Genomic DNA, 288,358 nt, shown 5'->3' on the forward strand with positions numbered 1-288,358 from the left:
TGTTTATTTTTACCTAAAATACACTTTTGTGGCTTTGCAGGAGGTGTGCAGAGAGACAAATAGGGGTTTATGCTCACAGCCTAGATCTACAAATGTAAGATGGTTTCACTCTGAACACCAGAGAATGTGCCTCTACTGCTGCAGACAGAAGCTTTCTTTTCAGCTTTACACCAGTAGTTAACATGTTCATATGAAAATCTGATCAAATACAACTGTACTTGGCCATAATTCTGTATTGCCCTTTTAACTGACAGACAGGAAATAAAACACTGAACTGCCTTTTCACTGCTGTGTTTGAAGCTGAGAGAGACCTAATTGTATTCATCCAAGTAAATATATTTCCCATTCTAGTAAAATTTCAGATGGGATCTGCTTATGTTGCCCTACATCTGCCTTGAACATCCATATCCCCACTCCCTTAACTGAAAGATTCAAGTTATGATTTTGAGCATTACTCTTTATAACAAACAAGTTATTTACCCAGAGGAAAAGTCCATCTCATGAGAGCTAGATGACCCTTTGGAAGCTAAATGATGAATTCTAAAAACCAGTACTAGAGGGAGTACTAGCTAAAAGACTGCAACAAAACATTTCAAGTATTAACCTGTCCTCAAAAAACTTATTCCAAAGAATTTAGAGCTCCTAAAAATAGATAGTCTGAGGTGCTAATTCAAAACTTTCAGTGAATTAATCTATGACTATTTTTGTGAATTTCAGTCCCATAGTACAGACTAAACAGGTCTCTTCTTTCATTTGTTTGTACCTTAAAAATAAAAATAAAAGAGAGACAGTCTTGTCATATTACCATCTTTTCGGTAGACTCTTATGCCAAGATATCAGATGCTACTGGATCTAATTTTGATTATGTGAAGTAGCATACAAGTCCTGCTTAACTGAATAATTAATTGCATTCACAAATGAATGCATTGCATAGTACTTGCCACAAGACCTTTCTAAAATGCTGTTGGCTTCTTCATGTCCTGGTCTCACTTTCAATCCCTTTTCTTGTTTTGAAAGATTACAAGGGGTGTAAGATTGCCTTATATTATGTTTACCAGCATGGGAAATCTCAGTGCTATTGCACTGCAAATAAATACTACTCAATTCTGCAGCTATACTCTGAATATTAAGAGCAATAAATATTTAGCATGCTTAGCTGGATATTTTTTTTGACAACTTTCTTTTTTGCTAGAAGTCATTCCATATAAAGGACTTCAAAGAAAAGCATACAGATAATAAAGGCAGAAAAAGAAATTAAAAGGCTTAAATGGATACGATGAAAATAAGGACCAGCTGGGAAGAAGCACAGAGTACTGATGTATCTTGGTAGCTCAGTTGAGCTGCTGGTTTATTACTGGTTAGATGTATGACACAAGAATTTCAGTTAAACATCTTGCTATAAAAATGGGTTTGAAATTTTTTAAAGTGTAACTAGCTCATAAAATCTAATATGACCAGTTATGAGAATAATTAAAGCAATTCACTAAGTTATCTTCCTCCATACCCAGATAAGTTTTGTACAGTTACAAGATTAAAAAGCACAAAATTCCTGTGAGTGTAAGGCTTAATAAAAATGGAAGAATACACCCAAACCCACAGCTCTTACCTCAGGCAAACTCCCACTGGTGTTGGCACCTCATGCGATACAGAGAAGAGTGCAGACACTTCAAACAAAATTGCCTGGAAAGGTTTGATTCACTCTCACTTGATTAATTGAATGAGTATATATAAGTCAGTCTTGCAGCTCTTGCTTTTCTCAGGAATGGAAACATACCAGGAAAAAAAAAAAAAGGTAACTCAATGTTCTCAGTAAATTTTAGATTAGAGTATGATGTTATGGCTCAGGCCATCAAAATTCTGCAGGTTTCCACTAGAATGTTAACAAGATCCAGGATTTAATGACCCAACATAGCTTTGTAGTCTACAGGGTTGTGTCAAATACCAGACCTTTTGTCAAAAAGTCAACTTGAAATGGGCCTATTTCTTTGCATTACAATCTCAGAGAGGAAAGACAAAAGAATCCAGAAAATTTTTGACTGAGCACTCTGGATATGTGATGTTCACTGTATGTTGAAAATGTGTCAATTTCTAAGGGCAAGGAAAGCAATAATGTACTGTCCAGAGAAACACAGCTTTGGAGTTAGGATAAAAGAGCCAGTTTATAGAAAGAGATACAGAATCACTGCTAGTGATGCAAGAATAGAACCTTCATATCCTTTAGCAAAGCAAAGCTGCTAAACAAACCTACTTTTGTCCAAGCTTTTTAAATCCCAAAAACCAAAGCTGAAAGGGTCTCTTACGTTTGTGGATAGGGCCAGCTGAGAGAAGCATTATTCAGCTGCCTGTGGCAGTGTTTAGGAAGGCAGTAACAGAAGCATGGATGCAGCACAGGCTATTTCAAAGATGAGCATGAGTGGAGCAGCAGGTCTGAGTTGAGAAAATAGGGGCTGGCCTGTGGGTTGTAGGTTAGAGGGGATTTGTGGCAAGAGTGGGAAAGTGATGAAAGGGAGGGTGGTGGCTTTACAACAGAGCTGTGTGAGAGAAAATGTATTAAGAAATATTAGGAAGAGAGCTGGGGCAATGAGCATACATGAAAAACATGGAAACCCTCACATTTTGACTTCTCATTACTTTCAGATGGCCAGTTCTTTTTGACCCTATTTTTTATGCCAAAAATATATCAGCCCTACTCAATATAAAAGAAAAAGTCAGTATATCAATTGCTCATCACTATGCTCTCACAAAATACTGAAAACAGGAAGGCTGCTGCTCGGCTTAATACTGAGGGCTTATGAACACAAATACAGTTTTCCTGGTGTCTTGCACCTGGATAAAGTAATGCAAAGGAATACTACTTAACCTTTCACCATTCCCACCAACTCCTTTAACTAAATTAGTTGTTCTGAGCAAAGAAATCACACTATAAATATAATTAGTTACTTGGAACCTGATCTAACGCCTAATGAAATCAGCATAAGTCTTACAGAGAGAATGAGCTATAAAGAAAATATTAGTTTGATTGCTGTGGGCAAAACTACTTTCAGATCTAAGCAGAGGATTTAACTATTTTATTCTGCAAGCAATGAGAAAATATCTTCTTGATTCTAAAACTAAAATAAGAGACTTAATTAATTCTAGAACACCACAGCCATATACATTACTTCTTAGTATGCATGAATCCAATAGTTTCTTTTTTAAACAGGAATATTTAAGAGGCATTTAAGTGGTTGTGGATCCTCATTTCAGTAAACACATGAGAAGGCATTCATTGTGTTTAAATATAATAAATACAGCTAAAATCATGCATCTGGGTCAATCCTCTGCATGTAATCAGGATTATGAAAATTTAGTTTCTCTTATCTTTCTCAATAAATGGTCTATGTACAGACGACTGGAAATTTATTCAGACATGGTCTTGCTATGTTCTTGTTTTTTCCTCCCTACAAATCTGACTGATTTCAAATTCTGTCAGTTGCTCTGGTAGCTAAGAAAAGTGCCAAAATGTGGTTGCTGATTTCTAAGCTGTGCTCAAGTTCTTTTGGAGACAAAATCTCATGCCAAGGCATTGCAATTGCAAGTGTTCAGCGCATTTTAATGACTTACTCTTTTGCTTCTTACTGCTGACCACATGTCATTATAAAGGAAAAGGTCACTGAAGACCTTAAGAAGGCAAAATCCAAATAGACACAAAAGGGGTAAAGGTGACTGGAAAAGGTTTTGATTTAGTTTACACCTTCTCCAAGATTTCACTGTCCTGAACCTCCCAGTCCTCTGACTGAGGTTCCTTCAGCCCCAGTTGTCAAAGCCCTCCTTCACCCACTGCCTTGCCCACAGCTCCTCTCAGGAGTTGCCCAGAGGCAACCCAAAGAGACACAGCACATCCAGGGGGAAATCCTAAAATCTGGTTATTCTGAAAAATCTGACAAATGGAAGGAGGCCCATCAGTTTGATGGCTCTGTACATGTGTGGTGGGAAAAAAATTGTCAGAGGCATAGGGGGAATCCCTTTTGTTTCAAAAGTGCTTCTTCAAAGAAACAGACATCCCTATCTCTCTTTGAGGAAGGCACTGTGTGGGAGGCTCTGTGGGCCCTCCTACAATGCCATGACTGAGAAGCCTGTCTTCAACTGGAGCTTCACTGAAAATGCACAGTCCAGATAAAATACAAAGACACAAAGAGTAAATAAAGAAGTAGTCAATGCTAAGCAAAGTGTGGGCCGAGGAATTCTGCCTCCTAAGGAGGTGACAGTCAAATGAAGCTAGCTCATCATGTGTGTCAAAAGCAGCATCAGACAGGTAAATAGCAATTCTACACTTCCCTCCTACTCTAAAATTCCACCCTTAAAACACAGGGTATTTTAGGAAGCTTCCTGCTGACAGGCACATCCTGCCCAGGATTACATTTTAATAGTTCTTCTTTTACACAAACATTTAATTTATACTTATAGTCAACATGCTATTCCCATGCAGTCCCTCGGGAGGAACAAAACATGCAAAACACAGAAAGGGTGGTAATGAAAAGGAATAATCAATCTGCATTCGTTGATAAATTTGCAGATAATGTAGTAGACTACTTACTATGGTTCTGTTTTTATCCAGAGGGCAACTTTTTATCTTTTGGATAAACTCTGTAGACTCTGACAGAAAACAGTAGCCATTTTCAGTCCAGCACAGCTGAGGTTGGCACATCATCTGGAATGAATTTGTGACATTCAGCACTCCAGGATCGTAGTTTTTTGGACAAAAATCCACAAAATGCCCCAAAACTATTTTCTAAGTAAAGAAAAACTTCCATATAAATTTAGATTTTTTGAAGTAGCAATAACATCATTATAACACATTAAAGCTAATTTCACAAAGATGAGGTTACAGGTTTTACTTGTTTTCTGCAGCCACTTCAGGACATTGCAACATGGTGCTTCTTGAAGGACCAGGGGACAATTAGGTTTTCATCTTGCTAAAGCCAAAAAGTACTACCTATCCACACACTGGCTTGACTCAACAACACAGCCCCTAACACCTTTATTCTGTTGATACAATATCCCTTAATCCTTTAGTTCCCATTCCACAAGTGGTAAATTGGCCCAGCATCTTACTCCTTTTTCCACGGAAGATAATGTGTCTTAAAATTAACATTGACTGTCTCTTAAAACCCAATAAATTAAATTGTCTTTCCTCAGCCAGCAGCAGGAGTAATGGAAAACATTTCTCAGAACTAGTTTGTTCAATTTCTACAAAAGCGTTTGACCTAATGATCTGTTTTAGCAAATTGGTATGACTTACTGATAAGCATACAGCAAAAACCAGCTATGCAATTACCTGTCACAAGTCAGCTATTTTATACAAAATTAAAAATTATACACAAACAGATCAGGAATATAGTTTGAATAAATAAATTAATTAAAATCTCCAGTTCCATCACAATAGATGAAAAAAAGGTAGTAAAGGTGCTAGAAATAACAGCTTGACAGCATGCAATTTAACTGCCAGGGTACTGAAAATCTCATCCTACATAGTATTTAACAAGATCATCAACATCTACCTCTGGATTAATGCAGTATGGAAAAGGATAATCAGCTAGCTAAGCATAAGATCTGACGTTTAGATGCAAGAAAATCAGTAAATTGTGATACGTTAAATTCAGCATAACTTCATTAACAACTGAGCAACCAAGTTTTGTGCTCAAATGTAAAGACCTTTGGCAAACTTTTTCCTTTGTAGCACTACCAGAAGAGAGAGGAAAAGGCCAGGCTGCAGAGGGTTAAGGATTAGAGAAGGGCTTGTCACTGTGAAGAGGTACAGTGACCAAGTGGGATGGTCAAAATGGGTACTACACTGCCACAGAAAACAGCTAAATATTACTTTTTAATGAGACTGTGTCCATGAGCTAAAAGGAAGGGAAACACAAAGGTTCAGTACAATGAAACAATTCAATTTTATCGTCTTGTGTTGGAGTGTAAGTGCTGACAGTGAAGTGTCAACTACCCTTCTCCCTCGCCCAGGCCAACCTATACCTGTAACAACTGATACAGGACAACTTCACCTATCTCCTAATCAATGGGGTCTAGATCAAAACCCCTCTGGACTACACGGGATCTGACTTGCTGATACATAATGAAACAAAGTGATAGATAAAGTCTTGCAAATGAAAATGGGAACTAGCAAGGTGTCTTTGGGAAGCTCCTTGCCAGAAGATACTATCTTGTCTAACCAGGTATGTTAAAAGGAAAACGCCCCCTAGCACTCCCATGTTGCACAGCTAGTCCCTACAGCACAGACATAGTTGAGAGCTATGGCATATCAGGCCATGTGGGCTCCCTCACAGACGCCACTCACTTCCGAGGATGGCAGCTACAAAGGGCACAAAGGGAACTCTGGATTTTCTTTACTTGCTGCTAATTAGCTTTTTCACTTATCTTCTGGATGTCTCAGCTTCAGTCCTACCTTCTTTTATCTCTCCCTATTTTTCTTGCCTTCTTTCCCCTTTCAGATTATTATATGAACTCATGCCACCCTTTGCTCCGCCTGACAAAGTTGCACACAATCCCTCTATCACACTTTTCTTCTCTGGTCTTCACAAAGCATAAAGTTGTGAGTACCATGTTCCATGCCCTGCTTCACTGGTCCCTCTCAAGGCAATGTATTTTGAATAACTAATTACAGAACCCTTGAGGCTGGAAAAGATCATGTCCAAGCATTAACTTAAAAATGCCAGGTCCACCACTAAACCCTAAGTACCACATCTACAAGTTTTTTGAATGCTTCCAGGGACTGCTATTCCATCAGTGCCCTGGGCAGCTTGTACCAAATGCCTGACAACACTTTCAGTGGATAAAGCTTTCCTGTATATCAAATCTAAACCTCCCTGGGTGCAATTTGAAGCCATTTCCTCCTATTCTATCACTTGTTACATGGGAGAATTGACATTACTGTGCTGTTGGTATATACATGGTGATACGGCAATTTTAGTACCATTGCCATTGTCACCTGTCACCATGCGCTCCAATTCCTGCAATGAAAAGCCATGAGGAGCCCTTGAACTTCTACTGCTTCATGACTCTGCTGGGGGAACTTTTCCCCACAGGAAAAGTTTACCCCACTCACTCCTCATTACAGCCCTTGGTGTCTGTCCCTTAAGCCTCTACCTAGAACTTTTGAAGTGTATTTTGAGCTTCCATGGGATAAAAACATTTAGTAGCATAGCCTTTTCTGTTACCTCACATTTTGCTCTATTCCCCTCAATAAGCATTCTCTGTAAGAGAGAGCTATAATTATACTTGAAGTCAGAGAAAAATAGTAAGAATATAGCCAAAATGTGAGCAAGATGGTTCTCTTTTTAAAGTATTTCAATTAAACTCACCCAGTGTTGGTCTTCATGCTAGTTTTAAAGGTTCTGTGTGGCAGTGACTGGGTGCAGAGCTTTAGAGGTCTCAGACTGACAGCATAGCAGCTAGCTTCTGGTGTCCACATACAACTATACACAGACTTTACATGCCAGTTCCTTAGGTTGGCTTACAGCCATTATTTTGATTTATATCCTCCTCACATTTATTAAAGACTTGGGAATGCTGACTTGATACTGCCCAGAATATGATGCCACTCAAACACAACTATTTCTTACTCTTTGAGAGCCACGTCACTTATTCCTAGGCAAGGTTTTGACCAGACATTCATATTTTCATGCGTGTTTCTATACATCCTCTCCATGCTGCACTGTAAAAGGCACTTATTTAACTGGTGTTCGACTAAGAACCTCTATGGGCCATGCTGGGGGCACTTTTCCCCACAGACACCTCTTCACCCCAGCAAGCTCATTATCAGTATTCCATGCAGGAGGGTGGTGCAAGACATTAAGTAATACCAATAATGAAGGCATTTAATATTGGACCAGTATCATATCTTGGGGTATGTCACTAGTCAGTAGACAATAGTGGAACTCAACCACTGATCATAATGAAAGTAAGCCCTCTGAGCCTGGCAGCTCAGCCAGTTTTCAGTCCTTCTCAGTGTACGGTTATCTAGATCATACCTCATCACTTCCTATACAGTGATGTTGCAGGAGATTGTCAAAAGCCACACTAAAGTTGCGATAAACATGCATATCCACAAACTTGGATTAGAAATCTCTCTGTAAGGCTAATCATCCTTACAGAACAACCATTAGTGCTGAAATACTTTAAATCAAGATCATAAGCAGCAATGCCCAAGGAGTGGCTGAGGTCACTTGGTTTGTTTAGCCTGGAGGAGACTGAGGGGAGCCCCCATTGTAATCTGAAAAATCCTTATGAGAGGAAACAGAGGAGCAGGCATTCATCTCTTCACTCTTATGACCACTGACAGGACTTGAGAAAACAGCATATAGCTGAGTTAGGGAAGGTTTAGGTTGGATGTCAGGAAAAAGTTCTTCCCCCAGAGGGTGGTCGGGCACTGGAACAGGTTCCCCAGGGCAGTGGTCACAGCCCCAGGCCTGACAGAGCTCAAGGAGCATTTGGACAACGCTCTTGGGCACATGGTGTGATTCTTAGGGTATCCTGTGCAGCGCCGGGAATTGGACTCGATGATCCTGATGAGTCCCTTCCAACTCAGCATATCCTACAATTCCAAGATTTTCTTTTCTTTTTTTCTTCACCATTTTAGGGCTTAACTTCTCCGAGAAGCAAGGAAGGTGATGTTTTCCTTTATTTTTCTTCACTCTCGCTGACTGGCACACCCTTATGGGAAGGGTGCACGAATCCCTCTCTATTCCCCATTTTCCCACAGACGCCTTCTGCCCTCAGGGCGGGAGGCGCGCGCGGCGCCCGTTGCCCCGGCGACGCGGCCCCGAAGTCTCGCGAGGCGGCGCCCCGCTCTCGCGGGCAGGGCGGAAGCGGCCGCCGTGTTTACAACCCGCGCCGGGGCCGGGACGCGCCGGGCCGGGGGCACCGGCGAGCGCCCCTCGCCCATGTGCCCGCAGCCCCCGCCGCCCATGGAAGTGATGGAGGGGCCCCTCAACCTGGTAAGCGCGGGGAGTGGAGGGGAAGGGGGGCGCGTCCGGTCAGCCGGTGCCACCGCTGCTCCCGCCGCTCGGACAGCGGGGAGAGGGTGACACCCCTCGGCTCCTACCCCCGGGCAACCAGGCAGAGAGGCGCGACCTGAACAGAAAAAGGGTCTCTTGCCGCCCTTCTTTCCCCCAAAACACCTGCTCAGGTCTCCTGTCAGGCCCTGGCCGGACGGGAGCGGGGCCCAGCGGCCGTCCCGGGCCGGAGGCGGTTCTGGGGAGGGAGGGAGGGAGGGGGTGCGCTCGTCCGCTCCCGCCGGGGACAGCGCTGCTCCGTGCCCGGGAGCGCGGCGAGGGGGGCAGCGCCGGGGGTGCGTGTCGTGGCGTGCTTACATTGGAGGGGTGTGTGGGGACATCGCGTTGCGAAAGCGAGGGACAAGGGCAGTTCGGGAAGGAAGCGTCTAGAGGAAACGTTTAGATGACATAGGCCATATCCATGAGTTTCAAGAGTTTTAGAGGCTTGTCAGGACCTAGTATTGGCTAAGTGCTTCCTTTAATTTCAGAAGGTGAAATGCTTTAAAACCTTAAATCAGTAATTGTTCTGCTTAAACTAAATTTCTAAGGAACCTGAACTGAAACACAGTCTAAAAACTGCTTCTTCACAAAAGCTAATCAGATATTAAATGGTCTAAATTGGCAGGTCTCTGTCCCATAGACAAGATCTAGGTCAAGAAGAGTTAATTCTCTGCTGCCTTGTGGGTTTTACCAAAGCTGTATCTTGGCTATGTGGTGATACACAGAGCATGCCCTTAGAAAACAAGTTTTGGTCCAGCAGTCCAGTTAGCCAGAGGCAGCACACTGAGAACACAGCTGTACTGCTTCCAGGAATGAGTTTGATCCAGGAATTGTTTAGACATTGCCATGCAAACCTCAGAGACTTGTTTCATTTTAGGTTTTAATCAAAGCTTATTTATTCCAGGATGGTGTCGGCCCTGACAAATCATTGCCTACAGAGTCAATCAGGTATTTCTAGGTTGCTCTCCCTAGTTTCAGAAAGACTTATACAACTGTCACTGCAGACCACCTATGGAATTAGGGCTGACAGTGTACTAGGAAGATGGTCTATTTACATCTGTAGATTCTGCAGTGGTGCACAACCACTCTGGGTATGTCAGCATCATACTGTCTCACTTTTTACTCTGTCTACTGAAAGATTAATTGAAATAAGAAACAGCAGGAAATAGGAAAGCTCTTGTAACCTGTTGATATCATGGGGTAAAGTCAGGCAAACTTAAAACATGGTAAAACAGGAGGACTAAACTATAGCTATCTCACGGACCTTTTTGAAAAGCAGATCTGGTGCATAAGATTCTAAAGAGAAAATATTCACTAGTAAATGTCTGAAAGTAGCAACTTTTTTTGGCAATATCATCAGTCAGTAATGTTTCTTACTGAGGCCATTTAGAGATTGTAGGAGTGACACAACTTTGACTAAAGCCTGGTTTAGTCACAACTGTGACTAAAGCCTTGCAACCACAATAGGAGCGTACAGTTACTGTGCCTGTCTAGCTCCAGGCTGACAATAATGTAATGGATGATACAGGAAAAAGAGTTGCTTTACATGCTTTCATACACAAAATTATGAATTTGCCTGTGAATATGTTCTTACTGCCTGAGAGTGTTCTGAAATACAAAAACTTTTCTTGAAGCTGCTGTGCAGTATAGTCATGGATCATCATATACAGAAAAGTGACACGTCCATTGAAGTTGTGTCAAGCACCATGGAAACTCCTCATGATAAGAGGGCTGAATGGGTACAGTACCATGGTTAGAACATAGCTACATGAACAGGAAGGAGTAACTACAATTCTGCAAAGCTCTTCTGTTCACAGCCCCTCTCTGCTGTGGAGCTTCAGATTGACAACATCATTCAGGGAAGGTGCCAACCTCCAAAATAAGAATGTTCATTTAAGTTTTTGATACTATCTAGTGCTACCTATTGCACTCTCTTTTCCCATAAATTTCTTCTCTTACCTAAATCTAGTTCCAGTGAATTGGAAAAGCACAACTTTTTCCAAATGTGCCAATGAGGAAAATAAAGCTACCAAAAGAAAAGGAAAACCAACCAGAGCCACCAAATCACCCAACACCTAAACTACAAAGTGATTTTGGATACAGTAATCATTAGTCTTATTTAACTGCTGTCAGTGGTTTAAATACAAAATATTTTCCCTCTTCCAATACATCATAGCTTGACAATTTTCACAAAACTGATTTTTCATCAGTCAAGGCTATTCATTAGAATTTACCACAGTACTTGAATCTTGCTTTGTCTTGTAAAAATTGTCCATTAATAGTGGATCATCTAGTGGAGCATTTAGTCTTAGTTACTATAAAGCATGGATACTGTCCTGATTTTCCTGGCCACTTGATCTGACCACAAAAAACCCTAAACAAACACAACAACAACAAACCAAAAATCACACCCCACCCCTTACACTTGAATGCCATATCTTATATTCTCCTGGCTTAAATTATACTCTTTTTCTGAAACTTCTAAAATATGCATTTCCCTAAAATAATATTTTATCTTTATGGAACTGAGTCTTCTTCAGCCTCACACAAAATTTTTTTTAGGTTATGCCATGGAACTTAAAACCAGCATGAAGTAAGTGGAGTCCCTGCACCAGCAGGTAGCTATATAGCAGGTACCTAGTCCAGCTGATTACTTATTTCCAAAAAACATCTCAACAGTATTTTTACAAATTAAAACTTACATTGTAAAGGCATGAAGATAAGTCTTCTATGAACACTGTATGTTTTTACAGAGCATCTTGAGGGCTTCTCTGTGCTGTTTGCTACAGGGGCACTTCCTACTGCCATCTGATTTGGGCAAAGAATTTTGCTCTCACATCCAGCCATAATTTTACCCTTAGGTGTAGGAGCAAAAGTTACAAGTTAAGAAGCACAACCACACACTGCTGACCATCAGAAGCTTGGAAGTAACACAGTAAAAGTGAGGCAAATAATATTAACCTCAGGAAGAGACTAGAAGTTGCTCCTTAAACAGAGTTTGACATCCAGGACTTCATAATTCTGCAGATTCTACTTTCACAGCTCAGTATTGTCCTGTAGCTGAGGAGCCATGCCACCTCTGCCTTGTATTCTTCCTACAAGGTAGTAGTATTTGTATGGTTTATAATAAAATACAGTCCAAAATCTGATTGATATCTGTCACCTCTTAAGTTTCCTGAAGCATAAAGGACCTAGCTTGTAGAGCTGCTGTTTTAGTGAAAACCAGAAAGCACAGACCAATAGCTGGAGTGAGAATAGCGCAAAGTGTGTGTTCCAAGAATCTCATATAACGAAAGCTTTTAATATTAATACTGCTAGCTGTCAGTAGCAGCCATTCCAGTGCAAGCCAATCAATGGTTTACTTTAATGAATTATTTCAAAGTGAAGTAACACTACATCCACACAAAGGTAAAATAACAAGCAGAATAAATATGCAATATGGGAGTGTAGGAGGAGAAAATAGAAAACATCTACAGAAGTTCACTAGAGACCAGAGAATTTAAACCACACATGTTAATGTGTTTGAGACTTAATACCAGCACTTCTGTCATTTTCATTGGAAAACCAGAAATATTAGGTTAATCTACAGAAACATCCATGGAACCCCATTTGTTTTCTTGGATTTTTTTTTTTTCAGTCTTAACCTGACAGCTACTATACGTAGTCTTCCAGTGTAAAACGAAACCAAAAAAAGGCAGATGCACTAAATTCTGAAGTCCAATTACAGAGAACAAGCTTGTAAGGTAACAAAAGGGGAAGTATCACTAGTCTGACATGCTTAACACAAAGTCTGTTTTTACCACAGTGGTGGAAGAACCAAAAGGTGTGAATCCACAGAGGCAGCAGTATATCTGAGTAAAGTGGCTGAGTGCATCAGATACTCAGCTGAACAGCCAGATCTGTAATAGCCACCTTGGAAAAGCTGGACAAAGTTGTGTGCAGGCATGTAACTGCTGTAAGAGCACAACACAAAACTGTTCCTTGTGGCACATAAAACAACTTGCAGCAGCTCCCAGTCAAGAACATAATTAGCTAAGCAATGGGTGGCTGACAGGTGTTATTTCCTCACTGTACCTGTGCTGTTTGGGTACCTACCAGGAGTGCCTTTCTGCTGTGTCACACTGGCATTACATTCCTGTCATCAAGCCACAGAGTTCAGCTCTGAGTAAGCATGACCAGCAGTTTAAAGACCCAAACGAAGCCATCTCAGAGAAGCCTGGTGAGACAGGCTGAAGGCACAGCTGAAGCCTTTCTGCCCCATTTGTTTTGAAATTGTTGCTCTTGGAAGCTTGTTTACTGGACAATTGTTTGTAATGGTTCAGATGCTCCTATTGAGAGGTAGCTCAGTTGCTGTAACAGCTTGAGCCTTGTGGTCATACAGAAGCCCAGACTGGTTTTGTTTATCAGGGCAGTGGAACAGTTCTCACTTATCTTGTAACCTTCAGTTAGCAAGACTTGTACTTGTGTAGTACCAGCTGTGACACATTATATATGGGGACAAGAAGAACAGCCAAGCAGCTGAGAACTGTAGGCACACAAAATAGCCCTGGGGAGGTGATGGAGTCACTGCCCCTGGATAAGGAAAGACCAGACATGACACTCAGTGCTATGGTCTAGTTGACACAGTGGTGTTCAGTCACAGGCTGAACTCAATCTCACTGTCTTTTCAAACCTAATTCATCCTGTGAGTCTGAAAATGGCTCTGAAAAACAAGTTGAAGCATTTAGTGCTTTTATCATACTGAATAGGTGAAAAGGAATCGAGTAAGGTTGATTTGACTATGCAGTAGGTAAAAGGATACCACACCTTAATGAAGGTGCAGGTGATCAGGGAAAGGGCTGCAGCTCTGCCTGTATAGGGTTTTGAAGACTCCACCTAACCAGAGCAGTATGAATGCAAGCTGGGTTCATTCCAGATCTTCTAATTGCATTTGCATGGTGAGGAACTCAGAATAATCATTTTATCTGAAACTTAGAATAGGTTGGGAACACATGCATAGTCAATTAGAACTATTCAGTCAATTAATGGGGGTTGCCTAAACAACTGCTTGCTTGTCTGCCCATATATTTAAAGTCTAATACTATTGCTTACATGCGAGGTGAACTTTAACATCTTTACAATTCAATACAAAGTGAGTGAAGGGTCTGTATTTTCAACATGAACATTCTCATAATAGTATCACATACTTGTTTTGCTCTATAGGAACACTAAACTGTAATTTACACAGTTGAGTCATTGTTCTGTCAACCTTGCTAAATACAGGCTTTCAGAAACAGAAAATTGATCTAACATGTGACTGGTGGTCTTGGTTGAACATCCACAATGGGTTCTGGCATTTTTTGGTTGATCTTCAGTAATTTTTCTCTACAGAATACAAGTATTAAAAAATGGGGGCTTTGTTCATTTGGTAAAGCTACACCATTACCATTTCTTTACTTTTACTGCAAATACAGTCTCATTTTTTAGCTTAAGTTACAGTACAACTCATTATTTTTACTTTTAGTGCAACTGCCAGTCAATACAAGCATTTTGCATAGTCACCCTCATCAAGGTTGCACTTTTTTTAATAAATGGATAGCCATAGTTTATTCTTGGACCTCTCAGATCAAGTTTTGGACTTGTATTCTCTCTTCATTACATTTTTTCACTACATATGAGGACATACACATTCAAATCTTTCAAAATTCACTATTTGCTGGTAAGAATGGGTTTGAAAGAGGCTTCTGTAGGTGTAGCCTCTGACAGAGTGTGTGTGGGGTGGGGAGAACCATGGTGCACCACCTTGTCCTACCCTTTGTGGCCTGCTGCTGTAAACACCCACATGGAAAACACTTAACACTCTTCTGGATAACAGAGAAGCAATGCAGTGTATACTTTGACTGTTCAAAATAGAAATCAGACCTATATCCTTAAGGAAACAAATCCTAAAGTAGATCTCTCATCTCTTAAAAAAAAACCTTCCCCCTTGTTTTCAGCAACAGGAGAGCACAGGTATTAATCTTTTCTGGCAAGAATAACTGGTATGCACAGTCCATAACATAAAATAGATGATAGCAGCATCAAACAGTGGTTTCACTTAAAACATTTACAAAGAGAAACTTCTTTGCAATTAAACTTTCATCAGGCCCCATCATTCTAGCAGCTGGGTTTTTCCTGCCTTTGTCATTTTAAGTAAAGTGCTGTAATCTGTGCTCCATAATCCCATTAAAATACATCATTTTCTGGTGAGCCCTTTGTAACATACTAAGAAGGCTGTAAGCTTAACATCTTATGCAAGGCTTTGTCCAGTGAACAGCTGTTCCCATTAGTGGAACAGAGAAAAACAAAACATACCTGTCTCAGCTGCAGGAGCACTCTTGCACATGACTGCTCTTAGGAGAGGGTAGTAGGCCTACACTATTTGAAAATGTGTACTACATCTGCCCTTTTTTTAAAACATTATTTTTATACTGTTGAATCAAACCTGTTTTTTTCCTGTTAGTCTCCTTTCCACATTAGCTAGCCATCAACTAGAATTGTATGATAAGAGTAGCAGCTTTCCTTCCTTATCCCCACAACCTAAGCCAGGATCATACTGTGGTAGTCCTTTAAATTGTAAGATTATGCTGTGATTAGAAAGAAAATATTGTTACTTTTTCCTTTGAGGAAACAGCAATAGATCTGGCAAGTGGGCCTCATGGCTTCATTTTTCACAGCCTGCAGTCACATCATTATGTAGCCTATAGTGGGAAAAACCAAAAAAAAAAAAAAAAAAAAAACCCACAAAAGAAGTGGAGTGTTATATTTTGGTTAATGCTATAAGTAAAGAGGACACTCTCATTGCTGTTCTAGAGGATTGTTTGATTGGGCTTTATTCTGCTGTTCAGAGATTACATAGGCAACAATTTGGGCTAGTTGAGTAGAAAGATCAAATAGGAACACTTCCCTAGAATATCAGTACAAACTTAATAAAGCAAGTGTCATCCCTCAGCATCTCAACTACATTTACAAAGAGCGTGGAAAAATGTCTCACTTACCTTCCACAGTTAGTCCAGAGTGCTTCAAATCACACAGTAAGGCTACCCAACTCTCTTAAGGACCAAGTCTAGTGGGGCAAGGTGAGGAAGCTTTTTAGCTTGGCCATCCTTCATTCACACCTGCTTCCTTTTACAAGAGTCAAGTTGTTACACCTGTCCATTTGCCTACTGGGAATTCCTGCTCATCAGGATTGGGAGGGACATCTGAAAGTAGTTGTCAACCTGCTTCCCCTTTTCAATTCTATAGCTTCTTAATAAATTATAATTATTCTACACCCCATCCTGCATTAGTTTCCAGCACTGCAAGTGGAAGAGGAAAGAGAAGTCAGATCTATAAACCTACCACAGTCAAGCAGCAGGTGTTTCTGTAATCACAGCAGCAAGACCAAAGTCAAAGCAATCCTGCTTGAATCTGCTGGGAACCAGCACTGAAGCTCCAGAGCTGTTGTGTAAATACCTTCCTCTGTCATGACATCAGACCAGGGATAAACTTGAGAGTAATCTTCTCTTTATGACAGAGGACCAGTTCTTCCATTGCCAGTTTTATAATGGGATACAGGCCACTCTGAGTTCAAAATAGATGTGCTAACAATGGTTGGAAGCTGCATGACTGAGGGCAACTGAGCCCTAAGAATAAACCATCAGAGTAGACAAGATGTAGAAGCTCATCCATGATAATGGCTAGTAAGCATCCAAATACTTCTGTTGTATTCATAACTTGCTGCTAGGAAACAGCACCACTAATTTCTTCAAATTGCTTATTGATAAATAAGCTGCCATGAAAGTAGCAGAAATTCCTTGGTCTTTCCATAATCAACTAATTGGAACAAACATGGGTTAGAATAAATGAGCAAGTATTTTCTTGTCAACCTGTCAGGAAAAGATAGGAAAATAGGAATTCCTTGCCCATGACTGACTGCAGAACAGCTAGTTTTCTCACACAGGGCTGTGCTTAAAACTGAATTTTTTTTTTCTGGTGTGGCTCCTGTTGTTTTCATTGGGAATTCTGTTGCATCAGAGTAAGATGGCCTGGCATGTATATTTTGATGTAAGAGCAAGAAAGGCATTGTGACCTTGTCATCAGAGGATCCTAGGTTTTGTTTTTGCCAGCATCTATGGACTGTTGTTTTCCTAATTTTATTCACAGTTCAGCCCAGCTTCTTCAGACTCTCTTCAGCTTCACTGGAAGTTAATTGAGAATGGAAATAATTTAATTGCTCAGTGAAATAAGAACTGAATGTCCTCAGATGTTCTGCATGTGCTTAAGTGATCTGAGTAAGATCACACTCCAGCAGTTTAAAACATACATGAATAATGTTTGAAAACAATGGGACTCAAAATCTTATATGTAAAAACTCGTAAATGGAACTTGTCCTCTGACTTGTTGAATTGCTGTCTTAGCTCTTTGGTTTCTGGCTATTCTATTTCCTCTTTCCCTGTTTTTTTTAGACCTGCCCATGCAGTTTGCAGAAGCAGCCTGTATCAATACTAATTTACTGAAAAATTGTTTTGCAAAGAGCTAGCTCAGGTATTTTTATATCCATGACATAGCTAATTTGTAATGGGACAAGCTGCCAGGAATAACCAAGGAGATGGCTCTATTTGTGCTGATACTGTTTGTTCATGTCAAAGGGAAATAAGTTTATCTTTCTGGCATATATCGTTTGTAGGAGTCCATAGAAAAAGGCCATAAAACAGATGATTTTCCAATAGGAAAACACTTCCTCTTCTGAGATTATTTAACCTCAGGGTAGAAGAAATGGGAAATGCTAACAATGCTCTGAGGATTCAGTGAAGGTGAGGAAGAAGAATATAACAAAGAATATTTCTTGTGAAGAATCAAGGAGTTGTGTTTTAGGTTTTTTAAGAACACACCATATTAGCATATGAAATCAGTTTTAGGAAAGCCAAATGTCTTCATGGAGTGATGTAACTGCCACGGATTGCTTAAGAACAGCTGTTGCCCAGACAGATGTTTTCTGTACAAGTCATTCTCTTCTGTGGTGTCAGAGCTGCTAAGATTCTGGTAGAACACTGAACTTACTGTAATACTGTAGGGCATAACTCCACTTGGCAGTCAAAAATTACAAACTGACCTGCATTTTGAGACTTGTATTTAAATGGATGTTAGTATCATGTAAGTATCAGTAATTGATGTCTGCTTACTTCAAGCTCAATACAGAGTAAAGCAGTCCTGAAAAGTGTGTGTAACTGACAGTCTCACCAGCTAGTGCTTGTAGCCTTTCACATTACACAGCTTGTCTTGGAGGAAGGGCCATAAAATCCATGTCTTCTAGTAATGACAAAGAAGACTTGCTTTCATGAATGTTGCAGTGCTGGTTATGCAATAGTTTCTCACTAAGCATATGCAAATACTTGCATCAAATGTTTGCTTTCAGCAACAACCTTAGTCTGTGTTGGTGGTTTACATTAGTGGTTTACAAATACTAGTATAGATTTAATTGCTGTATAGCAACAACGTGACTTTGATACTTTAAACTATGGCTGTGCTGCAACCATTAATTGGTGTAAGCTGAAGACAAAAAAAAAACAAAAACAAAAACAAAACAAAAAAAAAGGGAAAAAAAAAAATAAAACAAACAAACAAACAAGTTATTCACCCAAGAGGCAAAATGTCTTGGGTATGGGGCAGCAGAAAATGTCAAATCAGCTGTAAGATGTAACACACTTCAAATATATTGCATTCTTCCAGATAAATTGGTCCAAAATACTTATAACTTCTCATAACTTCTTTTGGCCTAATGTTCTTTTTACATGACTATGATAAGTGCCTGCTTAGAAAGGGGAACGTGTGCTTTCTGAGGAACAGCTTCAAAAGTATTTTGTTGTCTACATACCAGTTTTGCTGCATTAACAAACTTCAGTTCTTACCAGTTCAGACTCTTGTAAGGTAGTATTAAAGAAGAAGTCCAATTGCAAAGCTTGGAAGGGAGTGAAGATCTGAGCCTAAAAGCCTGAGAATTGGAATCAGTACAGGTTTTTCAGATGTATTGGTTACTTTAAAGACAGGTATAACTATTTGTCCATTTACCCTCATTTATAAAATGTTCTTTTTTAAATTTTAAGGCTCACCAGCAAAGCAGAAAAGCAGACCGCTTGTTGGCAGCAGGGAAATATGAAGAAGCAATTTCTTGTCACAAAAAAGCTGCTGGTGAGTAGCTTATTTCTCACATTTCAGCTCTTAAAATCAGGTTTTAGATTTGCATGCACCAAGCCTGTCTTGAGGTCAAGAAGTGTTTGGACAATGTCCCTTCCAACTCAGCAGATTCTGTGATTCTGTGTGAGTAGAATGTCTAGTTACTTGCAAAATTTTTATTTTTAAAATGTTTGTTTTTCAGTTCAGATCAAGAAGCCTTTTGAAAATGTTTTTTCTTATATGAGCAGCTCAAGTCAGACATTTCCAAAGTTGTTTAGATTGGGGGTGGTTATCACTGTGAAGGCAGATCTTGACTGAAGATGAAGCCAACACCTTGTGGTATGCACAGAATGAAGTTGTGTACATGCTCTAAGCCAGTTTAACTTTATACTTTGCATTTTCTTTACTGCTTTCATAGGCAAGGTTACAGTGCTTTCTCTGTTGGTAAAGGACAAATGTTTGCTTACAAAACTTCCCTTTCCTAATGTCTGCATCAAGGCAGCCAAGAACAGGTGATGGGCTCCCTAGAACTTGAGTAAAACAGCAGCTTGCATTATAGACCTCAACACTGCAGGGACAGCCTCTTCTCTGTGAGATCTTTTGTGCATTTACCTGTCCATTTAAATAGTCCTGCTTAATTTTTTTTGTGTTGGAGTCCCTCAGCTCTCTGACAGTGTGCAGCTACTTGGCAGAAGAAGAAAGGAGGTCTTAACTGGTGCAACAAGTAGGACATTTTCAGTGACAGGGCTTGTGTGGAGACAAAGTAAGTGGCTGCTCTGAGCATGGTAACCTAGATACCAGGCGTTCCGGCTCCATTCATAAATACTAGAAAACCCCATAAAGTGAGAAACGAATAGTTTCTTTGGTATTTATTAATTCTCAGAGTGATGAGAGATTGCACTTACTCTAAAATGCATACTTTTTTATTTCACTTCATGTACCAAGATAAAACCCAAAAATACAGTGAACGTTTCTTGCCTTTGTCTTGCATCATTCCAAATTCAGTTGAGAATTTCTCATACATTGTCATTTTCAGCACTAGTAAGATATGCTTGAAGTCTTTCTGGAAATTGCTGCTGCTCTAAAAACAAACTGGAGTGACCCAAGCCAGCAGGATGCTATGGGAAGGGTGTAGTGTGTATTACAAGGTCTTACACTAATTTTTTCAGACTTCTGAAAAACAGCAGGTGTTTCCAGCCACTGTAACTTGGTAAATACTTTCCCTCTAGACTGCTGCCTTTATGTGGGGATTGAGCACACAGGCCTGAAGGCTTTCCTTAGCTTTTCTGGAAGCGTTCAGGTTTCTCAGCCGTGCAGTAAGTGCTGATGGATGTTCTGTCCCGCAGGGTACCTTACAGACGCGATGAAGCTGACCCAGTCGGAGCAGGTGAGACCAGAGCGCGGCAGATGCCAGAAGCAGCCACAGCCCCGTGGTGTGCCCATGGGTCCCATTGTGTCTGATCACACCCTTCCTGGGTATTAGCCTTTGCAAAATTTTTTGAACCCTTGGCAATTGCACAAGTGTGCAGGAGTTCCACAAGTGTGCTAATACTAATCTTTCTAGTCTGCCAGACATCTTCAAGTAGGTGACAGAACTAGTGTCATGTTTAACTTTATCTGTGAGGCACTTAGTATTTTGCTGAGACAAAAAGCCAAACATCTTATCTACAGTGTGTCAGTTTGGTTTAATGCATCCTGATTGGAGGATCTCTAGAACAACAGCACTGACACTTTTTCTTATTCATTGTACAAGTTCATCTGTGAATGTAGTAGGCTGCTCAGCACTTTTGTACCAGCAGGCTTTGACTTTAGCCAATATTATGAAATCAAATAACCCTTGGAGATCAGACATCTGTCTTTGCTCCAATGGGTCATTTTTGTAGAAAAATGGTCTTTCACCCAGGTGAGTTAATAACCGCTGTGCCACCTCCTTCATTAAATCTGGCTGAATCATTTGGGTCCATACCTGGCCTTGGAGCAATTTGCTGCTTCATTTTGGGTGTTATTGATATGGCTACACAGATACCATCATAGAAGCATACAAAAGGTTTGCATGGTTTAGCCAGAGTGTGGCCGTGCATGCCAAGTGAATCTCTTCCTTCTTGGTGTTGGTCATAGGTCAGCTAAACTCCGAATGCCTCTGCCCAGAGATATTGTAGCCTGGTCAGTGACTTACAAACAAAAAGACCAGTAGTTATGCTAAATTTGACAAATCTGAATCTGTTGCACTGTACAAGCAGAGATCACTTCCTGTTGGACTTAATGTCTGAATAACAAAAGCTCCCCCCCTTGGGCATGTAGTGATGCTGTTTATGTATATAGTTAGACACATCTAATTCAATGTTTGTGAATATTTGGGTGGAATTAGGGATCACCATCTAAATTGTTTAATCTTGTTCTTACTCAGGCTCAGCTATCGCTGGAATTACAAAGGGATAGTCATATGAAACAGTTACTGCTCATCCAGGAGAGGTGGAAAAGGGCAAAGAGGGAGGAAAAACTGAAAGCCCAGCAGAGTGCTGACAAGGAAGCAGCCACACATCTTCAGACTTCTTACAAACCATCTGCTGAAGACTCTGATGATCAAAATGTACTGGTTCCTGTTGCTCAGAAATACAGCTCCTCCACAGAGAAACATTCACAGGATATTCGGGGTGTCTTTGACAGGGACCCAGATACACTTTTATTTCTGCTTCAGAAAAAAAAGGAGCCAGTGGAAGCATGTATTGGGAGTAAAGCGCCAAAAGATGACAAAACAATAATAGAAGAGCAGGCAACCAAAATTGCAGATTTGAAGCAGCTCATAGAATCTCTTGTAGCTGAAAATGAGAGATTGAGGAGAGAGAATAAGCAGTTAAAAGCAGAAAGAGCTAGACTCCAGAAATCTCCAGTAGACAAAGAGTTGGATGTAGATACTGACTTTGTCGAGAAGTCAGAGTTGTGGGGTCTGCAGCAGCACTCAGAATCTGCTTCTTCAGCTGCAACTTGGCAGAAGTTTGCAACAACTGCTGGGAAGGCAAAGGACATTCCAATACCCAACCTTCCCCCCCTGGACATCCCATCCCCTGAACTCCCGCTGCTGGAACTCTCTGACGATATACTGAAAGGACTGATGAATAGTTAAAAACCAGGAAAAGTGCTCAGTGTAGTTACCCAAGCTTGAGAAAAGGGAAAGCCACCAGGACAATGGTGATCTGAGGGCAGAAACATTTACCACAATCCTACTGTTGGAGAAAAGGCATTAAGCAACTTTGTTACTGTGAAATACACTTCATATCTGATTTACTTCATGGAAGTTAAAGGTACCATAGTTGGTATAAGATGGTGATCTCTTTAGTCTTTCTCCCAATGTTTCAAACCAAATGACTGCCTGGAGAATGTTTCAAGTAACACAATCCTTCAGGGTTTTTAAGTATGCTATATGTAATAGTTATCTATAATGCCATAAATGATGGTGCAGAACCTAACTGTTATGGTTGCCAGTTGGCTGCCACTTCATATTGAAAAATGCTTTCTAGCATGAATTTCAACTGTGCATTTCATTATGCATAACTTTGTAAATTCAGATACAGTGCAATTTATACACCTCCTAGATGGATTTATGTGCCACACTCTGTATTCCTGACCATGTTAACCTCAAGTCAGGAGAGATTTTAATTTCCATTCTATGAAGGAACCAACTTACTCGTTCTGTCGATGTGGGTTTTTTTGGGGGGTTATCTGTTTACATAACTAATCAGGGTGCATTGAATCTAGTTATATTGGTTTCTGTATAAAGTGTCATGGTTTAAAATGAAAAATCTATACTTAAGGTAAAATACCCTTTTTGTTTTCAGTGATGCATGAATGGAAGTAATTCTAGCTGGCAGTATTTGATTGAAAAAGAAACTGTTTACAGCTTAACCTGATTCAAAAAGGATAGGAAAATAAAAACCAAGGTGTTTTGACACTGTCTGTTACATCTGTACAAATGTTGCTGAGTATAAAGGACAAATTAGTACTTGTACTAAGTATTAGGATACACTTACAGCTGAGCTTCCACGTTCATCATCCAGCAAATTCAAGAAAGCTGGGATGAATTCAGAGGGCCGTGCCCACCTGTGGAGTGACCTGGCTGACAGCCAGGTTCCAGCCCTGCAGAGAGCTGGAGCGTCAGCAGAGCAGCTCTGTGGATTTGCTGGGGCACAGCCCAGCAGGAGCTGTAGGAACAGTGCTGAGGGTGCTGGGTCTGAGCAGGGCTGTGCAGCCTCCTCACACCCATCCCTTCCAGCACGGCTCAGCCCCTGCCCTGGAGCCCAGCTGGGGCTTTCCCAAGGGGTGTTATAGTGTGTAGAGGAGGCATTAATTACCTTCAGCTGTTACTGATTAGTGACGTATTCAGTATTGCAAACTATGGCATTTTAAGTTATTCTTATGCTGTAAAAAGGTTAGTTTGCTTTCTAAGAGTGCATTTTTTTTCCCAAATAGACTTGGAAGTGCAGCAAGAACACCTTACTGCTCTGCAAATTCTCCCCTTACTTCTGTATACCTGGCATCTTCTGTGCTTGAAGGAGCATAGGGACTGGAGGTTAGAAAAAGTCTGTAGAAACAGGTAAGACAAGTTCATTAGAGGAGGTGCCTTGTGCTGAATTGTAGCTGGGGAAATAAAAAAGTTATTTTTCAGTTGGATCAGTTTAGCAAATAGCCCTATCTAGCTGTAATGAGGTGACCTGTTCCAGGTCAGACCCAGCTCACTGCTCCCACCAAAGAGCAAGTCCCAGTCTCTGCTGGCCCCTGCCTGGCTGACTATTCCAGGTAACAAGGCAGAGGAGCATGCTGTTTTAGTCATGTAAGTAAAGCAAAGAAAATAGCACGTGCTCACAAGATGGAGATAAAATTATTTAAGCACCTACCTCATGCCACTGCTGGGGTGGTGGCTCAGGGTTGTTAACTCCAGGACAGACATGTCAGTGGTGTCTGCAAATGGTAGCTAGAGGAGAAGGGAAGAAATTTTTAGGTCTGTTGAAGTCAGAGTTCTTAGAGGTGGGAGTATGGTAATTGCAAGCTCTACCTTCTTATTTTAATACTAAACTGTCCCTTTATGTGTAGCTGCATAAACAAAACACCAGATCTGAAAGAAGCTGCTTCTCTGTGGGAAGGATGGCCAAGTAGGGGCAAAACTCCATACTGCCACTTTTGGAAGTAGCATTAAGACTTCTCTCTCTCCTGCAAAGCAAATGTTTGTTTGTTCTTGCAGTCTGCCTACTCAATACAACTGCTGCCGAATCCCAACTCCAGGCAGTAACGCTGAGCACGGGTGTGTTCCACTTTCGTGAGTGATGCTGAATTTTTTAAAGTAAGGAATTCTTCAGTCTGAGTCCAGAGCTAAGCAATTACTCGGTGCACTGGAATAAGGTAGGTTGTACCGAGAATACTCACCACTAGAGGACAGGTTTTACAGATTGATAGCAATAAACCTAGGGAAATTCTTCTCCCATTGCTATCAGCAATTAATTTGTGTCACAACAATTTAAAACTATTTTAAGTTATTAAACTTGAGAGCGTGGTGCGGCCGGGCGCGGTGCTCCAGCCGGTGTCCGGCCGGATCCCGCTCTGCTCGGCACGGCCATCGGCTGCCACCTGGTGGGAGCCCGGAGCCCGGCTTGGGCCCTGCCGAGCCGCGGGGACCTCTTCCCTTTCTGGCCGTGCCCTCGCTTTTTTCACCGCCAAACTGATGGGCTCGGTGCCCGGGCCTGGAGAGAGTAAGGAAGAGGCGTGGTGCGGGAATGCAGAAGGTGACCGACTAGAGCTGTAGCAGCAGCAACAAAATGGTAAATCACTGGTTGTCACATGGCACATCACCATAGCCTGGCACAGCACACAGAAACATTCCCGGGGTGGTGAGTCTGGGCTGCATTGTTTTACAGTGGACAGAATTAAAGAATCCTGTGGCCCGTTATTTCAAAGTGTCTCACCAAGAACCAATTTTAAGTACACATCCAGACACTGACTTCTATTCATAGACTTTGCTTTAACCACAGAAACCACCCTTGTCTTGGCACTCAGAAGTACTGGCCCTGTTGAATATTGCCAACATATGCTGTGCTGAAAGAAACTGTAATTATCCAATCTCTGGCTGGCTGTATCACCACAGAAAGAGAAAGCAAAGAAAGGCAACTGGGAAGTGATGTGGAGTCTCCTGAGAATAAAATGTGCACTATCAGTTGCTACTTAAAATGATGGCTAAAACCAAAATACAGAAGTGTTGGGTTTTACATTTTGCTTTTATTAAAAGGGGAAAAAGGAATTTTGTGACTGCTTCCTCTGAGAGCATTTCCATGTTCAGGAACTCTGGTAGTGAACTCCTTCCTACTGTCCTCTCAGCAGCAGCTCTTCAGCCATCTGCAGTTCCTGATGACCTGCTTTCAGTGTCAGGAGCTACACCTCATCTAGACTCCCTTTCCCACAAAAGACTGGATCTTCTGAGACCCCTTCGAGTCCAGCTCTGTGCATGACGAAAAGCAAATACAGCCACAACAGCTAATAACATCCTGTACTGAGCTGGGCTAAAAGAGCAGAAAACAAAATCAAACTTCCAGAGCAGTGGCATGGCTGCCGCAAGCCAGGTACAGGCTGGATATTATTTGCCACACCTTCCTACCTGAATATGAGGACTGTGGAGTTCAACTGTATAAAAAGTTCATTATTCCGTAAAGAATCAAGAGCTATGGCCATCTTTTCCTCCACCTTCTTTTTCTCTCATATTTGTTTTACCTGAAGTAATTTCAGCTTACTCAGGGTTTTTGTCTTGTAATCATTTGAAGTGTTCCCTCAGGCCCATTTGCTGCAGGACGTAAGGTATTATTGAGATCAAACAATATGAAATCCTTAGAGCTGTGAAAATACAGGATTTCCTGCCTCAGAGCTACTAAACCCTACTCTCTACTTTCACTAAGGTACCACAGACCCAGGGACTGAACAAAGAAACAGGCACCTGGGACAAGAATATATAGCCTTGGTATGTTTGAAAGGTACCAGAAATGTTCACTTTGGAACATAACAGCAAAAATCCCTCAGTCCACCACTTACCTTTAGACTAAAGGCACATGTTTATAATGAAGCTATTTGCACACAACACATCAGGTGAATCACATCTTCAGTTTGCTATGAGGCAAGATTTTCCTAGCAGCTATTTATAGATGGTGACTTCCTTTTCAAAACCGATGAGAACAAATGAAGAAAGTACAGAGGTTCGTTTGTGTGTGCTGCTGACGCCACAGGGCATTTGCTCCTTGGGCAGTTTCCTGGGCCACCCTGCTGAGATGGGAAGAAAAGATCATGGTGGTGGCCACTGCATGCAAGGACCGCCCCCAGCACTGCGTGCTCTGCTGCCTGCTGGGGTACACCGACCATGGCAACACCACACAGCGCTCCAGCCATCAAAGCACGGGTCAAAGTGTGGACAGCAGGAGCACAGTGCAGAGCTGACATTGTTTGAAGCAAAGCTGGGGGTTAGCAGGGGAAAGCACAGCAGAGACCAACTCCAACAATCTCAACAGGGTGAGGCAGCTCATCCAGCACGGATGTGGGGGAGAGCACAAACATCCTGCTCTGGAAAGCAACAGAACAGGCAATGGTTAGCTGTGGAAGGAGGAAGGAAGGGAAATTCCCAGTTACAGGCACAGGGCAGGGAAGGCTGTCAGCTGTGAGAGCAGAAGAGGGCTTGACACAATGTCACGGGAGAGGGTACAAACAAAATTACCACCTACAAAAAAGGTCAGAGAGCATGAGAACATAGTACTGATCAGATGGGGGGTTGGCCTACACACACAGATCTGAGCAACTTGCATAAAGCTGGAGGAGTACAATCAATAGATTTGCAAATCAGACTGTTCTAAACCCCTGCATCTGACCTCCCTAACAGGGACCACCATTTCCCTGCCAGCAATTCCAGCAATTTCTGTTTCTGCTAAGCCATAAACACAGCGGCTGTGATGAAATACTTCAGGTCATCACAGCCCTGCTTTGTTCTTTGCTAAAAACTTATTCTTCATTAGGTACCTCTGCAGTTACAACAGGAAAGAAACTACTATGGCCATTTACTGTACAGCAGTGCTGAGGATGGAGGTGACGATAATGAGCTGGGAAAGAGGGGGTGTGGGGAGCAGGGCTCACTGTTTTGCTGACTCTTGAGGTGTGGTCTTTCAAATGACAAGCAAGGGGAAAGAAGGAGGAGTTTCATGAAGAGCAAAGCAAACAAAGAGAGCTTGTACTCAACAGGGAAGTGGCAAAAGATGACACACAGTATTTCATATCCATGTTCTAGCAGCTGACAGCATTCCTGCACTCAAATAGCTTCAGCTGATCTCACTGAATACTTTTGCCTGTATTAAAATAGTTGAGGTTGTAGAGCAGAAAACTCCCCAAGAGTCTTTAGCAAAGGAAGATGGGAAGAACATGCCCAGTAACACCTCACAGAACATGGAAAATGGACAAGAGGGAAAAACTGACCTGAGAACAAAATGTGTTCCCACAAACCCCTCTCTGGTGTCAGACATCAGCTATGAACACCTCTGGTCATGCTCAGCCACAAGCACAACAAGCACAACACCAGCCCCACTTCCTGCTCCCATTTCCTGCAGGGGAGCAGGGAGCTTGGCTTCATTGTGACAGAGCCAGAAACCTTAAGGTACTGAGTAAACAGAATGTGCTACACCAAGTACTTAAACAGTTTTTTTGCGTGTGTCTTTTAGTGGTATTTGGAGTACCTGTGAACTTCAACAACTTCTGGCACTGTTTAGACACTTCCAGTTTCCCCCACGGAGAGAAGAACATCTACAGCCTGACAGGCAGGTGCCAGGGATCCCTGCCCAGGTCTCTAAGCACTCTAGGGTGGCAGGGCCAGCTGTCAGCGGGGCCCAAAGGGTGGTACCAAAGCTCAGACCTCGAGGCACAGGAGCTGTCAAATGTACAGGCACTGGAGAAGAGGTAGAGGTGGAGGAAGAGGTCGTTGCCTGGCCAGGGCAGGCGTGGCAACATGACATTTTGGGACAGTAACTCAGGGGACACCAAGCCCTGTGCCCCCACTCAGCTGCCAAGACACACCATCATAGGGGTGAGCAGTGATGGCCCAGACCCAACAACTGCTCTTGGCTGCAGGAAAAGAACCAAGGGGAATGGGACTCTGCAGCGGGAATGATAATTTCATACTTGTAAGGCATGTTAAAAAAAATTCAATTGAAGAAGAAAATACTTAAATATTTACATATCCTGAACTTAAAATACAAAGTATGTACAACTAGAGTCCACTTCTCATTAAGCAAATGTACACTGGCAAATCCTGCATTTTCAGCCAATGCTCTAATGCTGCAGGGAAGAATAAAGATAATAATGGATTGAACAGGCTACAAAGCTGAGAAGCAATTGCTAAGTGCAGCACCATTAACTCCCTGGTATTTCTCTGCAACTTGACAAAACTCAAGTTCTCGAGCCAACTAAATATTCTGACTTTTGGAATGAGGAATTGCTTTTGTGCTTTATTATTTTGAAAGGTAACTTACATGGGATTTGGGGTTTTTGGTGACCCCAAATTCAGTCAGATGTGTCAGGCTGGAAGAGTAATCAGGCTTGTTACTGTAACCAGGTTAATTACTATCCCCTTTTGGACATCTCACGAGCTGGCCATTGGCTCTGCCTAATATTTGGTAATCTATCTAAGTATTTGAATAGTTTCAATAACTTAAAGCACACTTCTTGTGAAGATTTTCAAACTCACTCCAAAACCTAGAATTCTGCTCAACTGCTAACATTTATCATTATTAAATTAAAAAAATATAAAAATACATTTTTAAAAACATCCATTATTTTGTAGTATTGAACCATTAAAGGCAAATTGTTACGAAATAATCATTCTACAGAAACGCCTTTCCCCTTCCCGTAGAGGAAGTGCCGATTCCTAAAGGGAAGGGGGCGAGTGGCAGAGGCTCCCGCCAGCGCCGCGCTCGCAGTGCCGGCTGCGGCCCGCAGAGGGCAGCACTCGGCTGCCCTGGCACCAGCGGAACAAACAAATCCACACCACGACGTCTGACAAAGTCATTTTAATGGAAAATGTAAAACCCCTTTCAACTTCAATGTACAAAGCATGTGTAACACTTGCACTTTTAACAAATTAAAGCAAGCCAATGTTTTAAAAAAATACATCATTGAATGTATATATGTATATATTTACATAGCATATTAAGTTTAATATTTAAGCTTTAAAAGTTCACATAAATTTTACCAAAATGAGACAATTTTTAAATAAATTACACCTTTTGAAAACGTTTAATTGTACACTGAATAGCTTCAATAAAATACTGAAGTGTCTGTATTTAATATCTACTTTATATACTTTATATTTTACAAAGTTTACAATTATTTGGCAGTAATTTTCAGAATATGACATGACTGCTGTGCGGACTCAGCAAGATCCCAAATGCAGGCAATAGCTGGTGTTTGTGTCCTACTCTCACAGTAACTGTCTCAATGTAGTGAAAAAGATCTGAATTATTTTAGCAAACTGTACAAGTCACATTTACATTTGATCAACAATATAGCATAGAATTTTGTTGTTTTTTCCAAAAATAAATACATCATCTTAAATCTTTGACATTTCACAAACTTCATGTACATTATAATACAGACAGCAGAACGCTGCTCAACTGTTTGCAAGTGGAACATGGAATCACAGTGGCTGTGATATGAAGCTCTACTGTTGCAGTGTCGTTAACAAGTAAATATGATGACTGTGTTTTCTTGGCACTGATGGTTTGTGAAGCTTAAATTAGTGTGTATACCGTTCACAGATCAGGTGAAATAACCTCTGGGTGATGCTACCTCCGAAAAGCAGAGCGTGCTCAGTTCTCATCCATATCCTCCATTTCACCTTCGTGAATCTTCAAAGCTCTCACCATTTCTTTAACTGCGTGATACAAGATATTTTTAACCTGCAAGAACATGGGACAGATTTTAGTAAGGCCTGCGACCTGAGGAACTCTGCAAAGTTTAGGACTGAGCCCTAAGCTTAGTGGATGGAAAAAGGAAAGGCTTCATCAAGCCTGTGCAAAAGGAACAGCTTTTTACACATTTTAAAATGTAATGTGAAATAAAGCCAGCAGCTCAAGGGAGAGTCATTTACAGCCCTGGCATTCATGCTGCTGCTCATTGTTATTCTGTGTGAACAGCAGCAAGGAAGTAGCTCCACGCACTGCTCGGCATTTCAATGAGCCCGAGCACACCCTGCCTTCCCAGCCGCTTCCAGAGCAGCATTCATTTCCTACCTGCAGTTTATCATCATAATTGATTTCTTCCTTTGACAGCCTCAGCTCCTGCGTTAAGTGAAATGACTGCACAAGATGTTCTGGAGACACAAAGTCTTCCGTTACTTGAACGCAGCTGTGAAAATTTTGCACCTATCCAAAATAACAAAAAGAGACTGACAATTAGTATTTGGGGTTATTCTTTGGCAGAGGTACCTGAGGAAAGAGTGGGTCTTGAGATCCCTCAACCACAGCCTTATTGGACTAACGGGCATCTTTGCAGGCAGAGAGCAGTTACGCGTGTCTGACTTATCTAAGCTGGCTGCTGCCAAAGGCACTCTGAAGGCTGCACCGCTGTCTGTGCGCTGGCGCTTCCCGCAGCCGCTCCGGCATTAATTCCACACCGCCACCGTGTTCCTGCCTTCAGCAGCTGCGCTCGGCCGCCCCAGCACCGCGCAGGCGCCGCTCTGCCCATCCCCAGGGAGCAGCCCTGCCCTGCAGGACCTGGCTCCTCTGGCCACGCACACACACGCTGGAAAAAGAACTGCTAGCGGAAATACTTGAAAGAAACAACCATGAACAGAGAAAGGGGGAGGCTGAGAAGTAGGGGGGATAGAGCACTTTTCTTCTTTCTCTGAGCATGTCTTCTTACTGACATGAGATAACTACTGAGGAACAGACACCATCTCGTGTCACCCAGGTCGAACCTGGAGGACAGGGGAAAGGAAAATTGCTTCCTTGTTGTGACCTAGCCACCAACTCCAGTTCACTCCCTTCAGAAACATTTGCATTTTTACCCCTAAACCCTTACAAATTACAAATTAATTTGTAATTCAGCAGTCAAAACCCTCTTTCCCTCAAACTCCAACAGCTCCTCACAGAAGCTGTGTAACAGTTTGAATTCCCAGAGCCTGGGGGTGGGGAGGCAGAGCCTCAGCTATTCCAGCAAACACCCCACCCCATCCCACCCTGCTTAGGACTGAGGGAGATGTGTGTATTTTAACGTGAGTTAAAATCTAGAGTTTCTAAATATATACTCTAAAAATTCCATTATGGTACCTGACATTCAAATAAACCACTGGGGTCTATGAAGTTGAGGACACAGGACTTCATTTAAAAATTCCTTTCTTCTTCAAAACCCCTGCCCAATTCTGATTTTACAAAGCAGCTCCCCCCCTGTAACTGAAATCCCATCAGGTAACCCCCAGCTCAGCAGTCATCTTGCACATGGGGTTTTTGATGGTTCATCATCATCAAGGACAAAGCAGTGCTGGTCCTTCCTGAGAATTCATCAAAACAGAAATAATTCTGACACAAGGGGAGTTTGTTGATGCTACACAATCTGCAAGCAGCAGAAAGCCAGGAGAGAGGCAGCAGTTGCAGAAGTGCCAGCATGAGGCTCCCACCAGCACTCAGGGAATTTCCTAGAGCTTGGGGTGAGGCACCTCTGCATTGTGCAGCTGGCAGCTCCAGCCCCTCCCCTCCCTCACAGGCTTCCCACCTCTTTCAAGTCTCTACCTGCCCTTGGTTTCCTTGCCAGCCCATGCAAATCCCACACCACTCATTCACTTTCTCCTCACTAAGACAAGATTTTACTGACTCCCTATCCCTCCATGGCAGAATAGGAAATACTTGTTTCCCTCAAACCTTTAATTCTCCTGTGCCTTATGTCTTCTCCCTCCCTTCCAGGGCCTGGCTTATCTGTGTGAAAGTTTGCGGGGACTGATTTTACCCGGCTGGTCTGGTACTTCGCATGGAAATGCCCCGCTGGCAGCCCCAGGCAGTTCTATTTATAGTATTTATAACACAAGCTGATGCAGTGACACACACATAGAAACGTTTAGCAACGATTCCCCTGAGGTTTGTGGGGCGAGGAGTGCAGCACTCCCACGCCTGTGCCACTTCCAGCTGAACTGAGAACAGCTTCACACCCAGCCCACGCAGAGCAGACATTTCCAGCAGGGCCCGGGAGGTGGCCACGGTGCGGGAAAAGCCTCAGACTTGGGCCGGGACAGGGAATGGGCAGGGAAGAAAGGGCCAGCCATCCTGATGGCCACAGGATCAGCCACTTCCTGCAAGGCTGAGCTCCGAGAGCTCTGCATGTGCAACGCCCAGACCTTTATCCTACAATCCTTATCGGAACATTGCCAGGATGTCACATTACCTCCGAGCGTGTTATTGTACAATACATAATCCTGCTGTTAAATCAAGATAATGCCTCTATAAAAAACAACATTATAATAACTTGTTCCACTATGAACAAGTTTTGCAGGGTGCCTGAACACCACATGTCAATTACTGACTCCAGTATTTCTAGCTTTTTATTTTTAGTTAAATATTTTACCCATTTGGAGCTACCAAGTTAAAACCAGGGAGGCCATCCCTAGAGATATCTATGATACAGCATAACCCACAGTGGAGCAGCAGAAAGAGTGAATCTTTCAAAAGAACAGCACCAGCACCCTTTTTTAGCTGTGGAAGCTCCATGGAGAGCTCAGGGCTCCTTGTCACAAGTGCCACAGAGGGAACAAGGCCCAGCCACCATTAGCAAGGCAGGGACACTGCTGAGCCAAGAAGAAAGGAGATGCCCCTCACAGAGCATTCAGGGAAGCATCTGCAGAGGTGACCGATCCAATGCTGTATCTATTTCTGGATTCTCCTTCTGAGACAGCAATTCCCTCTACAAGAGGAACTGACAAGGCTGCCCTGCCCGTCACAGCTCACAGGAGAGGCTGTCCCTCCCATCCCACCCAGGAGCAGTCTGACTTTGCCTGCTGCAGTCATCACAAGAAGGATGTGATGGCTGTCTCCTAGTACACAGGGAGGGGGAGAAAGCTGGGAAGCAAGAGGAATGCTATATGCTGCCATGAAATGTAAAGAGTAAGTTACTTTAAAAGCCAGACATTAATCCATAGAACCAGGGGGAGGGGGGTGGAAAAACAATATTCAGAAGAAATACAATCTCCTTCACGTTAGGTCAGTAAATTCTAGACCAGCATGTCAGAAGCAGCAGTGTGCCAACGAGCCTAACTGGCTCCAGAACGAAGAGCCAGAACTACACTTTTGCAGTGACCACAGGCAGCCAGACTCCCTAGCTCCAGCCCTCAGTCTGATTTCTTCTGCCCCACAACACTACTTATGAGCAAATAAAAATGTTAATTTACCACCTGATTTAGCATCAACTCTTACCCAGTTTTAATAATTAAAAGGTTCATAATGTGCATGTAAATCCGAAACACTTAATGTGTAACCTTAACATGGTATGTATTCTTGTGCAGACTTATTTTTCAGTTTTTAAATGTGCTTTGTATCTCTGAAGTGTTGGTGCTGATCCCTAAGGTCAGTATTTACGCATCTCTACAGAGAGCGCTATGCACATACATGAAAGAACACGATGCTTTTATTTCCTCCTACGTGGCAGATTCACAGGAACTTCTTACTGAAGATGAAAAGGTTCTCAAGCTTCACCCACTAAGGTTTAAAAACACCATGTTATTAACTCCTTGGTGCCAGAAGCTAGAACATTACCACTTCAAACACAATCAGCAGTTTAAAGCCAAGGAGATAAAGATAAGAGTGGTCTTACTTTTGGTCCTTAAACATATAAAGTACAGGGAAGACTGGAACAGTCCCACTACTTCATGTTTTATATTCTGTATGCCTTTATATAATAGCACATGCTATATAAAACAGATTTCCCAGTACATTTGTTATTTCCCCTGGGTTCCCTTCCACTCTTCTATCTGGGATATATCTCTCTTGTTTCATGAGATCAGAGTAAGGCTGCTGGAGGATGCAATACATGACTCTGGGAGTGCCAACTTCTTTAGTCTAACAGGAACCAAGAACAGCAGCAATGTCAGATGTTCCTCCACATTTGTGAAACAACATGAAGCCCTGAGTCATTGTACAGGGGAAGGCAACCTACACCTCGCTAGATTTGGGTCAGCAAGGTCTGTTTGGGGCTGTCTGGGTCTTTCCTTTCCTGTGCCAGAAAACAAATCCACACAGACCATCCAGAGCTATGTACCACCATGTCAAACCCACCCAGAAACTCAGTGGGACAAGGAGGACCCTAGTCTGGGTAAGGTACCAGTTGCTTTCAATGCCCCACAACAGACACAGCCAGAGACAGAGCAGGGATATAACCCCTGTCATCACTACACTCCTGTCAGTTTTTCACAGAGGAAACCCCAGTACCCTGGCCACAGGGACATGGTGAGCCATTGCTTCCTGTCTGCCACAGCTGGAAGCTGATCTGCAGATTGGGAACCCAACAGCACCTTCTTCAGAAGGGCTTGGCCTCACTTGAACCCACAGGGAGATCAATGATAGACCTTCAACATCACAATGGTTTACAACCAACTGCAGGGTGGGGATGCTCCTCATTCCTTGACAGTCACCTCATTAGTGGTGCTTGACAGCTGGCAAGACAGCAGCCTCCACTTCCTGCTGAAGCAGGAAAGAAATACATCTAGAATGGCCTAAAAATCCCACCTAAACAATTGAGCTTTCTTCCTCTTTTCACCAAGGAGCAGCAGTTTACAGGCTGTGAGGGGAAAAAAAGGCCTAAAGGCAGTAACAAACCTTTTATGCCAGGTCATGAGGCTGACTAACACAAATTTGTCCTGCTTCTCCAGAACTCCCCCACTGGCAGTACTTTTCTTACCCAACTACAGATTAGATCAGCTCAGCTGCTGCAAAGGTGGTATCACTCTCATAGTAAGAAAAGCTGTTGGAGACACAATGATGACTTCTGGTGATTGATGTACCATCTGTGTTAAAAGGAGCTTAAATGTGGCATGGGAAAACAACCAAATATCTGTTACAGGAACACCAGAACACCCACTACAAATCTCCTACAGCTAAAGACAAAAACAATGACACCTGACATCCAGGTGCTTACCATTCATACCTGCTCAAGTTGCTCTCCCTGCCCCTCCTTGATTAGCTTAACTTCTGGCTTAGAAGAAAATTACTAACCTGACTCTGCCGTAACTAGACTCAGTTTGTTTAGAAATTTGCTACAGAAATGAAAGGTGGAAAACAATAGTTAATAATGGTCTGTTCATTTGTAATTGTAAAGCAAAAGATGAACTAATACTTAAGGCATTCAATTTGCTGTATGTTAGTCAGCTACACCAGCAGATGTACCTTATTTTACATTTCTACATGCTAACAGATACTAAGAAAAAAAATGTAACTGAGCACAAATGTCTTTGGAAAAAAGTTATTACTCTTGTATGTCTTTAACCTAAGGTACATTACCTGATGAAGTGCTCCTGCTGGTAGAATAATAGCATCACCAAGGAACTGAATAACTGTGCAGGTTTTTACTCCATATTCTTCAAAAAGTCTTTGGCGAAGTTTTTTGTTCACATACCAACTCTGATCACGGATTGGATCATGCTCTGGTAAAACTTCTAGGCCTTGCTCCTTTGCTATCTGTTAAGTACAGAAAAGATCCCAAATAACTTCCAAAAGAACCAAACCTTTTGCTGATGAATTTTATGTATATCCACCTCGCCAAGCAACGTCACTCGGTTCCCAACACCAAGCAAGAACTCTGGCTAGGGGCTCAAAACAACCCCAAAGGATCTGGGAAGTGTCACTGAACTGAAGACATCTGCAACACTCCCACTCCAAAATGCAGAGCTTTAAAGAACTCAGCACAATAATCATGCTCTCTGTGTGACTTCTTTCATCCAGAAAACACAATCTGAGCTCAGGAGTTCCTGTGCTGCCAATTCTTCAGGCTTAGAACCTTCTTTAGTTTTGACACAGACACGCAACATCACTACCTTAGCTCAGGAAAAAAAGCAGCCAATAAAGCCAAAGGTTGTAGTCCTGGGAAACCTGCTCCAGGTGACTCTGCTTGAGCACAGGGCTCGGCAGAAGGGACCTCAAGGGGTCCATTCCAACCTCAGCCATGCTGGGATAAGAAGCTGCTTTCCTACCACCCTATGAAGGTATTCAGAAAAAATTATCAACACATAAAAATACTTCCTGACATGGATTGTGTAATTCCTAAATGGAATTACACAACCATTTCTCATCAAGTGAGCCACAGGGGAACAAATATTACTCTTAATCAACTGCCACTAAATCAATCCTAATCACTAAAAAAGAAAAAAGTGATTACATAAGAACATATTACGTACAAAGAACACAAACCTAATCCACCTGTCTTGAGTCATGAAACAAGTATCTCATTAAAAACATACATTTCTTTGCTTTTATTTATTAAATGAATGCAATTATGTGTGATGGAGAATTTTAAACTCTGCTTGAGTATTAGATACTGAGATTTTATATCTTATCAGCAGCAAAGTGGTCCCAATGCTTACCCATCAATTCATCTCCAATTCAATACTTCACAAATACCACCACTTGTAAAATACGTGGTGGTACACAACTCATTTGGGATACCAGGGCAAACTGTGGTAGCAAATGACAAACTTCTTTCCGCAGCATCCTGAATGCTTCTGTTTTAAACTGCTGCTCAAATAGTTTCACAGCTATTCACAGTAGTTTCACAAGTGCTCTGAGGGAGTATTCAGCATTTCCTCTCTATGTCCACCTATTCCTTTGCATTCATGACTTTATTCATAACTCTCTTTTTTGAACTGAAAGGCACCATCTAATTTATGAGCATCTACTTTTTGAATGAACAAAAAAGTCTTGCTGAATAATTCATAATCTCCTAGAATTAGCTTTGTTTTACTTACCAGTGCTCATTTTTACCCACAGTTTAGCCTGCCAAAGAGCAAATGTTTGAGTCACTGGAGGACAGCTGGCCTGCTACAGAAACACTGCTTTATTGTCAAAGGGAATCTTCACTGCTAAATTTCTTAGGCTTTCCTACTCACAGCAGAGCCCTTGGCCTCAAGTTTGTTTATGGACCCCTCTGCTGCAGCCAGTTAAAACTCATCTCATCTCTCCTCACAGTAAAGACATCTCCTCAAGCAATCACTTCAGTGATACTTTGCTATTTCTGTGTCACCTATCAAGGCCACCTTCCCATAACACACAAATGTGCTAAGGACAGGGCACAGAAAACTGCTTCCAAGGTGGATCCCTACATTTAATGGATTGATGGATCTTCATCCTAGGGAACAACCTGAAAGGTTCTGATGTGGCTCTAACTGATCACCACATGCCACTGAAGGATGATCTGCAACATGACCAGGTTAAGTTTGCTGCCCTTTTTAGTTATCCCACTGCTTCCACCTTCACCAAGAGCCCAGCCACGTTCCTGTGCTGACTGATGTCACACAGTCCTGCCAAAGACTGGTGGCCACTGGGTGGTGAGGTCAGGGGATTTGGCATGGGAAAATTCACCAAAAATTCAGCAGCAATAATACAATAATGGATTAGTGACAGAAAAACATCATCCCACAAATTATCTTTTGTATTAGAGCAGGGCAAGAGTAGATCTCCATGCCCTAAGCCTTCAGTTACAAGACACCTGTCACTCTTCCTAAGTGAATATATGTGTTACACATTTTATTTGTTTGTGGTGCAGCAGGTCAAGTATGATTTATTTTATGTGCTATAAAGGAAATAATTTTGCCTTCCTCCCTTCTCTAACATTGAGGTGGGGTTTGTGGTTTTTGCCAGCCCCGTTTGATTCACCAATTACTTAGGTTATATTTATAAATTACATGTAATAGAGCTAACCTTTTGCAGAAACTCTCTTATCTTGTCAGCATCTTTGCCAGCATAAATGTGCCACAAAGCACCAGGTAATTCACTTGAATCTTTCAACCGCTTTCTTAAAAGGTCATCCAAATCTTCCTCTTCCAACTTCTTCAAAACTCCTAAGGGTCAACAAAAATATTCTTTAAATGTGAGAAGGAGAAAAAATGTTGAAACAAAATACCTTCTTTTCAAATTTCTTGTGTGAGACTGAGCAGATAGAAGTTTGCTGAATACAACAGAAGCCACCAGGTGATCTTTCTGTTCAATGCCTGTAACTCATTGCTAGAACATGAATGCCATGGACACCTTAAAATATATTTAATTTTTGAAATTTTTCACATTTCCTGATTTCCAGAGAACACAATCTCCTACCTGAAATAAACAAGCAGGACTGGTACCAAAAAATGAAAAGATGAAAATGGTGTTTTCCTGCAGTCAGCACAAGCATGCTGTTGTTGCAGCCAGAGCTTTCTCAGGATGCTCAGGTTTGCTGCTATTAACTCAGTGCATACACACGTGAAAACAAAGCAAATGAAAGACAAACCTTACTGCAGCTCTATTAGTCACACCCAAAATCTACATTTGCTGATTATGGAATAAGAGGGCAAAAGAAAAAGGGCAAAGAAACAAAACTATTACAGTGATTTAAAGACTGTTTCACATAAGCAATAAACCTCATAGAGACGACTAACATACACCAATTTAAGCTCTCCAGTGTTGAAAAATTACATTGCAGCCCAAATTCAATGGATAGGCACAATGCATGCAGAAGCAGCAGCATAAACAGAAGGTTTGGCAAATACATCATCCTGACATAATTGTTAGAACCAGTACAGCTTCCAGAGAAAATCCTTCACCCTGCACTTCCATTAGCTATACCCGTCCCAGCACAGCAGTGGTGCATCAATTATACAAAATGGCAAAAAAAGTGGAAAGAGTTTGAAATACCATTTCATAATTCATGAACTGCAGTGTATAACTAATGTGCGTGCAAACCCTTGGAACAAAGAATCTCCCAGCTGTAAGCAGGTTCTTATGGATCTCTTTCACTGCCTTCCAAAGAACAGTGTCAATTTTAGAAGGGGCAGAACATTCAGTCCATCTACACCACTTACAGAGAGCGAGATTCACAGTACCTGATTTGGAAAGTACTCCATTTCCTTTGGCTATGCCAACATAAACAAGGATGTTCACGACATCAGAAACTTCAATATGGAGATTTGTGGTTCCTATGTCATGGTCTTTAGTAGCAGCCACACCTATGTTAAAAGATAAAATTAAGATTTATTTGTATTGCATATTCAAATCAGAACATGTAACAACAGTGAAGAAATTCCTGAAGTACACTTGGCATCACTGAGATAGACAAATTGAAAACATATTTTTTGTTCACCTGCTAAGCAAGAAAGCATTACTTTTAACAGAGTCCTTGAGATTCTCTCTTAGCCCAGGTACCTGTCCCTACAGAGCATCTGTGTCAGAACAAAACGTTTCAGCAGAATAGTCAAGAGACATTTCCTGACCACTATGTTCCATTCCTCTTCAACCCTTCAGGTTGTTCAGGGCAGAATACAGGTACAATGAATACACAAGGTTATCAAATCTGTCACTTTTATGTCTGGCTGTAAGACAGCTCTTAATCAAAATCATGCCCAAAGAGGAAAATTAATTTTAGTTTTAAGAAGTGGAATGAACATTCTTAAGTCAAAAGGACATTCTGGAACACTGAGCCTTAGAGCAGTATTATCTCAGAGTGGCATTAATGACTCAGTCCTCAGACCCATGCCATTATCACTATTGTTAATATGCTTCTTTCACAGGATATTTGGAGAACTTTTAAAACCAAAGCCATCGTGTCACAAATTGCTACTCATTTCTTGTCCTATTACAACAATTTGTAAAACAGAATTAAACAACACTCTTTGCAAAAGAAGGAGCAGACAGAAAGTGTCTGAGGGAACCAACCTTTTCTGAACAGATTTTTGAGTGTACAGCACGCAAAATAAATTATGAGAAATATGATGAGATTAATTTATGACCAGAATTATTAATACAATGATATTTCATGAAGTATTTTGTCATGCAGACAAAATGACAAAATCTTACTAAAGACAGGTTCTATCACTGTGTAGAAGCAGCTAACCATTTGTATGCTTCAGAAGACTGTAATAGCATAAAACAAGATGGAAAAAAATGGAGAAGCAAATAGACTCTCATGGCCTAGGTGCAAATACTGTTAAATACCCAAGTCAGTCAGTGTTTCCCCTACATTCAGTGAACAATTATCCTTCAAGAAAGCTCAGCTTTCTGTCAAGCATGGTAATGTGTGATAGTCTACAAGTTTAAGGGAAGAGGTAAGTGCTGCATTTATAGGGCAAGCTCACCATATGCACTGCATAGCCTGGGTCCCAAATCCGGACGGACAAAAAATCCTGGCAGATGAGAAGCCAAGTTTAGTTTTCCTTCTGGACTACAATATTCAGGCAAGGGTAAACTTTTTAGTAAGTCCTCATATCTGCAGGAGAAAAGAAAAAAAGTATGTAATTGAATTTGCTTCTGTTACGTAGAGAGAGAAAATAGAGTAAATTAAGATTGACCATAGAACATCTAATATTAAACTCAAAATACCTTGCTGGCATCATGGCCTTGAAATCTTCACCAGAAGGCCAGTCCTTCAGTTTTAGCAGAGCTGTTTCTCCATTTTTTACTTTCTGCCGTTCTGCAAGTAACAGAAATAACTAAAAACTAATGTACTGTAGGTAGTTCACTTTATTAAACTAAAATATAAACATTAACTCTAAACCTGCCAAGAATCAAAATTTCATGCATAAACAGGAGATAGCTGATTTCAAGACTCAAGAATGATACAAACCAAACAGGACATTCGTCCAGTTTCTTACTTAGACCTAGCTAGTATAATAGTGCATCCTTAATTCTGCAGAGATACAAAATGCAAGTTTCCACCACATTCTCTGGAAACAGATTACCTACAGCTTTCTTTTTGAAGTTTCTTCAAAGCCTCAAGATCCATAATGATATTTTTTAACAGCAGTTTCTAACACTGATCATGTTCAGAATCAATACCAAAATACATTTTAAGGAACATACTCGAAACATCTTCAAAACCATCCCAGAACTCTTTGACATTGGTGTTTGAAATGATACTGTCCTTGCAATTCAAGATATCGGCTTGCTGGTTTCCAAAATCCAGGCTGATTGACTCAGCTTTCCACAGGCTGAAGTTCATTTTCTTATGCATACCGGACACCAAAACTGGCTGTAAAGAGGAAAATAAAATAATTTTTAAAAATCATACTTATTCTTTCACAAGTAGACAAATTCTTTAACTGAACTGGAATACAAATGTGTCTGGAACACATAAGGAAGACCTTGGCCTTACTGAGCTGTTAACACTTCCTCCAGCAGCACCCACATCCAAACGTGTCACCCCTTTTTGGAATCTGAAACTCCACAACAGAAATGCCCTATTTATTGTTAACTGGTTAACTCAAGTTTAACTGCACAAGGTTCATCTGTGGGCTATACCTGACAACCATTTTTTGCCCCCAGTTTTAAACATGGAGTTAGACACTTCTGTCCTTTAATACACAACTCCCCAGAGCTCATGCTGATGTCACTTTACTAACCAACCTGCTCAATACCTACCCTTCCTTGTTTCCAGCACTCTTTGAAGAGCTTCCAGTTGTTGGTGTTTTTATGATCTCTGAGCCACAGAACATGCTTATCACAGATCCACGAATACTGGATATCACTGTACCGTTTACTGCAGTCATCCTGAATACTTTTTTTATCATCCTTTGGCTCTTCTTTTGTTTCAGATTTTACATTTATCTTTGGTGCTCTATTTGGTGGAATCTTGTTTTCTACTACTGAAGCAATTATATCATCAAGAATGTTTGGCATAGTCCTTCCACTCTTGCCACTCTGTTAGAAAATAAATGCATGCTTAAACAATGTAAAAGCAACTTAATGCAATTCCTTTTGAAAGAGAGTAACGTTTCTGATGTTGTATCAATTATCATAATATATAAAAACAAATAAAATGTTAATGTGTGTGTGTGCGCATATGAAGTTTTAATTATGAATGATTATTTAAAGCAATACACCTATCAGACTGCTCTAACTGTAATGTGCCAGAACAGACTGATAGAGATTTTCAAATCCTAAGAGAAAAACTGTGCATCTTGTAAACACTTACTGCTGTTCCTGTAGAGTACACTGGAGCAAAAGCAATGCCAGCATCTGTAGAGCCCAGACGCAGTTTGCCTGCTGTTGTAGTTAACAGATCTCGTAAGGTTGAGCCCTGCTCGTTGTTCTGGGATGCAGGAGGGGAACTTTTACAGTTTGGGGACTCCAAATTATCCTGGTCCTTCCCTTCCTTTGAATGTTTTCCAGAAGGACATTCTTTGTTCTCTAAAACAAAAATAATCATTGCAAGTTTACACTGTTGTATCATGGTGCACACATAGGAACAGCAGTGGTACCCTGCATTTCCTAGTGGTGGTAACAGACTGTGCAGCACTAGTGCTTTATGCACCTGGAAATACACCAGAGGACAAACTACATCCTTCAAAACAGAGTCAAACAGTGTGACCAAGCAAAGGCCTTCCTCAGCATCTCAACGTGCAGCTGAGTGAGTGCCTGTCCTGAGTGAGATACGCTGTAGCTGGAAATACTTCCACAGCACACAGGCATTCCACCAGCAGATCTTCTGGTGAGGGATTCTGATGCCACGAGGGAAAGGTGCTGCAGTTTCAAGCTTGGAATCAGCAAAGAACACTGTCTTTTCTTTTTGTGAACAGCAAATGGTGTTATTTTTTATTAATTTAATTACAGAATCACATGGAATCACCAGCTTGGAAGAGACCTTTAAGATCAAGTCCAACCCATGCTCTAACACCACATCAACTAAACCATGGCACTGAGTGCCACATCCGGTCTTTTTTTAAACACATCCAGGGATGGTGACTCCACCATCTCCCTGAAGAGACAATTCCAGTACTTTATCACCCTTTCAGTAAAAAAACGTTTTCCTAATATCCAACCTAAATTTCCCCTGGCACAGCTTAAGACTGTGTCCTCTCGTTCTGTCAGTGCTGCCTGGAGAAAGAGACCAACCCCCACCTGAGCACAGCCATCTTTCAGGGAGTTGTAGAGAGTGATAAGGTCATCCCTGAGTCTCCTTTTCTCCAGGCTGAACACCCCCAGCTCCCTCAGCCATTCCTCACAGGATTTGTGTTCCCAGCCCCTCTCCAGCCTCGCTGCCTCCTCTGGACGCGCTCCAGCGTCTCAACGTCCCTCCCAAACTGAGGGGCCAGACCTGGACACAGCACTCGAGGTGTGCCCTCACCAGTGCCCAGTACAGAAGAAGAATGACCTCCCTGCTCCTGCTGGCCACACCATTCCTGATCCAGGCCAGGTGACATTGGCCTTCTTGGCCACCAGGGCACACTGCTGGCTCATGTTCAGCCAGCTGTGGACCAGTACCCCCAGGTCCCTTTCTGCCTGGGCACTGTCCAGCCACACCGTCCCTGGCCTGCAGCATTGCAGGGGGTTATTGTGGCCAAAATGCAGGACTTGGCACTTGGACTTATTAAACTTCATCCTACTGGACTGTGCCCATCCATCCAACCATTCCAGGTCTCTCTGCAGAGCCCTCCTACCTTCCAACAGATCAACACAGGATCCCAGCTTAGTGTCATCTGAAAAGTACCAGCAGTGCCCCCAAAGTCACGGACATGATATGACAATTTCAAACATATACCTTTTTTTTCTTCTCTGGCTTTCTGCTCTGCAAGATCAGCCAGCCAATGCAGTGGGGACTGGGATTCAGGCGGTGTTAACTTGCTGTCTGTGCTCACATCACTCCTTGGACTTGTGTTACCATTTGTCTCAGACTTTTGAGGAGTATTCTGCTGTTGAGACTCAGGCATACACAGAGAAATTTTATTACTGTGGTTAAGGACATTCTGCAAAACCTGTAAAGAACAAATTTATTTTTAACTACATAGCTTCACTTTAACGTATTTCAAAGACAGGGCCAGCACTTAACCCCCACATATGCAAACTAAAATGCAACTGGTACTACTCAAATACAAAAATCCACCAGGATCAGAGTACTTGAACAAGATGCAATATATATATACACACATTTTAGACTCACCTGAGACACACCATTCATTGCAGGGAGCTTGCCAGCTTGTGTGTTCTGCTTGGTGGTGCACTGACAATGGGATTTAATTTCAAATTTTTCTCTAATACTGTGCATAGCATCTAAAAGATCTGTCAAAACTAGAGACAATTAAGAAGAAAAACATTACTAGCTGTCAATCATTCTGACCCTCTTTACAATGTACACGGTGATGTCTTAAACTATTAAAAATCCTGAATTTATCATTCAAAGCTTCTCCAAAATGACTCCCCAGTTTATCTTCAAGCTTGTGCAGAGAGACATTCAATTAAATAATCGCACACTACCCTTCTGAATAACCTGCACTTGAGTCTGCATTCCCATTGCATGGCACACATCAAGCAAGCCAGTAATTATTTACTTCTCATTGTTCAATAGGTGTATCATTGCTTCATTCAATAAAACCATCAGCTAAAGACTGAAGCGAGCCATGTCTTGACAAAAAATCAGTATGTGAGCATGTAAATGAAGGCTGTTAGGTAATGGGCATGCACGGAAGTACAAAACTGAGGTTAAGTAGGCAGCCTTCACTGTGCTGTTTCCAGATGAGTGGCTCACTTTCACAATTTAAATTTCAAACCAGTTGCAGTCTAGAACCTGTTCTGGGAAATGTCACAATTTGAATTTGTTATGGAATCTACCCAACCTTCATTTCTACCTGAACTAACATGGAACAACCCATGGAATAATGACTTGGTTCTGTATTTTCAGCTTAAAATAACCTGGGAATTTACTTAGGACGTTTAAGGGCACATTTCAATTTTCTATTTTCTGGTCTGTATCAGTGCTGACAGAAATTTTGTGCTAACAACCACTACATCACACTTAATGGCAGTACTTCAGAGAACTTACTTGGTGGTAAGCAGAATTCTGAATCTAGCTGGATTTATGATTCCTGCTTAGTTTTTCAATTGTCATGAGCTCATTCACTGCATTTTGCTCAATCAAAATGCAGTGAACTTGGGCATGGGAGAGACAATAGTGAAATACAAATCCCCAAAAATCCATTGCCTCAGTGGTACTATTTAAACATTTTCTTTTAACAGCTAAGGTCAGATTTATTAAATACATTCTGATTGTTTTATTCTGCTCTGAAAAGGTACAAATCCATCACAAAAAAAGGCTCTCAATTTCTTCACTGCCTGTCCCCAAAACCCCTTTACACATCTGTCAGCACACTTCTCTTACTCTCGTCATCATCTGTGCCCAGTGCTGGTAACTGCCCAGAACCACTTGCCTTCTTGCAACCATTTAACCCAACTCCCAGGTTTTTAAATGGAAAATGAGAAGTTTCAAGAAACAACTCTGTCCCCACTTTCACAGAAAAGACCTGAGGGGAAAAGCAGCTTCTGCTTGTTTGCATATAGTCTTACCAGAGCCTGGAATAATCTGTGTTGGCATCAGGTGCTTGTGATCATGAGGCTGTCCCTTCACACACTTCATCCAGGCGTACAACTCCTTATCTGCAAAATAGTATTGCCAATGTTTTACTTCCCTTATGTTGCACACAGACAGAACTAAGGTCTTTCAGACTGGTTTTGGTTAGAAACATTTCTCTGCACACGCAGGTCTTCTGTCTGGGTATCCAGTATGACAAGGACTTGCATATAAAAGCTACTTTTCACATTAACAAAAAGAGTTTTAACAATACTGAAATCTGAAATACCTGCATCTGTAACACAGGCCCTTGCCAATTACTTCCAAATTTCAAAGTGTATTCCCTTTATCAATTTAGTGAGTTGCCAATTTAACACAGGCTGAAATCCTTTACAGTTGCTATTAAGGCCATGAGCCTCCCTTGATGAATCCTGCCATGGAAAAGAGACTTAATTAAGCTGTGATTGTATGGTTCATCTAATTTGACACAATCCACACTCCAACTGGAAGCATCTGTTTTCAACCAGAGTTCACCAGACAAGCCAAAAAGACAAACTTTAACCAAGTAATCTCTCTGATTCAGCTTATGATGCAGCTACACCAGTGGGACTGGTGGCACAAAGGAGAGGGAAGTTGCATCACGGATTTATGGCACATTAAAGCAACCATGAAACCCTAATACTGGCTGAAAATCATTTGTGCCAGCAGAGAGCACCTAACTGGTAAGAGAGAGATGCTTTCTAAGTTGTTTAAGGAAGACTCTCCTGAAATATGCAATGTAAAGAAAACACACAAGAATAATGAGAGCCAAAAATGTCTGGCCAAGCAACTGGTCACCAACCTACAATGTGATTTTGGGGCAGAAAGAACACAATTTCTCTCTCCATCCCCAGTCTTGTGTCCTATTCACTAAACTACTAATTTTAAGACATTTTTCCAAGCCTTTTACCAGTTTGCTCACTGGTATCACTTGCAATTTAAACTAAGGAACACACCACAGGAACATGTAACACATTTAAGGCTTTTTTTTTTTTTTTTACACTGTAGTAGGTACACAACGTTTCAAATGTTCCTTCAGACAAATATTAAATTTATATGCTATTCAGTAGTTTTTGTAGCACCTAAAACATCTCAATATCCAACTGGTCACAAATATAAATAAATCAAGACAACAGAACAGTATGTATCTAAATCTGTTTTCTCACGGAAATGTCGTAACATGGAATCCCAATTGATGGTGCCATAAACTCTCTGAAGGTAACAATGGTTGCATATGCACTCGCTCATGTAGTAAAGTGATAAGAGAAGTCATTGATAAGTATCTGAATCTGAAATATTTAAACATCTAACATTCCTGCTGAAGCAGGAAAAAACCAGGGGATTCTCTGTTACATTCAGCAACTGTAAAAAAACAACTACTGGTTCCAGGAAAAATGGTGTAATATAAAAGTCCTAGTATATAGAGATGGGTGGGTGGTTCTGAACGTTTTTTAAGAGAGTACCAAAGAAACAGCACAGTTCACATGAATCCTACGGCACCATTAGAAATTAAGCCACAGCGAGGGAAGCTGTCGTACTTCTGCTTTCACACGTAAAATTGCAATCAAAAGAAAGGAGAAAGGTCTTCCCTGTAAGAAAACTGAAGAGAAGCCTCCTTCTTTATACTGCTTGTTCCAACTTCTAAGACATTTTACTAAAACTTTCCTGGCTGGTTAACACATACTATAAAAAGCCTCTGACTGTGTGTTCCCAGGGTAAATAATGTTTGGCATCTATCCCAAGCCACGTCAGATGGATGCACAGACATGCGCACACACAGACTTCAGCCAAAGAGCTGCTGAAGCAGCCTCCAGCATTAAAGCATTAACAACTGTTCTCAGTGCAGGAAAATCCTGACATTAGCTCCCTAAAAACTTCAGTGTAGGAGGCCTGTCACTGCAAGCCAGGGACAAAGTGGGTGAGACTCTCCATTTGGCAAAGCTTTGCACCTAACACTTAAACTTTATTTTACTAACATTTCACATCTGTGACATTACACGGCTGTGACAAACATGGAACTGCTTTTCCAAACAGCATTATCCTTGAATCAGTTCCTGGCACAGCGTCTGACCGCAGAACTGTGCCAGGGCACAACGCCTGCCTCCCAGGGAAGGCAGTGCATTCCACCAAGCCTGCACACCAGTGTCACAGCCGAGGGCTCCAAGCCCAAATCAATCCTCCAAGTCATTCCTCCTTTCAATTGCAACCCAGCTGGGTCACCCAGAAATCAGAGGTTTCCAAGTCAGTCCTGTTATACTTCTCTCTCTCCAGACTAAAGTAGGTGTTTCCATTAGAGCACAGGATAAACCACGTATATGTGTAGACTTATGGATTGTGAAACTTCCATTAAGATTCATTTTAAATACCACCTGAAGTATTTCCCTCCATCTCTTTTTTATGATAAAACTATAAAATAGGATGTTACATCATTATGACAAGCCACTTCTGAAGGGAGGCCTCCAGAAAGCATTCAAATCAAGGCAAGTCTTAACAGCAATGAGTTACCATAAACAGAGAGGTGTGACTGAGCACCAGCCTCAAAACTGAAGAACAAGATTTAACCTTGAGGGGCAAGGCACAAGCAATCCACACAAAAAGACTGAAACGTAGACAAAGAGCTAAAATAGCCCCCACAGCAGCTGCTTTCTGAATGACTGATTCTGTATCTACTGACAAAAAAGGAGGCAAAGTAGATCTAAGAGAAACCAATACACACAAGAAATAATTTAACACTTTACAGAAAGACAGTTCTAGTGGATCAGCAGCTCTGCAACAAATGAGAATAAACAGCCTATACAATACTCTAGTTCATAAAAAACTGACCTCTAGAACTTTTCCTTTCCTTTGCTTTGTAACAATCTAGGCAGACCACAAATCCACATTTTTGGCAGACCCAATGAATGTTAAATAATGTGGCTTCACATGCATCACACATCTCACGGACTCCTCTCACTGCTCTCTTCCATGCAATTTTGGCTGAAATACAAAATAAGCAGAATAAAAGGACTGAAATTTAAATGCAAAGCACAGAATGAATAGTCTTTATAGATGAAGCATTCATAAGTTTCCCCTCAGACACAACTGGGTTTTGGGGGAGGAAAATGATTCTTCATGAACAGGCCATCGAGAGCTACCCTCTTAGCTCCATTACACAGCATTCCCTTCAATGCTACCTACTATCAACACATTATAAAGAAATAAAACATTCAGAAAACACAGACTAAAGTAATACAGAAAAGATATTGCTGCAAGCACAAACAACTTCTTTAGCGTACACTTTTAACCCATGCACTCAAGAGGGTTTTTCACCTGACTGCCCGCGGGACATGTTTGATCTAAAGGGCAGCCAAATCAATGAGCTGGACAGTTGAAGCTGGCAGAAGGGGAAAGAGGTGCCTGTTCAGGAGACCTGGCTGGTATGTGTTTTCTGCTCCACTTCCTCCTCATACAGCCTGGAATTAGCAGAACCACCAGCCTGCGCCCATCTGCTGTGGGCCAGAAGGATGGAGGGCTGCTTTGGTGGGGAGGCGACAGTGTTAGCACATGCTCTGCGGGGCCTACGCGGCTGCACTCTTCTCCTCTGTTTTGGGAAGGAGACACATCAGAAACACACCATTTGTTGGCAGCAGTCAGTACCTGGCTCGCCACAGGCCTTGGCTGGGAGCTGGCTGCTCTGGCTGCAGAGCTGGAGGCCAAGCTGGCAATGGAGGCTCCTCCAAACCCAACAGGGCCCTGGCCCAGCACAGCCAAGCACAGGGAGGGGATCGGGCTGGCCCACTGAGGAAGGAACCCTCCCCAGCATGTCCTCCTACTAAACAGCCTAGGAAAATCCAGCAGCCAGGGGAACAGAGCTACGCAAAAGGAAGCAATGGTAATCCAAGAAAAACTGCACAACACTTGACAGCTTTGAGGGCTCCTTACCATCTTTTTTCACCCAGGACATGGCTGTTTTCTCAGAGGTTACCAATTGACAAAATTTATCCCCTATGATATCAAGAATGTATTTAGAAGTTTCTAGGTCCAGTTCATCATCTTCATAGTTTTCATGTGTCCATAAACTCAGTGCTTCATCATCATATTGATCAGGAGAGGAGAAACCATCTATCCTAACCACTCCATTCTTACTAAAAGACAACCTAAAAATGAAAACAAATAGTTTGACTGCATGTGTCATTATACTCTGTGACTTCCAATTTACTTGCTGCTTAAATCGTATAACACAGAAGTTTTCTTTTCACCTTATCATCCTACAGCCTTTTTAATTTTAAAATAAATCTTATTGATCAAAATAGCTTGAAAATTATAAATAAGGAAGCATGAAAACAAAAACTAACCTTTTCGGAACTTTTTTGCATTCCATTCACACATCATTCTTTCTCTCTAGCATTTATTACTCGTTTAAAATTGCAAACAAAAATATTTTTTTCCATTTTACTTTGATCAAAGTTTGGTTCCACCCACTTTCCCTCACTTTCAATTTTCGGAATGTCTGTGACAGCAGTCCCTCACTCTGACTTTTATTTTATAGATTTTTGTATCCTACTGCTTTCATACTAAGAAAGCATGAGTTCAAACACTACATTTAAATTTTTCTGGGCAGACCAAATCACCAACAGAAGCTTACATTTTTGTATCCACTAAACTGTGACCTTTCAAAGGCTCTCCTGTTACCCCATCCAGGGCCATTCTACTAACCCTGGCTATACTTAGCCTATTTTTAATCTGTAACAATTAATCATTCCATCTTATCCAAAACAGGGTAAGTCATTATACAGATGTGATCATGACAGTTAAGGAATTTATGCCAGAAAGACAGTCCTGAATTTAGAAGTATCAATAATAATGCTTAGATATGTATCCAAATGAACAAGATGAAATTATCAACTTTCAGCTTCCAAAATAACAATTTCCAAAAGAAGTGTAAACTTCTTTTGCAATTCAAGCTCTACTATCTAAACACAATGAAAATAACTAAACTGCTGTAAAACGTACTACAATACAATAAAAAAATATCTCATACCATTTTTTTAAATGTTGGCAAACCTTTATGTTCTCTGCTGTATAAAGGGGGAAGAAAATCAACCAAAATTCCAACTCTGCCAAATGTGGGAGCAAACATTCTTACAGAGAAGGTATTCAGAGTCCAAGCTTGAAATGATTCCTACACATCTACCAAGTCTAGTAACTGAAGATTCATTAAAAAAAATTAAACCCCACTTAGAGAACAGTTTCTTGTTGAAAACAAGTTGGATTAATATTGACAGCACAATCCATACAAAAATTGAAGTTGGTTTATCCTTTCCTGGCGCTTCCTGCACCCCAGGAAATTTTCTTCCTTGTAAGTTTTCCTTGATGGGCCATTAATTCCAAAAAAAAGGAGGTCACAATTCCTCTCTGTCCTCAGAAAACTCCCAGAAAACCCTGAGTAACATTCCCACCATATACTGGCATAAGAACAATTACAAGTAAGTGCAACTCTGTGGTTGTACAACTTGTCCAGAAAAACTGAAGCTTGCCTTTTGAAAATCCCACTTCAAATGTCAAGACACCTGTGTAATGGTGATGTGTTGTATTTTCTGCTTGCCTAAGGTACAGCAGGCAGATGTTCTGATGTCTTTGCTATAAAGCTTTAAACAGCAATGAAGTCAATCCACAAAAGAAATGCAAATGTAAATACTGTTAAAATAGATGCTGTCTTTTATCGGGTAGACTGCGACAGAAAAATCAGACATGCTTTCAAGTATGCCAGTCCTTTGTCAATATTATTTTAAAAGCTGAAACACAACATTACCAGGAAACTAGGCATACTTACCGCCGAAAGTAGTAAAATCTACAAAATACTGGTGAGTGAGTTGGTTCTTCTCCTTTCTTACTTCTTATTAACCTACATTCTCTGCATTTTTGCAAATTTGGTCCTATTTCAGAACAAGAATCATCCTGCAAAAAGGACTCTCCCGTTTGCTTCAGCTTCTTTACTTTGCGCCAGTCTTTTAACACTGAGCGAGGTATACCAGCTGCAAAAGTAAGGACAGTTTCAGATCAGGTACTGGCACTGCTTCCTCACACATCACAGTCAAGACAGTCAGTGGTCAACATTTTTTTGTTACCTGTATAATGTATTTAATTTTTATTTCCACCTGCCTGCATGTCAGCACCGAAGTTAAAAAAGCAAAGGTACCAATAAAGCTTTCACAGGCAGGAGCACAGTTAAGTAACTGCTAAGCTCCCAAGGCATAACATTTTCCCTTATATTAGGGGTATCATTCCCCAGACATTCTACTAAAACCATCTTCAGAATCTCATTCTGACAAAAAAAAAGCAAAGAAATACAATACTGCAAGAAAGTTAGGTTTGAACTCTTGTTTCTGAAGGTGTAGGCAAAAAACCACCCACAGTTTAATGAATAAAAGCAGAGCTTAAAAAAAAACAACCTAAAACCAAATTCCAACTCCTTCAAAACTTTTTTTTTTTTTCAAGTTACAGAATAGCAGCTATATTCAACAGAATCCATTTACACTATGTCTGGTTTGTTGGATTTGCAAGGCCAAGCAGTATAATTCTATTTTAAATACTGAAGTCAGCAGATCTGACACTGAGTAACATGAGGAGCAAGTCTATTGAGTAATAAGTGCAATTTTCACATACAGGTTTTGAAACTGAACCCTGTTGTCATTTAACCGGGCTTTCGTTTTAAAGAGTCTTGAAAGTGGCACCGCTCTTATCTGCAGACAGAGAGAATTATCTGTCATTTCATCTACCACTACTCTTGAAAGTTCATGTCCTGTAAACAGGGATCTGATATAGGATGACAAAAGGGTCAGGGTGCTAACTTTGGACTTGGTACCTGGGTGCAGATTGGTATTTTGCCAGAGATGACTTGTACAAACTTTACAAGTGACAGACTGCCTATGCCTCAGTTCTTGGCCTAGAAACCACATTCCATACTCACCCAAGGCATGACAGTAACCGGATTTAAACCTGAAGAGTAAAAGGGGCCCAAGTACAGGTTTACTAGCCCAAATCAATGTTTTCTGCCTTGGAAGCAGAGATCCTGGGTGTCATCTGGTAGCTGCCAGACTTCAAGCTCTGTGGGTAGGCACTTGGAAGACCCCCAACACTTGCAGGGCTGTGAAATGCTTGCTTTGCAGGAGGGAGCCTCACAGCCCGGAGCTCTGAGCGCTCTGGCTAGCACATGAGCTCCCGGGGGCTCTCCAAAACAGCATCAGGACAAAGCACTCTTCAACCCTGGAGGAATCCACACACCACCCATGCTGCAAAACTGAGCCCCAGACCCTGAAGCACAGTCAGCTACCTCCAGCCACCTACAGAGAACCCAGGCAGCTGTTTCAAGGGAACATCCTCCTTCCTGAAAGCTCCTCAAGGTTGACTATGATTTTGAGTAAAATCTTTGTGGAAAGTTCTTTTCGAAAGAAAAATCTCTGACCAGCTCTCTTGCAGAAATTTACCATGAAGAAATCTTTTGCAACAGCAGAAAGGTCATTAACACTTAACATGTTAAATATATGTATTTCGTTTACTTTAAAAAGGGAAGCTGAAAAGGATTTTACAGGCATGTTTGCCTTGATCTTCCCTTTATTTGGGAGCAGAAAGAAAAAGTAATACTATTATCACTGGACCAAATATGGGGAATACTTCAGATGGACTACAACATTTTCAGCACCCAGTACAATTCAGGGATCAAGTACTCTCGGATACCAGAAGAGTAACTTTATACACCAGACAGTGAAAAGCCACAGAATGTAATTACAGACAGTATTGCTCATTTTCTTGCTACCTTTACTTAAAAAGTCTTACAAGAAGTAATTTAATGGTAGACTCTCTAATACTTAACCAGACCAAAGACAAAGAAGAATCCTTGAAGAAGAATAAATTGGGATAAAAATAAGGCAAGTTTTTAAATAAAATCCCTTATGTTGGCAGACCAGTTTCTCTCTTTTTGTATTATGTAGTTACACTCTGCTACACGTTACAGTATTACATTTAAATGCAAATTTGTATTTCCCTAAATTTTTTATTCCTTAAACAAGAAGGATGTTAACACCATGTACTACACATGCTAGTTAGGAGTGTGAAATTATTCTTCCTTAAACCTTTCATTAAATTAACCAAATCATAACTGAGTGGCACTAGGCTCTCAAGGAACTGCCTCTGGCTTTCTGATCAAAGGATGAATTAGAGTTCAACAACAGAGAATCTTTCCCTCCAGCAGTGCTCTAAAAATAAATGCATTAAATCTTAAAATAAAATAAAAAAAAAAAAACCAACATATATATATATAAAAAGCTCAATACAAGTGGTATAACTATATGCACCAGCCTGCTCAATTCTGAGGGCCAGCATAAACGAGATGATTTCCTGCTTATTTATAGGCCAAGAACCAGTTTGTTAACACAGATATACAGAATACTCTATTTCTTAAACCAGGATATTTCAAATGGCCTCAAGACAGATAAATCAGGACCTATTCATTTACACAGGTATGCTTTTTAGCTCTTTTCCCAGCCATTATGTATGACAAACCCTCCAGGATTAAGTGTTGGACTTCACACACTTCCGTGTCTTCCAAATCAGATTAATATACTCACTGCTGTTACTGCCACTCTGTAACTTCAGCTTGCTTTTTTCTTTGGCGCTCCTGCTAAGAACACCATTTGGTTTCACTTCTTCCTCGGTATCACCCTTTTTTTTCTGCAAATCATTTTGTTTCTTTTTGTAAGTTGGCTTGGGCTGCCGTTTAGTCCTTTGCTCTGACTTGCTCTCACTTTCATCAGAGTCACCACTTTCAGAGCCAGACTCGTAAGTTCGTTTTCCTTTTCTCCTTGGGTGCTTATCTTCCTTTACAAACTTATCTGCCAAGATTTTGCTATCTATGTTATTTTGCAAATCATTTGATGTAGAAGCTATTAAATTGACAGTACATGGCTTAATAATTTCTGAAACACTGTTCCCTGAATTATCTTTTTTATTAGTGTTTTTATCTTCCTCTGAATGCCTTGTTAGCCAAGCCTTTTTCAGTTTAGTGTGGTAGTTTGGCTGACTCGTCTGGGAAGTTTGCCCACTGCCTACAGAGTTCGCTTTGTTTATTGTATTACAGACGATAGCACTGTCTAGGGAGAGAGAGGTTGAAAATGTCTGATTTTTCACAGAGTTGGACTCGGTCTCAGCGGTGTTGCTACTTTTAAACTGAGCTGCAGCCAACGCTGCCTTGTGCTTTTTCAAATGGACGAAGTCGGTAGAGGTGGAGAATCCCGAGCTGGGCTGAGCAGCGCTGCCAGCAGCGGATGTAACCGGAGCTGCAGTGCTGACCTTGCACTCCTGGGGCTGCGGTGCCGCCTGGCCGGCCGCTCTCGGGGCCGCGCTCTCCGGCGGCGCGCAGGACACCGTGCTCGACACCGAGTAAGTCACTTCGGAGCTGCCCCGGCTCGACGCGCTGGTCGTCATTGCTGCTGATGCAGTGACATCCGTTTTGGTGCTGCAGATGATAGTTGTGGTAGGGGTGACAGCATGAGGAATGCTGCCTTGCGAGACAGCTGCAAATTTCTTTTCATACTGTGTGCGAGCACTGTCTGAGTTCATATTTGGCAGTATGACTCTTCCAGTCTCCCTGGCTTCCGCTGTTTTCAGGCAATCTGCTAGATTTGTCACAGCTGAAGATCTCTCACTAACTCGATCTTTGGAAGCAGACTGCATTACTGGTACATTCTCATATTTTGTGCTAGAAGGAGGACGCACAATAACAGATGCTGTAGCGGACTGCGACTTTCCACTCATTCTTTCAGTGTGCCAATCCACTTTTTCATTATTTGGGGCATTATTGGACTTCCACATCTCTGATAAATTCTGTTCAGAAGTGCCCTTGTAAACAGTTTGGGCTTCCTTGGGCTCAGGTACTAAAGTTGGTGGTTTCTGCAACTCCTGTGTTTTGCCACCACCAGCATTAACGGGTTGAACAGGGGTTAGAGTTGGAGGTGAAAGGCTGCTGTAGCTGCTCTCCTTCTTCTCCAGGTTCTGGTGCACAGGAGGGTGAAATACAGGGGCCCTATGCAAGGCAGGCATACTCCGGAGTGTATTTGAAGATGAGACTGACAACTGAGTAGGGCTCCTGCTGTCACTTCTGAAAGAATTTACAGAGTGAGACTGCACTGACTGTGAAAGCTGCTCGGGTATCTTGCTTGTAGAGCCTTCGCTTTCTGGTTGGTGCTTAATTAAAGGTGGTGGTTTTGAAAGGGAAGAAATGTAGGAGGGGAGAGCCTGGGGACTAGCTGCTGTTGAAGGACAATTAGTTTGCTTATCAACATATACACCTGAAGCTTCCTTTGATGGGTACGATCTTGGTGGCTCATTTACTACACTGTTAGACAAGGTAGTGAAATAGTTACTCTGTGGCAAATTCTGTGGAACTGAATGTTTCATTTTATACAGTTCTGACACAGAGCGTTCAGCATCTTTGTCGTATTTTACTGAATGGCTTTTGGGACTTGAAGATAAGGATGTTACCCTGGAGTAGTTTTCTCTCTCTCCCTCCAGTGCCTTTATTTTAGCTGTAAAAGGAGCAACTTCAATACTTTCTTGGAGTATCCGTCTGTGTTCTTCTTTGTATTTGCTCAGTCGCTCCCCAGTCTCCTGTGGTGGCCTTGGCAGCTGGTTCAACATTGGATCTGCATAATGTCTGTGCATATGGCTCTCCTTTGCTGTCTGCATTCTGCTCTGCTCTAGCTCACTCTTCACTGGCGCAGTGGTAACAGAACGCAAAGGTTCAGCAAAAGCTTTCCTCTCCAGTTCTCTGTTTGAAGAAAGGTTAAGCAAACACAGGTTAGCCTGAATGTAGTACCATGTGCTAGACGGAAGACCTTTCTTCCCATGCCCTGAACCAAGTTATCTATTAACACAGAATAAACTTTCCTCTATATTAAGTACAATTTTCACAAGTCTTCAAATGACTCACAAACTCAAGTACCACACCAAGTCCACAAAGCAACACAATGACACACCTGTGTTCCCCACAGGCATCCACGTCTACAAATAAACTAAAAGGAAGCTAAAAGGCAACATCACTTGCAGAAATGTACCCTCACACACAGAGTTCAACAGCAAACTTACTCTTTGCGGTGCTCTACAATAGTTTTGGACAAAGGCGGGCTGGAATGCGCTGTCAGTTTGAGAGGCCGAAGGGGATCTGCACTGGACGGTCGCACCGGAATGTGACTCCGTAAACCAAGGCTGTCAGCTGAGGTCACTGGGGTGGGCTGGTGTAACCAGGGGCTGGGAGTATTCTGTTGACACCAACCAAACAAAACAAAAAATAAAATCAGATTTCAAAATAATCATGGGACCACAAGGGTAACTCTACCAAGTCCTACCAATGATCAAAGTAAAGTAATGTATTTCAGTATCAAATCACAGTCAGTAAATAAAATTTAAATCACTTTTTTTGACCAACTAAAATACAACTGTACTTCCCCTGCACTTCCAGCATACAAAACAGTTTACACATTTCAGAAGCATTCTTAGAACCATTTAATTTTCAAGTACTCAGGATGAGCAGTTAATTCTAGAACAGCATCTCAAGCTCATCAAAATTAACAAACCAATGACAACCTGACAACACTCTACTTCAGTTATTACTAAAAAGACCATTACCTCTTCAAATTACAAGTATTTCTTTAAAAACACAAATATGGCTTGATATTTCTAGAAGCAATTTTACCTCCAGCCTTATGACATATCTCAATAAAAGGGATACAAGTACTTCTTTCTTGGATTGTTCGTCTCCTGTCCCAACCAAATGATTAAGTATGATAATCCTAATTAATCTGCTTTATTTAGTCAGGCATTTTTATTTGGCTTGATCATCATCATCATGCTATTAAAACCATAAATGTACACACTTGCCATACTGTGCAGCATGGCAAACACACGGTCCAATTTTATGCTGTGTACCTAAACACTCCAAAGGTGGGCCTCCTTGTTTAGACACAGTGGTAAATCTTGATCTATGAAACTACTTTTTAATCTATTACTTTGTTAAGTTTCTGTTTTCTTATCTTTACTGAAACTTGCAGAACAGCCTGCAGAAAAGACCGCTCTCTCTCTCTCTCCTCTGCTTAGGAGACCTGCTTACAAGAAGTGCACACAGCAGAGTGGAAAAGCAGGACACCTGTTCAAGTGGGGCTCAAGTGCTGGGGACAAGCCAAGAAGGGACTGGGGATAAGAGTCAGCTTTTGTGCACACCCCAAAGCCTTGTGATGCTTGTCCATCCCTACTTTCTTCCCCTCCCTACGCTCCTCACCAGTCCATCCCTATCCTTCCCCTCAGACTTGGCAATTCCAGTTGGGAACTGCTGCAGCAGAAAGGGAAGCCAAGAGCGCTCATGACACATGCACACAGCACAGAATAGATCTGCAGGTGCTACAACTTTGAAGTTATGATTTCTGTGTTTTTGAATATTTAAAGCAGCCGCTTGGGTTTGCGCTCACAGTTTTAGTGCGCACGTTTCCTCGGCCAGGAGTTCCCACGCTGTGATGAGTTCCCACGAACAGCCTGTAAGCTGCATTAAAGTATTATGCAAAGAAGGCCCGTCACCTTCTCTCTGGAGGAGCTGGGGAACATCTGCCTGAGCACCAAGCCTTGCTCAAACAGCTTTGTGACTCCACCTGCACCATCTACTACTGCCCAGCCCAAGCATGGGAGCTGCCTCAGCCATCCAAGGCCAGTAGGGAAAGGTGGGCTTGGGGCACACTTCCTTCAGCTCAGAGACATGGCTCAGCCCTGAGCCAAGGGTGGATGCTGCTGCTGCTCTTACAGCTGAAACACAGATCCCTTTCTGTGATTGTGGCATCCATGCAAACCGACCTTGGAAACGCCCATTCTGGGTTTCTAAGATCTATTTTAAAAAGGCCTCCAGTGCGAGAGCCAGAAGACAAGTCACCACAAGACAATTGCCACATATCAACATAATTAAAAAGCTACGTGCCTCAGTATGCAGGGCTGCATTCTTCAGGCAGCCAAAGTGAAAATAACGTCTATCATAAGTTCTTTTAAAATGGACTTCTGTATAGGGTGGAGCAGGCAGCAACACGAAAAGATAAATCGACCTATCTTTTTCTCTTAGGCTTTTCTACACTGCTACGTTTTGATTTTATCACATTTTGGATCAAACTCACTTCATATTACAAGGCCAACTCAAACTGACTGTTTTGGGAAAGACTTAGCCACAATGGTTTGACTTTTTTTTAAGAATGAATCTGGGGAGGAACAGCCTTCCCCATGATGACAAAAAAAAAAAAAGAAAAAAAAAATTCTAACCATTCAGAAGGCCAAGCTTTGACACAAAGGCTTACCATTTGGCAGAAGGACCACTGTCACTGACATGCCTTTTGTGGTCCCTGTGAAAATCTGCCCAAATTAGGCCAAGTTGAAAGCCTCTAAAGATCAGTATGCACATGCTCAGTGGTGATTTAACTGAAGCTGGCAGTAAAGCTCTCCAAAGTTTCTGTCTGCACTACACACGTTTCATCTTACACTATTCCTTTGAGGTGCCTGCAATGAGCATGCCATATCCCAAGCCTTCAGGAGCTAAGAAAACTTTTCCTGTAATTGCCACGTCTGCCTGCCAAACCCCACCACCACACTGGGCATTAGGCTGAAAAACACAAACCACTTCTTCTGAGACTGCAGTGGTTACACTCAGCAAACAGACAGAGGAATCACCCTGACTTGAATACAGAGGAGTGGAAAGCAGATGGGAAGGCAGAGATGTGTGCCAACAGAAACAGAAGGGGAGAAAACAACACTCCAAGAAAGGGTACATAGATAGGTGTAAAGACAAGAGAAATGGGTGTACAGTGTGCATGAAACATTTAGAAACGCAAGAGTATTTCTCTCCAGAACTCCCCACTGGATGTAGTACTCCTTCCTTCTCCATCTTTCACCATTACTGAGTGAGCATGCATGAAATTTCACTATGAAGACAACTGTCTCACCTCTCCTAATATTTCACTTAGACAATGGTACACAGTTTGAGGTAGCAAATATTTACCCTGTGAACTTGAGTTCCCAAACAAGCTGGCTGACCTCATCCTTAGTCATAAATTAAAATCAAACATTTAATCTTTCTTTAGAATTCTTAGGAATCAAGGTCTGGAAAAACTCCCCACACACATCCACCATGAGGACAGTGGTTACTGCTGTAGTTCCATTCCTAGTTCTCTGCCTACTCAAAAACCCCACCATCCCAATATACTCGGTGTGACACAAACTACCACATATGTACCTAGGAAATCACTGCTGGGAGACACCAGGCCCAGCTAAATAAATCATTAAGAAAGGATCTTAACTTACCCTTCTCAAGGAAGGCTCCGCATTAACAGGAGTTTCTGGGTGGACCCATTTGGAGGAGGGCAGACCGAGTCCTGAGTAAGCATGTGTTCCATTTGGATACTGCCAAATAATTGGATAAAGCCCTAGCTGATTATAGGAAGCAGAAGGATGAGCTTGTCCGAGAAGATGTGGAGACTGGTGTTGTAACATCTGTTGCTGCTGCTGGTGTGCTAATGCCAAATGGCTTAAGCTGCTAGCATGAGCAGTCTCTAGTCGCGGGTGGGCACCCAGCAAGGAGGCAGCAGGCACTCCAGGCAACACTGCGGGAAGTAGATGAGGGTGATGAACAGAATGGTGAGATGTGCTACTAAGGGGGTGAGTGTTAATAGCGGACAAGGGAGCCTGAGCTGAAGACCCAGCGAGCAGATGGGATGAACCAGTTAATGCAGGATGATGTGCATTTGGATTTAAACAGGTTCGGTGGGATGAGGAATGCAGAGGATAATTATGCTGATGCAAGTAAGGTGAAATGTGATTAGTTCCTGTTTCTTGTCCAATCAGAGTGGGGTCCCTGTATACTGTGAAATGTTCATTCTTGTCAATGATAAGAGGACTCTTAGTAGCTTCTAGAGCACTAACTCTGGCTGGAACTGGATGAAAACTAGACCTAGGCAAATCATGATCAGTTTTATTGGCTGACCTTGTTAATCCAGTAGCATGGCTGTTTTGGGAACTAACCTTCGACTTCACAGTATCAGAAGATTGGGTGAATTTAGGCTTAACATCAGGTGACTTTGTTTTAGGATGATCAACTGAAGCACTAGATTTTGACTTCACAGAATCGGGGACTGGACTTTGTTTACGCAGTTTACTCTCTTCTGCTAGAGAAGCTACATTTAACGAAGACATAAATGAGCCATACTGCACTTTTTCAGAATTTAAGTGTTCATTTACTGGTAATGTTTTTACAACCCCAGGTTGTATCGAATCCGTTTTACCAACATTGCTAACCCAACTTTGATCAGCTTCCTGTTTTCTTGCTTCAAGGAAATTTGCATTTGCAAATTGCTGTTTTAAATCACTGCTGTGAGATTCTATTTTCTGAACTGTTTGCAAACCAAAGGTACTTGCAGCATTATCCTGGTTCTCCTTTTCAGAGTTGTTTTTATTAGTAACATCAACAACACACTTAGGAGTAGGAGGCCTGGGTAAAAACTGCTCATTTTTTAACTCCACAGTGTGATGTTTTTCTGCATTACACTCTTGAACAGGTGGATCCTTGGCATTCTGCTCATAAAGTGTTGGCTGCTCTGCTGCATGGAGTGAAGATTTTTCCTGATGATCCAAGACTGATGACTTCAGTCTTTCTGTCTCTTCATGGTTTTTATCCTGCTGTACTTCATCCCATGGAGACTGCCTATCTGTTAGTGTTTGTTCTACGCCCTCAGTAGTTTGTGATTTTCCTTCTTCTCCATTTATCTTTGAAGAGTTCTTGCTTTTTAACTCATTTTCTGAATTCTGCTCTGAGGATGAATCTGTTAATCTTTTATTTGAAATCTCCGAGTCACTGCTCTCAGAATAATCTGAGATGTTGTCCGTCCGCAGCCTCTTCACATTTAGTTTTTTTTCATCTTCTTCAGGTTTTCTTCTTTTACTAAGAAAGTGTTTATTTTTGGTTTTGGGGTTTTCTGCAAAAGATAAAAACACATCTATCAGATTTTCAGTCTAATACAGTTTTAGGAGGCTCTCCCTCCCTTTCCATTAACCACTTTTACCTCCTCGACCTATATAATCGTATCTTTCATCTTTCATCTTCTCTTCATCAGGCATGCTGCTGTCAGAGCCTTTCCTCTTATTTGGCCGAGAATTCCTCTGTTGCTGATGAGAATTCTGTCTTGGTGCTGCAGCTTGGGAATTCATTGCTGGTCTGGGACTATTTGCTTGTGCACGTGTATAATGACCCTAAAAGTAATTCGGTATTAATGGACTTAAATACAACGTTAATTAGTGTCTTTAAACATGTATTTTTAACATTTGCAATATATGAAAATACTTAGGTAAAAAGATAAATGTATCTACGTGAACTGTGTTGCTGTTCTGGTTGGAACGAGACCGTCGGCGTGAAGTGATGCCAATATTTTCACCTTTCAACAAAGAGTGAACAACATCATCTAGAAAGGTCATCTGAACCATAGAAGGATCAACATTCTGAGGTTCTAGCACCTGGTTTATGTTAAAAAAAAAAAAAAAGAAAAAAAAAAAAAGAAAAAAGAGAACAGAGAAAATAATAATCCACAGATGTTCAGACAATGCCTAATCTGTATTTTCTGTACCAGTGTTCACCAGTCTATTTTGTGTGCTAAAGACTAATCAGAGAAAAGCCTACTTAATCCTGACAAGCAGAACTGACACATGACACAACAAATGCTGGGAACAGTGTCAAACCAAAGCAAATGTGTCTTTACATGCCATTGTAAAAATAATTATTTTTTAAGAGTGAAAAGTATCCCACCACCAATTCCTTCCCCCTTCACTAACCTGCAAATTTGAAATTCAACAAGCTATTCATAGAATAACCCCTAAGCAGTAATTAAAATATACAAATATCTTATAAAATTAATTTAATATACTATAAATTATACTGCAAAAGCACATTACAGTAACTGCTTTCAACAGAAGCTAAACTGCTACGAGAACAAAAATTACTGGAAAGAACAACTCTAGAACTGTTGAGTGTTATTACTGAGAAATACCTCATAAAGTAGGAAATGCTAACCATATCTTCAAAAGACATGGCACGAAGTGAAAAAAGTAACATTTGGGGAATATTAATTTGAGCAAATTAAGGTAAAGAACTTATATGAGTACTAGACTAGTCTTAAATTTTTATTGTCACACATGGTTTTGTCAGTCATTTCAAGGCAGATGGGTCATTCACTCTATTACTCTTGAGTCATTACCCTACTCTCCTGAAATTCATTACTGCCATTAAAAATACCAGCATTAACACTTTTTGTAACATCAAATTCCGCAATAAAACTAAAACCCACCACAGCAAATATAAATTGGGGCTGTAGTAAATGCTTAGCTCAATAAATTGCAGAAAGTGACTATTTCAATTGCTTGGAAAAGGTAACCATTACTGCAGTGCTGAAAGACTTCATTCTTGGGAAAAGAAATTCTCAACAGAGCAGACAGGGAAGACCAGTTCTTCAAATTGGATTGCTTTACTTCAAAGACTTCAACAGTCAAATAGCAACAGCAGAAAAACTGTAGGACTGGTATTAATCATATCACTGCACAAATACTCAGCTTCAGGAGCGTTTAACTGATAGCCCAATGCAGTTGTGCTGTAGTTTCAGTGCAGTGATACCCTCAACCTGCTGGAATTGAACCAACTTGGTGTGATTCTCAGTGCTACCAACAAAAATTAGAACCTCCCAAGGCATAGTTTACTTGCAGCTTTTTTTTTGAGTATCATCCATCAACTCACCTGGTCATTCATAACCACCATAGTGCGGGTGAAGAGATCATGGTGAGTGATGATGCCAGTGAACCACTGGGTGGCAGAATCCTGTCTGTACACTCTCACCCTATAACCATTTAAGGAGTACGGACCTTTGGAAGGGGAAGAAATAAAAAAGCCATTGAGGAATGCAGGAAAAAAAAGGCATACATGGATTTTCCTACTTTTTTTAAGCTTCACAGCAAATATATAGTGCACATAGCATGGACAGCTAACCACAGATTCAGGAAGACATTTTGAAATGCAAATGATCCATATGAGTATGCTTTAAGGTTAATTCTAACCTTTTCAACATACAATTTTCTTATCTAACTAAATCTTTCTGCAACCATGATGACACATGATGGGAAAATTCCTGCCTATGAACAGCAACCACAGAAAAGTAATCTGAAAGGCTAGAAGGTGGCAGCAGCAGGTTATACAGAAGCCATCTAACAGGCTAGTCACATGCCCAGCTGCTTTGCTGGCTAAAAGATTTACATCTTGGTGGTTAGGCTCTGCATCTGCCAAGTCTTTCCCATAAGTGACCACAGAGTTTGTTCTCCATTACAACAAGCAGAAAGGCAGTGGAATGATCCCGTGACTGCTATGGCCACACAGAACATTCAAGCACACACAAACTGTGAACACTTCAGCTCCTGTTTTCAGACATACCAAATCCAAAGAAACCTGACGCATTTTGCAAAGCTCAGTTTAATTCACCTCCAAAAGCCCATGGGGATAAGGAGCTAGTATGATACAGTACCTATATTACAGTTTGTTTCAAGACCCAGAAATCTAGACTGAACAGTTTTATTCATATTCAGTGTCTTACTTGATCACTGGAACGCTTAAGTTTCTTAGCACTTGGTGATTATATGGCATTTTGTATAACCAAGCCACACTGCCACCAAGTTCAGTTCCAGCTCCGTGGGTTTTGCTACTTCTGCAATCAAACCCCAGCTCCCAGGTCAGGCAAACAGGAAGGGAGAAAAAGCCAGTCAGTGACAACCTACGAACAGCCTAACTTAAGTGATTTAAGACTGCTCAGTTGCTAAACCACACAGGCAAGGCCAGAATTTCCCTGTCTTTCCTAAAGATCAGTTTTTCCAAGCCCTGCCCAGTACATAAAGCAAGCTCAAACATCTGCAGCAAACAGGCCAGGGACCTCACAGGTGACAGCTTTCTCTAGTAAAAAATATCCAGAATCACACAACCGGGTCTATTATACTTTCTGCATGTGACAGTGTGCTACTGCAAGGACTGTTTTTAATGTCAACATTTGACAGATCAAGAGAAGCGCAAAAGCGGTAATTATTTACTAATTTCCAAGTGGTCTCTTGAAAGACTTTTTCCACGTGACTATATAATTTTTAAAACCAGCTGGGAAGAGAAACACTACACCACAGCAGCCTTCTTATCCCCATCCACATCATTCATGGCACAACTGAAACCCTGAGACTTCCTGAACCCCCTGAGCCACCTTAACTGACGCTGGAGTATGTTTCCAGCAGCACAGACAAGGGCCAGAAGTGTGCCAGCACAGGCACTGCCAATCACAGGTACATACAGGCAGAAAAGGAGGAAGAATCCACAAGCTTATGTCTCACATTTCTGGTCTTGGACCAGACAGGGTTCCCATGGGGACACATTTCCTGATGGCTTCTCTCCAACCCTTACTCCATATGCCCCTGCAAAACGCCTCCAGCTCAGCTCCCACACTTCTGACTGCCTGACCCATCCACATTCTCCACATCTTGAACTTTTAAGGGCTGTCCCAAAGCTCTGGCTTATTCAGACAGTCTCAGTAAAATTCTGCTTGTGTCTGTGCAAATTTGCCATTCCTACCTTCCTGTCCAAGCGCCTCCTCTCTTGCATCCTACTGCTAACTGCACAATGATTTTCAGTCCTTGCATAAACAGAACCAGCATCTCCCCAGCTTCTTGTATCATTTTAGCACTACTGTGACTCCAGGCCACTAGCTTCTAAGTTCTTTCCCCCAGTCTTCTCAGCTTACAAGCTGAGAAGCTTTCCTTCCTTCTCCAACAGCTTCCAGCTTCTCCCATACTCCCCTACATTGACCCAGTGCCAATTTCTTTCTTCTTACTCCTTGTTCTGATTTGTGTTCATGCTTTGTTCCAACTGTTACCCTATCTACTTTTAAAAGAGAGTTTATCTACTCTTAAAAACAGTGGGTTGAGGTTTTTTCTTACATGCTGATGGGATGACAGGAAGAAGGAGAAAGATTGAACTGCAATCACACAACACAGACCAGCTCAGCTCCAGCCCAGCCCAGCCACAAGCAGCCATTACAGGAAAAGCCTGGCTTTGTCTCCAGTCCCTGGCTGAATCACGCCAGCTACACATTGTTGAAACAGCCTGTGCAGTACTATGAGAAAATATGTTCAGAGCTGAAGCACACTCAGTGTTTCAAGAGGATTATTATACATGCAGCCTAAGATTGTAATGATGAAAAAAACTAATCGGAAGAAAGAAATCAAATATTTTAATTGTTAAAAATCATAGACACTTCACTATGTTCCTTGAACCAGTTTTATTTGTCCCAAAAGGTTTCAACTTGGCCAAGTTTGGGAGGAGTTTCATTTTTTATTAAACAAGGAACAAACTACTTTCCTGCCAAAGCTACAATCTCTACTGCAAAGCATGCTGCTGTGATTGCCACCCAAAGGAGAAGTTAAATGGGCCAATTTTTTTCTTTAGTCTCATTCTTGTAAATAAATGGACTGGTTTTGAGTAAAATTCTCCCTCCACAAATTGGCACATTTCTTTCCAAATATTTGGAACAGGATTTTAGTGTTTCTATCCGACCCTCCTCTTTCTTCAGACAAACTGTGTTTTAACTTCAAAAGTCAAAGTAAAAAATACTAAGTTATGATATGAAGGTTTCAGCATCACAGAAAACAAGGAAAAGGCTGGATACTAAAAATATTATAGAGGATGAAGTACAAGAATGTGGTAATAACCTTAACAGATGCATCTAGACAAGGCAGAGCCGAAAACATAGCTTAAATTGCAGGGAACAAGAAAATGGTAATGGAGGAGGTGAAGCAAACCAGAGAAGAGAGAGGAGGAGAAAAGTAAGAGAACGTGACCAGATTACAGCAGCTAGCATAGTCAGAGGGCTGTCTGTAAGCCACTGGAGGGTTTGTGCCAACGTAAAGTCTGCGTGAGCAGGAGCAGATTATGTGCAGGGAGAATGTGACAGCAGTCTCCCCTGGCTGACCACCATCCCATGGGGCTGAGGCCAAGGCCCCAGTGAGGAAGCATGTGTCTCCTCAGGTCCTACATCACATCAGGGGAGCAAGTGGATCTAAAGCCTCTCCTCAGATGAGGACAGCTAGCCTTCAAGGACATTGGCATGAGATTCATTTTATCATCTACATTACTGTTCATTTGTGCATTTCTAAGCACAGTAACCTCTGTTGGAGAATCTAAATCTATGAAGACAAAAATACAGATCCTGGCATGATGGGAAGGAGTTGTGTAGGTGATGGGCTGGCTGGCAGTCTCATTTAGATGACTATTTCAATACTTCTGGAGCTTTGCTGAATTATTGATTCTGTACCAATGTACACAGAGACTTTCACAATAGTCTTACTGTCGTTACTCTAATGAAATACAATAAACAAGCTCAATTTCAGTTTCCTTTTTATATAACCCTGATTGGATTTTGCATCACCTCTCAATCCAGTTTTGTCTGCAAATTTCATCAACAGACTATTAACTTGTATTGCATCTGATGATACCAAAAGTAAAATCTAAAATGACTAACACCAACATGCCAACTTACTATCTACACAATTCCACATGTTTGTTTTTTTCAGCATCCTTTTTCTGTGGCCCATAAGAATCATGTCTAGTCAAATGAGAAACTCCACAGAAGGAAAGACATAAGTTTTTTACTCTAAGTTCAGTATTATACTTACCATATTCCTTTTGTCTTCTGAGCTGGGTTTTATCAAAGAGACTAGACAGCAAGAAAACCTCGTAGCCATCCTTAAAATATCTGATTATTTACAGCTTCCCTCCTAATTTTCATTTACAAAATGACTGCTTAAGCATTTTTGTTCTGAAACTTCTTTCCAGGGGATTTTAGCCCAGACCCGCAGAGGTTGGTTTCTGCCTCCTAGTAATAGGAACTCCTCTGCAGAGCTTCCTCAAACTTAACGAATGTGCTGCAAATGCATACAGTATTTCTACTATCAGCAAGATGGCACCAAAATAATTTCTTCAAATTCATACTAGTTTTCTTGTAACTTGTATCTACAACGTAAATATTACTGTGCACAGCTTTTTCTGCAACCTCCTAGCATTAAAATTGAGTTACAAATTGTTACTGATTTGAAAGCAACTTTTCACTCGGGGGGTAAGAGAGCGAGGGGTGGGGATCTGAAAGTATTCTTCATCTGTGACAGAACTGTGAAGAACTACAAGCACAGACAGGTATCTGAGAAGTTATCACATGTAACAGTAACACTAACAGAGCACAGAACAGTTTTAAACATGCCAAAATGTGTGTGGAGGCCATTCATACACACTTATTTTCACAACAAACTTTATAAAATATCTACATTCAGACTAATGATATTCAGCTTTTGCTGTAATCACTAAAACATCAAACAAGTTAAGAACAGTCTGAAGCAAACACCAACAGCTTCTTACAGTCTTGTTTCCTTGTATTAACAAATACTTCCAAAAAATGACTTCCAAGTTAAAAAATATATTTTCCATTATATCACAAATGCTATGGGATGAGTCCCACACAAGTAACGGCCTTAAGCTAACTAACACAGAATATAAATAACACAATTTCTCACATAATTACCTTGCATAAAAATCTCCTGAACCTTTTGTTCCTTTACCCAGGCTTTTACCTCCTCATGTAACTGCGGGTTATCCCTGAGAACTGGGTTTAGACTGTCTACGTCGTCCTAAAGTAGAGATTAAAAAAAGAACCATATGTTATGTTTATTTGTAACATTTTTGTTTATTTTCCTAGATGTGTTTTAAAATACAATATTAAGTCGTTAGATGCTAATTTTACTGATTGCCTAAAAATCCCTGTACTATTCTTAGAAAAAACTTAAAAGCATAACATAGTGCTAGAAGTTATTTCATGGGAACACAGTATGTCAGATCCCACATGTGGCCAGACTTGTAAGCTATTAATAGGATCACACTTTCATACTATCTTACTACAAGCTAAAAATGCCCTCTAAAGACTTAGATGCTCACAGGTATGCACAAAGAATTGTTTAAATAATTACTAAATTTTGTTTTTAAAAAATTCTGTTTTCCATATCTGTAAAATGTAATAATATGGACATGTTGAGCATAAACACAGATATCAAACCTACAAATGTAACACATAAGCAGTATTTTAGGAGAAACAAGCATTCTGAGATAAACACCATTGCTGATTTTCAAATATGTTGGCCTTTGTTAATTAGGTAGTTTCAAATAAGACATGTTTTCATTTATATTACAATCAGTTCTCCTGGAAAAGATTATTTTCCAGTATCTGGTAGGATATCATCTGAGAAATTAAGATATATTCAGTGGCTCGGTCCTTCTAACAGGGAAAAAAAAAAAAAAAAAAATCAGGCACAGAATCTGGTTCATATCCTTGCAAGCATGGCTTAAGAATCACCATTCATCTCTGGACTCCTAGAACACCTATTTCTCTATTTCAGAGCAAACTTGCTATTTCTGTCTTTAAGGCTGTGGAGGAGAAAAAAAGCCTGGTGGCTCTTCACGCCGAAGATGGCCTTGGAAATCTGTGAGCAGCAGCAAAATTCATTTATACTAAGAGAACTCCAGACAGCTAAAATAATGAGTGTAATTCTCCACATACAAAATGTAGAATGTTTTATCAGTACTGCAGCTGAGATAAAGCAATTTCTTTCCTTGATCTCCAACAAGTTCCTTGATGTTTCACAATTTATTATGAAGAGCTCCAGCCACAGAACACAAAGATACAAGTAACACCCAGTCAATCCTGCATCTCTGCCAGGCCCTCCAGTGACACAAGCAATTTCTCTCTATTCATCTGGATAAGATTATTCCTGCTAACCCTCTGATCACAGGATATCTATTTCCAATTCAAAATTCACTTCCTGACACTTGGAGATTTGCTGTGCTCCACTATGGAGAATGCATCAACACTTTGGTTATTAGACAAAATTACTCTCTCTATCCTCATGCTTTTACAAAGGATACGGCTTTGGATCGAAGAAATGGTCATGATGATCATTTTAATACATGTAAATTGGAACAAAGTGGAAGTGAAGGAAGATCAACAAGACATCTACCACAAGGTTCAAAATACCAACCAGATAAGTATGCTGGTAGCATTACCAGAGGTACAAAAGGATCATAACTAAAATTTATTCAAGGATAGCCTATCCCAAAGCAGTTTAAAAAGAGTATTAGCTATTCTAAATGTGCAAATCCATTTGTGCAATGATCCTACATACAGAAACACCACCACCACGACTGGAAAGAGGGAATTATCTGCCAGGGGAACACAACTGATCCTGGAACTGGAGCTGTGTTATGATCAATCATCTGTCCTTCTTCCCATGCACTCTCTTTCACAGCAGCTGCAAGAGACTCTTGCACCAAAAATTTCCCCACTCAGATCCACATACACTGGATCTAAGCAATAGACTGAGGACTGCAATACTGAATTTGGCTGACCTACAAATGCAGTTAATGTGCAGATCTTGTATATTGTGAGCAATCTCTTCAGTCACATCTAAGAAAATGTGTATCTTCATTTTGAGATTATACATACTGATTAAGTACCATAAAATCAAACCTGTTACTCTTAACATTATACTATTTTCATGAGTTCGTTACACAAAGTTTTTGAGTCTCTATGTCGTCTTAAGTCACTTTTGATTTGTTTCCTGAAGGCAACACACACTGGTGCTTTTTTTCTCACTTTCACATCCTTCCTTCCATCTTGGAAGTCAGTCTTGGAAGTTCTTTGAACTTGACACTGAAGATACTGTCCATCCTACATATCGTACATTTGAACCTCTAAATCCTATTCACATGCATGACATCAGCATCCTTGGCTGAGTGCTCCCTGTGAACATTTAGAAAAGGAGACTGCAAAGTCCATTTTGTATTTATCTTCTCACCCTTGGAGAAAGACAAGCTCAAAGATGAGCTACAAAAGGCACAAGTTAGTTCTAAGACCCATTACACAAACTGCATGCAGGTGTGAGTGGGATTATGTGGATGATATCAAAGAGAACCCAGAATTTCTAAAGATACACACAATACACATTCAACACATCAATCACAGGGTAGGGGGGAAGATACTAACAGAGCAAGTTTCTGTAATCTCAAAAATTCTCTTCTTTTGTGGACATGTATCTATGAAAAAATGTGTGTGCCATGACTTACTTTTTCCCATCTGTAGTCTTAAATCTGAGTATCTAAAACCCAGGAAACTAATTGCATAATGTGTTAATCTATAAAGCAGTGGCCTTAACCACACTGTTTCAGCACACATCACAAAGTCTGGCAAAAGCAGGGAGAGGACAACAGGCAAGGCTGATAACTTGCATTCCCTTCCCCAGTTTAGCACTGAAGACAAGCAGATGACTCTGCAGCTCCCAGTTCTTTTCCTTACCTTGTGTTTATATTGCTCAAGGAACAATTACTGTCTACAGATTTGAACTTTGGCAATTGTAACCCTCAGTTTTCCTCTTACTGGTTGATGCAGCATGATTGAAAGACTAACCTCCAGAAGATTTAAATGCCCTGCAGGCTTTTCCTCCAAATGTTTCCTCATTTGAAAGTAGTTTTACAAACAGAAGTAATGGTACCCTCTCCTAGACTAGTTTTTCCACAAGTCCTGGAATATCTCCTCAAGAAGGATGTTAATACTGGTTTGAAATCCTTATGCAAATTAGGATGCAAATCAAATAAAGGGGACTGTTATATTCTTCTTCAAATCTACTAGAGGAAGCTCTTTATGTACCTCAAGTGGCAGTGCCTCTTGATCCACAAATTACTATATGCAGCTCTGGGAAGAAGACAAAGGACCTATGCGCTAGAAAAATATGGTTGAGATAACCCCTCCTGCACTTCTGGAAAACAGTCACATGAGGCACTGTGACTATAAGAAGCTTGCCAACCTATGACAAGTCTTTCACATCTTTGTGCATATTCTTCCTTCTTTCTAGATCAAAAGAGGAATTCACTTCTGGTGGACTGGACTTTAGGCTTAATATCCAAAGAAATGGGTCAGCTGCATGTCTCTCTAGGTGATCATTCTCACCTGCTGGGCAACTCCAAGGAAGTCCTGAGAAGAATAGAGAATGAAATTTTCCCCAAGTATCAAGAAAGATGCTGTGCTTTTCTGAGTCTATCTGTTCTTTATCCTTGTGCAAAACAATACAAGCAGGTTGAAACCATAGACCACATCATCATCAGGTTAAGATAAACAATGGTCTAACCAGGAAGGAGAAATTTTTTGTTCAGAGAGTTTATTCAGACATAATAAGATAATTAAAAATAATTTATCATTTAGACTCACACGTGAACAAGTACTTAGATCACTTGCCATGCATCAAAATTCCTTTGAGATCAAACAGGAATTTCAAGACAGTACCCACAGAAAAAACAAGTCAAAATCCCAATGAGAATTCTCCTACTTGCTCTCCATCGACAAAAAAATATTGTCTAAGACACTGAGAGATATCCCCAGATGTGCTGAACCTGCCCACTGCCCAAAGACCATATAAGGTGCTCTGAAAGGCTCAAATGACTGGAAGTTCCTTTTGCATTTTGGGCAGCCAGCTATGACTGTGCTAGGAAGGCCTACATATTTCCACAGCTACCTCCTCCACGAGACCTGAACTACTGAAGCAGCACATTTCCTCAGCATTTTAAAATACTCTTCCAAGTCATCCTTCAGAAACTTGAGAGGCAGAAATGAGTTCATCAAGAGATGAAACCTTGGAGCAAAGAGGAACAAAGTGGTTTCCAGTAGCTGCTTCTACCGCCAGTCACACAGCCTGCATGCTGCTTACTGGACAGTGCACACACTCCAGTCAGCTGTCAACGCTCCACTGTCAGTGAAGAAGAGGAGGAGAACTGACAGTATGCATTCCAGGTAAGCCAGTCCTAGAAAAACAGTGGCTTTTGGCATTAAAAAGGCTTAAATCAGAGCCCTGAAGACTACAAGCATCACACGTTAGGAACCTGCAAACCTTCATTTGGGAAACCTCCTTCCTTGGTCATGGTGTCTCTGCATTTGGCTTCATGCATCAAGGACATCTTTCTAATATCAGTAGGAACTCATTTCAGCTAGTGTTTTCCAGAGAAAGACTAAGTAGATTTTACAGTCCTCGCAAAGGTCAACGCCACATTAGTCCTCACCATCTGTGGCTTAATTAACTATAGCTTCCTCTGGCTGCTTAGAGGTTTTCTGATAATTTAGGACACGAATTAGATGAAAACTAGTACATAACCAACTTGACAGTCCTGTTTACAATGTTTACAAAGTGTGCACTGCACATTGAAATAAGCATTTTGTCAAGACTTTAATGGTAGAGGGACCACATTTAAATTCAAACAGTGCAAAAGAAAACCTCAAAGTGTCCTGAACCTTCTGTTTTGCTCTTGTTTCATAAGTGAATATTAGCTTCTATAACATGAGACCCCAACCCCCAGCAAGTCATTTGTACAACTGCACTGAACTTCAGCTCCACAGAAATTAGGTATGAGAATTGCGGTGTGAAAACAAGCCAACACTTCCCTACTGATTGCCACAAGTCTTTAAAGAGCAAAACAGCAGCAGGAAAAAGCACTTCTTAAAACCAAAACTGCTGAGAATTTATACTAATCCTCTAACGCCAATTTTTGATTATTTTCTCCCATAGAAAAATATTAAATATTGTACCTGCACCTAGCCTCAAATACATTCATGCCAATTTTTAGCCCTCATTTGAAAGCAGGCCTGTACAACTCTCTCCTTATTTTCATTTCTTGATAACCAACAAAATCCTCTTCTTTCATCTTTCACTGATTATGTCACCTGACATTTGTGATTCTATCACTGATCTGTATTCTCTTTCACTGACAGTAATTTTTAACAAACCTTCAATCTTAACATTGTCCTGCTTGACATCAGAGTGAGAAAAAACACACAAAATGCAGACAGGTAGAATACCAAATATCATAACAAGAACATCACTTATGAACTGGTAGTATGCCTCTGCCCTGCTACCAGACTTTTTTTCCAGTGGCAAAAGATAAGAATCTAACTAAAACACAGAAAAACTGGCAGCAACTGACACCCCTGAGGGTATTACCAGGCAGGCACTGTGGCTGCCACACAGACCACACCAGAACTTAGGAGGGAAATTACCAAATTTAGATGAGTCTAAATACAGATCTCCTGCAGCTTCCTTCTAGACACACAGCATGTATAAACCACTGGTAACCAGAATATTCCTGATTTCTCTCTGACAAGTGAAAGGCTACCCCAGCTGCCACGCCACTGCAGCTGGTGGGCAGGAGGTCAGCCAGGCAGCGCAGGGCTGTGCTGCACAGCCAGGCCAGCAACGCCTGACCAGAGGGGACTGCTCTGGGAACCCATCCACCCGACCAGGGCAACCTCCCTCCCGCTCCACGTGCCTCATCAAGGGCAACGCCACCCACAAACACCAAGGCTGGAAAGGCTAGAAAGTTTTTTGGGGAGATTGTAACTTCCCAGTTTACCTTAAACGGCTTTGTCTGAGCTGAGAGAAGAGGCTTAGGCTTACCAGGCGACGCTAGCGCTTTCTATGTAAACCCAACCCACACTTGACCTATTTTCTGCTGTTCTGAGCGCACAGTCACAATTTACCTCATTCAAACCCGGCAGCTGCTGGGCTACATCTGAACCAGTTAAGTCAAGCTTGAAGGCACAACCCTGACCCCTAAACCAGAAACAAAGTCGAGCTGAGGTCAGCCCTGCTTACACGTGCACAGAGGCACGGCCACATGAGGAAAGCAGGGATGGGCAGTGACGCTCGCCCTGCATGCAGGGGCCAGGACAGACAACTGGGATAACTAATCCCCACCCAGCAAGGGGCTCTGAATGCACTGTTCCAAGGACAAATGTTTATAGATAGTTCAGACCACAAACATTTAAAGATTAGGGGTTATTTTCAGTGTGTAACAGCAATGACTACGTTTCTTTAAGTAGGAAGTTAAAATTACAAGTCGGAAAAAAGATGAGAATACAAATTTAGTCATTTTCCAACTGTCAGTAAAGTTAACATTTCTCAGGAAAAGCTATCAACGATTTTTCTGCTGCTCCCCACTCTTCCCTCTGCATAATACTCCTCCCCACACACTCCTACTCCCTTCCTCATTTTACCTCAGGAGCTGAAACCGATTTTAAAATTTTAATTATCAGGTTTGAGAATCAAGGGATCAAGGCTACATACACTTCTCCAAGTCCTGATTTCAGGCTTGAAGATGCATCATTACACTGATTTGTTCAGTTCTGGAAGCATAACTGGTATACTAACATTAGGAACATAAATATACAGGGAGGGGGAAAAAATCTGACTTGTAGTCTAATAGTCTCCATGATTTTAACTTAGTAACACAAAAATCAACAAAGGTATTTGCATTCCTATAAAACTATCAATACCTCAGGTGAAATGGGCATAATGTAAAATCTACATTTTAGAAGTCAGTTTATTATTCTTCTATCTGTAGATGACAAACTGGTGTGGGAAGGCAGAGGGGAAATCAGAACAGCATGAACATGGAACAGGAATAACATCCAGCAGGAAAGTCAGCAACAACCAATGGATAAGCAAAACCAAACTTGGGCTAGACAAATATTGTCAATAACCAGCCTAAAAACTGCTCTAGTGACATTTACGGTAGTCTTGCACTTGAAAATAGAGATTAAAAAAAATAGATTACCTTTATGCTCACAAATTATGTTACTCTCTCTCTGAGCAGCTAGGACAATCTGGGGCAGAAAAGCAAACTCTTCCCTCAAAGCCAGATATCTTTTAGCATCTGAGACTTCCCAAAAGAAGTGGCTCCTATCCACAAAACAGAGGGTCTTTCAGCTTCCACCTAGAACACTGTGGTGACCATTTGTACTAGTTCCATTCTCCACATACAGACAAATAAAGGTCAAATGAACTACACTACTCCATGTCCACCTTCTCTCTCATTTTGCTGACACAGCAACACATTTGCTTTTCTTCCATTTTCCACTGAATCACATTTCCTTCCGCTTCCTCACGGCAGGCTCCACATTTTTATCACCACCATCTCAGCAATATGCAACTTGTACTGATTTGGCATTTTGTTTTTTCTAATTTTAAGAGAAACAGGGAGGGAGTACTGGTCCTAAGGCACCAGTCATGTGGCGATACTGGAACAAACCTTTGAGTCACTAAGCAACTCACTGCCACTATGGGAAAAGAAACCTCAAAGTGCAGACATTTCCCTGAAGCAAGCAATTAGCAAAGTGAAGTTGATGCTAACAAGGAGACCTGCTAAGTAAGTAGATTGAAGAAATCTCTTTTGTACATTGATATTAAAACTTAAAACTGGGAAGCAGACACCCTGGGAATTGTGAACAGCTTTCAGAAGGTGTTCAACAAGACCCAAATCACATCAGCTGAAGGACAAGCCATATGGATGAAGGCATCTTTAAGCAAAAAAGTACATTCTGTTGGTCACTAGTCGTCAGGACTAGTGGGCAACCAGAAATCAAGCCAAGACAAGAGGCCTGCTCAGACACTGACCACTTTACAACAGACACATCTTCCTTGCATGAGGGACAGCAGAAGTTTTCTGTGGCAGCTGGCAGTGGGAAGGCCATGTACCACCACCACAGAAAATGAGTGACCAGACAGGTCATCTCTTAGCTCACAGTAGTCACCTCCATCAAATCTCTTAGCAGTTGCATTACTCGGCAATACCATATTCCTTGACAAGAATACTGGTAACTGAGAGCTTACTGAAGTGAAGAGCAAAGGCCTCTCAATTCAGTTCTGCAGAAGAAAACTGCAGAAAACTGTCCAATACATGCCAGTGTGATGACAGATCCTAGAATCAACACCACCTCCTAGAGACACCTCCTAGATACCTAGAGTGATCAGTGTATCACTCTTGTGAATGACTCCCTGCTCTGGAATTTGAACTACCACCAGCTTAGACTACCAACAGTAATCACACAGCTACCTAGTCTCTTCTGCAGATATCCTCAATCCTATTTGCCAAACAGGAACTCTGGAAACGTACAACCTTCCAGCTCCTTTTCTCTATAACTCATGAGGATTATGGGCAGAGGACAAATTCCTACAAACAGTAAAAGTATTTTAACTTTTTTTTTTTTTAAGGCAGAAAATACATCAGATACCATCCAAATGTTCTTGAAACTCAGTATATTTTAGTCCACTGAATTACATTGTTTTATTTTCAAGTGGCTTTCAGGGATTTATTTGATAATGTGGTTCTTAGAATACAAATACATACATCTTGGCCCACATGCCGGTATTATGAAAGTAGATCACAATAAAACTAATTTTTCTCACATTTTAAAAGAACTACTGTATTTGCAGAACTTTTCAAAGTTAATTTCTAGTAGGATTTAAGTCAGCACCGTCTTTTTTTCCTGTAGAGAGCTCTGTTATGACCTGCTGGAGCCTTTTTAGGAATTTTCCCTATAAACAACAGATCTGACCAGCTGGGACATATATCATAGCTGGATTAACACTACAGCTCTCTGCAGCTCTGGAGAAAGCAGTGGATATGCCTTTTATAGAACTGATGAATAACGGTCTTGCAAAGAGGAAAGATTAAATTGCTAATCAGAAAACAGGGATGTTTCAGTTATTGCTGCAATAAATTCCCTGGGGTAAACTTAGGTAAGTCATTTAGAGTTTAAAATTGATACAATGATCTTCTATTTCACCATATTTTTTCATAGACAAATCTCCTAGCATGTAGAACCAAAAAATTCCTACTGAAGACATAATTCAAAATTGAACTACATTCACTTGGGGAAGAAAAAAAAAGAAGAAAAAAGCTCAAGCCTGTCAAGCACATAATTCAGCCACCAAGTCTTATGCATTCTGAAACCTGCTTTAACCTGATTTTCTCTCTCATATACCAAAATGGTGTGACATGGTGATAAGACAACAAAAGGGAAGAAAACATTCAAATGGGGTAAACCCCCTGCCTCTATGCTTGAAATATAATTTCTAAACTGTATGTTTAAAATTCACAACTAAAATCACAAAAAATGTAATGATTAATGAGATGCACAGAAATTACTATGATTCAAACTCACTTGCTCAGCAAATACATTAAAATACTATCCTCAATAATACTAGCAGATACACTCAAGTACTTGAGGAGGTTACAGAGGAAGAAAGGGAATAGTTAACTTTAATTCCATTCAAAAGACAGGAAGCATTTGCTAGATTAAAGAGGGGTTTCAGTATTTACAAACTATAGTAGTAAAAATACTTTATAACTGTAATTACTAGTATACTGTTAAAAATAAATAATGCTCTGTACATCATGCCTTCCACAAGTCCTTAGTAAAGTTATTCCAACATCTAAGAAAACAGCAAGATTCATACTTGGTTTTAATTTTAAAAATTCAAGTTGGTATAAAATTACTTGAGTTTCTCCCCAGATGTCTGGCCTGGAAAAAGAATTAGGTACACAGACCTGGAACTGCTATAGCTCTCAACCTCTGCTGAAGGCTGTGGAGCAGTTCCCATGAAGCAGTAACTCCAGACTACAAAATTTTACTTCCATGAGTGCAATTTCAAAAATACATTCTGTAAGAAAAAGGTCTAGAGTGGCAGCCAGAACAAAGGGACATTGTATCCAAGGGAGGAAGGAAAGCAAACAAACCCATGAGCACTTCACCAAATAAGCTACTGTGGTTATCATGTCAAGATAAGGCTTAATTTGGCTAAGAACATATTTTCATGAAACTCAAGTTTCCCCCTACCTGAAATGCAGGAATGCCTACTCTCTTCCTGCTCTGGGTACAAGCTCCCGTGCAACACTGCAGAGTTTACTTGCATTCTGGGAATCCCTAAAGCGCTGAGGATTCCCAATCCCAACAAAGAGCATTTGGGGAAACCAAGAACACAGGGGCAAAGCAGCAACTGGTTATAATGCAAAACAGACTTCTCTAGGAGCTCACTTTGAGTCTGGATTACAGAAGCAGGGTTGGTCAGGACCACCACATTAGAAAAATACTTGAAACTTTTTTAACAGATGAAATGGAAATTTTAAGGACACAGAACCAAGAATAAGGCTTCCTTCACTTACTACTGAGTGATATTTTCCGTGGATTTTTACAGGTGAAAATGTAATCACTTGTGATCAAACACAGGAAATTTTTACCCAGAAACACTGGATGGATTTTTAAACTCAGCAATCCCAAGCATGGCCTTTCAGAAGTACCAAAATACTTCAGTAAAAGGATTTAATATTCACCTTCAAACAAGAAGCAGGTTTTATTCTATCTATTCTATTCTGAATCCAGTCTTTTAATTACTTACTTAAATACTACCTGCTAGAGCAGGATTAATGAAATCAAATAATTGAACTGGTTTTTCAGAAATTGCAGGAAGAATATGACAGAGAAAGGACAACTGTTTTCCTATAGATCTGAGTGACACCTGCATTGTAGTAACCTCAGCTTATCCCAAGGACCTCACAGCTCTTTCCCCATTCCTCCTTGTGTACCTTCCCACAGCTTCAGCAGTTCCACCTGAACTGGTGGAGCCACACTATTTGTGGCAGCTACGTCACCTTCCTGCTGACTGATGGCCTCCCCTCCACATTGCTAACTTCCCTAAGGCTTATCAGATCTGAAGAACTCCACTCCTGTGCCAAACCTTGCTGACAGACAAGAAAAGTGACTGAAGTTCTTACTTCTTACCAGATCAAGGTAAAACAGAAAGGTACCATTTTATTCCACCTCTTTTGAGAAAACAGAGCAAGTTCTCAAACAAAAAGCTCTTTTTCAAAGAGGAGCACAAATACAGGCTTAGGGCAGATGATGTACTTGTCCCTCTGACTCTACTAATGGAGGGTGCCAATCCCTCCTCCCTCATTCCTCTCCTTTTGCGAGCACTCGGATAAAACTCTCCTGTCCTGCACGTGTTACTGGGAGTGAGGACTGGTATGAGTCATCTGACCCACTTCTAGCTGGACGCAGCTTTTTGCTTCCCCACATGTTGGAGCCCAACGCATCAACGTCGATGTGTCAGTAACAAACTGTTTAGACCATCGCTCTTTACAAGGCTGCCAGAGAAGCCAGCTGGACTCCTTATGGGTGGTCCAGAGACATGGGAAAGAATTGAGACAGTTCTTCAGCACAACACTGAGAAGAGTTAAAGATGCAGAAAGCTGTGTGTGCCTGGGCTGCCCTTGGAGGAATTGAAAGCAGGAGGGGAGCACATAGGTTCTGTGGCCGGCACCTGGAGCTCCCGAGCTGCTTCTGGCAACCTCAAAGGGTGGGAGCAACCCCAAAAGCTCCTGCCTGCCTCATCAGTGGAGGTAAAAGTTTATGGGAAAAGCAATTTTCAGCTGCAGTAGTTATTTTTAAGCCAGAAGCCTAAAGTAAGAGAAGTCCGAAAGATGAGTGCACGTATAATTATGGGGTGCTTAAAATACAGACAGAAAAATACTATTTTAACCCTGTTTCAAGATGTTTAAAGAATTTTTTATGTGCACATGTGCATTACTACACAAGCTCAGCTTACTTGCTCCTACAAGCAAACAAGGCATGGAAGCCAAAGGCATCTAGGTCTGAAATATCCAATGTCTGCCCATAACGAACTGAAAAAAGCAGAACAGTGGTGTTGCCCATGGCCTTTCGAGCAAGTCTTTCTTAATGGCATATATGACTTGAATTTGTAATAGATCAAGATAAGTGTATATTAGGTCCTGTATCTGATGTACCTACTTCATGATTAGTGAGAAAGTTGATTATTTCAACAATCTTTAAGGCGTGTTAGACATTTGACCTGCCAGCATTCAGACGTGCCACACACATTTAGAAAAAGAGCAAAGTACAGGTGCCTATCGCTCTTCATGCAACACCTCCCACAGGGGATTTCTCATTGCCCTATCTTTACATCTGCAACCTTCAGCACAGGGAGACAGGCAGACTGTACCATTTTGAAACACTAAAGCAACCAGGCTTGTCTTCCAGAAAAAAAAAAAAAAAAAAAAAAGTTCTGAAGCAGAGTGTGAGGCCTGAAGAGAGATTTCACCATAAATATTCATTCTTACTAAGATTTTTTTCTTTAAACCAAATAAGCAAGAGGACTTTTTAAAGACTGTGCACCCTTCTACTTTCCTTTCTGAGTGGTAAAATACCCTCTGCAGGACATTTAATGATTGCGAAGGAACTTCATTTGAATTCTGTCCTGCCTCCACTGTGCACATTTGCTCTAGTGCTGTGTGCTCAGAAATCCTCTGGAAATACATTATCACACACAGTATGTACATATTTGGAAGTATAAAATCAATCATGCACCCTTGCTCTGCCCAACCCAGACATACAGCTGAAATGCACTCACTGCTTCAGGCAAAGCAGAGTCTTTCCAGATCTTTCCACAAGCCTATTTTACTATGAAAAAACCATGATATAAAACACTTTTTATTATTCTTCATTTGCTTGTCCAAAGTATAATGCAGTTGACTCCAGCTGCTTGAGCCAGCAACAGCAGAATCACACACGTTCAGCCCAACAGTGTCCGTGACGGGCACTGCCAAACACCACCCAGACAAAAACACCACTCTGATGAGGTCACACATACCATATGCTGGGCTTTAATGCTTCACATCCCCATCTATAGTCCTTCAAGTAAACGACAGTGCTTAAACAAATTAAGGCATGATTAGCTTTGCTGCTGCCTAACTTAATATGTGTATCACAAAACAGACACACATAGATGTCACAGAACAGTACAAATAACTTACTTCAGAAAACTACTTCAGTTCAAAGTATTTGATTTAGGTCACACTTGTATGTGTAGACGGTAACTGTAATTTTTCCTTAAAACAGCTTTTTGAAAGAAGTGTTCATTTTCAGACTACACCAAGAGCCATAACTAAACCCACTACACCTGTGAATTTTTAAACACAGAACATACGTGATGTATTTCGAATGCAAAGTGGAATTCACATTAAGGACCTAACCTACATGTCCATTTCAAGACTAAACTTCCTACAGATACTAATTTGATATAAAAATGCATGTTGTAAACTTTTTGTCTACTTCCTACAAAGGACAGAATTTTCATTCCATTGCTAAGCAAAGTACCACAGCAAACCTTCACATCTGCTTTATCCTCAAGATCCCCTCATCACCACCATAAAAAGAACTACATGACTAAATGGTCTGACCATCCCAGATTAACGAATGAGTCACTCAGTCACACACATTTCACATAGAGAATAATACAGTTTACATCCTCCATGAAGCAACAGATATAAAAGCCACCGGAAACAAGTTGTAGGTTGGTGTTTAAGGCACCACACATAGAGAATCCAAGCAATTTCTAAAGAGAAGGGCAGGATTCTAAGCAGTACACACAAGGCAAAAGAACCACATGCACATTTAGCAGTAAAGAACAAATTCACTGACAAGTGTTACAGTTGGTATAACAAACCTTGTGAAGACATGGAAGTGGGCTCATACAATGCAGCAGCATACCCTACTTTTAATAATGATACTCATCTAGCCCTTAGCAAGGTCATTGAATCTCTTAACAATTGAAACATGTTTATTTATGCAAAGAGCAGACATGGCATGGGAATGCATGGGTCACGATTCCCCAGAAGTCCTGCCAAAGTCTCTTTAATCTTGTTCTGGAAGAACCACTTCTGGTAACGACAGTAATTTAGTTCTTTGCCTACTCCAACTTTGTTTCTCCTGCCAAGTCTGAAAGGATGCCAAGTGTGCTGTTTCCTCTGCTTTGAGCAGTTGTCACCTTTACACTGGACAGCAGCACCTTATTCATGAAGCCTTTTGGCCCAATAGTTACATGAAACACCACTGTTTCTTGATCAGAGCTTATGTGAGCAGAATTAGTACCAAATACTCGTCTGTTGCCCATTACCAGTATTGTAAGTCTATGTAACGATGGGAAAAATCAGTCAGTAGTTAAGAATTGTATCTGAAGTGAAATGGAGTCTTCCCACACAAATTCAAACTTTGTTTGTTTTGGCAGAAAGATACTGGAATTTTAGGCACTAACAGCAAAATGCAATAAAAGTGTTTAGGTCAACATGGTCTCTAAGGACTTCATATTGAAAATGTGCAGCCTTGAGAGCTTAAACAAAAAACTAAACATGTTTCAGAAGACTCAAAGTTAACTCATCCCTGCAAAGAATGATTCCTCAGTTCTGTCTTCTGCTCATAAGCAGATCAATGATATTCCAGACTAAACAAGGGAGGAAAACCACCATTTTTTTGCAGAGGAGATAGTAACAGGAAGTTTACCGAAGATTTCATCTAGGACCTGGTATTATGGCAAAGAAGAGGGACGTCCTTCAGAAAAAATCTATGAGTACAAACTACCTTACATTAAGTGACTAGTGGCTAGGAATACGATTTCTAGTATTAACAGAAAACAGCACACAAAAGGAATAGAAACAATCCTCCTCCCACTTCAGCTATCTTTGAGCAGAAAATAAGTCTCAGTAATAAAGCTAATATTTCTGTCTAACATACTGTTAGTACATATAGTTTCTGTTCTCTTGAAGACATTTTCATTCAGTAAAGGTCTTATCTGTACAATTAACTTGTAAAACTTGGCATCAAGATATTGTCAGCCCTGCAAAGAGAAATTCCTATGAAAAACATTTCTCAAGCTTTTTATAACCATTCAAATAAAGAAATCTTTACACTATTCATCAGTGAGCACAATTCTGTTTTATGCTACTACACTCAATATCCAAGCAATAGCCAGTTAAAATGCAAATTCTGTGTGCCTTAGTACTTAGATGAATCTGTCAGGAAACTTCTTGTAATGTTAAAATAAACAATTTAAGTATCTTGTCACCAAACTACTCATGATGGATACAGATCAACAGCCTCCATCTCAGGTTTCAATAGGTAACTATTTGCTCCATAAGAGGAGGAAACAGCCTGATCTAACACAGAATTGTCCTCTATGTGTCAAAAATAGAGGCCAACAGTTAGGGAGAACAAGCTTGTCTCTGGAACTATTTTTGACAAGCTACTGCTTTGTAGCAATTTTCAGTGAATATGTCTTTAAGAAGTGAAGTCACCAACACTGCTAATTTCACATTACCGATCAAGACAGTATGACATATTTTGTCTGTTCATATGACATATTTTACAAAATGACACCTTCAACCTGAATGCACCTTCCCAAATTAAGGTGCTTCCAAGTCTAATGCTCTATCAGTTAATATTCTTTGGGGGGCCTAAAATGCATAGAACATCGTTATGCCACTGCCTGGCAATGGCATTAATAAAAGGCAGTCCTCCTATGTTCCGTTTGCTTTGTTCAGATCAGAAACGATCCACTGCCAAAAGGAGATTGATTACTGTTACTGGAATGAGCATTACCAGACATATGATCTTGACAGATTTCAGGCAAAGGACAGACAGTAGCACCAGTATTTGCTTTGTAAAATGAATCGGGAAGATTGCAGCTGGACTCTGAGGGTGAATTTACACCTCATGGCTCAGCTGATTTAAGAGGTCACTGCTGCCAAAGGAGGCTATCCCACTCTGTGTTGTGTCATCCTGATCCCCTCAACGGAGGAAGCCACAGCACTGGATGCACCCTGGGCTAATCCAGCTCAGCTCATCAACATCACAGGCTTTTCCCCCACGCCATGTCCCCGCCTCCCGCGCTCCAAAATCAAGGCTGTGCTGGTTTAGAGGACTGAAGGCACTAGTGCAGGGTCTGAGAGTGGGAACTGCTGTCTGCGGCAGAGCCAAACTGTTCTAGCAGCTCGAGTCATAACATGTAACCTCACCCTGATGAGAAATGTTCAACTCGTTTGGCTTCCCTACCACAGACACACAAAAGCACCAGCCCTTCCATGAACTGAACCTCCCTCTCCTTTCCCTAGGATTCTCTCTCAGCCACTCTCTTTTTCTAGCTCTGTATTTGGCATTGGGGAAAAAAAAAACATCTTGGTGAAGCAGGAGGGAAGAAGGGGTGTCAGGACAAAATTACATAGCATTTATTCAGGGCCATCTGTTATTCCAAGCCTCTAAGTACTATTTCTGTATCTCCACAGTGTACCATCCAAGCCATAAGGAAGAATTTATGGCTATTGTAATTGCAATCAGTTCAGCACAAGTTGAAGTATCAAGTATTTTTCTATCTGTCATAGAAGAGATTTTTAGACCTTTTTCTGAAGCAGCAAGGGGGGGAACACTAATTCTCTTGTTCCTTAAATACACACACATTAATATATTAATGTGTTTCTAATTAATGGAGAGGCATTAAAATCAAGGATACTGGAAATTTTAGCAGGCAACAGTAAGAAGAGTGTTTCTTTTTTAAGATATTAACATTTTCTGTTATTCATTTTCCAAGGGAACCAAAAATCAGTAAGTAGAATATCACTGCAATCATGCAAAGACCTGGAAATTAAAGTTCAGAAGGGATACTATCTTCTATCTGCTCTACAATTAATGGTATTGGTTAACCTTTAAAGGGGTCAGGTATTTTATCTGAAGGTGCTACAGTAATATTCATGACACAGTATACCTTGACATGATCAGATTATCTAGAATAATAGAGTACCCAATATAATCTTTCACAGAACAAGGAACAATCTCTGCTAATAACCAGTAGGAAATTGTTCCTGTAACACAGAACTTGAACATAAAATGCACTTGAACAACAGTAAAATCATGGCTTTTAAATAAATAAAATGGATAGTACTTATACACTAGTCAAATTTCTTACCTGATAGGGCTGAAAGGCACTATCTTCAGTTATGAAATCCAGCTGTTTGTCCACAAGGAATTCTACTGCAGTAATTGAATTGTATACACTTTTTCCAACCAAGGGCTTGAACGTCTGTCAAGGAAAAAAGAGAAAATTAGGCAACTGAAAAAAAACCCCTCAGCATATCAAACCCCCAAAACTGTATAAATACTGATGTATTCTTCCATTAAAACAAGCTAAAACAGAGTAACAGTTACTAATTATAGAAGAAAGGATGATTTTGTGTTCTGTCGCTTTTTTCCTTTGTGCTGTTGGTGGAAAACCAGCTAGAAAAGAGAATTACACCATACATTCTTCCTTTCCTTCACTATGCTTGAGCAAGATTGTTTACCACAGAAGCTCAAAGTACAGGAGCACCATTCCATCCTAAACACACAGCTCAGCCCGCAGATCCTCTCTCCCTGCCTGCAGGACCAGCTAGCACAGCAGTGATTATACTAAGGACAGCTCAAGTGGAAGCAGACTGCAGAGAAATCCCTCCCCCCGCTTCCTGTTCTGAAATCGTTCACCTTGCCTCAAGTCAACCATCTCATTTCCCTGCCCATCTCTGAACTGTTCTGACTCTGCTCCTGCCGCCCCCGCAGCCGCTCCTCCCTGCAGCAACCGGCTGCTCCAGCACAACGCCTTCGAGCCCACAGCACCGGGCACGGGCATTTCGCAGCAGGGCCAGGAGCCTTCCTGATTCACCTCGTGGGCTGCCAAAGCAACAAGGTGCTGACGACCCTCGCTGCTGCAGGAAGCAAAAAATATCCCAGCTCTGCTGCAAAAGCCAGGCACAGATAAAGGGGAGCGGGGAGTCGGAGGCTCCTCGACACACTCGTACCGTCTTGGCCCAAAGCCCCTGCCCTCATCCAGGCACAGCAGGATGCAGCAGGTGAGCAGGGAGGGCACCGTGCCTCTAGTGATCTCCCCTGAGAGGTGACAAGCAGGCAAACCCTTCCCTGCTGGCCGGGTTTCCTGGAACAGAAACACAAGGACAGCCCAGCAGAGCGGGGATGTACCTACTGGGGATGAGTCAGGTGAAAAGGAAATCCCAGAGGATGGAGGGGAGAGAAATGCTGCTCTGAGAACTGACAGGAACAGAAAGAGGAAGACATCTGTGAACAAAAGAAATGACTGGCAGAAAGAACATGCAGGATGCTAGGGGAAAAAACATGGAGGGACAGAAAAAAAATAAGAGGAAAGTTATTTTATAGAACAAAAAATAATAATGAGGGAAAGCAGGAAAAGAAAAAAGCCCTTCGAGACTGATTCTAAATTTAAAATGCAGGAGAAAAAGACAAAGAGGAGAAACAAGGGCAGGTCAAACCACATGGAGCACAGTACAAATGCTACGCCAACATCTGTAAAATGCTGCTATCACAGCTCACATACAACATCCTGCAGCAACAGACCCCAAATACTTACAAGGGAAGGCAGGATCACCACGACCTATTTACAGATGGGGAAACTGAGGCACGAAGCAGCCCCATAACTTGACAAAAGCCACTAAGCAGGGCAGCAGCAGAGCCAGTGACCTGCCCTCAGCCAGTCTGCAGGCAGCTCACAAGTGAGCACTCAAGGTTTTATCAGGCTTCATTACCTACTTTCAAAGGTGTTGCCTCGCGATTAGGCTAAATATAACCCAAGTGTCTCTGGAGCTTCAGCTCTGGCACTTACTAAACAAATGAGAGAATTCTTCATGGCAGATACATTATACTTTCTAATAAATCTATCAAACTCCACAAATGCTCCGACTGAATGCACAGCATTCCTGTTTCCATTTTATTTAAGGTTTCACTTCAACTGCTACTCTTTCTCAGACAAGGAAGGAAAAAAAGTCAAACCTCTCCACCAGTCAGCCATCTCTACAATAGGTAACTGGATGAAAGGGCTGGAGGAGCAAAAGTATATGATAATATTCCAACTACAGAGTCCAAATAGTAAATAATTATTTAACCTCTAATAGCTAAGAAAGGGCCTTTGCTCTTGCATCACTTTCCTATAATGGATCTTGTATTGCTAATGGTTAAGAGAGGGTGGAGTTCACATCGTGAAATTGCAAAGCGTTGAGTGCATAAACTCACAAACAGACATTTATTTCTTTGAAAAAGCCAATGTTGTAGTCCTTCAGCTCTTAAACTGCCCCCATGTCTTCCCCAACACTGTTATACTTTTCCCACACTGCCTTCTTTCTAACTTTCTGAGCTATTATTCAGGTCAAGAAATGAGTTTCCGACTACAAACAACAGGACATACCACATCATCAGCTGAAACGAAACTGTGTGGAATGTGGCTTGCAGTTATCATTCAGGATTCAGACAACACTACAGATTAAAGTACATGTGAGCCACTGCTTTATCTTCCTAGTGGTATTAAAGGAACTAGTTCCAAATATAGATCTGTGAGTGTGATTATTCTGAGAAGAGAAACGTAATGCCTTCTCCCTTACTTTCATAGATCTATGCCTCTAGACAGGTCAACGCCCCCAAAATACTCATGTGGAGGATGCAGGCTATCCCAGAAGCACAGAGGAAAAATATGTAAATAAATACAGCAAAACCATGCTATGTCACACATCTCCTCCAATGTGGATAGCCGCTCAGCTGCACACAACTTGAGATTTTTCAGACACTATTAAAAAACATTCCCACTATCAACAACAAAACACCACCCTTAAGTAAACGCCTTCTTGGAAAAGCAAAGTCCAGACTCCATCAGTTCCACGAGACAGGCAGGCCACCAAGGAGACACCCAACCTGGGACAGGTTAGGGATTTGAAAAATTTTAAACAGAAGACATAAATTAATTTCACACTACATATCACACATGCCCAAAGGAAAACAGACTGAGAGCACAGCAGGCAAGAGTCAGTTGTTAGAGGTAAGCATATGAGGCATGTAAGGACATGAAAATATATATATAAGAAGGTCCAACAATCTCCTTGCAGATTTTCAGAGGAAAAGCTCCTTGCAGATGCTCCCTCTTTCCATTCCCAAAGTGGAGGACAACTTTAAGGACAATCAAGCATATTGGCAGAAACCAGGAAAAACTGAACCTCAGTAAATTTAAGTCTCCCTTTCAAACCTGTAGGTTGTAAAAGAAGTTTTATATGTTAACCCAATTCCCCAAAGACCACAACTAAGTAGAGGATTCAAGCACTTAATTTTAAGTGATATCTGGCTTTACCACTATTCTAACTGGATGCTCTAAAAAAAAAAAAAAAAAATCCCACTTTTTCTACCACCAGACTTCCCTGCTTAGCCAAAGGGAGCTCTATGAACACACACACACTCTCTTTGGCTGCTTTGCTAACAAGTTCCCTGATGCTGAATAAAGTGTGTTTCTTACTCTGCCCCCTTGCCATGATTTTACCCTGGCTCATGCCAGAAATAACCTGTTTACAGGAGGCAGCTGGCACAGCACTGAGTCTGAGAATTGGATTCTGGACCTTCTGGAAATTCAAATAATTTTGTAGAAGACATAAATTACCATCACTTCGCAGCAAGCAATCACAAAACCATTCAACAGTATTCACCAAATACCAATACTGCCTTTTCTTATGCCCAGTAACATAAGTCATCTCTTTATTTATCTTTTCAAAACCTCCACAACAATCACAGGACCAAAGCAGTAGCGAGCAAGCACACAGTGCATTTTTACCTCTGCCTAGTGCAATTAAGCAGCTGGAGTGGTGGTAATCTGCCTCCAGCATGAGAGCACGCAGCTCCCTGGCACTGGCCAGGGTTCCAGAAGCCACTGCACCTCGACTGCTGCAGCCTGGGCGCTGCCAGGCTGTGACACCCAGAAGGCTCAATGCAGCAAATGCTCGGGTTACAGCTGAGCTCGCAGCTGCTGCCCAGCTCATCCCGCACGTACCACTGCCTCAGCTGCCTCGCTGGAGCTCACAGCCTGCTTAGCTGGGCACTCTGTGCCGCGAGCCCGCTCCCAACACCACAAAAGCTCATCCTACTGTGCACACGTACCGCAGTGACCCTTTTTAAAAAATCTTTCTATAGGAATTTATGCCATAAGCCAAACAGGCTTTTAAAGAGTTAACGATGTAATTTAGAAAGCTATTCTTGCACTAAAACATCTACATTCTATACTTCTTCCTCTTTAAAGCATAAAAATTGAAAATATCATTTAAACCTAATTTTTACATGCTATTCAGTAAACTTTTCCACACACTGTTCTCTAGCCTTGCTGTTTAGTCTGCAATAGCGCAAACACCGGCACCTTTTCTTTATGACACTTAATCATTCGAAACAGCTGTAGCTCTCTTCCAACGCCTGTTTGTTGCCATGGTTCGTACTCAAAGGCAGAATTACCAAGTGGAAAAGAGCGGACAATCAGTAAAGCAGATCTGACGTTAAAATCGAGCACGGGGTTTCCTCATTCGCGGATTACCCTGCCTGCAATCCCTACGGAAGCGGCCGTTTCCAGCCAAGGCGTTATTCCGGGCGGAACTCTCGCAGCCCTTCGGCGGGGGGGGGGCAGAAGGAAGTACCCGTCGGGACGCGGGGAGAAGGCAGCGCCAGCCGGGCCCGCTGCCCGCCGGAGCTGCCGCATGGCACGGCGCACCAACGGCGCCCACGGCTGTTCTAACGGCGGGGTCCGTGCCGTTAACGGCCGGCACCGAGTCCTGCCGCTCCCGCACCCCGCCTTAACGGCATAAACTTAACCGAAGAAAGGGGAAAAAAACCCGCAAAACCTCGATTTTTTTTTTTTCTGAACTCCCTTTCTCCCGTTTCCCGAGGGGCGCAGGCCGCCCTGCGCGCCTCCGCGGGTGCAGGAGCTGCCCGGTACTCACGTTGTCCAGGGGTCGCCGCGCTCTCGTCCCCGCCGGGCCGCGCACAAAGCCGCCGGCCGCGTGCCGCGCGCGCCCCCGCGGGAGCCCGTTCGTCACGTGCGCCGCTCCGCGCTCCGCAGGGATAGGACGGAGAGGGCTTGAGGGCCGCGACAGCCCCGCGGGCCGGGGGCGCGGCCCGTTCCGCCCCAGCGGCCTCGGAGGGCAAACAAAGGCGCCCGTCGCAAAGTTAAAGTGTCCGCGCGGGTACGTATCCCGCGGGGGAAGGCGCGGAGGCGCCCCCCGTCCCTCCGAACCACAGTGGCGGATTGTCCCACTCCCCCCCGCCCCGTCGGCCGGTACGCACCTCGCCCGGCGGCCCAGCCCGCGGGACCTCCGCGCCCGCCTCCGCCTTTGAACTCACAAGGAAAATGGTTCTCACCGCGCCGCTTCCGGGTCGGGCCGGGCGGCCGAGCCGGGGGCGGAGACTGCGGGGCCGGAGGAGGAGGCGGCGGGGAGGGAGAAGAGGAGGAGGACGACGACGACTCACCGCCCGCCCTTTGTGGGGCCGGCGCGGACTATCGCGCAGCTGTGCGCTCTGCGGAGGCCCCGGCGCGTTCCCGCTGCTGGGTCATGGCGCGCTGCCGATGCCGCCGCTTACATAAGGGCGGGCGCGCAAGTGCGCGGTGCCGGGGCGGGAGGAGCCGGGCGGGGAAGCACCGAGTCGAGCGTCGGGCGAGGAGAGCACGCCGCGGGAAGAGGCGGCGCTCGGCAGGCGCGGCCCGCGGCCACGTCCCGCGGGGGCGGAGTCACGGGACACGTGTGGCGGTGGCTCGGGAGCACGGCCGAGGCGCCCGGGGGCCGAGAGCCTCCTGCTGCCGCTGCTCCGCGACACAACCTCGGACTTCGTTTACAGCCTCAGTGCTTCTTCCCCCCGCGAAGCCGAGCCCGGCCTTGGAAAGCCGCTCTCTATCCCTCCCGCGAGTGGGCTTTGGAAAGCTAGCAAGCGAAGGCTGCTGCTCGTCCACATTCAATCGAGAGGAAAAAAAAAAGTAATAAAAAGGAAGGGCGGGTCAGGCATGAGCTCAGTGCCTGGTTTGGGTCCAGGAGCAGCCGGAGCAGAGGGCGGTGGGCGGCTCCGCTCCCCCCTCCGCCGCCAGAACCTGGGCTGTGCCGCCCAAAGCCTTCACCAGCAGCACGCAGTGCTCAGCGGGGACTCACAGCCCGGGAACCTGTGGAAAAATCTTAGAGCACAATTTTCTCATTTTTAGTATACAACCTATTTTCTCCCTGACGACCCACCACCCAAAAAAAAAAAAAAAAAACCAAAAAAACCAAACAAACAAAAACCCCACGTGTTTTCACACTTTCCAACGCTAGCTAATGTCACGAACGAGTTGTTTACAGTTCACATGGAAACTTCAACTGAATAGTCCAGTGGGAAAAGGTTCTGGGGACACTTACTAATGAGAAAATGATTTCCAGAGAGAAATTTAGCAAAAACACCTGTAATATAGTCCTTGAGCTTAGCTCACATACATAAACATGAACAGTAAGGGAAAAAAAAAAAATCACAAGGGAGGTTGCGATAGAGATATTCGTTTTCCCCAAACTCTTTAAACATAAACAGCTGTACATTTTTCACTTCACGGAAAAAATACAAGGCGTGTCATTTGCCAAGAAAGTATGAGAATAATGGGAAATCAATGCATGACTACATCTCTGTTCTCATCTTGAATTATTCCAAATGATGTAAGCTTAAAGGTGTACTGGGATGCTATAACATACTAAGCTCTGAAATAAAATACTTAGGTACAGCTAAACATGAAAGTTGAACTGGAAGGCTTTCTACCCACCACAGGCTTTTCTCCAGCAAACTGGTTTTCTTCCATAACAGTTCGTGACACTGCATGCACACGAGCAAGGGCAGAAACCAGGCTACCTGTACATGGTGTTTGTACACTACCCAGCCTATGCTCAAACCACATAACTGCAAGACTCCTGGATTTTGCTCGGAAAGGACACTAGCAGAGGCAGTTTATTGTATTGATTTTCCTTTTTAAGTGGTCTTCCATCCGGGCTGGCTCAAGACAGCTGAGCAGCCTTATATGGCAGCAAGGCTGCAGGGAGGCAGCAGTGCCTTGAGCAGCCTCCATCTATTCCTGACCACCCAGACTGGACAGTTGCTCCTCTGGTTTCAGCACCCCTGCCACAGCCCCTCACCAGACCCACTCAGGGCTCACCACCAGCAGAACACAGCTTACTAACCTCCTTGGTTCCCCCAAAACACACCTCCTGCCCCAGCCATGCCATGGTAGGGCTGCACTGCCTTATCTCCAGAGAAAAAAAATAAACATCTTAGTGACACCATTCTGACCTGATTTCCTTTCACTTCCTTTTTCTCCAGCCCACCTCTCACTGGGTAGGGGGAATAACACCTCAGTCACTTGCACCTGTACTGACAGAGTCATGTAGTAGCAAAGACTAAAATGCAGCCTTATTCCAGATTTGGGGCTGCAGTTTGCACTGCTGTTCCCCCTGCAGAGCAGAAGTGTGCCTTGTTACCCGCCACCAACAGCAACAGGGCCACTTGTCAAGTGAGCAGGACAGTCTTTCACAGACTTGGTCCTGCAGAGGCCTCATCACCTCTAAGGAATAAAATTTGACCTATCAGTAATAGCTGACACAAGAAAATATCTTGGAACTCAGACTTTGCCAAGTAATCAATAAACAAAGTATTTCTCCAAACTTAATTCTGTACTTGTATGATCTTCAATTTAACTTTTAGAACACATTTTAGATTACCTCCAAGAAGTACTGAGCATCCCAAAGACATACTACTTCCACCACTAGATTCCCCCCTTTCTCATACAGTTTTAGGTTTTGTTTTACCATTTCTCTTAAGAACTCAGACACTTAATAGCTATTTCAGGAAGGGCAAACAAATGAAAAATGCCTATTACAGAGCACAACATACTTCATGCTACTCTTGAACTAATGGTGCTGGGATAGCTGTGTGGTATGTAGCGCAACTGTCAAAGCAGGCAATCCTTAATAATATCCAAGACAGACACTATTAAAATACAAATCACAAGACAGTCTGGAGGACAGGCAAGTTTGCCCGTTTGGACAAATCTTTATTAATAGATGGCAACTTAGTAACAAAGAATATTAATACCCAGCCCAGCACCACCAGTTCATTACCACAGAGGGATTTTGCTAAAAAATCTCAAGTTGCACCAGCTATGCATGGAATACTAACTCAGCAACTCTTATTTTCAGGAGTTTCACTCAAAGACATACTCAGGAAAAATCCACTAAGTGGTAAAACACCTTTTGGAAGTAAAAAAAAAAAAAAAAACCCCAAGGAAGTTGCTAGTGGTATAATTGTTAATGTTAAGTAGACTAAGGCAACATAAAGTGACATTTACATCATTACTACTTACAAAATTTACTACAATATATATATGTGTATGTTCTTAACAAAACACAGATTTGCCATGTAAAGGTAAATTTTAAAATAAGAATTTAAAAAAATTGTGTCTATGCAAGCCTGGCTTTAACATTTGCAAAATACTACATTTTCGAAAGGCTTATTTAGTAGTCACATTATTTTAGCACTGTTTTCCACTACTGTTTGCTTCTTCTCACAATTGGGCCTGAGCTCTGTCAAACAAGCCATACTATAAGCTTGCAGAACAGAGCTGCCTTTGTTCTTTGGCACTGCCAGTCCCCTATGGAATCAGGCAGCACACTGAACTGCACTCGACAAACAATCCCTGACCTTCAATTACTGGCTTGGCTCACTGCCACAGGATACATGTATTACTGGTAACACAGCGTGCCCTATTTTGCAGATAATCACTAGAACTACAGATAATCATGAAAATCAACGGAAAAATACAAACATTCCCTTCCTAAAATCGGAATTGTAACTTCCCCGGTGTGCTGCAGCACAGCCCAGCTCAGGGCACACCTATGAGGACAGCAATACTGCAGGTTTTGTATTTTTAGTGACTGCATGAAAAATTCCAGGTGGTCGATGGCTTTGCCGTCCTCCGCTGGACATTTTCAGTTTGTTTTTTGTTTGCTTTGAGGCGGAAGGCATGCCGGGTTGTGCTGGCACAGTTGTGCAAGAGCTGCTCTTTTTTTCCCCCTGCTATTTTTCCCCTTTAGGGGCCTGGCAGGTTTTTCAGTGGAGCGGCGCTGGCTGAGCAGGCAGGGGCCGGTGGCAGCTGCAGCTCTTGCACTTGCGGCCTGGCCGGCAGCCAGCGCCCGGGCCCTGTGCCACCGCCCTGCTGGGAGCCACGGCCACCGGGACTGCCACACCGGCACTAGGGAAGTGACAGCACACATGGATCAGGCATTCTGCTGTGACCCCCTTTTGTTTCTTGCAGGCAGCGAACCCCTTGAACTGCAAACCCTGCTCCTTCTTCACACCACGCCAGAGCAACCCACGTGCGCAGTGCTGCGGGTCAGGAAAGAGCACATGCAAATATTGCAAATGAGTAAATATTTAAACTTTAAAACAAATGAAGGTTAGTTAAACCGGTCTTCAGTATTTAAATTAGCATTTTTTTCTACTTATCTTCTTCCTGTCTGTGCTGCTCCACATTTGCTTAGCAAGCAGAACCGTTTCATAGTGATAGTCCTGCAGATATTTCCTGCAGAAATAATGCAGTATATGGGCAGAGCTACGGTCAGCCTTCATGTTAGTGGAGAAATTAACTTTCTCATTATGCATTTGTGCAACCCATCGAGTTCAGGCCCTGTACTTTAGTGCAGAAGCCAAAGTCCAAAGGAGAAATTAATGTGTGTGAAACAATCATTACTACTGGAACTGCAACAAGTAAAATGCAGCAACTGGCATTCAGGTGCCAGTTCATTTGGCAAATTCTTCATTTAACTTTCCTTTTTTGGTTATTGAGGTGGGCAAATCAGACATGCAAAAACTTCACCAGGCTATCTTTAGTCATTTTTCAAAACTGAGAAGCTGAGGACAAGAGTGTACATGAAGGAACACGTGCAACAGTACAGTTAATACACTCCAGATCAGTGCTAACTGATTTTACAGCATATTTCAAATTAATACAATTTAAAATATGGTTTCTATCTTTTTAATATTTTCAATCTACTTTTAAAACCAATTTTGTCCTTCCCTGGGCAGACATCATGGGGTTTAATGCTGCATGCATCAACATGACTGTGCAATTTTCCCCATTACTTCATCCACATCTACTTCATCATACCAGTACTGTTGACACAACTCTGGGAATAAGCCCTGTTAATGATCTGGTGCTATATCTGAGGCTGATTCAGTGTCCCTGCTGTAACAGGAGACCAATAATTGTGGTAAAAGAAAAACCAGATGCATGGCCTTGGAAAAAAAAAAATCATCATCACTGTAGTCAATAGAATTGTATGAGTTTTCTTATTTGCTGGACAGTGCTCTAGCTCCAGATTTATGTTCAAATACAAAATATTGAGCAGTCTCTTAGGCATGATGTCTCATTTTAAGCCAAACATCACTGTAACAGACTTGTGTTTTCCTAATCCCCTTCCCCCATTAATTGATCCAAAATGCTGTGACCCTTGCCACTCATTCAAATTGAGTAACATCAATGTCACCCTATGTGTGACCTGCTCTCTCTCACTTCTGGGTGCAGGTCTTTCTAACAAAGCTTATAAAACACGTTTTTCTACCCATCCCCATAGTTCAGAGCACCAGCCTATATTGCCTATATTCAGTCTGCATTTCATTCTGGCTTTAATAAATGAACACATGTTCAGACCATGCAAAATGCTGTCACAAACACTCCCAGCCCACTCTTTGCACTCCTTCCCCCAGCAGCCCCATTACATCACACTGCACTTTCCAGCACAGCATCTTCCAATTCTGGTATCACTCATTTACCAATTTCAGGAACAATTTACTAGCAACACTAGCAAAGCTGATTCACTGACATCTTTCCATTTTCTCCTTAAAACTCTGCCTGCTCTATTGACCTCTGAAACCTTGACAATGGCTTGGGCACTGCTTGATGGAAGCCTCATCTTCCCTCATAAGCAATGCCTTTATTTTCCACCTCCTGTCTCTGTGTGTCACCCGCCCTTGACTCGCTCTAAAATTTTAACTCTGTGCAGAAAGGAACTCTTTTCATTCTGTGCTTGTTGTACAACTCACTGGACAAGGGAATTCTGGACTTTCATGTGAGTTTTCAATTGTCGTGGTAATGTGCCATAGCATTCATTAACCTTGGGACAGATTCTGTCTTCTACAAAGCAAGCACCACAGCTTCAAGTTCATAATGTTCTTACCCACACTCCGTCTGCAATATTCATCAAACCCTTTTTAACTTGGGTGCCATCCATGTTTTGCAGTATTCATGCTTTTTCAGCTTTCTTGCTTCCATCACAGTGATTCCAAACTCCATCCAACTCATTTCTTGGCTTTACTTTCTTCTTCCAACCCTATCAGCAACATTCACAATGTTCTTGCATCCTTTTCCCCTATAACTTACTGGATGTAACATTCATTTACCTGGCCTCCTTCCAGCCTCACCTCCAGAAAAACAACCTTATTAAGAAAATCATCCTCAGGCTTCTAAACATCCACTGAATTTCTGCTCTTCTGATTCAGCAGCACTGTCGTGTCCCTCTCATTCTTCCCACTAATTGAAGTCCATTACAGAAGAGGAGTCCACCTTTTACCCTCCTACTATTTCCTGTTCCTCTCAGACTACATTCCCAACTGCCTCTCAGAAGCTCATCTTGCTTCCTGAGTCACTCAGATCTAGCTTTCATAAGGTCCCTTTCTGTTCTTATTACCCAGAAGTTAAATACCCGTCTCACCTTTTTCCATCTTATCCCCTACATATTTGTTAACTTGGATTTCCAGAGCACTGTTTTTTTCCCAATTCTGCTGTTTTTTCAGCTCCTCTGCCCTGCCACTCCCTGTCCTTTGTCTAGAGCATCTTATTCAGCAGCTTAGTCATCTTCCTGTCTTTTAAATGGACTGTATTTTATTTTGCCTTTTTCTGCTTGCTCTTCACCAAAACAACTTGGGAGCATCCTCACCACAGGAAGCTCAGCTTCCCACTGAAGTTGAGGCTCCTTGATTGCTCAAGCTGCTGGCAGGCCCTTTGGTCCAGGGACACCTCCTGGAAACAAGCCACTGGCTCCATCAGAGGCGAGTCAGGGTGCGGTTCTGAGGGAGCCTCACTCCAGGCATCACTTCCTTTTACAGCAGTGGTGAGCATGCACCCATGCTGTTATTTTCCATTCCTGTAGCCCCATAAGATTCTTGTAACATCAAATGCTCCCTATATGCCTGACACCACACCCAGGGCATGCAACGTATTCTTGACACCATGCTATAAAATGGTCACTAGAGTAGCAGGCTGGGACAACTCAGTTAAGTCTCTGTGGGGAGTGGAACTGGCTCTTGAAACAGAGCTGGATATGTTAAAGAGGAACTCCTGTTTGGAGCTATTTGCAATAACAAAAGCCTCCAAAACATACAGAAGGTGAAGAAGAAAAATACTGAAAAAACATCAAGAACCGAGAGCAGTATTTTAAAAGAACACATCATAGAAACTGAAAGAGGGGAATACCTACTTCATGTTATCATGTGAATAAAGTTACTGAACATAAATTTGGATTCAGTTTCTGAGAAGCAAAAAACTCCTCGGGGCCACTCCTCCAGGTCTACATTTACTCCCTTTTACTGACAGCAGTGCATTTCACTGTTTGTCAGACACAATAAGAGCTGTAGAATAAGCACATTCAATCTGCAACATACTCTGAACTGGGGAGGACGAGGGTGGTCCAGGGATGTTGACAAATAGTTAAAGGGCTGCAACTTCTACTCCTTCCTCCTCTTCTATTTCCACTGTCTCCAGAAAAGTAGGAACTCCATTTGGCAGTTCTTTAGGCTTTCTATCTGGCTGTCTATGGATTCCCCTAGGCCATTCATGGAGGGAGAGGATTACTCATTTTGGACTCAGTGCCTCTTTGCTCTTAGTTCCAGCTTGCTGGGAGTAAGGTAACACTGGAACATTGGTCTGTGTTTTGTAATACATCTTTTTTATATTCTAAACTTTGTACACTTTACCCATGAGGGTATCTTAAAAGTAGTATTTTCATATTTCCAAACACTAAGACTTAAGTATTAAGTAACAGTGTGCATTATGTTTTAATTATCTTTAGAAAAAGCTTCATCTTACTGAGACAATGTGCTAATATATACTCCTCAAATAAAAACACCAGACTGTTCACCTCACCTGTGTGAGGGAGGGAGAGAAACAGTCAAGTGTCAGACTACACATAAGTATATTTTAACTTTCTTGAGCAGTATTTTCTCCTCCTGTGATTATTTAATAATCACACTGTAACTCTGTCAGACCTCCTACACAGATACAGTTGCTAATACACTGGTTTGATTCCTGAATCTGCAGTATAAAAGGCTTGGGAGAACTTCTCAAATAAAAAAAACTCATATAGGCATAAGCCACTAAGAAGGTGAGGTTAAAAGTTTACATTTGATAATAAAACATCTGATAGAACAGACAGGGTTTTAGTCAATATATCCCAGCATGAGGATAATGCTGAAATAATGTTGAAACACCATCAGTCTATCTAGTAAACAAATTAGAAAATAACCTAGATATCATAATGGATTCTCCCCCCTGCCCAATGCTATTTTTAGATTCTCACATCTGCCCTACATGCTTGTCCAGTAGCAACCTTGATGGACAAACACTTTTTTTTCCGTTCAGGAAAACACAGGACAGATGGTGTTCAAAGTATTTCTCTCCAAGATAACAAGTTTTCCGCTTTTTATAAATTCACTTATCTTCAAACTGTGACAGCTGTGAGTTTAAAGATAAAATCAAAATTATCCAGATCTTGTTCATCTCCTTTCTCTAGGGTCTCTGAAAGGTCACACAAACATGTCTCATGCAGAAGATTTCTACAGAATGTGAAATGTTTTTCTAAGTTTAAACTTACTGGAATTTTAGAAAAATGCAATGTATTTTTTTCCAAGTTATGTCTCAGGTCTGTATTGTGAATTTAGGATCTTCTGGATCTGTTTGTACAGTACATCAGATAGTACTTACCTCCAAGATCTATTTATAGTGGTGATTACATTCCCTCATTCCTCTCATACTAGCATACATGGCAGTATCACTAACCTGCATTTTCTACTTCCATGTAGTCTCTCATGTTAGATTGTATTCTAGGCTCTGGTTATCCTCATCCTCCTCCCCTGTATCCTGTTTGGCTTTTAAATTATCTTTCTTCAGCATGGATGAGCAGAATTATGTCTGTTGGTGTGAAGGGGCTCTCGGGGGCAGCTCCAGGGGGACACAAGCATGCCTCTGTTCTCACACATCCCAGAGTCACACCTGTGATCAGCTCGACATCACACAGCCAGTTCACAGTCCTCCTCTGACCAGCCAGAAGGCTCAAACCTTCTCCTTGCCACTGCTTCTGCTGGATAAGCTCTCATCTATATTTGCCATCTGCTCCCAAATCCACCTCTTTCTGTTTTACGTTTTATGCAGTGACATTTTGTTCCATTTTAATTACTTTGTTTCTCAAGGATATTCCATTTTAGTTACATAAAAAACCCTCATCTTCTGTATTAAGGCCTTCTCCTATTCTGCATCACCTAGTGCTTTAATAAAATTTAATGAATTAGTCCAAACATTTTAGTAAAAACACGAAGCAAGTCATTCCCAAAATGTGCTAACAGCTATTGGCAGACAAAACTATTTCACCACAACACTCCACCTGTTTCAATACCACAGAGCCAACATCTTATAAACTCATTCCTGCCTAATTTACTGTTCACTCTACTAATCCCAGTCTTCCTCTGATTGTTCATTGCTTGATATAATGTGGAATACATGACAAAAGTCTAGAAGAATGATATTAATTACATTTTCTTGCCTCACAACAAAGCCAATCAAAGTTTTTATTCAGGTGGGTCCATGACATAACCATTTCAAGGTGCTGTTGATAAGAGTAGACCAGGATTAAGGGCAGAGGGAGAAAACACACAGTAGCTATAATCAGTCTTTTCGTGAAGACTTTAAAGAATACAAGACCATGAGTAAAAGGCAGCATTAAATCAAATATGTCAAAGCAAATTTCCTTGCCAAATAGAAGAGCAGGCTTGAGAAGCAGATCTATATCCTGACACTTTGCCTCCTATGCTACTCATGTGTGCAAGCTAAACACATTAGACCCAAATGAAACTAATGGAGATGCATATCTGGAAAAAAAAAGGAATAAACAAAAAAATTCAAACCAAAACAAACCCCAACAACAACAACAAAAAAAACCACCACCAAAAACAAAACAAAAAAAAAAAAAAACAAACCAAAAACCAAACACCTCCAAATATTCAGAAATCACCACTAACTATCTGTCACAATATGTAATGTATGTAGAATGCAGTTCCCAAAGTCACCTATACTGGGTCTGGTCATACTCGCTATATTTATTAGTGACCCAGATCATGGAACAGAAACTGCATTTATTAAATTGACAACCAACAGCTTGATGGGACTGCAAACTATATTAGAGGACAAAAAGGGAAACCAGACAAGTGGTCTGAGAAAAAAGATGACATGCAAAACACTGCACAAAGGCAGAAGTCAACAGCAAAAACAGTGAGTGGCTAAGGAAGAATTCCATAGAAAAAGAGTGGTTAGGTTCAATTTATGGACTGACTTAACAGTATCATGCTGTAAAAATATAAACACAATACTGGGATATATGAATGTTTGTACAACCTGTGTTCAACATTCATAAAGCCTCAGTTATAGTACTATAAAGTGAGCAAAGTTCTAGATATTGCTCTTCAAGATAGGTATGTACAATAAAATGAACTTAGTTTTGGAAAATACCATAGATTAATACAGACTGAAGAGACTGGGAGGGGAAAACAGCTGGGTGTGTCTCCAGTAATGAAAACAGGATGCTGCAAGGAATAATTTCTTAATCTCTACAGCAGACACAACAAGTTTTAACTGCCTTAATTTAGATTAGATGATCGCAAGGTCTTTTTCAGTTGTACGATTCTAGAGCATCTGCCTAGCCACTTACCTCTCCCAAATAAAACAGCATTTAGAAACACATAGCCAAATTAATAATATCTTTAAGTCTGCTTTTATTATGCCATGTACCTCTCTGCCCAACATCACCTACTTCATGGCTTCTCTCAACAGCAACAAACCATTGCTCCTGGGAGGGCTGCAATGCAAAATGAGTTTTGAGACCTCCTTCTTGGCAGCAGTATTCCAGTGCTCTTGAGAGCTGGGAGGTACCAGCTTTCCCTGGCTGCACTGACCCCAGCCTCCACATTCCCAGCGGTGGAGCTGAACAGGAAGATTTACCTGCAGACCTTGGGAAAGGTTCTGGCAGATCATGCCTGACCTCAATGTCATAGAATGGCCTTCCTTGTCTTGAAGATTAATTCTCCCCAAAGACAAGAAATTCACTCTCTGAAGTAGATATATTGTAGTTTACTTTATTTTCTTTAATCTCCCAAATCCTTGACTGCCCCTCACACACACGATGCAATGCCTTCCAAAGTTTTACATATTGTGAGGAGAGACTGACAGGCTTTTAATTGCTTGCCTAATTCTTCCTTTCTTCCTCTTCATGTTGGCACTGCTTTCTTCAATGATTGGTATCACCCTGAAGGAAAAATTAGCTAAAATAATTACAATCAACACAAATTTTTTCCTAATTGTGAGATGAAAATTTCTCTTGGTCTCTGAGTATTTTACGATGCTAAAGTTTCCTCTCTGGTTGTAGCAATTGCCATTTTCTTATTCTCATACATCTAGTATTTTCCTCTATTTATCATTCTCCTTACTGAAAATTAGGCCAAAAATAGTTAATGTTTTATTTCTGTATTGTGGTTATTCTCTATCCTTCTCACCACACAAGACCTTATTTTTATTTTTTTTTCACATAATTTGCAAGATCAAGTTTAATTTTTAGAAACAAAGCTGAATTAAGTTGTCCTGTCCTCTTCTCCCCCCCGCATTGCTTGCAAGATTCCTTCATTAGTTGTACGATATATTCTCAGGTTGACTATTCATCCATTTTGAACTACAGACCAAGATAACTCTCTACTGAGGATTCAGTTTCCAGGCAAGCTTTACATATCTGTAAGTTCCAGAAATTGAGTCCTAAGGCTCCTTACACCTGTGACCAATTTTGCTTATTTAAATTTGCCCCTAAGATTCAAAACCTAGATTTCCAAACTCAGTTCTCTATATTTTTTTCACATATTTCAAACAGAATCAACCCACGATTACTAAGGGTGCAATTTTACATTCCACTTCATGTGATGAATGGTAAGCTGCCACTGACTGGGAATGTCTGACTGCCTCAACAGCTCTCTGCAGGCCTGATCCATCAGAACTCACCCCAATCTGACTCATTCCCACTGGAGTCACCTTGCTGATGTAACTCATGCCTTGGCTGCGTGACTGCTCAGATGAGGCAGACAGGGGCACAGAGAGGGAAGCCAGCTCTTCTGCAGATGATGAAGCATAAAGGGAAACTGACGCTCAATCCAAATTATTTTCTAGAATATCCTCATTGCTTTTCAAAGTGAAGGCTAAAGTAATACTTTCTTCCTGATGGTTCAGTGACTAGTTTGAGGAAGAAACTTGCCAGCAATCAAATCCAGGAGTGCCTTGGCCCTATCACTTCTCTTATCTCCACCCAGGAAAGCAAACCACCTGATAATAAGGCAGTATTTATCTAACAACACTACATACAAAGATCCCTACCCCTATTTGAGTCTAACCCTGGGGCTAACACAGATTCTTTGCTCCTTCTGTCATCTTTTTCCAAAGTGATTTTCAGCCAAACTGATTTCAGTCTGACCTTTTTATACCAAAGCCTTTTTTTCTAGTCCACTATATAATTGCTACTGCACAACTTTTCCTTTTGTTCAGTTATTTCTGAACAGCACAAAGCCTTTTAAACACTTCTAGTCCAGTTAGTAAGAGCATTCTGCCAACCTTCTGATACTTGGATGTTTTATATCCTGACCTCTATGAGAAGCCCACATTTCTCCATTTTGTTGTCCAGGCTCTCAACATTTCAGTTCTTAGTAATCACATACCATTATGCAGTGGAAATTTTTCCTTAGCTGCAATGACTGACTGTCATTTTCCTTAATCTTGGAACTCTTTTCCTTCTCAGTTGGTACTAGTCTCCTACCACTGGCACTTTTCCATATGCCAAGAAAGAAATAACATTTATCCAACAGCTCTCTCCTAAAAACTGCGGTTTGAATAGAGGTTGCATTGCTGGTCAAAGCTTTTCCTTAGACTGAAATTCCCAGCCATTGCACTAGCCACCTTCTCCAAAGGCAGTTTTTCTAGGTACTTGGGATCAGAGTCTCTCTATGAGTTGAGTTATCTCCTCAGTGCTCTCTCCACCAGGTACCATACTTCCACTTAGGATTGTCAGAGCATCTGCTCTGCCTTCTCCAGGATGGTATGCACATCTGTAATCCACCACGGGAGAAAATGTGCTGTTGTTTACCCTATCATGAAGGCTAATGATGGAGTCTCTCCTTCCCACTCCCACTCAAATCCCTTCAGGATCTTTCTCAGCTTTCTCATTCCTTCTTATCTTCCCATTCAGCAACATCAAAAGTTCCACCAAGAAATCTGCAGTTTCTCAGCCTTCCCTTAATTCTTGGATCTGGTTTAGGTTCCAGCCTCATTGCCAATTGCATCTTGAGCCTCCCTGCTTTTCTGGCTTTTTTTCCTCTTCACTTTTGAATGGTATTAGTAATTTCGTGCAAACTGTACTTTATTAAATCTACCATTTTTCAGGTTTCCTTCACCATTCCCTTTGATTATTAACTCTCCTTTGTTTCGAGTCCCTCCCTGCCTTTGAAAAGGACACACACTAAACTCCCTTGATATATTCAACAGTTACACAGCAACTACTTATCAGCTGCTTGACTTTTGAAACCTCTTGTCTAAAGGAATTTCAGCCCTTCATTTAGATCAGCTGTGGGTAGCAACAGCAACCAGTCTCATACCTAAGTTCAAATGCTGTCCATAAATTACATTCAAATCACTTGTCACTGGTCCTCAAGAAACAAGATTTGCTTCCCAATGCCTCAGTGCTCGCTTTGCTGACCTCTGCTATAAGCTCAGTGCTTTATAACAAACTGAATGTGTCTGATTTATTCCCATGGAAGTCTATCCAAATTTGGCACAGTTAGAGGCCTTAAAAAAAAAAAAAAAGAATTCACAGATGTCTGACTGAGAAATGCTTGCAAGCAAGGTGCTGTTTCCATTCCTGACAATCACTGCTCCTGATTACTGAGGGTTGTGGCCTTCAAGATCAGGACAAAGAGTGCTTCACATTGCTGGCACCCAGCACTAAAGAAAAAGGGAGACAAAAGCAGAGGAGAAGGCACAGGGGCAGGGAAAGAACCACTAGGTGGGTGAGAAAGAATGAACACACGAAACAGCTGGCAGTGGATTAACAAGAGTAGAAAGCTCTGTGTACTACCACCACACATCCCCCTTGGGAGCTGGAAACACACCTAGAAACCCCAGGCAACATTCTTCTGTTTTTTTACAAAGACAACTTAACTGCTTCTTTTGTACCTGGGCCACAAAACCATCCAGCCAACTGATGTGGAAAAAGGCACTTTGCTCTGTAAAATGCTTGTGTACTAAGAGGGATTAAGCTTCTCTTACCCCACTCCCTTCTCTCCATCATTTAAAACAGGCATCCTTCAGGAATCCCCCCCCCCCACCCCAAACTGACTGGAAGGAGCAGCATTTTATTTCTGCAAGTGCTACCTACTTGCAACAGTGTCAAAGCAGAAATCATCCAAGCACTCTCCTCATACATTATTCTGCTCAACACTTTCCTCTCCTGGTCTGTGTCACTTCTGAGTATTTTTTGCCACTTGCAAGACACATATGTGAGGATGAGAACGTTGTCCTTTATTTTTGCCTTTTGACTTAGTGTAGTAATTAATTATTTTAAATAATTCTCCTGCTCATGTTCAATTTTTGTAACAGCATTTCAATTAAATTAAATTACTCTTTTTGTTGCCCAACTAGCCAGGCATAACTGACACAAAACTATCAATAAATCAAATCACAGCTTCAAATCTAGAAGCATTCAAAAGTTGGGGAGGTTTACACCTATTTAAGATATCCTCAAGTTGAGCTTAAAGGCATAAACAATGGGTGGAAGTTTAAAAACAAAGCCTCCCTTTGGGTCTTAATCGTCTCATACCTGTAAAATGTTTTTAAGAACTTTACTTTCTTCCTCAACCCCGAAGTAACCAGACCAAGCTTTACGTAAGCCAGGTACTGAGGGAACAGAAGAGTAATTCTCACTGACAGGTTTTTATTTTTCTCTGAAACAGAGCTATATCAGACCAAGACTCACAAATAGAGCTAGACAATAGAGCAAGCACTAAATCTCTAGGATATTTCCTCCCTCCCCCCCACAATTGCATAGTGCTATAACACTGCACATTGAATTACTTCGGGAGAATCTATAAAATAAATGACCCATTTCTGGTCAAAACTCCCAGCTGTGAATCACATAGCCATTTGGCCTACAAAAAGCAAAAAACAACCTTTCCTGCACCCCACCACCCCACATCCCCACCCCCCAACCTGTTCTGGAAAATAAGAAATAAGTGTGATATTTTCCAATGAATATAAAAGCTAAGAACATTTTGAGAAAGAAGCACAGTTACTTTACTTTTAGAACTACCTTCCCATATGACAAAATCGTTCTGGCATACCTGCAGAGAAATGCTTCATTTCTCTCTCTCAGGCATTATTCAGCCTCTGAAACTCTCTGGGTTTCTTTAAAACTGAGTTATACCTGACTTTCTCTGTAAGATTACTAGTCCTGAAAAGAAAGGGAATAAGGAAAAATACATCCACAGGTTTGAGATCTATTTCAGCAGAAGTAAAGATGCTTTGCACTAAGTGGCTTTAATTATAGTTTTAATAATAGAAGAAACCCCCATACTGGCAACTTTTTGTCTGCCTACAATGACCTAAGTAACATTACCAATGGACTTCAGCAATAAATACCTCATCATTGTAATGAAAAAGAAATGGACCCCTAGTTGTCACAGCAGAATCTAAATTAGGTTTCTATATTTAGAAGTACCACCTTTCTTTTGAGGATAGTAATGTGCTTCAGTTGAAGGGCAAAAGAACTCATAGGAAGCTGGTGCAGAAGCTCCTGAACATGAGTGAGTGGCAAAAGAGTGCAAAGAAATTTATATATAATGATGATGTGTATCAAATGTAATTATAACATCAACATTAAAACTAATTTGTAGAAGATAGGAGGTGTATGAAATTGAAAAGTGAAGTTTAACTAGCTGAGTTCTAGATCTTTAAAGAAATTAAAAGGACAAAGATATTAATTCTGTTATCAGCTTTTTATTTATGACCTTTCCAAGAGAAATTTTCAATCATTTTTGAGAAAAAGGGGAAGCCTTCTGTTTTGTTGTGTGGTCTGGTAATACCTCACAGCCCTACTTCTCAGATGCAAAAACTTACTATTTATTTTCAGAAGTGTTTTCTCTGTGATGCACAGACACACCCCACTGAACTTTAGATTGTAACACTCTTTATAATATGAAATCTATACTTTATTGGAATTGACATTCTGCTGCACAATCTTACTTTTCCAATCAGAGAGCCCTTAACACTGAGCTAAAACCTACATTTTAAGGATCACAGTAGGTTGAAGGTTGATGAGGATAAGAAAAATATATGGGGGGGGGGGGAATTAATTTTTCCCCCCCCCACGCAAACTTTGCTGGTATAGGTATTGTGCCCCAGAAGGAAGACCATAACCTGACTTGTGGCAGGAAGCAGAGGGCTGAGGCACAGCCACTCTTCCACATGCCTCTTTGTAGCAGTGTGGTGGAAAGCAGAAGCCAGTCGGACCACAGTAACTGTGGAGGGTCAGCACTCCTTTCACCAGTGCTCCTTACTGGAGCATGCCTTCCTGAATACTCACAGGATACTCACAGGCTACCTCCACTGCAGTCAAAGTGCAATACATTAACTTTTTTTTGTTCCTCAGCAACATTTCTGAAACCAAACTCTCATTCAAGAGAATGTTGCATGCAAAAGGTTGATGCTTATGAATGCTTCCTAAGGGATACCGATCAAATAAATATATTTGAATATATTTTGCCTATCACTAGGAATTAAAAAGCATGGGCAATAATTGAATTTCTGCTTGCTGATAGGTGAGTCCAATATAGGATTGATTATTAAGGGCAATCAAACCAGGTTTTGCATTGTGTGCCAAAGAGTCCTTTAGGCATTTACTCCTGAGCTTTCCTCTGTGGCCCTTGGGGTGGACTTGGGGGGGAGTATTCCTGAACATTAATACAGTCTGGATTCCTTCAGGCTTTATGTATTGACAGAAAGAAATTAGCTAACATGTTAAACAATTTCAGTCTCTTTCATGACAACATTTGTGCCTCTAGTGTTTACTGAATTGCCTGTTAGTTTTTCTGCCTCTTGCCCAACAGGCACAACGTACTGACTTTAGAGGGTATCAGCCATCAGCCCTGAAGTTGGAACAGCCTTCAGTGGAGGGCAGCATTTAATCCAGAGAAAACAGATATTTATACCAAGTTTTGCAAAAGGATTTCCCATGGGCAATCTGTTTTAACAAGTTACTACACTGGGACATGTGAAATGACCTTAGTTTTTCCCACTCTAAAAGTGGAGCCCGGATGATCGTCAATTTCAGAAGCATTCATGTTTGTTAACTGAATACTCATTCTCATATTTACAAAGAAAATAACTGAAATAGACCAATCAAACCTTACTAAATTAATAATTACATTTATTTTTAAAAATTAAATTATTCCATAATATGTTTTCTTCTAGGTTACACCAAGTTACAGTAAATACTAACTTTTCAGTGCCTAAAGTAAGAAAAAACTATGCAAAAGATTTGTGCACTTTAAATTCTTTTTCTGTTTTACTAAAAGGCCTGTTGTGTTAACAGTATCAATTTAGCTAGCTAAAACTCATTAATGTGTATGAGTGGCTCTTTTCTCCCCCCCATAATAGATAAGGGAAAAAATATAGGTTACACTGAAGAATACTAAGCATGATTACACGCTTTTCAGAAAATTATATACTCCTATACTAAAAGATGGACTAACATAGGTCTGGAAAGAAGCAACCAGTTGGTTTTTTTTTCTCCACATACCCTACACAACAAAGTTTACCATGTAAATATATTTGTATGAGAATAAATTGGAAAGAAATGGTCAGATTTTCCTTAACTTACTCAACAGATTTTTCATAACTTTCCTTTCTTACTCAAAAGTGATTCAAACCAATGGTGATGTATTGGCAAGAGTCTGTCAATAAAATTCACCTCTTTGCATCAGAGTTGTTCATGATGCAAAGGCAGCAGCAGCTGGCTCGTGTAGCCAACATATTTACAATTCCCTAAGGCTAGACAGGAGGAGCTGCAGGCAAGTCTTGAGACCTTGCTGAGCATAGTCAGGAACAAAACCCCACACTTCACCCTAAGAACACAAGCCATGCACCCACAGAATATCCACACCAAGCTCCCACTGCCATTGGGAGCTCCCACCTGGAAGATGAGACAGCAGCAGTCCAGAGAAGATGCCCAGAGCCTGCACTGAGGACATGGTGGTGCTGCTCCACACCACCTGCTCCAGTGGGCACTGCCTGTGTCACAGCTGGACCCTGATGCTGTTGCTTATCCCCACAGGGTCACAAGCTGCTCCTGGTTCCTAAAACTATCTTAGCAAGTGTGTTCCTCTCCTACAGAAGCAGAGATGGCACCATGGGGCACTTGTGTTAAACATAGCAGCATCCCTCCTTTGTTTGCAGGTAGCAAAAATTCACAGCCTTTTTACTAGCACACTTTTGATGTGAGGAAATCTTAACATTATGACAAAGCCAGAAGCCTTGGGCTAGACTGGTAAGCAACTGCACCCTTCTTTTCCCTGCAAGAAGTATTCTGTTGGACTGGTGCTGGCAAGCCTGCCTGAGAAGTCACATGTTTTGGCATTTACTCTTTTAAGGCAGTATATGGTTCCTCTTACAGCTTCTCAGAAGCAGCAAGCAGATGTCCTTGTATTTGTTACATTCACACCACATTTCAGGACTTCATTTCCAAACATGAGGTTTGGGGTTTTTTTTCCCCAGTATTATTAAAGAAAATAAATAAATTCTGTCTTCCTCAAAACTGCAGGTGTGAGGTAGCAGGACAAAGTGCTACCTGGATCAGCCCTTCACATTACTCTAGATTCAGAGCAACCACTTCCAATCACACAAGATAATCACCCAGCTGAGAAACCTCAAACATGAGAACTGCTCCAGCTGACAAAAGCAACCCAGGTGGGGCTGACAAAAAGCAGCTTTAATCACAGGTCTCAACATGCAGAGTTGCAATCACAGCATCCACACTACTGTTGGAAATCACAAAGCACCCCAGGTGGATGCTTACTTATTGTACCTGTGAAATTCTAGGTGCCTGTTTATCCAGTGCTGATCCCAGTGCACACACTGCAGCAGCCTGCAGATCCGCACAGGAATTTTACAGCCCAGCTTCTGGCACAGGAGACAGCTTGGGGCTCACTTCAAGAGCTCCATATAAACATCTCTGAATTTGTACCTTGTACCCACTTGAGACTGAAAAGAACTGTCAAGTGCACATGGAGAGATCATGGGCTACCATTCCTTAAAAACAGCTTACAAAAGTATTGTGGCAGTACCATGTACTACCCTTAATTTTGCATTTTTTTTGCAAAAATAAAAATTGCTTTCCCATATTAATTCTCTGAGCACTGAGATTTGAAACCTTCTTTTTGGGAAGGCTTTGCAGCTGCTGTGGTGGTGAGGTTAGCTGGTACCTCCATCTGGAAGCTCTGCTAATTCTTTTGCTTTTTCTGATGGCTGCAGAACAGATGATTGAACATTTCTATTAACTGGTGGCAGGAACTTATCAAGTAGCTCCATTTTTCTGTTCAAGGCACACAGAGCAGTACTGGATAACTGTATGTTCCAGCCAAAGACTCTTTCTTAGGAAGTGCCCAGAGCTGACGAGGCTCTGTGTGTTCAAGGCCATCAGGGAGCTGCTGAAACACTGGGTTTACCTCAGTGTCTCACAACATGTGCTGGTAGCCCTCAGCACTGGCTGAGAATGACAACTTTGAAGCTAAACCTCAGTAACAGCTTTATTGCTTGGGTTTGTTGGGTGAGGGGTTTCTTGCACAGACTAATTCAGGCCAGAAAAGTTACCACGCATTTCCAAAGCCCAAAATGAACCATATCCAAACATATGGATTACATGGATTTCCTGCAAAAACCATGAAAATCACAAACTGAAAACTATGGATTCTGTTGTCTTGTTGTGTGGGTTTGTTATTTTTTCCTGGTAAAGTGTACTTCTAACTGGCTACAGAAGATTTGGATGAGACTTTTATTTATCAGAAAACCACTCTCAGATACATGCCATGCTTTGAAGTCTTAGGTATGAAATACTTCAGGCTGACAAATACCCATGGCCATCCATGGCAGCTAATGCTATGGAATTAAAGCTGGGATGGTCCTGAGAGGGTTGGGAAGAGCAGTGGGAGTTTACAACCCATGCAGCTGCTGAAACAATACTAATTGACTTTTGATGCTAGTAAGGGGAAGGAGGGAAAACCGGGAAGGCAGAGAAATGTTACTTTACAGCTTCACTAATTTGTGCTGTTAGCATCATCTATCCTGTCTTCATTGAGGATGAAATCACTGCAGAGTTGTTCTCTTTAATGCAGGGGCACAAGAGGACATAAAGAGAAACTTCCAAGAGCAGAAAAGGGCAGATAGAGACTTGAAAAAGGCATATCAAAATGGAACAGCATAATTCCCCCTCTGACCACACACAGAGCTCACTAGACCACATCAAAGGATGTTAAAAGGAAAAAGAAATCAAAAAACTAAAAAGGAAAAAAAAGTATTTCCCAAAGAAACTGACAAAACCTTGTCCAAGTGTTGTATCATAGCAGACAAAACTGCTAACTGCTGTTATTCTCATCTCTTCTCTCACAAGACTATGAGCACTGATACTAGGTCACTATCTGGTCTCAACAGTTCCCACACACACACACTCTTCAGAAAGGGCACCCAAAATGAGCCAGCAGCTCCTGGCAAACAGCAGTTTATGGGCTGACTTCCTTAGCTGAAGCCCACATCCCATTTCATCATCTTCTCCCTGGGCCACCGTAACCACTTACCGTATCCATGAACGTATTGTAGCACAGCACTCAGCAGCAAGGGTGCCATGGCAGTCACTATCATTCCCTTTGCTGATAAAGTACTTCCTTTTGCTTATTGTGAACCTGCTGCTTCCATGTTCCACTGGGCATCCACTGATACTTCAAGGCAGTCATTTCTGATGTGCTCCCTCCCCAGCATCCATGGCTGTACAAGAGGCTGCCCCCACCACCAGCCCTCTTCCAGGCCAGAGAACACAAGCCTGTTTAAGAGCCATTTCAGAATATTTTCTTCTGGCCTTCTTTACTTTTACAGTTCTACTGTACAAGCCTTAAGATAACCTGCATTTGCTATGCCAGGTAGACATGCACTGTTAAGTTTCTACTGGAACATGATTTTAAGTTTTGCTTTGTCCTTACACTCAGTCTTTTTCCACTGTTTGCTGTTATTCAGCAGATCACTAGAGCTAAAAACAAGATGGAAAACGCAAGACAGTTACGGTCAACTGAGGACATGTAACCATTACCTGCTCATTTGAATTATACTTAAATGCTTGATAAAATTTAAAGTGAGAATTTACACACCTCATTTAGAGGGCTAGTGTATTATTTTATTAGTTATTCTATTATTTAATTTTTTCTTAAATGCCACCAATGCATTTCTGAGTGTCCGGGGGGGGACTTTATGATGCTGAATTGTATCCCCATTCGTTTGTTTAGCCCAGAATTAAGCTCTGCACCTTTAAAACTAGATTCAGGAGTGAAGGGAGGGGGAAGCGAGGATGCACAGTTTGTGTGTGCAGAAGCTTGATTCTCACTCCCCCAGAATTCCTTTGCTCTCGGTGCACGGTGTCTGCAGCAAGGACAGCAAGAGAGAGCTCTCCTTTGCTTTTAGTCTCCTTTGTTTTTTTAGCTAGCTGAGGCAGAGAAGTTCCCTGGACTGTGGCTTTTCTTGGAACTGATCAGCCCTGCTCTGGACTGAAAACCCAGAAAAACACAGGGAGTTCACACCTGTGGCCCCACTGGGGCCCAGGACACAGCATTTACAGCTCAGGAACTGATAAGAGACTGAGCAAGCAGAGCTACACCCCACGAAAAGGACTTTCTCTGAATTTGCCATCTTTTCAGAACAATGAGAAGTTCCATTGTTTCATATTATTCATTTTCTCTTGTCTGTGAATACTTTCCTTATTAAATAAACAGTTTTTTCCACTTCTCTCGAAGGAGATCTATGTCTCTTGAACCAGTGAGGGGAGGAGCCTCTTGAATTTGCTTTCTAGAGGGACTCCTTTGAAGGTTTCCTTCCAAATTTGCCCTAAACCAGGACAAAGAGCTTCACAGAGAGGCTAGCATAAAGGTGGAGAGTTTGACAAAGAAATTTCCTCATTTCACGGAATTCCAACATCATCGGAATTTGAAATTAGAAATAATGTTATTTTAGATTAATAGCTGATCTACCAGAATAGTGTATTTCCATCAGTGCCTGACACTGTCAACATCTGTATCAAATAAATGTCTGCCTCACTTCAGAGGTAGATATGAGCCAAACTAACAAGACACTAAGTTGTCAGTGTTACTCCAGGGTCCTGAAACAAGTCTGCATTTGTCAAAACCCATATTTGAGAAAGAAGGTAATGTAATGGTTTTGATTCCTTTCTTACTGTCACAGTTGAAAAAGATGGCTGAGGTAAACACTTTTGATGCATGTATTTGATACATCTCAAAAAATACTAAAATTATTTTTGCCATACAAAAACTTGATTTAAATTTGCTGTAAAATTTTCACAGTCTTACAGACAAAATATTAAGAAAAAGCCCCCAGCTTCAGCAAGACAAGGCTTGTAGGGAGCCTTATCAAAGGTGAAACTATAAAAAGACAGTAGACTAAACCTGATGACTTAGAACAAGGAAATTGCAAGAATACAGTACCTTTGGACCATCAGAAATCCATACCTCTTACCAGAGAAAGAGTCATACTTTTTCCATTTCTGTGACTTTATTTCACAAAGTCTTTGTTGATAAATCTCACCTTGGTGTCCTGCACAAACACCAAAACAGCATTTTGAATCATTACCTTGGGTGAACTTCACTTGAAAATATTTCCTAAGGCTATTCAAAAGGATATTTGCCAACAAAGCAGCTTGTAAAAATGCAGACTGAGCAGAAAAAAGATATACTGATATTATTTTCAAGATCATACCAAAGACCCCTATACACTTCAGCCAAGGAAGAAAAAGTTCTTCGTATTTCCTGAACACTTAAAGACAGCTATTTCTGAAGTTCTAACTGTAAGAGTGCATTCTTAATGGCAACCACATCCCATTAAGTATCTATCAACAAATCCTTTGGGATCAGAAAGGGGATCATACATACTTGTCCTGGGGTGACTGTATGGTCCTGTATCCCCTGTCGTTTGCTTTGTGCACAGGCATGAGTCCTGTAGCTTGAAGCTGGAACGAGGGGGGAGCAGTGGAATTCTTTCGGCAGCGGCGTTGACAACTCAGATAACTCGCTGTCTTTTCCAGCTCTCCCGGCTTTTTCCCTTCGCAGAGAGACACGGAGAGTTTGTCTCTGCTTTTTTCAGCTCGTTTTTTAGTTAACTGAGGCAAGAAGTTTTTCCTGGGACTGTGGCGGCTTCTTCTGGAACTCTTCAGCTTTTCTCCGGTCTGAAACACCAGAACGTTGCTGGGGGCCCCCCACACCAGCCCAGAGACCAGCTCCAGATCCCGGAAAGAGCTGAGCCACACCTACAGCAGGACTCAAAATCTACAAGCTCTTCTCCGCAGCGAGAGGTTTTACTATTTAACATTATTTGTTTTTCCTCATGCGTGTGAGCACCCTGCTTGTTAAATAAACAGGTTTTTTCCACTTTCCTCCAGAGATTCTTTTATGAATCTGGGTGGGGGAGGGGTTGCTGAATTCTGCCTTCTATTAGAGGACACTTGCATCTTGGGACATTTCCTCCCAGTTTGTCACAAACCAAGACAATACTGTAGCTGATTCTCCAACTTGGGCTTTAAGTATAAATAAAAACATTTTTTTCTTTTCAGAGTTTAAAAATGTGCTTTAACTCTACTATACTGGCATAAAAAAATCTCAATTAGCCTGATTTCAATTTCACCTGAATACAGCATTATTGATATGAAATTTTATAAAGGATGACTACAAGGTATAGCCATGTTCATAATTAATGCCTTTTAACTAGAAAACTATTTTGGGCATTGGAAAGTAGAGCAGAAATGATATTTGAGGAGTACTAGGAATAAGCCTTATATAACTCTTGACCTAAAGTAAACATTAAAAAAGTGATGCTTACTTTAAAAAGATAACTGACCACTTCTATTTTTATAGAACCAGTGATGGAACAGAAGAACTCCATTCCTGAATAACATTTAATATATCAAGTATTACAATGCTATCTGCTCTGCTACCTTTTTTTTTAGTACAAAAATATAGTCAAAATCCATCCTCTGAATATTTTAATATACTGTTATGTGCAGAACAACTATGAGGTACTCTAAATTCTATGATGTGTGAAACACTTCAACCAACTATATCTCAGATACAGTTATTAAATTACAACTCATAATATGCTCTCTGACATATTCCACCATGGTATTTTGTACAACTCCAGCAAAATTAACTTTTTCATTTGTCTTCTATCCAGCCTAGCTATTAAGAAACTTCTCCATTTTTAGGAATAAGCATGTTCTGGGCAATTCCCGTAACTGTGTGCAGGGTAACGGGAAGAAGGAAGACCACGTCATCTGCATTACGTAAAATTTTAAAAATGCTCAGGAGTTTGAAAATGACAGAAAATTAGTCAGTAGGCCTTGGGTAAGGACCATCTTACACCATTGACAGAAGAATCATCTATCCACTAACTGGTGGATTTTGAGATGATTGAGGAAGAATATTAGGCATAGATACTGTCATCCTTTCATTACACATGCAGCTTTAATTATAATTTTGTTCAGCTAAAATGAAACAAAATTCTGAAGTTCAGGAACAGAGGATTGAAAGTTTACACAAAAAATTTACACCTCCAGATTCATCCACATATAAGAAAACAGTGTCTTCCAGTTTTTCAATGGCTGACTTTGCAACCTGAGCAATGACTCTAAAAATAAAGTCTTTTGATCTGTGATCTCCTAAACTCAAAATGGAAACTGGTATTACAGAAACTCCATCATGTGGGAGCATAGTGACCCCACAGAGCTCACAATGCTAATTTGAACTTTCATATTTCATTTACTAGCCAAATTAAGTGAATGGAAGAACAGCAGGCATGGGGGCCCCTGTCTGGAACTACATGTATTCGCCTACTCTAAAACACTCTCTCTTCTAAAACAAAATGACAGCCTGAGATGAGGATCTTCTTCAGCTTCCACAACTTAATACCAAGTGTTGTTCTGCTCAGAGCTCTGTTCCTCCCTGTAACTGAGGCACCAGAAATCCCTGGCAGGGTGCCACACAACACAAACCCACAAGACCTTGCTTAAAACCAACCTACGTTGTCAGATGTCTTTTGAGCTAAGGAGCCTGAAAACCTGTGCTGCAAGGAAACCACAGAAGCTGGAAGAGTTTTTAAGAGGAGACTGTTCAGACCAGTCCCTAGAAGGAGATAAAAGACTATGTAAATGAGTGTCATAATTATCTGGTAGACAAGCTTTGGTACTCAGGATTCACAGGTTTTATTTTTAGTTCTGAAAGGAAGTATGCTTTTTATGGTCAATCCCACTTGGCTTCTTTCTGCTTTCACTGTTCTTACCACTTCAGCAAGAGAAATTACAGTACTTCTCGCTCAGCTGCTCATAGGTTTTCCCATAATGGTTATGAGAAATGGGGATAAACTGATACTTACATTTTTTTTCATAGATTTGTACAGCAGAGGTGGCCGCAACCAGAATTAATTTAATAATTAATTTCATAGTTATGCTTTCTACAAAACTGTGGCTTTATGTTTAATGAACTATCTAGTCAGCTCAAGCAATAAGTTCAGATACAGTATTAGGGATCTACCATCCAGATTTGTTTTTATATAAAGAAAATGCAAGTTCTACAGAAATGGAGTGGCTAGACCTTGAGCACATTAAGGAAATCTTTCCACATGCAGACCCTCAATGACTTACTTCGATTATAGGGCTTTTTTTCTCCCATCTGTATAACCAGAAATCTTTTTCTTTTCAAGTACAACACTTCCTTTTTTAACTTTAAATCGCTTTCTTACAGTCACGCAGAGGTTTGCACTAGAGCTGTGTGTCACCCTGCAGACTGGTGATGAGTGAAGAAGGCACTGCTGTGACTCACTGTCCCCTCAAATAACCTCCAGACTGTTCTGACCAGAGCTGCAGCAGAACACGCTGGCTGCTGACTCAAACAGATGCAACACAGCCTCATTCCCTCACCAAGCACGGTGCCTTCCCTGTGCCATTAAATATGATTCATACGCAGCACAGTGCCAAAATCAAAAGAACAGATCAACATTAGCAGACAGTAAATTCTAAGTCTGCTCTTCTTTTGAATATTACATGCAAATAACCTGGTATAATTCTGTGTATAGCAACCTGCCCTTCAACCTCAGTAAGGATGTTACAAATTTGCCACCTTTAGTACAAACAGTCAGTTTGACCATGGAAGCACACAAAAAGAAACATCAGAGATGCCTGACAACAAAGTAAGGTAAATATATGCCAGTGTTTTGCATCAACTGGTATTACAGAATAATAATTGTTGGTTGTTAATTAGCAGACTGTGGTGAAAGCACTGACATTAAAAGTCATTAAAACCATACCCAAAAAACACCTTCAGATTTGAGAGAATCTAACATTCATCTCTACCCTTCAGAAAAGGAGCCAGTGCCTTTGGAAGAAAGGAAGACATGTGACAGAAGAGCTTTTGAGCAATGCTGTCAGACAGCATGGCATGAAGCAGTTCCTGTCTTGACAAAAAAGTCACAGAGAGAGACAGACTTGGCTAATAATTCCATCCTTTTCAACCAGACAGGATGTGGTTCTACAATAAAAGAGATACTATTGACTCCATTAACCTACAGTGCTGGAAATAAATAATAAAAAATGCATTCATTTCCACTGCTCATTGCCACCCCTAAAATAGCTGCTACAGGCTTACCTATTCACTTGCACTATTTTTCAAGGAAATACTGTAATCCAGGGAGAGCAGCATTCCTAACTCAGTATTTTTTTTCTTCAAGGAAGAACAAATCTGTGTTAAACCAAGTGTTTTCATCTGCTGATATTTTTATATATGATGAAATAGTCCTTTCCTATGGTATAATGCAGACTCTCAAACCAAAAATATTGATCTTGCTGCCTAGATTTAAAAGCACTAGCAAGGAGTTTAACTTGCAGTTTTCAGTGATGTAAGCTGAGGGAGGGTTCTAGTAAAGCAATAAATAACTAGGTCAGGAAACAAATTTTGAAATTGTTCTTAATACAGAGATCAGCAAGTAATTGTGTTTATATTTTACATGGCTACTTCAATTTTGTCCAGTGATACTTGAAATCCATGCCATAATCCATGAATATAAATTTAGAGCTATTCTTTTTTCACAGTCAGTCATTATTAAAGGATGATGCCACCTGTATGACCAAGACATAGAGATCTTTTGCACTCCATGACTTGATAAACAAAAATACCCATTTATTCACATACCTGTATCCTTCTAGTTTTTTGATCCCTTTCCCCAACTTGGGCTCCATAAATTCAAGATGTGTTAAGTCACAGTGTGGTTTTGGCATTTTGGTTTTTGTGCCTCTGTTTTTATAATTAATGACAACTTTGCAAATTAAGGTAGCTTGCATACTGTAGTAAATATCAATTCACAATTGTTTTGTCACTAAAAACACCAACTGCCAATATTTCACCTTTATCATGTATTTATGAGAGTTGCTTATACTCATCAAGTAACTTATTCCCCTCCCATCCAAATCATGATCATTTGTCTCTCAAACTGAGCTGAACAAGAGGCTCAAACATCGTGTGCAGCCTCCTAGGAGCATGGTAGGCTTTGTGGTAGTACCCAAGCTCTCAGAAGTTCCTGGGAATGCTCCTCTCAGAGATGTTATTAATTTCATTCCTGTGACGTGCCAGCACAGAGTGTGTGTTGGGGATTGCAACACCAGCCCCAAATGGGATTTTGTGAGGAGTCAGCTCCCATCCTGGCAATACCAAGAACAGCACAGCCACCTGTGACTCACAGCAAGTGAGAGTCTCTGCCAGCCTCTCTAGCTCTGTAGGGACAGGAGATCCACAAAAGAGTTGTTCAACCAGCCACAGCCTGCTTCCTTTCACTGAAGGCCCTCCAGCACCCTCCTTAGCAGCCAGACAAAGCAGCAAGGGCACATGAGCAGACATGGGAAAAACCTGCATTTTAGCCATGGCGACTGCACCCTTGTCAGGTGACTAAACACGAGTTGTCTCATGCAAATGTGCCCTTCATCTCTCCAGAGAAGCATTTCCTGGAGGCAGCTGCATCCTGTGTGTCCTGTGAACTGCTGTGACTGACCATGTACAGACAATACTGAAACACGGCATTCAAGCTCCAAAAGGGAGCTGTGGAGAGGAACTGAACAAATCAAACATCCTGTCCACTGAGAAAAACAACTACATAAAGTAGATTCCCATTAATAATCCTGTACTCCACAGAAAATGCAAAGCTCTCATTCCACTGTCCTTGGACTGATTGACATGGAAAGCAGAGCTGTAAGAGGGACATGCACCCTATGCAGGAGGCAGGTACCATCTCCACAAAAACACAGCTGAGGAGAAGAAGAGGGATCGAGGATCCAGGACAGTGAAGAAATACCAAATGGCTCCCAAGCATTATAAAGGGAGTAAGAGAAAAGGAACAAATGGCACATTGACACGTGTCTGTATTTGTATGTCAACTTTTTTTTTTCCTAGACTATTATAACTTCAAGTTTCTTTACAAAATTAAGGTTACTGAAGGTGAATTGTTAGCAAACTGCAGAAAAAGGGAGCACTTTTAGACAGGAAGTTTTGAAATTAGCAAGAAATTTTTAAGGAGAAGAGTTCTAACAACTGTTTTTAAGACAAAATTCTAGCAGCCAGGACAGGACAAGGTGTCTGGAACTCTGAGCCTCGGACCTGACCTCAAAGAGCATGTTCTGTACACTGTCCTGGGAAACCAAACTATGGGCACAGGATTCAAAAGTGTGATCCAAAGGGCCACTTATCTGCTATGGCCACAGGAAGAAACTCGTCACAAGGCAGTTAAATACATCTGTGCACTTCCTCAGAAATCTGGTTAGCCTCTTCTAAGACCTCTCCACTTGAGGAGAGGTTGTGTGGCTGGGAATAAAAACCTTTCTCTGTGTTACATGGAGAATCATCTCCAGTCTGGCTGGAATGATATCCCTACAGTCAGTCTTGTTAAACAGATCCTTGTGCAAGACCTGGCAAAATGAGGAAGAAAACATAGGATGAACAGGAGAATGGAGAAATTCTAAAGTGAGGAATTTGTAGGCATTTCAGAAAAGATATCAGTGATTCCTCAAACCTGGGTTATATTGTGATGCATTTGTGAAGTGATAATGTTGCTCTGCCTGTGACCATCATCCCAGTCTGTTATGCAGAAGTGGTGGGGGAGGTTTCCTGCTTTCAGTTTTTCTTCCCAGAGCTCTGATGAAAGCTGTACAAGTACATCACTGGTAATCTGGGGCTCTGCACAAACAAACATATGTACTTCTTTCAGTATCCACTCCTCTATTCAACCCACCAGCTGGAATCAAGGCAAGGGATTCTCTCCCATTCTTCCCTCCAAAAATGGCAAAAAAGACAACATGAAAACATCACTACAAGGAAGCAAAAGGAAAAACCTACTGGACTTCATCCTGTTCTGTTCTGAAGTCTTCTGCAGTGGCAGTAATTCTCCTTTCAAAGGGAAAATGGAGACAGACGCTACCCCAGATATTGTATGATTCTATTTATCTCAGCAAGTTGGCTCTGTGTGTTCTAGTGAAAGAGCAGAATCATTTGAACCACCTTCAGAGAAAAGAACAGGGAGAACAAAGACTCCCCCTTTTGACACCAGTGAGCTCCTACAACACTTCTCTGAATCTGGGAGATGATGACCTTATATTCTGGCAGTCACTGACCTGAGAAAGCTATGTTTCAGTTTATACCTCATTCTGGCTACTTTGGGAAGAAAGCAAACCAGCAATGGCTGGAGACTGAGTCTTTTGTGTTAACAGGTTCAATATAGACAAAAGCTGATGCTGAAACAAAAGAAAAAAGTCAAAACAACCTGAAGAAGTGGGTAAATAGCACAAATATAGAGCATTCTTTCCCCAGCTCCCCTCACACCCATGGTTTTGTTTTGGGTTTTTTTTTTTTTTTTGTTCTTTGACAATGAATTCCAAAATCCCTTTTTTCCTCTGCTAGCACCTCCATCCCAGTGCAAGCCCCTCAGACAGCTCCAAAAGAACCAACACTGCTTGCAATGCAATCAAACAGCAGCAGAGAACTAAACCAGGCTCTGGCCATAGCTTGGAACCAAACACGAGCAGTGTAAGTAGACAACTCCATTGCTTTCACACCTATCCTGTTACTGGTGGTATCTCCTTTCAAACAGTGAGATACATCATCCTATCTCAAAACATGCAGCACATCCTGGAGGCAAAGGAAGTAATGAACCCTTTCTCAGCTGAGCAGCAATCCCAGCAGACAAATGAAGGAATTATAGAACAGCATATAGCCAAATTTTTTTTGCATGACTGCTAAAATCTTACCAAAATTGGAAATCAGACAAATTGTGGGGAAAAGAAGTCTTCTTTACTATTTCTGTCCCTCTGAATCATAAGAAATCACAATTGCCCTCATCTCCTCTCACAAAACTACTCAAGAGAATGACTTCTCAATAATAAAATTATAATTCCAGACTTCATGGTTGAAAGTTAAGCCTAGAACTATGAACAGGCTGCAAATCATTGCTTCACGAATCTGGAAAAATTAATCAGATCTGTAAACTGCCTTGTTAATCTCAAAGCCAAGCACTACTGAGTCAACGTCTGTGAGGTAGACCTCTGGCCTTTCTCAACATACAGTATGAAAAAGAAATTTTGGCTAATGAATTTCATCACTTGCTCTCAGACAGGAACTACATTATTTCCCCACTCCACAACTGCTCCTACTTGCAAACTCATTCCTTGAGAGGGTGACTAATGTGCAGAGCAATTCAATGAGCAGTAAAATGTAAAGAACAAAGAGAGCACAGGTTTTGTCTGCAAGGCAGAAGAGACAGAAATATGGTCTGGTGAATTCAAAGTCAGAGGAGGCAGGCATTGGGAGATTCAGTGAAGGTGGATCCAAGCTGCAGTGTCTGACAAGGGACACCCAAACCCCTGCAATTAAGAAAACCCAAACTATTCCGTGCATAACAAATGACTTGAAGAGCATGATAAAACCAATGGCCAAGAATTACAACAGTTGAAAACATACAGGAATGAAAATCACTTTACATAAGGATTTTTTTTTCCACTTCTCTAATGGGAAGGCTGTTTGAACATAACACTGCTTGAAAAAGAAACTCCAATCTTACTAGCCTTACTTATTACAGTTAACTTGTGGGTAATTCGCACCCATCTTTTCATGCCTGCCTTGGAAATGGAAGATAAGGCTCAATTTCTGATAAATAAAAATTACTGTGTTTACATGCATACATGGTTACCAATATTCTTTGGCTTGTCACAATTTTGGATCACAGTTGAAAAGAGAATTTCAAGGGAAAAGCAAGTATCTGCTTTGGCCTAATCACTTGTTTTCCATAAGAAATTTGATATAAACAGTTACTGGGTTTCCTTCATTTACTTTTTATAGTCAAAATGTTATTGCAGGCCAACATAACAACAGTATTCATGATTTACTGTATTTTATAAATTTTGCAATGACTTTCCTGTTACCTCCCATCTTCATCTCTCATTTATTAAGATAAACAGATCTTTTAGTTCATTTTAAAAACCCTAAAGGCAACCAACAAAAATCTGGACTACATTAGTTGAAAAATCTATACTGAAACTGTAACCAAGAAATAAAACTGCAGCTAGAGATTTAAACTCACAATGGAAATACTAAGACCCTGGCTAACACATGTTAAATGTACCTATATGTTAAAGAGAGCCAGTTCCATGGTAGAAAATAACTACCTTTCATAGCGTCACTGTGCCAGAAACATCCACGGCCAAGTAACAGACCAGTACTTTCTTTATACAGTAAAATTACATAGATTACAAAAACAAACCCCTCTGTGTCTTACTGTAAACACATATACTAAAACATATGTTATAATACCATTAACATATAAAACGAATTGATTAGAATCCTGTAAAACCAGGGGGAAAGCCAGTTCGTCTTCCCTAGTATCCAAAATTTGATTAAAATAGCAGTAACAGAAAGATGTGGACACAAAACAGCTTACAGCTTTCCAGTGTTCTGGGGAGGTGAGATGTCATACACACTACTACCAAAAGCAGGCAAATACAGGAGCAGTCAAATGATATCCAACAGCATCAACTTTCCCTGCCTGGATGTGTGGAATAGTTCCCCTTCCTGCTTTCATCTGTATGTGCATTTGTAGCATGTAAGGATATGACACTGGTCATTTTGTCACTGTGAGAGGAAGCTTAGGTTAGATATTCAGAGGAGGGTTTAAAAGGCACAATAAAAAGTGCACTGGTTATTCTAATAAATAATCTAGCATACAATCCTACGTGTGCCAATAATGTCATTTGTATTGAACGAGCTCCCAGTATGTCTGTCATTAAAAGATTGTGCAATTGTAGCAGCCAAAGATGCTGAAAACTGCATTCTACATCAGTGGCAGTAATTTCACAGCTGTGTGCAAAAATGTGATTAATTACAGTTCACTGTGTATTTTGATAGTAACACAGGAAAATAGCTTGGCATAGAAAAAAAAGTATGATCAATTAAGAATGCCATCAAGTCTCCCTGAAACATAACCTTCTAGTAGTATGTATACACAGCATTTACATAGATCGATTAACTTCCAAGATACAGGTTTCATATACATAAAGGACAGAAACTCAAAACTATTAATAAGAGATCGTATGAAAACTGTATAAATTCTTTCCTAATTTCCTTTCTGAGCTTTCCTAAAAGCTCATCTGAGATTATCCAAATTTAAAGGGAACACAAAGTGCTGCATATTCAGACACACATCAGAGCCGCATTTCTGCCTGACCACATTTTGGGGGTGGAGGAAAAACACCAGAGTCAGAGAAAGTTCTCTGTATATTGAACATATTAGTCAGGCTTATAAAAACTATCCAGGATCCCTCCACCTGCAAATCCAGGCATACACATTTCTGTGCTGCAAGTGTACCAGAGTCCTGACTGACCAGATACTGCTGCTGCCTGCAGCTACCTTCACCAGCAAAGCTGATGGCACTTGGAAGTTCACACAGGTTTTCTGCCTGTCTAGGTGATGGCCTGACAGCAGTTTGACAAGAAGTCCAATGAAAGTTCTCATGCAATTTCAAACCTGTAACTGTTTTTTTTCCACAGGACAGCATCTTACTAGACAGTAGAAAAACAACAATAAATAAATGCACACAGTGATTCTATTTTAGCTTCATGACAGTTCTAAAAGACATCTCTGACTTAATGCAGTTCCTCCACAGTTGTCCATAACTGCCCCAAGTACTGTTCCTGAATAAACTGGACCAGGAATCTTAGAAGATGACTGCACATAAATGGCTATCACTCTACTTGCCAATTAAAAAAAAAAATCAATTAATTACCACCTCTCAAACTACCTTGTAAATATGTCTTTCCCAGGAAGTTAAACAGAATTGATTAGGTCTGTCCTAAGTAATCTCACAGAAGGAGACAGTTCAAAAGGGGGAGATGGGGGGATGGTGATACCTATTGTTCAGGATTAAAAGGATTAGCATCTTGCCTCAAAATTCAGTAAAGCATCTGATCCCAGAAACATCATACAATCATTTTACAGAGGTGTTGGTGCTTCTTCTTGTACTCTGCCATCACGTACAATTCACTAGTAACAAGATTCCTGAAAGGAAATGTCTTACAGTGCATCTTCAAACTCTGCTTTCTGTAAGCCACGAAGATATACCCTGTCATTTCTGTAGCACTTCATGTAATCATGATGTGAAAAAAAAAAGAGTTGATTTTAACTTTAGAAGTAATAAAAAGTTTAATGAATAATTTGGACTAATGTACTACAAGTACTAAAAGTACTGTAATTTAGAATAGTAAAAGTGCTACTACAAGCAAGAGCATATGTGGACAAATAGAAATTCTGGAACCAAAACCAACAGGCTTTAGCTTGGTAACTGAGCCTTACAGAACACTGAATCATAGGATCACAGAATATGCTGGAAGGGACCTACAAAGATCATCCTATTCCAGCAAATACACCGAAACACACAGGAACATAGTTCCCTAAAAAGCTGGTTACACTCAAATTCAAAAAATTCTGTAGAACAAAAAGAGATTTTGGCTGTATTTATATTAAAGTTTTATTATTATACTTTCAAAATAATTAAATATATCAGCCAATGATAAGAAGTACTATTCAGCTCATTTCAGGATGCAGCTAACTGTTTCAGTGATTCCAACATCATCTATCCACTCACAATCAGCCTAACTAATCAGTAGTTTATTCCTAGTGTGACGATACTAATACAGTTTTTAGCAATTCAGTATATGCATTTAAAATCTCAGTAAAACCCTTCAAAACTAAAGATGTAAGAATTTTTCAGACTCATCTGAAACTAGAGCCAAGAACAGAAATATAATTTTGCATCATTTATTAAAAGAAATGAGGTACTTACCCCATGTCCTAGACTCGAAATTGATGGGAAATTTCATATTAAAATACTCAGGATTTTTTCAGAATGATATATTATATGTAAGAATAATTAACTTTTTTTCTTATACAGATCTATTAAAAAATTGGCTAATTTATAGACTAAGACTTTTCCATAAAGTAGTCAAAATGAAACACAATAGCAGCTAATAAAAGACAAAAAAAGCTGAATACAAAACCTTTTTTTTTTTACCCATGACTGCTGGACCCTCAGAGTTGGTAGACAAAAAATAAACATTATATCATTAATTGAGTTAATAATTCACCTATCTGTAAATAAGAAGTCAGACTTACTCAAGGTTAGAGGTCTGCCATATTTCTCTAGTAAAGTATTAATTACTGCAAAAGGATATTACTTGCAAACAAAGATCAACCCCCTAATCAATAGGAGTCTATTTTGATTGCTTACAAAACCAGCCTAATGAATCCTCTTCTGAAATTGTTTTGGTTTCTCAAGATTTTATATAGTCCTAAATTTATAGTTCTTAACATTGATTCACCTTCTGTTACTAAAGACACTGTATGTAACAATGCTTTAAACATGCAATGCACATTAAAAAAGATAAAATACCTCAAAGAATTAACAATAACTATTGCTGAAGTAACCTCAGGCTTTACTCCAAGGAAGTGCAGATAAGCCAATCCCAAACCAAAATTTCACTGTATGTCCTTCCCCCATTTACATGAATATATCACGCAGGAGATGGCAGAAAACCAGAAGTGTTCTAAACCCACAGAGAATATAAAGTGGTTTGTTGATACCTGATGAATTTAAAAAAATTAAATGGTTTCAGTGTTGTTCCATCATTTGTTCAGGATTGACATCATCTTAACAGGACAGGCTTTACAAAGAGAAACAGTTTAAGTTTTTGACTTTTCTTTCTAGAAGTCATTGGATGTGTCTTTGCCATTTCTAGCCCTTGACTTAACTTCCTGATTTGGCCAGCAGTTGGAAGGATGTTAATCCAAGGGTACGAGAAAGGAAGCGGTAAAACAATATGCTCTCAGCCCTGGCCTCTGCATGTGCACAGCAAATGGATTTTGAATCCACATCATATAAATAAAACCTGTATTAAGTGAGTACAGGAAAATTGCTCAGCAGAAGAAGCTAACCCGTGCCTTCAGCAGCCTTCTCCTCTATCCTTCTCTCCCCATTAATGCTCCCTCACAATTCCAGGCAATCTGTGATTAGGCAGTAACTACATCTTGGTTGTCATCATGAGTGGTATGAGCTGCAGCCAACAAACATTTCCATTCCTCTGCCCAGCCACCAAATCCAAGAAGGGCTTCAGAAACACTGATCATATCCATGCCAACATAAATGGTGCAACATGAAGTTCAGAAAGTAACATGTGTTCCAATACAAAAACACCTGGAAAGAACTGGAAAGTACTTCAGGGGGCTGCTCTTGTGACAGTGAAGGCAGGAATAGAGGACCTAGGGGGTTTACTACTTCAGGGGCTGTTTTTCAAAAACAATGCACATGATGGTCACTTTGCTACAAAATGAAGTTAGCAGAAGGTTTAGCATGCTAAAAATACACATTCCACTCAGCTATTCTCCTTGTGCAAGTTAAATACCTCAAGCTGACAGTCTGTTCCTGAACTTTCCTATGTTCAGTTTTCTCCTTAGCAGTTAAGATAAATTTAAAAAGCAAACATATTAAAACATCAAATTGTTGCTAGAACAACTTCAGCAGTGTTTGAGGTTGCTATGGAAATCTGACTTTTCCTGTCTTCAAAAAAGTGCCATGTATGAAAGATTGCTCATGATAAATATATCACGGACAGCCCATTTATAATGCTTTAGCACCTATGACTTTTTTCTCCAAATCCTTGATTTAGCCTGTTTTAGTGTAACTGAAGGCTTGCAACATCTGCCAGCAAAAGAAATTTCTGTTAATGGCAGGTAACTACCAAGACTTCATTTCAAAATCTTTTTCAAATGCAGAACCCTGAAAATGACAAAATTAAACAAAAAATATGTAATAAATCAGAAGTGATCAATACAATTCAAGTACAGACAATGCATAATGGAAATAAACAATAGCACTTGATTCTCACATATATGTCTGCTTAGTTCACAAGTGCTTAGTGCAAACAAAAAGAATAACTTCTGCAATGGAGGGGACAGAGACTGTGGATCTAACAGACTGAGGTGGGTTTAAGCCAGTGCCAAAAAGGGGAGGTAGAAGCATGGCCCTTTCAGCAGCAGTGAGAGACCTGAGCAGCAACAGCTGCCTTGTTTGTATGTCAATAACCTAAATTCAGGGGGAATTGAAGGATATGCTTTCTTAGGAATACCAAAAAAGCCTTCTTCATTTGAAAAAAACAGAACTTTTACCCTAAACTAGGAAAATACAGTGTCTGGTCCTAACTGCAACATTTTTACTTTATTGAGACATGAATTTCACCTGAAGCTCCAATGTCTCAGCTGTATGAGAATGGGAGGAACAGGAATGCACCAAGCCCTATGTATCCACACAGTCGTGTAAACTACTGAAATACCTTTTACAGGAAAGGTCCCTCACATTTTGGGAGGGTTTTCCACACTGCTATTTGTAAGTTAGATATTGAGACTTCATACAACACATCATGGTATTCACTGTTAAGCACAGAAGAGACTGCTGGAATTCTGGGAAAGAAGAACACAAAGCTCATAAAATTCTAATTATGCTTTCAATAACTTATCTTACTCAAGTAAGCATGATGTGAGCAGTGCTTTAGTATTGCACAGCTGTCAAGTTATTAATGCACAGAAACAGCAGTGGAGATTTGAAGAGTGGGTGGCTTTCAAAATTAGCTGCTAAATGGATTTGACAGGTGTAAAGCCCAGCTGCTCCTCCTGCCATCACAAGAAAAACACTGAGTAGTATCTGGGGATGGAGTTCTTCTGGCAAAGCTTTCCTTCATCTGGACAGCCACTGTTGGGATGGAGGACAAGTACCATGCTGACATCTCTCTCTCTCACTGTACAGACGCTCAACAGGTATAGTTCAGAAGATAGGCTTTTTAAAATGTTTTTAACATATAGAGACAAATACTCTGTTTGTTTGTATATTTCTATGCACACAATCTGTAAATACACACACATATATATAATATATAGATTTATATTATAAGTCAATTTATATAAACAGCAACAGACTGTATATATACAGTATATATATATACTGTAAGACTGAGAGTGACGAGTCTGATGGAGATACACAGTCATCTTCCAAAGCTTAAGCTCTGGAAGCTTAATTTCCACAATACTGCATTGAAATAGCCACCTGCATCCACCAGCCTATATCCTGTTCACTGTGGTATCTCCAAAGTAGAGCTGATCTTTCTAATTCACTGAAAAAGTGCAGATAATCTAGACAGCTACAAAGCAATTTGCTTTCTTCCGCACAAGAGAAAATTTTGTTCTCATAAATGCTGTTAAAGAAAAAAAAAAGAAATCAAATACTTAAGACTTTCTAGAGAACCCAGCATACCTCATGGCTCTTCTACACAAAGAAGCTGTGCAGTAGGTCAACACTGAATCCAAAGTGTGAGCACAGTTCAGATACACCAACACGAACTCCAGTCTAGCTGACTGGGCTAGCAGCAGGAGTATAACCATATCCCAAACCAGTCTAGGTTTCAGTTATAAATATCAATATGCAAGCAGTCACCCTGCACTGAGCTCCCTGCAGCTGTGGCTTCAAGTGCCGAGCTTGAATATGGAACCTCAGGATGTTTTATGTCTGTCTTTTACAGAAAGACATGTAAATAAATCATCAGCAGCATTTCACTGCTATCTGACTTTGGAGCAGGGGCAAGAGACAGAGGCACACTCAACTGGGAGCATTACTGAGTTACAGCTAGAGGATGCTAAACAGTATCTAAGGTTTTTTAACTGGCACAACCCTTGGAGAACAGGAAGTGCTTTACTAGCAGGAAAGAACCTGAGGTACAAAGACATCCAGGATGCTGTGACATACTAAAGCAGATTTCTCTAGATGAGCTGCCAAAATGGCAACTCCCAAGCCAGTATGATCTACAAGAGTTGTGGTTACTGTTGAAGTCTAGAAAATACTCCATTTTGTTTGGAATTCTGTAACTTCTGTAAATGAAATTAACATTAAGAACTATTCTTAGCACAGCACTAAACTACAAAAAAAATTTCATTTATTTTAAATATGTAAGTGTGCTTTTACAAAACTAAATCCTTTCACACAAAAAAAGCATCCCCATTGCTTACAAGTGCAAGTTTAACAAGAAAGGAAAAAGGAAGCCTGCCATTAGCCAACATCTTAAGAGAAAAAACTTTGGAACAACCAATGCAGTAGTATAAAGTGCACAGAAAGTACCAGGGCTACATAGAAAACAGCACTGCAGTGAGGCTTTTCACCCCATCACTCATTTCCAGAGTGGGAAGCCACAGGGCAACACCCATATTTCATAACAAAGCATCTGGGGAGGCAGATTCCAGTTTATTGCTCTTCTTTTGGGGCATGTCCCAGGAAGGTAATGGCCTCTCCCTAGAAGGTTGCACGGAGAGCAGAGACTCCCAGTAAGCAGTAGTTCAAAAGAAGCAGGTGCCAAAGTACACAGGCGGGATGTGGTACTCCTTGAGATGCTTATGTTCTGTGGGAATATTACAGTAATGTACTCTCCAACAAAGTCATCTTTGAACCATCTCCAAGTGCTGTTTCTGCATGTTACTGTCTTTCACAATGCAGCAAAAAATCGGGTCATTTATGCTCTGCTGAGTCAGTTACTTAAATTTTCTCTTCCCCAAGCTCTAAAGTTTTCCAAGAAGCTGACAGCTTCCAAGCATTTTCTCCTCTATTGCATATATCTTATCTTTACCCCATATTACCAAGGGATACAAGCACTAGACTTGTGATGCAGAGAAAGGAGTACCTGAAAAAAACCGCTATTAGTTTTGATTGTTTTCCCTGAAAGCTACAACACTTCCTCCCCTCAAATTTGAAATATCCTCAAAGTTTTTGCTTATTTTTAGGACTCAGAAGACCGAGTCTTCTCTCTGCCTTACTTTCCATAGACACAGTAATCCTTTGTGAATCAATTTCTTTTTACTGCTGGAGTATTTTGAGTGTCCGCTGAGGATTTAATCATAGTATCTGGCAGTGTATACCTCTATTTTTCACTGTGCAGAGAGAGAACAGGCTGCAATGAAGTAACTGAATATGCACGGGGAACATCAGCAATATCTATAGAAGCTCCTGATTTTGACAGGGATCAATCTGAGCCATGGGATCAACATATAAAAGAGAAACTTACTCAGAAATGTTAAAATTAGATCATCAAGACTAAGAAGAAAACAAATCCTAGGGAGAGTGAAAAAGTGGTAGTGTGTCACAGTATAAACAGAAATGAACAAGGAACCTGTTCTACTTTCCATTATCATGGCAAAGATAAAGAATTTTATTTGTCTCAAGAACATCTGGAATCCCTGTAGAAGCTTGCTGTACAAACTGTACACTTCCCTCTTTAATCATGGAACAAATGGCAATAAATTGGCACTTCAAAAATATTTGCTTCGTAATCTAGCACAATCAAGCCAGCTGAAGCAGAATGCAGTCAAGCAAAGGGATTCTGCAATTGACAGCTGGGACAGAGGAACACAGAGGGAGGAGAGGAATGGCTACATAAGGTCAGTGGACAAGTCTTCTCTTCCATGTATCCAGGAACACTTCACCTCACATACTTTACCACCAAGTGCCCTAACATGCAGTCAGCACATGAACATATTGGGCTCATTCACATCTAACCAGAACAAACACATCCACTGCCACAAAAACAAACCTCATCTCATTCTTCTGCTGAAGATGATCTCCTCATTAGCATGACAGTCTGACTGAAGGCCCACAGTCCCACAAGTGCCACTGGCCATTGTAAATCAGCTCCAGATTCTCACAATGGAAAAGGGTTCGTCATTGCCAGTGAAGATTCACTCTTTGTCCCTGTTTCTGCTCTAAGTCTGGCTAAAGCTCTATATTCTTGCAGAGCCCTGCACAGAGTCCCAGGAAAGACTGTTCTCAAGCCACTGGTTTAGCAATTATTTCACTTGATCCAAGAGACAGGCAGACAGGCATGCTCCTTTTTTCACTGGGGGTGGCGGGGGGGGAGGTTGAGTTGTTCTTCCAGCCTCCCTACCTTAGGAGATATGCATATTCAGGATCTCCTCATGAAAATGTATTTTAGCTTTTATCTATATATTCCTCAGAAACACAGAATTGCAGGAGAACCAGTTCTTGCTGCATACCAGCCCTGAAACTGGGAGTGCTAGTTACTGCAGAACTTTGTATTAGTGGAGACCAAAGGGCAAATCTGTTGGTTTGACAAGGTGAGTACTGTAAAGCTAATGAAGTATTGTCTTCATATTCAGAGCAACAAACTACTATGTTTTTTTCTGATTTATTACATATGGATTCATACTGAATTCACAAGCAGCACTGGTTGGTTTACAGGTATAAAAAAAGGCAACACACACTTCACTAAACAAGGCATACTCAGAGGGACACTCTGACTCATCAGCATCCCAGGCACCCAGCTCTGCCCTGCCAGCTAAACGTAGCATTCCCCAGTCCTGTTTTTCATCACAGCATACTGAGCCAAACTGTTTCCTCCTTTGACATCTACCCTGCACAAGACCATCAGTTTCTTCCAAAAGGAAAAGGCTAAAATAAGATACTTTTCCTTTTCTGTTCTACAACATCCTCTTCCTTTCTTGTTGCAGAAGTTTCTCATGTGTGTTCTCATTCAATGCATTCACTTTTCTCTCTATCCAATTCCAATCCTTTTCATTCCAACCTCTTGTGTTCTCCTAGATCCTTTCCCTGAAAGTACAGACTTGCCATAACCTATCAACCTTAAACTCATTTAATCATAATTGCATTTTCTATTATTCTTCTTTCCATGCTTCTTAAAATGCCTGTCTAAAATGTCTTTCTTTCATTCCTATCTGTAGACCTTCAATAATAAATTTTTGGTTCAGCATATCATTCAGGTTCCCAAAACCCTCTTCCCAAACACAATTATTAAGAAAAAGACACTCACCCCACATCTTCCTGTGCCTAAAACATGTACAGTTGATGCTGTGAAAAAAAGTCAACTGCTATCTATGCTTCTACCATAGTGCCCCCTCTGCTAGTAAGTCTATGACCTTAAAACTTTTCCTGCACATTATTCTATTATTCTCTAAAATAGCTGCTTCTATCCTTTGTCATCTCATTCTCTCCCTCTATGCTTTATTTCTAGATATTTTAATGTGCAATTAGAGAGGCAGTAATTAAATTCAAACTGACAGCTCACAGAAGCATTCTCTTCAGTCCACATTAAACCCTTGGCTCCAGTTTGTCACCCTGCCCACACACATACATCCATCTCCCATCTTGGCTGCTGAGGGGATTCCACCATATTCCTAAGACTTCAGACCGAATTATATCATGTGCATGATTTTATCACTGATCTCTAACATCACAGTACCCAAACATTTTCTATATAGGTAAATTAATTTACTGTCCCTAAAATACAACTATTCTTTATCTACCTACAAGTAAAAAAAAATTATTCAGCATGTCAATTGCTGTAAAGTTATTTCTGAAAAATTCAAAACCCAATTCTGCCTCATTTTTGAAGTATTGGTGATTCCCCTAACCCATCACTCTCATCTTTTTCTATCTTTGTGACGTGCACCCCCCCCCCCCCCCTAATTTACCAACCCAAACTGATGTCTTCAATTTCAACATCTTATCTTGGCTACATTTTGTAATCCCTTAATATGAGAAGGCACACCACTAATTTCCACTTACCTACACTTTTTTTCAGAATCCATACTACTTCATAACCTCAGGAAAATCAGTGAGGAGCATCACATACTTGCATTTTCTCCTAGGCTAACACTTTGGCCAAGAAGCTTTCTCCTGCATTGAAATCTGTAAAGCGTCTCTATTACTTTAAGGTTAACAACAAGCACTGCTTACCAAACATCCTCTTCCCCAATATCCAGGCTACACATACCCTGACACTGCTTATCACTATTGCCATTTCTTTAGGCTTCTTGGCAGTCTTTCCTTCTAGGATTGCAAACACCTCACATGCAGGGTGATTTCCAATTATACCAGCTAGGCAGCCAAGTCCTCCAGTGCTCCCAGGAAATCATCTCACAGGAAGAAAAAGCATTTGATTACAGCATGCACAACCTGAGGCACTACAGTTCCTCCCTCCTTCTCAGCCTTGCACAGTGGCAGAGGTATCCAGTCAAAGTCATCACAATGAAGCTTGTTACTGGCAATAGGGCTCCAGGTTCATTTACAGCCAACTCTTCACCTGAGGCAGGAACTTCACTTAAAAAAATACAATGTCATCATGAGAGAAACTGAATTCAGGTGGCAGTCTACCCCTCTCCTGTTACTGAGTTTCTAAACAAGGAGAAAGAGACAGTGCTTTCCATCTCCTCCCTTTCTCAGCCTGACTATGGAGCCTAAAATCTTAAAGCATAGTTACACAAGGTCAATGGATGCTGTGCTTTCAGGAATAGCTACACCTCAAGCACTCAGGCATTTTAAAATAGCAACAACTTGCTTTCTAGAAATTTCATCTATAAAGTGGAGATTACATGGTATCACACAACTGAGTGATGAAAGCAGTCAGTAACTAAAGTACTCAGACACTAGACTGGTAACTACCCACAAAAAAAGCCTCAGAGCAATTGCAGACCTTGTCTTCTGATCAGGCTTGAATACCATACAGTAAATACAGGGTACATTAATCAAAGGAGAAGAGAAGGTGATAAGAACCATCTAAATAAACAAGTACTTTTCATTCACTCCACTGAAGGCAAAGATCCTAGAGAAATACCACATAAAATTTCCTAAAATATTGCTTTGCTGCATTTACGTCAGCATCCAAAATAAAGCTGAACCAAAAACTTTTTTTTGTATGATTTTTTTTCCAATATTGTTCACATGCATGGGAATGTTTGAGACTTTTCCTTTAAAGGTTACATCAATATTCAGCTTTTTAAAAATATGTGTATTACCACATCCACACTTAAGATTTCACATAAAAGTGCAAATATTCCTACTGCTGTTTTACAAATAATTTTTTTACCACCTTTTTCATGCTTTCTTATTTTTAGTGAGTCTTCTTTTGGAAAATAAACAAAGAAAAAGCCCCCCCACAACCAAAACACACCACACAAACCTTCACAAAGCTCATCCACTCCAATGCACCACATGTTTTGATAATCTGGTGACAAAACCCAAAAGTTCTATGCCTGTTTGAGCACCCTCACTGTCCCCCATGCCATGGTGTGCTCAGAGCTGCTATTGATACACAGCAAAACCTTGGGAGGTCTCTGGAAGGACTCTGCTCTGACTACAGCTAATATCCTGTATCTGCACTTTCCCTCAAATATGTTTTTTCTGGAATGGATGACTACAGGGTTTGACTCAGGAAACAATTGCTAGAACATCTGTACGCAGGCCAAGTATAAATGCTGAGAATTTCTCATCCTTAACATCTGAAAACTGACCTGACAAGCTATTTGAGCCTCACTTCAGACTATATGATTTCAATTTTTTAACTGTAAAAGCAGAAGGAAGATATTTTGAAAATCTTCCTTCTCATGTCTATCAGTTGCCTCAAGAGTGCAAACATTATAAAAAATTAAGGAATTTATAAGATACAGATGGAAGAAAAAAAAGTTTTTGCCTTTTGCTGGACTAGCACAAGTTTGCTGTAAGTGTCTGCTAGGAGAAAGGTTCAACCAAAACACTTTCACACATTAGCAAATACATACTTTCAACTTGTGGACAGGATCAGCAGCCAGACTAGAATACTTTATAGAAATACACCCCCTCTAGACCCAAGAAGGATCTCTATCCTAGAGGGTGAGATTAAAAGCATGTAAAATAGCAGAGTACTTAGATACTAAGCTAAGTTTTTAACAGATTTTAAAATACCCATCTCAATCAAGGAGAGATGGGTGGCTTCAAAAAGCAAATAACATGGCTCCCTAAAACTAAAACTTCTTGCTCAAGGATATACTAACTTGCCTGTACAAGCAAATATATGACTCAGCCTGTACATCCAGAAAGTTAGCTTGCTTTTCTCAAGTACATTAGCACAAACAGACAAGCTGAGTCAAGTAGGAATATTAACTGAAGAGGAGTAAGTCAATCCAAAATCATCAATGACTTTTTGGACCAGACTGCTTCATGACCTTCAGCATGAGTGTTCCCACCTCAGCTTCAAAAAAATTATCCCACAATAGCATTCCAAGAAATCCATCAGGTGCTCAGAGACAAGAATATGAAAGGAAACAGATACAGCAAAAGCCAGAGGAAAAAATTATCACCATCTAAATTCATTATGACTATAAATATCAAAAAAAACAAGAGTGGACTTACAGATATTAAGCTTACTATCAAATATACCTAAGACTTCCCTTCATCATTTTCAAAAATTTGTTGGAGGCCCCTTTCACCCACCAGTCTGTGAGGAATCTTCCCCAACTGTATACAAAGCAAAACCATCCAATACAGCAGGTTCCCAAAAGCTCACATCTATTTGAGCTCTTCTGAAGACTTTGATAGCACTACTAGTTTCTTTGGAGAAAAAAGACACATATGTTTATTGCTTTTTAGATTATCTCATCAGATATATCTAAAGGCATGTCACAAATGCACACAGCCTCCTAGCAGTTATCTCAACAGCTTTAAAAGCTTGGGCACCAATCCAGAAAGAATAGAGTCACAAGTATCACCTCATAAACCAGGCAAACAATTACCACTTACTTGATTCATCTTTTCTCATCTTTCTGAACTCTGACCTGAATTTCAGATACCTTCTTTGTGGAAGCTGAGGGTATCACAAGCTTAAGGGTTTATTTTTCACCTTAATTTCAATCCTCCCCAGAGCAGTAAGATGTGTTACCAGTAAATTTATATTTGTAAGAGGTTTGACTATGTAAAGTGACATTAATCCTATTGTGTCACTCAGAGATCACTTTTGCAGTGCTTTAAGTTGATTCAAAAGGAAAATGAGTGACTATTGTCACATCACTCCACCCTTCCAACACGCTTTACTAGATTTTTTTTGTCCTTTTCTTACCCTTCTTCCCCTCCATGCTCACCACTTCCCATCACCACAGGAGTAACCTAGACAGTTTCTTAAGGACAGAATTAAAGAGAATTAAATGCTTTAGTAAATGCAATTGTTAAAGTATCTTACCAATGCAGGCCATTGAATTTGTTTGATCTTTGATCCCTGAGTCTGGCTTGGGTCCTTTCTTTTTGCCCAGACCAGCTGGTACTCCACCAAGAAGGCTGCAAAATCTTCATAAACTTTAACCCATTCTCGCTTTTCCCATTCAAGGTCATCAAATTCCACATATACCTGGGGAAATTTAAGAAAGGAAAGGACATACATTATTGCATATACACAGAACATGTTCATCTACACACACTCTTCTATGCATACACTAAAAATTTAATGCAAGGTCTTTTTTTATTACCCATTTTAATGCTATGGCTTTGAAAGTAAACATTCAGTTCCTACACCACAGAAGACAGTTTTCTTGGCAGTGCATTTGTGGTGAAGAGAAGAGACATTTACTAAAATATTACCACTAACATTGGGTGTCTTATATCATGAAGAAAAAGCATTACACTAAGTATGTCATAGTAGCATTCAAGTAATACATACAGCTATCTACATAATCACTAAGTTTTACAAATACTTCTCATTTTCAGTTCAAATACATGTCATGTAATACAAATCAACCAAAGAAATGGTTTTGAGGAAAAAAGAAGTCAATTGGAACAGCACCAGAAAGGACATCCTGAGCCTGCAGACCTTGCTACTAACAAGCAAGTCAAACACACAGGAGCTCACAGAAGCAGCTCAGTTTCCTCCTGCAATTCAGTTCAAAAAAACAAACAAGAAACAATACCACCACATTTTAAAAAGCATTCTCTAAAATTCACCTTCCTCCTGCAAATTTCACTCAAGTATTTCAGACTGGTCAAATAATTTTGTTTTAGTATCTGCAAAGACACTTCACCTGGGTAGTCTGTAGCAAGGTGTTAAGAGGTTAAGCACCAGACCTCACACAGCAGCAGATTTAAAAAAAATAGGAGGCAAGGGGAATCAAGTGAATAAATATTTTTGAAAAACACAGATAAGTCTAAAGTCGAGTTTAGCAGTTTAGAAACAGCCACACTAAAACATACTGTGTCTTCTGGACACTGGCCAAAACTTGTGGATAGCTGTGATACAATCTAGTGTTTGTGTGCAAGTTTTGCACCCCAAATAAACCAAAACGCGGTACAGTGACAGTGGGAGTTACTGCTGAGCTATCTGCAGAGTCTCCTGGCACCATATAATTAGATCTTCAAAGGAGCAGTTCCAAGAAAAGTGGAGAATGGAGCATGGCACAGAGCCAGTCTGCCATTGCTCAGGGCACCATATTCCCCCTCTAGTTCCATACACACAATACTTGGGAATCACTTCTGCCAGCTTCCACCACTTTCACATTTCCATGCCAAGCCTATTAACTATCTGCTGGCTTTTTAAAGTTTATTTTTGAAAAGCAGAAGCAAGAGAGAAAATGAAGCACCCAGTCATTGCCCATTCTCTGTTTGGCTGGGAAATTAATTTTTCTAAGGCAACAGTAAAGCCTCTGAAGAATAGAGGCTTCCCCTTTCTCTGCACGCTGACCTCCCACACAGAGGCGAGCACTATCTCAAACAGCACAATTTATGAAAGGGAGTAAAAAGGGAAAAAGATGAGGAAAGGAAGCAATCCAGCAACCTACGCCAACAAAATAAAATATAGAGCCAAAGTTAGACCCTCTAAGGAGTGCAAAGCCTAAAAATATTGAATCTTTTTTGCTCCACTGACAGAATGCTATACAGCAAGAAACTTTATGACATTTGCCTCCCTAAGAATGAATGTTGGTTTTGAGATTTTTCAGCCAAATTTTGCTTCCTTGCCTTGTCAGCTATTTGTGAATAGATATTAAATGTTTGTGTTCCCAGAGTAGCTGAAGTCTTCTCACCACGTATGCATTCTCTTGAATAAAAAGGAGAAATTCCCACTGGGATGATATTATATTTATAATTGGCATTAATGTGCTAATTTTGTAACTCATTGCTATTTTCCAACAGGAAGCAGCATAAGCTTTAGCAAGCTTTTCCAAGTAAAGCAAGACAACAAATTTATTTCCAATGAAGTCAGCCAAGCAATTGCAACAAAATATTGTTATTTCAAAGCCCAAACACAACAACCATGGTGAAATTCTCTACATGCAGCACTGTGATTGAGAGTTTTCCAGTCACTTCTGCTCCAAATAAATATGCCTGACCAAATTCTGAAACCCTTTAGAATGAAAGCAATGCTGACTTCCAAAAAAATTAACTTAAAATGTTAAACAGCATAGTCCGTGCATCATCCACTTTTTTAAAATTACCTGAGTGCCTTGTTATCCAAGTTCTGTTTGCTGTCCTAAGGGAAGAGAGTAGAGCTTCCACTTTATCACCTAATGATTGTTAGCAAACTATTTAATTCTAGGAAGAAAAAAACCCCAAGCAACCTCTCTGAAGATGATTTCAATAGGGCCAAGAAAACACTACTTCTGTACAATATTAGTCTTTCTTCAACTCCAGTTTGGCTACTGACTTCAAGGTGAGCCTCAGAGTGCATCTCACTGGGTTTCACTCATAACACTTTAATATCAGAACAGATAGAATATTATGCCATGTAAAATTATTACACATATATACTTTATAAGCAATTTGTAAGTGTTGAGAACTCCAGACTCAGATACTAAAAATTATCTGTGCAATTCAAACGTCTTAGTTATGCAACTTAAGATAGACCTAGACCTCTTAGCATGTAATCAAGATTCAAAAAGTAGCTGTCAATTTTCCAACCTTGTGATGTATGGTCAAGTGAATACACAAATGTAAACCTTGTATGTAAATTAACAGAAATTTACTTAAAAACACAGTGGCAATAAATAGAGTATTTTTCCAACAGGAGGCGTGTTTTGCTTTTACAATCAATCATCAAAGGAAAACAAAAATTTTCTATTTGACACCTCCAAGTTATATAGAGTAACTTAAAGAACCAGAAACTACATTACAAGATGTTATGGCAAAATTCAAAATACAAGTCCAAATTAATTCTTCCCTTTCCATATTCCCCCAATGTTAAGTGCAACCTGCAAATTTTCGTTCTGGGGAGTAAGCATTCTATGGGATGTTTAGGAAAGGCTTATTCTTGGCCCATTAACAAGGGTTCTGTGAGTTTCTTGTTTTTGAAAGAAAATCTACCTGCAGGCAAGAAAACCCAGGCAGCCAAGGGAGCAGGCAGCAGTCCTGCTGCTGCCACAGAGGGGGAGGAAGGCAGCGAGTCCAGGGACAGCACACTGAATCACCTATGGCAGTGATGGGGGGTTTGAAATTGCCAGGAATGTTTCTGGAGTTCTGAACCTTGGAAAACTCTGACGCCTCGCTCAGCTCTGGTGTGCTTTCTCAGCATAGCACACAGTCGAAAATTAAAACAAACTACACTAGACTCTGGAAAACTTGTCCATCTCTTGATGGAGATGGATGTGATTACCAAACATCTAGCTGGTATAAACTAAGGCTAGTTGTAAGTACATAGGGAATGCAGACAGTAAAAACTTCAGTAAAAAGTAAAACTTCATCTTCCCATCCTGTTCCAAATATCCTCGACTTCTCAGGTTTTTACAAATTGTTTCTTTTATGGAGATGGCATTACCCAGCAGTCAAGTGTTTCTAAATATATCTTAACCTAATCAAATGCAATCAAAGCACAAGTTACTATAAAGCAAAATAGTTTAACACAGGAAAATTATTACTCTGGTAAGCAAGTGCTACCCATTTCCACATGGAAAAGTGGTCAAATAGCAACCAAAGGCAGCAGTCAGGATTTTTCTTTAATAAAGGGCTTCAATGTTGCTTTTTGTTACCAAAATTTCCTCAGTCTTTCACGTTAGCATTTCACAGCCACTCTACAACAAAAAGAGCTCATAAAAAGCATTTTGAAGTACATTGGCATTCCTCATATAGCCTAAAAGCAACTGAAACAACTGAAATAATAGCAATAGATTGGTCTTTAACTAGCAAGTATTTTAGTATTAAAAGATGGGGTTTACTGCCTCCATGTATTCTTAAAAATAAGCCAGCATTTTTACTGCAGATCAGATGTGTTCATACACTTATATTTGCAGTCAAGTACCTCATTTTGATAAAAAGTACTAAATGTATGGTGTATTTTTTAGCCAGGGTGAGTAGATACCCACAATACCACAGAAAGTCTCTAGAAGACCTGAAAATGTTCTTGACAAAACTGGTATTCCACAACTTAAGGAACATAACAGCTTGTCTCTAAAATGCAAGAGCCCTGCTTCTAACTCTCAATCACTAGGAAAAAAAGCTGTAGAATCAGATGTTTTACAGACATGAACACAAAGCTCCTTAAAACATGGGACAAATTAGTAGTGTGAGTTATTTTATGTTATTTCAGCTCTTAAAACATTAAATGGGGTTTGAACAAATATTTAAATCTGCACATCTGTTTTGATTATTTGTGGAGTTTGCAAGTAGTAACAAATTTAAGGGTGGAAGATTTAATTTCTATTAAATGAGAAGAGAAAGTCCTGCTACTTTCAGATGAGCTGTGGAAACCAAAGGGACAATTCCTCAAAGATTAAATCCTGTTTTGATATACCCTACTACCATGAAACAGCACACTGATAATTCTGAAGACTTAAATTCTCTGTTTATTCAAAAGAAAATGGAAGAGGTGTAGTTTAGCAGCAGCAGTCCTCAATCGTAAGTTGGAAATTTGAAGGGTACAAAAAAAGCATGGCTCATTATCTGCAGAGTATTACATCTCTGTTGCTTCAGGATTCACAGCTGCTTGGAAACCCCCTCTTTTTTTTTTTTTTTTTTTTCTTTTTTTTACAAAATGATTCTAGGTCTGTCCATCAGGAAAGCACCAAGACTTACTTCCTCCCACACATAACAGCATCCAGCTACAGCTCCTCTGAAATGCAAGGAGACAACCCCTCCAAAAACACTTTTCTCATTACTGAGGGAAGAATAAAATCTGCAGCCTCAGGATCATCTACTCAAAATGTATAAAACTAGAGAGGAGCCTGTGTCATTGCTTGAGTCACACAGTGACAGACACACTCAAGCTGAGGCCAAGCCAAGCCTGCTCTCTCAACAGGCTCCTGAGTAAAGCAGAGGTACAGACTCACTGGAAGGCATCTCAAATATATGCCATGTGCAGAAGGGAACAGGGCCAGATGTAGCAAATCCATGCTCCAGTAAACATAGATTTTCCAGGTAGCTTCCTTATATTAAGCCTTAAAACATAAATATCCTACAAATACAGAGAGGCCTCAAAAAAAACCCCAAATATTTCTTTCCAGAAAACAGTAGTCTCAAGGTACATTACAGGGTAAGAAATGATCAACATGTACAGTTTATGGTTAATTTTCAAACCTTAATTCTGCATTCTCCAAAATGCATGCTTGAACACTGACAATAAACTAGTCTCTGCAGAAAAATGCAGCAAAAATATGGTTGCAAAACTGAAGAAAAATACCAGTACTATTGCAACAGCCTGCTGCAGTCTGTAGCTTGGATTGCTAAGCAACCAGCACCTCACGTAGAGCACGAAGTAGAGATTGCAGAGAAGATGACAGAATAAAAAAGCATCCTACTTGCAGGCCCCAGTACCATCCTTGAAAATAAAGAAAACCATCCAACACAAGCATGTGACTTTCATTCCACAATTTAAAATGCACATTCTGAACAGAAAGATGAAGGGAGAAAACATGATCTCCAATGAAATGAAAGGGGGAAAAAATCCCATACTTCTCATGTGAGTTTTAAATTAATTTCTCAAAAAAAGACTTCCCTCTCCTCTGATAAAAAGATAATCTACAGGAGGGCCAAGTTTTACTTTAAAAGCTACTTAAATCACTGTGTTTAAATTATTTGGCACACCTATTTTGCAAATCTTTTTCCAAATTCACAAACCAGAAATTTTATCATGACTCTACTGGACTTACAAAGAAACCAAAGTAAAGTAGCCCCATTTGAAAGATGTTTTACATTCCAGAAATTTACTGAATTACTTATCCCAAGTGAGAAATAGACGTGACTTACTATTTTAAGAAATCATAGCCTATTGAATTATAACTAGGTAAAGTATGCACATCACACAAAAATCTCCTGGCCCTCCAGGCTTGAAAAAGCCTTTCAAATTATTTTCACTATTACACAACACAGGAAACTTTTACTATACCTAAATTTCTAAATGATCATGTCTAAAAATGGTAGTTAAGAAGCACACATACTATAGAAAGCCCACACATTAAATTTAAAAATAGATTTTTGTTTTCAAATCAGATGTGATTTTTAATAAGGTAAACTAAAAGCCAATTTAAAAACTTTAATTAACAAGTCATCTAAAACACTAATCTCTGCTAATACTAACATTCGTAATATCACACTAAAAAAACCAACACTTGTCATTTAATAAGGAACCATTATTGCTAAGTTTCAATTTATAAAAGATTATGCTGATTTTAAACTGTATATATCTGTCATTTGAAGATGTGACTAAAACCAACAAAAAATAACTATCAGACTATTTAAAATACTAGATATTAATGGATTTAAGTCAATTTTTACAATGTAATGACTTACTAATGAAGACAAAGCTTGTCCACCAGGTCATCAGCAATCACCATGCACTATAGGAAGCTAAATTAAAGTGAATGGTGAAAGGAATAGGTCACCTCCTACTCAGAAGTCACCAAGTGCTATTGTTCCTCATCCCCAACCTGAGACAGAAACAAATCTGCCTCTCATGAGGCAAGAAACTTAACCAAACAACCTGGCTGTTCCTTTAGCTGGTAAGATATGGCTGCAAAGCCACTCATGGGGAAACAGCTCAGCTTCAGTCCTCCTGAGAGTCTAAATTCACTAAGCTGGCACTTTGGAGATGATCAGGACCTGAGCAGGGAGTTACAGTTACTTGAGTTTTTCTGAGGTCTCACCCCAGCTGAATAGCCCAAACCTGAAGCACTCCTAAAGGGAATCAAGAGAAGTGCTAAAAGCACAGGATTTTCTCTATTTCTACCAACACAATCCAATCAGCCATCTTCAACAGGTGAGGAGCCAAAACAGCCGTCCTTCCAAGGCTCAAAGACTGACCCTAAGAACCTACAAGTACTTAGCAGTATCTACCCAGACAGATTCAACCTGATTGATGTGTTGCTAGAACAAGTGGTGTCCTCCCAAATCTGCAGTGCAGACACTGATTCAACACTGTACTTTGGAACAGCAGATCTTTATTTGAAGTGAAACAGAAGAGACCCTATAAAAGAAAAGCAAGGTTTTGAGATGAACTTTTGATATTCAAACTTTGGAATCCAAGCTAGGAAAGACCAAGTCCCTCTCAGCTGCTCTGCATGCCCACATCATTCTCCAGACAGCAAGCCAAACAAATCAGGAGTGGGCTCACAAACAGCTTCCTTTTTGTCAGATAAAGCCAGAGATATCAAAAAGACACCAGCAAATCCTTAGCATAGTGACAAATCACAGAGGAAGCTGGCTGGTAGATTTTGTTTGTACTGGAGACATTTTCTCAAGGCCTAGCTCATATCAACAGCAAAAATTCCAGCAGACAGACTCACTCAATTCATTGCTTTCTTTGGTCATCTTACAGGAATCAAGAGAACTATGGAGGACTATTCCAAGAGTAACCAGGAAACCAAGAGAAAAATTGAGCAACCAAAGAGACATTATATTGACATTTTTATAAATTATTGTCAATTACAAAATGGTAATTTTCTGTATTTGGACAACAACACAGTACTTGCTCTTGTAGCCAAGACTGTTAACCTTAGGCAGCAAGCCAACCAAACAAATCTCAGCAAGCAGATGAGAAAATAGCAGTAATAGTAACAATAATCATAATCTTCTGAAGCAAGACAAAATGTTAGTGAAATATTTATCTACTTCATTGATCATCTGCTAAAATCTTTGGAGATCTTTTCCAGGCCTTTTTTCCATTATAAGAGGACTAGAATATTTGAGTAGGGAAGTTAGTGTACCATATCAATTACTTTAAAGCTTTATCTCTTATTGGAGAAGAACATGTTACAGTTTTATCAGTAATTTGCTGTCCTCTTTCCTCCAATTCACATGCTACCTATAACCACACTTCAAACTGTTCCTGGTTTCTCTTGGTCCTGACAAAACCACCTCTAAGCAGAACAATAAAGATGAACAGTTTCTAAGTTCTACCTAGCTAAGATTCAGAGATATTTGACTTTGACTGTTTTGTTCAAGTTCTAATTATTTTGAAATCTGAATTATTAAAGTCTTCTCTTGCAGTGTTGTGACTGCATTCAGTGCTATCTCACAAGCTGAATTACTGTTTTGTTGTTTAAGAGTCAACTTCATGTTACCACTCCAGCCTCTGAGTTTCAACTTCCTCTACAAGTCATCTTTCAATACTACATCTCTGTTTCCTTCACACTTGTCTAGTTCTTCACACTGGAAAGTCATCACTCACTCAAAAAGACTCCCATATAATTTTTCTGATGTAACTAAAAACTTGAACACGCTTGCTAACAAAAGATTCGTAAACAAAACTTATCCAGGTCTACTTCTTTCCTATAGGTTAAGTGCAGCATAAAACAGAAAAGAAAGATCTGTACTCAAGAGGTTGAACCTTCAAAGGATTGAATATATGGACGTTTAAGGACTATATGATCTTCCTTTATGTTTCCATCTGACACCAAACTGCAAGGCTAGACTTTACAGAGAAGAACTGGGTCATTACAGTTCATAGTTCACCAGTGCATAAATCTCCACAAACTGGGATCAAAGTCAACTCTGAACTGAGATCTCCAACTATTACTAAAAGGCCAGAGGAGATTAAGAGCAGGACTGGTGGCACATGTGAGCAAACATGACATAGGAAACAGCCTGCCAAATTTAAGCAACATTTTGGGAGCAGGAAAGGAAATGTAACCACTGCTTCCTGGGGTTTTGGACTGTCTTAATCCACATCCACAATCTCATCTTTGCTGTAATGGCCACTCCTGAGTCACAGGTATCTCAATGTCTGAGCAAAAAAAAAATAACACTTCTATAAATAATAGGTGAACTATACAGAAATACAGAAGCATGATAAGTAATTTAGGAAATCATCTTTTCCATTTCACAATCTTAAGGAGATAGTTTACATCAGAATGAAGACATTAGCAATGTGGACAGTCTGGTCCCAAATTAATAAAGCACTTCTCTTTTGTCATTGTATTTCAAGCCTTTTAATAGTAATTTGCTTGTGTTTGGCTTTTTGATTTTAAAATAAATACTCAAGTCAAAAACTTCAGTCACTGATACTGATTTGGGAGGTTCTGCCCTCACTCCATAACAGCAAGCAAGTCTCAATGTCTGTGCTTCACACCCATCCTCTAGACCAAGGGTACAATCACTTCAGCCCAGTGTTGCCTCTTCTGACACAGATTTTTTGGGAACTGAGATGATTACATGACACTGAACGTATTGCAGATTGAATGCCAGTGGGTTTTCAGGTGCAGCTGAGGTGTTACAAGACAAATCGTGCTGGATGATAGAACTACAAAGACAACCAGCTCCTCTGAACAATTCCCACTTTGTTGTTGCAGCTGCTAAGGCTACAGCACAGGAGGAATGGCTTCAAATAAACAGAATTACTGATGTGGAAAAGCTTCAGGAAAACAGGGGTGAAAAGTACTTAAAGTTACAGAAATCACTCACGATATAGACATGAAAATTTTTTTCAATGTGTTTGTCTACTAGTGTTTTTCAGAAGAGAGACTTTTGTTCTGTCATCCAACATCACTTTTTGTCCTTCAATAAAATTTCTCAAAAATGTGAGGTCATTTAACCTTTTATGTCTTGAGTATTAACTAACTTATTTCAGTACCACAATTGTCCAAACTACAGAGAAATGTTTGATTTTTAACTTAATTGCATGATTGTTTTAAAGCTTTCAGAATAACGTTTGTAAATTAGAAATTGTCCTAGAAATATCCAGTGTACTTCAACACAAAAAAGTGAAGGCAAGGAAATATTATGCATTTTCAGTTCTCCTAGTAATTCCTTTCAAAGATCTTTTCAAAGGCAGAACAATAGATCCATTGATAAGACCAACAGATCCCACAGACAACACAGTCAAACCCTTCATGCTTAAGGCCAGAAGTAAAGACATAAGAACAAAATACTGGCAATGAGTACATATCATAAGCTGCCTAATGAACCCAATTAATCACCTTAATTACTGCATTAGCCATCTCTGGGTAACTTAATACTGAAAAAGTCAGACACTCCGTGTCACAACAGTAAGGATAATATTTCTGAATAAACAGCATTTTAAAGAAGATTGTGATGATAATTTTTTTTTAAAGTTTGTTTATGCACAATGATTTTATTGACTGTAACTATAAGGGCTGTGACTGGGTTTAAAAAAAAAAGTCCTCCCTGCAATCGAAAATGCTGCAGAGAAGATATTAAAAAACTATTAATTCAGAACTGTACATAATTTTCTCACCATCTGTTCAAGTTTCTGAAACAAAACAAGGTTTACTATATGTCCAAGACAGCTTTAATGCTAGAAATTATTCACACAATAAATGTACCACAAAATGAGGACTAGTACTCTTTACTTCCTCTTTTCTCCCCTTTATTGCCCCACTATAATCTTGCTAATTTAAAATTAAGTTATAGTTTTTTTTGTATCCCCTGAATCAACCATTTCTTTACACAAAGAAAGCAGGACAACTCCCCTCAAGTTTTCAGCTCCCATCTCTCTTCGCAAGTTTATTTTCTGAGGAGCTCCTTGAATTCCAGTAATCACTTACATTCAATCTTTAAAAAAAAATGTACGAATGTAACCAAGTCCTTTATTGTAACAAATGTTAGCACAACTTTATCTATTCCAAGCTCTCCGAGTCAGAAAATATCTTGAAAACAAAACCATCCCACAAACTGCAATTGATTGTGTACCTACAGTCACACAGAATACAAACAAGTCTTTTGCAAAGACATCAGGAAATTAGGTAGGGCCTTCATGACCTCCAGAGGTAACTGAAGCAACCCGAGCCTTCCTGCAGTGAAGAATTCGACAATTTTACTGTATTATGATAAATCAGTGCAAGAGAAGCCAGAGCATAGTCACATCACACTCATTCCCATTCCCCTAGGGAATGAGCAATAAAATTACTGTTCAAGTTAAGGGACTCGAGTGTTCCCTTCAGGAAAATGAGCACACTCGAAGATGGTATTTTCAACTACAGTCATCAGCTGCAGAACTATTTGTGGTAGCAGATAACTGCAGTTTTCACTGATAGTGATAAAGAAGTTCATCTGTTTTCAAAACATATCAGGGAATGACAACTGAGGTTTCTACCTTGCTTTACAAAACGCCTTCCGCTTCTCTCTATAAATTGTTTAAAATCTGGATGTTATTTCTGTCAGTCTCATTTCCTTGTGAATTGTATGCAAAATATACCTTCTGCTGCAATCAACTTACTGTGCATAAGAAAGGAACAATACTCATGTGAAAAAGTCCATTCAGCAATCAAGACAAAAATGCAAGACAGAGAGGTCTGTCTCCTGCAGTCAACAAAACATTAATACTGCAATAAATTAAAAGAATATGCAATAAATGCCTTTGAAAGTAATGTTCATTACTGAATTCCTTACAGCTTTTTGGTTCAGTTATGTCACTGTGATACAAAACTCACATATAATTATGAAGAGTTTTAAGCACAGCCAAGACCTTCAATCTTGCAACTTTGATACACTTTGAATAGACAACAGTTGCCAGCATTTCAGACAAGCACATATACCAGTATTTTTATACAGTGCATCTATGAAAATTAACTGCATGGAGATGGCCAAGGGGGAAAAGAAGCGAGGCTTTTCTCCCATGCATTTCACTTCCCTCAAAACCAGTAAGATCAAGAGCATTTACTCCCCAGTCATTGCATTAAAAAAAAAAAAATGGAATAACACAGCTAAAACCTATTTTCTTAAGCCTCCCTCTCAGGGTGGGAAGGAGATCATCACCGATGAACCAGACAAACAAATATTTCATCCACTCAGGGAATCAGTTCAGTTCTACCATCTCCCACTACCTCATGTTTAGATCAGGAAATGAAGGCTGAATAAACAAGACTCAGAAGCAACATTAAATGTGCTGCATATAAGCAAGGACAGCTTTGCTAGTTTTGCTTATAAAAAGGAATCAGAATATTAGTTATAGCCCAAAAAAACTTCATCTGATTTGGTATATAGATTATTAGATAAAATGAGCTGCCAAGGAATTTTGGCAGAATTTCATGGGAATCATAAAATAAAGAGACATACCTGACAAGTTCCATAGCACTGAAAAAATTAAGTGTTCTTGAGCACTGAGAGAAAAGGGCAAAGATTTCCAGGCTTTGTAATGTATGTGTCTTCTCTTACCATCACATCCCTTCCCTCCTAATACTCGTGGAAAAAAAAAAACAAAAAAACACAACAACACAAAAAAACCCACAACATATTTTCACAGGATGCATTGGATACATTTTATCCAAGAGTCCACAATAGCAGGACTGGTTGTCAAAACTACCCCCTTGCTCTCAATACAGTCTATTTCCTTAACATGTTTTCTGCACCCAAAATGATAAAAACACTTAGAAACTTCACCCAGTCAAAATCTTTTTAAAAGCACACATGTATATAGGATATCTAATGCCAAGACAAGATAGGTTCTCTTGCAATTATTTGATTTTTTAATTTACAACCAGAACTAGACAACTTAGTAATTGTATTGTTCTAATTTTAAGCCTCTAATCCTTTAAATAATTATTCTTTCCACATGCATCACACTGAAAAACAATTGTAGAGGTCTGAGGAAAGCCAGCACCTGCAGGAAAGGGTTTAATCTGGCAACTGCTGGTGTTGTTGAGTTATTCAACACATAAATCTCTTATTAAGTCCCACCTCTTTCCTGTAGTTCTAACCGTTGGAGTTTGAGAAAACAGGCCTCGTTTCATGCTGAACTCCCACCACTAAGCAGCTGAATCTCCTACATTGCTTAGGATACTGTTCGTGAGAGCAGACTTCACATGGAGTCATGCAACATCCTGTTCCAAGCCAAATGCTCCAGATGGGATATGTTTCACTGCTGCCTCCCCCTCCCCAGCCCATTTAAGCTTGTTCTTTTTTCTTTGAAAGTATTTATCCCAAACTGGTGCTATAATAGCATGCTAAAACTGACCTTTTAAGAAAAATACAGACAAACTAAAACTTAAAATCCAAATGTCTTTGCTACAAAAAGAAAAAACCCACACCACTTACATTATCAAAATATTTCCATTAGCTAACCAATTAGCAAAATGATGCATATAAGAAAATAAATTACTTGATGCAGCTCTATACTGCAGGAAAATCTGCCTTGTTTCAAAAAGTTTTCTAATCATTTAAAAGCTCAACATTGTCACGCACACATTACTAATCTAATGGAGGTTCTCATCAACATAAGGAAAAAACTGTCTAGTCTGCTGATCACTCTAAATGCTGGCAATTTCTCAAACATCTGCTAAAGGTCAGATTTCCACTGCATGGAACCAATCAATGAAGCTACACAACAGTCCCAGCGCCATTGGAAGTGCCAAACAAAGACCACTGTTTTACATAAGCAAAGAAACTCAGCCTGAAATCTTCCAAAACACTACCAGCAAAGTCCTCACTCCCATCACCACACAGTACTTGTCTACCTGGCAGTGGCTGCTAAGATTTATTCTGGTTTTGCTTTTTAGAGCAGAACAGAGTTACTTAATGCCAGCCCATTTTTCCACATTGTTAAATAGCGGGCAGCTGATACCACATACAGAGAAACACTATGGAGGGGGGGAAAAGGGGGGCTTTACTTAAATGTTAATCAACATAAAAACAAAGTTTCAGAAAACTCAACATTGACATAATTGGTGCCTTTGTTTCAACTCAGTAACTTCAACAATACCCTCCCAACCAAGTTCTAAAAAACAGATCTCAAAGTTAAAAAACAGTCTGAAATCATTAAGTTCTGCTCTAAAATCCTTACTAAGCAACCTCAGAAATATAATCCAAATATGCTAGCAGATTAGGGAATTGTAGGCTCCTGCTAAAAACAACATGCTTTTTATTTCAACAGCTTATCACATGTCATAAAACCAGTACTTTAGCAAGAGTCCACACAGAAGAAATAAGTGATCCATTCTAACACTGCTGAAAAGCTGAGCTTGTTCTATTTTTACACATAAAACGTTATTTATATATGGATAATCTGGCACTGATTTACAAGTAAAGCCTTCTGCACACAGAAGAGAAGGGCCAGTAACAAAGCAATCTGACAGAATTCAGGGCATTATTTTATGTTAATTATGTGTCACTAAGTGATCTTCAAACTACAAATTTAGAATTTTTTTCTAAAATAAGCCAAGTGGTGCTCAGTTAGCTCCTGACCCCCAGTCCTCCTTGTCACAACTGGGACAGACCTACCAAATGGTCCAAAGGCCAGTGCCAGAGGGGCACCACACTCCTTTACAGAGGGAGCGCTCCCTTGGTAAAGCCCAACAGAAGCCCCATGCCAGGAATCAGGAGCATCGTGGGTGGGAGAAGATGTGGTCCTGTGTGAAAGGAGAGGGCTGTGCAGCAGACACAGAGTGGGGCATGGGAAAAGGGAGCAGCACTCTCACAGCAAAACCAGGCTCACTGGAAAGGGCTGTTCAACAGCACAAACAGCAAAACAATGGAAGTACAGGCTGCTTCTACAGACACCTCCCAGAAAGTTTTAATGGTATGATAAAACTTGGTATTATCCAAGACACAAAAATGAAATTATTTAAATTGAATTTAAATACATCTCTCAGATAAAGGACTCTCTGTTAGTTGGTCTGGGTTTTTTTATCATTGCCTTATTAAAGCTGAACAGCAGTAGGACATCAGAATATTTCAAGGAGACAGTTATTTCTCTGTATTACTTCCACTTATTCTTTGAAAAATGCATTCAGCTCCTTTGAGCAACCTTTTTTCCTGAGTGTTTCCTGTCTGATCTAGCTGCTAGTGTCAGGGTTGATCCCATTTTTGTGGGACACTTAGTGGTACAGAGTTCTGTTACATTTCAAAAAATAGAAGGCAGCCCCAGAAAGGCCTATCAGTATCCAGCTGTCTCCTGACTTTCAACCATTGAACCAATACTCCATTCAAGAGAAGCCAAGAAAATGAACAAACATCTGTGTGAGATGCTTCAGAGAAGAGCACAAGGACCAATAAGTCTCTGTCATGCTTTGTGTTTCTTTCAGCAGACTTGTACAAGTCCCCATTATAAAGGGATTTATTCAAATGATATTTAGCAGTGTTATCACCCGTAAGGGAAGATGCAGCAATACACATACCAAAGGCAAATCTTTGTAAGGACCACAGATCAGTGACAGCTTGCAGAATTTGGATGCTTTTATATGTAAGCATTAGCAACTGCACTGATATACTTGAGAATAGATTTTATTTTAAAAAACATTGTACTCAAGAAGCAGCCTGGCCAGATGGGAACATAGAATGTATACACACATGAACCCAAAGTACTTACATTAGTTCACATCTCCACACACATGTGTGTGGAACAATATTGGTCTGGCATTCCTATTACTTACACTTCTACAGAAGGCAGGACAAGGCATGCTTAACTCTCGCTTCTGAAATTGAACTGTATTAATAACAGTTAGCGAAACTTACTTTTGGAGAAGATACTGAAGAGGGTTCATTCCTCCATTTTTCCAGGACATGAATGTCCAACTCTACCACAGAGAGGGTGCCAGTTTCCAGGGACTTTCTGATGACACGGTATTACACCACAAAGCAGTAAAGCCTGATAAATGTAAACTGCCCATGTAGAGTGCACCTACACTACCTTTACTGATTGAGTGTACAGCTTGGACATTATCCAACAAAAGAGGAAGAAGGATGTTAGAGGAGAGCTAGAGGACCTGTAAAGACCAGTTTTATGAGTGCAGGCCAACTGCCAAAGCATTTACTTTGAACTCTGTGTTACCGTGGCTACGACAGCTTAAATCCAGCTCAAGTACATCTGCTCTGCACTGCAGTGCACACAGACTCGTCAGCCTGCTCTGCTTCACTCTCATGCGACTCACTCACGCTGCTCCTAGAGAATCCACTGAGAAGCAAATTATTTTAGTAGTCAGTAACAACCCTCAGTGACACGCCTAAGTCACAATGTAACCTTGCACCTCAATTAAAGAGAGAGAAAAGGTGGGGGCGGGGGGGGGGGGGAAGCTGCCTAAATGCTGCTTCCACAAGAGCTGTGTAGTCAATAGCTAACCCAAGGAAAGCTCAAGTAGGTCACCATTAGATATCCACTATCCAGGCATAAAGTAGGTGGGAAGGAGGTTCGGTACTTAAATCTAAGATTTAAAGCACCTAAGTCATGCATAACTATGGCTATCCCCTACAGAATTACAGCACTTATTCATTCTGTACTGAATGGATTTTTTAAAAAGAATTTTGCAGAAGTTCACTAGTTCAAAGGATATAAAAAGTTCTTTATATATGTGCTACCAGAATTGCTCCCCAAATCATCTCCATGCATGTATATTTAAGATTAGTATCTTACAGTTTATTAAGTGAAATAGAGAAAATCTTAGATTTATCAGTAATTTTCTCCCATGGCTCTTGAGAGAATGAAGAATAATGCTCTCCAGAGAACCTTTTAAAACAACTGCCCTTTTTCCACAACAGCTGCCATTTACTTACACTCTCAAAAGGATGGATGCCATAGGCTGCCTCTCAGCAAAGAATAACTTACTTTGCTTTCATCCTTTTTCAAAGTCATCATCTATATCCCTACTGATAGGAAGCCACTTTCTCCCCTGGGGGCAATTGGCTTCATTCCCAGTAGCAAAAACAGAAGGCAAGTAGTGACCATCTTTGTTCAGGCAGTTGTGACTTCAGTCAGACTGAAAAATGAGAAGTTGCAGGCACAATGGAGGGAAATGCACTTTTAGGATTCTTATGCTAAAAATTAATCTCAGTCCTAAACATCCTCAGAGCTGCTGCATCTGAAATCGTCAACAAGATGGACACACAGAAAGGGGAAATAGATATGTATTTGAAGGGGGGGTGGGGGGGAATAAGGAAGAGAAAATTCAGGAATTCATAAAGTATCAAGAATGAAAATAAACTGCAGGTCTTGTTGCCCTGAGTGAGGTAAAGCAGCTGTAAATCCATTTGAATCAGCTCTGCATTCTCCAGTTGCTTTGTAGCTGCAGAATGCATAAAACAGCTATCACATGCCAGTCAATCTGACCCTCTGACCGTTAGAAGTCTACTTTATTTAACACAGATTCATTCCTTAAAGATTTCCTTTTGCATGAACACCGGATGAGAATGCTGCCTACATGAAGTGTGAAAGATGGGTCAAACCAAAGAAATTGCCAGAAGAGAACTACATAAAGACTGAAGTCAAGTCACTCTTTTAGAATCAAAGGGAGCATTTTACTGGGGGAAGACTGGGGGCTGGGAAAACACTGACACGTGAACAAAATGACAAAGACTTACAGAACAACCTTTAGACGTTTAAAATATCATTCATTGTGCTTACCATAATTAATTGCACAGACAGAAATGCAGACTTTAATAACAGACACAGGTAATTCCACTTTTCCTCAAAATTTCTGTTAAAAATTGCTATGCAATTGTCTATGTAAAATACTATTAGGAAGTTTATGGTTTTAGTATTCCAGTTGTTTTGCGATGATTACATTCTTCCCCCATCCTAAAATACCAATGAAACTCTCTGCTTTAACTTAGTAGTCCTTAAGATTTCACTGCAATGCATAGAACTACAAAGTGTGGCAGGGTAGTATTATTCTGCTGAGTTAAAAAAGCATTACCATTTCCTGACATTCTAGTGGTACTGACATTCTATTTTATAGTCTTTAACTGCATTCATATCGTTTTATATTCTTTGTTATTCTAGTGCAAAATTAAATTAAAGCTAAAGACTGGTACACAATACTCTTAACTAGAGCTGCCAAGATGTTTTTATTTCAGAGATGCCTGCAGGACTTTTGCACTTTAGTTTCATACCTTCTTGAAAATTTTGAGAAGCATACTAGGCAGCCAGCTAATTTAATGGGTTTTATTTCATTAAATATTCTTGCATGTAACACTTGTGATACTCCCTCCTCGCTTGCAAGGACATAAATACTCAGTTATAAGAAAGCTTAATTGAAGTATCAAAATGAAATCAATTTAGAAAGCATAACTACACTCTGATCTGTGAGCACACAAACACTTCGATTCCTAGTTAAACTGTCAGCAACAGCAGCAGTCTGTAAAGTTAATCAAGCATGTCATATAAAGTAACAATTAGAGCAATTTACTCCTCCAGAAGACAAGAGAGCAGAATGGGAAAGGAAAAAGAAACAGAAGCCAAAGTCCCCAAACTACCAAGGAAACTAAGAGAAAGTCCACATTGCATGTCCAACAGCTGGGCAGAAGGCAGAACACTTGCTTGCAACACAAACACCAACAGATACAGCCAAACTGCCATCATACACATGGTGCCTCTTATTTCACTGGAGACAAAATGGGATTAGTGTAACATCATCTGCTTACACAGATCAGGAAATTAAATTATCACTCTGTACGGTGCATACAGTACAAAGAATATTTTTACAACAGATGCACAAATGCAATAAATCCATGTTTATTGCAAGGAAAAAGTTTCACCATATCCAAGCTTGCAAATGCCAGATCTCATCAATGCTCTGGCATCATCATTTGACCAGTAATCCACAGAGACTCTACAGGGCCAATTAATTACTCAAGTGACAAGTTAACCAACATCCAAGAGGTTCACCACAGCTGACATACACTCTAGCTATGGCACAACCTGAAATCATTAAAATCTTTTAAGACATTTTTTGAATGAGTATAACTTCTGCTTAGTATACCAAATTATACTCACAACCTATTAGTGACCAACTCCAAGAATTAGAGATCCACCCCCTGCAACCCAATGGCTGAAAGATCTTAGAGGTCTCTTAATCAGACTCTCACAGACTAAAAGAACAAACTTCAAGATGGCAACAGCTACTTCCTTGTACAGCTGCATTGGTTTTTCCACTTGAGTGCTTCATCCCCAGAAAACAAAGGGGAAGCATCCAAACAGCCCCAAGATACCCTGTTTGTATTTCTTTTCAATTCACTGCTGTTCATCCTGTATGTGTGCAATACCTCAACATTTCTGGTATGGTGACAATTCCCTTATTCTAGAAATGCAAGCATATTCAGGATTATTTGACAGACAGGCAAAAGTATTGCCATTATCAATTCTGACAAGGTTTCTTTTATTCTTGCCTCCCAGAATTAGCATCTTTCCATATTTCTTTAAATACCCAGGCAGCATTTAGTAAGTTCTCAGAACAGCACCACATAAACCTACCAACTGTGATCAGTGATTTCTTATTTAATCCATCTATCAGCTGGCCTTCCAGTACAATCTCATTGAAGAAATGAGCTGAGACAAAGGTCAGCTACATTTCAATGTGTGGAGAGGAAGAAAGGAAAAAAATAAACAAGTCCCAGTGATTAGTACTTCAAGGCTTTTTCTAGAGAACTTTACTCTGATGTTTCAAGTCTACCTTCCCAAACAGCATTCAACACTGAACAGAAATAAAGGCATGAATGTAAATACTAAGGTATACCATTGGCAACAATGAATGCTGCATTGGAAGGTTTGCCTGGCTCGTGTTTGTGCATAGCTCAAGCCTGACAAGCAGTATGGACAAATTCCAAGTCTTTAATTCTTACAGAAGTCCAATTAAATATTTAAATTTCCCTTCCACCTGCAAGAGAAAGCACTGAAGAACTAACAAAAACAGTGCTCTATATAGAAGGGACTGTGCTCATTTTATTTTTTTTTTAGACCTCACTTTATACTACCATACATTGAAAAATTATTTTGTCATCACCTGACAGCAAAGATTTCAGGAACCATGAACAAATTTCACGAAGTCTTCAATTTTGATTTATTAGTACATATCCTGAAGTCTCTCATGATGTTTCAATGGTAAAACTTGAGTTTCTACATTTTCACACTGGAAATGATTGAAAAAATTTGTGGCAGTGCAATTTTGAACCACATTATACCTGCATGCACATATGCAAAAAAAAACCAAAAATCTCAGTAAATAAAGAAAATGTCAAAAAAAAAAAAAAATTACATTCTCCTCATCATACATAAACTGCTTCAGGAATTTGATCTTGCTTCATTGTTTGTATTGAAGAACAGTAGCATATAAGGGACACATTTTTCATATCACTCACTGCCTTCTTACTGTTTTGGTTTTTTAGAACTTTCTTTTTTCCTCCTTAAGCAGAAGGCAACTGTGCAGTTTCTTATGTTCCCAAATATACTTTCATTGTAGTAGTCTGAAGTCCCTAGGATTTGCAAAATTGAGTTTCCTCCCGTAACACATTCCAATATCTTACTACAATCCAAAGCTTCTTCCTCTCTTATGATGTGATCTTACCTCCACATCACTGTCCTGCAGCTTTATCCAGCCTGGACATTGGGGATGTGACAGCACACACTGGGGCTTAAGAACATACACGACTGCACAACTGCTTTGTGACCAAATTAAATCATCACCTGCTGAGCTCCCTCTGCCTTTGTATGCAAAGTGTTAATTTGGACTCTCATTCACTTACTAAACATCATTTTTCATTGAATTCTCTATGTCTTTAGTTAGCATAGTTTCATGCACTATATATGGCACTATAAAAGGTCAAGGGACTCAAACATCAGCAAGAAGGGGCAGAAAAACAAGGCAAAATTACGGAAATGCTTAAGCTTCTACACTCCATCACAATTTTCTTTGTAACTGTCCTAGTATCAGTCTGGAAGAAAAGAAAAAAAAACCTAAATAATACATACCGGAAATAGACTTAAAAAAGCAAACTGCTGGAGACCTTTGCCCCTGAAGGACACAGGTAGATGTGCCCACCAACACAGTCCTCAAAAACTGCCTGTAAGAGAAGCTGGTAGGGCTGGGGGAGAAGGGGCAGGGGCAGTGAATCTAAATGTTACAGAAAAGAGGAAATTCTTGTCTATCAAGACAGACGTGCACAGCAAACCACATTCTTCAAGTACAGATGGTTTTTTCCCAATGAAGTCTAGAAACTTTTCCAATTTTCTACTTTAATCATGAAGAGATTGAATGGTTCTTATTATACATAAGAGTCTTAAAGCAGCAACGCCAGACTATGTACACACTCTAATATCCAGTATCTACTACACTGAGCAGTCCTTACTTCAAACTGTGCTACTACAAATTGAAATGCCTGTAAAATGGGTAAAAAAAAGTGAAAAATGTCAGCATTACAAGTTTAAATCCTTTCTTTTACTATATAACCCTTTCTCAGGACAGTGTATCTACTACCTGCCTCCCATCTACCCACGTTAACATTTATAGAGCAGGAAAGAACTGGGTTTCTCTGCATTCTTGACAAACTCTTGGCCAGACACCCATATACTTTTAGAAAGGAGACCTTGAAAATTATATTTCTGCCAACTGAAGGTGAAAAAAAAAAAAAAAACCCTTTTCTTCTCCTCAAGTGTATGACTATGGTACATATAATTAATCATCTTAAGGGGGATGCCTAAGCAGCAGTAACACATAAAAATACACTAGGAAAAGACACTCCTGGGTGGATGGATGACTGTACCTGGCAGGGGAGGCACAAACTCACTTCAAATGCCCTTCTTTGACAATAATTCAACCACTGTAAAATAGCAAAAGTCTATACAAAGTCATACACATCAGCAGTATTTTGAGCATCTTCCCCAATCTCACCCAGGCTCCTCTACCCAATAAAATCCAAGTCTGACTTTTCAGGCAGGCAAGAAGTCTTGCCAACCAACAGCAACACTGATCCCACAAGGAATTCGAGCAATATCACATTTATCAGTGCTGACAGCTGCTGGGGGTCAGCTGGAACCAAGAGTCCCCATGTGCTGCACCAACACTGGTGACAGAGGCATTTCCAAAGTGATCACAGTCAGTTGTTTTGACATACTGCCAAGAAAAAACTGAGCACAATAAAGGTAATGATTTAAACACTTTCTCAGGGAAGAAAAAAACCTGAACAACAATAAACCCCAAAATTCCAACTCCTACATATAATAGTGGGGGTTTTAAGTCTTTCAGGAAAAAAAAATAAAAGACATCTTGTAAAAGCTAAAACATCAAACAGCTAGCTGCTGCCAGGTCACCTCCATGTATATATATACACACACAAAACAAGTCACTTCCCCCTTCAGACATAGCACCCTAAAACATTTTGAAATGGGTTAGCAGGTTGTCTGGGAGAGCCAGAAACTCAAAAAGTAAGGCAAACCAGCAAATCTGGTTACCTGGCAAGCTTCCTTCTGCAAAAGGAAACTTTACATAGGAATACTGTACCTGCTCAGCTGTACTAGGTACAAAAATACTACAGAGCTTGTTGATTTATCTGTGCACAAACGTATTTTCATACAACTGGCAAGTCAGGACCTGCAGTGTAATTTAGCCCTTCCATAAGACTGCCAAAATGGCAAGAGCCAGGAATCAAATTTCTTCCAACAATTAAATGGGCCAGACAGAAACTACCAATCAACTTTCTCCCAGAGAACAAAAAAAAAAAAAAATAATAGCAATAGGCTTATGATTAAGAAATGGAATTTACTATTAGAAGATAGCATTTTAAAGGCAGAACATCAATGCATTAATCTGCAAACTACCATACCTAACAGCTGAAAGCAAAGTCTAAAAAGAGACTCTCCTGATTAATTTCTTTTTCCTGCTGCTAAGAATCAACACCAGCATACAACAGTAGTCGACAGGAACAAAATATATGCCTACATGACCATAAAAATATCGATTATTTCTTAATTTTTAAGTGGAAGGATTTAAACACACTTTGGAAAGCTTATGCTAGAAGATGGAGTAATCAAGCAGTAAAGAGAAATAGGTTTTGCATGTGAAAGGCAAGGATTATTTAAGTCAGGGAAGCAAGTTAAACCCACCATACTTCAATGATGTATTTCTGTACAACTGCATATTCAAATGTTACTGGAAAAAACTGGATCATGTAGACATCATAGAAAAGGACTCAATATAGTAACACTATTTTCTTTTGAAAATGCTTGCCAACATAGAGAAGGTGAGAAAATGCAGATCTACAAGTGGAGAACAATAAAGACAACTACAGTTTAAGGTTCATTAGGTTTTTTTACTTCCGTACCAATAGAACTTTGAAGATGTTTGCCACCAAATTCATGAACAAAGCTGTCTTCTACTAGATAACCTCCAGGGAGCAGATAATAATTCCTTGTCAAAGTGAGTTTAAACTTCCTGAGTAACACAACAAAGAAGGCAACAACATAATTTTATTGCAGTAAAGAATATCCATTGCAGGAGGGTTTTTCAGGTACACTTGTACTGAATTCACATTCTAGAATTATCTTTAAAAAAATACATTAAATCATAAGGATGATTCTGCAGTTTCAGTAAATCTACTTAAATATTGAAATAAAAAATTGTATCTGTTTCATCTCTACCAAAAGCATTTACACCATATCAAAATCACCCCAAAGTTATGCTAAAGTAATAACTACAATTCCAGTTATTTTGTAACTATGGATCCTACACACAGGCATGCATTCAATCTGAGTTCAGGCAATTCTCCTCAGCAGCCTCCGTTAGGGGTCACACAAGCACTCTTCCCTGCCCTCAGCTCCCAGGCTCAAGCACAGAAGGGTCAAGGCAACCCACACGGGCCCCACAGCAAATAAAACTGAGCTGCATGAGCAGAGGGCAAATTGCCAATCGACAAATACAGAACATTTCTAAGCACAATTGTTATATTAAGTAACAGCTTTTTGCTCAAGTATCCATGCATGTGACTCTTACTTAGCAGCTTGGTCGTGTAGGAGATGGAAGCTAAAAAATAATATGAAAGATCAGAAAGGCAACTCTCACTGCATCTGTTCTCAGTGCTTCCATCAGCACATTGTTTGGTTAGCACATACACGAAGACCACGTAGCCTCTCTCCAACCCCTCACCACAGGGAACTCGCCAAAATAAGCTAGGAAGACAGTCTGAGACCCAGCTGAATAACTTCCAATATACAGTGGAGTATTTGTTGATATCATTCTTTGTTATGCCTCAATCTGTAATCCACTTTAGTACTGTCTGCCAAAAACTACTCCTTCTACAACCGAAAGAAACAAAACTATTTAGGCTTTAAGCAAACAGATTCTGCTCCACACAAACCCAGCATTTCAAAAAAATCAGACTACATCACTCTGCTTCATTCTGACAAGCAAACAGCAGGCACTTTGGACTGAAGAAAGAGAAGTTCAAAGACAACTTGAGAAATCTTAAGTGCGATTGCTACTTGGTCAAAAAATAATGCTGTAACCACAAACACCTTGCTGTACAAGGTCTGATAAACAAAACCAGTGAGGCTGTGCCAGAAGTAGTGAGATTACCTGGGCGTTTAACAGATACATAAGAGAAGTACACAACAGTTAAGCCAAAATTCACAACCAACACTTGGCTTTTCTCCTGCCAGAATGCAGGCCTCTCTAGAAGCAGCTGACCTACTCAAGGAAATACTCATTTGAAGGCCAGCAGGCTCAGAACACTTCTGTCTATTTTATGAACCAGAGGATCTGCCACAAAGAAGATTGGCTAATTTTTCAATAACTCCACAGCCATAAAATGTTGCACATTTACAACCAACCAGTCCCACACCTGGACTGCTTTGGACAAGGTATTTGTCTCCCTGTTCATGTAACACTGACCTAACCCAGCTGTTTCTCAGAACATCTGTTTTCCACATACAATCAGGTAGAAGGATCCTCATGTTTACAAGTGGGTGTTTTCAAAACAGCCCATGTGAAAGTCAGTAATCATTGACTGAATGTCAGGCAATGCAAAAGTGAATATATTTCAGAGACAAATGTCTTCTCACTTTGTTCACCATTGAAAAACCATCTGTCTTACATTTGCTTTTTTTGAAAAAGGCACCAATACAACCCTTGTGAGCAGTATCACACATGCACATAACTGAACACAGGCAATGAAGTCTATTTAGCCCTAGCTGTGAGTGGCTTTATAAGCTTAACAACAAATAGATTTGCATTTGAAATGTGTCCTGATGGAAATCTTTCATTTTCTGGAACCCCACAACTGCTGCAGAAAATTATGGACTAAGACAGCCTGATTTAACCTTGTAACACTGACCTACAAGTCTCTACTGAAAACAAATCACAAATTACTCTGTTTTCTGACTAAGGATGTTTCAGGCATCCTCGTGTCAATGGATAACTACACCTACAGACTTTGCTACCAAAAGACAACTCATAAAATTTTGTGACCTGCTTAACCACAAAGACCTGCAATAAGTATTTGAGTCTGTAAACCATACCACAGTTTTCCCTGGTTTTGCACTAAGTGAAAATTTGTTCAAAGGAGAGTTATTGCATTATCACCTAGTGTCCCCTGAGGAACAGCAAAGTACTGCAAATCAGAAATCTGTCTTTGCAGTGATACCAGTATCTGCAACACCAAGAGACTGAAGCATTGTTCTGGCCATTAGATTCCATTCTGTTACCCAGAACAATCTAGCAAAGTTTGCTATCAAGCTCCCTGTTGGTTTGACAAAAGAACTGGTGAATCTTTCCCCAGTGAATTTTGACAGTACAACTTAATATTAAACTGTTCTGCCTAGAAAATAAGAGGGGGGGAGGAAAGGGAAAAAAGAATTATTGACATCCATCTGCCCATGAGATCAGACTCCTTATGCACTGTTGTTTTAATTTTCAATTGCCATTACTGCTAGAGATAATTGGAGAGTACTGTAAAGATACTCAACCCTCTTGGAAGGTATCCAATTTATGTGGTTAGCATGGTGCGATGATGTGGAAACAGAAGATAATGTGGCCCACAGATCTTTGGCAGGCTTTAAAATATCATCTTTCATCATAAAATTACTCTATTTTAAGTGGGTGGTTGAAAGGTACTAATAAGGCATTTGGGTTGATGTCTACTGCTGTGGAGAGAATTGCTGTATTTCTAGAAGAATTTAGAGATTCCTGGCTCTTTTTAATAGTTTCTCAAAGTCCTCTATTTAATGTTACCTAGCACAGCAGTTACCTGCACATTGAGATCTCTGTCAGGGTAAGGCTAAAAACCAGTTTGGATTAACCACCTGTTTTACTTCAGTGATACCACTCCTCGTACAGGGGCCATAGCAGAGAACAAATGAACGAAGTCTTGGTTACCAGTCAACTTTGAGGGAACCATAAAAAACCTGCTTTAGAAGCTACACGCAGAAATCTGGTTTAAAACTTGTAAAAACAAGAGGCATTTAAAGATCCTCCTCTCCTGAAAGAGTATAAAGGAAAATAAAGACCTTGAGCAACATATATTCTAACTTGAGTCACTTAGCTGCACAGCTATTGCTCAAGACAGGACTGCAAACTCGAAAATCAGCATTTCTTTCCCTTTCTTTTTTATTAACCTATCTTCAGTTCAGCTTCTTTCCCATCCTATCCCTATTACATGCAAAATGCAAGAATATAAGTTTTCCCAGACTTTCTACCGCCACAGGTTCCCTCAAGCCACAACCCCTAAGCGAGGGAATACCATTAGCCTCACACTGCCTTGCCTGAAAGCTCATAAAAGCCCTGATCTAAGTAGAAGACTGCTATAGGTAAAGGTAAAGCTAGAAAAGCAGATTACATTTTTTGATACACATCAAAATCTGAGGAGGTATGGAGCTCTTGTACCAATTAAAGCTGTTCAAAGTAAAAAAGCAGCTGCATGCCCTGTTGCTGAATGAAATTGGTTTAGATTAGGACACAAGTCACAAGTTAATGCCCTGCAAATCAGTAGTAAAGACTTTCTTGCTAGCAATAACAAATACACAGCAACTGTAACACTGATGTCTGCAACATCAAAGCACATACAATAGCACACGAGAGGATTGTGCTTTCTTTGCCTTAGCCAATGCAAGATGCAACCTGCAATTAAGAGGTCTTTTATTCCTTTATCCAGAATTCATAACATTGAAGGCTGATTGTCTCCTCTTAAAGCAAAGAGAATCCCTGATGGCAAAAACCTGATCATGAATGGTATCCATTAAAGCCATCAAATCACTGGTCACAAACCTCTTTCTACAAAAAATCTTGATGCTTCTGCAAGTTCCACTGATCCAAAATGGATGTGCTGGTTATAGATATTTGGATTCTGGGACAATCTGAATTCTTTCATTTGTATTCTCCTTTGAGGTACCTTACCACAGAAGGCTCCCTACCCTTCTGCATATGTTCCCTAAGAAATCTGCCTCTGAACTTTAAGCATCCTAATAAAAAGATGGAGTTCTGCTCAGCAAGAGGACCAGTCTGTAAAATCTCACTAAGGGAAGTGGTTAGACCTTATTATTTTTTATCTATTTTAAGTGGCTTCCAAATGTTCTGACCACTGACAGCATTCAGTGTATCGTCCACAGAACACCTTCATGAAATTTAAGTATTTTCAAATAGAGAGGCAATGAAGTTTCGCAGACATTTTGCTGCTTTCTTGGGGGCCACCAGTGATACAGGTATCTCTTCTGAAGAGAAAATGCCAAACCAGCACACTGCCACACACCAGGCAGCTGTTTCTAGCTGTTCACATAAAACTACATGAAACACCACTCGCTGTAGCCACAGTTTATTGGAACAAACTTTCCCAATATAAGACACAATGAGTTCACTCCAACACTCTGCCCAAGCATTGCAGGGCATACTGACAGCTTAAAGTGCCCTCTACGCCCTTGTGAAGGACATAAGACTCCACACACAGTCCTTCATGGCTACTCTTAATGAAAACTTGCCAAACCTCTCATGCACAGGGGTGTCTACCACTATTTTGCATTGCTTCTGGGTATAAGAACAAAAATATTTTGAAATTTAAAAACCAAACATCTTTCCACTTGAATTAGTTTTCAAAATGCAAATAAGCAACTACATCAGTCACTTCAACACTAACATGAAAGTTATGACCAACTGGTTCCAAAGTTCTCTAAAAAGTCTTCCCCTCACAAGTTTACTAGGAAAATCTTCTAACTGAAATTACAACCTAAGCTTGTAGAGCTGTTGCTGTAACTGAAAACACAATGCCTTTTTTCTTTAAAGTCTGTTTGCAGGACAAGCTACGAATAGTCACTTCCAAAGTCTCACTGATGGCTCAATTATAGTTTATGCTGTCATGAATTTGGCACAACAATATCTCCCATTCACTGCTATGTGAAGAGTTCACGCCTTCTCTGTCCCCAGGTCTTGAAAGAGATTGCTTACCAGTAAAAGCAGTAGCAAAGCTGAAGCTAATCAAAACTGAAGACATAACAGGCAAGCAGAGAGGTAATGAAAAAGAATGTACTAGCCAAGCAGTTTTGGTGACATTATTCAATCTGAAAAAAAAAGAGAAAACCGTGGCAAAATAAAACATTTTCCAAGCTCCAGTTCAGAGTTCATTGTTGTCTTACTTGTTTCCAATGTACAAGACATGAAAATTGTGGTTTTTTCAGCAATGTAGTGTCTCCTTAAATTATCCTTAAAACAAAACCAGATCACTTTACTAGACTTTCTTTTGTGAAGGGAAAAAAAAAATCAAAGCAAAAATAACATAACTCAAGAGGTAGTCTCAAATTTTGAATTTATGTTTGTGATTTAAAAGTCCGAGATGAGGATTACACTGGAAATTCAGATTTCTTCCCTGAAACTGTCTTTTCTAAGTTACACAAATTATTTCTCTTCTTCCTGCCCTCTCCTCCCCCCATCTCTTGAGAACCGCCTGAAGGCAAATATAATTGGAACCTTGCGCTCGCTGCAGACATGTCATGAACAAGAAAATAATCCAGGGTCATCATCAGGCTAAAGCCAGCGCACTGCCCTGCCTTGCAAGATGATCAGTGTCTGCATGATAAGCGTGCCTACAGCCAAGGCAAGGCCAGCAGGCCTGAGATGGGGCAGCTCGCATTGTTCTCCAGCAAAATCTGTCCAGACCGCCTGCAAAACATCCCTGATAGCTGGGAAAGCAATTGCACCCATTCCCCCACTCCCAGTTAGGAGGAAAAACGTAATGTCCTAAGGATTGAGGAGGGAGGGAAGGCTGAAAGCAAGGATCTGCTTACAGACAGAGAGTATCATTAACTATTAATAACAAAAAGGCTGCAATGCAGACAGCTTGAAATCTGGTACAGCTTACTAAATCACAACTGCATTTGAGACCATTATACTACAGTACACCAGTAACAGCTCCACAGTTCCCTTTTAGTGAAAAATTCATACATTTATATGAAGACCACACAGCACACGTTTCCAGCAATACTGTACTTTTAATGCTGATAGCTGTTTGAAAATTCAAAAGGATTTCTTCTAGTTAAACATTTCATTTTAAAAGTAGGTCTTTCTAAGCCAGTATGTTTTATGCCAAACAATTTACAGATGCTATTTAATAAAGCATAAGATCTGGGGATAATAACACTGGGGAGGGAGAGGAAATGCACATCATGCATACCTAACAAAGTTGCTTCACTAGGAAGAAATTATGATTAAGTTCCCTCTGGGAAAAGCCCTGTGAAAGCCAGCCTCTTTTGCCAAGACAGTGCAATTTCTTTGCACCTCACTTCAGAGAACTGGCAATCAGTAAGCAGTTCATACTGTAACTAATAAGCAAGGTACAGCAGAGATACCGAGTGCCAGTTGGGGCTGGGAAGGGTTTGCTTTGTTTTTTTTTACTTTCAGTACCCTGGTGGCTTAGGTGGAACCCTCTATTCCCATCTAAACAAATCAATTTAGCTAATCCTACTTTTTCCCCATCTAGACATTTCAAAGAGTATTGATGTGACCTTTCAGGTGCACTCTTCCTTGGTGAAATACAGAGTAACTGCTGTTTTCCAGATTGACAGGACAAAGGGCTAAAGGAAAACGGGGAAGACCATCTGCAGGGCAAGAGGTTGGATCCCACTAGTGCTATTGTCAGAGTATAGGATAGGCAATGCCAGGGTCTCAGAGCTGTGAGACAAGGAAAGAGCAAATTGGCATGAAAATGGCTGTGCTGAAGCAAAGTGAGGACACTCCAGGAAGGGGAGATGCAGCCATTTTAGTGCTCAAATTCCCCTATTTTCCTCATCACATCCTTCCTGCAGTTGGTTCACAGCACTGGAGTTGTGCAGTCCTGTGTCCCTGCTGTCACTCCACTCAGGCTCCACAGAGCAACACGGAGCTAAGGAGCTGGTCCCTGGTGCTGGACCTCATCAGTTACTTGCTCTCCTTTCTCAGCCAAGGTGGGTCTTGTTGTTTGGAATGTGTTGTAGGAAAAGGATCTATTTGATCACAGCAGGTCCTGGTCTGTCAAGCCCCTCAAAGTGGAGAAAGCTGCCCAGGCAAATGGGTGTTTGCATAAAGATGGAAAATTACAAGGTAAGTGACCATTAACAGAAGATTTTTTTTTGTGAAGTTCTTAAATTTACAGATGATTCAGAAATTTACAACATCTTTCAAAGTAACCTTTATAGGAAATATGTTGAAGACACAGAAATAAAACGTATGTAGAGAACTCATTACAAGAGCCACACCAAGAAAAGACAGGATGGACAGCCAATCAGGGCAGTTCTACAACAACAACTGCAGATAGTAGGAGGGTGGTCCACTTTCTAGAACAGAAGTAGATAAAGAAAGATAACAAATTTGGAGTCACAACCACATAAAGATACTAACAAGTGTTAGCTTGCTTCTTTCTGGTATTTAGGTTTTTTTTTTTTTTTTAATTTGAATGTAGAAATTCACTGTCTCCGGGAATAAAAGTAAAAACCCTAGGAAAAAAGTAAATGTTAAAAACCATATATAAGAAACAAACAAAACCCCAAACAAATTCCCACAAAAAACTCTTCTTTCTCAGGCTGAGAAACCACCACAGCTTACTATCATTTCTTTTTTCAGAATTAAAACTGGCAGCTTCTCCAAGTGCTTAAGATAGCATTGTTTTTTCCCCTAACACTTGGATTTAAGCATGCTGGTAACCCAGCAATTCCCACCGAGTTTGGAACCCATCAGGAGCCCAAGGCCCAACTTTCAGAGACACAGGAGACCAGAAGACATCAATGATTTACAGCACTTTGCCATAGCAAGCAACAGTGATGCCTACTCCTTCAAAGAAACTCTGAAGAACATCAAAGATCAAAAACAACAAAATCATTTTACCCAACACTTTCTGAGATTGAAGCTAAAGTACTGCATCTATCTCAGAGGCTCACATTTTTAGAAGTGTGCTAAAAAAACTGGAGGATGCAGAAGAGTGCTGAAAATAGGCAGGAAAATCCATTTAGTCCCATATAATCAAATTATTAACAAATACAGAAAAATCTGACTCTAGCTTGCAAATATTACCAGGAAACTCTTCACAAAAAAACACTACATAGTAACAGGCCACTATGACAAAGTCACAACTAGGGCTCCTTCAAAATTTTCTTTTTCTTTTCTTTCTCTGCCTAAAATAATTAATAAATATTTCTTATAATCATTAAAATGTCTGCACAGTCAGCAGCTCCCAAGTTTTTTACATAGATAGGTACTGAAGTTTCATAGAAACTTCTTTGGTATGTGATTCTCTTCTCCTTTGCTGTTTGTGAAGGCAAAGTATATTTGCATAACCCAAACAAATAATCTGCTGAGAAGACAGTGATAATGCTGTCTGCACTGCCAGGATCTGAGACGTTCTCGCATGACAAAACCTAATGCTACACCAGACAGCTTTTCATTAGCAGAATGCTAATACATTTATATTCCCAAGTAATTAATTATGCAGACTGGGCAACAGGAAGTTTCACAGCAAACATGTACATTCCATCTTCATGAAGTTTGAGCTCCAGTTTGGGGAAGACAGTGCCCAAATGAACTGAGTTTCTTTCTAACAGGCTGCAGATCTCCTCCATTAGTTCTCAGCTATTCTAAGCACAGCTGACTGAAAACCAAGCCAAGCATACTAGAAATGATCATTGATGATTTGTATCTTTCAAAAAGCTTTGTACTTAAACAAACATGCCACGTTATTCACTTGAAAATTCATCTATCTGTTTAGCATTCAAAGCTTGCCTCTGGACAGCACTGGAGAATTCCAAGGTCTCATGGACTTTTCAATCTGTTAAGGTTTCTGCTCAAGAACGAAACGTGAGAATCACAAAAATGTTAGACAATTTTGGTATCAGGTGGCAGAGCAGTGAGACGGGAATCACAGGACTTGAATTTCACCCTGTTGTGCTTCTCAACAGGAAATTCCATAGTATTTTAACAGCAATGATTAACCACTAACAAAGGACAATGGACTCACTACTCAGAACCTTCAAATCAAGCCTAAATGCCCTTTCTGGAAAATATGCTTGCATTAAATGTGCTTTGAAAACCTAGCTAGACAACACACAACAAAGCTTCATGGCCTCAATTATTCAAGAGATGATTATTACTAGATTATCTAAATGGATTACTTTTATTGCCAAGAGTCCTGAACACTATGGCTCAGAATTCTGCTGTGCTATATACTGAACTGACAAGTAAATAGCCATTTCTTATGTAAGAAACCTAGGTTTTCCTTTCTGTGATTAGGTTCATCAATAAACCAGAACAGGATTTACCAGCAATTGCCAATTATACAGGATCTGCAGCTGCCTTGCATCTGCAGTGCAGCAATTCATTTGCCTAAGTAAACTCAAGAGTTTTGGTACTTAACTGGCAGCAGATTTATTAGGCCAGAGTGTCGCATTAGCAAAACCAACTCTGGAAGAAAGGTGGGCAAAGACCAGCTAAGAAAACATTAGATACAAATTGATCAGAGTGATCAGTGAATGCAAACACAAGCAATACCTAAGCATTCAAACCTACAAGTTAGTGCAACCTAGGGTTAGTCAGGATTCTCAGCCAATGCACGACAACAGGTTAAACTGTGAGAAGGACTGATGGTGAATAAACAGATTATTATTTAGCACAGAAGATCATGAATCAGTTCACAGTTTTGTTTTAGAGGGTTCTCTTTCACACAAAATACTAAGCTGGCTTCTGTCCCAATGCTTAGCAGCTACATTAGCGCCAGACAATGACTTGCCAGCACATCTAATGCCACCACAGTAAACACATTCTGCAACACAGACATCAAAATCCTTGCGCCTGCACTTTCCAGAATGTAACATTCCTCAGCAATGCACTATGTGCCTAATGGAAGCTAAGAAGCTGCAGTAATAGTGGGGCTCATTAAAGAGACATTTACAATGGACAGAAATACCTAGCTGCCAGAGCAAGACATCATTCAGCAAATAATGTCTGCCCTCTCTGCTCTTATCCACAAGGGAAGCCTACAAAACTTATTTGGAAAAATGAGCCTAGGGACAAACTTCAATGAACACCAAAAACCATAAACTCAGTAAAGTGTCATAAACCCAGTAATTTTACTCCCCTCTTCATGTTCCAAACAATCAACTTTTTTTTTTTTTTCTGGAGAATAAACTTATTTTAGCAGTTCTTTCACTCCCTCCTCCCATCCCCTCAACCCCACTGCTTTTATTTCAAAGACTCAGATAATGAAAAGCATATCTAGTTTTTTACCCACCAGCTACAGCAAAACATTTAATAATGGTTTCTCTACCTTTGAAACTTGGTTTGCCTATACTCTAATACAGTCACACAATAATGCCCATCTTTCAAGAGCTGCTATTTTTTCTTAACACGTTTGCTAAATCTAGATGACCTCCTTTCTCAGCAGCCCTTCTAACTGACAGCCTACTATATATACAGATACCATAAGCACAGGATACAAAAGCTGCAGGTTCACCAAGGTTTTACCTTAAAAAGGTAGACTCCCTCCCATCATAAGGCATAAAAACTTAATCAATTCTCTGAGCAGGGAATTGAAGAAAAGTAAAAATTCGGTTTAGTTACAGAATTAAGTTTTGGTACCACTCATATTTCAGCAAATCTCCCTCCAGAGACCCAGATGCTGCAACAGAACTTATTCATACATGCAATTCCTGTGATAGTGCTCTTGGACAAAGCCATGTGACCCATCATAAGTACTGTTCATCACTGACTGGCTCTACCTTGTTTACTGACTGATACTTTAGATTGTCCTTTTTGAAACCTGTAACCAAAACGATTTCTTATTTTTCTTGAAGCACAATGAGAGAAAGATTGAGAAAGAAATCTAAAGAATGTCTATTTTAACATCTTGTGGTGATAGTTAAGGCTATGTTGATTTTTTGAGGCACACCCATTTTCAGGACTCCTACATCTCAGTCTGAATGCTTGAATTATTACAACCCACACTTGTGAGTGGGAGCTGAAAATGTGGGGGGAAAAAAATTTTTAAAAATCTTTTACAACAGCAGTCCTGTAGGCTTAATTAAAAACAAAGAAGCCAAAAAAAGCAAAGAAAAAAAAAACCCCAAAACACAAGGGATAACACAGCCACTGGCTTAACAGCACTCAAATTCTTTGCCAAGACACAAAATTCTTTCTGTTCCTGCCTATTTTCCCTAGACACCTCCACCTCCTCCTTCCCATTAAACTAAACCAATATGTTCACACAGTTAAGCGTTCCAATAACTTGGTCAATATAAAATATTCATAGTAGTTCCAAATCTATCAAATTAGGATAAATACTCCATCCCAATTCAAAAAACATAAAGTCTCAGAGAACTGCAAGCACACCAACACTGCTTCTTCCCCTAGCAACTCCCTTAGGTTGTCCTCTTGTGGAAGAATTAAGAACTTAATCCTGAGAGCATTTAAGACCAGCACAGTCCAGATTTCACCATGTTTTACCACTTTTACAGGTTAGAAATGTTAAAACAAGGGGGTGTCACAAACCCTACTTAACACTTAAAATTTTGTTAGGCAAAACTGAATGAATACAGATCAGAACATATGGAGCACTTCTGCTTTTCTTTTCTTTATGCAACCCACAGAAGTGATAAGCTTGGCTTGTGACCAATTTGACATCTTGACAAATCAAGTCAGTTCCTCATAGAAAAAGGATCTTGACTGTTACACGTTTGGGCAATTCAGGTTAATTTGATTATTATGCAACTCCTCTGTCACTCCCAATTATTAAAACCTCTACAATAAAGTCAAAACCAAGGGGTCTTTGCTAAATCTATAACATAAAACACAACTAGCATCACAAGTGATATATGAAAAAGTCTTCTGGCAACTCAAGTTGCCACCAACCTCTGTCATCAAGATGTCAATGACTGTGGGCCTTCTAAATCATCAGGAAAACATCAAAGCCTTTAGGATTGAAAAGGTACCACTCAAAGTTTGAGATCAGTATTCACTTAAACATTCACTAGAAATACCTCATTCCACTTACCACTTAGTTTCCTAGACCACAAATTATATGCAGAGCATTCAAAAGTCATGAGTTTAATCCATTTCAAAAGTTCTTTCCGGAGTGGATACCACAGAAACAAAAGCAGTGTGACAGATATGAAGAACACATTCTCTGTGCTGAGTGGAAATAAATTCAGAATATACCTGTAATAGGAGCTGAATCAGACTGCTGAGCACAATCCTATGGTTAGGGTCACAAAACCCATTAAAACTCCCTCGGTGATACTAACATGCATAGTTTGCACCTCAAGCATGCCGTGCTTAAGACACAACTTTCAGTATTCATCCCAATACTCTTTGTTTCTATCACCTCCTTCAAGGTCCTTACCCTTACATATCTTGAAGTCTTACCCTAGGTTTGTAATTCAGTTATTACATCATTTTATCCTTTGGACTTCACAGCACTTTGCTCACACACAGCACCTCACAGTGCTGCTATACAATAATTGTATAAGCGTTCATAACGACAGTATCTGTCTTTTACATCATTTGCCTCCTTCCTTTATTAATGTAACTTATTAGGATTTTGGTTTCAAAGACTTCAGACTCCGCTACAAAATGCCAAATCCCACTTCCGAGGCATACTTAGAATCTGTCACTGGCTACATTAAAAAAAAAAAGGAAAGGGAAAAAAAAAAAAAGAAAGGGGAAAAAAAAAGAGGAAAACTCCATTTGAACCTGCTGCCTTGGAGTTTTATCCCTGGCTATCCTTCATGCTGACAGACAACACAAACTCCAGTAGAGCTACTTTGCCATACACCTCAAAAATATCTCCTCTGTCAAAAGATTTCCCAAAGGTTAGGCTGCAGGACACAAACAATACATCATTATAACCTCATTTCAGCTCCTTGTCACTCTGGATTTCAGAAACTCTGTAGCAGTGACAATTTTAGCTCTGCGTTTGCACAGCACCTACCACAGTGAGGTTTTGGTCAAAGAGTGTCCTACAAAGTAAACAGAGTTGCATGGATACAGAAACCGTAATCTCAGCAATTCCAAAACTGAGACTTGGCCAAAGTTTATCATGCAATACACAGTCTATTTACCCTGGAACATCTCAGTCTTACCTTCAGACAAACAAAATCACATACTCACAAGTCCATTTTTGAAGTTAACCACCCCCAACCCAACAGATGATCTTCAGCAAAAATATACCACTACTACATCAATAATTTATTGCCCACAGAAGAAAAGAGCCAACAGACCTGTGTAACCATCTACCATTACCAGAAGCAGCATTTATAGCTTTTATTTTTAAATGAGAAATCAGTAGTTTCAGTAGGCTTGCGCTTCACAATAAAAGTTATTAGTTAGCTAACTGTATCTTATTTCCTGAGGTTTACTGGAATCTTCCAGCTGGGAGGACAGGACTAGATGATTATGAGTATCCTGAAGTACTCAAACCATAGAAAAACACAATAAAGAGATATGGTCTAAGGAGAAATTAAAATATAGCTCATCATTGGGGTAGGTAGGGTACAAGAAATGCTAGGCAGGACTTGCGGCTCTGATGCTAAACAGACTTGGTGCTTTGGTGCTAAACAGGATTGAGTACTTTGCACAGGATGAGAGAAGATTAAAAGCAGTGTCAATAATTTTCACTCATGTATTCAGAAAGATCTCACTCTATTATGCTATTTTAAGACACCTTCTCCCTGCACAACACTTTCCACTGCCAGTTTTCTCATGCTGGCTACCGTGGTTTGATATTTCTAAAATTAGAAGGTAAGAAAAAATACAGAACAGAGCAAGATCCATGGGGGATATTATTTAACAGCACTCATTTCAAAGTACATCACTAATGTCTTCTAGTTTGCAATGACTGAGATATTAAGTGTTCTATGAAATAATTTAAAGATTTCTTTGCAAGTTACTTTTATACATTTTACCCTGTAGAAAAATTTTAATCATATTATTTTCCATAATGCACATACACTTTAACTTAAAGACCACTGCAAGCTCAAACCAGTGTTACAGACTAACCACCCTTCAAAGTGTTAACCTGTTTGGCATGACTGCTAAAACAAGACTTTGTTTTCTTCCAGATTGTTAGTAAATCTTCCAGATAGTTGCATCAGAGTATCCGAGTAAGTAGTTTCCATTTTAAATAATGTCAGTAGAGTTAGAAAACAGATTAAAGGATTACACAGGAACAACCAATAGAGAAATAGACTTCAAAGCACAACTTAACAGCACCTACTGCTCCATGTCCATTGTTACTGCTCCCCACACCACCCTTCACCATTACTTTAAGTGCCACAAACCCCACCCCCTCAGCTCTCCCAATCAACAATGCCAATAAAACACAGCAGAGGAAAGGCCTGCACAAATACTACAGCAGCAATTTTCAACTTCTGTTGCAAAGCAGATATATCAATTTTCTTATTAAATATGTCTAATTTTTATCACCATAAATGACAATACTAGTAGGCAATATACCATCACTACACAAATGTATTACTTTCTACTCTTGTTGCTAGGTGTGTGTGTATATACATATACATAATTTTTTAAGCATGTTTACCAGTCAAGATTTCCTTATTAACTTTCAGCTACTGACAAATTTCAGAGGATCTGGATGTTTCTGCCCACAAATGAATTTCTTATGAGGCTTGCAAAACAAATGACTTGCAAATCTGTATACTGTACTGATGGTGAGCTGGCTGCTTGCCTAATAGGCAGGCCTGCAGTTCCAAACCTCATGCTGCCACTGCCCAGCTGACAGGCCCAATAAAGAAAGGTATGGAATACTGATGTGGTGAAAAAAACACCTGGTATTAATTAAGAGTAGCTTTCAGCAAAACACATATTTAAGCTAGACATCACTGTCTTCTAAGGCCCAAAGGGGAAAAAAACCACCAACTTCTCCACACTAAACAAAAAGGTTAATTCTGTAGCCTCACTGGTTCAGACATTAAGATTGATATTCACACTTGAATAGCCTGAAGGTGGATAAAGCTGCAGAAAGAGTTTGCACTTTACCAGACATCTGATAAACTAATCCCCTTCAAGGCTACCTGTCTGTTTGAACTCTCATAACTGAAAGAATTCAACAGCAGCTTTACTTAATATCTGAGATTTAAAAAATCAGCTGAAAGGGAAGCCAGTCAAGTAGCACATATTCAGAAAAAATGTGTATGCATTAGCACACACTCAAAATTACTTTTCTGTGTGCCACAAGTAGTCCAAACCTACCACAGCATCAGGCACCGCAATTTGTTTTAAGGAAGCAGTTTCCAAGACCTAACTTTTCAGAAGCTTTCCTAACTCCCAGAATTATGCTGCTGTGTTATTATCCGTGGTACTCAGATCGCCAGCCTATAGTTCTCTATCCCAGAAACCCTACAATTCTAAGTGAGGTTTGATCTCAGGCTCTCTGTCCTATACATGCAGTCCCAAAAGAGCAGCACATGCCTGCTATGTTACAAGTGAGTCTCCCTTTGCAACCAAGAGTTGACAAATAACAAGCAGATACAGCTAAGTCCTGGAAAGAGAAGTAAACAAAGCAATTAAGAACAGCCACAAAAAACCCCTCAGTTCTACAACTGACATAAGAAATACCAAACTGACAGCTTTAGGAATAAGAACAGCACATGGCCCAAGCTGTAATTAATTACACAGCAATACCAACCTCATGTCTCTGCTCTGACCTTAAGTAATCAATGCTTTTTGAGATTTCCTTTTTTCCTGAGCTTAAGAAACCACTAGATTTGAGTAAAGCTATCAATTCAGGTACTGAACCTCAACATCTAGACTTTCCAGGTTTACAAATTTCTTAATATTTCTTTGTGCTAGAGAATGGACCCAGAGCAGCCAGAAGCCTCCCAGGAAGGGATGCTACCTTTTGTGCAGACAGGAGGAGCCCTCCTTTTGTCAATTTATATCAAACTACATACGTGTTTCTGCATTCAAACCATCAGAGCCCTCTCTTCTTTCCTTGCCTCCTCTGTTGACTGACCCATACCTTCTACTTTGTGTACATGTCGCAGCACGTGTCACAGCTGAGACGGCCAAAACACACAGAGTATCACAACTTCAGAAGGCTTTAAGCATCAGCACACACACAGTAACACCTTACCTCAGCAGAAGGCACCAGCCCATACATAGTATCAGCACTCCACTTCAGAAGGCTGCAAACATCTGCTCTTCTTGTACTTTAGCCCAACCTTTTATACCCCTCATGTTGATGCACTGCACCTGTGTGCCCTCTTTGACCAATCCTTTGGGATTGGTCAGCGCACCTGGGCACTCCATGACTCATTGCTTTCAATGCTGTTCACCTGCTTCTCACAGCTGTAGCCCATTGGAGATGAGGCTGGACCCCAGCCCCACTCCCAGTTACCACAAACTGTGTACCTACAGGTTTGTGCCTGCCTGGTCCTTTCATAGGAAGTCCTGATTAAAGAGCTCAAGAACTGATAAAAAAGTTTTCAGGGAAAAAAGGGAAAAAATAAAAAGCAAGAAAAAAGTAAAGTTCTTTTCCATTCTTTCCTGCCTCCAAACACTAGCTAACTCAATCCTAAGATCCCCGAGAGCCATTCTGCATGCCCTTATATTGTCCTCTTCTTAACTGAAGACATACTTCCTGAAGTGCAGACCAAGACCAAAACAAGACTTCTGTAAAAAAGGAAGGAAAAACATAGACATAGAACTAATTGGCTATGTGAACTGAAGCCTTACACTCTTTCAAATGCACCAATAAACATTCCTGGAACACAGGTTCCAGATACCTGGAAATGGGTATTTACCATAATACAAAACACATCTTAGAAAAGAACTAAGAGGGTATTGAATGCAGTCCTTTTACTTCAGCCAACAAACCTAAGAACCCCCTGGAGATACAAACTTCCTCCATTTAAGAGGAAACAACTGAAGTGTCCTATTAAGTTCTACCATTATTCTAGCAGAAAAGTAATATATGGGCAAACTTAACACTTGTATCCTGTGTATCACATTTGAAACTAAGCCATTAAGCAGCAACCAATTTTGCCATGTTATTGAAACATGGGCCATGCTCAAATGCATTTAAAATTAAAAAAAAAAAAAGTTTTAAATCAGATATCAGAAAACTTACTGTCAAAAAAATTTTGACTGGGAAAAATATGCCAAGGTATACACACACATCTCACTTTATCTGGCAATACTACAGAACTCAAAAAAAAAAAAAAAACAAACAACCAAACAAACAAAAACCCAAAACAACAACAAATTAAGCAGTATCAGAAAGCCATTTATTTTTCTAACCATCAACAGAAAGCCAAATCTTTTAATTTTAAATATAAAAATCTTTATAAGCATTTACTAAAATATTACATTCAGTTTTAAAAGAAACCATCTCATGGAATCATAAAGTTAGTCAATGAATAATTTATTAAACAAGATTTCTCATTTTCTCTAGTCTTAGGCCTGACTCACTAAATTTAAACCTTGTAAAAAACAATCAGTAACAAAAGAAATGGATTCATTTAGACTACAAACTTTTAAAGGAAAAAATACTACAAAGTAACAAAGCACTTGAAACATTTTCTATTTATAAAAACAAATTGAACTTTCTTTAAATGAGTCAAAATGTATTGTCTCTTCTAAAAGATCACAAGGAAGGAGGTAAGTACACGGTTACACAGAAAAGCTACCTATTTAATTGAGAAGTGATCATGACATTATCTAAAAATACTCACACATCACATTCTGACCTACATATAAATTTTAAAATACGACAATATATAGGAGGTTCAGGTGTATTTAGGACAGCACACCTGAATTAACAGTTAGCAAGCCAGAAATATTTCATTATCACCTCCACATTTTTTTAAAACCTTACTCACTGCTTAACTGCTATTAAATAGATTACCACCAAGGTTTGACCAACATCTGGGTATACGAAACAGAAATGCACCTGCAATAGACAATTATATTACCAAAACTGAAAGGAAAAATCAACTATATACTTTAGTGAATAAATCAATTTCAATTTTTTAAAATTTAATACTCATTTATAATGTTACCTCATTTCCTGAAAAAAAAATTAACTCGACAGTATTAAATTAAATCTGTTCAGAACAACCTGCAGAAAGGGAATCACGTGAAGATACACATCTTGGTGGAGAGCCATTTAAGATAAGCAAACAAACTGCACTCTTTGGAATAATGTAGTTCAAAGAGACATTTATTTGGACAGGGTCGGTAGGGACTGAGAGAAGAGATACCTCCTTTTCTCTTGGGTTAAGAAAGAGTGAAGGAAAATTGCCACATTTATAACCTCCAAGAGACGAATAGGAAGTCACAGAGCAGAGCTAATAACATCCTGATGCCATGAAAAAATCATGAAAAAATCATGAATGGCAAACAAGGGCTGGTTGTGGACTTGTACCTCACAATGCAGGGACCAAAGCATATCTGAAACAACAGAAGGGAATCCTGAGTATGATGCACAGGTAAAGCCTGACCCTTCTTTGTGACAGGATTTTGAGAAGTTCACAGAGATTCAAAAAGATTTCCCACTAATTCATTTATGAGAAACCCAGGAAGGGCTGCAAACCTCAAAGACCTCTGCTGGATGAAGCACCTGAGCTCCAAATCCCTATTACAAAACACTGAGGAAGTGCAGCCATATGCCAGATTTGTAGAGGTGTGACAGCAAATCATCACAACTGCTCTGAAGGCCACAGTACCTCATTCCATTCAGCCTTCAACTATATCAGCTTTTGTACTTTTGACTAAAATGTTGGCAACTAGACCATTGTTAGTTCTTAGCTCTTTAAATCTTACCAAGAGTCTACAGCCTAAAACTCATTAACCTCCCCTCTAAAGCTTGCACCATGTCTTGATTGGATGCACTTGCTCCTGTCTTTGATGAAGACCAAGGCTGAAAAATTGAAGTTATGTTGTAGGAAGAATTAGGGTGCAAGAAAAAGTATAGATTAATGACAAACTCCAGCCTAAGACTTCAATACCATTTCCTGGTTTTCCTTTTCCAAGATTTTCTATGCTGACTGAACAGTTTAGATCACATATTTTCTATTATTATTCCAACAAGTTTCTTTGTCTGCTCGACTTTGGCTTTTGGGCTGCTTTGTTTGTTTTTGAAAGGTAGTAAATTTACATTCCATGTTTCAGAAAAGAAGAGAAGCCAAGAAAAACAAAAAGAAAGAAAAGAAAAAAAAAAAAAAAAAAAAAAAAAAAACAAAAAAAAAAAAAACAAACAAACAAACAGGAAATCAGCTGGAGGAATGTTTCAAAATGAACTGTCCTTGCCAACACTCCTCCAAAATACAGCTTTTACAATCCCTCCTCACCAGACATACAGGAGTGAAGAGATTTGAGTTGGACCACCTGGCAATGACTCAGCAAGTGCTCTCTTTTTCACAGAGCAATCAAAATTCAGATTTTAAACCATCATTTGAAGAGCCCTGCTCCCTTAGCCAAAAACTAAAACCATGGTGAGCCAACCCAAATAATAAGTCAGTGGTGTATACTTGAGTTACCTGCAGCGAAGCCTCACTGCAATCATTTCATCATCTGCATCAGCTATAATGCTGTTCAGAACACTCAAAAAAAAATCTTCCTTGATGCAGAAGTATTATAGGCAACACTTTAGTGAGTCATCAGAGGTTTATGCATTTTAACATAGATATAGATGCTTAGGTTTCCCTTAGAGCATTTAGTTTCACATCTATTCTTCCAAAACTTGCTTTTGTAAGTAAGTCTTGCATCAGCAGACATGAAACGATCATGTCATGGGCTATTGTGAACATTTATTTCTTTATTCAGTTGAAAGAAGAAATTACTCATACTATGTGAATAAGTATCATTGATACAACTGAACACATCTGCTAGTTACTTCACACAGCCCTCGAAGATATTTAAGTCAGTTTTCAACTTCATTCAGGCCATGGTCCAGAGACATTTCCCCTGGATACAGTTCCACCTTAAGCTGCTCCTAACCCTCGGACTGATCCCATACCACCTCTTCCAGCCTCAGTACAACTGCTTGAAGTACCATATGGTGAGGGATGAGGAAACTGTTCAGGGTTAAAAAAAAAATTAAGCCAGCAGTGCCACCAAGAGAAATGTCTGTGGAACCACAGTCTTCAAAACTTCTAAAAACATTGCCACTGGAGGATCAAGCTAGATGCTTAAAATGCTCATCCTGCATCTTCTGTGCCTGTAAAGCTCTGAATAGAGTACACAAATTAGCTCAAAGCCAGTTGCTTCATGTACATGGAAGTAACTTCCTCAGGAGCAAATCAAGTTGCTTCATTCCACTTAATTCTGAAACATAGCAACAGCTGTTTTAAGTAAAATAATAATATTTTAAAGCAAATTACTTGAAAGCAAAACACAGCAAAATCCTTGATGCTCCTCTAGATCCCCTGCTCTCATTCTGTCTTATAACACTGAAAATTAGTGGTGCACAGGTATAACATCAACTAACAATAGTAACTTTCTGTAGGAATCAATATAATGAAGCAATACAGCATTAGTTTAGCTTAGAATTCTCCACCAGTTTCCAAGAACAGGCTGGTTACAAGCAGAGTAGGTCTCAGTCCCTACCTAGCAGGGTGAGGAGGGAAACCCTCCCTGAAGCAACATGGGATGTCAATGCCCCGAGCACAGCAGTGGGCAGTAAGTCACAGAGGTGTCTCTTCCGACACAAACACTCGCTGCAAACTTCAGCTGAACTTCTCCGATGATCTGTACTTACTTTTTGTCAGCAAAAGCAGCAGTTTACCAAGTCCAACTGAATGGGAAAGTCAAGCCTAATCCCAGTAGAGATTCAAGATCCCTGATGGAACTAAGCATCTCTACAGTTCACTGATAGTAGGATCAGAAGAAGGGTGAACTGATTTTTGGCCAAATTTCACAAGGACTACTTTTTAAATTCATTCCATTTGATATTAAATATCAGTTCTGCTGTTCTCAAGCAAGTTCAGAGATCCTGCAAGGTGCACAAGAAGAATGGCTTCCTGTAAAACAGTTGCTCATTTTTCACAACTCTTTATGATGGCTATGCCATGCTTTCAGACAGCTCCAAAGATTCACATGAAGTTCCAAAAGAAGAAAAATCTGAGGTAACGCAAATGTGGGATAACACACTATTTATATGCAAAATATATAGAAGACAAATGCAATTTTTTTTTAATTAAGAAAATATCTTCTATCTCTTCCTAAGAGCTTCCTGAAAGATTTAACTACAGGATAAAACCTTTCTTTTTCCATACTTTGTTCACTGTTGCTTACTTTGCAACTAGGCAACAAATTAAATGGTTCCTCCCTGGCTCAGGACACCTGAACTCTTTTTGCAATCTTGACATTAAAACAAACTTTACTCAAAATCCATCACTGCAGGTACATTTACTTATTGATCTACATCATACTCAGGTTTCTTTTAGCAAGAGAAGTGAAGAGGGAAGGGCAGAGTATAAAGCACTGAATCCTTGCAGTCAATTTCATAGGACTACTCCTCTGTTTGATCTTTTTGTCCAATTACTATGAAAGAGATACTCCTTCCTGAACTCTCTCTGGAATACAGATGAGGCGACATTCACAGACACAGGATGACAAGCTCAACCTTACTAGAAACACAAAAGGAAATAGGAAGTTTTCTTTACAGCTTAGCCAATGAAAGACTGCCCAGCTGACACACACCAAACTTACAAGACTCTTGTTGGTATCAACACTGATACAGAATAGCAGAAACAACTGAAAATGGCCTAAATCCCTGTTGCATTTTGAGCTTCTCCCACTCCTTTCAAACTAGATTCAAAACACATCCTACAACAACATTCCTTCATTCAGAGGCGGCAGTGATGTGATAAACTTTGGCATGTCTTTAGTGTCATCTCCAATAGCTGAAGTAAATAAAGTGACAGGATCCTCACCAACAACTTGCTCTTCATCTTTAATCCAGATGCTAGTACAGAAACATACAGAATTTTTAAATTCCACTAACCACCAACAAGCTGTACACAATGAGTTTGAAACATATTTATTTACTTTCTACAATAATTATATTAAGATTTTTCTGTGTCTTTCAGTTTATGTCAAGACAAACAAGTCAAAGCTGCAGAGCACGTACTTCAATAGTAAAGAATGAAAAAAGAAATTTCATTTTTAACAGACCAGCTCAAATTTGTTCAAAAAATTAGCACATGTACTTTCTCATTATAATACTATCTTAGCAAAAGGAGGACAGCGGACAACATGCAATACACTGCACTAAAAATCAATATATGGCAGAAACCCAGTGTAACCTATACAAGTGCAATTCGGTGCCTCTATGACAAAGACAGATCCCATTCAGAAACTTTAGGAATGCAGAAGCAGGAAGATGAAAACAATTACAGTATGTAAAAAGACTAGGTAAGAGTAGCTCCACCCACAATGAAGGCAAATTCAAATTCATCATTTAGTGAGAAACTAATCAGTGTATGGAGTATTTGTCTAGAATATATTTTATTTTCCAATTATCCAAAATTATTTAAAATTATTTTCATACTAACTGTAACATATTTTCATTACATTTTGCGAACTTCCACTTTACTTTTAAGGTGGAAAATTCACTTAAAACAGATACACAATCTGCTGATATTCTCTTCAAATGGTTTTACCAGTTTTACTGAATTTTTAACAATTCCCTGTTTGTAAATAACCAAATATGAGATACCAAAAACCTACAATTTGCCAAAAGCATTAGTGTATTGTTTACTGACTTCATTGTAAATAAAAATCACACAGTTGCTTCAAACTATCATTAATATTTAGGCTTTTATGAAGAGTATCTGATATGGTGATTTATTGCCACAATATATTTCCCTATGCACAATTATTACATGTTAGTCTGACTATCATAATGCATTAAAGACTACCAACTCAATTTTTATGCTGTCTTTCAAACCATGTGCATCATGGCAGAAAAAATCATGCATCAATAAACACAAACTTACAAATTACTGAGATTTCATTATTTTTAAATTAATGAGATTTCTTTATTAAGAGTTGTACATTGTATGTTTAAATGTTTACTTCCATTTTCTCTTTCATCACCACATCAAAGGTTTGCAACCTATGGCCCAGAAAGCAATCCTTATGGGACAGTAAAGACCAGGGAGATCATATGGCATTAACTCCACCTCTTTCCTCCTGGCCATTTCTTTATTTGCCCAGAGTTATCACTGTAATCAGAGCAGCACACAGGCTTTTCCAGGCAGTTAAAAGGAAGGAAAACTACAGCTCCCAGTTTCCTCTAACAACACTTGGTGTGAAGCTGAAAAATAATTACGAATTCTCTCAATGGCTATGAAACACACACACACATATACACACAAACACATGTATCACACCTCTGTCCTTGCTTTGATTTTTAAACAAATGCTTTGCAAGCAGCAACAATGTCCAAGAAAGAAAGATCAAAAGGTCTAACTTATAAAGCTCAGACCATGAAAACCAGCAAGAAAACTCCTGGATTAGATTTTCTACATTGCACACATTATACCTGTGTGGCAGGTGTTGACAACATCTGTAAACATTACAGGATGACAAAGAAAGAGGCACAGCTTCCAAATCCTGGCATGGAGGGTCTCATGTAATGGCAAGAGCATTCATATTCCAGAAGACCAACAGCATTCACAACCAGTGCCAGCTGTTCTCACCATATTCCCCACTAGTGGTGAATTAATAGGAAAGCTGAGGAAGGCAAAATTTCTATAAAGCAGTGGGAGAAAAGATACTTTGATAGTGTTCTCTTTGTAAAGAAATACATTATAAAAAAGATCTTACATATCAGCTGTATTGCAGTCATGAAAAGTATAAGGTAGGAGTTATTTAATATACTTTTTACCTTATTTAGTACACTAATGGAGTAGGGGAGACCTAGCAGGAGGAAAATACTAGACAACTGAGCTCTTTCCTATGTTTTCCTACCAGGACAATAATTTTAACAATGAAAATAATAATTAATTTAGCTATAGAAATACAATCATGAAACAAATTTAGCAGCATACAAAAACTGGCCTTTTGATTTCCCTGCTCAAAGGTGGAGAGCAGCTAGTCCAGCCTTCAGGTCTGGAAAGCCTGATTTAATGAGTAGTTCTATTTACAGCAGAACTAATGAAGCTCAGTTTCCTCTGGATTTTCTCCTATAAGCCCTGTGGCCACTTAACATTAATTACATCAGTTGCCCATGTCTCCTTGAGCTCCTGCACCCCATAAAATTCCCCATTTGTCCATATATTCCCATAGGCACACACTGAGGCTCGCTCTCACACTTTCGTTAATGCTCAGCTCTTTGTCATGCCCTTAAACCCACCTTCTCATTCCATCAGTTCCATCACCTATCTGTGAATGGTGCTAAGACAGACATCACATGCTGCAGCTGCTTGGAGGCTGGGTGCATGCTGGCTGGCCTCTTCACTTCCAGGACAACACCAAATGCCATGACCTCCTTGCTTTTATGGTTTTTTTGGGGACAGGGTTCTCAGATGTCAGCTTTCACAGACAAGGGGAAGGCAGTTTTTTCTCAAATCTCTCCCTGTTCTTGAACTGGTTGAAATTGACTGGGGGGTTCACACTTACTCCGGAAGAAAAGACACAAAGTCAATGCAAACAGCACTTCCTTCTGAAGCCAGGATTAGGAGGTAACTCAGTTCCAGCCAGTTGCAATTCACATTGAAAATGCCCACTGCTGCCCTCCTCCTGTCCTGTGGTTCGGGGCAGCTTCTGCATTTCTCATTCATCCACCCCACTTACGTGGGACCAGGAAAACACGAAATGGACAAAAAGTCAATTTCAACATTTTTATATTGCACCCTGTGGGCAGCAATGAAACTGTCAACAAGAATTACTGCTTCACTCCAGTGACGGGAAGCAGAAGGGTCTGGAGCTATTTACAGGGATGGCCACCTCAAAACAAAAGCCATGGAAGGATAAGAGCAGTAGTTACTCCAGCTGGGATAGCACACAGAGAACAGGGCTAACAGAAAAATGTCCTTGTCCTTTGCTGGGGGCAGGGGAAGAGGATAATCACTTTAGCAAATATCGACTAACAAGAAGTTAATGTTCATTATAAATGCAGAAGGAGAGTCTAACCTGCAGAAACTACCTGTTGCTTAAAGAAACCTCATCATTTTTTCCTCTATCCACTTTTTTGTGCTTTGGGGTCAGAGAACACGTAACACAAACCCCAAATGCTGCACTTTAAAGAGGGCAATGATGTTCCAGTAGCTAAGTACTACTGCATCTCTTTAGACCTAGAAATTATTTTCAAAACCTTCCCAGGCTTCCAGCACTCGTAGGTGACTAGGAGTGTATCTACATAGCATAATGCAGTGCTGTGCAGCTATCTTGAACACCAGAAGGAATATGGCCACGTTAGCACTGCACTGCACCCAGGCTGAAGTGCAGCTGGAGCAGCATCCGTCCTGCTTCTCAGGTAGTTTGGATCTATGCAAATGGTGCTTCACTACAACACATAAGCATACCCTTAGTCATCCTGCCTCAAAAAACAACTGTAACGTGACAGTTCTTCCTTAAATTACCAAGAATTGTAACAAAAGAGTATCTGAAGAGAAAAACAGACACCAAAGTAAAGAAGAGGAGCAAGTTTTTACAATCGGCAGCATGCATCTTTCATTTAACAAAACAGACACAGTCTCTGAAATGCTTTTCTCTCTTTATGTCAGCTCTGCCCCTAGAGTTTACAAATTGTGGCTCTGACTTGTAAATGTTAGTAAATACCTCCTTAAACCTTACTCAGTGTTTCCATAACTGTATACAGATTCTAGAGACTACCCTGCAAGAATATCATCCAAAATAGGTTCTAAAAATACAGTGTTCTAGACGATTCACTTGAATTATGAACTTGAATTCAAGGGCTCCTTGAATTGTAGCTGGAGAACGGGAAAAAATCCAGAACAGCATGCAAAAAAAAAAAAAAAAAAAAACACAACAAAAAAAAAACACAAACAAACAAACAAAAAAAAACCCAAACACCACAAGAAAACTAATCCAGAATATAGAAAAAAGTAGAAGTAGCATCTCAAGTCCACTTTCTGTTTTTGAAACAAAGCTTGAAGTCTAGGACGAACGAAAACAAGAGCTCTTAATTCTGTGATTCACACTTCTCGAACTAAGCAATCGATAATCTCTAAGACCAGGCGATTGTTTGCCTGATGAGTTCGTAAAAAAGGCAACATTCCACCCCGATCAGTGTCGGGCTGTGAACGCCTCCCCCTTGCCAGCAGCAATATGGATTGCCCAGCGCAGTCCGGTGATTCCTTTTTTCAGCCTACGTAATGCCCATTTACATAGTCGTGATATTTTTAAATGTGCTTTCAGAAGCACTAAATGACATAAAAACACGGCAGGAGACAACCACAGAGGTAACACAGCACTCCTGTGACTGCGGAATTCACGAACAATATAACGACGAAGTCCGGGGAGCACAATAAAACTCCATTTTACAGATTATGCATTCAGAACACCAACCCAAGGAAATCCTGGTCGTGTTTCCCCCCCACAGCGAGTGTGCCTGAGCACAACAGAGCACATACCCTGGCTCCTTCGCTAACCTACACGCACATTCCTACACCCCTTAGGAAAACAGTGACAGCGGGCATGAAAGAAAGGGAAACAATGACATTCTTTTAATAACAACGTTCACCAGCGCGTTGGACCCAGTCGGACAGTGCTACGCGGCGGCAGTTCCTGCATTCCCCTGGATCAGCCGCATTCTCCCCCGCTGCTCCAGGGGCAGCCCGATTGTCCCCCGGCGGCCAGGCCAGGCACCGGCCCTCTCCCACCGCGGCCGCACGGCCGGGGCACGGAGCGGCCGCGCACGCCGCGAGGAACCGCACCTGGCGCCAGCCGTGACCCTCGGCTCCACGTCACTGCGCCCGGCCGGGCGCGGGGCTGTGTCACGCCGGGCCCGCCGCCCCCAGCCGCAGCCCCCGGCCCGGCCCGAGCCGCGGCTCTTACCGCCAGGTCGGGGCTGTGTGAGTCCCGCTGGGATACGGCGCGGATGACCCCAGCCCGCCAGCGCCCGCTCTCCGGCGGTTCCTCGCCGCCGAGGCACAGGAACCGCTTCCCCACCAGCTCCGGCCGCGTCTCCACCGCCATGGCCGCCGCCGCGCAGGCACCGCACCAGCCGCCGAGCCCGCTGCTCTAGGGGCCGCGCATGGCGGGCGCGGGGCGGGGACGGGCGCGGGGCTCTCGGGCTCACAGCGGCGGGAGGGTGGGAGCCCCTCGGCCGCGCCGCCGCCGCCACAGCCCGACACAAACACCGAGCGAGGGGCGGGGGCGGGCCGGGGGTGCGCGCTCCCTCCCTCACCTCCTCCCTCCCTCTCTCCCGCGCGCGCCCGCCCGCCGCGCTGCGGCCCCGACCACTCCGCCCACGCAGCCCCACTGCCATGGAGACCGACGCCGCGCGACGTCTCCCTCCGCCAGGCAGCGCGGGGCTAGTGGCCGCAGCGCGGCAAAGAGTCCGCGGCCGCTGGGGTGGCACCCGGACCTCGCGGGGGCTCGTCCCGTCGCCCCCTACCCAGCCCCGGCCGGGGCAGCACGGTCCTCACCTGCCACCCCGGCGCCCCTCGAGAGCAGCCCAGCGGTGATCTGACACTGGCGGGGACCCGCTCCCTGCCTCCGGTGCCACGGCGGGAGCTCGGGCACAGCCTCTCTGGGGTACTTCCCCTCGGTGGAAGAAGCGGCTGTCCGTCCTCCGCGGGCTCGCCCACACCCTGCTTAAGGCGCACTACTCTGAGAGCTCATCAGTGTATACAAATGTGTGAAGGCGGGTACCAGGAAGAGGGAACCAGGCTCTTCCTGGCGGCACCAGGCAATAGGACACGAAGCATCAGGCAAGGTGTTGCTGTGATGCACTGGAAGTTCCACCAGAAGAGAAATAACTTCTTCACCATGCGAATGAGACTGGAACAGATTGTCCAGAGAGGGTGCAGTCTGCCTCGCTGGAGATACTCTAGAACTGTCTGGACGTAACCCTGTGCCATGTTGTCTAGGACAACCCTGCTAAGCAGGGAGGTTGGACCAGGTGCTCCTCTGTGGTCCTTTCGAGCCTGACCCATTCTGTGATTCTGTGAGAGCCCTTCAAGCCTGACCCGTTCTATGATTCTGTGAGAGCCCAGGCTAGCAAGGGTATCCCAAGAGCCAGGCACCAGCACGCTGATGTCCCAGCCCTCCAGGGTTTGGGAGAGCCAGGACCAGGTCTGCCATCTGCAGCACCTTCTCCCCTAAAGTCAGTTTGCTAGGGAGTTCAACAAAGACACCCATCCAATTCATGCACCTTTCCCTACTGCGAAGACTACAGAACTCCCTGGGAATATAATGTCAGTTTAATCCCTCAGAGGCTTTTAGAGACAGAACACTTCAGCCCTAGAAGACACTCTTGAATTCTGCTGAATGCCAGCAAACAGTGCATATCCAAGAAGTCAGCTCAGAGACTCACAGGGGCTTCAGCTGAGAGCTGGGCTGCAGCACTTGAGAAGCCACGCAGCCACGTTCTGTAGCAGTTGCTATCAGTTTGTTGTTCTTTCCATGGCTCCCGTAGTCATGCTGTGGTAATGCCATGTTTGCATTTGAAGAGTTTTTCCTTCACGTTATCTGGAGGTGTAGCTTTCCTGAACTTCTGCCTGCCTTCACTGGTATGCTTGCCCTCAAGAGAGCAGGTTAATGATCTCTCATCTAGCACTAAAAGCAAATTTGAATAGTGCATTTTTGAAAAATAGATTATGAGGCAAAAGCCATAAATCAAGATTGCCAACTTCCCACATTCCTGTATATTTTAGTGGAACAAATAACTTCTGGTACAAGAGAAGTTAATTAACAGAAAACAAACAAACAAACAAAAAAAGAAATCAATTCATCATTCACCATGACAAGTTTGTTCACAGGATTAGAATAACTCACAAGACATAAATTTATACTGGAACCTACAGATGCCTGGCATCCCAGGCTGGAATGGATGGAGGTGTGCTCTTTAGAAGCTGCAGAAGCACAACCATAGTGCATTTGAGCTAAATGAGATCTTCATTCACGTTCCAAGGTAATGCTACAACCAACAAAAGTGTACTGCAGTCTTGCAGAAAGAAGAAAAATTATGTAAATACTGGGCAATTATCCATAAAGGGTATAAGGAGAAGTTACAAAACTGACTAAATAAATATTAATCATATCAAAATTCTTGTATTCATTCCCTCTTGTTTAATTAAAGAGAAATTTGAGATATTCTAGAACTCTAAAATTAAATGGCATTAATGTGCAATAAAACATAAAATATATCCCAAAAAAAGCCAATTTACATTATTCTAATAGATTCAACTTGTGAATTTATCACAGAATACCAAACTATTAAGAATCAAATATTTTTAATTTGTTCCAAAAATTCATTTCAAGGCACTGACACTAGAATTATGTTTTAGTATAGATTAGAATTCACTGAAGGCTATTGTTCAATGCAAAACTATTTTATAGTTGTTAATCACCTGAAAGTATCAGTAAGATCAAGTAACATCAATATTTAGGTGGCAATTCCCATGATTAGCTGTCAGTTCCCAGATGCCAGGTGACATGGGCAGGACTTTGTCCTGCTCCCCATGACACCACTGAGCTGGACCAGGAGGAGACAGCTCAAGGGAAAGACTTGACATATGGTGACTCCCCAGCAACCCACACCTCAGCTTTTCTATCTTTCACTTATTCATCTTGGAGCAGCTTTTTTAGTCCATAGGTGCTTTAGGAAAGTCAAAATTACTATGTTCAGGTGGATCAGCATATGACACTCAAAGGTTGCTGGACATTTTCCACCTCCAGCAACTTATTTTCTTGTCCTCTCTTCACTTATCCGTTTCTTCTTTGCTGCTTCCTTCTCTGTTTCTCTGTGAAGAAATTGGGAGAGCACTAAATGCTCAGGATATGGATAAATCGACTATAAATCAACTCAGAACCTCTGTATTCAACAAAACAAAGTCGTGGTGCTGTGGCCCACGGCCTGAAAATAGCTTAGACACTAACTGTTTAAGCAGCCTGTGCCCTATCACACTCCAGTAGGATTTCTTCCTTTTTCAGAAGCCTTTGCAAGCGTCAAACCAATACATTAACGCCCCTTTTAAAGCAACACCTCCTTATTTGTTTGATAAATATTAAGGAATATTTGAACTGAAAGTCAAAGCACCAAAATTCACAGGATTTAAAGGATTAGGGATATTGTTAATTGATGTGTCTTCTGAAAAAAAGTGGCTTAAGGAAGCCTCTTCTTGTAGATTACTCTGAAAAGACCAGAGGAATCATCCTCTTGGAGCTCAGGAGCAACACTCAGAGCCAGATGCCCATAGGCAACAACAAAATAGAGCTGACACCTTCAGGCTGGTAGAAGTCCACAAAAAAATAAAGCAAAAGAGCTCTAGGCTGAGCCCCAGGAAAGGAGAGCTTCTCTTGGGAAATTGACTGTGGACAAACTCACCTCTTACTCCCTGAATACACATTGGTTAGGTGCAAAATCAAGATAATTACTGAGAGCTTTTTCTAACTTCTAGACTGAAATGCAGCACAGCCTGTACTAGTAGTAATTGCACCTTCTCCATGCAGTTAAATGCCATATTTAGAAATTATTATTTCAATTTTACAGGAAGTAAAATAGAGAGAGAAAGACAAAATGACTTGTCAGTGTCACAACTCTTAAGCAGAATTAATATTGAACTAATTATTTCTAAAATACATCCTATATACTTCTAGATCTATCTTACCTTTCCTTAGGACATAGCATCAGTTTCCTCTGAATTCATAATTCCTTGGAAATTTGGAAAGCCACATTTAATGTTTTCCAGCGTTCACCAGCAGAAAATTAAGAATCTACATTTAACAGGTTGATTTAAGAGTTTTGTTACTTTAAAATTCATAGCCAAGAGAAAACACATTTTCCATCAAACATCAGTTATTTCTGATACAAAGCAAACTCTTGATTTCTAAGTGTCTTATCTTCTACAGAGAGTCCATGGGCTTTTCTTAAGGCATCCTCCTTGAAAGCACAATTATTTGAGTGGTGAGGCAGTCCTTGAACACTGAATGGGACATAGAATCAGTGGGAAAGTATGATTCTTTAAAGACAGCTATTTAATGCAGATGGCAAAGGCTGCACTGAACACCTGGAGGTACAAAAGTGCAAGAGAGTAAAAGTTGTGGTTTGTGGCATTAGCTCCCCAGCTCTACCACTAACATCCTGTATGGTGATTTATTGCATCTCCAGTTGTCTACAGTCACTCTCCATTTGGGCCTGTCAACTGACCACTCCTAATATTTTCCTGTGTCTTGGCTTTCACAGTTGTAAAACGGCTGCAAATTTACTGCTATATTTACACTGCAGGTGAATAGAGCATCCCACTGTGTCCAGGTATCATCCTCAGGACTTCTTCAATACCATCTCGGCTGTTGCTACAGCCCACAAAGGAGAAAGATTTAAGTTTACTGCATTTGTTTATCACTCCAACCATATCTGCAAAAGAAAACGTTGTTCACAGAGTGCGACTCCATCAATGCTGACAACAGCAAGGAGCACTACTGAGCCTCCATGTGATATTTCACAGTCAATTTATAGCCTAGAACAGATGAATACAACATATTCCAATTCCAACATTTCCTTCTGTTCCAGCTAATGAGATAGCACCCAAAAAGGTTGAACAATTTGAATAAACATAGCCTTCAATACATTCTCTTCCTCAGAAGTTTGTTGACATCTTAAGATATCAGCCTATCCCCGTACAACCCCTGGCCCCCATTTCCAGCCACCCTTAACTACTGCCTTACACTTGAGTCAGCAAACAGAACCCCTGGGTACCCCACATCTGCTTTAAATACACAGTTGGCCGACTCAGCCCGATGAAGTTGCAGGGGCGGCTTCTGCTGAGATGTGCTCACCCCTTGACCCTGCCCTGGGGTTGGCCGACTCCCTCCTGCTGGGGATGGCTGCCACTGTTTTCTGCAGTGTTTAAATGCAGCCTGAGGGTAAAGCATCATTAAACCAGCACTACACCTTGGTACCAAACAGTCCCTCCCCCAGCTGATGGGTTTACATCCTGCAGAGGTAAAAATGCAGAGGGTGGGGGAATAGAGATAACAAGGTTCTCAGTCTCCACCTTTCCTTGAATACTTAAGGACTTAACTCCTAAGGTGAAATTGCATGGCCCTGCTTTGGCCTCATCAGATAATGTCTTCATCTAAAACAACCTATTTGAATTTGTTTGGAGGAAAATGCTCTCAGTTTCTTCAAGGCACAGATGGAAGATGCCATTTCTACTATTCACTCAACCCAGGTGCCAGCATTAAAAGCAAGAATGATGCACAGCAGCAGTGGTGTAACATTTTTGTGGCCATTCTAGCAATGTTAGATTTCCACTCAAGTTTCTTTCCTGCTTTTCATCTTGCTGCTAATGCCAGCAGCTAATGCCAGCTTGAGGCTTGGTACTTCTCAAGAATCTGGCTGAGCTTTAGGCATATCCATCAGCCCATAACAGCTCTCCCACAACACTGTAATGCCCAGAAGACAGAAGAAGAATTGAGAACAATTTCTTATTTAGTTGAGGGGATCCACCTACAGAGCAAAACACCAAAAGAGATTGAGCTTACTAAGACCCTGAACAGCCTCAGCACTGCTGACAGTCCTCCTGAAAGGCCCTACCTTACCTTAGACTGCTCCCAGCTACAATGCTCCTTTTTCCTGTCAGTCACTCACACATAAAACCTGAAACCAATCACCCTTAAAATTAATTAATCACGTTCCCATGAACCTTTGCTTCCAGTGATGCTTCTTTCCCCACTCACACCTTAGCTGTAAAAAGGCCAGTCAGTAAGACATGTTCTGCTGCTGAGGTAGCATTAGCTAGAAAAATAGCTGAGTGTGTAGAAATTTAGGTTTCTCTCACATGGGCTCCTGGAGCATGAGTTTTGTGGATTATCTGGTGTGTATTTTTACCTAATGTTAAGTGCTTGGCTGTTGGTATCTCCGTGTTTTTACAATTAGTGGCTTTTAAAGGTTAGCAGATGGGTAACACCAAAAAGAAAATCCCTGAAAACACAAACAGCCATGTGAAGGCAGTTATTGCTTCTATGTCAGACTTCTATCTCAGTTTTAAGATGTACTAAAGTTTTCCAGAATACTGTAGAGGAATATCTGTGTTGGATGAAAGGTGTTTAAGTAGATCATTTTATGAGTAGATACTGTTACTGATAAAAAGAGCAGGATATACTCAACACTGAAATAAACTTACAGTTCTTCTTTGAATTAACTGGGAGGTAGGTTGAGTTCTTATCCTTACTGGAGATCACTAGGGTATTGTGTAGCAAAGATAAAAGAAGGGAAACGTAAAAGAAGGGAAAATGTACAACTCTATCTGGCTAGAGATTTCTGACTTCGGAGTTGTTAAAGGTCTTCATAGAACACACATAGTGCATTGAAGTACTTGGAATGGAAGTTCTATAATCTTATTCCTATTCTGTACATAAATTTCTTAATGTTTATTTTAAAACTTATGTTTGTTTTTTGTTTTTTTTTTTTTTTTTTTTTTTTTTTTTTTTTAAATCTATTAAGAGCTGTACTGGTGCTGCAGTGCAGGAAGGTTCCTCCCTTCTGAATCTCTAGCTTCTCTATGATTTGTGGTGGGATGGTGCCCTCTTCAAAAGCAGGGGCTCCTGTTAACAGCAGCTTTGGACTGAAATGACTTGGATGTTGCTATTGCTTATCCTGGTGATGGTTATGGTAAGGAAATAGTTTACAATGCCGCTCTACAACGTGCACAATAAAAAGCAAATGGGAGGCTTTGGGGCTTGGGAAAGGTCTAAAGCTGAGGTAAGAAACAGCTGATTTCAGCTACCATTAAAGTGTACTAGATGGGGAATATGACAATGTTTGTTATGTTTGTCTGGGGAAGAAAAAATATTAACAGAAAGATGGTTGGGCCTTTCTGAAGCTGAGGTAGAAAGAAAAGCTCTTAATGGCATAGGAAAAAAAATAGTTACTTTTTCTTTTTGAAATTTCTCTAACATCTTTTCTCAGCCTCATTTACTACTCTGCTATCCAAATTCCTTTGCATTTTGTTAATGCAATTGTAGTATTTCCCCCATGTCTTTGTCTCACCAAGTATAATTATTTGCCAATTTTGTCTAAAACAGTAACAGTGCTTATCACGTGGTAAGCACTCTTTAACAAACTCGTCTGATGAATATTTTTATGCCATGCTAGTTTTTTCCTCCTGCCAGCAAATTGTATGCCAATTGGCTTACAACTGACACACCGGTTTCTTTCCTGTATTCCAGCTGCCTGTCGTGTTGAGTTTCTGTATCAGGAAAGGATAACAAATTGTTAGCTGTGTTCTGCAATTCAGTAAAAGCTATTATCTAACAATATTTATCTCTTCGGTAAGGGTTAGGTCTTTATATTTCATAGTGTTGTCTGGCACAGGGTGTAAACAAATTATGTTACTGATTCTGTGCTGATCAAGCAGTGGTACTTTTGTATTTTTCCTGGCACTGTTATCCCAATTAAAACCATCACAAATTTTCTACTCAGCCAGTAGCTTCTTTGATTAATTTCTTGTTCTCGTTAGTAGTGTTCCAGGGTCTGTCTGTCACGTTTGTTCAGGCTACATTCAAAATTGACGCTGTAAAGGGAGTTGATTTAAGTCTGCCCTTACTACAAGAACTGTAATGGAACATTACATCTTATTATGACAATCTGAAAAGGTACAAACCTACATAAGCATGGAGATGAGAAGGGACTTGCATGTCGTCTTGGATTTAAGAGCAGTAGATTGTGTTTGGTTGTTGCTGTGTCGTTTAATTGAATGAGAAGGTTGTCTTGGAGTCATGAACTAGCTGAGGCTGGAAGGAACCTCTGAACATTGTCTAGTCTGACCCCTCCCTGCTCAGAGCAGGGCTACCTACAGCAGGCTCCTCAGGGCCACATCCAGCCAAGCTTTAAATATTTCTTCAAGGCTGGAGACTTGAGTCTCTCTGTGCAATCTATCATAGTGGAAAAAGTATTTTCTTAAGTTCAAATGGAATTTCCTGTATTTCAGCTTGTGCTCATTGCCTCTTGCCCTTTCCCTGGGCACCACTGTGAAAAGGTGGCTTCTCTATTTTGTCTTTGAAAAAAGATTCCAGCAGCCATTTGTATAAATGGTAGTATTTGCATAAATTCCAGCTATTTGTATAAATAACACCCTGATTAGTACCAAGTATGTATTACACGTTCATTATTGATTTTGTGGCACCAAAGGAATCCAATTCTCCGTCCTCCATCTCCCTAAGTTACCTTCCACAGATTCCCATCCCAGAAGTGCTGGGACCTGCTTCCTTGATTTGTATCCTTGCTGTTGCTCCTGTGGTGCCTACAGGAAAAGGCAGAAGAAGAAATTGGTTCTTCTTGCACAGTTGGCTGAAGTCCAGCCAACAGAAAACATTTGTCTTCAGTAAATAAACTCTCTGAATACAAGCACCAGCTACTCTAGTGTACAAACCAGGGAGGTGTTTTTCTCACTGAGGTAAGTCCCAATTGCAGGTAAAACTTAGAAAAGCATGTTCTCTGTAGCTGAAAGCACCACTGACAGTAAACATGACTGAATTAGGAAAAAGAAATTAAAGTAACTGAAGATATATCTTCTTCTCTTGGTGTTCCATTTCCCCCCTCCCTTTCATCTTTTCACTTTTAATCAAAATTATGTTCCCAGAACTTTTTTTTGGTTTTACTAAGTTGCAGCAGCAGTTACATGTAAGTATTCTTTATCTGACCATATCTTAAAAAGATGACCCCAAATTACAAAGCATCAAGTTGCAATTGTAATTGTAATGAGAATATATTATGCAGAATATTCTTCAGCATGGTCTGGTCCATATTTAAAAGCACTGCATTAACATGGACTTCAGAAAAGGCCATCAAGCCATGTCTGATGGCTCTGTAATCCCAGTGGTTATTTACCTGAAGCAGACTTGACTGCACACAGCATTGCCATGATTCAGAAAGGTCAAGGTCCAAGGCAGGTGATGAGCCAGTCTGCATGGTTGGGCTGGGGAGAGATGTTCCCTTTCCAGGAGGAGGCCTTAAATGACTCTTATTAAATCTGTAATTTGTGACTCTCACATGCCCAAATGTAATGCAAATCCACTGTCTTTCTTGTATGCAATTAATGTCAATGGAAAGATGAAATGGAAGTCCAAGGAAATGGTTGCAATAAGCACCACCTCAGAGCCTTGTGTTGACTCCAGTTTTCTTACATCATAATCTGCTTTGAGCCCTCTAAAGTTATAACCCAGCAATTTAATCCTTGTGTTTCATGTTGCTTAAGTTAACTTTCTTTAGACAAAAAAGGGTCTGAAAGCACATGTTTGATATCTGCTGAACCAATTGATGACTGAACTAATTGATACAAGAGAAATTTAGTGGTGCTTACAGTTGTGATGCAGCTCATCTGCAGGGAAATAAAATGAGGGGAGGTATTCATGTCTTCCTTCCAGCATTTGCATAAGCTACAAGACTTGTTGCATACGAAGGATGGTGAAACTTGAGTACTTGTTTTATGTTAATGAACCCAGTGGGTCAACCATAAACATTAAAGCCACTCAAAATCATAAAGGTGACTTTGTTTTTTAATTCAGCTGATCAACAATCAGTGCTCATTTAACTGTAATTCGTGGTCCTAAGTACTCCAGAGATCAGATGCTGAAGTTCCTGAATTTTAGGTTGCACTTTAGTTTTGTCAGTGTTTTTTTAATTCAGGTTTCATGTATCTTGATAGATTATTTTCCAAAATATGTGAGAGACGATGAAAAAAGCATATGTGGAAGAACTGTCTATACATTAATATTGTGTGAAAGGAAGCCAAAACAAACCAACTACTGATTCTCATTTTTGAGTTGCTGGAGAGTGCCTTTTGTATAAATTTTGATGTCTAACAGTTATTTCTAGCAACTTCTGGGAGACAAGGGGTATGCAAAAAAGGTGAAGCTCTATTTGTCTAGACAGAGCATGTTTGACATAAAAAGATGATTTTTTCCTTGCCTCCTGCAGGCTACCAGCTCAGAGCAGCTACAGACACAGTGCATTTATGCCTGTTAAACCAGAAGTTCTGCCTATTGTTTTTCCTGCCTTCATCACTTTACTGCTATAGTCCAACTATGCTATACCAGGCTATTAAACATTCAGCATCCAGAATGTCTAGACAGGCTAAAAGACTGTCTGTGCTCCTTTTCTCAGAGTCAACTTTCCTCAGAACTAAAAGGCTAGTTGGAAAGCAAAGGTTGCAGAGTTTCGAGTATGAGACACTTCTTCAGGCTGCCTTCTGAGTGGGTAGTAATACACACTGATAGGGATTTCTAGTGCACAAAATCCATGTGCAAACCTCCTGCTGCTCTCCAGAGAGGCTTCAATCCTTTGACAATTATTGCTAATGTATTAAACAGCTTACACTTGTATTCTAAGGATACCAGACTACATAGAAATGTATTCTGTTAGCTGGCAGTGTTCTACTTAAGTAACAGAGGAGAAAACTCAAGGGTGACTTCCTTGCCATGTAAGATGGGAAAAATCTTTTTGAGGCAGAAACAAATGGTTTCTGTGTAGGGACCTGTGGACCAAGAGAGACATTTTGCTGAGTATACCTGCTGGTTTTGGCAATGTTGAACAAGAAAGCAAACAGAAGTGCCAACTTCTTTTTTTCTATGTAATCTTTATTTTCTTCAGTGCTGACTTGAGTCACTCTGTATAGCAAGAAGCAAGTACCTGTTTCTTGCAGGGTGGAAATGAATGTTGCCTCTAGAAGCTTTGCAAATTGAAAGTTAGATACCTTATAAGGGCTGTTGATCCTGTTTTGCTGTTGATCTACTGCACACTCTGTATGATGGTGATATATATTATAGAAACATGCTTTGATTTTGCACCTCAGGACAAGCCTGGGAGGCTTTTTCAGAGGTGGGGAGGAAGGGAGGACAGTCAGCTGGCAGAGCAGAAGTTGTTCTTGTGCTTGCAGGAGTGAGGAGACATGGGTGCTCCTATCCAGCCATGCCTTTGGGGTCCATCCCACTTCCCCTTTCTCTGAAGAATCCTGGGAAACCTTGTGCTAACTCTCTTAATTTCCAGTAAGGGAGAACAGCATCTTTGTGGAAGTGTTTAATAACCTGAGCTCTGAAAGGAAAGTAATTTTTCTTGTGTTAGGTGAGCCCTCCAAGAACAGTCATCAACAAAACATTCAGACAGGTAGCCAGGAGTTTGAGAAGCAGCATGCAAGGCAGGTGCCTGGATCAGAGGACAAACAACTGAATATGAGCACCCAAGAACATTTTGTTTTCTCTATTAATGAGAACAAAAGAGGGTGGCAGATTTATTATCTTATGCCACTCGAACAGAAAGTTCGTAAAGTTAACAGAAATCTGATTACAAAGTTCAGCATATGAAAATGCTGGACAAATTTGGGGGTTAGAACTAGAAATCTACCATAAAGCATTTAAGGACTTAAGAAAAAAAAATCAGAGAAACTTGCAGTTTAATTTATCAAGAAATTGAAATGTGACTTATGCATGCATAAATCCTTGTGGAGACCTAATGAGTGAGAGAGACTAATCTATCACTTAAAGCACAGCAGGAACCTAAACTGCAAACTAAAGGCAAATTCAAAGTTTAAAAGTTTAGTTTTCTAGAGGGGAAAAAAAAATTACTGGTGAAAATGAAAAAAAACCCCCGATGTTCAGATGCCTTCAAATCAATATCCTTTGTCGGCAGCACTGCTTCTAGGAAACAAAGGTTATCTGACATGACACATGAATTAATGATTTTGTGTCTTGGGTTTAAGTTGGATGAAATGATTTGATATTCCCTTCCAGTTTTAAAATCTAGAGAGACCTTTTCCCCAGTTCAGGGGAGAATGCAGAGAAATGACACTTCTAGGGGGGGAAAAAGGAACCCAAGTAATGAGAAGAGAGAAAGCATAGCTCCAAGGGAAAAACAAATCAGGATATTGTTTAATAAAACAGCTTGCTTAAATGCATTTGTTGGTCAGCAGTTTTGACTAGACCTGTCTTGGAATGAGAAAGCAAGGCAGAGTGGGGTCAGCAGGCTAAAGGCTATCTTGGGGTTGTACATAGGAATTGCCATCCTGCCTCACAGCAGAGCTTCCCCTGAGTATCTCCCAGCTAATCGTGCTGCGCTGCCCTGAGAGTGTGGGAAAGAAGAAAAGGGAAACCTGATACCCGGTGTCCTTTGCTGGCAGCCTTTTGAGTTGCTGGATAATGTATGAGGTAGTCCTTCAGCTCTTGGTGCTGATTATGCTCCTCTCAAGCTCTGTGTATGGGTTTGGGCTTTGCATTTCAAGAAAGTTGGGTTAGAGAGGAATCAAAAAGACTAGAAAATATCCCATAAGGAATTCTTTATTCAAAGGAAGATTTGATACATAAGTATCGGGTTTAGTTTTTTGAAGCTGCTGCAAAGGAAATGAAGATCTTTCCTTCCATACTTGGGGGAGGCAGGATAAAAACTGCTGAATACTCTGTGACTCAGCTTAACTTTGACACAAGGAAAAGCTTCCCAGTAGGATAATGAAGGACTAGTAAACATAGTTAAGAAAAGCTGTGTAATTGCTGTTGAAAGGCTTCAGGAACAGGTAGGACAAGACATCTTTCCAAATGACATGAAGTGATCCTTGTTTCCTTATGCATCAGAAAAACTTGGGAGTCCTTTCTGTTTCTAAGATATATTTTCCCACCTCTTTTTGGCTGGTGGCAATGTTGAACAACCATTGTTTAGCTGGAGACTATGACATTCTGCAAATAGATATTGTGCTGAACAACATTCTAAGTGTTGCCAAAGAAGGTATATCTCTTCTTCATTTTAAGTAAAATCCACCAGCCAGTTCAAAAGGCAATCATTGTTCCCTGATAAAATGCAGCTGGTGTGCACATGAGCTTAGTCAGCAGACTATAAAATAACATAAGCTTTCCACAGGGATCAGAAACATCAAAAGCAGAAGGTGTATTTAAAAACAATCTCCAACAGATTGCTATAATTATTAAATGTGGCGCACCGCAAGTAGTGATGGAATATAGCTGAGATTATATTATCCAGACAGGAAGGAATAATATGGCTTTGGTGTCCATCTCTGTATACAGATTTCAAATCCCAAAGAGTGGATCATCAGATGCCAGATTATGTGTAGCTCATAATTTAAAATGGGTCTGCTCTTATGAGGGAGATGTATATTTACTGAAACATTCAGGTGCAGCTTTTGAACAAGTTAACAGCTTTAATGCCACTCTACTTGGGAACATGGGAGAAATAACTATACAAACCTCTCCACTGGACTGCCCTAGTGGGATGTACTGGTATGGTTACACTTACCCACAGAGTAATGTTTGAAGGTCCACATGCAATACATGTCAGACATTTCTGTCTATAGCTTATCAACACAGAAGCAGGGAAGTGACAGGTACAGCAGAATGGCTTTGTGAGAGCCTCTTGGGCTGAAAATGAACTCCTCTGTTGCCTCAGCTTGCCCTTGTGGGGGCCACATTTTATATGCTTTCAACTCCAAATGGAAGCAATAAGGTAGGATGGACATATGACTGCTGCCAGGAGAAAGTCTCAGATGGAGCTGTTCTGAACTTTCCCCTTCCGCTTTAGATCACATTTCCCTTAAGAAAAAAAATCCTAATGGGTTGCTTTTATGTTTCTGGTAAGAAAGAACTGCAGGCACTTAACCCATTGCAACCCATTAAAAATTGATAAAACCAATCAGCAGTTGCATGATAAACCTTTTCACAGCATGGTGAATTGTCTTTAAAATAGTAAGTAGAGTACCCTTTTAATATTTGTACTTATAAGATTAACTGGATTCTGTCTGAATTGACTGCTGCAGTCAAAACAGGCTGGTGCTGGAGTGATGAAAACACTTTGGCTTTATATTGATAGGACTGTTCTGAATTGCTTTCAGTGTTCTGTCTCAGCTTTATCTGCTTTTCCTGACCTACAACTCATGGAATTAACAGTGCTAGACATCATTCTTTCATAGTCTTGAAAAAAAAGTCTCTGGGCCTGCTGCATTTGCTAACTCCTCTGCTTGCAAGGATTCCCCTCTACTACACAGTGCAGTCATCCTACAACTCTAGATAGATGCCTTTTTAATTTCAAATTCTAATTTGCTTAAAATTCAGTACTAACTGGAATTCTCAGGGCCCTGAAAGTCAGGAAACTGCCATCAGGAAAGGCCTTAAACCATGAATTTTACATCATGTTGCAGTTTGTGTTTTCAGGTTTTGCACTTGCAGGTATATCTGTGAACATGAGGGAAAGAAATTATTCAAAACCTAAGGTTTCTACTCATTCATATTGCAGCAAGAGCTTTAAAAGGAATGTCAGACTGTAATAAAACTGAGAACAATAGTGGTTAAACCTACCAAATGAAAAAAAAAATGTAGAAATATCCATTTGAATCTTTGTTTTTTCATTAAGTTGGGTGCTTTACATTCCTATTTTGAAATGTTAATAAATTTCATGCACACAGTTCTGAAAGTGATAAACTTGCCCTGTTAGCATTCTGTCTGCATGCTGGAATAAAAAAAATTTTAGACACCAACTGGCTTTGCCATGTTCCTCAGCAAGATGCTGTGCTGGGAGGCTGAAATACGTGTGAGCAAGAAGTGGCATGTCCAGAATTCCGAGCAAAAGCTTCAGCTGCTTTGAGTTCCTAAAACATCCATAGCATTGCCCAACATTCACTTTCAAATTAAAATTCATTAGGGCAGAAGGGCTTTTTATCTAGAGATCAGAGCTTACCTTTGCTGCTGCTTCATGCATAGGAAAGGTAGATGAAGAGTTAAATACTTGAAGATAGCATAAACTATACATTCCAACCACATTAATTAATAATCAGTTATGGTAATAACATCAGCTTAGAGTAGCGTAAGGAATAGTTATCTTGACCCATTCTGTAGTGCTGTTTTAACAGATAAACTGGCATAACCTGTTCTGTGTTCTGATCCCAAAATTACAAACATATGTGGTATGATTCAGGACTGAAAGAAATCTCTATTTTTTTCAAATTATTCTAGATTTGAGACTCATCTAGGATAGATGAACATACAACAGTAAAGCTACGAAAAACACATCCCTGTGATCAACCTATGTGTATTTTTAACATATGTGATGCAAGTGGTGTTGTCTTTGGGGAGCATATCCTTGTAATGCAGGGAACTGAATCCCTCTATCACAGACTTGCTTGTGTCTTCCTAAATGTTGCTCATTCTCTGATTGCACAGCTGCGATGTAATTAAAATGTTTGTTTACCTGTAAAAGAGGTGCAAACTCAACACTGATGTTTGTACACATACATTGTATTATATCAAAGAAGTTAGGTGGCCTTTACAAATGATTTTCCAACCACTGTCAAAACTATTTAAAGCAACTTTTAAGTATATTAAGTGGCTTTTGGAAGGGGTGTTAAAAATATCCCATAATGAGATACCTGTAATTCTCTTCCTTACACAGAAATAGACAGACATATGAGTAAGACATGCCAAGTTTGACTAAGTACACGGTATGGATTTAATTGCTGTGCTGCTCCCTGTGTTTCTGCCATGCAGGAGCACAGATTAGCATTATGTGTGAACTGGAATACAGGGAAGTTCATGGGGCATCCCTGTGCCTGTCTGCCGAGGGCCCAGCAACCACCACCCAGCTTGTTGCACTGAATTAAGTCTCAAAACATTCTGTGAAATAAATTGTAATCTTCTGAGCAAGATAAATTACTCTTAGGAGCCATCTGCCTTTACCCTTTAAAAAAATGTCTCTTTAAATGTAAATTTAGCTTTCCAACAGAGACAGTATTGCCATGGTAACAAACACAAGAAAAATAAATGTCTCTTAGAGGAAAACCACGTTTTATTTTGTATAAACATATTCCATATAAAATAAATTATGCAGCTACAGAATTATTGTATATACAATCTCAGACAGTAAAAAAAGAGTATAAGTCTTTTCCTGGAATGGTTTTCTGAGCTAGTACCAAACATAATTGCTTGCAGTAAAGAAATGTATTGTATACTTAATTTCATATGCTGTGAACTAGAGCTCTCATCTTTCAGTTTGCTCTAAATGGACTGGAATGCTCCAAACTTCAGTGGAACGTCAGGCAGGCAGCAGGAGTTTACAGAACTGGAGCCTAAAATGTAATCTCTGCCAGGTAATTTATATTACAAATGCTCTGCTGTGTGAATTTCCTCTGCCCAGGCTACCACTGGAGAGGTTTGTTATTCAAAGAGCACAGAAGCAGTGGTTCGGATTTCTCCTTTCATTGAATGAAAGGAAGAATGCTTTCAGGTTAGGCCTGTTTCAAAAATAAGATTGATGAGTGGTGTGCTTTAAATTGTTCACAAACAAATTCCTCTCTACCTCTTCCTGCATCAGTAACCCCCTACAAAGGTCAGTGTGAGGAGACACCCAAGATGGGCAGTACCATTGTTTGCAAGAATTTCTGCATGGTTAAAAATAATTTCTTTTTACATTGTCTGCTTTTTCATTTCAGGCTTCAAATTTCACAGTATACAACTACAACAACAATTTTCAAACACTGTCTTTGTTGAAATGTTCCACAATTGTTTATTTACCCCCTTTCTTTCCCTCCTTTTGGCTGTGTGTGTGGTGTGTTTGAAGGCTGCAGGGGAGTGAAGATGCCCATGGCTGGGTTTTATTGGTGGAGGAGGTGAAGAATTCTGGTGCTTGCCTGTGGAACAGAAACCATTCTGCATTTACCTGACACCTCTCATCTGAATAAGACAGTAGCTTACACAGATGAAGCTCTTTCTTCTTTCTGTATGGCAGGAAGGGAAACTATATTATCTGCACTTAAAGATATGTTAAAGAACTAATTTCTTCTAGAGATTGTGACACTGACTTTGGCATGTCATTTGCTGTGAGAGGCAGCAGAAATAGTGCTGAAACTGTAAACTGCTCTTTTCCTACCTTATCTCTGAGTGGCATGTTCAGTAGCACCGACATCTATCACTTTGGATATTGCTCTGTTACACTTGAAATCAGAAGAGTAAAATGGAATGTTTTCAGCAATGGCATGGGCAGGACTTCATACCACCTAGTCTTCTGAGAAAAGATAAAGCAGTCAGTTTCAGCAAAATATTGTTCTTTTATGTGTGCAAACAGTTTTGCAGGAAGTGCAAAACTAATTTGCAAAAATGGACTAACTAAGGTATCAGGAAGCAATCAGCTTCTGCGTGTCTCAGCCTGCCAGACCATGACCTTGGCAAGAGTACCTGGACTGGGTTACACTGTGGATCGTCTTGCTTGCTGTCGGGCTTTGGGCAGCAGCTGGTAAAAAAGACGTGTAAGGGAAGAAACAAAAGTAAGGCAGACAAGCACTAATCCTTCCATGTCTATCTTCCTGGTCATCTGCAGTTTTGGATTAACTGCATGTAGCAGTCTGTGTGGCCCACCTAAGGACGTGACCTTAAACTGCCTTTGGCTCTGAGTGCTCATCAGCAAGCACAGAGGAGAAGCACCTTCTCGTAGGGCTTGAGAGGGGTGCAGGAGCCCAGGAGCGGGCTGGCCCCACACTCTGCTCAGAAGGCAGGGCTCCAGCCGGTGTCCCTGGGTGACACAGCAACCTTACCTAACCCCTCCAGCACACGAGTGGTTCGGCACGCTCCGGGGCAGCCGGCCAACCTGAGGTGACTTCAATATATGACACTGATGTTTTGGCTTACCAAACATCCTACACCCTTGCGAGCACATAGGGAGCACAGGGCAAAGACCAAGGCAAGGGGTGAGCATCGCACCCCTCTTATTGCTAGAGTTGGTCACTGTGTTTCAAATAGAGGCGGAGAGAAGGGGAGAAAGGTGCCTTACTGCTATCTTAATGACTTCTATGTGTTCCTCTCGCTTCCGGGTGCTCTGCAAAGGCTGTATCTGTGTGGGGGTGTAGAAAGGACGGCACTGCTGCTCAGACAGGTCCTGGATGAAGAGGCAGGAGCAGACAGACACCTTTCCCACGCTGCCGGCCCCGGTCCCCTCACGCACCGCCGAGGTCTCCACGCGGGCCCCGCTCCGCTCCCGCCCCGCCGGGCGCGGCCCCGCCCGCGCGGCCGCACGGCGCAGGCGCGCAGCCCCGAGCCAATGGGGCGGGCGGGGCGGGCGCGGCAGGGCTGCGGCCATTGCGGCCCGGCCGGCTGAGGGGACGCGTCGCTGCTGCCGCCGCGATGGTGTCCTGGATGATCTCCCGAGCGGTCGTGTGAGTGCCGGGCTGGGGCTGCGGGAGGCGGCTTATTTTCCTGTGCGGGGATGGTCCCGCACGGCGGGCGAGGGGCGGCGTCCCTTTTTTCCTTCCCCGAGCCTTCTGAACCGGATGCTCTGCGCTCCTTTTGGGGGTCTGTGTGCCTCAAAGAGTCCCTGTGCTCCCAGAAACTCCCGCAAGACCTGCATCGGGGTTGTGGTTACCCGTGTGTCTCCTGCTCTAAGTGCATGTTTCCCGGGGCCGCGGAGCCCGCCAGCTCGCGCTGCTTGTGCCTGTTACGCACAAATTGCAACCGTTGCTTGTAAATTGATCCAAAGTAACCTGTAAAATCTCGTAACTTTTCCTTTTCAACTTGTAGCAGAGTTGAGAGGACTAGAAGAATGCTTGAGAGTGTGAGATGGCGGTCTGTGCTGAGTGTAGGTTATCAGCTGAAGAGATTGGCAGTGTTGTTGTGTACTGCTCTTCATAAACTCGAGTTTTTGAAAGCCAAAGAGGCAAACTTTCTTAGGCGAGAAGCTTCATGTTACGTCTTGTGTAAGTTCTGTTTGAGAAAGAGTAAACTGCGGTGACACCTGATGTTTTTCATAGGCATTGTACTGTTCTTTCCTGAAACTGATGAGTTATTGTGTTCATTTGAATTATACTCCCTCGTAAAGGTTGAGTAATATTTGGGTATCAGAGTCTTCCTCATGCTCCTTGCTGGGTAGCACTGTGACTCTGGGGTCCCCAGTACTTATTAGGTCGTTTGAGCTGAGATTTGCTGTGTGCGAGTTTTTGCCAGGCAAATGAAGTGAATCTGCTCACAAAGCAGCCCAACAAACATCTGAATTAGCACAAAGTATGTAGCAGTAGTGTGTGACCCACAGCAGGACATAATAGGATTGTCCTGTTTTGTTGGTGACAGAAAACCCCCTTAAGCTATTTGGTGTAATTTCATCTGAAAACTTTCTCAAGTTTTCTCATACTGCCACGTATATTTTCCTGCTGCAGTCCAACCACCTAGATAAGTAGCAGTCTTCCCTCTTGCTGCCGTCCCTGAGACTTGTCACATAATTGCATCTTGCAAAGTAGAACATCACGTTCCAGAACTGGCAAAGGACAGCAGAGGTTTGGGAGAGAGTCTGTGGGAGGAATTGCTGTTGGTGCACTTTGTCAGTGTGGTCTTCCCATAAGCTTTACACGGGTTATAGGCAAGAGGCATACTCTTGCTTTCTGTACATCAGATGGAGCTGCTCAACCTGTTTCTGCTTTGTTACATAAGAGCACCAACCAGAGAATTCTTATTTTAACTACTTAGACTGTGTTGGTTTCAAGGGAAATGGTAGCAATGCTGAGTACCTTAATTTCTGATGAGCAGATTCTTCTGTAGTTAGTTGGGTTTTTCCCCCTGAATTCCTAAGGGTTGTATTTGCATAAGTTAAAGTCCTCTATGAGCCTAACCCAGTAACACAGGGAGTGAAGAGAACAGCTACTGTTCTCCACAGATTTATTGCAAAAGGCAATAAAGGATAATGTACTGTGCAGTTCTGTGGAGTTTGGTTTCCTTGTTGCCGTTGGTCACTCATCTGTGTGCCCTAATTATTTTTGCTAAAAAGGGAGTCCTAAATATTATTTATAAATCCTTTCCACCTTCTCGTGTCCTTGTTTCCTAGATGTGGGATTTAAATAGTTTGCCAGCATTCAATTTCTCAGGAAGGTGAAAGTGTTCAATGAGAATTTGGACAGCTTTGAGATTATTATTTAACTTTGCTAATAAAGCAAAATTCTTGTGAAAACAGAAGGTGAGAAGTAGCACAGAAGTAGATGTGGTGTGACATGAGAGATCTTAATTTCAATGGTCTTGAGAATGTCCTTCTTGTCCTGTTTTTTCAGTGCCCATTATCTTCCTTTTTTGATCTGTTTTCCTTTGGTCTTTTCCCAGAGGTACCTATTTCAGTGACTTGGAGTCTCTGAATTGTGTGTTTGGAGTTTGGAAGGTGTGTCCTATTTTTCCCTTAGAAACCCTAAGAAACAGATGTTTAAATACTATGTAGCTGTGAAGACCTGAGGCTCTTTCTTATGTAGCATTTGGATTCTGGCGTGGTGACTTCCTGGTGCATAAGTCCATAGCAGCCTGTCATCTTGACTGGTGATGGAAAGGAGCAGCAGTTTTTCTCTCTGTGGCAGAGCTCTCCACTCCTGACTGACCTCCTATGTTTCAGGGCCAAAAGAGCAGCAAAATATTAATTTGTAAGTGTCTCGCAGTGCCCTCTGCTGACTTCTGATGTGGTGGACTTGTCCTGACATGTGTGTCCCACGCAAACTGCATTCTGATTCAATTTGAGACTTTGCAATTTGGAATTCATTAACGCCACTAAAATACTTTGGTTAACGCTTTAAGGAACGAGGGAATAGAGCTAGCAGACAATTTGAATTCTTAATTGCATGTGAATTGTCTTGAGGAGTCATGCACAGGAAACAGGGAGTGGTTCAAATTCACTGTTCCACATAATAATCTTCAGCAGAACTTTGTTGTAATGAAATCTTTTCCCTTTGCTCTATCAATTCTGTTATTCTTAAGTATTTAAACTTGTGAAATACCTGGTACTAATTGCATATCTTTATGTCAAGAAGCAGAAGAGTTGAAGTGCACAATTAAAACATCTTTCCATTTTCAAATTCTGTGTCAATTGGGTGCTGTTGTAGTAAGTATAGCTCATTATTATTTCTAAAACACACTGGCTGTTGCAACAATTTTTGGAATGTTTACTGCAGGTTTTTTCCTTTTTTTTCACGTAACAAAACCAACAAAAAGATAAACTATTTCATTCAGAGTCTCAGAAAACTTCTCAGAGTGGCGCATCTTGTTCTTAGTCTTTAATGGTGGAAATAATTTTTTAAATTTGTGACTGTCCATCTTGTTAACATCAAATAGAGCTTGTGCCTGACTTTTCATCTGCTTGGATTGCTCATTCTTCTCATTTATAAGGTCTGAGTGATTGTGTACACATCAGTTGCTGAGACAGTATTTAATAGTAAACATACTGAATACTTGTCAGTCACAGCCTGGTATGGATGAGATCAGACTATCCTCTTGTGCCAAGCAAAGATGTGAAAGCATCCTAAATACAAAGTAGATGGCCATTTTGTTCTTGCAATCTGTTAAAGCAGACTGTCTGCTGTAATCTGTTAACTTTTTTCCCTCCTCACTTAAAAATGAAAGTTCCCCCATCTGTGTTGTTTTGCAGCACACTCTCTCCCTTCATGTTTTGTACATGGTTTGTTTCCAGTTAAGTAGGTCAGAATCCATGAACGTTGGAAGGGAAAGTTGCAGTGCTCTACAGAAGGATGTATTTGTCTTGGGTACTAGTAGTTAGCTTTCTGTTTGCTTGTATTTATAATGTCTGTCTTCCCCACCCCAGTTTTAGAGCCTTGCAAATATTCCTTGAATCCGATATTAGATTATAACTAAATGCTTTAGGCTGGACAAAGACTGTCTGGGGGACATAGGAGGTGACCTGAAGCTAGGTAGTAGTATTAGTCTCTTTCAGCTTTTGCTGCTTTACAGATTGGAGCTGTTTCTTTAATGGTATTTTCCAAGGCATGATCTTACTCTACTTTTAATGCTTCTGTTGTTTGTCATTTCCAGATGTCCAGCTGCCCCTAGAATTACTATATATCTGAGAATGGGTGGCTGAAGCCATAGCTTCTGTGTTGATTGAGTTGTTGTCAGGAATACCAGGCTTAGCATGTAGATCATATTTTATGTAACTGTGTATGCTCTGACTGTAAACCTAGTGTCTTGTTCATGGAATACAATTTTTAAAATTAAAATCTTAAACTATAAAAATATTTACCCTCTTGATCGCTAATCAACATGCTGTCAAACTTGTCTTTAAGAGATCACAGTTGATCGGATGGAATCAAGTAACAATAACATCATGTGTGTGGAAGGACTAGCTATAGCTTAATAGACTGATCTTCAAGGCAGAAGAGCCATTTGTGGGAGAGTTTCTTTGACTGTTTGTAGCCTGCTCTCTGGCACAATGGTTGCAGCTGAAGTATGAAGGATGTTGACTGCTGTTGGATGCTGAATTTCTGACAGTATTCTTCAGTTTAAAGGCCTATAAATTGCTGCTGCACCTGTGGGGAAGAAGGAGTTGCTGTGAATGAGATGTGCTGCAATGTCTGTCTCACCACAGAATTGGAATGAGTCAGTGACTGTGTATCAGTTATCCTTGGCATTTCATGCTAAATAGATCTCACTGTCCTTTTGCTGGGAGGGGCTATCCTGTCCTTCATCCTCTCCTCATTCACATTCCAAACTCTGTGACCACTGTGTGAGTCTGATTGTTTTGTCAACTAGAATGAAAATTAGTGTTTATAGAAGTTAATCTTTTGTTAGTTGCAATGAACTGCACCAGCTCACGCTGCTGTTGTGGAGTTGCTAGGTAAGTGCTGTGCTGAGAATGAAAGGTTGCAGGACAAAACCAGCATTATTTTAGGCTTTAGGGTATGGTTAAAGCATGCTCTGAAGCTGCATTCTTTGCTTTCACATTGCTGCTTATTCTTTCTTCTTATGAATCTAGTTCCAGTAATAACAGTGCAGCTGTTCTAATCAAACAAGGTGTCAGATTTTTTAAAGGGTTTTCAGTTTCATGGGTTGAAATCTGTAAGCATATGTAAGTCTAGGGATTAAGTGTATTGTCCTGACTGTGTGAAAGTTTAAAATAATTTACATAATTAAGCAATTAAATCATCAGAACTCTTCTCTCCAATAGTTCAACTTCTCAGTGAGGTAATCCTAATATATACAATGAGAAGTTTCTGCTTACTTATATATGACTTGTAACACCTCTTGAGTTAGTACAATGCAAAATTACTATCTCTGACAAGAATGATTAACATGACTATCTCTTACAAGAAAGAAGTGTCCCTACTGCTTGTCTGGCACACCTTTGCCTTAAATCAACATTTGCTCTGCAGCTGAGCTGCTCTTTTCTCTGCCATGTTTACAGGATGGTGTGAGTGCAGAGCATGCGTGGTCAGTGTGCCTGGCCTGTGGCAGGCAGCTGGACTGAAGCTTGCTCAAAACAGATGGAGCACATCTAGAGGTGTCCTGTGGAGTCTGACATTCTTACTTAATGGTCTTGGCATGTACTGTGTTACAAAATGTGCTGGACCCCACATGTGTGCCCTGTGCGTTATAGATAAGGAAATACCAAGAACTGCATGATCTGGCACAAAAGGATGTTTCTAATTAAAACAAACAGCCTCCACTCTTGCAGTGTTCCACAAACTGATGTCTGCTTTGAGCAAGCACGTTGTAGGCTATTGAGCACTTCTGCAGCCTGGACAGAATGGCTTGTCTTTCCTGGGTTTGTACATAGAGGCAACTCCCTATATGCTTGTGGAAGGCTGAGGAAGATCCTGAGCCAAATTCTGATTTTTTTTTTTTTTAAGTTGCTTTGGCTCAATAATTTTAATATTTGATAGAAATCATCCTCAAAATGTGTGTAAAAACATGTCTGGCAAAGTCCTGTGTTCCATGTGCACAGGAGCTTTCTCTGAGATTTTGGTCCTTTTTATTCTGCTTTTGAAATTCCAAAATTTTGAAACCTGTGAAAGTACTAGGTTTATATAGAAGAAAATATTACATCTGCCAACAGTACAATCCTTCTGTTGTCAACACCTGCCAGACTAGATCGTAACAATTTACTCCAGGACAAATGAGATGAGGTGTGTAGAGTCTAGGCAGTAAAGGTGATTGCAAGTTTTTGCTGATCAGTATGACTTTAAACACGACTGACCTCGGTGGCACAGAGCAACCAATCTGACAAGATAGTTTTGGATGTGAGGGAAATGAAACACCCCACCGAGAGAGGCTATCTCTGCACTGAGCTTCTTGTCAGCCATCTCTGTTGCTTTGCTGCTCAGTTATCATTGACAAAATAATAGGGCGTTACTTCTATTTCTCTTGTGTTTCTTGGCAGTCTGCAAGCATCAGCATGGAGGTGGGTTTAACTAGATGAATGTTTGCCCTGTGTTTATCATCTTTGGAACATTACTCATGCATCACGAAGACAGTTGGAACTTGTGTTTGATGTTGAAAACTAGGTGCAATTTATTTCAGAAGCCTGCAACCTGGCTTTAAGTGCAAGGATTTCCCAAGCAGAATTTTTCCTGATCTGAGAAGCCTGATATAATGCTGTACTTTTTTGTGTTAAAGCTGTTGGAACTTCCAGTGCTCAAACGGGAAAATCAGAAAACAGTTTGTGCTTGTGCCTGCCTTCCTACCACTGTCTGGTTTTATTATTTCCTCCCCCCATCCTGTTTTGTGACTCATTGATCAAAACTATGGAAAGGAGAGTCAGGAAGATGGTCACTAGCTTAAAGATAGCCTGATGAGTTTTTACAGTACAGTAACATTACCTTAAACTAATATAAAAACCCCAAAGAATTATTATTTGGCTTTGTTCTCTGTCATTATTCACTTCTGACTGCTAATCTTTTTTTTTTTTTTTTCCCCCAGCTTAGGATTTTGTTCTAGAACACATCATTGCCTTTATAGACATCTAAATGCATGTCTAGGATTACTCAGTTGCAGTGTATTTAGTATTAGAATGTTTTAGAAGCTGACCTATTCAATTTTCAGCAGTGAACAGCTTATGGTTCACTTGGAAGACAATATAGCCACAGAAACATAAAATATATTTTATGTGACTGCTTTGGCAGTCTTTAATTTGCTGTAGTTGCAATGTAAGCAATGTTGGTTTTACTATTCTACTTCTAGAACTTTGAGGGCTAGCTTTTCTTGCCTAAAAGTTATCCTTGAATGGTTGAGACAAAATGAAATTTACATTTGTACAAAGAGGATAATGTGAATTGGGCAAATCATCTTACATTTGCATTTGGAAAATAACATTTCTGAAAAGGCACACGATTTCTTTTGTATCTTCTGGTTTCTTAGCCCATTTACATATAACCAGTGAAACATAATTGTATTAACAGAATTCTTCTCTCAGAAATATTTTTTTGTTAATCAGCATAGTGTGCTTTATTTGTTTCTGAGAGCAAAACCTAACCCTCAAACTAATTAATGCATGAGTCTTAAAAAAACCCCATAAATTATTTGGGTTCAAAAGGGAGGAAATGAAGACATCTTTTAGCATTGTATTTTTGTTAGAATAGAACTGCATGAATAAGGCTGGTAGAGATTCTGGTTTTCAGCCTTAACTTGGCATCTAACAGAATCTTCAGGGTTCTCTATGTACCAGGTATAATTGAGGAAACACATTACTTGGGAATGACAAGTCCAGATGCTGCCTCAACAGCATCTGCCAAATACAAAGTTTGTAGAAACCTTTTCCTGTGTACAATGGAAAGGTTTGTTCTTTGAATGCTCTAAGAGGCTTCAGAAGTACATTTCTGGGTTATAAGATTAACAGAATTGTTTGAAAATCAAGGACCTTTTGGCAAAAAATTAAAATGTCTGTAACTGTGGATGATTAAAAACAAAACCACCAGCTGTCTGAGGTAGAGATAAGATATGCTTACTTTTACTTCAAGAGTTGGTGTTATATGGTTCCACTTACCACTTCGTTCAGATTGTGGCATTTTTGTAGCATTTTTGGGAGAGGCAGGACATTGAGGCTGGTCTCTGATGACACCCGTGGGTTCAAGAATGTGTAATGATTAAGTAGGACCTTTCTGAGCCTTTGGGTTATGAACTTCACTTTTCTCTCTGGAGCCACTGGACAGATTAATATTCCACGCAGTGTGACCTACAGCAGCATGGACGCTTTTTTTTAAAATGCAACCCTTGTGAATGGGGTGGTTACATGCAGTGTGGTTTGCCTTACACTAACAGACAGCTCAAAAATAAAATGTGGTTTCCCTTGGAATAAGCAGAAGTAATTTTTATTTGGGACCACTCCTATTTTTAGTGCTAGTTCCCTATAGCCATTAATTTTGATGTTGATTAATATTTCCAAAAATAGAGAAGATACTCTTATAGCAGCAAACAGTGACTGTGGATTTTAACTTGTGAAATTAGCTCAAGTCTCTAGCAGACTTGATGTAGGGTGAAAACCAAAGTTGAAAAGGTAAGAATCCAAGTGGAAATCCATTTTTTTACTATGGCATTTGGAGGTGTTAAAGGGACTGAGCCTAGGCCATTAGTGGAAGAGCCTGGAAGAGGAACTTCAGTGGAGTAGGTAGCTTTGAAGCCACTTGTCAAAGCTGATTAAAGCTTTAGATTTGAAAAATAGTTGAGAATGAGCATGACTTCAGAGTCTTGAGAGAATCGAAACTGGGTTTCCTCTAGTATTGAAAATAATATTAAAGTACTGGATTCCTGAACCTACAGTTCAAGCTTTGGGTACGTCAGGAAACTTTCTCCTTAGGCAACTGCTGAGACAATAGAGGAAATATGCTTAATCACTTTATTGCAAAGAATTTGTCCCCATCTCTTGCAGTTTTGTGATTATGTCTATAGTGTGTGATTATACATGGGCTTCCCATTGTGACTTCTATAGCTTGATTGAAGGTAATATAACTCAGGGTAAATATGCCCAAATTAACTTTAATAAATAAAAAGCTGGCTTTGGATCCTTTCAGGCAATGAAATATTTTTTTGGTTTTGCCCATAGCAGTGAAAGAGACTACTGCCACTTAAAACACTGAGTTATCTGGTCTTGGGACTTGCATACATTAAATAAGTGAGGCTGCTTTAAACATTAAGTACAGTTCTGTAATGAGAATGTATTCTGCTGGGCTTTTTTGACTTTTTATTCCAGGGATGTGGTGTTCATGTATTTTTGGCAAAGTTTCTTTTAGTTTTCTGTCAACTGCAGAACTTCTGTCACTTAATTAGTATTGCTGCTCTTCAGCTGTACTGCATTACTGCTTCTGTTCCAATTTTGTGCTGGATAAAATATTATCTTTGTATGCAAATCTGATTGTTACCTGGTCATTTCACCAGGACTGAGACCTCTGAGGCTTCCAAGAGCTGAAGCTTTAAGACTGTTAAACATGTTTAAAAATGTGCAGGATTTGGCAGTACCAAGATAAGTCTTTGCTTTGTTTTCTTTACGCTAGTTTTGGTTCTCCAAACATCCATCTAACTTTGCTTGTTTCAAAATTTGCTGTGGCCCAGAGCAGAGAAACCTTTGGGAAGAAGTGGCTGCTGACTTGACACAAGTTACTGAAGTTACTGTAATGAACAGTTTTCCAATATACCATATAGATTGCAATGGAAGGTGTTTTAAGGTGTCTTCTGAATTCTTCTCCTTGATATGAAGGATGTCATGTTCTTACACAGAAATAAAGACCTAAAAAGTTTTAGAAGCTTCCAACATAATTTTGAAGACACTAGGCACAAAACAAAGTAGTATAAATAAGAGAGTGGGTAGTTTTTAAAATTAAATTTATGGAAACCAAGAAACTACCAAGTGTATCTGTAACTTTAAGCCTCATAACAAAATGAAACACCTCATTCTAGATCTGTAATGTTCCTGTTAATCTTGTTCAGCACATCATCTGCATTAAATTACCCATGTCTTTTAGGAGCTCTCAGAAGCATCCTAAATGGAGAGGATCATGTTGCTCATGAAAACTGCATGTGTAGGTTGTAATACCTCCAAAAGCAGTAAGTGTAAAGAACTTTTTCCAAAGCAAGGAAGCTCATAAGTGTGTTTCTCTGTCATCTGTCAATTACCTTTATTACGTAAACCTTAATGTGACAGTTTCTTTGAACATGCATGTAGGTATCAGCTTTCATCTTTCAACTTACAATTAAGTCTTTTTTTTTTTTTTAATCTTGTTCACCTGCTTTATGAAATAAATTTATTCATGCATATACTAAATGAAAATAGAAATTATCTCCTGAAAACTATGCTTGGTTTGATGTTTTTTTAAAAATGAAAAATAGCAAATTAGTCAATTTGTTTCTTCTGACATCCTTAATCCAGCTGTCAGTCCTTGCTAATCATTAGAAGAAAAGCACAGTTCAGTACAAGGACACATCTTTTTCTTTGATCAAAGTCATGTGCCAGGCTGCCCTAAGAGCTGTCTGAGAAGTACCTGCAGTTGTTCCTAATTGTTGGCTATTTCTCAGCGTTCAGTTGTGCTCCTGCCTGGTACCACAGCTGGCTGACTTGGGGCCACAAATACTTTGCTTCCAGTGGTAAGAAGTCTTACCAACAGAGAAATCAGAGATGATTTCATGTATTTGAAAGAAAGTAACTTACTTAAGATTTAAGTAAGTGTGAGCAGCTTTGAAAATGGATACTTCTCCAGCAGGGATGAAATTCTGCTATTGAGTTTGAGGTAAGAGCTGGGTGGGAGATGTTGGTTCTCTTATAAGGGCTGTTCTGTGTTTGAAGGTGTTCAATGTTTGCTCTTTATCTCGAGGAAGTGCTACAGATGGTCTGGTTGCAGTTCCTCGGTGCGAGTGCTTGGAAGGTGTGAGCTCAGCTGAGTGCCCTGCCTGTGGTGAGCCCTGTGAGGCTGTAAACAGGAAGGAATGCTGGGATGGACAGGACGCTATTACAGCAGGAGTCAAACATGTATCATAAAAGCAAGAGGTGAATAGGTGGTCATGCAGAGAAGTGACTAAGGGTTTTATAGCAATTTCTATTTGCCTTCCAGTATTAGCTTTTTGGAATTTTCTGTACAACTGGGTTTTTTGGGCCTTTTGACTGTGTTTTGAACAGGATTTGTTATCTGTTTGGGGTTTTTTATGACATGGTGATGGTATCTCCAGACTTATGCCCTTCTGTTAAAATATACCTAGTCTATCCAACAGCGCAAGAAAAATTGCTCAGTTGTGGACACAAGTTTTGGGCACTATCTCCAGGCACAGGTGCAGATTTTTTGAGTTAGAATGATATGCAAATAGCTTCTCCCCAAATACTTCTGCACTGTACGTGAACAGGAGGTAAGTTGATTCACAGGTTTTGTGTACCAGTAATGCCCTGTCAACTCGTGAGAAGGGTGACTAGGAGAACTATGTTAAAACACTGATGCAGCTTGACCATGTGAAAGAGTTTACAGGCTGACTCATTAGAGAGGGTAGCCTGGATTTTGCTTCAGGAGTTGTATCTTAGCTGTCCCTTTTTCCAGACTGCCACAGGCCCCTGAGAGAGGGCTTGGAGCCCATAAGTAGTACATTAGCACTTTCCCACACATTCCAGTGCAGAACATCCCTTAGGGAAGAGAATTTTTTCTAATTTTTTTTTTGTTGTGCTCTTTTTAGACTTCTTTCAAGGTTCAGACAGTGATATCTCCATGCTAAGTAAGCTTGAAGAGTTATCTGGCAAAAGATTCCCTAATTTGGGGTAGATCAATCATTAGTCCATAAACATGAGTAGAATAGGGTACTTGTAACGGAGCCTAGAGGTCTGCATTGGAAGAAAGGCTTAATTGCTTGAAATTGTTATACCATTAAATAAAAGTTCCTGGCATAGAAAACTCCCACGTTTCTGAGGAATCAGTAGGGATGTCACTTTTCCTATTAAAATTCTAAGGTGATTTCTGACTGCTTGAGTAACTGCCTTACTATTGGTTATGGTGTGCTTTGGAAGAATCTGGCAGCTGCTTTGGAGAATTCCAACTTTCTAAGTTGGAAAGTTAACAGCTGCCTTGCTCTGTTCAAGAATGTGCTTTATTCAGATCTGTCAGTGCTTCTGGGTATATTCTTTAAATGTTAAGACATTTTTTTCTCTAGCTTTTATATTCTGGTCATAAGAATGCTGTGAGGATTTTAACAAAACTGTTTCTGATTGCATTCCTGCATTTTGGTAACTAAAGGAGTTGCTGAATTTAAAGTTCGCTACTGTTGGCAGACATATCCTTTTAATGGGATTTACATGCTCCTTGCCCAAGGTGGGGGGGTTGGAAGAAAAAGTAGGATACAATTTCTTGAGGGATTCAGGAGCTGATCCTCATGCTCCCCTGTCCCTGTAGCAGACTAGCATTTTGGTCAAAGGGTAGTTTTTGTAGTTACTTGAATATGGAGTGTTTTACTGTAGATTGCGTGGTTAGTATTTGTATCTGAATAGCAAAATGGAACTAAATTCTGTCAGGTGCTGGACAGAATGACTTTGTTTAGTGTAGTGCTTTCCAAAAACATTCAGGACAGAAATGCCAGGGCAAGCTTTTGTTTATGTGGACGTGTGAACTACAGCTGGTAGCTGGCTTAGTCTAGAAGTCACTACCTAGCTGTAACACTCAGGGGGAGGGGTGAGGCATGATTTGAGGGTCTTGCTTTTTTGCCAGTGAATTGGGTTTGTGTGTCAAGGTTTGATTTGTAATAGATTAACAATCAAATTACCCGAAGCGGGTTGGCAATTGCTATGGAAGTAACTGGTGAGTGATCTCTGTCCTTATCTCTCCCCACAGCCTTTGAGCTTTCTGTTGTATTTTCTCTCCCCTGCCCATTTGAGGAGGGGAATGACAAAATGGCTTTGGTGGGCATCTGGTGTCCAGCCTGGGTCAACCCAGCATGTGCAGGGTTTTTGGCTTTTCCCCCTGAATAGGATTCTTCCATATATTCCTTGTGCCTTATTTCAAGCTTGAGAGTGCCACAGAGGTGCATAGCAGGCAAAACTTAATCCATAACTGTAGCCTCATCTCTTGGTAGCCAAAACAAAAGGAGAGCAAAGTGCAAACTGCTGATCTTTGATGGGAGTGGCTTGGAAGTATATGGGCAGTATACAGTCTTAAGAAAAATGCTTCTGCTTTTCCAGTGTGTGCTGACTGAATTCCCATTGGTGAGGCATATGGCTCTATTTGCCTTTTTTACAGCCAAGAACAGCCAGCCAAAGACTCAAGCATTGCTCTTTAGATTTTTATTCTGCTGTTTAGTTTTCATTAGCAAACTTCCTTTCAAGTGAAGTCTTGCTTAGGCTAAACTTGCTTACCATATGTGGAATAGTAATTATAGTTCATCTAGAAGCAAAAATGTATTACCACCACCAGACCTAGTTTCTGCATACATAGTACAGTGTCACCTACATTACTTCTGGTATTTCCATGTTGTCTGAGCAGCTCTTAGAAAAAACTTGTGTATGTTTATGATGGGATGGAAGCCATTCCTGATATAACTGGGCAACACTTAGTACTGAGAAAGGGAACTGGGCATGGTCAGCAAAGCAAGGCGGCCTTTATATTCAGGTCCATGGTTTTGTGGAGGTGTGGAGGATTCTTTTATTCTCCAGCCTGCCACTCAAGGGTGTAGGTACATATTCCTACTGTAGATGCACATAGTGTCTGACTCTGTATCAGTCTGTGCAGATCCTCAGCCTTTGATTGGACAAATGGGTGTCGTCTCTACTACAGAATTTTTAGGGAACGGGAGTTTAGTGAATGGTGCTGTCTCCAAAGCATCTCATACTAAAAGAGTTTGCTGTAACTGTTAGGTAAGGAACAGAGAGTGTTCCATTTTTGCATTTTGGAGGAACAAAAGAATAAAGTGCCAAACATTACTCCATGCTTTGGGCAATACTTTGGCAATGTGAACAGACTGAACCCTTAAGTGCATTGTTGTTAATGTTAGTGGCTTAGTGTTTGAGGAGTCTGGATACAAGTAGTACTTTTGAGTAGCTTTTATTTGTGTCTTAATTTCTTTTGTTTTTAATATTTTTTTTAAACTGTGGCTTTAGAGTTGTTTGCTATCCAGGTGAAATACGTTCAGTGCCAGAGCAACATGTGTACAGATGACTGATATTTCAGTTATCAGTCAGATGCAAACTTGGTTGCTTTGCTTCATAAATGAGCCTTTCAAACAATTATTCACTTTGAAGCTATTGAAACTGTAAGACCATAGATTATGTGATAATAATGCAGTAGGTTGGGTTTATTAAAAATACAGCTATATGGATATGGAAATTCATTGTTTTATTCAGATTTAAAGGCTCTTTGATATTTTTTCTTTGTATTTTTATTTTAATCTCCTAATATATTTGAGAAATATTTCTCTTTATATGAGCAAAATGTCTGTAGAGGAGATGGCTGTACCAAAAATGGAATACAATGGTAGCTACTGAGTCCAGCTAAAAACCTGAAATAGCTGGGCTTACAACTGGCAGTGAAATTACATTGGTAAGCAGGATTATCCATGTATCTACTAATAATATAAAGTAAATGACACACACAGCTGAAATCTGTTTCCATCTGTGGAAACTGCCTTTGTTTTGTCTGCTACATTCCTGCAGTGTGCTGATACTCAGTGTGAAATACAAACCACGCTTTGAAAAATAACACTCAAGCTTTTAAATTTGAAAAGCCATAGAATAATTGGGAACATCCTTAAAGTAGTTGTATGGTTTCTGTAGAAATATGAGAGGATGGATGTGCTTCGAATGTGTAGCAGTAGGTGTAGCTGTCAGCTTTGAGCTTTTTGGAGGTGTGGATCCAAAGAGGAAAAGGACTAGAACATGTGGGGCTTTTGTAGCCGTCTCTGTGCCCAGGCTCCACGCTGTTCCTCCTCTAGCTGTTTGTGCCTCAGTCAGCTGCAGTGATCCCTTTTGCCAGTATACTGATCCATCATGCATAGATGGAAGGAAAAAGTGAATTTGCTGGCCTTCAGCCACACTCACTGTGGACAACTTGCCTTTTGGCCTGGAAATTTGCCTGGTAGGCTTAACTAAAGTCAGAGGACTTTTCCTGTGTGAAGATGATGTGTGTGCCAGAGTTGGCAGCAGCATCATGCCACACTGTCAGTGTCAGCTCTGGCTGTAAGGAGATAAAAACATTACAGTACTGGTTCCTATTATTACTGACTAAGTGTGCTGGTGTTTTGTTTTAATCCTATCTACCCACTCCTAGTAAACAAACAGAAGATTTTCTAACACTTTCATTTTACAGCAGTATTGAAAACACTATTAAATTATTATATAGTGGTGTATATATGATAGAATAATGATATTATAGAATAATAATAATGATATATTGTGGTATTAACCACTGCACTCTGTAGTTTTAAAGTGATTTCTAGAGCAATTCTTTAAAATAAAAAGTGGTTACTAAAATAGGTATTTTTTAACTCCTGATTTGATTAGTATTGAGTAATAGATTTTTCTAGATGGGAAAAGCTAGGTAGCTTTGTTGTATTTGTCTTATGCTAGTGTTCTTATTTAACTTGAGGTCACCTTTAGTTTTATGATTGTCTTACTGTTGCTGTAATAAGTTTTCTGCTTAAGATCAGTTGTTTCTGAAGAAGTGTTCTTAAAATTCTGTTTTGTCCCTGTTTATGTTTATAGCAGTTTGAGAGTGATATGTTGAGAAGATAAATTGCTGTTTAAATTTAAAAATACATTGTTTGTTTGTTTTTTTTTTTCTTATAGAAGTGATGCTACCTGACAGTGAAGTGAGTGGAAGTGTAGCTGAAATATCTGTAAAGTGAAATACTCAAGCTGTTTCCCTTTCATATGCTTCAATTCAAGATACATTACCAGGCTACTAATAGTTATTTAAATAACTTTGGAGTGCTAGTTTTAGAATTAGGGAGAGGTGTATAGATGACCAGTAACTGGTGGAGTTATTAAGCATGTCAGACACTTGGTAGTGTTTATGGTGTTCAGGAACCTCTTCTGTATCTTCTCTTTGAACAAATAGTTTCCACTCTTATAAAGTCTGTTTTATGGGTTAAAGGATGAACAAAGGCTTTTCTTATCTCTGATACTTAATGGTTATAATTTCAGCCAAAACAAGGGAAGGTGTGAGACATTAGAGCTGGTGTGTTACTGAATAGAGTTTTCCACAGGGACAAAAATCAATTAAATTAATTCCCACTTTTCCTCTCTAAATGTTGCTGTTGCAGAGTTCTAACAAAAGGAGATGAAATTTTGTAAGTCAGTGTTGTCTTAAAATTATTTTGGAAATAAACTTCTGATAATCTCATAAAAGTAGATGATTGTGATAAACTACTGGTAGGTTCAGAGGCTCTTCAAGTGTGATAGCACTGCCAGTGCTATCTTCTGGTGTGGACAGGCTGCAGGACTGGTTTTACTTGTAGAAGAACCAGAACAACTGGTTTTACATTATCTCTTAGAAACAGCCTTACAAAACAGTTTGTTGTCTTTAGGGCACACACCTTTTTCTGTTCATGTTCTAGTTTTGTCTATCATGAAACTTCCTCCAAGGAACATATAACACTGATTTTTTTTTTTTTTTTTTTAATGCTAGAGAACAGGATTTTTTATATGAAGTTGGCTGCATTGTTCTAATGATGTATTGTCACTGTTTTGTGATATACAGTGTTACAGATCCTGAAGGCTCTTTCTGTTTTCCAATAGGCTGGTGTTTGGGATGCTGTATCCTGCATACTACTCATACAAAGCTGTGAAGACAAAAAATGTGAAGGAATATGTAAGTCTCATTCCTTTTAATTGTTTAATTACACACCTCTGCTGACACATGTTCATTGTGTAATAAATCATATGAAAGCTTGAATTGACTGTCTTACTGTCAGATACAGCACTTGTGTGAACCTAGTGGTAATCCTCTGGTTTTGTTTAGAGGGCTAAAGTTAAGGTATCTCATACTTGACATAGTTTTATGCTGAAACATGTTCAACACACTATGCTGTATATAGATTTTTTTAAAGACTATTTTTAATGTAAACCTTTAAGTCTTGGTTCCATTTCAGCAAAGTACAATAAATAACACAGTTTTAGGCAGGGGATAGAATGAAAGCTTCCTAATTCTTCCAACACCTCAAGTATAAGTATTGACAAACTGATTCACAGTGACTACTAGAAGAGCAGCAGCAGCTCAGTAGGGGACTTGGAATCTACCTAAACAAAGGTTAGTTCTTGCTAGTGTATTCTTCCTCAAAGAGGAGAAAAAATGTAACCAGGGAAGGAAAAGATTTGGTTAAGGTGGTGTGGAGAAAAGAAGGAGAACAGTGAGAAGAGAAAGATGGAGAAAAACACGATTATAGTTACTTCAGTTTTTAATTAAGCTATTAAATGATTTACTTGTCAGTGTGAGCAATGATGATAATCATGAGAATGTTAACCAGTTGCAGTCACAAGGAGCTTTAGTCACTGAGCTACTTCCCTGTTTTAAGAGACAGCCTGGCTTGATTTCAGTAAATAACCTGTCCTGAATCTTGGCCTTAACCTGGCTGCCCGACTCAGGGTGGGGTCAGGGCGATCAGTTACTCTTAACTTGGCAGCCATAGCTGTGACCTAGGGCTGTTGTCTGATGTGTGATGTCTCCACTTTGTACCTGGTTGTACTTGTAGATTGTGGTAGCTGTTGTTCCTCCCCTTGAATGTCTTAATTTAGTCTGATCACCCTATCAAGGCCTCAAAGGACATCATATTTGTACTTCTGATTTCTGTGTACAAGCTGATTGGAGCTTGTTTGTGAGATAGAGCTGGTGCCTGCCAGAATTAAACTCATGGGAGAAAAAAAATCACCAAAACTAAGAGGAGAATTTTCTCTGTCTCATGCTCGTATTACTCTGTCAGGAAAGTCAATAATGCAAGGAATTTATAATCTGCTTTTCCTCCCTGCTCCTTCAAAACTGATGCACAGGCTAAATAGGGCATAGCAGTTTCCAACCAGAATAAAGGAAATCACTTCAATTGAAGAGGTTATCGTCTCTTGCACTATGTTTTCTAGAAAAAGAGAAGTAATATTTTAGAATGCTGAGATTTTTCTCACCTCAGTTGTCCAGTTAGCCATGACCTACCTGTCTTTCTTGGGCATCCTTACACAGGACCCCTGCTAGTAGTGCCTGGAGTTACATTTTTTCAGTTCTTTTAGTGTGAACCTGTGGTCTTTGAACAGTCCCAGAACTTGCAGTCACATACAAAATATTCATGGCACCAAGATGAATAAGAGCCATCTCAGTGACTTTTTCATTAGCAGGGCATGACAATGACTCATCAGTGAATTATCACTCCATTGCTGGTTGGGTTGACTGTCCAGATAGGTCTTAGGGATGATCCATGGCTGTCATTTTCCCAGCTGGGTCATTTTCTTTCACAGCAAAGGGTTTAGATTTAGATGCAGCTTTCCAAATGGCACAGGGCTGCTGCCACTCGCATTATGACCCAAGCACAACTTCCTTTCCAGGGTTTTGTGTGGCTCAGGAGCCATCTGTGTTTGTTGCTGATTTGATAAGAGCTTTGCAACAGTAAAATATTTTACTCAGCCACTACTTCCGCCACTAAAAACTAAGCAAACAAAAAGAACAGACATCTTGACTTATTGTGTAGGTCATGATGCAGCAAACTGGTCAAAGATTATTTCTGGGAGAAAAAGTATTGTGCTGATTATGGTAATTTAAAAGACTTATGGACTTCAATGCTAAAAATTAGAATCTGTGCCTTTGAAGAGATTTATTTCTTGTTGTAATTACCCATGGTTTAATGGAGTTGACTAAGATATTTGAGATGTTTTTTCACTGTATTGCACTGACATACTTGAAATAAGCATCTGAAATGTAGTTTATAAGTCTGAACAGACCAGCGTTTTCAAATCCTGGCTTCCAAATCCTGACCTGAAGAATGTGCTTTAGCCAGAGCCAACAAACGTGAGCTTAACACTTGGATGCTAGGGAAAAAAACCCTCAGTGAAACAAATCTGTAATCAGTCTTTTAACATGAAAAGTAGAACTCAATCAAAACTTCTGTTACTTGAAGTAGATGACAGTGTTCTGGGTAGTGTGAAATCTGACCTTCAATTTTTCATGTCCTTTTTTTCTTCTGTTATGAAAACCCCTCTTAAGACACTCAGGTTCATTTGTCAAGGATACTTGTGGTACCTACTGCATTAGTTGTACTAGAATATGATTTGTGTTTTATACAGCAGGACTCCTGGCAGATCTCATGTGCCCTTCTGCAGGACTTTTTTAGCTGTTCCTAGCAGCCCAGGAGAAGTTCTACTTCCACTGTTGTTCTTGATTGGGTAAATAGGTGTTGATTCAAGAAAGAACAGCCTGGATAAATAATTTTGGGGGAAAAATACAGTTTTGCATGGCATCTTAAAAAATGCATTGCATTATGCTTAAGTTCATGGGGCAAGGTTGGATTTAATTTTGTTTTCATTCAGGTGTTGACTCAGGTTCATGGAAGGGTCACCAGTCAAAGTATCACATGCCTGTCAGCAGTGACTTCAGCTGTTGTGTACATTTGTCTTCATTTATTCAAGCCTAAAATATCTAAATCCTCTGAGAGATTGAAGTGAAGAATGTTATCACATGGTTGAGTTTCTTTTCAAACTGAAACACAGAAGAGCATTTAAGATAAATGGGTCTCAGGTTCTGACAGAGGAAGTGGTTTTAAGCTATAATGCACATCCATGAAATAGGCAGCAGTGTATCATTAGGTTTTGAGTAGTTATTTAAATCCACTTCAAAAAAGATTGTTTTAAAAGTGAAGATTAAATCTGAGCCACATCCTTTGTGGGAAAGTGTGTATGTGTATATATATCTTCCCTTCGAAAGAGAGTACCATGAATTTAGGGCTCAAACTAGTCTCTTAACAGTTGTGGTGAATTTGTTTTATTCTTTGCTGGTTTATGGTTTTTTGTTGTGTTTTTATTTGTTTGTTTGTTTGTTTGTTTTGTTTTTTTTTTTTTTTTTTAGTTTTTGTTTGTTTGTTTTTAAATGGTTTTGTGTTGTTGCAGGCTTTTTTTTTTTTCTAGGAATTTAAAGAAAATGTGGATGTTCAGTTTGTACAAATAACCAGTGGTGGTTTGCAGTGACCCATTTTGGAAATACTTTGCATTTGGCATCTGATAGCTTAGGGAAGACAAAAGCATTGGGAATTATTTCTGTAGTATTCTGAAAGATGTAATCAGCTTAGGCAACCAAATTTGAACAAATGCTCAAGAAAAATTAGTGAGTCTCTTAACTGTTATAAAACAAACTATACTATTTTAAGAACATTGTCTGATTTCAAAGCAATGATATATAGTGCAAATGTTAAATAAAAAAATGTTTATACCTGTAAACCCCATAAGCATTAACATGTGAATTTTTTTATTAACAAGAATTTTGTAGTTCTTGGCATATAAACAGAATTAAAATCTCCATGAAAATGCTTTTTATGTTGCCTTGCCTCAGTGTTAATACCGTATCAGTAATCACACGCGTGGAACTTAATGCAAAGCTGAATAACACATACTGTGAAATGAAAGCAAGGGCTGCTTCACTAATGCTGCCTTTTGTGTGCATGGTATGCACATAAACTTATATATGAACATATGTTTGAGTGTGGAAGAGAATGAAATACCCTTTAGTGTTATGGTGGCAATTGCTCTTTATACTTAAAAAAAAACCCCAAAACAGTTCAGAATTGGTAGACTATCCTATCACTAAAGCTTTGTAGAGACAGAATGAAATCTGAAAAGCAGCCTAGGTGAGGTTGTGACCCTGGTGACACAGTTATTTCACTGAGCTTGTTGCAGCTTCCACCAGTTCTACTTGTGAACAGAAATCTTTCTGCATCGTCACCTGATCATTTTGCCTGAAACCTGGTTTATGAAGACTGAACTACTGTTGAATATCTTGCTTTGACAACTCTGAACACACTGTACAGTGTACAGTGTAAAGGTGAAATCAAAGCTCTTAGTGAAGATGGTATTTTAATTTCCAGGTTCGCTGGATGATGTACTGGATTGTGTTTGCTCTTTATACAGTGACTGAAACAATAACTGACCTAACAGTCTCTTGGTAAGACACTGCTTTTTATGAACTCTAAAGGAAACTGTATTTGTTTCTGATGTTTTTTGATTTGTACTGATTTCTTTTGTATAAAGTAGTTGTGCTTATGGAATAGCCCTTTTTACAGGAAAAGATCTTGGTGCATAGGTGAACAGCATCTGTTTTCCAGTTTGCTGTACACTGTCACTTAAAGTAGGGACTATAACATTTCCATCTTCATTGTAGAAATTGAACAGGGGAATGGAACTCTTAAAGGGATGGCCTAGAATTTCTCTGTGCAGGAATGTTTAGTGAAAAGCCAAGTATATTAGCTGTTGTAATTTATTAAATGACAGTAGTCCATAAATCCATAACTCATTTAATTTTTGTCCAATGTAACTTCTTGTATTTGAAGAATCCTATATGCTACTATAACTGAGGGTTTTTTTAAAGATCTCTTCATAATGATTAATTAGTGTGCATTTTTTACTGCATTTGTTGATTTTGTGCAACCTTTAACTTGTCTGTAGGTTTCCACTGTACTATGAACTGAAGATAGCTTTTGTTATCTGGCTCCTTTCCCCATATACTAGAGGGGCAAGTTTAATCTACAGAAAATTCCTCCACCCACTGCTTTCTTCTAAAGAAAGGGTAAGAAATTACTTCTCAGATTTTTAATGCCTAATATGGAAACACCATATGCTGAAATAAAAGCTGTTGCTGGATACACTATAAAAGCAGAGCAGCTTGTTACTGTCTTGCCTGGCAGCATGAATTTGGACTAGCAAGGCAAGTGCACATGACTGTCCTTGTCTGTGCTTCTGTTTCACTTGCCTGAGCAGACAAGGTCCTGCTTCCTATTGACATGAGAGCTTGGTGTTCCCTGCTCTGCTTGATGCACTCTGGGGAGCCCCTCTGAGCTGAATAGAAGAGATGCAGCTTGACTTTCTACTGCAAGCATGTGTACAATACTCTCTGCACAGAAATATGAACACAGCTTTACTAAAAGCTGTTCATGTTAACATTTTTTTCTAGCATAAATTAGTAATAACACTTCTCAGGATGATTGACATCGATGGTTTTTTTTTTTTGGTTTGCAAACTGACAAGATAAGAGACTTATAACTGAGTTTTAAGGGTAGACCAGTCTGCAACAGTAAATACCCAAACATAAAAATAGCTAGAAGATGGTTAGCTTTAGTCAAAGTATGACAGGGACACACCTCTGCTTAGCTGTTTTTCAGCATCCTGTTTGGATGTGTAGAAAGAGCAGTTAGCAAAGGTCTGAAGACAAGCACTGAGAAACCTCACACTACAGAAAATAGCATTCCTAAAGGTCAGTTCATAAGGCTAGGCTTGGCCTTTATGAGGCAAAGCAAGTAGCTGACAAGATTGCCACTGATAGGAACAGTAAGGTCATCTTGACCTTCTGAAGATTGTGCTATAAACAATTTGCAACTTTGTAAGGTGAAAGGATACTTCCCTGTAGTCTGCAAGCTGTCGGGAAGTACCTTGCAGACTTTTATCTTCAACTCCAGGCATTTACCAGAGCTGGAGATAAATGTCATGACTGTATTGTCCTTGGTGCTTAACTATTTCAAAGCTGTGGCTTTGGAAGTTCTTTATAAGTCGGCTCTACCTTTCTAGGCGAGCTCCTTGACTTCTTCATCTTAGATGATGTTATTTCTTGAAAAGCCTCTGTCCAACAAGTTAAGCTTACTCTCTGTAAGGAACTTGTTGCAATGTTTCTGAGCTGTACAAAAGTGATCTACTTTGTCTTCTTGTTTGACCACATATAATCCTTTTTTTAAATGAGAGAATTGTAACGAATGAAACATCTGAATACAAAGATAGATCCCATTAAATATTTCTTCTGTCTTCCTTTAATGATGGAAAAATAATACTGTGGAGTAATTTTGCTCTCTTATGAATAGCCTTCTAAAATTTAAAATATTTTTCTTTTAGGAGATTGATGAGTACATTGTCCAAGCCAAAGAAAGAGGCTATGAGACCATGGTGAATTTTGGAAGGCAAGGGTTGAATTTGGCAGCAACTGCTGCAGTGACAGCAGCTGTAAAGGTAAGTTTCTGCTCACATTAATTGCTTTTGAGTTTGATATAGAGCAGTGTAATTGTAGTGAGGATTTACCATTCCTATATATAAAAGATAAATTCTGCAAGTCTACTGAAAACCTGGGATACAATTAAGGCTTGCAGCCCTCTCGTCCTCATACTTTGTTTGTTGATTTGTTTGTTTAAGATGGCTTGTATTGTTATTTCTTGGATGATCAGATCAGTTTACTCCAATTCAAAAGGTACCATGCAGTTTTCTGTGCAGGCTTTTAATAAAGATGACCATTGTTTCTTTTCTGTCTCTGTTGTGCTTTCTTGTTGATAAACAAACTTTTTAAAGGATTTCTGGCTTTTCTGCTGTTTTTCTCCAATCAACCTGAGGTAATGCCACATATGAATTAAGGCATGAAAGACTACTACCATGGTTAAAAATTCTCTTGACACAATTAACCTGTTTGCAACTTGTTGAGTGAATTATTAAATTAATATACTAAGCATAATAAGGCTGCATATTGGTGTTTAGTATAGACTTGCTTTGTCATGTGTTTTCCATTAAATTAAGGAGTAATCTGTTGTTTTTCCCAGATTACCTTCCTACAAAAACTCATCACCTTCAGTATTTCAGAGAGCTCTGGGTGTAGGAAGACAAAATACAAGCTTATATGTAAGATTCTAAGCAATTTGTGCACCACTGAAAGGAATATACTTCAGACAATGTGTATCCTACCTAACAGTAATTTAAACCAAACCAAACCAAAAAAAAAAAAAAAAAAAAAAAAAAAAGAGAAAAATGTGTATGTCCAAATGAAGTCACAGGTTTAAGGCAATCAGCATTAATTTCTTCCTGAGAATAAATGGAACCATTGTGCTCATAGTAACAGCACTGAAAACCTGAACACTGTCAGTAGATAACAGAAAACAGTGTAGAGATCCCTGGCTGTCAAAGTTGAGTATGTGTAGCTGGCATTTAGATTAAATGTCTGGGCTTCTATGTGAACTTCCTGCATTATAAATAAAAGACATTCCTTAAAATAACATTTTCACATGCTACCTCAAAAAGCTTTGGAAAAGTAGTCATGCATATCTTGTTTGTTCATTTTCTCTTTTTTTAAAGATATGTGTGGGTGGTAGCATTATAACTTTTTGTTTTTAAATATGGTCATAATGAGCCTAAAATACTGAGAAAGTGATGAAATTTGATTACTGTAGGGGTTTTATTGTTATTCAAATTCTTAATATTGCCTTGAGACATGAAATAATTTAGAATGCAATAGAGTGCACCTCCAAAGGAATGAAAGTATTCAGAATGAAAATGGCTTATTTAAATAAACCAAATAGATACAACACACAAACACCCAAAGTGCTCTACTGGGAGAAAAAGTTTAATTGCTAAATGCTAAAATGCAAATTCTCTGTATTACAAATTTATTACAATAAGCACCTGTAAGGATTCTTATGCTTTGTGGGTGTTCCTCATGTTTGGCTATGATTGGATATTTCCTTGTTAATTTTTAGGGTGTAACAGAAATATTGTAAAGTAAGTAACTCTGGTATCTCCTCCCACTTTCTTCTGAAATAATGAATAACTTTTTCTGAAATGTCTGTGTTTAGATTTCATTGCTATTCAGCTGTGACTGGCAAGATGCCGCTCTGTTTGTTAAAACTCGTTAAACATGCTCATGAATATTTGTACAGAATTAGTTCAGTGCAGATCAGATGCTTGGGAAAAGCAACCACCACAATACCAAAGACCTAAAATAGGCAAGATTTTTAAACAGTATGAAAGAGGAGACTCACTGAAAAAAAATCTTTATTTTGGCATGTTAAGCCTCTTGGGTTTGTCATTCCAAAATGCTGAGCGTGCCTGCTCCATGCAAGCAAATGGACGCAATGTATGTGTTCTTGATTTTGTTCCCTGTTTTTCAAGAGTTGACTGCTGCCTCCAGCAGGTGAAAAGATTATCCCTTCACCAGGAGCCAGTGGAGCATGCTATAGGATTTCAGGAACAGAACTGTAGTAGTGGGATCAGTCTTAATGGGAAAGAGAGCACACTTTCATCACTAATTTTTTTTTACCCATTTTTTTTAATAGAGCACACATGCTTATTCTGACATAGCAGTTCTCAAATTAGGAGAGGGGGAGAGGCTAAACATGTGTGCAAAGTTAAACCTATGTCAAAAGACACTAAAGTGTCCAAGAAAACTGCTTATGCTGACTTTAGGAGGGTGTTAAAAATGGCTTGGAAACTTGCTGAAATACTTTGAATATCAAATGTGGGAGAGAGTGGTTTTCTTCAATGGTTGTCAAAGGAATATGGGATTACCATTAAAAGGCTTGTTGGCTCTGTTAGGGAGGTTGGAGTAGCCAGCCAGGTCAGTCTGCTGAAATTTGACGTAGATTTAAACCTGCTCCCCTATAGTTAAATTTAAATGTATTTGGCAGGAGTCGTGGCTTACAGCTTACATTCTCATACTGATACTTTTAGCTGGTAGTAGTTAGCCACTGTTCATATAAAATGTAGTGTTTCAAAACCTGCTAAATAGCATACATTAGCAAAATAAATTGTGTTAAATTGGCATGTCAGAAAATAAATCTTTATCAAATCTGTATTTCAGGAGATTTGGAGATGAAAGATAGTCTGTGATGAATTTTTATATATTGAAGGAAATTTTATTAGTAAGAGAATCAGAAACAAGATGCCTCAATATCTCAGTACTATATGGATTTGGGGAAATTATATCTACAACACTTAACTTTCAATGATATATCTCATACTTTGATGCATCTGCTTTTCAGGTCTTCTGAGATGATGGTTACCTCTATGTTTCAGTTTCTGCCAATCCATTAATTCAGATTTCTTGAGCTACTAGTAAAAACTGGTGTCTTTATCACTATGAGCAGGGGGACTGCTACTTAAGCTGTGAAATACTCTCTATGAAGTGTTGTTGGTGGTGAGGGCTGTGTTTTCTGAATGCCTTCTAGTCATCCTGAATCTGCTGCCTTTTTGCTGATTGAGTATTATTCTCCTGGCCTTGCTCACCCTTCCCCTTATCCCCACTCAGGGCATGGCAGAGGAAGGAGGTATCTTGCAGCCAGCTGTGGCACACAGCCAGTATCACTCTGGGGAGCAGTACTGCTTTCATCCTCCTCCCTGCTGGGGCTGCCTGGCATGCTACAGAGGTCATTCACAGGACAGCAGTCCCTCTCCAGGTTGGGAGGGAGCAGAAGTCATTCCCTGTCAGCTTGGATCGGATCAGGGAGAGAACAGCTGAGAATGTGGGTGCTGCATGCTGCACAGTCCATTGGGAACTTGTCCAAGGAAGGCAGGCAGCTTCAGGCTGTGATCCTGGCCACTGAGGGGTGCAAGTCCCATGTGAACAGCAAAAGAGTCCCTGAGGCAGACAATGTTTACAGCAACTTCCCTGCCTTAAGCATACAGACTATAAAAGTACATGCTCAATAACAGAATAGAAAATGGCATTTCATATATGAGGGTCAGCTGATGAGACTGTATACTAATAGCTTACTAGAGATTGAGTAGTCTTGAAAGGAGACCCTTAAATGGGCTATATTTATTTCAAAGAATTGATTTAGAAACATATGATGACTTTAATTGGTGTTTCACATTAGTCACTGCTAATGAATGTGGGCGCCAAAAAACATTTAGTATGTTTTAGGAAATGCTATTGAGCAATGAAGAAAAATCATTCTTTAAGACTTGCATTTTGTTTAAGACAACACACAGGCTTCACAGTTCATCTCTCTTCAGTGTTTGCCTACAAAGAAATTTTAGTGCTGAAGTTATGTGATTTATTTTCTTTTTCCCTGGCATTGTAAATGTATGTGTCTCAATCTTTTGTGCTGTAATTTAGTTACCAGCCTCTGGGCTGAGTGCAGCCTGATGTGTTCCTTCCTTACTGGCAGGGACTGTTGATGTATGGGCCACCCGTGGTAGCTGCTCTGCCATCTTCTCCTGAGCAGCATCTTGGGGTGTGTGTATCTGGGGAGAGGTGATGGCTGCTGCCATGTCCATGGCATGGGAGTGGAAGCAGGAGATCCTCTTCAGCTCCACCTACAATTGAATTGCTCTGCTTTCAGTTTTTAGGGCAAATATGTTGCTTTCACGCTGTAACTCTTTGACCTTTCAAACAAAATATTAAATCTCTTAAAGCATTATTCTAAATGTGAATGTTACTCTCACATTTCCTGCTGTAAAGGGTATTTAATCTCACATTTCCTGCAGTAGGAAGGGATTAAATATTTTTCAGCCAGACTTTGGTCCTGAGTTGATAGTAATCCAGATCTACACAGAATACTTTGTTTCAGCAAAAAGCAATTAACTGCTGCTTTTGGGCATGGGGGTGGAAGAATCTTCTTAAGTCTTAAATGCAGTGTGAGCACAGTGCTATGCACACTCCCACAGAACACCTTGAAATTTGTCTTTCAGTCTATGCAGTGGAGTTAAAGTAGAAATCAATCTTGATTTGGCTAGACTGAATGTTCCCAGGGGTGGGATAGAGACTGGGGGCCTTGTGGGGAGTAGCTGCATAGGATTAGTTTAATGTGTGATGGGGACTGTCCAGCACAGCAGTGATTGTGCAGCTCCCATTCCTACTGTGACTCTTGGGCATGCATGCTGCATCTTTATTTGTGTATATATCCTTTCAAACTTCTCAATGTTTTCTGTGTGTAACTTGAGTAAAACTTTCCATCTTGGCAAGTAGTTTTGGAATGAAGGGCCCATTGTATAAATCCCTTACGTCCTCCCTGAATGAGGCAGTGCTCCACAGGCTCTCCAGCTCAACCGTGCAGTTTGGTTAAGGGCACAATGTTATTTTATGGCACATACTTGACTTTTTTTCCCCTTTGAAAAACAAAATTCTGTATCCAAAAGCTGCACTGGAAAATAGGGCTGAATGTTCCTAGCTTGGATCTAGTCCTCTATCTACAGTGGAATAAGAAATAGAGGCTTGTAATGTGAATTCTTAGTATGTTAGTTGTTATAATCTTAATTGCATTATTCTATGCAATTTCCAAATGTCTTTTTGTAGTATATCACATGATGAATGAACTTGCTGAGCAACTGTTAAACAACTGTGTCTTTCTGTACTTTTGCTGCTGGCCAAAACCAGCTTCTGTCACTATTTTAAGTAGACTCTGTTCATACTTGGTGGATGGAATTGTGCTGAATTTGTATGGATTCTGCTGAGAACCAACTAGGTCCATTTTTCATATTCACCAGTGTTCAATGACTGAGACTTGAGTCCTGTTCAACTTCTTTAAGCATTGGACACAGGCTGATGAACAGTCTTGTATGTTATGGGAGATTAATATATATACTGTAAGCTGTTACTTGTCAAAAGAAGCAGTTCTTTCTCCAGTTCTGTTCTCCATGTCCTAGCAGCTGATAAAGTTCTCTGGCATAGCTGGTTCCTGATGTAGTTTAATTTAAATGCTTTTCAGTGCAAAAAGTGGAGTAGTGGAAGGGCAGGATTTTTCCTGCCTTAGGAGGAACTTTAGGAGACCTGCCTCAAATGAGCCATTTTGGGGAATAAATTTGACTTTGGGATTTCTACAGTCTTTGATACAGACACTGTGCAGTGTTCATAGTGCATTTTAACTCAAAGACAAGCTGTACTTTTTGAGAATTGAGTCATCCTACAAGTATGTAGGAAGAGATAGAAAAGTTAAGGCTTCTACTTGTCTCACAAGAAACCTTTTCTTTGTTTGGTGACAATGTATGAATGTCACCATATTCATATAATTGTCATATGTCAACATATGAATGTTTGGTGACAATGTATGAATGGTGGAGTGAGAATTATAATAGGTTTGTTGTGCTTCAGTAGCACACTGTCCACTGTCTTAATTTTATATGCTGTACTAATAGCTAGTCATTGGAAAATTGATATTAGGTTTCAGCCACTTTTCCCCCTGCCCTTTGGTTCCCACACAAACTTAAGGAGCTTTAATTCAACTCTCTCTTCACTTTACATGGCTATTTTTAACGTGGAGTAATTCAGTGTGCTGGTGTACCAATTGCAAACAGTTGTTGTCATGAGAGTGGGAACAAATGGCTGTGGCCAGCAGTGCCAGAATTGCCTTCTGCTGGTATTGTTGCAGAGAAAGGTGTATGGAATTGTACCTGGGTTTCTGCTCCTGCTAGCTAACATGCTGGTCAAACGAAGAATTTTACTTTAAAGCTTCATTTGTAAGAATGAAGCAAACTCTTTAACACTTGCTTGAAGTGGAGTTCATGCATGGGCTTGTCAGCCTTTCCCTGAAATGGTTATTTTTTGCCTTATGCTGGAGAGGGAAGAACTAAATGGTTTTTTTAACATGACTTTGAGTACTTGTTCTCATGGTCTTATTCTTTTAGTTGCTTATGCAATAAATTAATCTTTAATGCTTTAATAATAACATCATCTGATGTAAGATGAAAGAGCTGCTGGATGACCTTTCTTTCCATCAGGGAAATTTCCATATGTTCCATATGGAAAAAAAGTGAAGACAATTGGAGAAGGAATACTTAATGTTCATATGTGATTAACTATTCTCCTGTGTAGCATTAGATTTTGGGTTGGTATTATGTCAGTAAAGCTATATTAGTAAGAGGACCTGCTAGCCTGGAGTCCAGGCAGAACCTATTTGGTTTGTGGTTTCAAGTTTCTGTCAACTGGAGCTGCTTTTATAGTGCTGCCAGTTTCTCAGTTATTTGAGTTAATGTTACAGAGTGTATTTTTAACGCTTTTCTCCTTAACCTTATTCAAATTTGTGGAGGATAAAATATAAAATGGCAGAAAACTATCTTCAGCCATACTCTTTAAAGTGGAAGTGTTGCTGTCATGCTACCTTGAACTGCCATGTTTGAAGTGAACATTTCTGATGTCTGTTTCTTTTAAACACTTACCCTTGCCCAAGAAGTCTTTATTGCTCAGGTTAAAGGAGTGAAATGCAGCATTTGTAATTAAGCTGCCAGCTTGTGTAACTTTGTCATCTGGGAGCAATGTACAGTTAAGTGTGGGCAAAAGCAATCCCTAAATCAAATGTAGAGCAACTGCATGTTCAATGTGTTTTGTTGTGCAGCAAGGAAGCATGGGCTTAAACATCTTAACCCAAGCTGAGCAGCAAAGTTAAACCTGTGCCTGGTTTCCAAAGATACTGTTACTGTATTTCAGAGCCAAGGTGCAATAACTGAGAAACTGAGAAGTTTCAGTATGCATGATTTGACTACTATACAAGGAGATGAGCCTGTTGGACAGAGACCTTATCAGACATTGCCAGAAGCTAAAAAGAAAACCAGAGCCTCTACAAGTGAATCTTCAGGTATGTATCTTTTTTTCTTCCCAGCCTAAAAGAACAAAAAGCAAAAGCAAAAGTGGAATAGCAGAAATACATTCACCCCATTTCTAAATAGAAAAGGCCTCAAAGAATTCCAGTACACTTAAACAGGCTACACTTAAGCAAAGTAAATTATGACAGTTAAGAAATCCTTCCTGAATTACTTTCTTCTCACAGCCACTCTCAGTGTAATCATTCTGTATTCATTACTCCTGTCCTTGCCAATTGGCAACAAGAATTTATTGCCAAAGTAAAACTTAATTGAAAGTCAAACATTATGTGATTAAGTGGTGTTTCTGTGATAAATGTACAAGAAGTTAAACATGAGAGCATATGGAATCTCAGTAAATAGAAGAGAAAATTAATAGCTATTAATTCACCAGGTTTGTAGTAATAGATCAAAATATAAAATTGTTTATGGTGATAGGAATAATAAAGGCATCAAGTTTTCATAATGGACTGCTGCCCATTATGCACTTAAAAGATGGTGTATGGTGACCAATGGTTTTGTTCAGAGATACTATTATTTCATTATTATATTACTGTTGTAATATAATATGTACTGTTATTGTCATCCTCACTTTGCTCTTGAGCTTGTGATGCTTGAAGGAAGGTTTTGCTGGAAGTCTGGTAACTATACTTCTATAAATGGCAAGGCTACGATGTAAAGGAGCTGATATTTCTCACAAAAGAAGTAGATCTAGGCTATTTCTTTTTACCTAAGCCTGTCATTCCTTCTCATCCCTCCATTTTGGGGAGGAGTAGTGTTTGTGGGGTCCAAGGAATTCCATGAATAGTGTGGTAGCCCATGATGGTTATAAGGAGTAGATGGCCAGCTGAAGGGGCCTAAGCTGAATTGCACAGAAGGTTTCCAGAAGGTTTCCAGAAGGTTTCCTGTGCAGGGTAGTGTGAACTGGAGCTTCTGGCTGGAGAGAAGGCCAACAATTCATGAAGAGCTGCACTAGAGATGATGTCACTGCAGCTGTTGTGCAGGGTCTGTTCCTCAGTAAGAGAGCATTATGTACCTATCTGAAATAGCTTGAAAATGCTCTAAATTTAATGTTTTTTAAAAAATGCTTCAGTTTATACTGTATAAATAATCACTGATTGTGAGGTTCAATCTCAAATGTCAAAAAGCTTTCTTACAGCTAGTTGAACTTAATTGTTTCTGCTCCTGGTCTGATATCTAGCATACATCTCTCATGTTTTCTTTGAATTTTCTGCAGCATTAGGAACTTAAAAAAGATCAAAAGTACACATAGATTTTAGGAACACTGCATAGCAAAATTCTGCTGTGCTTAGCAGGATCTTATTTTCTGTAGCCTGAGCTGGAAGTTCTCTGCAAATTGGTTGAAAAGGCCTAGCTGTAGGACATGGATCATAGGATGGTGCTGAGCTGGCAGTGTGCTTGCGTGAAGAAGGATGGGATGCTGATGCATCACATGTTAGAAACAGAGGTAAGGAAGTATTGGTGTCACTGCAAACACAGCTAGTCTGAAACAGAGAAACAGATGTCATTGAAATCTTTTGTGTTGAAAAAAATGAATTGAAACTGTACTGGAAACAGAGATGTGTTGCCTCTAAAATGGCAGAAGAGAATGACAGAATGTCTGCCTCAAGTAGCTGTTGAATAGATTATGTGATTCTAATTTCTAGGGGAAAAACATTGAGGAAAAAAATTAGCTAAGCCTAAATAAAACATTGGCTTAAGATGAAATGTACACAGGTCATTAATAAGGTTTGGTTTGGAGTCCAGAAGGTGCTTCTGAGTGTCACAGCCTGTAGATTCTGGGATAAAAGGAGAGTTTGGCAGAGGAAGGAACCAGACTGGATTTGGGAGTTTTGTGATAGGTCTGTGATGGGGATTCGGGGCTGTTGGACCCCAAGGAGCTTTTCGAGGTATGTTTTTAAGCAGTTTGTGCCCTCTAGTGAAAGTCTTAGGTAATAATCTTGGTCCTGGTTTTGCAGGATGTTAACAACCGTTAACAGTACTTGGGTGTGTTACCGATTTGAAAGGAGCTTTGGTATTAAAAATGCAGGAGGATGAGAGTATAAAGAAGGATCCTATGAATGAGAGTCATGGAATGGTTTGTATTGGAAGGGACCTTTAAAGGTTTATGTAAGTGTAACCTCCCTCTCATGTGGATTGTATCCAGAAATCTTAAGTACTTGTTAAGATGACCACTAAGGTTTTTGCAGTTCAGTGTAAAGCAGAAGATGCCAGCAGACTGGTGGTTTCAGTTTTGACAACTGAAGAATCATTGCATTACATACCTGTGGAACCAAGTGGCAGGATTAGAAGTATCAAACTCGTGGCAGAGTCAGTGTTTCTGTTTTGAAATGAGCACATTGTTTAAAAGGATAAATCATGTGTGGTAGATGAAAATCACAGCTTTCTTAGAAATCAAAAAGTTACAGCTACTTTTTTTAAAATTTTTTTTTTAAAGGTTACAAAACTCCACTGGAAAAAAATCCTGGAGATGATAAAACCGATGAAGAAATGGAGGGGACACATTCAGAGGATGAAATGTTTGCTCAGAGAGGCCTTAGAAGAACTCAGAGTATGAAATCTGTGAAAACAATTAAAGGCCGTAAAGAGGCAAGTATAATCCTGGTTAATTGAGTTTGCTTTCTCTGTGTATATTGGCATTCTTCATAGTGCAGAAATTTATTTTTATTTTTAATCTTGAAGAGGTTGTCAACTGGGTTCTAGAATGCTAAATGGGGAAGGAAGTATGTGATGACAGGATCTAAGTTTGGAGCTTTTGTAGTTTGGAGTGTTTAGGGGAAATACATGAATGAAATAAACTAAGCAAGGAGCAAGGGAGAGGAGATGAAACAGACTCTGTGCTTGTAATGCTAACTCTGGCACCACCAAGCCCAATTTCAGGAACTGCTCACCTTGGAAGGGTTATGGATAGCAATACTACCATCTGCATGTTGTGCACATTTAAACATCTCCTAAATAGATAAAGAATATTCAGAATTTTTTAGTTTCCATAGACACACGACCTGACTCTTTGTGATGTACTAAGTGAACATCCTAGTTAGCATTCAATGCACTTTATATGTGCATGCATCGTAAAATTTAAAGATACTTGAGGACAAATCACTGTGGAGTCTCATAAAAGCTTTTGGGTAATTCCAGGAAAACAGATGATACTTATTCTTCTTGCCCAATTCTGTTGAAACGTTATCTTATTTAGTCTTAGGTAGATTATCTTAGTGAAACTGGGATGTCCAAAGCACATTGAAAGACATTTGCAAAATAAGATTAGTGGGCAGGTGAACCATATTTCTGCTTGGTGTGACTCAACTCTTTGTTATAATTTTATTTTCCCCCTCAGATACGATATGGATCACTGAAATACAGAGTAAAGAAGAGACCCGCTGTATACTTTTAAGTGTACTGCACAATGCCTGCCAGAGAAACTGCTGTACTATAACTTGAATTCAAGTGTTAAAGATCTGTGTACAATTCCTAAAATGAGTCTGTATGAACGAACAGATATGGTAGGACTTGTATTTGTTAGCCTAAGTGATCAGATAAAGTATTACTCTGTTTTTCTATAATTGTTTAGATTTGAATCTGGACAAGTTACAGCATGAATTTCAGCACTCCTTAAATAGGATTTAAAGGAGAAATAGGAAATACTCTTTTGCCAGAGGTAATTTCAACAGATTGAAATAATTACAACTTCAACTGAATTAGCAAAAGACTTAAGTATCTAGAGCTTGTGAAAATTGAACCATAGTGTCCCCAAGTTTACATTGAAAGATAGATATACTTGAAATATTTTTCTGAACTACAATTGCTGAAAAAGCCTTTGTGTAATTTTTAAATGTACAGTTTAAAGGTCAGTGGATGATGGTGGGAAAAAAAAAGGAAAGATGAGGTAGGTAGGATACATCCTTAACATCATCATCTTGCATCATATTGCCAAGCTTAGCAAACTGGGGGTACATATAGCACTTTATGCAAAACTGTATAGTTTTGCACACTCCTAATGATTTACAACTGCACATGTCATTTTAGTGACTTGTTAGATAGGTTTGAGTTACATTTTGAATGCCAGCAATTCTTGTATTCTATGATCTTTTTAAAATTTATCCTGATTCCTTAAGTACTCTTAGGATGCTGTAGATATTTGCTACTAACAATATTATCAGGTGCCTTTCTATGTATTATAGGGCTGTGTGGGTTTTGTCTGTGTGTATGTTTTTTTGGGGGGGGTTTGGAGTTTTTTGTTTGTGGGGTTTTGTTTGTGTCTGTCTTCTTCCATCTAAAGAGATGTAACATGATTTAAGTCAGTTTTTGGTTAAAATTGTGGTAAGTAAAACTTGTAGCAATTCCAGTGATACGCCTCAGGGATCTGATCAGCCCATGAGCTGTGTGTAAGGTCATGCTGCCATAAAGGTATGTATGATAAGTTAGTCAGGCCCTGGTTTAGTTTTGCTCTACATTGCTTTAAGAACAAATATATTTATATATATATATGTACTTCAGAACATGTATGAGTGTATATTTCATACCATATGTGGATTCTAAAATGGCCTGCGTAGTACTTTCTTTTATTGCTGAAGTTATTACTAATATATTTGCATATAAATAGCTTCTTCTAAAAGTCTAGTTGATTTAGTCAGTCATTTTATAACCTAGAGTCCTATGGCATATCTGCACAGAGATTAATTTTGAAATGTCTTTCAACACAGTGACTTATCAAAATTACTTTTTTCAGTTACCTTTGGTATTTTCTGCAGTTTTGAGAATTAGGCTGATTTTAGTTTGCTGTGTGATTGTATTTCTACTGTGGATTCAGGGAGAAACCACCCACTTTTTGCAGATAGTATTTTATTATGTATCTTTGGGACAGACCTTGTTACTTCCCTCAGAGAGGAAATGGCATGGATTCCTCTTATCCTTGAATCTCTGACTTTAATCCTTAGACCTTTCTCCAGGTATTGACAGTCATCTGCAAGTCTACAGCAGAGATTTTAAATGTATTCCTGAGGCTTGGGCCTGCTGCAGTTATTTTTCTGTTACAGCCATAGCAATTCACTGCTGGTGAATTCATCTTGATGGTCTGCAGCATAGACTGGCATTCAGAGTAGTCTTCTGCACACTTCAGCCAGGGTTTGAATTCTGTGGGTACAAATGCAGCTGGTCCATGTTGGTGTTGTTCCTCCCTGGCTGTGGGAAGTGTCTGCAAGCCCTGTGCAAAGCTGTGCTCAAATGCAACAGCACTTCCAGCATCTCTGAGGAACCTCAGTGCTTTAGTGAGAAGTCCCAGCAGGCCATGTGTGATTAAAAGGCTAAAACCTGTAATACTTAACTCAGAAACACAGTTTGATACCAGAAGACAGGAAGGCTGCTTTCTCCCAAATGAGTACAGTGCAAAAATCCCATCCCCTAACCAAAACTGTACCTTGTTATCCAGCTTTTCTAAGGAGCTGTGGGCAAGGAGTGATCGCAAAAGCAACCTCCCCTGGAGTGTGGGACTCCTGGCCCAGGAATGTTTGTGCTTCTCCTCTGTTTCCCTGAGGCTTGTCTGTGTGTTAAGGTGTAGAAGACACTAAGGAACCCTAAGCTTTTGTATTTGCATCTGACCCTTCTCTGAACAGTAGACTAACCCAGGCCTGGGATGGAATCTCTAACTCTTAATGTACAGTTAAGCACTTGCTGACACATTTTGCTGTAACTAGTCATGCTTGTTTTACCAGGAAGCATGGCAAAAAAGAATGATCATCTTTGTACAAATCATAATCCTGCATGAAGTAGAGTACACCATTTTTTCAGAATTACGATTCCTGTTACAGGTTCATGTAGGGCCTGTTTTGGGGGTTGTGTTTTTAACACATTTCTAGGGCTAGAAATCATTGAAGTGTTTCAGGCTCTACCACACTCCTGTCAGGAAGTTGCTCTATGTGTCTCTGTGTAGCTGAGGCTGTAACTTCTGGCAGACTTAACTTGCTAACTCAGTAGTGATAAAGGCTAAATAAATCCTCCTCTTTCTGGAACTTGCATGGAATTGGGAAAGCTGGCAGTATTATTTATATTCATTACTGTTTGCATATAAATGTACTTCTGTTCTTTCAGGCAACTGTCTTACATGATCAAATCTTCAATGTTTTCCTAGCTGTTTTCTTCAGTCTAATAGCCAACTATAAGAATATTTTCATGCCAGCCTGATTTTGATCTTTGAATTCGTCCTCAAACTGATTCACTGGATTATCTTCATTTTTTCTTCTTACTGTTCATTTTTAGGTGATGCTTGTCAGGGCTCAATGCCATGATTAGCTTTCATCCCAGTGATACATAGTTCTCTCTCTTTGTTGAATTTAGTTTAGTTTGGTTTTGAAGCACTACAATCTTTTAACTTGGGTTACAGGGAGTTTTCAAACTTTTCTTGCCTTAGCAACTGCAGGAGCCATGTCTAGCTCTTGCCAGGAAACTTATTGAACAAAATGTTAAAAATTGGTGTTTAACATTCTTTTTGGATTTGGAATGTAAAATGTAGTTCATGTCAAATTATCTAATCTTCTGAACAAAGCATTTCCTGATAACTGACTGACTGCCACCAACAGGACTGCTAATTTGACTGTAGTCAAACAAAGACTTGGGTTTTAAAAGTGCTTTAAAAGAGAATATGTATTTCCGTTTAAATAATATCAAGGTTTCAAGCCTTTCCAAAACATATCTGAACTGACTCGGCTTTCTTAGCAAGAGCCTACTGTACTTATTAAAATACCCAGTCTGAGATGAGGATTAAATTTGTGGCCTCAGCTGCAAATGAGCTCAGGCTGGACTTTGATTGCAATGTAATTGCTAATATTGCTAATTCCTTTGGTATGTGAAAGTAACCAAATAACATCCAACATACATTTTGCAAACTATAACGAATTTTAAAATACAAGATAACTTGGTAAAAGAGAATGGTGAAAAAATGCTGGACACAATTCAACGTGCTGTTCATGACAAAAATGTGGTTTATTTTTGGTGTTGCTTTTATTAATGGGGAGTTGGTATTTTTATGTACTTTTTCTACAAAAATGTATGTGCAAAGGCAATACTTTAACATTTTTCAAGAACTTGTATTTTTAAATGCTACAAACAAGAGAATATAAATTTGGACTGAAGGTAGTAGCTTTAAAAAGATGCAATATAAGCTTTAATTTTTATATTGTAATAATAACTTGCTGTCAACTTGTTTACATATTTGTAGGATGGAAACTTCATTATGCATTGACTTATCTTGATGCTGTCTTTAATAAATGCTGCTTTGAGCAAGATGCAGTGGATATTTTATTACCTGAATTACTATTAACAAACTAGTCACTATGTAATCTGTATTCTGTTACTTATTATAATGGTTCAAGCACAAAAGCAACCTATCTGAACTTTGGAGAGACTTTTGAAACTCTTTAAAGTATGACTAAACTGCCCTTGAGGTCCTGCCATGAAGTCTGAAGCTGATTTAGGCTGAAATGAAATGTACCCTGCTAAAGGCAACTTGAACATGCTATAGTGTCACCTGATTTGATTAGGTGTTTGGTTCAGAGTAAATTAAAATTGAGATGTTCAGTGTCCCAAAAGAGTGTAGCTTCCTGGGGAACTGCTGGACATAAAACTGATTCTCTTTTGATTCCTTAGTCAGAGTTCTTCTGGTAATCCAGAGGAGGAGATGCATAGATTAATTTGGCCCTTTCCTTTTTCAAACCTCCTTTCAAGTCATCTGTTAACACCCCTACCAAAACCCAAGCAGAAACCTCAGTAACCACATTTTCTGGGCCTTGTTTGCAAGGCTTCCTGGCTTAGTTCCTCAAATAAAATAATTTCTTTATATGATTAATTGAGGAGAAAGATTTAAAAGACAGTAGCAATAAATAGTTTTTAAGCATTATGAAAATTCATCCTGGAAGCACAGACTGATTCTTAAGGGGCCTTGCAGTGATTCAGTTTCTGATGTCAGAAAAGTTCACGCAGTACAGGCACCCTGCCAAGAAATCGTGGATGTCAGAAGGCAATGCTGGTTTTTTTTTTCCTTTATTTCTTCAACTGGCATTTAGCATGTAGTGGAAGCACTCCTGAATGTGGTCTAAAAGCTTACTTCCTGCTTTTTAACATGATGCTGGTAAGACCCACTCAGGGAATAGTCTTATAATTCAAAACTAGTGCTGGTACATACATCTTAGGTTAAAATGTTAAATATTTAGCAGCAGCATTGGTGACAGGTTTTTTTGGGTGTGTTGGTTTGTTTTTTTGGTTTTTTGTTTGTTTTTTTATGTTCTGAGGCATTGTGTATTTTCCCCAGTAGTGTGTGAAAACAAATGGTGGAATATGAGGGGAAATCTAATACATATTGTAAAATCAATGGACTTCCAAAATTATTTTCCTCCTTTCAGTAGATGTATTCAGAAACAGAATGGGAGCCTGTCTTATGTCTGCCTGCCTTTGCCAAAATTTAGCAACAGATTGCTCTGTTTGCATTAGGATAGGAATCATGAAAGCAGCTGGAGCAGAGACTACAAGGAATTCAACACATAGGATTTCACTGATGTCTGCTAATGTACGGTGACTACGTGGATGGGGAAGCTTAGAAATTATTTAGAAAGTTCATTTTTTCCAGGCTGTAACAGTTCCAAGGTAAGCAGCACTTTGACCTTCACTTAGCTTTTCCTGTGTACCACACTCACTATGTTGCATGGCACTCAGTGCTTCCTCAGGGAGCTGCACCACCCCAGCCAATCTTTCTACTAATTTAGTAAAAATGAACTAAGAATACTGAGGGAAAGTCATCCTACTTTACTGCTTTAAACAATAGAGTTTCTTTATATGGCTGAGGAGAAATACTTTTTTAAAAAGCCCCAAAGCAAACCTAAAACCTTGTTTGAAGTTAGTGTGATGGTAAACAAATGTAATCCTAGGAAAAAATGCAGCTATAACCATGCGTGTTAGTCTTGAAGGAACTGAACCAATGGCAACTCACTTTTGTCAAACCCCTTTTTGCCAGGTTTAATTAATGATGGTTAATATCTCTATTCTTGCTAACTGGAAGGGAGTTTCTCATGCTGTTCATAGGACGCGGAGCTTTTAGGTGTTACTCTGCAAGCCCCTGGGTGAAGAGAGCATTTATAGTAGTTCAAACTGATCAGTGGATTGGCCAGACAATCTTCTGGCCTTTGGAGAAGGCTACCGAGCAAAATAAACCTTTGGTAGTGGCCTGCAATTATCTAGTCTAGATTAAATCTTGATGAAAAACAATGCTTCTCTTAAAATTGAGGTCATGAAAGAAGGAAAGCTGCTCCCTTGTTCAAACCACGATGGAACAACTGCCAAGCTGTTCTGCTCTTCTCTGGGGTGTCTCTTGCAGCTCCCCTTTGAGTGCCTGTTTGCTGGAGAGATGTGGCTGTATCCCTGTGCATCCTGCCTGGACCTACCTTCTCTCTTGGCAACAATTTTGTTGGCAGGCTACAGTTAATCTTGAAGAATATTTAACAAGCTCCCTTTGTGCAAATAAAGTAGATAGCTACATTCTTTTAAAAGTTATATTCTTCACATAATCACTGTATCAGACTTGTTAAAACACAAACATGCAGCCACTAAGCAGCAAAAGTACCAGTTTGTAAAAGCAATCTTTTCTCTTGTTCTGCCCTGCAAGAGTTGCTTCTGTAAAGTTTATTTCCTTTATTTTGTTGATGGAGATTAAACTTAATGGAACTTAAATATTCTCAGTTCTGTTCTGGTTTTGCAGGGACAGTGTTCTCAGAAAAACTCCAGAGTGGCTTTTATGTTCTACTTCAGGAACTAATCACTGTACAAGCTGTCTTGTATAGTGCCTTGCCCCATTGGGAAATAGTATTTTCAATCCACTCTCAGTTAATTTTCTTCTCTTTGATGATTTGTGATTGCTCTGCCTCAGTTTAGATTTTGGATGAGGTAGAAAATACATTTTATAAAGAAACCTAGAATTTATTTTTAACTTTTATTATTATTATAATAAATGCATGTGCACAATAAGATACTGAAATACCAGTGAGTAGCCCATAACTAGTTCTGAGCATTTTTATGAGCCAAGACATTTTGCTGTAATCCCTTTCTGGTTCTCTTCAAGAGTTCAATATGTGTGTGGTGAGGAAAGGCACCAGAGATCACTTATTGTTCAGAAAGCACAGAATTAACTCTCTAAGTACTGCAGTAGTGAATGTGCATTGTACTTAATGAAGAAATTTTAATACCTGCTCATTGAAATAACTGTGCTGGTTTAGTGGTGAAATAGCTATGCTTTTCACAGATCCTTGTTTTAATAGCCTAAGATAAGCTGCCTTGCCAAAGCTTGGGAATTGGGGTGCAAGTAATGTTGCTTACCACATGGAACAATTTTCATTTATTACAATGAAATTTCCAGGAGGAGACATGTTAGAATCTGTTATGGAGAAAAGAATATGACTACTGTTGGCTTACCTATCAAACTTTGAATAAAACTTTAATGGAATATAAAACAAGAAGTGGGAAATAAGAGAATAATTTTGATAGTTTTTATTAATGGGGGAAGGGCATACTTTTAATAAGGATTTTTTTTTAATAGTGGTACTAATTGAGCAAGAAGCCTACAAATTAAGCCTTGCATCATCCCTGTTTTTTGGTGGAATGATCATTGGATATATCACATTTGGCCTTTTCTCAGATAAACTGAGCAGGAAAACAGTGTATATCTCAGGTAAGACTGTTAAAAGGTTTTTCTTAAGAATTCTGCATGGAAAACATCTTTCTTGCCTGCCCCTGGGCCACCCTACTCAAATGCTGCTCCTGGGTCCCTTGCTCTGTCAGTGACCTGTATGAGCATTTTACTCAGAGTGGAACAGCACTGAAACTGGTTAGTGTCAGTGTGCTGAGCAGTACAGAGGTCATGGAGTATTAGTGGGAGGTGAAAAAACCTGGTTTTGCCATGGCTGTCTCTATTGGAGCATAGTATTCCACATATTACCTAACTATATTGTTCCAAATAAAAAATATTTTGCTTTTTTTCAAGGGTGTAGGGGAGAGCACTTTACCTAAGCATCTTTAGGAGTGGGTTACTCATGTCCTGGTGTTTTGTTTTTCAGCTGTGTTTGCAAACAAAGGGTCTTGTTAAATGAAAACACTGTCTCAAGGAAATGCCAGGAGTCGTCTTCCTCCTCCTTTCTTTCTAAGTGGTTCACATGCATTATAATGATAAGAAAAAAGATGCAGTAATTAAGTTACTTTTTCTTGTCATCGTTTGAGTGAGTGGCAAAAATGAGGATGACATTTTTCTTTATGGGTTTGTGAACCAAGCAAGATTAAAATTATATTGTGTGCAGGAAGAAGGGGTGTTAAATGAAGCAGAAAGGCAGGGTTACCCAAAAGACAAGCTTGTGTTTCTGAATGCTGTTACAGCTGTGGTGGCCAGCCGTGTGCCAGCTGTCCAAGAAAACTTGAATACAAATCTGTTTGGGGAAGGGAAGGAAGGCTTGACAGAGTTTGTGAGCTGGAGCATCTGCCAGTAACACTGCTTCTTGCCAAGGTGGGGCTTCAGCACTCCACAACTTCTGGAAGTCATCCTCGGGAATTTTAGAGTTTCTTTCCATGAGATGCATGCAAAGGGAAATAAGTGGGAGCATTTGGAATTACCTTTTTAGCATGTTCTACTATGTATCTGCTTGCTTTTGAGGTTTCTTGTGCCTGTTCCTAGTGCTGGGTGCTCCTGTTTTGAATTCCTATATTGGCACTATCATAATAATGATTATAAACTCCTTCAGTATGTAAAGAATTAAATGCTAGCTTTGTCTGGCCTGTGTTCTTAGAGAATGTTCTTTTAAAATAAATTACACACCTCGTATGTTCCTGATGACTAGTTAAAGCTGCAGAAGAAATAAAAGAATTAGTGTTACAGGTTGCCTGCACATTAATACTAGGAATGTCTGGCATATAGCACAGATTGAACAAAGCTCTTCTGATTTAATTTTTTTAGGTAGATCTGCTCTTGAAAGAAGTTCTGTTGAAGACTACACTAAAAAGCCCACTTCTCTTCCTGTAGTCAAAGAATACAAAACCTGAGGGCACCATAAAGAAGTTCTGCATTATATATTTTCCTCTATGGTGTTCTGTTTCCGATGAAGTAGAATTACTTCCCCAAATACTAAAAATACTGGGATCCTTTGAAGTAATGATAGTTGAGTTTGGTTGTAGGATGTATATCTCAGTTAAGAGTGCCAGAGAAAATAAATGTTCAGTTCAAAATATTCCATTCCTTATTTTATGGCTCATATAAAAGCTGCAGCAGGGGGAAATAGTTGACAAATATTCACCTCTGGGGAATGGAAGTGCAATATGTTAAATGAACAAAGCCTCACAAGCACCGTGCTTGTGAGCACAGTGTTCCAGGCTGCAAGAGGAGCGTGGCTGCTGCGTGCTTGCTTGCCCAACTCATGTTAGCAGTCAGAAGGAGCAAGTTCAATGAGAGCTGCTTGTGCTGCTATATATTCCTCTTCCAGCTCTCTGTGGAAACAATTGCACTCACCCCTAGGATTCGAGATGCAGAGAACACGATGGTAGATGCAGCAGAGAAGGGAAGCACAGAGAGAAGCAGGGAGTTTGTGTGATTTACAGATTTACATGCAGCAAGGGGAAGGTGCAGCCCAACACTGGCTTTTACTTGTACAGCTTGTTTGATGGGGCAGCTGCTCTGTGTTTGCAGCCCAACCACAAGAGTTAAAAATGAGCCACTTCATATATGTTAGAAGGAAAGTGAGTATTCCAAATATGCTGTGTGCAATTTAAGTGGTGCTAGAAGAAATGGCTGCCTTAGGAACATCTTCTGTCCTGACACTTTCTTCTTTTTGAGATATAGCTGCTTGGACTGTGGACTATGTTGAAGCTGTGTGAAAGTGACTGTACTGGAAATCAGGTTTTACAGGGTAGAGGGAAGGTCAGCAAATGTATTCTTTCCTGGCACACCACTCTGTCTGAACTGCAGGTGGAATCGCTGCGCTCTAACGATGGACTCTGCCACCTTGAGAACGTGAAGATACTCTATGTACTGTTGAGCAGGAATGTGTGGATCACTAGTGTGATTTGTCTAGTTTACAGACTGCAAAGGGGCTATGAAGGCCAGAAATGGCTTTTTGCTCTGGAACTTTTTCTTTGGGAGTAGTTGCTAGATGTTAGCTGCAGCGAGAGTTAGAGTGCAAGAGGGATCACAGAGCTTGAGGGAAAGTGCATATCTCCAGGGAGTTTGATGGAGTTCAGTGGGTGTCTGTTACTTGTGAGCATAGAAAAGGTTCTAAAAGGAATAGGCTATGCTGGAATTTCCTTTTCTTTTGCAGCCTATAAAGTGCAAAGCCAACAATGAAACAATTCCTCTTTCTTTCCCGCAGATCACATGCTGTCTCCAGGAGCCCGGATCTGCAGTGGAGCTCTCCATGAGCTGTTCCCGCAGCAATGGGGCCCGGGCCAGAAAAGCGCTTGGCTTTGTCCTGGGCACTGTCAGCGCTCATCAAAACCACCACACCACGGCGCTGTCAACTCGCAAAAGAAGGACCCGCACCCAGCCCGGCTCGAAACCATCCCCAGAGCAGAGCCAAGTCGGAAACGTCCCTGCTCTCAAATCGACTGTGTCAGGACAAAAATATTTTCCCAATCCTCCTCTTCCAAGTGCACACCCTTCTTCGCACCACACTCAAAGAGCAACACGAACTCCTTTGCCCTAACAAAGCTTTTCGCTCTCACAGAGTCTGGCCACAACCTTGAAAACATCTGGCAAAAACAGAGCTCACTGAGAAAGCTGCCAGCAGAGAAAGCTCTTGCTGCCTACAACTTCAGGTGCACACATCGATTTACCAGATCACACCCTGCTATCAGCACTTTCCTTCTCAGCTCTAGGTACCATCCTAAGCCTTCAGTCTCCCAGAGCCAGGATCCAAACAGAACAGCACCAGGGACTGCTCACACACTGAAGGTTCCAGGACAAAAAGCTCAGCAGAAGCACCTGGGTCTGCTGGTACATTTCTCATCCAGCAGGGGTCAGGGCTTGGCCAGAGCCCAGGCCTCGGCTGAGAGGGTTTCCCCTAAAATATCCTACAAGCAAGCCTATTCACGTCAGTTGTGTAAATTTCTTAGAATGATACATTTCTTGCAGATAACTACACAAGGTTATGTGGAAGTTTCTAAAGCAGCTGGTTTGGTGTGAAACAGCTGGCAGAAGTGTCTCAGACATCTATTTTTAGCTAAATAATACTGATGGTGTCATCTTGTAAGTCAACTCTGGCTGAGGCCTGAGCATCAGCACATCTGAGTCACTTGGTTTGTTCAGCCTGGAAAACTGGAGACTGAAGGGGAGACCTCACTGAGGTCTTCAATACCCTCTTGAGGGGCAGGTACTGATTGATCTCTTCACTCTCGTGACCAGTAACAAGGCCCAAGGCACTGGCTGGAGCTGTGTCAGGGAGGATTAGGTTAGGTGTCAGGAAAAGGTTCTTACCTCAAAGGCTCCTCAGGGCAGTGGTCACAGTACTAAGCCTGTTAGTACTCAAAAAGTGTTTGGACAACACTCTCAGGCATAGGGGGGATTCCTGTGCGGGGCCAGGAGTTGGACTTCATGATCCTGATGGGTTCTTCAACTCAGGATATTCTGTGATTCTATGTGCACTGAATGATTATCAAGCTGGTTTGCACTGGCACTCAGTGCTTGTCTATAACTGCTTCAAATTTATTTCTGCAGTCAACCCCAGAGCATTAACAGACTGATCAAACACAAAGGGTTTAAGGAAAATGCCCCTTTTTAGGTGACAGTGTCCAAGGCCAGGTTGGATGGGGCTGTGAGCAACCTGATTTAGTGAGTACCATCACTTCCTATGGGAGGGATGTGGGAACCATGTGATCTTGAAGGACCCTTCCAACCCAAGCCTTTCTAGAATTCCATAATTTTGTGGGTCACTCAAAACATATGAGATCCACCAAATACTGAAAAAGTTGGCCTGCATTCTAAAAGTAGATTCCTCAAAATACCTATGAGTCTTTAACTAAGATGGAGAAACCTCAGGAAAGAAACCAACCACCTCTTCAAAATACCTGTATTTATTACACCAAAACTCAAACTCCAAGCAGCTCACATATTTTTTTTCCTTCTAGGTCGCCCAAATGTGACAACAACGAGACAAAAATGTTTGTATTTATCCAAACAAAACCACAAAATCAAAGTCCAATAAAGGTACGTTCATACAAAACTCACATGGTCTTTAAATGCAACAGAAGTGGCATACACAGATTAACAGGTACAAAAAGATAGATGCATAAAATAAAAGCTAGCATTTTGTGTTTCTTACGCCTGTTGAAATGTAGAACATCCCACTAGCAATAACATGGAGGGAATAAAACACAGCAGTGTTAACTCAGATTTCAGCTCTTATTTACAGAATTTAGATGGTAACATTGCAGAATATTCTTTCTTTCATAAAGAAAGAATATTTTTTATTTTTTAATTAAAAAAATAGCTTATAAAAGCTGGATATTATCAACCGTTACTGGAGAGCACTGCTGATGTCAGTGGGTATCACTATTCACAGCTTGATTAATCAATTGCTATCCTACAGCTCAGGCTACACCTGCAGTGATTATTTCAGTCAGTTCTGAGAGACAGTAACTCCTCTCTTACCTGATCACCTTTCCAAAGGGCCCTTCATGGGTTTTCCAAATTTCAGTGCTAATGCTGACTGCAGCAGGACAGAAATAAGACAATCACAGGGCATTTTTTTATTCTTCCGATTTTTTTAATTTTGCCTTTTTTCCTCTTCCTGAAGAAGCTTTGGCTGTTTCAGTTTGCTTTACAGTTTCAGCAGGTTTCTTTTTTAACTTTTGCTTTTTGGAACGCACCAGGTCTTCACGTCCCAGTTCAATCATTTTTGCTTCCCACGACTTCATTTCATTCTCATACCGAATCTTATCATCTTCAGCAAGCTGCAAGTATGGCTGAAAGAAAATAAGGTATCAAGACGTTACAGAAGGGGCTTTTTCTAGAAAACTGCCATGACACAAAGGTGACTTAGAACAACACCTGTGCAGTGAACAGCCCAGGCATTTGCTTTCTACCCCAGCTAATTGAAAAAAAAAAAAATCAAAATGCAGAAAAATACAAAGCTTTATCACTTAATTGCAGTTATGTCAGCAGCTGGCCATTCCTGAAGAGGAAACTTATTCACTTCTGCTGATTCACTTTTGATTTGCTCACCTACAGGTTCATAGTTCAATACACTCAGAAAGCTGGCAGAAAATTATCCCCCGGACAACCAAAGTTAATAAATTACCCTGTGCATATCACTTGTGGATTTCTGTTACTCTCCCCTGTAAGAAGTCTTTCCACGAGCAGCAAATTCTTATGCTGGTGTTTAAAGATATTATGGATGATTATAAAAAAAATAAAATTGTTACATATTATTCCACCTTCTTTTCTAGATGTTGCTTAGCATCCACTTTAAGGCACACCAAACTTCCATCCTATTCCACTGACTCACATTTCAACAACACTATGAATTAAATGGTCACTACTGGAATAAAGGTAATGACAATCTTTTTCAAGATGCATAAAGATCTTGGAGTATTTTCCTCAGTATTATAATTTCGGCAATGGACTTCAAGATCTTGTATGAATTTATCAATTTTGACTCAGGTTTTTAATTCTGATTAAATCAGATCCTCATTCAAATCCTCTGACATACCTGTTTTTGGGAAGCAGACATTTTTTGCCACGTATCAAATAGTTTCTTCAGCTTTGCCTATGGGGTACAGAACATGCAATACGTGAGAGTTATTTTAGGAGTAGACTGACTTCAGAGGGGTACAGATAAATACTGCATGAGTGAAAGTCAAGCATAAACCAATGCAAAAAAGCACCAAGTCACAAAAGCTTGCTTCCCCTTATTTACCCTTTTAATGTAAATAAATAATAAACTATATTGTTCAAAACAAGCTTCTGGGCATCATCTGAGCCACGTTTACAGTGCAGGCCTCAGCTGACTGGAGAAACCTGCCTTGTACATGGAAAACTGAGGAATGAACTATATGCACCATCCCGACTTACTGACTAAATGTGTAGGGTAAGGAACACATGAGGCACACAGGGTGGGTCTGCAGCACCTCAAGTGCTATAATCCACCAGTGTATCTTAAACCACCCCAAAGCACAGTTTAGTGCAGAACTTTTGAGTTTGCTGAGGAACTCCTGTATTCCCTTAACACCAGCTGAACTACAGGAGGTATGATAAACTGCTACTGCCAGAACAGGAGCACACCACACAACTCTTTGAAAAACTGTATTTCTACATCAAAACAAAGGGAAGGAGAATTCTCTCCTTACAAAAGGAACAGATAAAAGTCTGTAACACTGAAGTGCAAAAAATAGCACAAATGTTTTTAAGTTTACATACTACACAGCACTTTTTTATACAGGCCATGCTAGCAGTATAGCCACATCGCCACAGCTTAAAAAAATAACCTAAGCAATGCAGTATCCAGATAGTGAACTACTGAACAGTATCTCTGAAAATGACGGAATCTAAACTACATTTTTCTGAATACAATGAATATATTTTAGAAAAATAGTATTTCCTGGCTTACCACAGGTGAATTTCCCTCACTTTCTTGAAAATTTTCTGACAGGAAGATGTTAAAGCCACTACGAGCTCTTTTAGGTTTTCCAAGTAGATTCAATTCCTTTAAAAACAACAAGAGAAGTTACTCCATCTACCAAGCATGTACTTGTTCCAAAACTAAACTCAGTATTTATCTTTATATTTTATGCAAAAATCAAACACAAATTCTTTCTTTGGTGTTTTATTCTGTAAACTGGACTGTATGTCAAGACGTTCTTAGTGCTTTTCAAGACTAATGTTAAACTACAAAAAGCTAGCAACTTGAGTTCTCACAAGTTGTTGAAAAAACATTTAAAACTGATTCTTACTTCAGCTAAGTCTTCCAGAAACCAGAGAGTGCTACTAAATTCAACTCTGTAAGGAAGTCATGATGACAGATTTTCTATTATTCTTCAGTAAGACTTCAGTTTCTGGTGTGAAATACTGCCTGTGTGCAGAGAAGAGGGCAGACACTTATCTGTGGGAGGCGAGAAGGTGGAAGAGAACTGTGTTTCTTTATCAGAGTGTTTTGCCTATAGGGACAGCAAGTTATAGATGTAATTACACTTTCCGTTTTCTCCAGTCCTGACATTCCCACTAGAGCCTAGGTGCTGTAAGTTAACATCTGCTTAGGTATTAGAAACACCAACTGAATTCCTTGTGGTGCCATCCTCTAAAAAGGAGCAGCAGAATCATTAAGATTACAAACTCCCTCTAAATAGGGGTCTTTTAAACCAAATTTGTTTTGCTTTTGCCAATTAGGGCGATGCCACAGTTTAATTCACTGAAAAAAAATAAGCAATACATAACCCCTTTGACCTTTCCAGACAAACCATAATATTGTACTGTCACAGATGGTTCTGTCTCTAAGGATTTATACATAAACCAGCCAAAAAGGAATAGGGAAGATGGTCCTTATGAATATGCTAGTAAAGGACACAAACAGATATCACAGCAGCAGCTACACAGTGGCAGAGCCCAAAAAAAGAAGAAAAAAAGGCTACTTCAAACAGCTGCTACCTTGTAGGCCCTAATGAGGTAACAGATACAAGGTCTTTGTGAAAAGCCATTTCTGGATGTCTTCCCATCTGAAGAAAGTGTTGCTGGTCCAAATGTCTTTTAGTGCCTATCCTTTCTCTAGTAGCTCTAGAAACAGGGAGAAAAAAAGCATAGAGAAGCTACCTCTAAGCACAAAGATCCATGCTAGTTCTGTGCTCTTCAAGCACAGGAAAGCCACTAAACTAGCTGCTAACACCAGTAATTATTTTAGTCCATGGCATTTTTGGAGGTTTGTGTATGTTGTGTGTTTTTTTTCTTTTCTGAGTTGCTTTTGTATTTCTAAAACATGCTTCAACTCTGCTTTGTATACTAGACAAACAGACTTCAGGTTCCCTGAGAGAAAAGAAACCTGAACTTCAAAATACTTACTCTTTTTGCCCTGATTGATCTTCTCTTTGCCAGTTGTTTTCTCCTTTCCTCTTTCAAAGCAGCAGCCTGGGCTGGAGTCAGTTGGGCTTTGTAAGCGGCCATCTGCTCTCCGTATCTTTTCCAGTCTGTCTTTCTTGCTTCCTCATAAACCTACAGCACAAACCAGCACCAGCCTTAAACTTAAGCTAGATGCTTTCAGTCAGAAGCACTTGACCATTGGACAAGCTAACACTTCTAACCTATGAGCAGAAAAATTACAGACTGAAAAACTTGTACCAGAACATCAGATTTTCATCTGTTTGATCCCCTGTTCCACATTTCAGAGAAGGGAAAGGTACACAGAGTGAGAAGCCCAGAAGGGATGTGAGAGCACTTCAAGTCTACTGAATATTTCCTTTAGGAAACAGAATTTAGTTCATAACTGCAGTCAAGGAAGAACAATCATTACTTTGCTATAAATAGCATTTAAATCCATCAGCAAGTCCTAGAGTTGCTTTACTTTATCCCTTGAAACTGCCACCCAGAGAAACTTCACTACTTATGACTTAATTTGATGACTTTTAAAGAAATTTACATGAAACAAAAGAAGTTGGTCCTTCCATCAAAATTAACTGAGATTTCACCTACCATATACATGAGAGCAGAACAACTTTACAAAACTTGTATTGTACATGTAATGCAATATTGCCATTCAAAAAGGAGAAATAATTGGTTTGCAGCCCCACAGCCACATGGAGTGAGAGAGCTGTGTGTGTCATTTCTCTGGCACCAGACTAAAACTATTAAAGCCAAGGTCACCTACAAGTGCAAGTACAACTAGCAAAGTATCTTCCTGTATTGGGTTTGCACAGCCAGATTCTGGTGGTGAGGGGAGTACAGGCATGGCTCCTATGAGAAGCCTGATGGAGCCAAGACCAGCCAGCTCCAAGTGGCACCTGCCATTGGCCATCAGTGACGGTGCTGGCACCTCAGGGGTAACAGAGTTAAGGCAGCGAAAAAGAAAGCTGCACAACTTCAGCCAGAGAAAGGAGGCAGACCATGTCAGAAGAATACTTCTACTGATCCTAAGGTCAGGGAAGGAAAGGCAGGAGATGTTCCAGGCACCAGAGCTGAGGTTCCCCTTCAGCCTGGGGTGCAGCCCATGGTGAGGCAGCTGTGCCCCTGCAGCCCAGGGTGGAGCAGAGATCACCTGCAGCCCGTGGAGGAGACCACAGTGGAGCAGGGGGATGCCCAAAGGGGGCTGTGACCCCGTGTAAAGCCTGCTCCTGAAGGACACGTGCTGGAGCAGTTCCTGAAGAACCGCAGCCCGTGGGAAAGACTCACATTGTGAGCAGTTCATGGGGGTTGTCCCCTGAGGAAGGGAGCCCAAGTTCTCCCACTGAACAGGAAGGAGCAGCTGAGGTCAGTCCAACACATGGTGGACTGACCTCAGCCCCCATTCCCTATGCTCCTGCACTGCTGTCAGGAGGAAGTAGAGAAATTGGGAGTGATGTTGAGCCTGGGAAGAGGGGTGAGTAGGGGAAAAGGTGTCTTAGGATATGAGTTTTTATTTCTCATTATCCTACTCTGATTTCCCCAAGTGAAGTTTGTTCTGCCCTGACAGTAGATGCTGAGGGACCTCTCCTGCTTTATTCAGACCCACAAATGTTTTGCTGTATTTTCTCTCCCCTGCCCAGCTGAAAGTGGCTTTGGTGGGCACCTGGCATTCAGCCAGGATCATCCCACCACACTTCCTCTGAGCTATTCAAAGCTCCCAATTCTCCCAGCTGTTTTGATATCTGAACCTTTGTACACACTTGCTTTTTCAAGCCCTTTAAAAAAAAAAAAAAAACAACCAAAAAACCCCACCAGACTAAATAAAGAAACCACAAGACACCAGACCAAATAAAACCAAATAAAACCCGACCACCTGTAGAATTCAAAGTACTCAGGGAAAGGATACAACCTTACCTGCTTCTGTGATGCTGGTAACTCCTTCCACGCACCTGCTAATTTTTTAATCAGTTCCGTGTTGCTCGCTTCTGTAATAAAGATTAACATTGTACCTTTAGTAAGCTTCTTCTATTTTTCCCAAGGAAAGCTGTCAAAGGTATCATCTTCCTATACAAATGCATTTTTGTCCTTTCATAAAACTAACTCACTGTGGCAGTTAAAGGGTACTGCAATATTTGGGGGATGGGGAAGAGTCACTGCTCACCTGGAACACAACATACAGTAAATAAACTGAAGCACCATTTCAAGGCAGCTATTTTTACTCCACAACAATTTCAGATTTTTTTGGTTTTTTAGCTGGATACTTTTCCATACAATGCAAGATGGTCTGTATTTGGAGGGAGGAGCAGGGAAGAAACCAAAAGTAAAATTTCCAGTTCTATATGAGAGTGTGGAACTCTTGAACTGGTGAGCTAAACAGGGTAGCAAATGGTTTTCCCTACTTAAATCTTCCTCAGGATTTGCCCAATATGACCATAGTTATTTAAACATTTTAACCTTCAACAGTATTTCAAAACCAGCTTATCTTCAGCTCTCTGGCAAGAGTCACAGCATTGCCTGTAAGTAAAGTTTTTGATAGTAAATCAAACATATTCACAGAAAACCATTTCCCTCTAAATACACTTACTTTTTCTCCCATATACAGTGATGCAATCCAGTACCTGCCATTTTTCAATTACTAAGCCTCAAAATAAAATCACGCACAGCTCATATCATTGGCAAAAATGTACTTCAAATACAGAGTTCAAAAATAATTAAGGCTGCTAAGTCATTGTTAACATGTATTACCTAGGCGAAGTATTTCATCAAGCACTTTTAAAGTTACACACACACGTTCATTTTGTTGACTTTTGAAGCACGGAAGACCAAGCAGGCACGTGCAGGCAGTGAGCATGACCGTGCTGGAGTCCCTTGGGGCGGGCACAGATAAACCCAACTTGGGCTGGGTCTCAGATCACGCCTCAGATCGTTCCCGACGCTCGGGTTTACAGAGGGATTGCTGCTCCGGCTTCCCGGCCCACCCCGCTCCGGGGGACGCGGGCCACGGCCCCGCTCTGGGGGCGGCGGTACCGGAGCCGCGGCTCCCAACAGCGCCAACCGCGAGCCCGCCTCCCCTCCAAACTCGTACCTGGGTTTTTTTCCCGAAAGGCCGGACGGTTGTCCATCACAAAACGAAAATAGGCGGTGAGGGGCCGCTTCGGGCGCTGAATCGAGCTGGTCCCTCGAGACAGGCAGCGCTCCGCCGCGCCGCCGGCCCTGCATACAACGGCACCGTCGAGGAGGGTCCCTGTGCCCCGCTCGCGCAGCCCCGCTCCCGTCCCGCACCGGAGGAGCCGCCGCCCGCCCGCGGCCGTGACCAGGCCCAGGCCCAGGCCCGCGGCCCGGCCCAGCAAGGCCGCTGCCGCCGCCATGCCGGCCCGCCGCGCCTGCGCGCCACGGCGCGCGGCACCCTGGGACGGCGGCGTGAGGGGCGGGGCCAGGGCGGCCCCACAAGGAGACACCGCCGCAAGGTGACACCGCTACAACGGTGAGCCTCGCCACAAGGGTGACACCGCCACAACGGTGAGCCTCGCCACAAGGGTGACACCGCCACAACGGTGAGCCTCGCCACAAGGGTGACACCGCTACAACGGTGAGCCTCGCCACAAGGGTGACACCGCCACAACGGTGAGCCTCGCCACAAGGGTGACACCGCCACAACGGTGACACCGCTACAACGGTGAGCCTCGCCACAAGGGTGACACCGCCACGAGGTGACACCGCTACAACGGTGAGCCTCGCCACAAGGGTGACACCGCCACGAGGTGACACCGCTACAACGGTGAGCCTCGCCACAAGGGTGACACCGCCACAAGGGTGACACCGCTACAACGGTGAGCCTCGCCACAAGGGTGACACCGCCACAACGGTGACACCGCTACAACGGTGAGCCTCGCCACAAGGGTGACACCGCCACAACGGTGAGCCTCGCCACAAGGGTGACACCGCCACAGGGAGACACCACCACAAAGGTGACACCGCGGCCCCGAAGGTTCCGCACCGCGGGCGGGTTCGTTGTGTGCACCCACAGGCGCACATGCAGACAGAAACGGTAACAGAGATCAGAACCAACTGGGCAGTAATTGATTCTGTTGATGAGGTGTGGCCAAAACCAAACCGCACAGCTTCGCTGTTTCCTTCGCAACGGCGAGCTGTTGGGCGCAGCCGTGTCTGAAACAGCAGGCGCCACTGCTCCGACCAGTTCTCGGGGAAAAATATTTATTTATTTTTTTCCCATCGTAGTACACAGCACAGAATAAAGTAAACTTTTCAGCCCTGGAAATAGAATTAGTATAAAAAGCATTAACCGAAGAGCTCTGAAGGTGCAGTAGTGGAAGTGTTTCTCTCCACAGATTGAACCCAGACACTTCATAGCATGACTGAAGTCTTAAATAATGTATTTATTTCACTGTGATAATTTTAAAAGCAGAAAGGCTGAACTGCTAGGAGTATCATAAGAATCAAAGATTTAGCTTCACACCTCTAAACCAGCATGATCATAGACAAGTTCCTTTTTTAATATTTACATATGCTTAGTATGTCCTACACATGGGTGTTGGTTGGTTTTCAATCCTCCTGCTGGTTTCATACTGTGGTGGAAAGTCATTAATGCATGGCACAAAGCAAAAATATTACCAGGTAAAGTATAAATGTTTTCAAACCATCCCTAACACAAACTCATAAACCAAAATAAACCAAGTCCAACTCCTGACTTCACACAGTTCTATACAGATATTCCAAAATTTTAAGTAACTTCTAGTACAAAGAGATTGCTATTTTACATAGAAAAAATAAACACCATGAACACATTCTGATGGTCAGTTTTCTACAATCATTGGAGCAATGATGTCTTGCCTTCCTAGCTACATTGCCCTAGTTCAAATATAATGAAGCACTCAGTAACAAAAAAAATCCATTTAGTCAGCTTGCAAAATGTTGTGAACAGGGATATTTTAAAATTATTAGAACCACTCTCAATCAAGCTGTTTCAAATGTCACCATTACATCACAGATAAAACTGGCACAGAAATGACATTTTCCCATATGTGACCAACTTAAGGTGAATAAATCAAGAAACATGAAGTTAATATCCCACTGGTAGGAATAAAAGCTCCTACTGTGCATGCTTACCACCTGTACCCCACATTCCAGTTTGATGCATATTCAAATAAAAAAACAACAATAAAAAAAAACCCAAACCAAATATATCTGTCATGTTAAAAATGTATTTTATGATAACAAATTTCCCAACAGAACGTAATTTTTCTTTCATGTGCAAGATACAGATAAAAACATTTAGTCATCTTTTTTTTATTTTCAAATAACCAAGAAGAATGAATGGTAGGAAATCAAGAGTATTTCTGCTTTTGATCTATGTTTTAAGAACAGATTGCTCCTCTCCAGCACTTTTGGTTTTCCACATGCATAGTCTGAAGCAACTGAAGTGAAAGCTAATGGACAAGTTACTTTCAAGTGTGAGGAGGAAAATTACTTTCAAGTGTGAGTTTACTGTAACATTCTGGTATTACAAGTACACCACCGTAACAGACCCTTGTGATTCTTTCCTCCATACATGGATATTGGTGTAGCATGGCATTAACCTATTTGAAATCCTCTTATCCAACAATGGGCATAATATGCTAAATCCACTAGGCTAGAACTAGCATAAAAATTAACTTAAGAGCCCAGTTCTAAGTAGTACATGATGCATGGCTTTATTGGGCATTTTGTCTACAAGAAACATACACACAGTTCTCTGTTAGAATGTTGGAACAAGTACTTCAAGGATATGCATGAGTTAAGATAAAAAAATAGCCAAGGAAAGTAGAAAATGTATTTTATTTATATGGAAAAGGCTACATCTGGATTTGTAAAAGGTCTGTGATAGTATTATGTTGCCCACACGTCACAAATCAGTTGTGAATAGCAACAAAAGAGTTACATATCTTTCTACATACCAGTGCAATTAGTTCACATTGCAATAAAATTAAGTCAAGTATGCAACAGAATCAAAACCAAGTGTTTCTCCATAATCAGCATACAAAGATTTACAGTGCAAAGATAATTTTAGGTTTTAAGAAGTCTGCAGTCAGTCTTCAAAATATTCTAATGGGTGAGATACTCCAATTATTTTCACTATTAGCAGTTGTATTTTGTCAATACTGTGCACAAGCAAGTCTAAACTGAAATGACTTACATTGTAAATAAAATAGTCTATACAGTAAAAAATACAAATTATATAAGAACTAACAAAAAGAAACTTGAACACACTTATGAAACAGACAACATACTTCAATGACACACATACAGTATTCATCACATGAAAACAGCTAATTTTTCCAGCAAAAATAATTTCACTGATTTACAACTGAATTATAGATCTTGTAGTCTGAAGATGCAGGTGTCCAACTCTTAAAAACTATAATAAATGTCTTCTGCAAAGCATACAAAGAGGATAAATATTCTTAACAAAGTCATAAGGTTATTTTTGGAAGTTTGTTCTCTCTTGCTCCAGAAACACACTTACAGAGGTGAAAAAAAATTCAAGGGGTGTCACATTGAAATCATAAACTGTGCTCCATTTCCTTCTAATTTTGAAAAAAACTAGAATTTACAGTACTCTGTGGTATATGAAAATGTCTTCAAAAATTTACATTGCATATTTCTGAGTCCATTCTCTTGCATGTCTGTTGTATCTGTACGTGCAGAAAGAAGGCATTACAGTGAAGAGCTGTTAGTGATACACTGACAATGGCCACGTATTTACTTAATACAGCTGTTACTGAGCTTTTCACCTCTGAGCAGAGGCAAAGAACATTAAAAACAGTCTAAAAGCTAACAAGTATATACCCACTACACATTCAGTTTCTAAAGTTATGTATCAGAGCTATTCAGACTCAAACTTCACAGGTTTGCATTAAATTGTGTAGCATTGTGCATCCTTCATTTGTATTTCATGACTGGTTCCCTTATCTGTACCTTAAGAGGAATTTGTTGTCAATTACTTCTAAAGGCATAAGCTATTAAGAGTCTAACAAAGTTTACATATTTTAGTACCACGAAATTCCATATAATTAACTGGGATTTTATTCTCTGTTCTGCACTGCCAGCTGCATTTCAGAACTTGAAAAGAAAATTTTCTGAAAAGCATTTTTTACTAGGTTTTAAGTCTTGGATCTTTTCCTTCTGGTATGAAGCTGATTATCTTATAATTCCATAATCCCAAGGGTAAATGTCCTTAGAGAGTTGATAGCTTCCACTCTGGTCCTTACATTTGCTACATTCTATTCATCAGACTGGATTCACTTTCTTGAGTCAACCAGAGAAAAATGCTGACAAGTTTTTAACTCTTAAGATCAGTATAGCAACTCATTTACTAATTGGTTTTCTTCTTTAGAATATGCTACCATACAAGTCTCTGGATTTTAACTTAAAATAAAATACTCATAGATAAATGCTCAGGGGCAACCAGCCGTATCTTTCATTTCCTAAATCCAAGGTAAAAAAAAAAAATTTAATAGGTGATCATCACAAGATAAAGCTACAGTCAAGACTACATATTTTCTTACTTTCCCTAGCAATGATTAAATTTTGTGATTTGGAGATAGAAAACCATCCCTCATTTACTTCCTTCACAAACAGGAGGTACAACAGCTGAAATCACTAATAAGTAGGTGGGTAGAAAAAAGCTGATGCACAACATCCTCAACTTGAACACTATCTATTTTGTAGAATCAGCTACAGCATTCAGGCACTTCAGAAGTTACATGATTTGACTATACCACACACTGAACTGTGAGAAGAAGGCCATTTTAGTAGGAAATACTAGACCACAGATGTCCATGTAACTTCTACATCACTCCTTTGCTGTCTACTGCTCAAGGTAAAGGCAATACTCAAATCTTCCTGAATCTGTGATATGTGTTGAGCCACAGGCCACTGCATACACTGCAAGAAGTCTTCAATGGCTCAACACTGAAAAATAGGTACCAAATAACTCAGTCAGTTAAACAGAAGGTCAAAAATTCTTCTGTACGGGTTTTACAACCAGAGGATTGCAGTAGCAACAAATAACTCATATTTGGGAAAATAATTTTTTATGCAATCAATCTGTTACACAAAAGCATGAAGGTTTTATGTAATTAAGTACGAAAAAATGAGTTACCAACAGCTGTGTATGCCTACAGTTTTCTACTTGCCATCACTATTCTCAGTATTTAAAGAGCTAATCCTGTGGAAATCTAGGAAAAGAGTATTGCTAAATATAATATCAAAGGTGCATAGCAGATAGCCATCTGCAAGTACCACACACACAATTACGTATGTTATACTCACTTTTCCTTGTCTGACTTGTAGATCTGTGCAATATCTGGTACTAAAGGATCATCTGGATTAGGATCACAAAGTAAGGAGCATATGGACAATAAAACTAAATAAAAGAGACACTAGATTAAACAAGTTAGTTTGCTTTATTTCTACAGTCCTTTAATGTATTCCAGTATACTGAAGGAGGGTGGTAGGAGGGTATTAGAAAAAGAATGCATATTAGTATTAAGTTGTCATTTAACAGTTCTGTCCAGAAATGTTTATACAGCAGCATTTTTCTAGGGCCTAAGTAAACACCTGATACAAGCCCAGGGAATTTGTAACCATGAACCTGTACCTTTTGTAATGATCTCTCTCCCACATCCTAGCCTAGGCACATTAGCCCAACTACAGACTACACAGTTACATATAGATATTGGTCAAAACTAAGCTTTCCATCTGCAATTAAGTAACTAATATTATTAATATTACATTGCCATGCAGTACTCTAGTTGTGCATATCCTTCTCCACTTCTGTGCTGACAGTTATTCTCTCAACCATAAGAACATTTTACCTAAGTGTGACTTCCATTTTGGGAAATACTTGATCAGCATTAAATACAGGTATTCACTTATAATTACATACTAATTTCCTGGTATTGAACCAAGGAGGTTTGATTTTTTTGCCTAACATTTTTAGGCCATAATTTTCAGGCCATTTCTATTTTTATGGTCGGAACTAATATGCATACAAGAATACACAATTAAATAATTCTAAATGTGTTGTGAAAGGGAACTTCATGCTGCCATAAGAATCAACTGTAGAATACCTTTTTCCCCCCCTGCTTTAGCTTGTTACCCAAGAGATCACACCTATTTTCAGGAGTAGAAAGTTCAGCCACTTCAATACTGACTTATTTTAAGTGCCAGTAATATGAGAAAATCAGGTTAGAATACATGGTCACACAGATGGTCAGAAGTGCTATAATATGCTGTAAACTTTTCATTCAAAGACTACAAAGGAGAAATTTCCACGAGTCACTGAGCTAATTTCCAGTTTATGAAATACATAATCTGCAAGCAGGTTAAAAGCACATAATATCTGAACATGAGACCAGCAGACTGATCCACTTTATAACCAAAGAAGTCCTCAACAAGTAAAGAGATAGAAAACTGCTGAAGATCTAGAAATTTTACGGGTTTTCAGTTGTAGATGCCAAGTGTTAAACCTAAGTGCCAATTTTCATTTGCTTAATAACTAGAAACAAGACAATTTTTGGATAGCTATAAAAGAACTAATTTATGTGAAAAAGAATTATACCAATTACACATAAGAGTAATTGAAGTCTTTAGCAATGACTTCAGGAAAGAGAATATTAGACTTAGATTTTATTTGGCTTGTGAGATTATTGCACAGGCCTGTAAACAAGAGAAGTTGTTTTTCCAAGGAGGTGCAGCAACTGGACTTGCATAGCGCAATTTCCATTGGACAAAGACCCACAGTTTTTTCTTTGCTTGTGCACCCAATGCAATGACACTTTGGCACACAGCTTAGAGAGCTCCCAAGTACATGAGATGTGATACGGCTTGACCTTTTGAGTCACATGAGAAATTTCTGTAATATGACTTAAGTGTGCCTTAGAAATTTGAAGACGGGTGAGGAGAAGCAACAGCACTCACATTTTAGGCAGCTTTTTAAGTGACACAAAATGCCTGAAAACTTAACTACAGGATGAGAATATTTTAATACAACTCTTACTGATGACTGTGAAAGGAGCTACATTTTAAAATCTCCATCTTACAAAGGAATGCAAACCAGAAAAAACTACCTAATTTTTAAAGAAAGTGTAACTAAGACCTTAGTCCACATAAGGATGCACAGGCAGCCCGAAGAGTCATCAACAGGCAATCATGTAAGCTCACACAACGTCAGTATCAGGGCTTCACATTTACTTCCAAGTTGTGATTTGCAAGCCCTGCTCATCAGTTTCTCCTCCAGTCAGCTACCACATTTCAGGCTAATTGTACATTATTATCTTACCCAACTTGGTTTAGAATATTTCTTCGCTGTGCACGCATTTTTTTGCAATTTGACATTCCCAATAAACTGCACAAGATCTTGGATCATAACAACAATTCCAATGAAATTTGCCTCTTCTGAAACATGTAGGATAACCGAGTTCCCACTGCTTGTCTTTAAGACAGTGCAATAATACACAAAAAAAGTGCCATGGCAGTGTATGCAGCTTCATACATGCATTATCAAATCAGTGAGTTTACCTTTGGAAACAGTCAGAGCTGGTGACCATTGTGATCTCAAGATATCAAGACAAATACTCCCATTACTGTTTATGTTTGGGTGATATATTTTTGTTGTAAAAGCAATCTGTAATAAAAAATAAATAAAATTTAAATAAATAAATAAAAATAAATAAAACAAATAAAAATAAATAAAAAACATCATTAGACTTGGAATCCTTAAAATCATCCCTTCCTTTCCAGTCATATCAGATCTGCCAACGCCATTTTTTACAGTCTTATCTGCAGCCATGAAGAACGTGTATACTATTGCTCACCTTTCCAGTTTAACTTCCAAAATTAAGCCTCAAAGAATAAATTTTGACCAAAAAACTTTCTTTCCTTAAAAGAAAGGACTTACCTTTGGTGGTTTGAAAGGATAGTCTGTTGGAAAGTGTACTGTGAGAAAAAATACTCCCCCTTGATATGCACTATCAGGCTGAGAAAAAAACAAAACACAACACATTAACATATTTCAGCTGTTTTGGAGCTTTCCTTCTCCTAAAAAATCCATTTTTTCTCCAGTACATAGCCCACTCTGGGCCATAAACTGGGAAGGCACAGAGGAACTGAACCCTCCCACAGCCTTAACTGTGGCTACTACTGCAGCAGCACAACACAATTATTGAGCACTGCCCTTCTGAGGAGAAAAAGAGAGGGAGGTCAATAGCTTCAGTGCACTAAAGGGAATACAAAAACCAGAGCAGGTCCTCCAAATCCTCTCTCCGAGCAAGACCACAGCTGCTCTGATCTTCATTCTTAAGCTACAAACATACTTAGCCTAAGAAGTGGTTTCTCTTTGCAGATGCCAAGAGTGGGATTTTCCAACATAATCAAGTTCATTATGATGGTATAAGGGGGTTTTAAAACACAAAACATCTCTTTGACCTGTACAAATCTGTGAACATGCATTTTGTTAGACAACACATGCACATGTTTACATCCAGGTTGCACACAGTTAATAGATAGAAATACTTTTGTTGTAGTCATCTGTTGAAGAACTTTCATTTTTTATTAACTAAAAAGGTGAGCTGGAAAGTCTTGATGCTAAGTGATAGAGAGCAGTTCTGCCATTTCTGGTTAAGAGAGAGAAGAAAACTGCTCTCATCACATGGTAAGTTTACAACAACCATGTAAGAACTCAATCACACAAACCTGAAGATCAAGTTTTTGGGTTTTCTTATGAAAGGAAAGCCAGACTGTTTTTAAGTAAAACCTTTACCTTGGAAATGAACAGTTTTAGAGATGACTATAAGACTTTAAGAGGCAAACATTTCACAAACAGTCTGCTAAGCCATGCTGCCTTACATGCTCAAAGTGCAGAGAGGGCTGCAGAGTAAGGCAGGTTATATACTGTCATGCCAAGTCAGCACTAGCTGACCTCAGAAGATTGCCACTGTACTTCCAATTAGGTTTCAAAGGACCTCTTCTTACAAATACTAAATGGATTTTTCAAAGGTAAAGTAAGCTAAAGATGAGACAAAGTTCAGTGTCAAAAAGAAACCAAAGTGAAGTCACTCTATGTTTTATGAGCAAGGTAAATAAAACAAATTTATGATACCCACAGACAGAAGAGGTTACCCTACTTCCACACATAGGAAATTAATTCTGAATGTAGGCTTTAGTCCTATGCTACCCTTGGGCCATCAGGAAACATACAGAATGTGCAACCCTAATTTCTTTTGTTGTCAAGATCAAGGATTAATATCTGAAGTGTTCTGTTCCTGTACCTCTGCAGATACAGCTGAGAAATGCTGGCAAGAGATGCTCATTCTTACCCTTAACTAGAGACATCTGAGGAACTTAAGGCAAAGAAAATAATATTTTCCACTACAGAATATGAAAGCTGAACTGAAAGCTGAAGAAGACAATGGAATTTAAGCCAAAATCTATGTGGCAGTATTTTCTTTACTCATGCCATCAGAGTCATTCTGGACAGAGAGCTATTGGTGGCAACCAGCACATAAGCTTTTGTTAACTCTTCATCACCACTTTGCCATTTACCCTTTGGCAGTGCAAGAGGGCAAGAGTCAGAAGGCCTTGGTATGTGGAAGAACATACCAACATGCTTGTTGTTCAAGCCAAAGGGCAAAGGCATTAGTGTACTACAGAAAACAGCTGCTGAGGGACCATGGACAAGCTGGACAACAAACTCCAGCACACCACCAGCAAATTAGCGACTGATCTTTCACTGCTTCAGAACTGTGCTGAAAATGGAGAATTACTTCAAAGCAGACACATTTCCACTTTTCTCCAAGAATTAATGCTACATCTTAATGGGTTAAGTATTATCTCAAAATTTCACCTGGCACAGTGACTCAGCTCACTCTCTGAACTAGAGACTCTTATTTCCAAATTATTAAATCCAAAAGGAAAACACCAGGAATACAAACCTCTTAACAGGATTTTAATAAGTACATCTTCCCTCAGATCATGGTTGTTCTTTATTATTTTTCTTGCTAAAATTCTTCTCAGTTTTCCTTCAAAGCGTTCTGGTTTTAAGCTTTTTTGGTAATTTCTTATGTCATTACCTTCACGAGAGTCATCATTTTCTCAACTCAAGGAAAGCACCTTTCTCACACAAAAACCAACAAAAGCACCTCACTGCTGGCCTGCAGTTTGCAAAAGCCATATGCTTTTGCCAGAGTCACATCACAGCTATCAAATAAAATAAGCTCCATCTAAAAGTCCTCTGGAGCTCCAGTCTTGTTACCAGCTTTAATATTAGATTTCATCCAATCTTCCTCCTTTCAGATGGATGAATCTTCCAGAACTGATCATCTCTGAAAAGCAAGCTCTTTGCTCTGTAGCCCTTATCACCAACTCAAACACCACGGCTGGCTAATTAAGAACCTCTAACTTCATGAAGAGGAGGGATTTTTGAGGAGTTACAGAAAACAGCTGGTACCAGACTAATAAGAACAACAATGCCACCCTAAAGTTTTAAGCTATACACAGCACAGCTGAGTGTGGCTACTGTGTTTACAGAAACCCAAATGACTCCTTCTGTAACAAAAAGGGAAGCAAGGTCTTAAATTTTAAGGGGCACGATTCCTATACTTACAGGTCCCATAATAGTTGCTTGCCAATGAAACACTGAAAGGCAAAAAAGATACAACAATTAGAGATTTTCTGAGCCTTTCCAGAACTGAAATGTACTGAATCTATTAGGAAGAGCTTACAGTCATCTCCAACAGGTCCGGCAGAACAGTGGGCTGGTGGATCTCGCTGCAGATCACTTAGTTCCTGCAAGGAACACAAAAATATTTGAAAGACATGAAAATCCATACCACTTGGCAGCATCCCTTCAAAAGTGGGAACACAAACCAATTTTATTAAACCCGTGGGCATTTTTTGTGGTATTTTGATAAAACAGTCAACACTTGAAATGTCCTTTGAAACTGAAACTGCTTTTTTGCCAGATGGCCTGCAGCTAACACGTGCTAGAAATTAATATCCAAAAGAACTTAAGAGTTGCAACTAAGTTCATAATAAGTTCAATATACTTGAAGGAGTCAAAACAAAAAGGGTTTCTTGATTAGTCTGTAAACTCACCGTTTAATTTAGTTAGGTGCTAATCTGATCATTCCCTCAGCTTTTGATTTTACAAAAGTTTCTCTATTGCCTAGTCTATGGACATTAGCTGAGCTACACTGGCTCATAAAATGTTTGCAGCCTGCCCAGAGATGATGTATGAACATAATATAAAGGGTCCTAACTAAATTGAAAATTAAAGGAAAAATATTAGCTCTACACCTTATTTATTGTACCTTGATTCAGTTACCTGCATACTTTTAATGACTACTAAAATACCCCCAAGTTGAAATTTAAGCACTCAGAGGAGCTTTTGGTGGTCAACTGATTTATTTCTCTTACATGAGTCCACACAGTCCCAAATAATTTAAAATTATTATGTGATTTCACAAAACTAGCACTGTTTTTCATCTGATTTATCATCACTATTTCAAACAGAAAACAAGACAGGCAGTAATGTTAGTTCATTTTCCTCATTTAATTCAATATACTCCTTTTGATGTCTGAACTTTTATTGTACTAAGGAAAACTTTTTCCAAATCTAGGCTGATAGAAACTCTCCTGTAGGAACTTTAATGACTACATACAAGTACTTCCTTTGAAAAAAGTTAAAAGGTGTGTGTAAGTAACTCAATTCTTTACTCAAAACATGCACATATAAGTTGACAATAGACATAAGCAGGTCTGTGAGTTTACCTTAAGAAGTAACACCAGAAACATTTCTACTCAAAATACATTAGTCAAGGCAACTACTTAAAAAAAAATCAAGGTTTAAACTGGAACTAAGTTTAACTCAAGTGTAGAATTGGCGTACTTAGTGTGATCAGGCCTTACAGATAATTTGAAGGGTTAAAAATCTACACTTCTCAACTCCTGTGATATAGTCTTCCATTTATGACATCCAGTAAATATTTCAACTCAATTTACCATGGGCCCAACACCTAAATTCAGCGAGACTTACAGGTCCACTCGTGGCCCTGAAATCAAAGAAAGCACCACATCTTACTACTGCTCTGAAGTGACTTCTCACAATCTTGTGATTTAAAACAAGACAGACACTTTTTCCTATACTGAAATAGCACAGGTTGTCAATTGGCATTTCTTGTCTGCGCTTTAACTTTATTCTGCACTTTAACTTTTATTTGTGACACTGTATGCTGATCCAGAAAGAACACTCTGGGATAGACTTTAACTAATAAAAAGAAGTGCAGTTCCTATTTTAATCAGAGGATTCAAATTTCATTAAGGAGTGATTCTAAGAACCAGCTATTTATGCAAAGCCAAGCCACTGCCAGTATACACAGAGAGTCAACAAATCTCAAGTTTCCAGCAGTCACCAGGGACAAACATGACCCGCAGCAGAGCTGTTACACATGCTGTCTTCTAATTTGCAACTCAAGATCTAACCTAAGAAAAGAAGATAAAGTCTTGTACATGCACTAAAACACCCCAACCAAAACCAAAAAGCTGCACTACAGCACCAAAACAGAAAACTCAGACTAACAATCATGCATTTTGCAACAGTCATTATTGACTACTAAATTCAAGGCAGTAACTGGAAAAATATGTAGCTTAAACTTTTCAGAAAGCCTCTGAAGTATATGCAAACATTCCATATGCATATAGGAGCTACCAGGCAACCACTTAGAGTCAGTCTGTAACAGTGCTTTTGTTGCTAGATGTATTAATCAAGATCTTTACATACCCCAAAACCACACAAATTTGTTTTCTTTCATATATACACATGTACTTAAGAATTAACAGAACTGGGGAATGCTCCTCGGGTATACACTTCAATTTGTTCAGGCTAAAAAGGCACTGACATCTGTTCATGATTAGGAAAAAACCAACAAATATTTTTCATCATACATTGATGAGACCCCACAACTATAAACCCCTGTTATTAATATTTCCTAACAACAATGAAGAAAAGGTTCTCTTCAATCAGCTTCACCAAATGAGAGCAATGTTCACAAATACATTCTGAGAGCTTCTGCAGCTACGAAACATAAAGCCAGATAAAACTTCAAAATCAGTAGAGCAAATTCAAGCTGCATTTTGCATCCATATGTGAAGCTAGTGTGGTTTAAAAATACAAGTGGTAACACGATCCAACAGTATGAACAGTTTGAATCTTTTATACACAAAAATTCAGATCAAGCTGTGATAAAAAGGAAGAACTATTCAGCTTTATATTGTTGATTATGCTTTTTTTAAGCTTTAGGTTCAAAGCAAAATTATCTGGAGAGCTGTAAGACCTAGGCTTCAAGTTTTCCTATACCTTTTGAAGCAGGGCAAGGAGATACTCAGATGTCCCTGAATCAGACTGACCTGCCAGTGCCCAGAATTGAACACTGTAGAACAGAAATGAGTATCCTCTAAATACATGTAGAAAAACTTCTTCATGACTTTACATATTCACAAAAGAATGAGAATACAAGAATTCTTTACACAAAGCACAGATGCTCTTTAGAAGAAGGCAAAAACTTTGCTTTGTTAAGGGACAAGGCTGAAGATTCACAAAGTTTAACCTGCTGAAACCTCATCAAGTGCAAGATAACTGCACGTGAGGCAGTACACAGTCAACACTAAAGCTTGCCCTCTAATTTTAAGTTAATTTTAAGTTAAGCAGCTTTGTCCAAGCTTTATGGATTACTACCATGTAGCTGCATGAGGCAGGTCTGGTCACTTCAAGGGTCTGCACAAATACTGTTGGTCACTGGTATAGAAAGTGCTCGTGCAAGACGTACATATGCTGGCAAACAGATCTATAGCTCAAAGCAGTGCAGATTCATTTTCAAAAGATAAAGTCACCACTATAAATTACAGTGTACACTGGTGCAACATCTTTTATGAGAATACATAAACCCAAGATTCTGTCTGCAAGAGATGCATCAGAAGAAGTAGGAGTTATTTCAAACACTGGTGAACATGGCAGCGTAAGAGCACCTCTCAAGAGCTCCAACACATGCCACACTGTCCCAGCACAGCCACGATAAACATGCATGGAGAAAAATACCTAAGCTGGGTACAAAACATTTCAGGGTAGAATAGAATACTAATGGTTAACATACTACTGGAGATGGGCAAAGCCTCCAAATGATCACTTTCCCTTGCAACACAGACGTTCCTGAACAGCCCTGTAGACAGCATGAAGCAAAAATTCAAGTTTAACAGCTGTAAAAAACCAGGCTGTGATAAGCTATACACATTGGAGACATTTCTGAACGTGCACACTAATACCCATGGTCAGAATAATACAGGATGTATTTCATAAAAGTATGAAGTTGAAGACTGCAAGGCCAATTTAACACTTAGATGCTTGATTAGCATCCAGGCTTCTCTCCCAAAAAGCTAGTGGAGCAGCATTGTAAAGGACACTTTGGTGATAAGGAAATAAATGTTCTCAGCATAGAAGTCCTAAACATGTCTTTTTTCAGTCAAAAAAAAATTTCAGAAAAAAAGACTGCAGATTATCTGAAGACCAAAATAAACTGCAGACAGCATCACTAAAAGCTATTTTCATTCTCCAAACAACACAAAACCACAACCTTTCTCCACACTATTATTTAAAATATACATTTATATTTGTCAGTTGTGTTCTTAATTTCTTGCACAAAATGCACTGTAGACCACAGACTTATTTCCCACCAATTCCATGCATACACTGCTGCTTGGAACTATTTGTCATAAAACCCCACAGTGATCATACTTAAGACTAGTTAAAGAATTCTCTGGTTCTTCACAAATTTGGTAAATATAAAGCACATATTTATAATAAGATTTATTGATATAATGGTTGGTAATAAATATTCTATTTCCATACATTGTTCTAATGCAAAAAAAAATTGCTAAAATATGTAGTATCCCAGCTGAGGTTTTGAAAGTAAATTCAAACATTTTATGTTAGGGCGAAAAAAGTTTCCTAGTTATGTCAATTACCATCCAAAGGCTGCAGGTTTAAAGTCAAAATCTAAACCACAAATAGCAATAATTTTGAGTCAATACACAGTAACAAAAGTTATTTTCAACATAACTTTTCAAGTTAGTATGTCCTGTTAGCCTATGCATATATGAAATACATACTGAACCCCAGAGACATATAGTTCACTGAAACAACTCAACATTTGAATGCTTCTATTCTTACTGAGTTGTAGAAGAAAACCAATCAAGCAATATGTATCAATAAGATAAGAACAAGAGCTATTCTTAAAGCAGTGTTCAACTCTATCTTCTCCTTCCTGGTTTCAAAATGTCTTCTAAAATCTCTTGAAGTCCTATTTTATTTATGCCTGAACAAAACTATGTACGAGACAGCTTTGAGCATTAACAAGCACATCAACCTCCCACTAACACTGGAGGAACATGCAGGTACAGGACTTATAAAAACAATCTCAGCTGCAATATGGAACTAACAGGATGGCAAACTCTGCAAATTAGATATATGAACAAAGAATTTGGAACAGAAACCCCAGAAAAATGGTTCTGCATAAGACAGATGGACAGAACTGAGACCTACACACTATTTTGCAGAGCCTGACAGACTGAATTATTTTCTACCTTTCACAAAAGTCACGGTATCTCACTTTCCAGAGGTGGCAAGAATAAAGGCTTCTTTGCACAGTATTTCTTCCCAGTTAAAAAACCTACACTATTTGTTTTGCTTTCATCATTTGCAACATCTGGAATTTACACTGCCCACAAAAATGTGCTGTTCTTTCAGTGCCCCAAGGAACATCACAGACGGTGTAAACTGAACTTTTTTGACAGTACAGAAATTCAGTGCCTCTATCATACAACGGCAAAGCAATCACAAGGCAAATGAACACAGGATCCTCAGCTTATGATGAGTAAGAATCCCCCAACCCCAAACTCTCTGAGGAACTCTGAGATGAGTTTGTCATGGAGACACTGCTGACAGCTGTGCCTGCAGAGCAGGGCTTCATGTCCTCACTGTTCTTCCACCTACAGCACTAAGATCAACATAGCTCCATGTGCAGTGATCAGCTTCTTCACTGCTTACTCAGTTGCCCCTTTTTTAAGAAAGCTCCCAAGCACAATATACCTTTCTGTAACTAGGGTACAGTCTTGCAAGTCCACATGCCATCCTCCTTTGAGGAGCCCCTCAAAGACAATCAGTCAAAGGCAGGATGCAATTACACAGGTCTCAATGGCAATATTACTTAGAAATCAGACAGTATGACAAAAAATATGCTTACTAACAGGTTGACATATTATAGCTTTGCTTCCTTTGTAGGTGTTATCACACTGAACACACAAATTATCTAAATTACTGTAAACAAACACTCAAGCTTGACACCAAAATCCCTTAGCTTCATTTAAGCACAATTCTGAACCACCCTAAACCCACCAAAGCTTAACTTCAGACAGTATGTCTAGACTGATGAGCTCCAAGCAATACCACTGTGTTTGCCGACAGTGTTTTGTTCTCCAAAGAATTCCTCTAGGCACTCTGAAACCACAGCACTTCCTCTACTCCAGATCTTATCCCCTCCTATCCTTCAGATACAACATAACTATCAACCTCGACAGCCAGTCTGAAACACCAGGAAAGTAGAGGAGACAAACCAACCAACATACAAATACATTTCATCTACCATTAAACTTCCATTTCCATGATTTTTGGGGAAAATTTTATGTATTACAATGACATCCTAACAGTTTGTCTTTTCAAACTTCTCCACTTCATTTTAATTTTCCATTTGAAACAAATTTATTTCCTTGCCATTCCCTTTCCTCTTCTACTCCTCGAGAGACAGACTGCTAGCCAAATCCCTCTAGTAGAATTTTTTTTCTTCTCCTGGAAAGGCAGAAGAAAGTGATGAGGGTAGTTAATGGGAAAAAAAGAAAACCAGCAGTAGTCATTTCTGCAGTAAAATAGAAGCAAGTGGTAACCAGTTTCAAATTTAATCTCAACTCTTCTTGGAGTTACCTTAGTCAATATCTGTTCATGTTTCAGGTAGAAGTTATTGTATAACCAGGAAATCTCATAGCACCTCACAGCAGGTTAGAAAGCATCACTTCATTTTGAAAGAGTAGAAACAGAATTTAATAAGGCTAACAGAATGAAAGATACTTAGATAAAAAGCCTAACCGTAATTTCACATCTATCAAAAGTTCTCAAATGCCACATTAAAGAAAATTGTGGCTTTCCAATATGTATGAACATCTCTAAAGCAGAAAGAAAGTTACGCAGGGAACATGATAAAAGGATGAAGACTAATTAATTCTATTCTAGCAGGACCTTATTTGGAAAGCCCCAAATCACCACTCCATCTCAAAAATACTAGATTACCAGACTTTCCCTTTGTCTGTTTATCTTAGCAGAAAGAAGCTGAATAAGAATTGGAAAGATATGGTAATCAGAACAATCCTTTTCTTGAAATCTGAGGATAAAGAGATGCTCAAGAAGAGGTGGGAAATGAAAGTGACAAGAGGCAAACCATTTGTATAATATGTAGAAGCACGACAAAGTTACTGCTAAAGAAAACCATTGTGATCATTTGTTAATATTTGATATAATGGTCGAATGCAACATTCATGGCAAACATGTGATATGAAGGAACAAAATTGTCCTGTAACTGCACTTTGTGTAAAGACATAAGCTTTACCGCATGAGACAGGACTACCAGCTTCTGGTAGAAATCCATCCAAGTAAGCTGATACCTACTGTAGGGTATCCCAAATCTGCCTACCGTGGGGTTAATTGGTCACTATAGAATCCTATTTCTGCAATACCAATGGCTTCCGACAGCAAAAGGGAATCCTGCACAAGAAATAATCGCACCGTCACATAACCAGGATAGCAGCAATGCCGCCTTAACATGGCACATCAACAGCAACCAAACACCGCGGATTCTGTTCCACGGCCAAAGCACTAACCTTAACTCCCCTCCCGTGCTGGCCGCGCTACCCTGGCTGTCGTGTACAGCGACCAGCTCAGCCTTGCCAAACAAAAGGAAACCGGGAACTCACAACTTGAACCGGGCCATTACAAGTATCAGCCCAAAACACTACGATTGGGATACGCTCAAAGGTCACGCCAAGAACTACGCTGACAACACTTCTAAACCCAGGCAACAGCCCGTGCACAACGGCAGCGACTGATGTTGTCCCTGCGCCTCTGCTGAAGGCTCCCCGTCAGCACCTCGGCTTTCCCCGCTCCCGCACGCCGCTCAGAGCACCGCGCCTGGTCCACAAACCACCTTAAGCACCGACTCGGGGTGCGGGGCCTTCAGGGAGGCAGAGTCCCGAAACCGCGAGGCGGATAGACAAGACCCCCCCCCCCCCTCCTCCGTCTCACACCCACTCTTCTTCCCCAGCTGTCGGCGAGGGAAGGACGAGTCCCGGTAAAGAAAGCGCGCGGCAGCGGCTGCCGCGACACCTCTCGCTGAGCCCGGTCTGGCCGCCGCCTCAACCCCCGGCAAGGGGGGGGGGGGGGGGGGGGGGGGGGGGGGGGGGGGCAGCTCCGGCGACTACCCGAAGGCAGGGGGACCTTTCCGCCCCCTCCCACGGCTCGGCCCCACTCACTTTTTGTATCCGCTTCAGCGCCATGGGAACGCGCGGCGGGAGCGCGAAGCAGGCGGCGGGAGCGCGGGGCGGGAGCGCGGCCGGGGCGGGGCGGGCGGCGGGAGCGCGCGCCGTGGGAGCGGGAGGGGCAGGGGCGCAATCGCCGTGCCCTTTGTGTCCTCCTGCGCATGCGGAGCCGCGGCCGCGCGCGGGGCGCGCCGGGAAGCGCAGTCCGCGGGCGGGGCGGCGCTGCGCGGGTGCGGAAGTCTTGGGCGGACTCGGCCCATCCCGCCCCTCAGGCTGTGCGGGGCTGAGTGAGAAACCGTGAGTGTCTGTGTCTAATGAACAGGGGGGGTGGAAGTCACGGCCGGCACGCGGAGAGGTGAGGAAGAGGAAAGTAACCGTGTGAAGCTTCAAAACTGCATACAAGGAAAAGGTGTGTTATATTCATGATGGTGTGTGAGAGAAGCAGTAGACGTGTGGGTTGAAAAGTCTGTTGAACAGGTCATAGAATTATTAAAGTTGAAAGGGACCTCTAAGATCGAGTCAATGCGGAAAAATCACGCAGAGTCCAGTGGGGCACACACCCGCAGGGTTTTCTCTCTCAAGGCTTGGGAGGACACAGCCCCTCTTACCCTGAACTCTCGGCTGCACGTTGCCCTCTTCCTTTCCCCGCCGGCTGAGGTACTAGGAAGATACAGCCTTCCCGAACCGCCTAGCACATATTCCCCCCTCGTATATGTAATTTTCCCCCAAAGTTCAGAATCTCGGACTTGTGCTGACCCGTTTGTTTCAGAGTCAGACTGGGTTTTGTAACAAACCTGTGGCTTGAAGTTGTTAGACATTAAGATGCATTTCAAAGACATTAACACCCATACCCATGGCAGCATTTTGTAAAGACATAAGCAGACATCTTTGCTATAAGGTCCAACCATAAACGAGGTCCCAGAGTAGCGAGTCCTTAATCAGGTATAGAACTTCGATAATACTTTTTTGAGGTATAGTAATTCTCACATCAATACCCAAGCTTATGAGGTTCGAGGCGGCTGTCACTTGGTGGGTATCACTTTTCAGCTTCATCTTTCCACAACTACATAGGAGAGGGCTCATAGAACGATCTGCTCTACGCGTTTTTGCAGAGCTGATGGGCACTGACAGCACCACAAGCAGAAGAGAACGGCGGCGCCGCGCTCCGCCCCGCCGAGCCAGTGTCTGCGCAGGACGCACAGCGGTGCCCAACACCCATTTTACAGCTGCAGAGGCCTCCCTGAGAGCCCTGCGCCGGGCGTCAGGCCAGTGACAGCGCTCGTCCGCTCCTCCCTCCTCCTGTCCTCACCGCCGTCCCGCACATCCCGTAACCTCCACCTCTCCCCTGGCCTCTCGTCTTGCCCTGAGGCCTTTAAGGGGCGGTCCCGCGGCCATCTTGGGCAGTGGCGCGTGCGCGGTGCGGAGCGGGAGCAGCAGCGATGGGGCCGGGACAGAACAGCGCCGTGAGGGGTATGGCTGGCCGGGAGCTGGAGGTGTGAGCTGATCGGAGGGGAGGGGCGGGGCAGGGCTGGGGGCCCGGGACCGCGGGCGGGCAGCACGGGGGGCGCCCCTCGGGGGCGGCTCCGCCTCGCGCCCCGTGCCCCGTCGGACCCCCGGGACAAGATGGCGGTCTGCCCGCCACCGTTCCCGCGGGATGCGGTGGGTCTGGAAGCGGCCGGTGGGATCCGCTCCTCAGTGAAACCCCTCCTGCGTCAGCGAGGGAGCAATGCGGTGTGGTGCTCTGAGGGGTCCCCCTTCTCCCGGTCCCACCTCTCTGCGGTGTGAGGGCCCGGAGCCGCCGAGCTCCGCGCCGGGCCCTTGCGGGTGCTTCGGCCCTCGCAGCGGGCTCCCGGATTTTATCGCCCGTCGGATTTTATCTGTACTGGGGACAGCCCGTTTCAGACAGCACTGTTTTATTTTTGTATTCCACCCGTTTGAGTGAAAATTTCGGGAAAACCTGTGAATTTCAGAGGTTTTGTCTGTCTCTCGATGCCCGTTACTGTACAGTAGAGGTAACGGTGACATTTGCGCTGTGTAATGATTGACTTGAACCGTGCCTGAGGTAGCGTTGTGTGTTTTAAATGCTGTTGCACAACTGGACAGGATGAAAGACTTAGGCCGGGTGGAGGACAGGATAGAATAGAAAGCTGAATTATCTAATTTTCTCTAAAAAATGAGCATCACGTGTGTGACTGGTTTCCACTTGCAAAGCTGTTCATGGTTTATGTCCTTAATTTAGCGGGCAGATGGTTTGGGTGTGTGGTTTGTTGGGTTTTTTTTGTTTGTTTGTTTTTTTTTGGTTTTTTTTGCTTTTTGAGGGGTGGGGGAGGGTGAAGGCTGCTGGTACAGAGGATGCTGGCAAAGACATTAGTCTAAAATGGGCTATAGTGGTGGAAGGCTATGCTTATTAAAATAATCAAATCACTGAGGATCACTTGGTAATAGCTTGCATCCAGGTTGTGTTCCCAATGGCAGCTTGCTATAATTTATAATCTTGCAAGAATTAGAACAGTTCCTAGACACTGGGAATTAAGCAGAAAATCTTTGAGGAGATGGGAGAAGAATATGCTCCTAAACAAACTGAAAATATCTTCCTTATCTAACAAGCATAGGAGCAGCTGATGGCACTAGTCTGGAGGGTGCTCTGTTTAGCAGGAGACAGCATTAGGTTTTAGTGGTTTCTGAAGAGATTAAACTTGATCAGTGCCTTGTGACTAGCAGGCTACATTTCTTCCTTCAGCTGGCATGTGTCTCAGGCTGATGAATTTTGAAAATCATTTATTCTCTACTGAAAACTAGACATCAGAAACTTACCATATTTTTGTGAGATTTGATTCGTGGTAGCAGTGGGGGGAGTTAATTGCTTCTGTGCATGTGTGCCCTTTTGGAAGGCAGTGAGTAGCACAGCTAATGCTTTTGATCTGAGAGGTGTGGTTGTTTGCAGGTGTGACCCCACACCAACCACGGATCTGATCATGGTGATGTGTCTTTTACTGCTTATTGGTGAAATCCAGCAATCTTTTTCCCTCAGGTGGCCTCTTTGCCATACATCTTCAGTTGAATTAAATGTGCCAGTCACAGTCTCATTTTTTGTGGATGCTGTGGAGTGGTAGAAGTGATTTTGTCAGCTTGATTGCTTGACTTTTACTGTTAGTTTTTTTTGTGTATCCAATTATCCTAGATGACTCTTCAGTAAGTATCATGTGTTTCTCCATTATTGGCTTTTGTTGTGGGCAGTGACACTACTGGACTGTTGTGAACAACTCTTGCACAATAACAGTCTCTTCATTGGCAACAAAATTGGCAAGAAAAATGCTTGAAAGTCACAAGCATTTCTGGAGACATAAAATACAGTTTTTCATGTCAGGTGTTATTACTCTGTGACTTTAGAATAACATAAATATTTTCTGAGCACAGAGGTAACTTGACTGTTGCCTCTTAGGGCAGTCTTGGACTAACTTTGTCAGGGTGTAGCTCTCCCCCATATTGTTGATAGTTGCTAGAATGTAAATTGATCTGGGTTCTTAACAAGGATCTTGGTGGAGGCAAGACCACTTCACTTTCTTAGTCCACTTCCCAGTGCAGTTGGTAAATGTGTGTTTTCCTGTGGATAAAGTGTCTCAGAGCTCTCTAGCAGATCCAAAACCTCCCTCTGTAGTGTAGATGTGGAAACATCCAGAGCAATGCTCTAGATGTTTAGAGAAAGAAGAGAGGAGAAATTTCGATCTAAATCTCTTTCGTTAGGATATGTCCAAAGAATATGGAAGAGAGTAAATCCCTATCAGTGACTTATTGTCATTCTCATCTCTGATTTTTTTGTTTACTTCTGTGCACTGCCTGCTCTCCTGGGGCCTTATTCTTTGAATCTCTCTTGCTGTCTCTTCTCTCCTTTGTGTGTTAGTTTTTTCTGGAGTTGTAGCCAAAATTTTTTTCCATTGTTTAGTGCTTAAAACACAAAACCAATTTTTTCTGCCATGTTACACAGACCTGTTTTGTCTTGTCTTGTAACACTGTGGTTTGGTATTATACCAGAATTTGGAGTTCTATAATAATAAAAGTTGCTCCTACTGCTTTTTATTTTAAGAAGAAATAAAAATCCCTTGATACTCCACATCAGTGTCACTCTGTTAACAGATGCCTCATGCATGACCTTAGGATTTTGGCAGCAAACTGTTGAATTGGCACCAGAGGTCTTTTGAAACAGTTCAGAGTATTTAAAAATAAGAGTGTTCTTCTTCCACATGCATTTTATGGTTAACTTGGTTCGATTAAATGGGTGTTCCAGCTTTTCCAGATCTGTGTATGAAACAAGACAAAACTTACTGCCTCTGAAACCCTGTAGGATGATTTACCAGAGTCTATTGAATAAATTAAAGTATTTCTTCTAAATTTTCATTATATTTATTAAGGCAATTCTGGAATTTAAAGAATGAGACTGCTTTAAATGTTTGGATTTAATGCATTATTGGTTGATATAATTTTCCATTCTGAAAGGGGAAACGTGAAGTGGCTCCAGGGAAGCCGCTACCTAAAAAAGGGTAAAACAGTAGAAAAGACATTCCTCTATTATAAGAAAAGATCCCTGAAGCTGTTGATACGTATACAACTCGCCTGTGTGTGTGAAGGATGACTCTGGCCCTTGGGAGAAGAGGTAGAGGATCACTGCAAGATGAGATGACAATTTAATTCTTGACCTCTGCTTGCTGAGCTGGAGCTGATGTGCACAGTTATGGGGGATGGCCCAAGGGATGTTAGAGGGATCTGGGTTGGCTGCAGATGTGCAGAACAGCTCTTCTGAATGTGCTGCTGAATTTTAGTGCAGACTTCTCTTGCTTGTAGTGAGTCACATAAATATTACCAATTTTTTTTCCTCTTGTTGTTTGCTAAGTTGTCCTGGACTTCTGGATGGATTCAAGTGAAGATCAGCTTCCTTAAGGTGCAGTACCTTAAAGGGTGCTTTAAGTTACAGACCACCTGTGGTCTAATTTCATTCAAGTCATTCTTTCCCATAGATTTCATAAGGGAATGGATATGGTCCCTCCGTGCCCTTATCAGTTACTGAAAATGTAGGTGAAGGTTTGGACCACAGTCAGTGCATCGGTAGCAGCTTGGGCAATCCTTGCAATTGCTGCTTCCCCCAAAGCAATGAGCAGCCCCTCGGATTTGCTTTTGCTGTTGTAGCTGCACTTGACATTTCATCAGGGGTCACTTCAAAGTTGTCAGACCCAGCAGGCCCAGCTTGCCAAGCTCCTCCTGCCTGCCACAGCCCTGCTCCAGTGAGACAGGGCAGGGGTGCTGCTGTGGCTTTTCTTGGGAGAGCTGCTGTCTTGGATTTAAACTGTGGCTGTTCTTTTCATTAGTTTGGGCTGCTGTGCTAAATTAACGCAGATTTTCATAGAATCCTTCTTAAATTTTAATTTTCTCACTTCTTTATCAAAATTAATGCATTACTCTGGGGAATAAAGGGTGAGAACTCACTGTATGGATATAAAACACAGCATTCACAACATGGTCTATGGGGCCTTTATTGTTTTAAGAAGTTGGGGAGCAGGGAAACATGCCTGACCTAAATTATTCCATGTTAAAGATGATTTTCTCTATCTTAATATCACCTTACTGTTACAGGAAGTGTTTGTCATTCATTAGCAGGGGAGGTTTCAGTGTATGTTTGTCCCTTCTGTGTCATTTACTAAGAAAATGAACTCTAAAGGTTTTCTGCATCTTTTACTCCTTTAGTAAGACTCTAAAAGTGTGCCTCTCTTCCCAGATCTTACAGGGCTGCAGACACTGTACAGACAGCTGTCTAATTCCACATATTGCTGCAGCCAGACACCTGTGGGTCAGTGTGGTGCCTATGAGCTAACACAGTTTTAGCTGAGGAAAGGGCTTGATAGAGATTTTAGGAAAGTGTGGGACAGGGACAGAAAACCTTGGTACTTTTAGTCCAAGCTCACAGTGGAAATACAGCAAGTCAGTTGGTCATGGAAAGTAGCAAGAACTAATAAAGGTTTTTGTTTCTTCCTAGACTTGGACATAGTGATGTCTCTTACCCCACAGATGCCATCTGGTTTGGCATCTTACAAATCCAGTTAAAACAGAGAAGGACAGGATAAAAATTCCCAACTGGAGATGGTTCTAATTTTATTAAGTTCTGTAAATGTGCTTAAACTTAAATTCCTGTTTATTTGTCCGTAAACAGAACTTGCAGTACATGCGTATGTAGAAGTGGTGGATAAAAAGCAAAGAAAGAGCAGCCACTTGTTACTCTGAGAGGAAACAACTGGACCTGGTGCTGCAACCTGAACCTTTGAGCCAAAGTCCAGCATATGTTCATGAAGCAGAGAGAAAACAGTAGAGCCACAAAAAAAGTAGGAAAACCTCTTGCAGGAATGGAATTTTACGTAACAAAGACTGCAGAAATTTTATCGGTAAAGGGAGGAAATGTGAGGATGAGGAGTGGTGGTAAGAGGATTTTTTAATTGCTGTCTTGCAGAGATTCAGGACTTAATCTAGTTAGAATAAACATGTGCTATGATTCTTAAATATAATATTTTTGGATCCTTGTTCTTTCTTCTATACCACAGTAGGGATTTAATCTAAGATGGCTTTTGTTCCTCGTGGTAGTATATTTAATAATTTCCCCATTGCCAAACAACTGGTTTTAGTTTTTTTAGTTACAAGATGCATTTTGTTAAAAGCTACTCAGTGCCCACGCCTTTGGGGGTTTGAAACCTGCTGTTTTGGGTTGTTGGCACTGACTGTTCTTCTTTAGTGACTTTCTTGCAACTAAAACAGTTTTTTTTGCTGCTACAGGATGTACTTACACCTGGTTTAATATGCTGAACTTTGAAACAATGTACAACTGGTGTTAATATCAGGGTTTGCTAAGTAGAAGAGTAAAAAACAAAACAAAACCATGAAAACTCTGCAAGGTTAATTTCCACCCTTGTGTAGAAAGGACTTGGGTGAAGTAGAACTCTGATGAATAGAAAAAAGCATTTTGACTAGGTGACTGTCAAAGGAAAATACTCTTTTAAAGCAGAGAGTTACTACTACAGAATAAAAAGATCAATTGGAAAGTAAAGAGGTGTTGCTGCAAGTATGAAAACATTTACTGCTGAGTAGTTTTAATAGAATGTTGTGGTCAAAACCTGACAGTCTCTTGTTTTTTCTTCTTTTATTCTAGTTGAATGGATTGCTGCAGTCTCCGTAGCTGCTGGAGCAGCTGCTGTTGGATATCTAGCTTATAAAAAATTTCTCTCTAAAGACAAATGCTGCAAAGCAATGGTGAATCCCCATATCCAGAAGGATAACCCCAAGGTAGTCCATGCCTTTGATATGGAAGATCTGGGAGACAAGGCTGTGTACTGTCGTTGTTGGAGGTCTAAGAAGGTAAGAGGAGAATGAACGGGCCCAGTGTTGTTCATGTTTATTCTTCATAAATTATTAAATCTTTCAGCAGAACTGTTTTTAAACTGCTTTATTTAGAGCAAACTAACCTCTTTTCACCTAAACAATTCTGCACAGAGATATAGCAGCATTCTAATCTGTAGAATTATGCACGTTTATTCTGATGCTCTGAGTAAAGCCTGCAGACCAGTGCTAATAGTGAACAAAATTGTTTCTGTAGCTCTGAAGAAGATCTCTTGAAAGGAGAGCAACTGTCTGGAGCATGATCATGCATGACAGATGCCATTTTGTGTGCTACCTGTGCTAATACTGAGGCTTATCCAGAACTATTGGCCTGTTGGCAGTAGGAGCTCAGGAAACACAGTCTGTGAGGATCTTAAGCACCTCTTTTAGGAGAAAGTTGGAAGCTTAGTCAGAAAGTACTTGCTAGCAGTACATGGTGTATGGCAGTGCAATCACAGTGGCATACTTTAAGCTTCTATTTTTGAGCAATTTTGAGCTTCTGTCTTTGGGCAATTAAAAGTCTGGCCTAAATATTAGTCCAGCTTGCTTGCATTTGAAGTTGAGTTGGTTCAATTGCCTTAGACTAGTGATAACCTAGCCTCTCAATAACAGAACCTCAGATTTAAATCTGATCTTAGAGATGTGTGACACCTGATGCAGCTGAGATGTATATACTTTATAAAGGTAGTTCTGGGATCTGTAATGAGAGAAGGCAGATTGCATGGTTAATCTTTTCCCTTTACCACTGGTGCACATTTAAAAGCTTTTTTAGGAGGTGCCAGTGTGTGGAGACTGAAATAATACAGACCTTCAAAGCCAGAGAACTGCCTTGAAATTTAGCTCTCTCTCCTCCAGGGAGGTGAATACTCAACTTCTCAAGTCTTAGACATTGGTCTCATCAGGCCAAACTCAGCAATTTACAGATGCTGTAACTTTGGGTTCTTGCTGTTGTCAGATCTGACTTTGTTACCTTGCAGGTAACTCAGGAGCTTACACATTTGTACCTGAATTGGGTTTTGCAGTGTGACATTGCTAAGGATTAAACAACATTATGATTTGATGCTGAAATAGTCTTGTGGAGGTGGCCTTGTCTTTATTCTGTTTGGAGTCTGAAATGAAAAAACCCTACTTGAACCCTGGTGTTTGTGCTTTCTGCTTCCTATTGAATCTTCTAAACAGAAATGGAAGATAGTGTCTGATTCTACTGGCTGTGGGTTAAGGAATACTGCTGCAGACTATCAGCAGAAATAGTGATAGAGAATCCAAACATGTTCAGTGTCAAGGGAAATCAGATGAGCTGTCCAGATCACTGTACAATTCCCCTGGGGTTTGAGCTTTGACCGCTATTGCTGCTAGGCTGCTTTATTTTTAATCAGGGATGAACACATTGTGTCAGGCCCAATATCCTTCTATGCAGTATCTGGTATTTGAGGTGACAAAGTGGGTGCTCTGGGAAAGTGGTGTTTGGTTTGGTGTTTCTCCATGAGAAGCTCAAGTCCAGTGTACCAGCCCCTAGGAGCCAGTGTTCTGAGACCAGTTGACCAGTAGGATGAATGCAGAGCAGTCATTGTTGGTAGCTGTTAAAGATGTCTGCATGCTGTCTGAACATGGAATACCACCATTTTTGTTCCTTGAAAACTTGAAGTGATGATGTTGCTGTAGCTGGACTTTGGGTTGCCTCCTTGGAGCTTGTGAGGTGTTAATGTCTGATGGAAGCTGTGTCGTTTTATCTGTGAAGACCAGTGGACTGTGGTGTTGCATGTGAAAACTGGCCCAGGAACATCTGTTGAAAGCTGGTCAATGTCCCAGTAACATACATTCCTGTTTGCTGAGATTTTGTCCAAGTATCTGTCATTACTTATTCATTGAGTCACAAATAACTGATGGGATGAGAAGGTTTGTCCATGAATCAGCTTACATGAGCATTCTCTGAATTCAAGGTTTCTTTATTCAGAAATATCACATGTCATTTTTAGCTTAGGTTTTGACATTTCATTACTGTGAAAAGCCAGAAGAAAACCCCTACACCTCATCTTCTTCTTTCCCAAAAATATCCTACAGACAAGGTGGTGCTATTTTTAAAGCTCTGTATATTCTTTCATTGTATTAGTTTTTTGCAGTACTTTGAAATCTTTTATTCTAATGAAGCATGGGTGGTAGGGTATTAATATTTTTCAAAGGCTGTGACTGAAGCAGAAACATTGAGATCAGTGGAACGTTGAGTACTGACTGTGTACTGCAGGAGAATAGTACTGTTGCAAAGGCAAAAGCTGAGCAATGCCCAACTCCGAGTCCCATTACTTCTAAGCAAACGAAATTGTAACTGGATGCAAAATACCAGTGACATACAATCACATACAAAATGTGTGATATCTGTGATCGTCTCCAGAGTTTCCTGTGCAGAGGTGGCATAGCCCTGAAAATGCATCCTTGAGAAGTGATGGGATCCAGCCTCACTCTTACTGCCTCACAGAATGTCTTTCAGCTCTACCATGTGATAAGAGCTTCCCAGGAGTGGTAGTTATCTGGGACCTGGGCAGTTAGAGCTGGCTAAAGGAGTCCCTGTTATTCTTGCTTTGATCAGCCTGTTCTAGGGTGGGGTTTGTTTGGGGTTTTTTAATGGAAGAAATATTTCTTCAAATTACTTTCAACTGATGTGGCTCTTAAGGGCGGCACTGAGGAAGCGTGGGGCAAGGTTTGAGAGTAAGGTACTCCAGGTAGGTTACAGCTGAAGGTCTGCTCAGGCTGTAGTTTTCTCCTGCTCACCTGAGGCAGGAACACCAAGAAGTGGAATTTGGTGGCTGCTTTTTTAGAGCAAGCCTCTTGTCTGCTCTATACAATAAGGATAAAGCTAGCATTCAGCCAGAACTCAGGGAGATCTAAAATGTTAGCATAAAAGTTGTGGTTTGTGGTTTCAGTGGATTTAATGAGAAGATGCCTAATAAACTTTCAGCCTAGGTTCTCAGTTCTGACACTGGATGTACTTTAGATGTGTTTATTCTTTCTTTTTTCAGTTCCCACTGTGTGATGGCTCTCACACAAAGCACAACGAGGAAACTGGCGACAACGTTGGGCCTCTGATCATCAAGAGGAAGGAGGCGTAGAGTGGACACTAGAAGCTACAGAATCAATGTCTGACAAATCCTCTGTTCTCTTGTAATTGGGGGGAAAAAACCCACAAATTCTTTGTCATATCACTGAAGACATCCCAATGTAGTATATACATTAGGCTTCAGCATGTATATTTTCTCTGGTGCTTGTTGTTCTTCAATCACTACAATGCATAACTTACTAAGCAGTCATGGTTTAAATTTTTTGTCCTGTAAAGTGTGTGTACCCTCTCACTGAGTGTGAAACCAAAATGAGGCACAGAATGTACTTAATCAGGAAATAGGTATTAAATTCTTTCCAAATACATGTGTATCAAAAGGTAGATGATAAAATCCTGGAGAGGTTCTGAAAGTCACAGAGCTGGATAGATATCCATGTAAAAGGCAGTGGCAGGGAAGAAATCACAGTGCCATCTTAATCTCTGATTGTGCTGCATTTTCTGCAGGTGTCACATTTGTCCTGTTACACTACAGTGCTGTATGACTTCTATAAAAGAACAAATACAAATTGCTAGCTATGAACAGACAACAGAAAAGGCTGAAAGTAAGATGGGGCTAGAGGGCAACTTTACATTTGATTTTACAGCAGCATTGAAACTTGACCCTACTTCCATTTGGTATCAAGAAAACACTGTCCAAACTGCAGACCTGTATTTAGAGTAGGATTAGGGAAATGGTCTCTAGAGATTTCTTAACAGTTGAGTGGAATGACACAAAGTGCTCCAAGAGTGATGGGGGGGGTGGGGGGGGGCGGGTGGCAGGGTTGTTACTGGTTTTGGAGAAAGCCTTAGTTTCACTTGCATTCTTTCAGTGAAGCCAACTTCCCCAGACCACAGGATGTTTCTGTGGGGTGACTATGCTGATTAATTCCAGAAGCTAAAATAAAACCGAAAACCCTCACCTGTCATCACCATCTGCTTCACCATTGCACTGGCTAGTTCTGGAAAGCTTTTCCCACTGAGAAGGGAGGAGGCATACCTTTCTCAATATGTGGCCTTAGGCTCTATGTGTCTTAACTCCTGCCTTCCTGGGCTGCTAATGTGGTTCAGCTGATTTTACCAAAAAAACCTGGCATGGATGAAGTAAGGCTTTGAAAACAGATGGAAACAAGAAGGGAGGGAAGGAGGAGACAGAGAGAGCTCTTACTCTCCTTACCCATGGCACTTATCTTCTTGTTTGGTATGGTTGCATTAATGGCTATCATGTTGGTTTCCTTAAATAGCTTTGATTTATTAACATGCATGTAAGTACAAAGCAAAACCCAAAGAGTGGGGCAGCAGGGGGCAATTTTGTACTAAACCCAGTCCATTAGTGTAACTGTGGCCTGCATAAGATTGAGCTCTGAATGTCCTCGGACAGAAACTACCTCAGGGCTACATGAAAGGCCTTG

At 40.3% G+C, this 288,358-nt stretch overlaps 6 protein-coding genes across 25 annotated transcripts in view; 3 read left to right on the forward strand and 3 right to left on the reverse strand.

Moving 5' to 3' along the window:
- The first annotated feature begins 8,846 nt into the window (after positions 1-8,846).
- On the forward strand, positions 8,847-29,240 carry NRBF2 (nuclear receptor binding factor 2). 4 transcript variants are annotated; one of them, XR_008432138.1, is made up of 7 exons: positions 8,847-8,993; positions 19,154-19,238; positions 20,570-20,610; positions 21,631-22,525; positions 23,691-23,814; positions 24,460-24,617; positions 27,956-29,240. XR_008432138.1 is itself a non-coding variant. In XM_053949654.1 (5 exons), exons 4-5 carry the CDS (start codon positions 20,587-20,589, stop codon positions 22,345-22,347), a joined length of 741 nt encoding a protein of 246 aa, XP_053805629.1. In that variant the 5' UTR covers positions 8,888-8,993; positions 9,955-9,998; positions 19,154-19,238; positions 20,570-20,586; the 3' UTR covers positions 22,348-23,170. The 4 variants fall into 4 exon arrangements, 2 of the variants coding, with proteins under 2 accessions (XP_053805628.1, XP_053805629.1); XR_008432137.1 differs by lacking the exon at positions 27,956-29,240 and having other exon boundaries at positions 24,460-25,457; XM_053949654.1 differs by lacking the exons at positions 23,691-23,814; positions 24,460-24,617; positions 27,956-29,240 and adding an exon at positions 9,955-9,998 and having other exon boundaries at positions 8,888-8,993; positions 21,631-23,170.
- Positions 29,241-29,284: 44 nt separating this feature from the next.
- JMJD1C (jumonji domain containing 1C) lies at positions 29,285-187,640 on the reverse strand. 11 transcript variants are annotated; one of them, XM_053949642.1, is made up of 26 exons: positions 187,290-187,640; positions 136,925-137,089; positions 85,677-85,790; positions 68,519-68,624; positions 63,661-63,785; positions 62,247-62,390; positions 61,943-62,129; positions 60,189-61,855; positions 56,949-57,121; positions 54,434-56,631; positions 51,640-51,841; positions 49,749-49,963; positions 48,651-48,803; positions 45,785-45,874; positions 44,385-44,512; positions 43,986-44,145; positions 42,420-42,634; positions 41,867-42,145; positions 41,309-41,477; positions 40,829-40,919; positions 40,585-40,715; positions 39,337-39,459; positions 38,180-38,319; positions 35,768-35,944; positions 30,521-30,652; positions 29,285-30,187 (listed from the first exon to the last, which is right to left on the reverse strand). In XM_053949642.1, the coding sequence occupies exons 1-26, from the start codon at positions 187,428-187,430 to the stop codon at positions 30,098-30,100; spliced, it is 7,515 nt and encodes a 2,504-aa protein (XP_053805617.1). In that variant the 5' UTR covers positions 187,431-187,640; the 3' UTR covers positions 29,285-30,097. The 11 variants fall into 11 exon arrangements, with proteins under 11 accessions (XP_053805617.1, XP_053805616.1, XP_053805623.1 ...); XM_053949641.1 differs by having other exon boundaries at positions 43,986-44,199; XM_053949648.1 differs by lacking the exons at positions 136,925-137,089; positions 187,290-187,640 and adding an exon at positions 90,929-91,114 and having other exon boundaries at positions 43,986-44,199.
- A 17,878-nt stretch (positions 187,641-205,518) lies between these two features.
- Positions 205,519-250,876, forward strand: REEP3 (receptor accessory protein 3). Of its 4 annotated transcripts, XR_008432001.1 has the most exons (12): positions 205,519-205,594; positions 221,875-221,947; positions 226,191-226,267; positions 226,768-226,888; positions 228,202-228,315; positions 235,487-235,634; positions 238,097-238,248; positions 238,997-239,162; positions 244,141-244,293; positions 246,236-246,367; positions 249,045-249,489; positions 250,798-250,876. XR_008432001.1 is itself a non-coding variant. In XM_053948586.1 (8 exons), exons 1-8 carry the CDS (start codon positions 205,563-205,565, stop codon positions 239,051-239,053), a joined length of 774 nt encoding a protein of 257 aa, XP_053804561.1. In that variant the 5' UTR covers positions 205,519-205,562; the 3' UTR covers positions 239,054-242,939. The 4 variants fall into 4 exon arrangements, 1 of the variants encoding a protein (XP_053804561.1); XR_008432002.1 differs by lacking the exon at positions 246,236-246,367; XR_008432003.1 differs by lacking the exons at positions 244,141-244,293; positions 246,236-246,367.
- Positions 250,728-258,139, reverse strand: TFAM (transcription factor A, mitochondrial). Its single transcript, XM_053948585.1, has 6 exons — positions 257,841-258,139; positions 256,670-256,740; positions 254,720-254,869; positions 253,278-253,373; positions 252,381-252,437; positions 250,728-251,634 (listed from the first exon to the last, which is right to left on the reverse strand). The coding sequence occupies exons 1-6, from the start codon at positions 258,121-258,123 to the stop codon at positions 251,419-251,421; spliced, it is 873 nt and encodes a 290-aa protein (XP_053804560.1). The 5' UTR covers positions 258,124-258,139; the 3' UTR covers positions 250,728-251,418.
- A 2,432-nt stretch (positions 258,140-260,571) lies between these two features.
- On the reverse strand, positions 260,572-276,531 carry UBE2D1 (ubiquitin conjugating enzyme E2 D1). The gene is made up of 7 exons (XM_053949038.1): positions 276,440-276,531; positions 268,537-268,600; positions 268,419-268,450; positions 265,716-265,793; positions 265,337-265,442; positions 263,087-263,180; positions 260,572-261,447 (listed from the first exon to the last, which is right to left on the reverse strand). Exons 1-7 carry the CDS (start codon positions 276,461-276,463, stop codon positions 261,402-261,404), a joined length of 444 nt encoding a protein of 147 aa, XP_053805013.1. The 5' UTR covers positions 276,464-276,531; the 3' UTR covers positions 260,572-261,401.
- Positions 276,532-276,753: 222 nt separating this feature from the next.
- The window catches only part of CISD1 (CDGSH iron sulfur domain 1), a 12,978-nt gene continuing 1,373 nt past the window's right edge, over positions 276,754-288,358 (forward strand). The window contains exons 1-5 of one of the 4 annotated variants that reach the window (XM_053948733.1): positions 276,754-276,854; positions 277,558-277,915; positions 282,645-282,907; positions 283,632-283,837; positions 286,873-288,358. The exon at positions 286,873-288,358 is cut by the window's right edge and continues 1,373 nt beyond it. In XM_053948733.1, the coding sequence (XP_053804708.1) occupies positions 282,772-282,907; positions 283,632-283,837; positions 286,873-286,962 (432 nt within the window). In that variant the 5' untranslated portion in view covers positions 276,754-276,854; positions 277,558-277,915; positions 282,645-282,771 and the 3' untranslated portion in view covers positions 286,963-288,358. Of the gene's footprint in view, positions 276,855-277,557; positions 277,916-278,036; positions 278,105-282,644; positions 282,908-283,631; positions 283,838-286,872 lie in introns of those variants that run through there. The other 3 variants (XM_053948736.1, XM_053948735.1, XM_053948734.1) reach the window with 3 other exon arrangements.

The sequence above is a fragment of the Vidua chalybeata genome, chromosome 8 (genome assembly GCF_026979565.1).
Source record: "Vidua chalybeata isolate OUT-0048 chromosome 8, bVidCha1 merged haplotype, whole genome shotgun sequence".
Taxonomy (NCBI): Eukaryota; Metazoa; Chordata; class Aves; order Passeriformes; family Viduidae; genus Vidua; species Vidua chalybeata.

Bases quoted from the DNA above. Each gene is read 5' to 3' on its own strand.
- NRBF2 (XM_053949653.1), top strand. From the start codon at position 8,940: ATGTGCCCGCAGCCCCCGCCGCCCATGGAAGTGATGGAGGGGCCCCTC. The intron at 8,994-19,153 runs GTAAGCGCGGGG...TTAAATTTTAAG, and splicing joins TGGAGGGGCCCCTCAACCTG to GCTCACCAGCAAAGCAGAAA. The intron at 20,611-21,630 runs GTGAGACCAGAG...GTTCTTACTCAG, and splicing joins AGCTGACCCAGTCGGAGCAG to GCTCAGCTATCGCTGGAATT.
- REEP3 (XM_053948586.1), top strand. From the start codon at position 205,563: ATGGTGTCCTGGATGATCTCCCGAGCGGTCGT. The intron at 226,268-226,767 runs GTAAGACACTGC...ACTTGTCTGTAG, and splicing joins ACTGACCTAACAGTCTCTTG to GTTTCCACTGTACTATGAAC. The intron at 226,889-228,201 runs GTAAGAAATTAC...TTTTTCTTTTAG, and splicing joins TGCTTTCTTCTAAAGAAAGG to GAGATTGATGAGTACATTGT.
- JMJD1C (XM_053949641.1), bottom strand. From the start codon at position 187,430: ATGGCGGTGGAGACGCGGCCGGAGCTGGTGGGGAAGCGGTTCCTGTGC. The intron at 85,791-136,924 runs GTAAGATACTTT...TTTCCTTGACAG, and splicing joins AAATTCAATGGCCTGCATTG to ACGTTCAAGCCCTTGGTTGG. The intron at 44,513-45,784 runs GTAAGACTATAT...AATTGTCTCTAG, and splicing joins ACAGATTATTCCAGGCTCTG to TTTTGACAGATCTTTTAGAT.
- TFAM (XM_053948585.1), bottom strand. From the start codon at position 258,123: ATGGCGGCGGCAGCGGCCTTGCTGGGCCGGGCCGCGGGCCTGGGCCTG. The intron at 253,374-254,719 runs GTAAGTATTTTG...TTGTTTTTAAAG, and splicing joins GATCAATCAGGGCAAAAAGA to GAATTGAATCTACTTGGAAA. The intron at 251,635-252,380 runs GTATGTCAGAGG...ATTTTCTTTCAG, and splicing joins TGTCTGCTTCCCAAAAACAG to CCATACTTGCAGCTTGCTGA.
- UBE2D1 (XM_053949038.1), bottom strand. From the start codon at position 276,463: ATGGCGCTGAAGCGGATACAAAAA. The intron at 268,451-268,536 runs GTAAGCTCTTCC...TTTGCCTTTCAG, and splicing joins CGGACCTGTTGGAGATGACT to TGTTTCATTGGCAAGCAACT. The intron at 261,448-263,086 runs GTGAGTATAACA...CTGCACGTACAG, and splicing joins TACAAGTCAGACAAGGAAAA to ATACAACAGACATGCAAGAG.